Source organism: Callorhinchus milii, unplaced genomic scaffold (assembly GCF_018977255.1).
Source record: "Callorhinchus milii isolate IMCB2004 unplaced genomic scaffold, IMCB_Cmil_1.0 Scaffold22, whole genome shotgun sequence".
Classification (NCBI taxonomy): domain Eukaryota; kingdom Metazoa; phylum Chordata; class Chondrichthyes; order Chimaeriformes; family Callorhinchidae; genus Callorhinchus; species Callorhinchus milii.
In genome coordinates, this window is record NW_024704763.1 from 5,184,620 (window position 1) to 5,434,288 (window position 249,669).

Consider the following 249,669-nt stretch of genomic DNA (forward strand, 5'->3'; position numbering starts at 1 on the left):
GAGTGTGTAAGTTACATTCCTACCGTGTAACATTTCACGCTTCAAAATTTTCATTCGCGGTAACTTTCAAGCCATGCACTGATTCACCACAACTCATCCCTCCCACGCACAGAACTCCCTCATTCAGCCCAATTCTCAGGCCCCAACTCCCTGTCGGTGAATCATGGCAACAACTTGGGACCGCCCACACCTGTGAGTCATTCCAACCTGGAGCCATGAACAGCATCCCTTGAGCCACTCCTATACATCTGGCTGCTCAGAGAATTGACCTACTTGAGATGCATTGTTCATCTGTATTGCTAATCGCTGGAACCTCACAGTAACACTAGTGGCTGCTGTATACTCTCTGCAGTTTGGTATGGATACCCTTAAGCATAACAATGGCTTAATGTATGAATCAAACTTGCAGCCGAGCAACAACAACAATAACTTGCTTTTATATAGCGCCCTCACAAAGGGTAGAATCCCAGAGCACTTGACAGTGTTGGAGCACTGTGGGGAAGCGACAGTAGACGTGCTCGAAGAGGAAGGTCTTCAGGAGAGACCTGAAGATAGGGAAGGTGGGAGCAAGGCGGAGGGATAGAGTGTTTCAGAGTTTCGAGGCGTAATAGCTGGAAGCACTCAGACGACTGCTATTCACAGCAGGCGCCTACCTGCTCCCACACTGTTTTAGTGAAAAAGTCAAACTATTGGGAGTCATGTTTTGGGGTCAATCTCTCTGTTCTCGAAGCTGCTGTCCCAATCATCATAAGCCCATCTCAGCAACCACATCCATGGTGTTACAATCGTACCTCTTTCCACTTATACTATTTGCAGCTCTTGCAGTTCATTTTACTGGGTGTAGATCTAATGGTCTGAGCCTCTATTGACTTAAAACCAAGTTTAAAGTACTAGAGTCACTTCAGTAAGCTTGCCTCCATACATACCTTTGTGTGTTTGGGACACCAGCTTAGCTATGAGCTTATTAGGGAAATATTCCTTGTTACTCTGAGATCTGATGTTCCAACTGCCCTTAACATGCAAATCTGTTTAGTCTTATACTTTAAGATTGCACTGAATTGTGGAAATATTCTTAAAATTAAGTCATAATTTCACCATAAACAGTCACACCACTTTGCAGCATAACATGTGAAGTGCTTTGAGACGCCTCAGTGAAGCGATAAGGGGGTATATCAAAGGCAAGGATTATTATAATAATTTGATATAGTGCCTTGTCACGTCTTCGAGCCGTCTCAAAGCGCTTCCCGGAATATACTGTAACATGAATTGACTATATTTTGTGGGTGAAACGCGGCAACCAATTGCGCACAGCAGTGTTCCACAAACAGTCACGGATTTAAGTGACTAATTCATCATTTTTTTTAAAGAATTATTTCTTCCGGAAAGCAATCCGCCAATTGATTAACAACCGGGTTCCTATTACTGCTAGGTAAACGGAGGCATGTGGATTAAGGAAACTTATCCAACATTTCACCCTGCCGGGAATCGAACCCAGGTCTCTCGCTTGCTTGGCGAGTCCTCTAACCATTGAACTACAGGACTCCACATGGAAGTCTTTTTTTTATAATTCTTGAAAATAAATCAGTTTCCAAACTAAGACAGAATTTAGGAAGCTTCCACAATCCTGCACAATCCTTTTTTAAATCCAGTTGATTTAAATCAACACCTCATTTTGCTCAGTACTCTGTTCATCACTGCAGCATTGCAAATACAAGACAGTGTGCCTCATACAGCATATTATAAGTAGGAACCCAGTTACTAGTTGATTGGCAGATCGCTTTCCAGGGGTAATAAACCCTTCAAAAATAATAATAATATGGTCACTCAATTCCCAACTACCTGTGGGACGCTGCTGTGTGCAATTGGCTGCCGTGTTTCACCCACAAAATATAGTCAATTCACCTTACTGTGTATCCTGTGAAGTGCTTTGAGACGTCTCAACGACACGCTGTCGTGCAAGGATTATTATTATTATTAGACTTCAATGCAATTGATGTAATTTACATTCATAAATTATTAAAATGTTCAGAAATGGAGAGAAGACTTCATCTTGAATTATTGCCCAGAAGTGTTTATACAGGATTAATTCACTGCTGATGCTCTCTCATTTCGCCCTCTTTCTGTTTGGCAAGAAGTTTGAAAATAATATTGGGAGGAAGACAAACCTTCTTTATTTCGCACCAGTTTGAACTTTGGAACAGTCCCTGGAGTTTGTAGTCTATATATGACATAGTTTTTAGGGTTGTTTTTTTACATGCAGCTATGGACAGTTCTGTACAACGTGGCCCCTTTAATAAGGCAGGGAATGACTGATGTTAATTGAAAGAAACGTTCCTGTTTTAACGGTAGTTGCTTCTAAAATAATAAATCCACAGACATTCATCCTACGAATGCAATCCTACAATAACTTGCAAAGCTGAAAATAATTACTGCAGCAGCCGTGAAGAAGATCGAGCCAAATGTAATACGTGGAAAGATTGAAAGCCAAAAGTTTGCAAAACTGCAGAGCACACATCTGTCAAACTTCTCTTACATTGGGGAGGATCTGGTTTGCTCTCTGCACAGACACTGGGTTCTGCTCCAGAGGAGTGAATACACTGCGAACAAAATCCCCCAAAGCAAAGAAGGTCTGAAACCACTCACTCACTCACTCACCTGCAGAGGTTGACACAACGATGGCCAGCACAGTGTGCAGGAGATGAAGAAGAGTCGAGACCATTGCTTGCAGCTACCCCACTCAACACCAGCAGAGTGGTTGATGAAGTCCCCTCGCACTTTGCAAGCTCCTGACTTGTTGCAGCTGTGTCTGGAATGGGAGTGACTGGACCACTTGCTAACAGACCAACCCCTCACACACAGACACTCGCTTTACAACCACTGCAAGTACTGCTGTACTTTTTTTTAAAAAAGGCAAACACAAGCACTGCTTAGCCTCAACTCCCCCCCTCCCACTGGGATGATTCGTTTGTGGTTCCACAATTAAACTGTGCCGACACAATGACTCTCTCCAACCAGAATCAGATTTCTTGGTTACAACTCATATCCTCTGCTTATTTTGGTGGGATTTGTACTCTTGTTCTGATTTCCCTCCAAACACACATACACATCACCGCTCCTCCCTTCCCAATTCACATTTTCCGTATTGAATTCAACTCAACCGTACTGGGTTAGTGAGTAATATGACTAACCCGCCAAGTTGGGGCCAGCCCGGTCTTCACTTACGGAAAAGAAAAGAAAGTTTCTCCCAGTGTCCTGGCCAGCGATTCTCTAAATAAAACCGGGCTGAAAGGTGGTCACCTTCCCTACCCCTCTGTGGGGATGTGGAGTAGGCAGCACTCTGCCTCTCCGACCTGCTTACTCCCCATTCGACTACATGCCGCCTCTGCTCGGCTGGCTCCAGCCTCCTGCTTGTCCCTTGTAATAATATTATTAATAATAATCCTTGCATTTGATATAACGCCTTATCATGTCTTTGAGACATCTCAAAGCGCTTCCCAGAATATACTGTTCAGAATACAAAAATTACATTTGCATGGCTCCTTTCACGTCAGGAGGACTTCCCAAGGCGCAGGGCAGTCAGAAATTTGGACCCAAGCTGGGGGGTGATTGGGATCAGGGAGGGTGGAGGGCAGGGAGGGTAGGAGGGTGGCTGAAGGTGGGATTGAAGAGGAGGGTCTTGAGATGTGTCTTGAAGGAAGCAAGGGAGGGAGCAAGGCGAAGGAACTCTGGGATGGAGTTCCAAAGGGATGGGTGGTAAAATGAATTAACTGTATATTTTGTGGGCAAAACATGGCAGCCAATTGCGTACAGCAATGTCCCACAAACAGTTGTGGGTTGAGTGACTCAACAGTGTGATAAGGACCTATATAAATGCAAGGATTATTATATATATAAGGATATATTATTATTATCATATTTGACATCAGGTAAGTAATTTGACATCTTACTGGCAGTAAGTAGGGACCCGGTTGTTAGTCGATTGGCGGATGGCTTTTCCGGAGGTAATAACAACAACAACAACAACTTGGATTTATGTAGCTCCCTCCTCGCCGGACGGCATCTCAGAGCGCTTTACAGTAACGGATCCCTGGACCGAGCCAGGGGGAGGGGGGGTAGGGGAGGTGACCAAAGGCCAAAGGTCGAAAAGAAAGGTCTTCAGTAGAGACCTGAAAATGGGAAGAGAGAATAATTCCTTCAAAAAAAATTCAATTCAATCCACAACTGTTTGTGGGACACTGCTGTGTGCAATTGGCTGCTGCGTTTCACCCAAAAATATACGGTCAATTCACTTTACAGTATATTCCGTGAAGCACTTTGAGACATCACAAAGACGTGATAAAGTGCGACATCAAACGCGAGGATTATTATTATTATTATCAGGTCATGTATTTTTTTTAAAAAAAAACTATGATTCCTCCCTTTGCATTCCGAAAATCTCTTGTGGCGTTGCGATAATTGCAGATGCGATTGTTGAGTCTGGGCAAAAGTACTTGCCGCTCTAAAATGAAGCGAGAGGACGAAACCACACAACGGTATTGAAACCTCGAAGTCATACAAAAGATGGCGAGACAGTAACTTGTGCTATTAAGAATGTGCATCCGCATCCAAACCAATGTAACTGCCAGCACTCGCCATTGGAGGGCAGCAACTGCGCTGCTCCGATAGTTGAGGCAGCTTTTGGTTTTATTGCAAAGCAAACCCGTGCTTCCAGCAGATCCACTTCACTTCCATTTATACGCGCAATACCGTGTGTTAATATTTAGCAAAGTGCCCTTTTTTTTTTACCTTTAGTCTCCAAAGGGCTGTTACTAATCGTAATCACACGACATACGCGAAAGGCCTGTATAAATGCAATTGTGGAGCTCAGTGGTTAGAGCACTCGCCTCGCAAGGGAGAGACCTGGGTTCGGTTCCCGGCAGGGTGAAATTTTGGACAATCGTCCTTACTCCACACGCTTGATCATAATCCCTCGAGAAAAATAAACACAATAATAAATTGGTCACTTCAGTCCACGAATGTTTGTGGGACACTGCTGTGCGCAATTGGCTGCCGCATTTCGCCCCAAAAATATGCAGTCAATTCACTTTACAGTATAATCTGTGAAACGCTTTGAGATGTCTCGATGACGTGATAAGGCATTATAACAGATGCAAAGATTATTATTAGTAGTGATATTATTATCTGCATTACAATTTGTCAAGAGGTTTTTCTTTCAAGATGAAAGAAGTTGCACAGTGGAGGTGCAAATGCCACAAAGGATGTAATGGCTTCTAGTTTTGTAACAGTTGTTGAAGGGAGCATGGTATTTACTAGGTCTTGTGTTGAATTATTAATAATAATCATCATCCTTGGATTTGAAAGAGCACCTTATCACATCATCGAGAAGTTTCAAAGCACTTCATAGAATTTACGGTAAAGTGCAGAGACTTTGTGTATTTTAAAAGCCAATATCTGTACATCAATGTCCACAAACAGTCACAAAGTGAATGACCAATTTTATATGAGGGATTGTTGGCCAGGCCTCCAGGAGAAACTTCCTTCTCTGTTTGAACAGGACCATGGGATGTTTAATGTCCACGTGAGCAGCCATCTCATTCAAAGAACTGCACCTCTGACAATGCAGCTTTCCCCCAGAACTGCATTGGAGTGTCAGCTTAGACCGTATGAGTTCAAAGTCCTAACATAGGACTTGCACCCACAACCAACTGCGCCAGGCTGAGTTACAAATGTTTAGTCATGTGTATTGGGTTTTGTATTTATGGGTATTGAGTGTATGAAAGTTGGGGTTTAACGTTGTGTATATGAGTATATGGGTATTGGTTATATGAGTACTGTATTTGGATTTCAAAGATTTTAGAAATGCTCGGAACATGATTTAGCAGCTTATGTACTGCCACTAGTACCGCAGTTTGGGAGGAATAGGTCAAATACCTAACAATGAAAAAGTGTTTATGGAGACAATTGGAAAGAACTACTGTTCAACAGGAGGAAAAATGAAGATTTATAAAAAGGGTAAAATGCAAGAGAAATGAAGAACGTTATCTCACTGGGAGAAGGGCAATAGAGTGACATTGTAATTATGTAAACTCTTTGGAATTTCATTTCAGAAATATTGTTGGACAGTTTGGCGTATTGCTGAATAAGGGAATGTTTGGAGTAAGGATTTACAGGGCTGACTCCAGTTATTGATCAAAATATTTTGCTTGTTTTGGTATTTCTTGTTTTCCAATTGATATAGGATATGCAGATAATGATTTCAATGTACAGTTTTATTCAAAGTAAAAAAACTATGCTAGTTACAATGTTAAAATCATTAGTGTTGCCATTTCTCATTTCATTCCTCACACTTTGACACATCCTTTCAGCTTTTCACCAATCCTGGTGAGGTCTACAGAAAAATAATAATCCTTAACATTGTTATAATAATAAGGATATATCTGGTATAGTACCAATGTCCCACAAACTGCCGTGAAAATAATGACCACAAAATCCAGAACTCTGCCACCCGCCTCCTCACCCGCACGTGTTTTCAGCCACTACGCCCCAAAACTCTGGAACATTCTCCATCAATCCCTCTGCCTTGCCCTCTCTTTCTCCATCTTCAGGTCATGCCTGAAGACCTTCCTCTTTGACTGTACTTACAATAATACAATACAAAATTACATTTGTAAAGTGCCTTTCATGTTGGGAGGATGTCCCAAGGTGCTGAGCAGTCAGGGATTAGGACTCTTGCGGGAGGTGGGGGGTTGGGATCAGGGAGAGTGGAGGGCAGAGAGAGTAAGAGGGTGGCCGAAGGCATGGTCAAAGAGGAGGGTCTTGATGCATGCCTTGAAGGAGGCAAGGGAGGGAGTGAGGCGAAGGGAATGTGGGATGGAGTTCCAGAGGGTGTGGGCAGAGTGGCTGAAGGCCCAACAACAACAACTTGGCACTTATAAAGCGCACTTCACTTGGGGAAGCGGGTGGTGGAATGGGTGGATAAGCAGATCAGATAGGCAGGGAGGTGCGAGGGCATGAAAGGATTTGAAAACAAGTGAGAGGATCTTGAAATCGATCCGTTTGGTAATTGGGAGCCAGCGGTACTTTGAATTAATTGAATTTTTGATATGGTGGAGCTGGGTAGACAAGCAAGGGGCGCATTGGAATAGTCCAGCTGAGAGGTGACAAACACACGGACAAGGTTTTCAGCTGTGTTGGCTGTGAAGTACGAACAGAGGCGGGCAATGTGACGGAGGTGGAAAAAAACAGTCCTGGTCAGGGACTGTGGGGAAAGAAAAGCTGAGGACCAAACCTGATGCCTAAATTGCGCTTGGGTTCAGTGAGTCTGAGGAAGAGCTCAGATTGAGGAGTTCAGACCCGCAAGAGAGCTGTTGACGGGAGCCAAAGAGTATGGCTTCCGTCTTGCCGACTTTCAGCTGCAGGAAATTTGCGCTCATCCAGGACTTGATGTCACCTCCTCTCTCCTTCCAGCTCGGTGTCATGCTCCACCACTGTCAAGCGCTCTGGGGATGCTACCCTGCGTGAGGAGCGCTATATAAATGTAAGTTTTTGTTGTGAGTGAGGATGAGAGTGTGAACGAATGAGTAACAAAGTGAGTGAGAACGAGGGAAAGTGAGAGAATGAGGAAGTGAGAAAGTGAGAGTAACAGAATAAGTGAGTGTGAGCGCAATATAAGGTGAGAACGAGGGAGTGAGAGTGACACAGAGCGAAGGAAAACGAGGGAGTGAGAGTGACAGAGTGAGTGAGTGATACAGAGCGAGGGAGAATGAGGGAGCGAGAGTGACACAGAGTGAGTGAGAGTGACACAGAGCAAGGGAGCGAGAGTGACACAGAGCGAGGGAGCGAGAGCAACACAGAGCGAGGGAGTGAGAGTGACGCAGAGCGAGGGAGCGAGAGTGACGCAGAGCGAGAGAGTGAGAGTGACACAGAGCGAGAGGGATTCAGAGCGAGGAAGCGAGAGCGACGCAGAGCGAGGGAGGGAGAGCGACGCAGAGCGAGGGAGCGAGAGCGACACAGAGCGAGGGAGCGAGAGCGACACAGAGCGAGGGAGCGAGAGCGACGCAGAGCGAGGGAGCGGGAGCGACGCAGAGCGAGGAAGCGAGAGCAACACAGAGCGAGGGAGCGAGAGCAACACAGAGCGATGGAATGAGAGCGATGCAGAGCGAGGGAGTGAGAGTGACGCAGAGCGAGGGAACGAGAGTGACGCAGAGCAAGGGAGCGAGAGTGACACAGAGCGAGGGAGCGAGAGCAAGGGAGTGAGCGTGACACAGAGCGAGGGAGAGTGACACAGAGCGAGGGAGTGAGAGTGACACAGAGCGAGGGAGAGTGACACAGAGCGAGGGAGCGAGAATGACACAGAGCGAGAGAGGGAGAGTGACACAGAGCGAGAGAAGGGAGAGTGACACAGAGCGAGAGAGGGAGAGTGACACAGAGCGAGAGAAGGGAGAGTGACACAGAGCGACAGAAGGGAGAGTGACACAGAGCGACAGAAGGGAGAGTGACACAGAGCGACAGAAGGGAGAGTGACACAGAGCGAGAGAGAGAGGGAGTGACACAGAGCGAGAGAGGGAGGGACACAGAGCGAGAGAAGGGAGAGTGACACAGAGCGAGAGAGGGAGAGTGACACAGAGCGAGAGAAGGGAGAGTGACACAGAGCGAGAGAGGGAGAGTGACACAGAGCGAGAGAGGGAGAGCGACACAGAGCGAGAGAGGGAGGGAGTGACACAGAGCGAGAGAGGGAGAGCGATACAGAGCGAGAGAGGGAGAGTGACACAGAGTGAGGGAGAGTGACACAGAGCGAGAGAGGGAGGGAGTGACACAGAGCGAGAGAGGGAGGGAGAGTGACACAGAGCGAGAGAGAAGGGAGAGTGACACAGAGCGAGAGAGGGAGGGAGTGACACAGAGCGAGAGAGGAGGGAGAGTGACACAGAGCGAGAGAAGGGAGAGTGACACAGAGCGAGAGAGGGAGAGTGACACAGAGCGAGAGAGGAGGGAGAGTGACACAGAGCGAGAGAAGGGAGAGTGACACAGAGCGAGAGAGGGAGGGAGTGACACAGAGCGAGAGAGGAGGGAGAGTGACACAGAGCGAGAGAAGGGAGAGTGACACAGAGCGAGAGAGGAGGGAGAGTGACACAGAGCGAGAGAGGGAGGGAGTGACACAGAGCGAGAGAGGGAGGGAGTGACACAGAGCGAGAGAGGAGGGAGAGTGACACAGAGCGAGAGAGGAGGGAGAGTGACACAGAGCGAGAGAGGAGGGAGAGTGACACAGAGCGAGAGAGGAGGGAGAGTGACACAGAGCGAGAGAGGGAGGGAGTGACACAGAGCGAGAGAGGAGGGAGAGTGACACAGAGCGAGAGAGAAGGGAGAGTGACACAGAGCGAGAGAGGGAGGGAGTGACACAGAGCGAGAGAGGAGGGAGAGTGACACAGAGCGAGAGAGAACGAGGGAGGGGGGAGGGGTGTGTGTGCGGGGCGGATGACGTCACAGAGGGCTCTGTCCGCTAGCGGAAGAGGCGCTGCAGCGGGGCGGAAGTGACGGTGCGCGGGTGGCGGCGGGAGAGCGGGGGGGGGGGGGGGGGAGGGGCGGCCGCGGCCCTTTGTTGCGGGGTAGCGCTGCCGGAGAGAGCGAGGGAGTCAGCCTCACACGCCCCCCCCAGACCAGACATGGACTCGGATGAGGGCTACATGTACGATGAGGACGAGTACAGCGAGGAGAGCGAGCCCGACGATAACTTCGAGATCGGGGAGGTGGAGATGCAGGAGCCGGGCCTGGAGCCGGGCCAGGACGGGGACGGGGTCGGGGGAGGTGGCGGGCTGGGCCTGGGCGGCCTGGGCGGGCTGGGCGCCGAGCAGGAGGAGGAGGATTACCGCTACGAGGTCCTGAGCGCCGAGCAGATTGTCCAGCACATGGTGGAGTGCATCCGGGAGGTCAACGAGGTCATCGAGGTGAGCAGCGAGTGGCCGGAGATGGGTGCGTGGGAGGGAGAGGAGGTGGTGGTGGCGGGCAGCAGGTCCAAGCCGAGTCCCGGCAGAAGCCTGAGAGCCTAGGCCTCAGGCTCGGGCCTACTCTTAGCCATTTCTGGCCCCAGGTCGGGCTCGTGAGCGAGGCTCGCGGGGGGGGGGGGCAGGCCTGGGGAGCAAGGCTGGGGGGGGCTCGGGGAAAACTGGGACCTGTTGGCACCGGCCCCACCACCGGTCCGGAGAAGAGTTGGGGAGGGTTGGGGCTCGGGGAGGGAGGGAGGGAGGGAGGGAGGGGGCGGATGGCACAAGGATCAATGGAGAGAGAAAGAGAGAGAGAGAAAGGGGATAGTTGTGGATCGAGTCAAACGCCTCAGGGTCGATGGAGCGAGTATTAAATAAGAGGTTCCTCAGTGTCTGAGAGAAGAAGAGATTTGAGCTCTTCTATGGGTCTGGAGTCGGTGTTCCTTGGGGTCGGTGTGAGAGAGCGAGGTAGGCCTGTCTTTAAAATGGAGAGAGGAGGGGGGGGGGGGCAGGATTTGGCGATAATGAATGCAAAGGTAAGAGTGTTGCAGATGATGGGAATGAAAGAAAGAAGTACTGGGGTCGGGGAGTGTTAGACGAATGGGATGGTCTTTGGTCAAATGGGCTATGAGTTTTGTGAGAGGGTTTCTGGGTGCATTGGGGAGAGAATGAGGGGGTGGGGGGGGTGGTTCTTGGGTATGAGTGGATCTGGTGTCTCATTGGGTTGGGACCCGTCTATTTCAGTGCAGCGGATGAGGGTCGGATACTCTTGAGAGCAGGAGTGGGATCAAAGAGGAGTGTTTTGGGGGAGAGCAACTATGGGGCTCTGGAAAAGGGAAGCGTGTTTCGATAGCCAGCAAAAGAGGGTGCGTTGAGTGTCGACAATGAATGAGCGCCGAAGCAGGCAGTAGAGAAGTTTTAGAGCTGTTGGTATCTGGTGAGTTGGAGACAAAGGCAGTTTGTAGGGCGACAACATGGGGGGGTCTTAGGAATAAGCTCAAATCTGGACAGGGGTGTGGGGGGTTATGATTTTATTTGAGAATCATTTCAGGGATAACATGGGTCAGAACTGTAGGGAAAGGGGAAAATCACTGATAATAATTGAATGTGGTTGGTCTCCAAGTGAGTGAAGCTGCATAAGTTGAAAAGCTGATCGACGAGGACATGATCAGATGGTTTGTATACTCTTGCCTTTGTACTCTGCTTTTAATTTTTCCTCAGAAGTTCCTACTTTTTATGCCCAACTCTGGAGTTTATTGGATTGTAGTTGGGGTGCCATCGCAATGCGATTTTACTGTAATAATGGGAGTTGGTATTTCAGGTGGCTATTATTTAGGGAAATATAAGCAGGAAGAAGACTATTCAGCCCATCGAGCCTGTTCTTATATCTGTAGATGGTTGGCTAGGACACCAGAACAAACTCTCCTTTTTCGAATAGCATCATGGGATTGTTAATGTCCACCTCTGAAAATGTAGCAGTCCCCAGACCTCGACTAATAATAATAATAATCCTTCATGTAGAGCCTGTAATGTTGAAAATCTGGAAGTACTTCTCAAGTAATTATGATTAAGTGAAGTGACTATGTATTTATAGGCAAACTTGCAGTTATTTTATGCACCTAAGGTTCTCCCAAGGAGCCATAAAGTAAATGACCAATATATCTACAGGATTGTTGGCCAGGATATGGGAGAAACTCTACTTTTCCAATAACACACTGGAATTTTTAGCATCCACTTGAACGGGGTCCCCATTTTGACACTATCTCAAAATGCAGCAGAATCCTTCAGGACAGATGTTTTCTCATCTCAGTTTTAATTTTAAGAATATATCTCCCTTATTTTGGATCTTTTTTTTAAAACACCTCAACTAGATCCTCCTTTCACCTCCGCTCTAGGGAAACCCCAAGTAGCTGATCACTCATCATTGCTAAGCTTGAGTTGTTGACATGATGTTGATATAACTGAGGGGAACATGAAACGACAGGGAAAGCAGATGCTTAAAGATGATCGATTCTAGGTTCAGACAATTTTATAAATTGCTTTGCAACAGGACCCTCTAATTTCTATGCGGCTTCTATCTGTCTGTGTCTCATTGTGTCACACACCTTTGCAGCACTATGGCATGGTGCATTTATACTAATTTAAAAAAATTTTTTTTAAAAAATTCTAGTCTGTTTGAATTGCTTGTTACAGTTTGGGTAAAATCTGAAGGTCAAAAAATTGGAAATCCTATTTTTCATATTAGAATATCAATGTGTACCATACATGAAAACCTTTGTTAAACTCGAACATGTAAAAATGGTCTCTGCATCAGTATATTGTTCATTTCATTCAAGGATTCTGATTGATGGATTTCATGCATCCGTTAAACATGTGTGCATCCCATTCTCTCAGATTTTTAAAATTATTTCAGTAACTCGTGGTTTAATATTCATCTGGTTTCTAGCATTGAACTCGTGTTGTGCTTGGGACAGTGATTGTTGGATGGGACAGTGTAGAGAGAGAACCTTAGCTGGAACTTCTTGAAAATTTATTTCTTGGACACTGATATTTCCCACTTTGAGCAGCCCAAAAAAACAGCAAGACAAAATAACCCATGAAAATTATTTGACCAACATTTATCTACATGTTAACGTCCTGATTATGCTTGATTGTAAGGTGTGCCTTGAATGCATTGCCAGTTTATTTCAGTTTTGCTTGTGAGATTTCACTACCTCTTAATCTAATTTCTCTGCCTTTTCTCCACATCAGTTAATACCCTTACTTCCTTAGCATTTATCTCCATTTTAAGCATCCTCACAATTTTGCTTGTGTGGCCTTCTGGAGCAGTGCAATTGACAATCTTGCAACATTTGTGTTAGAAAATGTTTTCTGATTTGACTTGTTACCAACTTCATTTTAATTGCAAAAGTATGTCCTTTGGTATTCGATCCTTTAACAGAGGGAATACTTGTTTCCTAGCTTGTGAGATTTTTTGACGGTTTGTTTTGATTTGTACTCACATCCGTGCCATGCCCCTGCTCTGCCTTCTCCCACCTCCACAGCATTGCCCACTGCCTCTCCCTCAAGCCACAGAAACCTTTATCCGCACATTTATTAATTCTATGGTCGACTACACCAGGGCCCTGCTTCTCGGCCTTCCCAACTCCTCCCTCCACCAGCTGCAGATCATCCACAACTCTGCAGTTCGTGTCCTCACACGCACCAGGCTCCATGATCGTATCACACCCACCCTCGCCCACTCCACTGGCTTCCCCAAATCCTTGTCCTCGTCTTCAAAGTCCTCCACGTCCTTGCTCCTTCCGACATCTGTGACGTGCTAACCCCATATCAAACTGCCCGCTCCCTCTGCTCAGCATCCGGCCTGCTCTGCCATCGGCGGGCGGGCCTTCAGGCTCTCTGCCTCCACCCTTTGGAACTCCACTCCACAGTCCCTTCCCCTTGCACAGTCCCATAGCTCCTTCAAGGCATGTCTCAAGGCCTTCCTCTTCGACCGCACCTTTGGCCACCCTCCTCTCCTTGCCCTTCACCCCTTCTGATCCCAACTCCCCACTTGGGTCCAAATCTCAGACTGTCCAGCGCCTTGGAACGTCCTCCTGACGTGAAAGGCGCTATAGTAATTTGTTGATGTTGATCAGTGGAACTTTGTTTGAATTAGATCGTTTGATAAAGAGACTGTTTAGATTCCTTTTCTCCAGCAATGATCTTTAAACAGCTGAAAGCGACAATTCCTGCCCATTAATGTTCTTGGTAGCATTCCCTGAGTCAGGCGGTAGTGCAGAAAGGTCACAGATCTTGGGGAGATATGTTGCTTGTGGTATGTCTGATTGTGTGGTTCACACAGCCTGTTTTTGTGCTTCACTGATCCACAGAAACTGTAACCCTGCCAGCTCTTTGTCTTGAATCTTTCTGAATCGCCTAGGCCTCTGTGCTGTGGGACCTCAACCCTGGAAATTAAGTTTGTTGTAATATGGTTAATATTGTACTTTAATGTTTGTGCAAAAAGATCGATAATATATTTACACAATGCCCTTTTCTGAATGTGACCTTTGTGAGCAGTGCTGAATTTGAGGTGTCATTACTGGAGGTGCTTCATCTCCAGAGTTGAAAGCACAGGGTTTGGCTACCAAGATGGAGGCTGCTTATCAATGTCCAGCTTGATGAGCAATAACAATGGGCCTGGCAATGGCAGTGCACTGCTATCTGCTCTGTTTACTTGGACCTTGAGCTAAATTGGCCTGACCTTAAAATGATGGTTTGTATTTCCTGCTGTTAGCCAATCGATGTGTTCCATCCACCACACAAGACTTGCACTTCACCTTACCCGGTGGATTGACTATTCAGAAACAAAACATGTTGCACTTCCTCTGCACTGGACAGTTGAGCATTCTTGAGATAAGTGTCAGTGTAGAGAAAATCTCCCTGACTCCCCCATTTTCCATACTACAACTTCCAACTACTTGAAGGCCTCTTGAGAGAAATAAAGAATTTAGTGCTGCTCTTTGCGGTTTTGTAGGGTAGATAGCTCCCACAAAAAGTTCACTTGAGGCACTTTTCATTGAGGATTCACCCAGGGAGTTTATATAGAATTTATTATTGATTGAATTAAAACCTCCCAGATTAAATCTAAAATAGCATCAAATCACCTCAAAACAGCAAAAAGCACTTTTACAATTATTACCATTCAGTTACTGTTTTTGTAGGAGTGCACAGCAGGGTCCTGCAAACACCCTTGAGTTGCATGACTAGTCTACCTGGAGGATTGATGGCTAGGATATGTGAAAGACTCCTCTTTCTCTTTTTGGTCATAGGATCTTTAATAACTTACTTCTCCAGTGTACTAGTGTGTTAGCCTGGATTATAAACACACGTTCCAACGTTGGTTTTGAGCCTACAATCTCCGCAAGAGTGTTATAGACTAAGTCAAAGTGTCTAGATGAAAGGAAAGTGTGCCTTAATCTGTGGTCACTACTTGTTGCTTCTCAAGTACAGGTAAGTGAGGTGGCTTTTGCCGAACCTATCAGCAGCCAGAAAACTGGCCAGTATTCCACTAGTGCCTTATGTGAGTCTTGGGGCTATCTTGAATGTAGCTGGGGTTAGGAATTCTAAGATGTCACTATACGTAAGTTACAGTAAGAGGTGCCCAGTCCCCCCTCATATTCATCTCACAGTCTTACCTTTGTTTCCTGAGCAATGGATCATCCACGTATGTTTTTTTTTTTGCATATGTTGATATTCCACCCTGGTTTTGTTTAGTTGTATTGTACGGTTAGAACGCGAAAAGGCTGCATGGTCACTTTGGTATTGGGAGGGGGGGACTAGGACTCTTGCTGCCCCCATATTTTGGAATTTCTCTCTGTCACCCTCAGTGTGCTTTTATTTAGTTGGATTTCCTGGTGGGAAAAAGCTGTGCTCGTGGCAGTCCTAAGCACTGGTGGGCTAACAGCCTTTATTTTGAGGCCTGTGCACGAGTGATGATGCAGATTTAGAAGGGCTTCAGGATGTGGGTGTGTAGATATTCCACGGAGACAATCGCGCTGTATTCAGATTTAACTGTGAGCATAAACTAGGTTGTGGGTGAGCCTTGACTGACTGCTTTGTTCTTCTAGTTGAACGCTGAAGAAGGGCTGGTTGACCTTCCAGCCTGGGTAATTATGGTTTTATTTAGAAAAAAAGCTTCCTTTTTTACACAATAGATGCAATAAAATGATATGTACGTTGGTTTCACTATTACCTCAGTGCCATAGGGTACAATTAGAGGTACATTTCTCTGAATATTGCTAGTCTGTACCACATGTGTTGGCACTCGCACTTAGAGAGACTAGTTTGCACACTTTCACACTCAGAGCCCTGCTTGCCCACACTCCCGGGGCCTAGCAGCCAGTCTCTAGCTTTCTGATGCATCTGTTGAAACATCTTTCCCATTATCTTTTACGTATTCCAAATAAACAACTGGTTATTGCATAATACTCACTGGGATGTTGCTTAAAAATATCGCATTCTTCATGTTCGCTGATACACAAATTGGCTAATCAGAAATATGAGCCAAGATATATAGCTGGAGTATTTTTCCCATCTGCAGATGCCTCTTGGAGCAAACCTATTTGTAGCACAAGGGTTAAATGAGAACATTTGTGTGTATATAGACCTAGTTGTAATGATGTAGACATAGATGCTGAATTTCACAGCAGCATGAATCATCACCTTCAGCATCCAATGCCTGGCCTCCACAGTGAGAATGTGGTGGATTATCTATTTGTTTGCGTGCAAGTGTGCTGAGCAGTGAAGACTGAAATATGTTTCCTGGGTGGGGTTATTTGCACACAACTGGTTGGTGTCTGCTGCTTGCACCACGCTCCCTGAGCAAAGGTTAGCATGTGGCGTATTGCTCTGCCTAGATTCTGAACTGATTTCATCAAACAATCATTAAAATAGTGGATGCCCCTGCCCCAATGAGGGTTTAGTATCTACATGCTTACTCCCTCAATACATTGACCAGTATTCAGTCATTCAGACCGGACAGAAATGATTAATTGGTTCCTCATTACATAGTTTGTGAGGCATTGCTCATACCGGATGAGACATTTGCCTATATAACAATCACTACATCTTAAACTACCTCTTTTTGGTAAACGCTTCGCGCTACATACCCATAGAAATATACATACAGAAGAAGGCCATTCAGCCCATTGTGTCTGTGCTGGCCGGTTTAAGGGCAGTCCTTTCAGTCCCATTTACTTGTTCTTTCTCCGTACCCCTGTAGTTTTCTCCTTTTTAGATATTTGCCTAGTTCCCTTTTGAAAGCTTATATGAATTGTGCCTCAACCGCTGCTCCTGGCAGAACATTCCATAATCTTAACAACTCACTGTGTGCAAAACAAATTCTCCTACACTTACATGATAATCTCAATAATACATGCATTGTTTATTTAGAAATGACTTGCATTTTTATAGTCCTACACAGTGAAACAGCTCAAAGCGCTTCACGGTAATAACTGCTTAGTGTAGTGACTAATGTAGGTAAATTCTGCAGTCACTTTGCACATAACTAACTCCTTTGAGGATTTGTTGCCAGGTCACCGGGAGAAACTCCCTTCTCTTTTTGAATAGTGTTATAGGATCTTTAACATTCATTCATTCATTCATTCGATGTAGCAGGCAGGTGAGATTTTGTTTTAGCATCTCATGTGAAAGACAGCATCTATGACAATGCAGTATTGCACTGTGGTCTCAGCCTAGATTATGAGCTCAAGTATTGATAACCATATTCTTCTGAATCCAAAGACCAGAGCAACTGACTCAAGCAAGCTGACGCTTTGGCTCAGTCGGTAGATTCCCTTTTGAATATAATAATAATCCTTGCATTTGATATAACACCTTATCACATCGTTATTGAATGACATTAAACTGCCCCTGTGTCTTGTGATTCAGGTCGATGTTAAAAGATCCTGTGCCACCATTTCAAAGAAGAGGTGGCAGTCTCCATGTTGTTTTGCTTGCTGTATTTGCTACATATCTGTCCCCTAATTAGAAATTAATTTGTTTGAAACTTTTGGAAGAGTTTTTTTTACAAAAGAAGCTACAGAAATATTAGTTGTTGGTATTATGAATGACCTGCCTAGGTTGGAGAGCCAGGGCCACGCTCACTGGTTTGATGGCAATTCTGTATTCTTTTTGTCGTTACGACATTTAATGGGCACAGCTGTAATGTAATCTCACTCCAGAGAACAAACACTGAGCTCTGGATTTAACTGCCCTCTGATTTGATGGACAATTTCTTCCAATCTTCCACAATTTCTTGCCTGGATATAATGAATTGAACCAATGTGGTTTTTAGAGCATCGTGCTCTTAGCGTTTCATGCTGAGGTAATCTGGTGTTATACATACATGATCTTGATTTTCAAGCTAATTGCATTTCCAAGTGACACTGTATTAGGGGGAACTGTGGAATTGGGTGGGGGGTGTCAGCCAAGACCTTGTGAAGAAAACTCATCAGGGTATGCATCTAGCGCAGTCACTGTCAAAAGTTCAATGCAAGATAAATGCAAGTTATCATTTATGAAGTAAATTTATGAAGAAGTAAAATTACAATACAAATATAGTCCTTGTACTGGGTTGAACTTGCCAAGGGAGAAGTTTAGAGAGACCCAGCTGTGTTTGTTGACTTGTTACTCATCATGTTGAAACTGCGTGAGACACCAAAAATTCAGCATGCTGGATTATATTGCCAAATGAGTTCAGAACACCTGAGGTCATGCTCAATGTATACAATACTCTGGTCACGCTATCCCTTGAGTACAGTGTACAGTTCTGGACACTGATATAAGCATCGCCCGGGCCTTAAAGCAGTGGTTCATAACCAAAACAAATTGTGTGGCCTCAGTGTTTGCAGCCACCAACATTTACTCGTGGCAGAAAACAGCGTGAGGCTTTCGAATTGAGCAGTGTTAGTCAAGTGAATTGGGTGAATACTGTAGAACTAGTCTGACCATAGAACAAGTGTGGACTCAAATGTTAAGTGCAACTTAAATTCACAGAGAAATAGTTAGGCTTAACCGCAATTCTTTCTACTTGTACAGTGAGTACCTTTTGCTAGGAAGTATATTAAGACATCTATTGAGTTCAGCGGTCCATTTGGGTGTGAGTTTAGCAATAAGTGGAATTCAATAGTTTGAAAATACATTAGGCTTTTGCTCCCCGCGGTGTGGTCCCTGGGTGCATTCTCCAGGGGGATGTATAAAGCTCAGGTGTACTGTGCTGCACTACTTGCTTTGATGAGATTGTCTTTGTTCGGTTCTTAAGGGGAGAACTCGATTCTCTGGAATGAGGAGTGTTTGGGACGCAACTAATTGTTGGCAATCGCTCACTGGTGTATCGGGGCAATTCAGAGTGGAGCATACTGCAGATTGATAGTAGACACCTTGTTACACATTCAACTGGTGCTAAATGATACTCAATTCTACCTGAAAAGTCTTGATTGCGGTCTTCGCATTTGAGAAAAATTACAGTGTGTAACTCTATTCCCTTTTCCCTCTCCATCCCAGAATCCAGCCACTATTACAAGGATACTTCTCAGCCACTTCAACTGGGATAAGGAGAAACTAATGGAGAGGTAAGCAATATGTGGATATGTACAGTGCAGAGGTATCTGCTTTGGGAGGTAAGAATAGTGTGTGCTTTATTTAATAATTGTCTCATTTTACTTGTCAGTGTGCGTCGATGTTGCCAATCTTGTATCTGATGAATTGTTTGAACTGAAGGGAAGCCTGGGTGGTAGCATTGCTTGGAAACTAATCCTGTATCCTCGCTGCACATTCAAAGTAACTAATCTTACCCGAACAATGCAAAACACCTTCTACTATAGTATACATCCTGGTGTACAGTTTAGAAACAACTGCAGCAGCAGCTGGAGTCAAAAGGTTCCTAGGAAGTCTGTGTAGATGTATGTAACAATATAGATTCCAGATTTTGTTTGTGAGAAGCTGACTGCTTGTGGCCTCTTCAGAGGATACATGGTCGTGTATCCTCTTCAGGGGATACATGGTCATGATGATTGGATGTGAGCCACCTTATCTCAATACTTACTCAGGCTCAAAGTGAGCCAAAGTCAATAACAGTGGAGAAAGATTAACGATCACATTGCCCACTGACCTCTATTCCAAGCGATTTGTAAAGTTTCAGCAGTTTGAAATATTTATTGTCCGGTTGCTCACGTCTATTGTTGGAGCGAATAAGCTTCTCCTCCTTGACATCATCAGCCACATCCCTGTTCACCAACCGGTGATGGGTTGCACAAACAACCTCATTTGAAATCCTATTTACTTCTGAATTCTACAGTCTCAAGCCATGCAGACCGGTAGCCTTCACAACGGTCTCTGCTTACTAACGACTTACACTTATGCATATTGTACCTTAATATGCTTAAAATAAATAGATTTTTCAGTTACTAGGAGTTGATTTTTGTGTACAGTATCCAATTATAGTAATAATCCTTGCATTTGATATAGCTCCTTATCACATCATTGAGACGTCTCAAAGCGCTTCACAGAATATACTGTCAAGTGAATTGTATGTTTTGAGGGTCAAACGTGGCAGCTAATTGTGCATAGCTGTGTCCCACAAACAGTCATGGAGTGAGTGAACAAATTATTTTTTTCATTTTGAAGGGTTTAAAAGTGTCCCCCTCTTTCCAGCAGTGACTATATTGGGTCTTTGTGTGCCTTTGATTTCATTCATTGACTGCATAATTCAGCAATGATTTCAACATTTTGAGCTGTTCTTTGGATGACATGGCTCTAAGCGGGAAATGCTATTAGTGATCATTTCTAAAGGAATTGGCCACTGAAAGCAAAACCCTTTGAATAAAATGGAACACTGAGCAATTAGTGTATACCCTTTTCTGGGCATCACTCTTTGAAAACTGTCATTTAAAATATATTACTTGTGCTAAAGAAAGCACTGAATCCACTTGTAAAACTTCTTATTAGTCAGGCTTGCTATTCGAATCACTTCCCACTAGTCTTCCTAAATTATCTTACAATGTGAAACCTTTTTGAGTTGAGCACTGACATTGTAACAGTTTGATATTTTACTATAGAACACTTTGAAGAACGTTGTGGAGATTCCCCACGGAACCACAGTCAATTTAACCAACCTATTCTGCCCTGAAGTTTGTAGTTTCTACTTTGAATCTCCCAGTCCTATTGCATGGAAAGATCTTAGAGAGTAATTATGGGCACTTTTCACTCAGTACTTTCTGTACAAACTATTAATAATGCAGTAATATGAACATTAACAAAAATAAATTGACTAGGCACATCATACATCATAGTTTTGGTACTTTCCTACTTTAAGTGATTGTTGAGTTCATGGCCATAGATCTGTAGGGCCTTCAATGCTTCAGTGGTTGAGCTTTGTAATGAGATTAAGCAACAAAAATTGAGGCTTTTTTGGATAGATGTTAGGCCAACAAAGCTAACATTTAAATGGGCAATGTTTTAAAACTCCAGAGAGAGGAGGAGTTCTGAATTACTAATTGCACTTCTTTTGGCTAGATAAACTATTCACCTGTATATACTGAATGTACCGTGCCTTCTCTTTGACCGTGCCTTCAGCTCCCCTCTCGACTCTCTTCCTCCTCCTCGCTCCCTCCCTTCCCTCCCCTCACCCTGACCATTTCCCCCCTCCTCTCTCCCTCCTTCCCTCCCCTCACCCTGACCATTTCCCCCCTGCTCGGGTCATGACCCAACTGTGCAGCGCCTTGGGACGTCCTCCTGACGTGAAAGGCGCTCTATAAATGGAATCTTGTTGTTGTTGTTGTTGTTGTTGTACCAACTATTTGTACAAAAGTGACAGTGGGATTCCTTCACTGATGGTCACAAATTCAATAAAGGTGCAACTCTGACAATAACAATAAGTCAATGAAATGTAACTGTTTTAATATTACATGGCACCTGTGGTCAGCTGAGTAGCTTGAAGCTGTAGGGGTCTCTCCTTTGTAGAGTAAGACATTGGAGCATGTGGCTTTAGAGAAGGGCTATAAAATTCCTGAGGTACAAAAATGTTCTTGACTCACATCAGTGTGTGTGTGAGTTTATATATACACACTCAGCACCCAGTCTCCTCCATCTAAAGCAAAGCCTATCAGCAAATAGATATTAGTGTCTATCTATACTAATAAAATGACAATATCTGTCTGCGCTTCAAGAAGGATCTCAATAACTGATTGACATAGAGATTTATACCTCGGAAAAGTCTTGTGTCTGGGAGTGACGTTGGCATATTTGTTTTCAGGTATTTCCTATCGTTCATGCATTATTTGCAGTTCTGGGTTTTTTGCTGCAGTGGCCACCAAGTCAAAGTGGTGCTGTGGCATTGTGCGTCACAGAGCATGTATGTACCCACACACTTCAGTTACACCTGGTGGCCGTGCCTGCTGACTGTGGCATTGTGGCATCCTGCGTCAAAGAGCACGCACGTAGCCAAGTGGCGGGGACACAAATGAAGCTAAGCTGTGGCAACAACAACAAAATTACATTTTTAAAGCACCGAGTTCTCGCAAAAGGAGTCCTCCCACAAGAATCCTCCCAGATGAGTATAGATAAAGATGAAATGTCTGTCTTTGTGTCAATCTACATTCCATATTGGATCCTTTGGTTGCAAGCGTTGCTGCGACGGGTGCAGCTATATATAATGTCTCTGTGTGTGTGTATATATATATATACACATTTTAAAAAGTAATGTGCTCCTTGGGAATGAAGGTGACAAATAATCATACTTTCAAGCAGCTAGGGCTCCTGTGACTGGCACGATCTTTTAAGATTCGCCCATACATGAAAGAAGTGGAAATAGAAACTGATTATTTGGGGTATGTAACACTAGAAAAACAAGGCATGAAAAGCTACCCGCTTTTTATAACAAGGCAGTAAATTCTCGTGGTGGTGATTTATGTTAAGGTACATTGTGTTTAAATGGTTTGATTTAGTAGATACTGAAAAATAAGAGTATCTTTGGTAATGTAACTGTAAGCTCTGTTTCCCACAGGTACTTTGATGGAAATCTGGAGAAGCTCTTTGCAGAATGTCATGTAGTAAACCCTTATAAGAAATCTCGAACACGTCAGATGAATACAAGATCATCCTCACAGGATATGGTTTGTGCCATCTGTTACCTGAATTACCCAAACTCGGTGAGTCCATTAGACAGGAGTACAGAGCATCATTTCCTGGAACCATTTGATGGCTCATAACTCTGTTTTAGAAATTTGAATGCTCATCACTGCTGATCTACTAAGACTAAAGCACAGTAACAGCTTTGCCTAAGTTGTGGGGCGGTTGTGTGGCCAGGGCGGGAAACAACTCACCAAAGTCTGTCGGTACTATGCCGTCTATATCACTGGATACGTGATAGGCCTGTGCTTTGCCATATCCCTGCCATTTAATTATGCCCATGGATGATTCTTTATTACCGAACCTCAAATGTTGGAAATTAGTATTTTCTCGTCGCCTTTAGTGATTTTTGTTTGCTTTACCTGAGCGATGTGCTCTCTGGCTGCAGCCTGCAACTTCCATTGTGCATAGCAGGAACCCAAGGCAGTGATAAACCTCATGCCAATGTCACGCATTCACCAATTAGCCCCTCATTCATACATGGTCTGGGATTGAAATGGGGACGAGTTGCACACTGTGAACAGTTGGACTTCCGATGACTGCACTTAGTATCCTTTTCCTGAAATCAGCCGATCACCTCCCCAATCAGAGGTGTCATTAATCAAGAATATAAATCTTGGGAAAATATGCAGTCAGATGTCAATTATCCAATTGGGTGAAATCACTAAAACTGACTGGACATCCTGTGATGCCTCCCTGAATACCTGTAGCATAAATTAGGCTCCATTGTGAATTTTTACCTGATACAGTTAATGGAGGAAGGGATACGTTTAGAACTCTTCAGATAAAGGGCATTTGATTGCACTTTGTCAACGTTATAGAAGCTGTCTGCCATGTTGCAGGCTATATCAGTGATCATGTTGGTGCTGAGGAGGAAGTGTTCTGTAACACTGTGTCCTATTGTGTTTGCAGAGCATGCCCCAGGAAAGAGCTGCTGCGTTTGCACAGCGAATGCTGCTATCAGTGTGGGGCAGGACCAAAGTGTACAGACAGCAAATAATTTGTGTAGTGTAATAAGGATAAACTCCAATATGAGCTGCCTTTGTCTGAGACAGTATCTATGTGATGCAAATGCAGATCAGTCTCCTTTCTTCTTGCTAAATTCTCTCCCATTTTTCTTTCTTATAGGAGGTATGATTGTGCTCCATTTTTTGCACACAAAGTGTCAGCACTTCCTCCATGTTATACATAATAAAGTGTGCAAGTGTAAAGTTTGTGTGGGTATACCTATAGGGGTAAAACATGCAACATTTCATAATGGTTTGGTGTATTTATTATTATTGAATCTGTTAAGAAACAGCTGAAGTTCAGGCAAATTGTTGCCTGGTTTTGAGAATGAACGCGTATCCAACCAACTGAAGCACAATGATAGGACCCAAAGTTTTCTTAGCGCCTGATCGCAGAGAATAATAATAATCCTTGCATTTCATATAGAACCTTATCACGTCTTCGAGACGTCTCAAAGGGCTTCACAAAATATTGTGTAAAGTGAATTGACTGTATATTTTGTGGACGAAACACGGCAGCCAATTGCACACAGCAGTGCCCCACAAATCGTCGTGGATTGAAGTGACCAATTTACTATTTTTTTAAGGAATTATTACCCACGTAAAAGCAATCCGACAATCATCTAATAACTGGGTTCCTACTTACTGCTAGGTAAACAGAGGTTTGTGGAGTAAGGAAACTTGCCCAACATTTCGCCCTGTGGGGAATCGAGCCCAGGTCTCTTGCTTGCAAGACGAGTGCTCTAACCATTGAACTACTGGATTCCATGAATAGCAAGTTTATGCAGATAAAAATAGGGTGCTGATATCCTGTGAAGTAGCACTCAAACGTCAGGTTTCAGTAAGAAGTATTCTTGGCCAGGCTACTACTCAAGATGGCTGTGAAACAATTTTGAACAGAGGCTTTGGACTAAACCAAGGTGCTGAAGTTGGCAGAACTGAAATCAGTATTGAACCGGTTCAGTGTGACTTTCGCATTGAATCTGTTCTGAAATGTTGCACTTTTCACCCAATACAAATGCTTTTGTATAAAATGTATAGATTGAGAATAGAGTACCTAGTACCTAAAGCAACAAGAAGGTAGAAACCAGTCTCATATTCTCTCATTAGAAAGAAGAAAGTGGGGGGTCTGGAAGCGCCACTAGGATCTCTAACTCTGTATCAGAGTCCCAGGTAGGGTGGAGATTATACAGCTCTGTATAGTAAGTGGGGTGGCATGTAATATCGATTATTGAAAATATTGCAATTCCTAGAATTGCTAATCGTATCGATATTGCGACTAATATCGATCTGAAAATAAATTCCTCCCCCCTCCCCCACCCTTGCTGCTTCCAATCTGGCCTCTAAACATCCGTTTTCTTAAAAAAAAGCACCTAGTGTTTTTCATCAATGGGAGACATGGTTAAGTGTGCGAATATTGTTTTTAACTCAAATGTCGATCAATAATTGATGTGAATTTTCCATCATTCTGCCACCCCTAGTATAGTATAGTGTTGTAGTTTGCCTGAGCTTACCTTATAGTCTACCATATGTCCATATCCCTACCTCCCCCAATACCACGTGGACTATTGCTTCCGTGACTGACGAGATGAGGTATTGCTGATCCATGTTAAAATATGTGTGCGCGGGTGGGGGAGAGGGGAGAGAAAGAGCTGATCCAGCGTATCCTCTTCAGCCGGTTAGAGTGATTTTGCCTCTTTGTCTCTTGCTTTTCCTTTGTATGGTCAGCTCCAATCGATTTGCTGGGATGAAAATACCCTCTGTTCCTGAGAGATGATGTTGGACTGCTTGGGTGGGGTGGGGGGTTCATTCACTGGTTCAGTTAAGAACTAAATCATTGAAATTGTGACAGTGGTTAGTCGTGCAATTGTACTGTGGTTAGGCTTGTTTGGTGGGTAGAGTAAAACATTTGTTGCATTCCTTTTTGTTTTGTAAAAATTACTTTTCATGATGAAATTGGCAGTGGAAAGCCCTTTCGTTGTGCATCAGCCTGTATTGTATGTTGCTGTAGTAGCTCTGACTTTGTGTTTCTGAAGTGGTCCAGTTCACACAATTTACTTCTGCCTGTGCCCTTTCTGTTTGCTGCTGTCTATTCTCTTCTCCCTATCCTCCTCTTCCCTTTCCCGTCTCCTGTTTATTCCATGCACAGCTGTGTGTCTCCTAATGTTCCTGCGGTGGCTACTGTCTTGTATCTCCTAATGTCCATGCTGCACACTATTTGTGTCTCCAATCTCCATGTCGTGCACCAGTGTCTGTCCCACCCCTGTTCTCTCCCCCGCCTCCCCGCACCCCCCCCCCCCCCATGTCAAAGCTGTGCACCGGCTTCTGGTTCGCTGATGCCAATGCCTTGTGCTTTTGTGTCCCCAATATTCATGCTGTGTGCCAGTGTCTGCGTTCCCAATGTTCATGCTGTGTGCTACTGTCTTTATTCCCCCAATATTTATGCCATGTGCCATTTTCTGTGTTAAAATCTTAGGTGAAGAGGTTTGTCTTTTTTCTACGTGTTGAGAACCAGTTCATGTGACGTTTGCCATGTTCCAGATGAATCTTCAGCTCGGGCTCCTGCACAGTCCTACCTGTGTTTTAAGCTATCTGCTTAAAACGCGGGTAAAACCTACAGTGGCTGCCTTCTGGTTGGTGCTAAAATAAACAAAAAGTGGTCAACCTTGTCATTTGGCAGCAAAATTGAAATGCTAATATTTGGCATTTGTTACTGCCACAAGCAGTAGACATGGATGGCACATGTCTTCCCTGACCCTGGTGAATGGCATTTCACTTCACTGTGGTAAAGTGGGCGATCTCTTCGTGATAACGGGTGCATGATGCCCTCCTGCCATAGAGGCTGCTTTCTGGTTTCGGCACAAGATTACAAAACCCTGGTATCTTAAGTACAATGTCCTCAATGTTTCAGATATGCCCATAGCTGGGTCTCTCTTGGTGGGACCCACATTCCTTCGCAGACTTGTGCAGCTCAGTAAGAGGATACTTCCATGATCTGATGAGCTATATTAAACGAAGGCATTAAACATGGTCCTAATAAGTAGCTTGGGGTAACCAGTTGCAAGGCTCACGAATACTGTGTGAGATAGCTTCATTTGCAGAGCAAGAATTGCTGCACTGTCTGATTAAACACACTGTCTATGTGTGATTGTGGAGAACACATTGAAGATGAAAACATGAACTGTCTTATGACATCCAGATTAATGTTTGTGCTTTTACATAATATCACAGATTTGAATTGCAGTTTCTGTTTATTTTTCAACTATTAACTCCTTCCCCGGAAAATTATTTCCATATTCACCAATCGGTTCCTGATCACTCTTGTCATTCCCCACCCCATTGGTCTTGCTGTTTAGCCCTCGGTCGGTCTCTCTCTCTCTCTCTCTCCCCCACACTCACTCATGTTTAGCCTTTGATAACACACACATTTTTCCAACTCTGTTCACAGTGCTTTGCTGTTCAGCGTTGCACACAAATTCATACAAAGGCCATTATTGTACTCTGGTCCCAACAGTTGGTTGAGGATTTTACTTCGCATGCTGTCTGTATTGAGAATATAAAGTCTGATCTCCTCAGTATAACAGCGAAGAGCAGTTTCACATGTCAGTCTCATTGTTGATATTAATTTGCATAAAGTCCACAAATTGGATAAAATAACCACAGTCATTGTGCTACTATTAGAGTTGAACCTCTAAACCAAGAGAGATCAGTGTTGGTCTGAGAGATGGACACCAAATGTACACAAAGAGGATTTCAGGAGAGTGGCTAAAGGCTTGGCCATTCATGGTGAGAAGGAGAGAGTGAGGATTGAGCAATGTACCTTCGAGAACAAATATTTCATTATTGCTGTTGAAGGCTCGTGTTTAGTCTTCTTCCCTGAATCATTCAGTGAATAAATACACTGAGATATCGCAATCGGACGTACAAACCAGAATGGATCCATGTTGGATCTCTGGTTCTATGCAGTTACCTCCTTGGGTGGCATGGTGTCTAGCGATCTGGTCATGGTTCTTGCTGCTTTGGCAACTCCTGGTCCACGGGTAATATTTAACATTTACCTCTATCCTCACCCGACTCCACTGGCTCCCCATCACGCTGGATACAGTTCTAGATCCTAGTTCTCTCTTTCAAAGCCCTCCATGGCCTTGCTCCCCACTACCTCTGCGATCTCCTAAACTCCCCCCCCCCCCCCCCCCCCACCAACCTGCCTGCTCCCTTCTCTCAGCGGGCTCTGGCCTGCTTCCCATCTGCCGCGTCGCCCGCCCCACCATTGGCTGGCAGGACCCTTTAGCCACTCTGCCCTAGTGCTCTGGGATTCTATCCCGCAGTCCCTCCACCTAGCCCCCTCGCTTGCCTCCTTCAAGACCCTCCTCTTTGACCGTGCATTTGGTCACCCTCCTCCCCTCCCCCGCACTCCACGCTCCCCAATCCCGACCCCCAGCTCGGGTCCGAAACACTGATTGTCCAGCGTCTTGGGATGTCCTCCTGGCGTGAAAGGCGCTATACAAATGTAATTTTGTTGTTGCTGTTGTTGTTAACAAATTGGGTGTAGTGCTGTTCCTGAATTGTTGAATGATTTGCAACATTGGCATGGTTTGTTGCGATTATGTTTTCCCCCAACTTTGGCCTGAGTTGTGTTGTGGTTCTGTGGCTATTTATGTCTCACCGCTTGCTTACACAACAACAAAATATGTTCACCAACACGCCAATGTCCACGAGTACAATTATTTATAGAGCATCTATTTTAGGCCTTTTAGTTTGTTAATTCTTTTAGTTATAGAAGGTTTGTATAGTCTATCATCCAGATTTCAACACATGGGCTGATCGAGGTGTTCGAAATTGAGAGGTTTTAATAAGGTAAATATTTCCACAGGTCAGTGAGTGGTAACCTTACGGTACAAATGTAATAGCAATGAAAATAGAAACTCCATAGGTTACAATTACTTTTACACAGGGGCTTATTAAGTCTTGGACTGCCTGGCCAAAAGCAATGGTTGAAGCAGAATTCATCATGGCTTGAATAGGATAAATATTTTAAAAAAGGAAAATATAGGAAGGACACAGGTATGATCATCCACATGGCCTCCTCCTCTAGTGCTGTGCAATTCTGTGATTCTATTAGATGTTCCCAAAGGCGATTGCACAATGAGGTCCTCAAGTCATTGAAAAGAACATTGTAGATTAAGTGCTGCAGCTAAAAACAATCACAAACCACTCGCAAGACTTGTCTAAACTTGAGGTACATCATCTTCTACTGAACACGTGGAAGACAATGAATCGGTTTTCAGCAATTAAATCTGACAATCCTGAATACTTCTCAGAAAGCAATTCACCAAGTTTTCAGTAAAGGTGTGTATTTGTATGCAAATTTGTGGCCAGTTTAGACAAAGCAATGCCCCACAGCAATTAAGTAATTCACCAATTGTTAATCTTTGAAAATGTTGGCCAGTGTTTTGGGATTTTTAACGTCCATCTGAACAGGCAAATAGAACCTCAGTTTAATGTCTCGGTTTAACAGCTGATGATCTGGAAATAAATAAAATTGTATATACAGCCCTGTAGAATGCTGTTATGTAGGCAAGTGCCAGCAGTGTCCCAAACAACAAGTACTCAAATATCCTGACACTTGGGAAGTTTTTTTTCTTTCCTTGAATTTGTGCCACTGTTAAGCAAATTAATTTACTACTGTTGGCTAATGAAACTGGATCAATGGAAGTAATCTATGGGAAACTGGATAAGCAGCTGAGAAGTAAAACAATAAGGAAGTAATAAAAACAGAAGAGTTAAAACGCAGTGGGTAACTATTCGTGGATACGATGAGCCGAAAGGCCACATTCTTTGCTGAAAATGTATGCTTAAGAATGACTGGAAGAGCAATGTTGCTGCATTTAACACTTTTAATGGTGTTCGGCTGTAGCTGGAAGTGGCTGTAGCATGGAATGGAGGTTTCCCAATGTTGCCATAGGGACTGCTGTGAGCACAAAAGGCTCGGAGAGTGTGTCCTGTGGTGCAAAGGGCAGGCACTTGCTAGTGCCCCAGTTTTGGGTTACATTTGCAAGGCAGCACGTGGAGTAATCCTCACACAAAGACCAAACATCACTGTTTAGATTTGGCTGTAGAATGAGGCTGTGCAGTTGACCTGCTCGTCTGCCTGTCGTCAAAAAATAAATTGCTTTGGGAAGGTTGTTCCCTGTACAGTTGACTAGTGATTCAAATTAAGATTACTCATAGGTAGGTGTGGTGTTTAGAAAAGGATCCTTGCTTTTTAAAAAAATTATTGCAGGCAGATAAATGGTCTGGCTTCATTCTTTGTTACTCCGGTTTTGTGCTGGAGAGGAATTCTTAACATGGCATACTGACCTCCTGTTTGCCCTGGTATGTCTATGATTTATGCAGAAACACCAGGATCTTAAGGGGTTTCAGGAAGATTTAACTAGAGTTGTGGGCCTGAATGATCATCTACTTGAATGAAAAGTAAACCGAGCATCTGAAGAAGATATCACTTTAAACACCATAAGCAGAAGAATAATTCGAGAGATATGGCAGTTTTACCCAATGCAAAATTTTGGTACTTAATCTCCTGTTCTGGAGATCCAATTTTCTAGTGCAAAATACAGGTGTTAGCACCTACTATACATGTTGACTTTTGTATGTCCAAAACACCATTTAGAAATGTTTTGAAGTCCCCACTATTCAAATAATGGTAATGGAATCATGAAAAGCAGGAGCCTAGACACTTGATATTCAGGCACATTGCCTAGACTCTGCTACTGTTTGCACAGTGACAGGGGTTTGAAATGGAACCGAGCCTCCTCTTTTGGCCCAGCATTTTTGAGTCTCCAGAACCGCAAAGTAAAAGCAGCATTTGATTGCCCCACTGCTGCTGCTATGGAGATGGCTGTGGGTGTGAAGCAAGAAATGTATCTGAACTAGGGATAAATATCTGCTTACTCTATAGCGTGGGTAGTTGAGTGCTTTGTTTGCTGGTTTGACAAAAACAACAACAACTTGTATTTATATAGTGCCTTACACGGCTGCACACTCAACCTCACTAAGCCAGTCGGGAACCTGGGTATCTTGTTTGACCCTGAACTGTCCTTTCTCCCCCACATCCGCGCCATGACCGGCACTGCCTATCACCACCTCCGCAATATTGCCAGATTCTGCCACTGCTTCACTCCTCAGGCTGCTGAAACCCTCATCCATGCATTTGTCAGCTAAAGGCTTGATTACGGGAACTCCCTCCTCATCGGCCTTCCCAACTCTTCCCTTCACAAGCTGCAGATCATCCAAAGCTCTGCAGCTCGTGTACTCTCACGCATCACCGTGACCCCATCACTCCCACCCTCGCCCGACTCTACTGGCTCCCCATCCCCCAGAGGATCGAGTTCAAGATCCACGTCTTCACCTTTAAGACCATCCATGGCCTTGCCCCCTCCTATCTCTCTGACTCCCTACCAACCTGCCCCTTCCCTCCGTTCATCGGGCTCCAGCCTCCTCCATGTCTCCCACCCTACCATCGGTGGCCGGGCTTTCAGCCTTTCTGTCCCCACATTCTGGAACTCCATACCAAGGTTGCTTCATCTCACTTCCTCCCTTGCCTCCTTCAAGGCCGGTCTCAAGACCCTTCTCTTCGACCGTGCCTTTGGTCTCCCTCCCACCTCTCTGCCTTCCCTCACCCCTACACCACCCCTCCCCCATGTTCGGGCCCCGACACCTGACTGTTCAGCGCTTTGGGACATCGTCCTAACGTGAAAGGACTCTATAAATGTAATTTTGTAGTTGTTGTACACGCTGGGTGGCGTCCCAGAGAGTTTAACAATGGTGGAGCCCGATGTTGAGCCGAGGAGGGGAAAAGGTGACCATAGGCACAGTCGTAGAGGAAGGTATTCAAGGCGCATCCTGAAAATGGGGAAAGAAGGGGAAAGGCAAAGCGATTGGGGGAGGGTGTTCCATAACTTCAGGGTATAGTGGCTGAAGGCATGGCCACCGACGGTAGAGCAGAGGATTCGAGGGAGCATAGGCAACGGGGAGTGCTTCTCACACTTGTGTTTAAATCCCTTCACTCTCTAGCATCTCCCGACCTCCGTACTCCCCAATCCACCACCTGGCGTCTCCGTACGACTTGCACCGGCCTCCTCCTTGTCCCTCGCAACCTCCTCCCCACCACTGGAGGTCGCATTTCATCCACTACCCCCAAAAACTCTGGAACACTCTCCCTCAATCTCTCCGCCTTGCCACCTCTCTCCCCTTTTTCAAGTCCCGCCTGGAAACCTTCCTCTTTGACCGTGCTCACGGCCATCCCTATTGTTGCAAGAGATTAGGTAGGAGTTAAATCATTTGAAAACTGATTGCGGACACACAGTCACAACTAATGGGTGATAATGCCATGTTACGGTACAGACCCAGCGGGCATGGTGACTTATGACATGGTGTTGTTCCATACATGCATGCATACATTACATAGAAAGTATGCGTCAGTTACAGGTTGTGTAATATTCCAATACATTTGCTATGTGTGTGTTATTGCTATTGGAACACGCTATTTACCAAACGGATGCTGCTGATAGTTGCATGCAATGCTGAAGTTTTTTGTATCCCCTGGTCTTTGCAGTACTTCACAGGCTTGGAATGTGGACACAAATTCTGTATGCAGTGCTGGAACGAATACTTAACTACAAAGATCATAGAGGAAGGCATGGGACAGGTAGGTACATTGTGATGCACTCATTTCCGATTCGGACATTGAAAACATTTTTGTATATACAACTAGTCTTTGGTGTCAGTGACCTGATAATTATTTTCTTTTTGCAGACTATATCTTGCCCAGCTCACGGCTGTGATATCTTAGTTGATGACAACACAGTTATGTAAGTACTGTTTTAATAGCTGAAAATTGCTTTGGCAGCACAAAGCAGTACAATAAGGCGTGCCTTTGTTGTGAAGTCTTATTTACTTGAAGTGCAACAAATGGTTAAGTTATTGATTTATAATGAGCACTGTAGGATTTGGGAGATTGCAGTGAGGTCTCTTTGATCAGAGTAGACACTTTGATGGATGTGGTCATGAGCACACCTTTACTCATGTGAAGATCATCAGCAGTAGTATCTGTGCTAATGGCTGGCTCACTCAGGTCATTGTTTGGTATTGATTCAGCATTAGAGCCTAGAATAAAATTACATATATTTTTATATGCCATCTGTCAAAGGCAGACTATTAAAATTCTGCTGATTTTTGCATTGAAAACTTTGAGCAAAACTAATGTTGTACAGTTTAGATGGACTGACGTGAAGTGCTAATGTGGTGATGACTTGTAGAAAATATGTGAAGACTGCACTTTATGTTGAAGTTCAATGGCAGCTTTGATCCAAACAATGCAGGGATTAAGTCATTGCTCATTGTCTGACAAAATATGAGCTCCAGCTTTGTTCCTCGTTCACGCCTGCCACTTCCCACACCATCTTAGATTTACTCGGCACGTCTGTCTTCTCTTTTCTTCAGTAATTAGAATAATTTCAATGAAAAGGGCTTACTGAAATGTGGCTTAATTGTGGTTGAAGAAACTAGTCATTCCTGAAGCCTTCATGACGATTTCTAGTCTGATCCTTTCACCCCCCCCCCCCCCCCCCCGCGATATGGCCAGGCGCAAGCCTTTTAGGACGGAAGTAGAAAGTAAGGAATAGTCTATTTATCTCAAATGCAATTTTCCCACATTTACACTTGCTCTTTCAAGAAGAAGAAGGAGACCCTTGAGACCAGATTCTGACTTGCTCATAACACAGAGCCAGCCTTGGTCAAAGTCACCAACAATATCCTTTTAGCCTACTACCACAGCTCGTAATATAAGTACCTCCTCAACCAATTCATCCTTCCCAGTCTCTTTACTTTAACCCACCTCCATTATCCCACATTTCCTGGGTCCACTCCTGTCCCAGCATCTTCATTCTGCTGGTCGGACATCAAATTCTGTGTACTTCCTTCAACCAATCATCAATAAAGCTAATGACTTGATTGCGCCTCCTTGTTTCAAGCTCAGAGTTCATCAACTGACTGTTCACTCAAGCTCACCAAGTGAGAATGAAACTGTGGCGTTTGTTTGACTCTAAACTCTTTCCTATATCTAGTCTCCATGACCAGAATTGCTTTCTTCCATCTCTGGAATATCACCTCCCACCTACTCTACCTTACCCCCTTACTCATTCTTAACTCTAGACTTGATTTCTCAAATGTTCTCCTCAAGAGTCTTACTAGTTTCACCATGCTAAGCTCATCCAGAATTCTCCAGCCCCCTATCCTCTCCTGTACTTGGCTTCACATGCCCATCACCTCTCCCCTTACCATGCTTCACTAGCTTGCTTCCCTGTTTATTATGGTGCTATAGTAACAGTGATGAAAGAAGGTTTTGGTTAGCACAGTAGCTCATTTCTATTTTGCTGGATGACTGATTATCCATATTGTTTCCTTATCCATAATTTTATTGGTTCATATTAGTGTGGATAGCTAGCTTTTTACTGAAAGTACAAGCTGGTTCTCTTAGTGATGTGGGGAGTATCTGTTTTCCAGTTTGTATTATTTCATAGAATCATAGAATTGTACAGCACAAAAAGAGGCCATTCAGCCCATCAAGTTTGTCCCGGCTCTTTGAATAGAGCAATTTATGTCAATCCCACTCCTCAGCCCTTTCCCCATAACCCTGCAAACCCGTTCTCCTCAAATACCGTTCCACCGTGTTTTTAAAAATTATTGTCGAATCGGCCTCCACCACCTTTCAGGCAATGCGTTCCAAATTCAAACAACTCGATGCGTGAAAAAATTTCTTCTCACCTCCCCTCGGCTTCTTTTAGAGACTATTTTGAATCTGTGACCTCGAGTCACCGACACACCCACCAGTGGAAACAGTTTTTCCCTTTCTAACCTATCAAATCCCCTCATGATTTTGAAGACCTCTATTAGGTCTCCTCGTAACCTTCTCTGCTCCATTGAGAATAATCCCGGCCTCTCCAGCCTTTCCTCATCATCAAGGTCCCTCATTCCTGGTACCATCCTCGTAAATCTCTTCTGCACCCTTTCCAATGCCTTAACATCCTTCCTATAGTGTGGTGCCCAGAACTGGGCGCAGTATTCTAACTGAGGCCTAACCAGTGTTTTATATGGGTTAATCATAACCTCCTGACTCTTGTACTCTGTGCCCTTATTTATAAAGCCTAGTATCCCATATGCCCTTTTTACAGTTTTATCTACCTGTCCTGCCACCTTCAAGGATTCATTTACCTGCACCCCCAGGTCTCTCTTCTTTTACCCCCCCCTTAAGATTGTATTACCTATTGTGTATGTTATTTGTGTATGTTATCAATCAAATGGAAATTTCTTCTAATATTTTTGCATCTTTCATAGGCGTTTGATCACAGATTCCAAAGTCAAGTTGAAGTACCAGCATTTAATAACAAATAGCTTTGTAGAGGTAAGCATACCTTCCTCGGAATAAATAATTCAAGGCGTAGGCAATGTATTAAAATACAGATTGTAAATTTGCCTACTGAATAGATTTGGTAATTGGGTCCCATAGCAAAATAATTTTAAAAACCTGTTTAAATTTGTGCATTGTCTTAAAAAGGATTATGTAGTTGGAACCTTGCAATCCTGGGTGTGTTATTAAATGTACAGAAGGATGCAGGCAATACCTTTCATTAGGTATTGCCAAGGATTTTTCAGCTTGTCTGACTGAAGCTTAGCCTTTCTCATGACCATGTTTTTTTTGTAACTGAGTGAGACACCAACAGCTGTGCTTTTCCATCACAGTGTAATCGTCTGTTAAAATGGTGCCCTGCCCCCGATTGTCACCATGTTATTAAAGTCCAGTACCCTGATGCAAAACCAGTTCGCTGTAAATGTGGCCGGCAATTCTGGTAAGTGCACCCACCGTACAATCCGTTTCTACATCATTGTTATTCTTCCATTTGTTGGGAGCGTTTGCACTTCTGAATCTTTGAAGGCTGATTTTCGTTTACCTGTATTGAATGCCTTTTTCCCCCCTAATTTTACAGCTTCAACTGTGCTGAGAATTGGCATGATCCTGTTAAATGCAAGGTGAGAGCCGGATGAATACACTTCTCTTGATGGGTGAAGCACCTGAGAAGAGTAATGAAAAGAGTAATCCTTGTAATGAAAAGAAGCCATCAGGAAAAGATTGGACCTACTTGATAACCTTTCCATAGCAAGAGTAATGCATGGCATTCTCCATTTGGAGAAATTTAATTGGAAATCGGACGATTTATACCAATAAAGGTCCAACTTCTGCTAAGCGATCCATTCCACTGAGTATTTGTCAAAGTAGAGGCCTCCTGGACTTGACACTCCCAGTTGTCTCTGTTGTGGCTATTGCACATGGACTAAGCTGAGGCACTTGGAATTTGATGTCGCCTTTGTTTGAGTATTCGAGCTACACTCCTTAAGTATTCATTGTGTATCTGCTTAGTGCCGAAGGACTCTACGAGTTGCCCTCTTTGTGGAGTTGCTTGACTGTAGGTAGTGGACTGAAAGGGATAGAGTTGGGCAGGTTTTGACCTCTACCACCTTAGTCTCTTGGATCTCCATTTGTCCTGGACCCAATTTAGTCGTCTAGAGCCTTCAAAACCTTCTCCCTATTCCTTTTAAGAATATCAACCCTTTTCCTCAGCAGTTTTATACATGTCTGTAGCAAGACCCAATGCCATGTGGTTGACCTGTGACTTCTTTCTATATTTTTAAATGGAACCTGATGGGAATGGCTAATTTATGATCGGAATGAGAAAAACATGTGATGACCGAAAACCCGCTCTTCACAACACTGGTGTTTCGGTGGTTGTAATGCGGTGTGTCGGGATGTAGGTTTCTGTCTAGGACTCCTTCACTTAGTGAGTTTTCTATCTCGACTCTGTCATTAGGAAGATGGGAGGCCAATGCGGGCAAGATTCATCCCCAATGGTAGGGAGAAAGCTATAGGACGGTGAGTCATCCTAGACCGCTCACGAGTACCTCCTAGCAACAGGCAGGCATAAGAACTTCAGACACCGATAACAAATTACATTTGTATAGCGCCCTTCACGTCGGGAGGACGTCCCAAGGCACTGGACAGTCAGGGATTTGGAACTGAGCGTGGGTTGAGGTCAAGAGGGATGGAGGGCAGGGAGAGTAGCGGTAGGAGGGCTGTCGAAGGCGGGTTCGAAGAGGAGGGTCTTGGGATGTGCCTTGAAGGAGGCAAAGGGGGGGAGCAAGGTGAAGGGACTATGGGATGGAGTCTTGGAGGGTGGGGGCAGAGAGACTGAAGGCCCGACCGCTGATGGTGAGGTGGGCCGGGCGGGGGGCGTGCTGAGCGAAGCAGACAGGTTGATATGGGGTTAGCAGGTCACAGAGGTAGGAAGGAGAAAGACCACAGAAGGCCTTGACAAGGATTTTGAATTCTATCCTCTGAGGGATGTGGAGCCGGGTGAGGTGGGGGTGATGGAGTCACGGAGCCTGGTGCGGGAGAGGATACGAGCTGCAGAGTTTTGAATGATCTGCAGCTTGTGGGGGGAAGAGTTGGGAAGACTGACAAGCAGGGAGTTGGCATAGACAGCAGTGGCCTGGGAGCTATTGACCAGAAAATGGTGGGTGCCTAGCCCGGCAGGACCTGGAGAAAGGGGCGTCTGCAGAGTATTTGCTTAGGGATACCTTTTAGAGAGAGAAAAGTGAATGGGTGCTATCCAGATGATCCTTCACCTCAATGTCAGTAATGAAGAAACAGGCAGCTCTGGCAGATGTTAGTGTATGTTGCTGCAGCCTTCCTTTCTACTCTTCACCAAAGATCCAAAGAAGGAACTCCACCATGAAGATTAGGATCAAGTACTTGCCATTCAAAGTGCTGCTACCCTCAGTACTTTCATATTTCCCCAATTGTTTTTCTTTTACATTTGTAACGAGGTCTGTTGCAAGGTCCACTTAATAGTCCAGCCTGTCCTATGGTTCAGGCATCACTCCAGAGGTACCTACCAACCACTGCGCAGAGTTCAAACTATATTTAAGTTCTAGGGTAAATTCTCAGGGAGCTACCCATCCATTTCTAGGTCTGTATAATGTTTTTCAAATGAAGTTCAGAGAAGCTTAACCCTCACAGTAATGATTTGGGATATTGTTTCTTAGTCAGAAGGTGGAACTGAAGATTGCTCATGTAAAGATGTTCCCTGTAGTGACAGCACGACAAAATACAATGAGTGCACAGAGTGAATCAACTCCTTGCGCCTAGATAGCTCAGTTGAGGTGAAAACTTGTAAACCACGTAATTTTTGCAACTAGGCTTGGAGAAAAAGAGCTAGTGCTCGAGTTCTAAAAGAAAGGGTGGGATACGTTCAGGTGAAAAGGGAATCTAGTGAAAACAACTGAAACTTCAGAAAAGGAAGGACATAGATTTGATAGAACAGAGTGGTGGTGATTCTGCCCTCTTTGCCACTCAATTTTTCATCAGTATTGTCAGGGAGTGGACTAAGTGGAGCTCAGACATCTCCCACACAGAGAGGCATTCGCCCTGCTGCCGTTGAATATTTCCCATCAGATGGGATGTACAGTGGGATTGGCAGGGATACAGGAGCAGTTGTCAGCCTAGACCAAGAGCAGTGCACAGAATGTGGGGCGGGGTAAGAAAATAAAATGCCTGATATGAAAAAAATGACTTATTGTTTTTCAAATATTATAATTTGGAATCTACTGATCTTCAGGACAGCAGCAAACGTTCACCTTGGTGTTTCGTCATTTCCATTGTTAGGTCCAGCAGTCCAACTGCAGCTACTGTGTATAATGGTGTCTCCTTCCTTGTAGTGGCTGAAGAAGTGGATTAAAAAGTGCGATGATGACAGTGAAACCTCCAATTGGATTGCAGCAAACACTAAGGTGAATACAAAGAAGTGCAGAGCATCTGGCACTGCCTTGCAATGAAGCCGTGACCTTTGGCTACACTGCTCGGGATTCTGGTGACACCAGGATATGTAAAGGAAAGATCCCAAGGCCCTATTTGAAAAGAGAAGGGAGTTTCTTTTCTCACTGTCCTGGCCAACAAATAGGCTGCTGCGTTTCGCCCACAAAAATACACAGCCACTGCACTTGACAGTGTTTCCTGTGAAGCACTTAGAAATGTTTTGATGACGTAATAAGGCGCTATATCAAGTGCAAATATTATTATTACTACCTTCTGCTACTTTGGCTGAGTTTTCACGTGTCATACACGTGCAGGGAACCACTGCTTAGAGTGAATGTGAGCGTCCTGACCCCTGATGTTTCTGCTACAACTCCTAGTCTGTTATAGATAGTTGAAAGGGTTCTACAATTGGTCTCAGTCCCCCTGGGGTAAGGAGTGAAATGTTAAGCTAGGGATTCCTGGTATCCTAAGACCCCTGTTAGAAAGTATGCAAGTATGGAGTGGATCGGACTAACTGTGGATCTCATTTCCAATGGTTACATTTCTTGATTCGAGTTGGTTAATGAGAATTGGAGGATATTAAATTTAAGCAGCACCTCCTGGGGTTTGGCTTGGGTCTTCTTATCTGAAGCTGGTGTTGTGGAATCCCGACTGTTCATTAACAGCTTCAACTCTTTAACAGGAATGTCCAAAATGCCATGTGACTATTGAGAAGGACGGTGGATGCAATCACATGGTCTGTCGCAATCAGAATTGTAAAGCGGAGTTCTGCTGGGTCTGTCTTGGCCCCTGGGAGCCGCACGGATCTGCTTGGTAAGTCAGAGGGTTATTGTCAGGTTTTTTTTACCAATACTGGGACAAAGTTTGCACATTCAATGCTCTGGCCTATCGCTTGGTAGTTAAACCACCATTGAACAGTGAACCGAGTCTCCAGAATTCATACCTAGTCAGCCCGAAACTGAATTTTTTTTTAAATTTCCGCAGCCCGAGCACATGTAGAGTCCCTGAGCACGCACCGCCTCACCGTGCTTGCCGACCTTCAGTGACCAGGGACATCGACTGTACTCTGGTTCACTCCTGTGTGCAGAAGATGGCTTATTCACTATCTTCTGCTTGTGGGATTCAAACAATTACAATCTCAGCGCTGAAAAAAGTCAGTATAGTATTGTCATTAGGAGAAGTGCCCTTTCTATCCCTGCTCGGTGGTCAGATAGAGGAAAGGAACCTTATCTTCGCAACTGGTCCATATGGTTGTAGAGAGAAGTATCATTAATGGAACATTTATTCTTTCAGTGAAGCAAAAAAAAGAGGATATAAACATATGAAGTCCTTAACGTCTACAGGTTCTGTATTTTGCATGTGATGTGGTATCGGTAGTGAGACAACCTCAATTTACTTTTCTCTATTTTTAGGTATAACTGCAATCGCTACAATGAAGATGACGCAAAAGCAGCAAGGGATGCGCAGGAGGTAAAGGAAGCTCTCCATCAGTGCGGGGGGAGTGAGGTGTGGACAAACCTACAGAACCCTAGGCTGTGTGTGTGTGGGCAATGTTTCTCCTTGAGATTCATCCTTTGGAGCTGTGGCAATAGATACCTTCCGTTATCTCCCAGCTTTGGTGGTGGTTATTTAAGTATCTTTCTGGGACAGTGGAAGAGTCTGAGTTGTAGACCGTTCCACAGTAAATATTGGTCCCACTCCCAACTGAGAAGCCAGATGGCTGGCTCATCAGACTGGGTGCAGTTCCAACAGGATGTCAGCTGACATCTATTTTTACTCCAGGGTAGAAACTCCCAATCTTTATGTCTGGTGCTCTGTCAGATTGGGAAATGATGAGTCAGCCACCTGGAGCAAAGAGACAGAAAGCCCAGGTCTTGCTCTCAAGTTGGTACAGTAGTTGAGCACTAATGGTCTTGCTGCCAAGAGACCATATTCTGGCTTTTAATCATTTAAAGACTATTGCTTGTAAGTATGAGTTAATTATCTTCAAGTTTGAGTCAAGGATTTTTGAAGAGTATTTGAGGGTTTGCAGTGTTTGCGATTCTCTGCTGTGATGTATCTGATGTTGACCAGGACCTTTACCTAGTTTGTCCCTAAGTCCAGAATAATACTCAACACACTTCTACCAAATGACCCAACTCTTCCTCTCATCACTCGAACAATATTTTGCCAAGACGTGGTTTTTGCAGTCCTCAAATTGCAGCTTTGGTTTCCTTTGCCTCTAATAATATTGATGAATTGGCATCAATTTTTTGGATTTTTTCAAGTTTCTAAAAGGATCAGCCTATGAATTAAGCTCTCAAGATTTTGACTTTATTCACATATTTGCACCAAATATAGAGATATATTCTCACAGCTCACTGTGTTCTGGGATTGCCCTCAAGGTTCAAGATGGCCACCCCTGTCATATGGAGTTTTGGCTTCACATCAGTGCCTTGAAAAATCTATAGATCCATTATATTTCATTGCCCTCATTGCTTCCTACCCTGCATTTAAATAGGTTTCAGTCCTTGTAGAAAGCAGATTGAACTCAAATTAATGCAAATCAGATTCATAGTGTTAAACATTCTAGAGCTAGTTTCAGAGCTTGAGACATCAAACATAGCAGTGGTTGGTTATTGCTTTGTAAAAGGATGGGAATAGGGTGACTGCTTTTTTTTTAAACTGACCTGTCAGTTTTAATTGCCTTCTTCCCTGAGTGGCCAGTTGTCTACATTTTCACCAAGTATAGTTGTGGATGTTTGATGGAGAGTAGGGTGAATGTTGCTCAAATTTTCAAGTAAGGTCTGAGCAGTGTATTGTCCTGTTTCAGTGAAGCATTCTTTGGCTGCCAACAATAATAATAATCTTTGAATTTGATTTGGTGCTTTTTATGTCTTCTAGACATCTCAGACTATACTCTAATAAAGGGTAACATTCTATTTGATACTTCTAGCAAATATATCTAATCCATAACCAGGCAGATATCAGGAATCTGGTACAAATAGACATCTAGTTCATGTCTAGTACTACCTAAAGTGTTCCTATCCTTCAAACACTGAGTGAACGACTGCAGCCAAATGGGAGGGGGAAAATAGCCAATTGCACTTGTTAGGCCTTTGTTAAAGAAACATCCCTGTGGTGAGTGAAACGTTGCATCAAAAGTGAGTAATTTGAGAACCCTGGGGTTGTGAGAAACAGAAGAACTGGTGTATTAGAGATCAATTTGTAACCTGTTCAGGAGGAAAAGGAAGAATCAGTATCAACTCAGTATTGCATGGAATGTGAGAATTTATCTGATACAATCACATAAAGCCCTTGTGTGAAGGATTGTCTTCAGACTTGATTCGTTTCAATATTAAGTGAGCTGGCCACTGTGTGAGTATGCCAGCTGGCCACTAACCATGGATTTGTGTCCCTAATAACTTAAGCACTTCATTAGATTGCAGCCAAACTTCCCTCATTAGGCACTAGATTAGGTTCAGGAATAACCTTCTGGAGCTTTCTGTTTGTGTCAAGAGGTGAACTGAACCCCACGTGCCCTTGTGAGTTAATGAAAGTGCCCAGGTACTGAGGGGTGGCATTCAACACGCAACATGTATAAATGGTATTCAGCATGTATAAATGGTACAAGATTGACATACTCAGAATCTCCTTGCTGTGCCTAAGAGTATCCAGTTTCATACTCTGAATTTAAAAAAAAGTGCTTGAGTGCATAATACCTCTCAGGTAAAACATGCCCGCATACAAGATCCCCAAAGCTCCGTCATTTATATTAGTATTGTGTATTTGAGTCTGCCTTAGCTTGACACAGTCTCAGTTTGTCTCTTGTTTAACAGCGCTCCCGAGCAGCACTCCAAAGGTACCTTTTCTACTGCAATCGCTACATGAACCACATGCAGAGCCTGCGGTTCGAGCACAAGCTGTACGCTCAGGTCAAGCAGAAGATGGAAGAGATGCAGCAGCATAACATGTCTTGGATTGAGGTGCAATTCCTGAAGAAAGCAGTGGATGTGCTCTGCCAGTGTCGTGCCACACTAATGTACACTTACGTCTTTGCTTTCTACCTCAGAAAGAACAACCAGTCCATTATCTTTGAGGTAGGCTCTCATCACTGAATAGTGTAAGTGGGTGTCTATATTCAGTGTGAATGTATCAGCTGCCCACAAATACTGGTAAAGATTCTCAGCATCAATCTATAGCTGACTACAGTACATAGTAAACACTTATTGTCACAAGCTGGTTTCAATAATAACTTTGTCCATAGAATTATGCCATGTACAGCACTGAAACAGGCCATTCATCCGATGACTGTGCTGCAGTTTTTCTCCAAACGCGTCACCTAGTCTAATCTCTGACTCCTCTCCAATTGTTTACTCTTTAATATTCCTCTTTTTCCTTATAGACCCACTCTGTTTCAATTGTGCATAGATTTTTTTTTCTGACATCCCATTTAATTCCTTTGTGATTATCTTTCATTTCTGCCCTCTTATTGTTGACTCACTAACCAGTGGAAATCTATCACTGCTCCTCTTTTGTAACCCTTCACGATCATGAAGATCTTTATCAAGTCTTGAAATTTGAGACTTGTCTGAGCTAGGCTAAAACAAACATGTTCAGGACAGTGAACAAGGACCTTACTGAGATAGTCCCTTTCTTTAAGCTTCAGTTCTCAATTTGTTGCCCAAACCAAAGAAATCCTAGTTGTAAGAATCCGATTCCATGTCTGCAGCATAACCTGAAAGTTCTGCTCCCAACTCTTTGGGAGATTTATAGGATGTACAAACAGAAGTTGAGCCACAGCGAATTATTTTCAATCATGTAGCCCTACAGCCTGGCAACTCCATGTATAGTAATCTTAAACAGTTATTGTTTGTCTGCTGTGTTTGGCAGGACAAGAACAAGAACTTGCATTTATATAGCTCCCTTCATGCGGGTTAGTGTTAATGAGGAAAGAGTTAGTTTTTCTAACTCTTTCCTCATTTCCTTTAACCTTTCCACTGTTCCGGTGGTGATCCAGTTTCCTTTTGAACAATTCTACTGAACCAGCCTCAATAGTCATTTGTGGTATTGAATTCCAAACCCTAACAACTTTCTGTGTGAAGATAATCCCTCTAACCCCCCCTCCCCCTCCCGAATTTATCTCTTAACAATTGTGGGAGACTCTGCCCTTTACTCACCCATGTCATCAACTAAAAGAAATAGCTTTTCCTGATAAGCACCTACAGTAACTCAGACCTCGATCATATCCCTTTTCAATCTCATTTGCTTAAGTGGAAAAAGCCTCAATTTAGCCAGTCCCTCTTGATTAGAGAGAGTTAAACATGGAGTTAAACACAGTCCATTTTATGAACCCAAACTGCACGTTTGCCTTCCACTCCTCTTGACTCCAACCTACAATTCGGGTGCAAACCCTTGACTATGCCGTGCCTCGGAACATCCTCTCGACGTGAAAGGCGCTATATAAATATAATTTGTTTCCTGCTTTTTGCTTGTGCGCACAGCTTACCGGCCTTTTAGCCATACCTGCTCTCGCAAGCATCATACAGGTAGTTGCGGCTGACCAGTAAGTTTAATGCGTGGAAGCCAGGCAATCTGCACTGGAAGACAAGAGTACTGCACAACATTGGCGAGTCTTTAACAAGTCTGAATGAATGGACAGAGTGTCAGAACAAACAGGGAGAATAGGAGAGAATGATCCATCCCATCATGTTTTTAAACTGAGTGAAGATAGGACTAAGACTGAGGGATGAAGTGATTGCGTGTGTGGATTAAAAGCAGAGCAAGATCCTGAGCGGATCTGCAGTTTAAAATAGCCACAGCTTGAGCAGGTTCTGATTGTGATTGGAATATTTGTTGTCACCTAGTTTTAGGGGCTGTGTAACTCTTAGCCTTAGTAGAATACACGAGGTGGTTCACTTCCTATTATTAAATGGAGTTATCTACTCAATGCTACCTGCATCTCCTCGGGGTCTTTGGGCTAGATGGATATCTAGACACGGACATTTCACAATGCTAAGAAGGCTGGTCTGACGCTGCACTCTGACGCAAGTTCATCTGTAGCAGGATTGTACAAGGATCAGTTGCAAGGATTATTATTTATTCCATAGATTCTAGATTATTTTTAATCAAATACAGTTGAGAAGACTGTCAAGCCAAAGTTGGCCTAGTAAAGATAATTTACCCATTGACTTGGGTGAGGGGAACTGATGGTACAAACAGAGCATGGTCTGCTCTGTGGAATGGGATGATAGTTCATATTTGCTATGGGCACAATGTGTTTGTCTCCCTAGAACAATCAGGCAGATTTGGAGAATGCAACAGAAGTGCTGTCTGGCTACCTAGAGAGGGACATATCCCAGGACTCTCTGCAGGACATCAAACAGAAAGTACAAGACAAGTACAGGTGAGCTGGAGGTTGATTTCATTGTCCTCTTGAATGGTACTGATTAACCTCTCCTTCCCGTGTTCCTTCCCTCTCCTTTAATACATGATCAAAGTGCCCCTGCAGGTTATGTTTGTGAATGGAATGTTTTCGTTTTGTGTCTCCCAATTTTCTGAGGTTAAGTTCCACAGAACACCGCCATCACCTTGACTGAGTGGCTGTTCTTCAACTGTAGGCCTGTACACACTTGGGTTGATCTCAATCCCTTTCTCACCTGACATGCACCAGAAGACATTCAGCAGTCATCCAGCTGTGAACTCCAGAAGATTTTTGTCTCTTCCCTAGCTCAGGGTCACCAATTGTAGTGCCCTGGCACAAATCAACTAAAATAGCCAAACAGAGCCTAGAAATCAAAGCTATTTGATCTGTCTATATGATGCTGTTATCCATTGGGTCACTTCTTGATCTATTGATTTATGAAATATGCTTGGCACTGAGAACCCAGCTAAAACTTTGATCTCAGCATGGGATAAAACATAGCTGCTTAAACTGATTCATCCTTACTTTGCTTGTGGCCACTGTTGATCTCAAACTGCTAATCTTGAAAACTGGGTAACTAATCTTCTGAGGGGCATAGATTCAAAGTAATTACTTCCAGAGCAGTGGGAGAGGTTAAACGAAACAACACAGTGGGATTGTTGGGACACGGAATGTCCCTGCGGTTGAGACAGAATCCATATTAGCTTTAGAAGGAAATGAAACAAATATCTCAAAAAGCAGACATCTAAAAGCAATGGAAAAAGGCAAGAGAATGGGACTAAATGGATATCTCTTTCATGAGACCCAACACAGAAATGTGAGCCAAATGCCTTCCTGTGCTGTAAATTTCTATGCTCTTGACGTAAAGCTACTCACACAAAGGTATATGCTCTGCAATGGAGAAAAAGTGAACTGCTCAATCTTTTCTCTCTTCAAATCTACCATGCACTTTTCTGCTCTCTTTGCTTAAGAGGTTAATTTTCCAGGCTTCAGGATGCCCAGTCTAGGAGGGGTTAATATCACAATTGGCATTCGTGTTGTGCCTCTCATGTAACAGAATGACTTGAAGCTCTTGAGAAATAGAGCGGTTGTGACAGAGCAGGAAAATTAGAGATTTAAGAATGTCAACCAAAAGCACAGTTGATCGGATAGGCTATAGGAGACTTGAAGATTGGAGAAAGACAGTAAAATGATTTCAGAAGAGTTTCAGAGGACAGTGGCATGCAATCTGGAGTTTGTTGAGGATGGGATTAGTTAGTGTGTGGGAGATAACTTGGGCTGCAAAGTTCTGGATTCAGTGGAGTTGAACTAGTGAAGCTGACTCAGTGAGTATTGGAAAAATCCACCCTGAAGACATGGACATTTATTTTCAAGTGGGGGCAGTGGTAAGGATGTAAGGAGGTGGAAACAGATACAGTAGTCTTGGGGATAGATTAGATGTGGAGTTTGAGATACAGCTCAGTGGCACGCAGGTCAATTTAGGTAACTTTTTACAAGTGATGCTCTATTGGTTTAATACTTTCCCAGTTGCTTCTGTTAGGCAAAGTACCTGGCATTACAGAGAGTTCCATCTCAAGCACTTTCATTGTGTGTCTAGCTGTCAAAATCAAGACTAGATAAAACTAGATCATATTGATGGTGGAGATTTTTTTTTTAAGTTCCCACTTTGTAAACTCCAACACTTCCCTCCGAAATTGAATTGTACAGTGTGCCCTGCAGGCAAACGTCTCTAGAGTCTTACTTGAAGCACAAAACTGTTATGTTAATTTCAGATTTGCAACACCTATAGTTTTTCACCATCTCTAAATTTATTTGGGTGGTTACGAGATGTGCCTGGTGGTTTTACACAGTGTAGACGACAGAGCGTTTCCAGTACTTGTCAGGTACCAACTGTGATGTGTGGCTATTAACAAGAGTGCATATTGTTATCAGTCTATGTCACTTCCAATTTTGACTATGCAGTGCCTGGCAACCGGGTTTTTGCTCATTTTGTGCTCTTTTGTCTGTGTGATGTACATTTTATACCAGACGGCTCTTTTATACCAGACTGTTGGGTTTCCGTGCTGTTTGTGTCTTCAGACTGACTATCCTGTTTCTTTTGACAGATACTGTGAGAGCCGGAGGAAGGTGTTGCTACAGCATGTGCATGAAGGTTATGAGAAAGACCTTTGGGAGTACATCGAGGACTGAGGATCATCTTACAATGAACTGTCAACTCGTTAGCAACAGAGTGCTGATGCAAATAAAGTGGGCGGCACAGGCCCTTGCAGACACTGCTGGAGTTCTACCCTACTTTTTGTTAATGGAAAGTTTAAGTAAATTATATTGTAATAAAAAAAAGTAGATAAAAACCACAAAATGTACAACAGTATTGTAAGTGGATGAAGGGTATGATGACACACTAAAACCCTCCAACTTTAATCTGTAATGTAGCTACATTCTGAGAGCTGAACCATTTTCTGTTTCCTTTCATTTGTTCATTTGTCTGTGTGTAGTAATTGGACTGAAACTGTTTTGACCTGGCATTCCTCTCCAGCCAGACACAAATTGTATGCAGGTTCCCTGTTTTGTGACTGTTGATTGGCTTAAAGTAAGGCAGCGCTCTGGGGGAAATCTTTGTACATGACTTTTAAAGGAGGACACAGTATTTTTCAAATTGTATATAGCACATCTGCATGGTTGAGCAAGAACAAGCGAGCACGTGTTTGCATAATGTTTAATTACAAAATATTTATTCTTTAAAAACCTTCAAGAATATGTATATTTGCTGTGCAGTTTTCTTTAGTTTCGCTAATCTTTGACCTCAGCATTGTTAGTGGAATGTGGATTTATCTTTGCCTCCTTTTTGCTCCCCATCCTCCTCCTTCCCTCCGCCTCCCCTCCCCCCCCCGCCCCCCAGCCTTTAACTTGTACTTCTCTGCAGTTCTAGCTGTATCTTGGACGTGAGCTGAGTCTGTGATGGTGATGGGTTTCCCTGATGTGAACCTTCCCTCGTTCCCCCCACTTCTGCTCCCGTTTCATTGCTGCTTTTGTACCCAGCTGCACCCCTCGTACTAACATCTCTCGCTCTGCTTTCGGAGGAAGAACGCTCACCGCTTTTCATTTCTGTGTTGCTGTAGAATACCCCCTAAAATTGTACAGATTTTGTTGGAAATTAGAGCGAGTACTGATAATTAGCATTCAAAGGAAGACAGCACCTGGCTTCTCTTTCCTCCCTTCCCACCCTTACCCACTTTTATCCACTGCTGTGATCTGCCTGTATGTTGCTGTCCCTGTGTTTGGGAGTAGGCTTGAAGGATTGTTGCTGTGGGGTTGAGTACTGGCAGACTGCTGTGTTCTAGACTAGCAACCAAACCCAGGCTGCAAGCAATGGTTAGTGGTATTGTCCTTCTCTGCCATTTAATTGGTTGTATAAACCAAAGAGAGGAATGTTGATAAGATCTGTGGCTGGGTTCCTTAGCCCCATTCTTATTGCTGTGGAATGATTTTTATTTGGGTTTATTTTCTTTTTGTTGCACTGGGACAATGTATTGTCAAATTCTCATAAGATTTGTAGCTGTTATGGATGAATCCATGCAAACTTACACCATTGTAAAGCATTTACTGATGATAAAGGTTTAATTTGGGTAACCCCTGGCGTGGTTTCCAGTACATGGGGGTGTGGGTGGGGTTGAGTGCAGTGCTTAAAACGCCAAGGGCGTTGCTGCGTGTGTTAGTGAACCAATGCGTCAAATCACAGCTAATGTGCATTACCTGCTGGACATGATTTGCAAAGTAGTAAAACTGGTTTTAAAGATGGTGGATTTTTTTGAAAAATTATTACAGCGTTCAACTTCCTTCTCCCCTTCACACATCCTACTATAAGCAAAGGGAAAGGTCTGGAGCTCTTGGTACTGTGCACGCATTCAGTTAGGTTGGGGGAGTGGAAATCTTTGTGCCCTGGGATCCTCAGAACTTGCCATCATCACTGCTCCCAGAGAATGCAATCTCCAGTGCTGAATTCCAACCTCCCCTCATCTCACCCTGTCCTCCCACATGGGAAAGATTACTTCTATGCTGTGCTCCAATTAACACACCAGCCAAGAAAATGACTGGCAATTTAGCAAAGTCTCAGTAGCAGCCAAGAAACGTAATCATTTGGCTACAAAATTGGTTGAGTAAGCAGACTGCTTATTGTAGCATTCTTTATTTGAAGCTGCAGTTGGAGGTGCTTAGTATGACTCAGTAACTGTAAGGGAGCAGAGAAGAGAAAAAAAAGCAAAACGTGTAAACATACAATTCAGTTGATTGGAGAGAGAGTACCAAGTGAATTTTAGCTCATTCTCACCAGGAATTGCAACAAATCAAACAAACCAGGCAGGATGGCTAGTTCCTCAGACAGGAATCTTGCAATCCCAAGGCCCACCACGTACAGTCATGAAGTGAAGGTCACTTTTGTGCATAGATTTTAATACTATAGATAGATGTGCAGTGTCCCTTGTATGTATATGTGATGTACATTGCTGCTATTTGGAGGATCTTTAAGCAGTAAGTGAGTAACCAGGTCAATCCCTGTTTTAGTGCAACCTGTACAGTGTATTGCAGATGAAATCAAGGTAACTTTTTAACCCGTTTTTCTTAGCTTCTCCATGTAGTTGCCCCTCGATGTAACAGAAGGATTAGTTTAGGCTCCCCTTAGACATTTGTATAATAGTATAAGATTCTAACCACTTTACAGTCCCCTGAAATTGGCACAAATGCCTTGACCTCAGAGCGGGGGAGGTTGTCTGTTCCTGTGGATTATATAAGAATTCTATTTCTTATATTAAAAAATTATCCTTCAACTTGTGCTGGGTTTTTCGGACCAAAATGAAACAAATCCATTTGGTTCTGCCTTAATGTATTCTCATACAGTCCAGGTCGGAACAGTTACTGAACAATTATACACAGTATATATTAGGGCTAGTGCGTGTTTAGGCCTAAGAAATGCTCTAGTTACAGACGTACATGGCACTAAACACAGTGAAACTTTTAAACGCAATAAATGCACTTTTGACAAATAAGGAACCACGTTTTATAATTTTACTGAATTCAGTTTTTTATCAAGCACAAAGCTGGAAAACACATCTTTGTGGGGGAGCTACTGGTAAGGTAAATTGTTGACATTGTACACTGAAAGCAAAGCTTGCCATCTGTCCAACCACCATCTTGCAGCAAGAAGCTTATTTTGGATAAACTAAATAGTGGGTAGAATACCAGGAGAAATTCCAACTCTTCAAACTGTAAGCTTTTAACTCACATGAATAATCAGATGAGACCTCAATTAATAACCCACATCCAAACAATGGCAACTCTTGACAGTGCACCACTCCCCAGTATGGCACTAAATTTTCCAATCTAAGGCAGTCAGAAATGTTCCTGTTTCCCTTTTACTAATGCTGTGCGTACTCATACTCGCGCATGGTGAGATGGGTGGAAATTCCTAGGAGAACGCTCCCTGGGACCTAATCGAATGATGTAGTTTAATTATTCAGGAAAGTGTATTTGGTTTAGGTTATGCAGTGATAGGGTTGTAGGCAGATTATCATCTGACTCGTGAAGTATAAATCGGATGCAACTAAAAAGTTTTTTTTAACTCAAAGCAAGGCATTACAAAAACAAATCACTTATACAGTATAGCGCCTGCAAAATGCAGTCAATCCACTTCACTGTGAAGTGGTTTAAGATGTCTCAATGAACGTGATAAGGTGCAATCTCAAACTCAAGAATTATTACTTAGACAGTATAGCGCCTTTTACATGAGCAGAATGCCGCAAAGTGCTTCACAAGACTGACGGGTGGGGGTGGGGTGGAAGAGCTGAGGTTTTCAATGAACTTTTCGTAAAAATTGCTAAGACAAAAAAGGACCGAAGTCCATCCAGTTCGCCTTCCACCATCCCGGCAGTCACCTGCCCGTGTCAGCGGCAGCAAAGAAAAATGATTCCCACTTCCCTGTTGGATTCTGGACTTAAAATTCTGGTTAAAAGAAGGTGCAGCTGTCCCCAGGGAGTGGCTGTGGGAGTGGCAGTGGCTGCCCTGACCAGTGCTGGGCACCTGCTCTTCTGAGACTGTTGCCATTGCTGGGCTGGGCAGTACCACGTGGCTGAGGCGTGTTGACGTCACTGCGACGTACGCGCCGGCCCCGGCCGCACGCATGCGCGCGGCGGCCTGCGCAGCACACGCCGAGTAATGGCCGCGGTGCAGAGCGGCTCCGGTTGAGGGGCGGCCGCTGGGCGCGCGGCAGGCGAGGGCGGGCGGGCGGGCGCCGCCGTGAGGCCCAAGTTGCTCCTCTCGAACGATAGCAGCCGCCAGGGTAGGCGACCGGTCGAGCAGTTTGAACCGTGGCGGCGGGTGATTCAAAGAGAGAGAGGCGCGTGGAGGCTGACCGGTTGCCCATAGCAACGGTGGCGAGCGGGGAGGCTGTGGATCGGCGCATGCGCGGAACCCGGGGCCGGGCTGCGGACTTGGGAGGCCATTGTCCTCTCCATCAAACCCCTGGCGACCACACGTCATATCAGCGCCCGGTTGCACCCAGTGACCTCGTCAACATTCGTCCACACCCGTGTTTCTTTGTCTATGACCTTCTTTCCTCTTAGCGGCCAAGTTGGTAAAAGCACTTGAGACGTCCCCCGATGCCAAAAGGGCCATTTTATTGTCTCGTTGTGTCAAGTCTACTCCCCCCCCCCCCCCCCCACCCCCCCTCATGGTTGAGAGTCTTATCTTCCGAGTCAGAAGGTTCTGGGTTCTCGCCTCTTGTTGGGATTTGGGCGCAGTTTGGGTCCGGAATAGCCGCTACGCTTTACGGGAATGCTGTGACGAGCTTTTGAGACATCCGCCAGACCCGAAAGGTGCTGTTATTAAATGCAAGAGTTGTTACAAAAAATTGTCCAGACTGACATTCCGTTGGGAGGGATTTTTGTCCCAATAATTCCTTACAACGCAGAACTCCTGCCCGATGCTGTCCTTCCTGTAAGGATCTCATGATTTCTTTCTGGGTGGCTGTTGTGCAGAAATACATACTACATCCCATGCTTAAAAGTACCCAAACTTGACAGAATTCCACCCGCACAAAGAAATTTCCCTATCTCTGGAATGGATTGCATATTTTTTCCCCTGGAGGAGATGCACCCTGTTATTAGGCAATAAATCTGCAGGGTGTTAAGGACAGGTTGGTGAGACTCAAAGCTTGGGACACAGAACGTGCATTGGGTTCCTAAAATCATATAACCCTTTTTTGATTGATGTGTCTTTGTGGGACCTTTTTGTGTGCAAAATGGCTGCCTTATTTATCCACAAATAATCAACCAATTTTGAGATGTTTTGATAAATATCTAATGTAAAGGATATTAATATAATCAATGCCTTCAAATACAGAAACAAAGTAGAAAAAGGATGAAAATAGTTTTTACAGTGTTAGCATCTGACAATGAAGTTTAAAGAGATGAAATATAACATTTTGAAAGCTTAGTATTAGTAAATTATTTGTTTGAATGTCCTAGCTAATTAAACAGGCTGTTACTTCTGAATGGATTTCTAGTGCTCGCCAGGAGGCTGCCGATCTTTCCTGCTCAGTGTTGCTTGAATGACTGACATCTAATCCAAGAGAAAATGGAAGAGCAAGAGAAAGCGTCGGTGAGTCAGAAATATTTTTGGGGGAGTTAGCTAAGTCTGACACAAGCAGGTTGTTGAGAAGACTGAGGAAAATAATGGAGTAGATTGATCAATATATCTCTTGATTTCAGATTCCAGATGGCCCTCAGCTTTCAGCTGAAATACGTAAACCCCGACCAAAGAAAGGTAAATGATGGCAAGAATGGCTGCCTATATTTTCTTGTATTTCCTGTTTGTGTTTTGTGTATATACATGTGAAGGTGCACACACATTCTTAACTGGATGCCAATAAATGGTGGTAAAGAATGTAATTTATCTACAGACTGTATTCTGTGTGAGCAGTCCAGAAACTACAGCATCTTATAAGTTGCCTTCTTCTCTGGGAAACTGAATGAGAAAGGGTGATGTGAACAATGTTCAGCTGCTTCTCAAGGTTGGCAGATGTTTCAGGAATCAAGACTGTCACAAACTTCACTCTGGCTGTCAACTGTCTGCATCTCAGATACATTTCCCTTAGCCTGCAGTCCAGAATAGACTCGGGAGGTTTTGGATTCAAGACCCAACATCTGGTTTGCCTATAAATGCATTGTTGCTACACTTTACCATTAATTCTGTGAAGTGCTTTGAGACATTTTGATGATGTGATAAGGCACTACATCAAATACAAGGATTGTCATCATTATAGGAAAGTCTGCACTCCTTTAGGTCTCATCTCCTTTAAGCAGGTCAGTTTCTGATCAAAAGCGTTATTTAAAGCTGGCAAAGGGGGTTGCTTTGTAACTGAGAATCTTAACACTTGACTTTCGAAAGTAGCACCAAGGACTGAATAGGCACAATACAGTCAAACACCCTGTATAATGCAGTGATTTTGTCCATAAAAATCACACCCGTTATATCAAAATGTGATATAAAATGGCTATCACTGATGTCCCTTAAATCTTCCTGACATTGGTCTCTGGTACCTCAGAGCCTTCACTTTTGATCTTCTGTCTTGGTATTTCTACACTGATTGCTAACTACTTTATTGGTCTTCAAATTATTTTACCTCGGCTGAAAATACAAGCTGCAGCCTTTCTGTGGGAAGGAAATCTCAGTCGTTTGGGAATCTATGGGAAGGGAATCTCAGTAATTTGGAATCTGTGTGGGCTGGGAATTTCTGTGACTGGAGAATCTTAGTGTTATGAGAATATGAGGCTTGTGAGATCCATACACCGGCAAATCTGACCTTTTGAATTATTCATCCTGTGGGCTCCTGTGCAAGAATCAGTCTCCACGGGTGATGGTTTTGAATTAATTTCAGGTTTCAGCTGCGAATGTATAATTTGTACTGAGCAGATGCTACATCATGGAATGTGTTTGTCAGTGGAGCAGCTTTCTGCACTCACGGTTTCAGTGAAATCCATAGACAAGATCAGTTGACAGCTCTAATAATGAGATATTCTGAGTGTCAACTCTGCGTGCTATACATAAGCAAGTGAACTAAATCTTTTTGTTCTACGGTAATAAATGTTGAATTTCTGAAGTGAATGGTGTCAGCGTGGGAGGGAGGGAAGTAGAAATGTGCTTGCTCAAGCTTCTACTATACATCTGTGTGTGAGATGGTACAAAAGGAAAGGTGCTTTGTTGGATTGTCTCTGAAAGCTGTTTTTTGTTCTGCTGATGTCTTTCACACAGTGGCAGAGTTGCCCATCCTGGAAAGAAGGAATTGGTTGATACATTTACATTACATCAGGAAAGATTATGAAACGTGCAAGGTAAAGTACAGGTCTGAACATGCTGCACTGAAAGTTGCATGTACGTTCCTGTGTTCTCATATCTTGGGAACTTAACTCTTTTTAGTGGTTTAAGTGATGATGTTTTAGCTTTAAAAAAACATGGATTTGGGCCCCGACAATGCAAGTTTTGAAGCTTAACTCTTAAGCCAGCCAGCAGATCCAGAGAATCTATATTCCCAGGACTGGTCATTTTTAATAATGTTTCCAAACAAATACTAAGGTTAACAATAGTAAAAATACTCAAATACCAAGAATAACTATTAGTATAAGATAGCCTCCTGACTACAAGCATTTTGGTTTTCATTTAAGCTACTTCAGAGTCCAATGGAGGGCTCTCCACACTGCTTGACTGGAGCGATGCCAATGTGTGTAAACCCTCTAAAATGGAAAACCTTGTTCCCATATGCCATCTGCTTTTTCTAGCAGGTACCATGATCTTGGCTTCTATTATGGTGTATCCCATTACAAGGGTGATCATATGTACTGGGCAAGACATCTGGTATTATCCATACCCCGCAGGTTGTTCATTTGCTCCATGTTTTGGACAGTGAGTGTTGGCTGCTTGCCCGGTGGGATTATTGCAACCAAGCCTAATCTGGTGCATCAGTCACTATCGACACGTGCGCCTTACCCGTAAGGGTCACTAGATAGTAATCTCTGATAGTCTGTCTGCATGTTCAGGTGGATATTAAAGATCCCATAACACTGTTCAAAAAGAGAAGGAAGTTTCTCCCGGTGCCTTGGCAAACCATCCACCAGATAAATTGGTCATTCACCTCACAAATAATAATAATCCTTGCATTTGGTGTAACACCTTATGTTGGAAGTATATCTCAGAATACTTCACGGGAATTATGGTGAAATAGAATGATTGTGTATTTGTAGTTAAACCCAGCAGAACAGTTGCACACAGTAGCCTTTTTTTCTTTCACCTTTCATGAGCTGAAAACTTAGTTATGGAAACCCTCAAACATGTGTGGTGTTTATAAGTGTAGCTCCAATATACATTTTGCTGGTGAGGGATTTGTTGCGATATAAAACTACTGAATTGTACAAGCTCACTGTGCAGTCAGTGCTGCTGCTTATCTTGCACTGTGTTTAATGTTCCCGCACTCTTGGATGTCTGCTGTTATCACTGTTTGCTAGTAGGTGGGGTTTAGCTGTGGCTGAGATACTGTTCACTGAGTGATGGTGTACCAAAGTTTTGTGCATTGTTTTTCAGACTATAATAAAAGAGCAGCTGCAGGAGACCCAGGGCATGTGTGAATATGCTATCTATGTGCAAGGTGAGAACTCGGAACAGTCTTCAAACAGTGTCGCAGGGGGAAAACATATTTGAAGTTAACAATTCTAAGCTCTTCCCCCATGGCTCAGTAAGTAAATTCAGTATATTGTTGAGCCAGACAAACCAAGAAAATACCAAGTTCCAGCCCATGTTCTATGGTCTGTGCAAAATTAACTAGTCTTGTATGAGATAAGTGTGGTGGGGTTGCTACAACTGGCCTTAGCCTCCCTTGCTTAGCAACAACAGCTTGCACATACACAATGCTTTTCTTGAACAATCAATATCAAAGGGAAAGATAAGAGTAGTTTTGATGGAGTTCAAATTTGTCGAAGTCTAATTAGGGAGATCAGCAAGGAGCGCATTGGAGAAGTGTAACCTGAGGTAACAAAGAAAATGGTAAGTGCTTCATCTGTGGAAGGGTTGAGATAAAGACACAAGCAAGCCATATTCTAGAGGTAGCTTTGGTCAGTGAACAGAGGCAGGGTATAAAAGCAACGCTGACAGTCAAGCAGTGAGACATATTGGCTCAGTTACTGGAGCGAGCAGACAAGAGGTTGATGACTTAAGTCAGTGCTCCAAGATGCTACCCTGCGTGAAGGGCGCCATATAAATGCGAGTTATTGTCAGGAGACCAGAGGCAAGAAGCCCATTTCCATGTGATGTTTTATCTCTCCAAATATTAACAATAATATTCATGAATAGTTTATGTACAAATGTCACTTCCCAATTATTCATAATTCAATTGAATGTCAAAGTGAACTATTAGTTATTGATAAGACAAAAGTGCAGCATGTTCCAGTCTCAAACATTTTTCATAAACAGCCAGGTTATTTCACGTCCACTTACACGGAGCACATAAGTGTTGAGAATGATTTATTGATTGTGTTTCAGCTCTGATATTTCGTTTGGAAGGAAAGATTCAGGAATCTCTTGAGCTGTTCCAGACGTGTGCAATCCTGAATCCTCAGAATCTGGACAATCTCAAGCAAGTAGCCAGATCTCTGTAAGTAATCTGTGTCACAGCATATATTGAAGCTGCAATACAATAATCCCAAAATCATTCTCCACCGAACTGGGCTGTGGATTGCCCCTCACAAGCCTTCTCTTGTGAAAGCTACACACCTGCAGCGAGGTGGAAGGTAATTGTGACCATTGTGCTTTGCATGCAGGTTTTTACTTGGGAAACACAAGTCAGCGATTGAAGTTTACAATGAAGCAGCCAGGTTAAACGAAAAGGACTGGGTAGGTGTGTCAGCAAAATAGTCTGAATCGTGAATCAGCTTGTGCATAAATTGATATTTTTATGATGAGTGACATTGAAAGAGTTACCGTGGAACGTCTAATCCTTTTGAGTCTTATTGCTGCATTTCAATCATTCTTTGGGACACTAGCGTCTTTTGCTTCAATCTTGGTGGCACAAATTAATTCCTGTTTTGTACAGGTCACAATAACTAATATGTGCTGTGCCATGGTAACTAATACCCTGTTCTCATCCTTGTACATTAATGCCTTTGTTCATTGCTCTGTGCCTCTTTAACTAATTCCACTCCATTTCCAGACATAAATGAATATTTAATGTTTTTTCAGTACGTCATAAATAAACACTTGCAAAAATAAACATGGGAAGAAATAATATTGCTGTATATTTTCAGCGTTTCTCTATTTGTTTCAGATTTCCAACATTTTAGATTAATTTTTTGCCTTACAGAATAAAATATAATGTTTTTCAGATTGCTTGGGAATGATTTAGAGAGTATCAGTGTATTGGGGAAGCCTCACTCATGAATAAATAATAACAATCCGTTTTTCATTCTGTTGGAAAACAAACTCCTTTTATTGTTACTGGAAGATTTTTTTAAGGAGCAAGTGAATTTCTGGAACTGGTTTGCTTATCCAGTACGCATGCTAATATCTCTTCCCTTTTTTATTTCTAGGAGATTGAGCACAATCTGGGTGTCTGCTACATGTACCTGAAGGACTTTGAGAAGGTATTTGATTTGCCAAACCTTTTCTCCCTATTTGTCAAACACTCCGATGTGATGGCTCAACGTGGGCCAAATAATTACACCATGAAAACACTAGTGCTTGATGTTACATAATTACAGACTACAGGAAATCGACTTCAAGATCCACACATTCGTGTTCAAATCCATTCACTCCCTGGCACCGACCTCTCCGGTCTCCGACCTCCTCACTACCCAATCCACCACCCGGCTCTTCCGCTCAACTGGAACCGGCCTCCTGCTTGTCCATCGCACCCTCCGCCCCACCATTGGAGGTCGCACTTTCAGCCACTACACCCCAAAACTCTGGAACACTCTCTCTCAATCCCTCCGCCTTGCCCTCTCTATCCCCTTTTTCAAGTCCCACCTGAAAATTTTCCTCTTCGACCGTGCTTACAGCCACCTCCAACCCCCCGCCCCCTCGGCTCTGAGTCAGGCTCTGCCACTGTTAAGCGCTCCAAGATGCTACCCTGCGTGGGGGGGGCGCTATATAAATGCAAGTTGTTGTGGTTGATTAAATGCTTGGTTATTCTTTGATTCTACCAATTTATGTTCCATTTGCCAGGCTAAGGAGCATTTGAACTGTGCGTTGCAGCACAGCAAACATGACCTGTCGTTTGTAATGCTCGGCAAGGTGCACTTACTCGATGGAAATGTTGAGGAAGCCATTGAAGTTTACAAGAAAGCGGTGGAGTAAGTACGAAGTTTCCATAAAAGGGTAGACTGCTCCGGCGAGTATTGCATTGCAACAGACTACAGGAAATCCTAAACTGGTATTGAAATCTTTCCTGTATTAAGTTAATTAATGAATGGTTATTGAAAAAAATTCCAGTGTAAAATCTAGATTTTAAGTTTAATAATTATAAATTAGAATGTGTAGTGATGGGTCTAGATAATAGGACAAAACTATCTAAAGAGTGGGCTGGTGGGTGACTGAGCAGCTGCCAGTAATTAACATTATAATGATGCATAAGCTTTATTGGTATAGCATCTTTTACAGCAGGAGTACACCTCAACACACTTTACAAGATTTGCTATGAAGGGTAGCTCGTGTCTGTGGTGACTAAATGGCTTGTTTTACTGATATAGATTCTATGCAACTAAAACCTTTTGATTTTTCCTTTTAGGTTTTCTCCTGAAAATGCAGAGCTCCTGACAACCTTGGGACTACAGTACCTGCAGGTAAGACAGAGAGCCTAGACTTGTAGAACCAAAGCATAGTGACAGAATCCTTTGTACCTGTTGTGAGTCTCTGTAAATACACCTTCAAAGGAGTTTGTTATTGGACTGTAACTAAGTAACCATTAGTTATTTTCTATTGAATTCCACTCACTCACACAATGTCTGTTTGGACACTCCTTAAATCACTAGAAATATTTAAGAGCAGTTCAGCAATGCTTCAGCTTGTGGGTGCATGACATTTACTGGAGTTGGAATGGGACTGATGTGTGGTCACGGCAATTTAATAGAAATGTCATGTATCAGTTCATACATTTGCATTGAGCACACACAGTTAATCCAGGTGCAGAATATTGGTTGTGGGTGAAGAGAAGAGTGTGCAGAAGTTATTTTAGTTTTAATGTCCCATTGCAAGTTATACAAAATGGCCTAACATTCTGACATTGAGATATTTTGTTCTGTCTAACTGGAATTAATTTTGAATGTTTCTTATGAATGAATTATTCCTTGCAATATAGCACCCCTTATATCAAATCTTGATTGCATTCACACAATAACTTACTAAAAAAAAGGAAGCAACAAATCATGTTTGTGATTATGCAGCTTGGATTATACCAGAAAGCTTTTGAGCATCTTGGAAATGCACTTACCTATGACTCCAACAACTATAAGGTATGAAACATTTTAGAATACCCTGTTGTCTCTGACTTGTCATTTCCAGTAACTGGTACAGTAATGAGATAGTATTCATTCCTTGTTCGAATTGTGTATCTTGAAATTCCTCAGAGTTCTTGAGGAAGTTCTACGTAGCATAGCAGTTGACCTGTTATTGAATAGAGTTCCTATATATTTAGGAGGGCAAGGTTTACACTTGTAATTCTGTAGAATTTATAGAAAGTTGTGATAGAATTATGAGATAAACTTTGGAAGTCCTCAGCACGTCAATCAGTAAAGCTGAGAGAATGGGTAACATTTTAGCACAACCTTTTTTCCAAATGCTGAGCTGGGGCAATGCCTCATTCTGTGCTTTCTCTCACACAGGCAATCCTGGCTGCTGGCAGTATGATGCAGACACACAGTGACTTTGATGTTGCACTGAGCAAGTATAGAGTAGCAGCGCACTCCAGCCCTGAAAGCCCACCTCTCTGGAACAACATTGGCATGTGCTTTTTCGGAAAGAAGAAATATGTTGCAGTAAGTAAAATGGGGAGCTCAATCATTACCTCACTCAAAGCCTCAACTTACATCATAAAGCTTTTCAGGAAAGTCACAATGGAAAGCTTTTACACATGGTTGGTTATACTCTTTGCTCCTTTGTGTGTCTTGTGACATTGGTGACCTATTCAAAACTCTCATTGTACCGTCATCTTCTTCCGCTAGCAATACAATCCAGATGTCGCTGCGTTCTGGTCACACATCAGAATGCAGAAGTAATTCAATGAGCCCTGGTGGATGGAAAGAATATGGCATATGTCCAGTAACAATAGAGCTATAGCAATTTACAGCACTGAAGGCCATTCAAACCATCATATCTGTGCTGGCTCTTTGAAAGAGTCCCAGTGAGTTCCTTTACTTGCCCATACCCCTGCAAATGACTCAATTTGCAATCGAGAAGGACAGATGAGGGTGAGGCTCAAACAGTGGGAGGCACCAGTGGTCAGGGCAGAACAAAGCTGGTGAATGAGTGCAAAGTGACAATTGCAGATTGTAAATTATATTAGTAAAAGTTAAATCGTTTTTAGTAACTACATTAACTGCTTGTTAATCACTTACATAGTGAGATTCTGATCTACCTTAATAACTCTTAAATACCTGCTTAGTTATTTTACTAAAGGCTAATACTAATAGTAACTAACGACTTTTGCTGTGTGTCACTCTCAGGCTATCAGCTGTTTGAAGCGAGCAAATTATCTGGCTCCATTTGACTGGAAGATTCTCTACAACCTGGGATTAGTTCACTTGACAATGCAGCAATTTGCATCTGCATTCCACTTCCTGAGTGCAGCCATCAGTTTACATCCAAAGATGGGGGAGTTGTACATGCTGTTGGCTGGTGAGTGTGGAAGGCGATCACTTTAAAAACATGGTAGTGTTTAAATCCCTACATTTATGCCTCAGTAAATCAGATGAGCACTGGAAGAACTGCCATAAACAGGCATACTCCCATCTACCCTATGCTGTTGAAAGAACCATACAGGGCAACTGTGCTCAGATTCACTTCTTAATCAAAACCGAGTATAACAATATCTGAATTCAGAAAATAAAAACAGAAGTCACTGGGAACATGCAGCAAATCAGGCAGCATCTATGGAAAAAGGAGAGTGAGTCAATGTTTTGGGTCCACAACCCTTCGTCAGACAAAGGGTCGTGGATCTGAAACATTGACTCACTTTCCTTTCTCCATAGATGCTGCCTGACCTGCTGAGTGTTCCCAGCAACTTCTGTTTTTTCAGATTCCTAGAATCTACAGTATTGTGTGTTTTGATATCTGGATTCAGTTGTACAGTTTGCAGTAATTGAGAGCTGATTTGATCCCAGAATCATCTACTGATCTGTTTCCAATATTTATATAACTTCAATAAGTAAATTCACCTATTCAGTATTTCCTGAATGCACTACAATGTCAGCAGGCTGGTATCCAGTATAATGTGAATACAAGCTGGTTAAGTGGTTTTCAGTGGTAATTGATGATCCTCTGTTCCATTCTAGTGGCACTGACGAACTTGGAGGATCCTGACAATGCAAAGAGATCGTACGAGCAAGCAGTGGCCCTAGACCAGTGAGTGAGCAGGTTACGGTTTTGTCTGTTAAAGGTTCAGCAAAAAAGCTGTCTAACTGAAAATTTTTCTGTCAAATGCTAAATAGCCCTCACAGCCTTACCATATCAGTAATAGAAAAGGTGTAGCATTGATTCATTCAGATATTACCAGGGATATGGACTTTCAATTATGAAGTTGCATAATAATTTGGAGCTTTTTCACTTGAGTTGAGAAAGGTGATCGGGGTTTTAAAGATTATGAAAGGTTGTGATAGGTTAAAGGTAATTCCATGGTAGGTGAGTCGTTAAGGAGACAACACAAATTTAAGATAACCAAGAAATTAAAGGGAAGATTAGAAAAAAAATCTTTATAAATAGAGGGTGATTGGAATGTGAAATTCTCTGCTAGAGAGAAATATTAAAGGATCAATCTGGAGAGTGGGGTTAAGACCATGCGGCTCATGCAGAACACAGCAGCATCGACTTGATGGTCTGTTTCTGTGCTGTAACATTCTGATTCTTTGGTGTCTTTTGTCTGGACGTTAAAGCTCTCTGTACTGTGCAGGTCAAACCCACTGGTGAATTTAAACTATTCCATCTTACTCTACAACCAAGGGGACAAGAAGCGAGCTCTGAACCAGTACCAGGAAATGGAAAAGAAAGTCAATAAACTGAAAGACAGCAGCAACACCATTGAGTTTGATCCAGAGGTACTTTCCCAATTCCTGATTTTATAATCCTTCATGATGTATGTAACACCTATAAAGTTGAAACGTCTTAGTTTTTCACGTAGAATTGTCTCGGGTAGTGACAAATTGTAGGAAAACACAGCAGGTCAATGAGTTCCTGGTGTTCATAATGATGTAGTTAAGTATACATATAACACTGACCACCTGCCTCTTCCAGTTTTGCTCAGCGGAAACTTTTTTCTTTTGCATAAAATTATTTCTGTGTATATCCAGGGCTGTGCGTAGACACATAACGGAATAATCCAGCTATTCAGTGATAGAATGTTCTCTTTTACCCCCTGGCTGCACTCAGCTTGTAGACATGGCTCAGAAGATTGGGGCCGCCCTGCAAGTTGGGGAGAATCTGGTTTGGACAAAACCAGCCAAAGACTCAAAAACAAAACAGCGCTCAGCAAGTGCTGGGAAGCCCAGCTCTACTCAGCAGCCCTTGGGCTCCAACCAGGCTCTAGGCCAGGCCATGTCCTCAGCTGCAGGGTACAGCAAGAACATACAACTCTCCACAGGTACGTAGCAGCTCAGGCCTGAAACTAGGATTCAACAGTTGCTGATTGTACTGCAGCAAACTGATACCGTTCATTGCAGGTACAGAACACGCTTATGGTTGCCTAATTTCCTTTGGTTATTTTGCCTTCAGTGATGGGTCTGTGCACTGTGTTCCATTTTGAACATCCAATCTTAGGAAGTTTAATATTAGCTTGGAGAGTGCCCAGTAATGGTTCACTAGATTAATACCTGAGGTGAAGAGACTGGAAGGCTGAGTAAACTGAGGTTATATTCCTTAGAGCAAAGAAGGTTAAGGGGTGATTTGATTTGAGGTATTTAAAATACGGAAAGAATTTGACGGGTTAGAGAGAGGATGAATCTTCCTTCTGGTGGAGGTATACATTGCTGTGGGGCCAAACCTTAAAATCAGACTTCAGGTCAGAAAGCTGTAGAGTCAGAATCAGTAGGGATGGTCAGTAGCTACTTTGATAGTGGAGGTGGTGTGGGATATGGTAAAAGGGAAGGCAGTGCCATTAAAAAATCTAATATCTGTATCGAATGATTTCTCATGTTTCAGATAGATGCTCAGCCCAGCTCCAGAAACCTCCCTCCCTACCCTTGGAACCAGAGCCTGGGGCTGAAGACATAACATCTCAGGGGGAGCCAGAGAGGGACAAAAGGCACGAGAAGAGATAGACAGCGTGAGGCCAAGTCTAAATTACTGGTATCTGGATCCTTAGAATCTACTTTCAGAGAAGAAAAATATCACACCTGTCTTGGCTGTATCCTCACTTGTACATTAGGCAAAGTACATACCTAACTAATACATTGTCTTGTTTTGTAAGACTTTCACGACCTAAAATGGTTAAAGGCTCAAACCATGATAGGTGTTTTGGTTTCTTAACTTGTGAACATCTTTAAATAAAACACTAAATAGATTTAGCATGATTAGAATTATTGCAACTGTTCCTGTTACTTGTCCACAATACACAACACATCTGGGGCCAGTAATGGGAGTTGAGCAGCAATGGGATGATTTGGTTTTGTTGTAACTAATATTTATGGAAAACCCAGGAGCTGCTTTAACTGAAGCTCCTAAACTAATATTCAGAGCAATTATTACTAATCAGTATCCAGGAAGAATAGTACAAGGAAACTTACAGTATTGTAGATGGAATAATTCTCAGTCCTGCCTCGGAGATGTTAAATCGCCTCTGTCAGTTCCTCCACAAGGTCCCACCATCTTGAAGGATCCTTTGTTTAGTTGCCTCAATTTCATACGTGACTCAAGGCATTCCTGAGGTGAAATAACCAGGATTGGCTGAAAAGAGTTTTCTAGTAAAGGAGTTAGGGAATTTGCTACAGCACACAACAAACTCTAAATTCACACTCCTACTGGTTGAATACAAAATGTATTGGAATTCCAATATTACATTAGAACATGAAGTTTAAAAAAAAAAGCCACAGAGTATGCTACAAGCAAGGTTCTCGGTATATAAACTACAGCAATTTGCATTGTTTCTACATCAGGATTAATAAACAGTTTGCACCTTCACCTTTCTGGGAATAAAAAGCTGCTTTGCTAACGAGGACACAACAAATACACAAGAAGTTAACACAAGCCATAAGAAAATGGTTCTTTGTAAAAGGTGAAAAAGTGCAAAACGGATGTCACTGCCTACAATGGAGGTGATTTCTAAATCTTCACAATAGCTTTGTTCAATTGTATTCATTACAATAAATTTCCTTAAAACAGTTATATTAACATTCATGGAGATGTACATAAGAAGCAATATTCACAAACAAAGTAAAACCAAGACGGTAGAGGCAATTACAACAAAGTTAGGAGAGAAGAGGGGAAGCGGTTCCAGTAATTGGAGCCAACACGACATGGTTTAAAGAAGGGATGAAAATCAGAACCCATTTACCGGGTTCAAAGAGGGTCCAGTGATCTGAACCCATTCTACAGTTTGACTTGTTTTCTTATGGCTAAACAATTTTCCAATAGAACATGTAGAGAATTTTCTTCATATAAAATGTCTACTACTGCACACATTGGTGTAACTCAATGTGAGTGAGTCATGCTGAGCGTCTGGTAGTTACTGATCTTGCCGTTCCTCCTCCATAATTGTGCTTTAACAGCTGACTTGTCACGTCCAAACAGGAATATTCTGAAGTTTACTAAGAGATCACAGTGATGAACAAATACAGGCAGGTTATTGGGCTGCAGAGTAAAGTTTGTGCCATGGCACTCACTGTGTGATGCAGAGAAAGCAAGATGGCTCTGTGATTTGTTGAATGTACGTCTCACGCTAGCTACAATGAAGCAGTCAAATATCACATCTGGATACGAAAGTAAAACTCCAACATTCTTTTATAAGTAACACCAGAAAACGTAAAAATGCAGTAAATAGATAGACGATATTGAATGTTGAACAGTACGCCTGTGCGGTTCCCAAACAAGCAGAAGTCTTTCAGAGCCGAGACTCGGATTCCATGGCGTTGATTGGATGGTTTGATATCCACAGTCGTGACAAAGGCAGTTTCCACGAGACTTTACACATCACATTATGTTGCATCTGACCCCCTGGGTGTCTTTTGTACATATTCCTTGCCGACCAGCTCAGGTCTCAGTGTGTGAAACACATGATGCTGGATCCTTTATGCTGTGGTAATAGTATTCAGATCCTTCATTAAACCTTTGAGGTGAGTCATCTCTTCAGTGAGTTCATCTGGTCCATAATTCTGCAAAGAGTCACATGGTCATTGGCTGGAATACTTTGGGATGGGGAGGACATGGGAGGACAAGAAATGACAACTGCTAGCGAAGAACTATAGCCAGAAATTAAAATACTTGAAAAAAAGGACTATTAAAAGCCATGGAATAGAATTCGGGGAGTGAGATTATACGACATATCAGGTGGACAAAATCCCCAGCACAGATTTGATGGGCTGGATGGCACTATCTGGGAGAGTTTGTTCACATTTATTCATTAGTCATCGAGAGGAAAGGGGGCAGTGGGAATGTTGGACAGTAAAGAGGGGTGGTGAGCAGGAGGAAAGAGAACAGTTTGAAGCCGTTCAGTTAATACTAGAAGTGCCCAGTTTGAATGTGTGTAACTTACACTATCAGAGTCCTCCAGCATCTTTGCAGATTCTGCCACGTCAGGTGCGTTAGGCACTGTGACTGGCATGGGTGACCTGCTCCTCCCCAGAGTTCCTATTGACGCTGTCTTCACCGAGTGCACCTGAGGGTTTCCTCCTGCAACACAAACACGATCATTAGGTTTAAATCACTCACACTTAGTCTGAGTCAAACACTGACTAACCATCCCTCCACTCCCCATCCCCTTCCTCCAAAAGCCCTGCTCTATCCTTCCCTCTCAGCCCGAAAGCTCCAGTCACCACATTACAGGTATTCTGGTCCTAGTTTAGTTCAGAGATTGTATCCGTGATTCTTCTGCTTTCTGTTGCCTGGTGTGTGTCTTGTGTGCAAGCACTGGGTACTGAAAGTGGATGGATTGAGTTACAATGAAAGGCAAGGATCCACTCTGTGGTGAGTGTGCACTGACCTGGCTGGGATAATAATGGGGTACTGGATGATGCAGTTTCGTAGGTGGTGCTGGTGCTGGCAGGCGGGATGGCAGGCACTGCAAAGCTTTTCAGTGCATGGGATGGGCGCACGTGAGCTGTGGGAACATTTCGGTTGGATTCTTCCTCCTGGGAGGCCGGCATGTAGGACACGGGTGGGATGTCAGGCTCCGTGTGTTCTGCAGCATGGATCTGGGAGCTTGGAGCCGGTGACATGTCACTGCTCGGTGTGTTCCGTACAGATTCTGAAAGGGGAATCCACAAGTGTGAGTTACCTGCTGAAGCTGGGATTGCTCGGCACACCTTGTAATACCGCAGCAACTCATGCAATTACTTGGCAGGTAGATGGATTAGGTCATATAAATGTCATTTATATGGACTTGGCCCTTAAACCCTTTCCTGGATGTTTGGCAGATTATGTTTGTTTGAGGCACAAAAGGTTCTTTTGATAAATGAAACAGGTTAGCACTTCTCTGGGGACAGAATGCACATACTATACCAGACAAAGGGAAACCATCTTATGTGGAACTCTCAGGAGTTTGGTTTGGAGAGTCTTAAGATTGTGAAGCGGGATCACGACATGGGTTACTGAATATGACAGATTCTCGTTGACCCAAAAATAAACAGTGAGTTGAATAAACACCCTGAAACATTTGAGGAGTATCAAAATGAAGCACCAACACACAGCTTGGCCAGATCAAAGATCCCCACCACTGGAAACCAGCATTGAGGATTTTCCAATGCTGAATCTCACTGAAAGAAAGCAACATTTAAACTTTATAAAAGACTTGCAGAAAGAGACAAGACAATCACAAGATTGAAACATGCAATGATTATTTTAAAAGCTTGTTGTCGTGGCACCAGTGGAACTGCTGAAAGAAAAGTATAGCTACACTCCCAGAGTGAGTTGTGTGTATTCTGGTTTAAGGAATCCTGCAATCAATTTAGGTTCTCACATATATTCAGGGTTTCATGATCCCCAGAATTAGCAAGTTCCTAAATACCATTGCTTCTGATGAAATGTTTTTCACACATTGATCCATTCACCCATGTAATGCACATACATAAACACATTAACAATGTTTTAGGGGGTGGGAGTGGGGGGAGATGAGAGAAAATGAAACTCCAAAGGTTTCTCTTCTCTCCCCCTGCCCCCACAACCCAGTGGGTACACACAGACACTCACGACAATCAGAGAATGCAGTGACAGCTCCCGTCTCCCTGTGACACTCAGTGGTTGTGAGGACAGGGCTAAGATCTCACCTGTAGGAGGAGCCCTGTCTACCACCGGCACAGAGGAGCCCAGCAGCCGGCTGTTGATCTGGTGATGAAGGTAACTGCGAGTTGGGGAGTAAAGGCCGGAGTGGTGATGGTGATGAGGGTTGTCAAGTGAATGGATGGGATGAGCACTAATCACAGCTGTGAATGGACATAATACAGAGAGCACTTCACACACTGAACAAACGAGTTACCCCGAACACAGCTTCTTCCCTCCTGCATGCCCCCAAACACACCGACAGTTAAAGGCAGCCTCTCCCGAAACACTGACAGACTGACATGGGCTGTTCCCCTCCACAATGACTGACGATCAGACTGAATATGGCTTCAATTACAGATAGAGGTGAAATCCACCCCTCCCAGAACCCCACGGAGACAAAGACATAACATAAACCACCAATTACACTCAGACACAATGCAGGATTGCAGTGTGATACCCAGATAATTCAACAACAACAAAATTACATTTATAGAGCGCCTTTCTCGTCAGGAGGACATGCCAAGGAGCTCTATAAATGTAATTTTGTTGTATTATCTGGGCATCACAGATAATGTCACAAACACTAGAGTTGGTGCGTTTACACAGTCTTATTCGGTTTGGGTAGATTTGTTTCTGCTCATTTGTTTCTGATCAATATTACTGTAACATACTGTAACATAACACCTGCTCAATATTACTGTAACATAGATAGAAATATACATTTAGCTTTCATTTTGGTTAGTGCATTTGAAATCCATTGCAAAACTTTTCCATGTGAAGCTCTACCTCCCTCCACCTGGGGTGTCCCCTTCCCTAGATATTTAAACAGTCTCCAAAATTATAAACCCAACATTGGAGCTGCGATACAGTGAGTGGTTCAGTGGGCACTAATTCTGTCACCAGTCCCGCTCCTCCCTCGAAGCCCAGAGTGAGTTAAAGGGGGAACAGACGTACGTTGTGGAGGCTGTGCATCAAATGGCATCATCATCTTTGGTCGCATCCCGCGGCGTCCACTCAGTGTAGACCCCTCGTCGAGGTCGTGCGCTGAAAGCACAAACATTCTGTCAGCTCACTCGGGGAATCCCGTCACGTCACATCACAACAACTTGCATTTATACAGTGCCCCTCACCCAGGGCAGTGTCCCAGTCACAGCTACTGATGGGATTTCATCAGCTCACACAGGCTCGGAGGTAACTGGGTTCTTTTTAATTTCAGGTTATGCAATTTCCTGTTTCTCGCTGCTCCCCCTCCTGCACACCCAGCCTTGTTCCCTTTCCTTCCCAGCCACAAAGGGTAGCAATGTCCCAAAGCTGCCCCACTTTCAAACTTTGGAAATTCCTGGTCCCGTCTGCCCGGTGCGGAGGATTATACAACCTTAGATGCAATAATAATACTTGCATTTTATATAAATAACACATAAATAAAACGTCGTTGAGACGTTTTAAAGCGGTTCACAGAATATATTGTCAAATGAATTGACTGCGTATCGTGTGGGTGAAACGAGACAGCCAGTTACACACACACCACTCAGTAACTAGCGGGGAGCAGCAGGGAGTCCTGCAGGTCACTGAACCATGTCAGCGACTGCTTTGAACGTGTGGCTCACGTTCCATTTACTTTACAAACAAGAGTCAAGCGGCATTCACCCAGATAGGAATTCCTTCTCTGGTGCTGCTCCTTCTCCATGGAACCATCCACAGGAGTAATGTCCTGGGAATTGCGGGGAATGGGAGTGTCCGTCATGACCGTGTTGGGATCTGGCGACTTGTCGATAGGTTTCAGCTCCAGCCGTTCGTGGTGAATCCACAAATCAGGGGGTTTGACATCCTTGCAGTTGCCTTTGTACTTGTGAGACCCATTGGCTGACTTGCAGGCTGCATGTTTCCTAAGAAACAGAGAATCAATGAAGTGGGATGAGGAAAGAGTGAGCAATGGAGAGGAATGACACTTTGCACACAAGCGGCTTTTAAAGCAATTCTCTGCCTCACTTTTTTTGCTGTGTGTTGATCCGTCGTGTGCAGATGACGGCGATGATGACCACGATGATGATGGTGAAGACGCCCACAGAAACGATAATGACCAGCATCATGTTGCTGTCCAGGTTGGATGTGGGGCTGCCGTGAGGGCTGTTTCGACCTGTCGGCACATGTGAAACAACAGTTGGGGCTTGTGTGGAGGTCGTAGAAACATGTTCTAGGGGCAGGAAGCTGGAGAGTGCGACTGGTAGCAATAAAGAAAACTAGCCCCAAACCCACCAGAACCACCATCCACCTCCCTTTACTGTCCCTGGAGCGATTCACTGGGTAAAGACCTGGTCCGGGTGCAACACTGAGCCAAACACACCACACTCAATCTCAGGGCAGCAGTTAAGGTATTGATCAGAATTAAGGGAATGCTCAGTAGATGGTGATATTCATAACTATCTCAAATTAAAAACGTCACTTTTTATTGTAGCGATAAAATTACACAAAGAGTTTTTGGAGGAAAACTTGAGGAAAAAGCATAAAACTGAAGAACATTACCACTGGTGGAATGCTTGGGGTCCGGAGGAGACTCGATCACAAAGGAATTTCCTGATTTCCCGGACGTTCCATACTCTGGACAGAGACACGGCATTAGCATTCAACAACAAATTGTATTTACATAGCACCTTTCACATCAGGAGGACGTCCCAAGGTGTATTCAGATTAACTCTATAAATCCAACACACATAATACGTCTACTCAATCCCTACAACACACCAAGAACAGAGGAAGAGCTAGCGAGTGAGCGATGGAGAGAGGGCCCAGAATTAGCAACAAGACATAATTCAAGGTTGAAATGAAAAAAGCTGCTTAACCCTTTGATAAACAGGCCTCGTCATCATTTTAAGGACTGAAAATCAGATTATTTATTCACTGTTGGGAGCACTGATTGATTCTGGATGTAAAACCTCTGATCTAGTGGATGCTGTCAGTAGATCTTTAGCTCGTTTGATTTGTTGCATCCTGTTCTTGTTTGGTTTATTATTGGTGCATCGAGCAGTCTGGAGATCTAGCTCCTTCCAGTTGGGAGGTCACTTGTCTTCCCCTCCACCCCCCCACTCCAAGAGTTGAGCTCAAGATATGGGTCAACTATTGTTGGAGCAAATCACTACCAACATTCCAAAGAGACGTGAAGAGCCAGACAGTTCAAAGGGTTAAATGGCACAAAACAGCAAGTGTTAAACGAGTGCATACAAACTACCAACAGTCACAGGAACACGCATGAACCAAGCTGAGTGGGGTTACCTTGGTCATTAGCCATTTTGTCTGCTGACTCAGCTAACAGATTAGGATACAAGAGAAACATAAAAAAGCAATTCATTGAACGAGAGGAGAGATTAGGTTAATCCAGAATTAAACAGTCACCACTTCACAGCAGCAGAAGAAACATAGCCGCAATCAGTCAGTCACTGAGCTAGAGCTAAGCAACATGCACAGTAACATGCACAGCAAGACCAAGCACACACACAGCCACAGGCAGACAAACAGCGATGGTTACCAGCCCGTCTCAGTGAAGGCTACAAGTACACCCGCCTCACAGAGAAGCTCCAAATGAGAAAAGTAGAAATGCAGAGGAAGAGAGAGTTGGTGAGGCTCAATGGCAATCAGAGGCCACATGGTCACCAGAAGCTGCTATTGAAATCAGACCCTTTCCACAACGGGCAATAATCCAGGCACGTTCTGTATAGAAACTGGCCGTGAATCTCAGCTTCAAGGCTACGTCTGATACACTAAACACTACCAACCATCCTGGCTCACAAAGATACGTTACACATTAAGAGTGAGTGCTGGGGATCTTTTGTCAAGTTCTGCTTTTTTCCCCCCATATCTCTCATCTCAGTCTTCAGTGCCCATCTTCTATCCTTGATGAGTTTGGTTTCGGGTGATGTCCCTCCTCCCCCTGGCGGATTAGGGTTTGTTCGGACACATAGCAGTTAATTGCTGCCCATCTGTAACTGGGCATTACTGTATCATACAGTTGTCACAGAGACTCACGTTTAGGTGTGCGGAACTGCACAAAGTCTGACAAAGGGCCCATCCCCTTGGAGTTACGGGCCTGGATTTTGAAGTAATAGGTGGTGTCCAGAGTCAGGTCCTGGATCTGGTGTGTCAGCCGGTCCCCAACCACTGGCTCCACCACCCAGTCATGGATCTCAGCGCTGATGTCAGTACTGTAGTAGATGATGTAGCCTGAGGCACAAAACATAGCATATAAGCTTCACATCACAGCATCTTGGGACATCCTCCCGATGTGAAACATGCTCTACAATTGTAATTTTGTATGGTGTTGTTCACTCACTCTCAAGACACACCACATTCCGCCCCCCACCCCACATTCTTGTGCACTCATGCCCCTCTCCCCCTCCCATATACACACACTCTTACCTGTTATTCTGCCATTAGCCTCAGAGGGTGGCTGCCAGTTCACGATGATGGTCTTGGGCTTCCCCTCTTTACTCACCACGGTCAGGTCTTTGGGTGGAGAGGTTGGGACTGAGAAACAAAACAACCTCAGCTCATTGCTCTGGCCTCCACACCACAGCATAAATAGTCTGACATTCACTGTACTCTCAGTTACTCAGCTAATCCTAACACCCGACCTCAATCTCTCCCAACCTCGACATAAATCTTGGTCACTCCCAATATTCCCCAGCTCCGACCAGGATTCCAGCAGTGGAGACTCTCAGGCTCTGTAAAAATTGGGCATCAGGAGCGAATGCAGACTCCCAAGATATTTTTGCAGTGTGAATTTCGCTAAACACTGGCAGTGCTGTAAAGCCTAAGCAGAGGGGTGTTGTGGTGTGGGTGGTATAATATGCTGCTGGTGGCCAGGCAGAGCAGTCGTTCCTTGCCGTGCACTAACCTGTCTCGAACGTGGTCCCATGCGCGGTCATACTCCAAGTACTCGTCCTCCGTCCCTTAGTGACTCGCACTGAAAACTCGTACAGCGCGTTTGGTTTCAGGCCCGAGACAATATAGCTCAGCGTTGTGGTGTCCGCCGTCTGCAGAGACACGCAGATTAGTGATCGCACATCAACTCTGCTCACATGTGCTGGCAGTGCTGATTAAACGAGTGTGTAAATGTGACCTTGGTGTTGCTGAGCGAGTGTGTAAATGTTACCCTTTGTGTATAAATTTGCACTTTTAGACTGAGCTGAAATGTCACACCAGCCAAACACAGCCACCCTGCCCTTGAACTTGGTGTTGCCGAGCGAGAGTGTAAACACTGACCTTGAACTTGGTGTTGGCCGGGTAGTTGGTTTTCCAGCGTACGGTGTAGAAGCGAGCATCGATGATCTTCTGGTTTTTGGGCAGTGAGCTGTCAGCCCACGTCACCCGGATAGTGTCGTGGCTAAGCACAGTGGCCTGGACTCCAACCGGTGGCAGCATGGGGCTGGGGTCTGGTACTGGAGTGTATGGATCAAATAAATAAACCTTAGAAGGATCAAAGGGGTCTGAGTGGGAAAATTAAACCAGAAATCATTCGTTGAGAGAAAAATAAATAGGAAAGGGGAAAGTAACGTAAAAAAAACCACGAGACCGAAGTGGAACAATGAAGGTATGAGATGGAGAGAAAAAAAAGAGAGAAGCACAGTTACTAAACACTGCAACATCTGAAGCACCATTTTATCACCAATGCATGCATGTGTAAGATACAGGCTGATCCCTTTGGAACTATATCCCACATTCCCTTTGCCTCGCTCCCTCCCTTGCCTCCTTTAAGGCATGTTTCACCGTGCCTTCGACCACCTTCCTGCCCTCCATTCTCCCCGATCCTGACCCCAGCTCGAGTCTAAATCCCTGACCGTCCAGCGCCATGGGACGTCCTCCTGACGTGAAAGGCACTGTACAGATGTAATCTTGTACTATATTGTAAACGCGCCTGCATTACACATTAATGTGTACCGTTGATCCACATCTGTACCCGTGTACACCCACTGGACATTTTCAGCTCTGAGTTGAGGAAGTGAATTCAGAAGCAACCTGATGACGTGGACGGGATAACCAGCAACCAGTTATTAAGAGCACTCTCTTGTAATGTTTTTTATGGACCCAAATCACCACGCTATAACAGGGTCTGCTTGTACCAGAAAGACCAGATGGCCTCAGCTACTGCACAGGACTCAACAGTCCATAGTCTAACTGTCACACACTCAAACCCACATAGACCTGACAGAGATAATGGTTATGTTTGAAAAGAACTCCCCCTCTCCCCACCCATTTCAACCCACTTCTCCATCAGTAATTCAATCATCATTTGTCCTTCATACTCCTCCTGTATCCCTCACCCTATTGGCTGCCTCCTCCGCAATGCCATTACATGCACTGGAACATCTGGCCACATGTATAGGAGCCCTGACCCATTTCTGAATCACCCTCACACACTCCTCACATCAGACAAACTATCAGAAATGCTCCAGAGCCAGGCCAAGTGCACTCAGGCCTTGAGGGTGGGAGTCAACCTTCCTAAGGGACTGTTACATATCTTTCCCTCCTCGCCTCCCCAGCCTCCTCACCGTCTACCATTACAGCAGAGGAGAACTTTAACATGCTGGATTCATAATCAAGTCTGAGCTGCACTGTCTTTCAAAACAGGTACATAACCTCTACAGGACACAGCAGTATCACTTAGACAAGAAAGTACGAGAAACTGGAGATTTATTTCTGTTACCAGTTAGGGGTCTGGTGGCTGCGCTCTCATACAGTGGGATTCCTTCCCCAACCTTGTTGAACGCCTTCAGTGTGATCACGTAGTGCGAATTGGGCTCTGTAAGGAGAGAGCAGAGAGGAATCTGTCACTCTTCAACAGCACCAGTGCAGCCCTGACTTAAAGGTCACTCAGATGCTTATTAAATGTAAAAATAGCAATATAGAGAGTGAGGGCATCAAAGAAACGTGTAAATGAGCATTGCTGCTGGGACTGAGATTTTGAGAGCTCTTCAGGAGAATGTAATATTTCTTTGCTCTATTAAGAACATAAGAATTGCGAGACAATAGAAGATCAAGATCCATCCAGTTCGCTGTCCACCACCCTGGCAGTCCCCGGAGACTCTGCTGTTGGTTTCCGAGCAACTGCAGAGTTCGAGCCACGTTGCAAGTAGCCATACACGGCAATGGTCAGAGCCCCAAAATCCAGCTTTCCGTGGAGCCCCGTGGTGACAGAATACTACAAATCGCAATATCTTTCTCTCTTGCTCACTCACTCACCCAGCCGTTCGATGGTGTAATAGCGTTGCTTGTAATCCACCCTGATGGTCTCTGCATGGGGGCTGCCAATGCCATAGCCAATCGCATAACCTCGTACAATAATGTTCTGGTTTTCGGGGGGTGTCCAGCTCACCACGATGCTGTTAGTCAGAGGTCGGACATGAAGAGAGCTGGGCACATCCGGGACTCGGGTTTCTGTGAAACAAAATAATCAATAGAAGAACTACACAAAAACCCTTCAACATGGTGACCGGCCGGTGTGTGTTTAATTGGGATCCTTACCATCCAGGTCACTCTCAAACGTTTCAGCTGACAGCCACTCAGAGGAGGGGCCGGTGCCGTTGACTGTAATAGCAGAGACTCGGAAACTGTACTCTGTATTCCTCTCCAATCCTGTAACACAAAGAAAACACAGCCTCATCGTGACTAAAGAGGTAAGGCTCAACTTGTAGATAGGAACATAGATAAGACTTTGGTAGATAGAAACATATGCTAGACAAAAAAAAACAAGGTCCATCCAGTTTGTCTTCCACCATCCTGGCAGTCGCATGCATGCCTGATATTCTGAACTAATTGTACACTGTATCCCAAAATATTATTTCCTTAAACAAATCGATCTAATTTGCATTTGAAAGAATCTAACCACAGTTGGACTACTGGGTAAGTTTTGCATACCCGATCATATGAAAGATATCAAAGCAATAGCAAAGGTGCAGAGTAGGCTCACTAGGATGTTATCAGCGATGAGGGATTTCAGTTAAGATAAACGTGAAAAAATAGGGGATTTTTTACTATGGCTGAGAATGATAAGGAGTCGCCAGATAGAAATTGTCAAGATTACTAAGAATTACGATAGGATAAATAGTACACATAATCCTTGCAGTTTATATGGATATGCAAACACTTGTTGGCCAGGACACTGGAAGAACCTCACTTCTCTTTCTGAATAGTAACATGAGATTTCTAATGCCCACCTGAATAGGGACCTCAGTTTCAACCTCATCTGCGATAATGTAGTGCTGCCCCATCACCAAACAAGCTAACCTTGATCCTGGATCATTCTGCACTGTGGGGCTCAGTTTCACACTGGGTAGTAACATATTGCCAATTATTATCATTATCAATTTTACCTGCGAGCTGTAAAGCAAAGGACAATTTTCATGTTGCAGCCTGAGTTACCCATCAGAAGAGGGCCACAGTGAGCCACAATGAGAATAACAGTCCGCCCTCCTTTGGTTGAGGAGAGTATTTGTAACATTTCCACTAGTAAAAAGATGCAGATTTGCATTCAACTAGAGTAGATTTACTACAGAGGAATTTTGTCCACAACTCTGTACAGATTAGGGTTCCTCTTCAAGGCAAAGAAGGAGGTGGGTACATTCAAAGCAGCAATAGGTGTGGCTGTCATAGAGGATAAAGACGCAGCAAAATTGTTGAATAAATCTTTTGCTTCAGTCTTCGGAATTGGCAGCGTGCAATCATAAACATGTCCCTGAAGCGCTGACACTGGCTGATGGGTGTTTGGGATAACGTCCTATCTGAAGCTTGGGAATTCTCCTGGTGTGCCGACTAAGATTTTCTCCATTACCCAAGTTTAACAAGGTGATTTGATCGCTTAACCGAATGCTGAATGCTTTTATATCTGGTTCAAGCTTCCAGTTCAGCTTCTTGATCAACCACAATACGTGTGAAAACTACATCTCAGGAGCTGACTCATATATGTGACTCACCATCTATTATTTGTGACAGCTGGTTCCCTCCGGTGCTGTCGGTCTCGCCACGGCGACCTCCCTTTTTGTAGCGGATATTGTAACCTGTGATCACTCCGTTATGGGTGCCCGGTGGGGGAGGCTGCCAATGGACCACAATGCTCTAGACAAGAGAAACCAACCAACTGCAATTAATCACCAGAGACATGCAGCACCCTCACCCTCTCTCTCTATACACACTAACCCAAGGGCTTTCAGCGCTTTCACACCACAGACCGTGCTCACCAGAACAGTAACCTGAGAGACTGCAGCTGCTGTGTGAATCAGCCTCGAGTGAGGCAGTGAGGAGACTCAGTGAGGAGATCGAGCTGGTTCTATCTGAAGTCAGTAATAATAACAATAATAAGCCTTGCATTTGATACAGCGCCCTTGTCACGTTTTCAAGACGTCTCAAAGCATTCAAAGTTACTGGCATATCCATACTCAGTGTCCTCAAAGTGCTGTTGCAGCAGGGAATCAGGCCTGCTCTAGCAACTGCAGCTCAAACCAGCTAAGGAAAGGGTTCATAGCTTGAATGTACAATGTGCTGAAGCTGCTGAGATACCTTCACAAGCCTTCCTTACTGTGGTTCTGCTGACTTAAAGAGACTTACCTTGGAATTGCGCACTTCCACTGTGATATTCTGAGGAGCTGCACTGGGCACTAAAACACACAACACACGCTGGTCAGACACAGCACTGAACAGAATGGCATCACCATGTGAAATGTATTCAACAACAGGAGTAGTCCAACCACCCAGCCCAAGAATGTCCTCAGCCCAGTGAGCCAAAGTGACCCCCATCACACATACTAAAGTTTTCAAGTGGGTTTCAAGATGGATAAAGAGGGGTCGAGGCAATGCGTAGGCGCGCGGTATCTGCTCCAGCACCCCACTCACCATCAGAATAGGTTCTGGTGACGATGTCTTCGGTGGAGACGCCGGGCCCGTGCTTGTTGTAAGCCACCACGCGGAAGCTGTACTCCGTGAACTTCTTCAGCCCATTCATGGTGTAGGAAAGGTTTTCAACGTCCACATCCTGTCCAGGATCGACACAGGCACAAAGTGTAATCCTTGCGTTTGATATAGCGCCTTATCACATCTTCGAGACGTCTCAAAGCGCTTTACAGTAAAGTGAATTGACTGTGTTTTTTGGGCAAGACACACAACGCACTGTAGCCCAAGTTACTGAGTGTGAACAATGCAGCAATAATACCCAGGTAGATCTCCACAATCACCTTTCCTACAGTAATCGGGTTAGCAGGGCTCCGCACCCCTCTGAACTGTGCTCCACAGCTCAGCCCTTAAGCCTTTCTGAGCTGGACAGCAGCTGCACAACACTCATACCACCACTCGATGTCACAGTATTATTTCCTTGATTTCAGACCCCATAAAGCTCAGTTCGATTTACTCTGAAGAGCAGGATTAATTTCTCACATTAAAATGGCACACTTAAGCATATTACGTATCCCAGCCGTCACTTGTGCAGGAGTGTGTGGAGGGGCAGCTGTGTTACAAGTAACTCGTGCTATACAGTGTCCTCACCTGCTCGCTCACTGCCCCTTTCTCCATGTAGTACAGCTTGTAGTTCACAACCGGTCCATTGCCGGAGAGCGGTGCCTCCCAGGTGATGGTGATGGAGGTGGGCGAAGTGGTCAGAGCCTGGAGGTTGGGAGCTGGACCTGGAACTTGAACTGAATAACAGAACACAGTGACTTGCAGGTCACAAACAAAGCACAGGATTGAAAAGAGCTTTCCTTCACTTTGGTCATAATCCATTTATTTCCATATTTCAGCACCAACCCCCAGCCCTGCACCGCCCCATCTCCCAGCCCTGCTCCTCAATCCCACATCCTCCAGCTGCCTTCCACGATCCTCTCCATCAGCAAAACACGGAAACCGACAGCACAGTAGGAGACTATTCGACCTATTGTATTAGCTTCTTTGAAGGAGCATATAGAGATACTATCAATCTCCTTCAACACAGCCCCTACCCCATTCCCTGAACCCCCTCAAGGCTTCAGTGTGTGAGAAGGTGATAGGGAAAGGACATTGGTTTACCTTCGGGCTGGGTAGCCACTTTGAATGGGGCCGAGCTCTCTCCTGGACCCTGCTTGTTGTGAGCGATGACTCGGAAGACGTACTTCACTTCTGGCATAAGGTCCTTGATGGTTACCTCCAGATTCCCAGGTCCACTGGTATTTTCCACACGTTCCCTACCAGAGGTTAACAGAAGAGAATGAATCCTTAATCCACTCACCTCCTAGATTACACTCACTACCCTTAGTTGCTAGAGGAACAATCAGATCTTCACCAACATTTACTTGCATTTATATAGTAACCTTCACACAGGACAGAGTCTCGGGAGAGCTGAAATGCTCTCCTGCACATTACTGTTCCTCTTGACGGCCTGTGTGCGTACTCTAATGTTTGCACAAGTAAACATTGGTTTCTACTCGCCCCATCCACAGGAGTCATTGCCTGCTTAATTTTGGTGGCCTACATCATCTAACAGTCAAGGTTCAGTTGGTAGCACTCTCACTTCTGGGTAAAAAGGCTGTGGGCTCAAATCCCAAATCAGAGCTCGAGGTCATAGTCCAGACTGCCTCTACGGTTCATTAAACTAAGGCCCATCTGCCTGTTCAGGTTAAGGAAAACCATGTTAGAGTGCCAGGAAAAAAAAGGGAGTTTGTCCCAGGGTTCCGGTGAATGACCAATAGTTATTTGGGGCCAAGAGAAACTCCCTTCTTTTTGCAAGTAGTGCTTTAACTTCCACCTGACCAGCCAGACACAACCTAGTTTAACATCCCATACGAAACACAACGCCTCCAACAATGCAGTATGCTACCAGTATTGTATTGGAGTGTCAACCTAGACTGGGTCTTGAACCCACAATTTTCTAACTTGGAGGTGAGAGTTCTCACAGGGTGGCACCTAAATGACACAGTTCATCCCAGGGTTACACTTTTGGAATGGCTGACGCATCATTCCCATGTACTTATGATTTGTGTCAGTGGTTGGATCAGTAACAATCCCATTCTGCCACAAACAGTTATAAAGCAGGCGGTACTGGCACTTTAAAACAGGTGCCTGGCCTGGCATGATGCCACCGAGCACTAGCCAAGACCCTGCTTTCCTGGCAGCAGACCATAATCTCTCTGGTGTGTCATGAACCCAAAGGATCGGAGACTAGCTGCAATCAGCAATCCTTTCAATATTGTTCATTAAATATCGGAACAGTTACACTGTGTTTAATGAATGCAAAAGCTTGTGGGTTCAAGCTCCACATCACGCCTTTGAGCTCACAATCTAGCCTGACACCCAAGTGCAGTACTAGAAGAGCGCTGCATTGTTGGAGGTGATGTCCTTCTGATGAGAAGCTGAACTGAGAACGTCTGCAAATTCTGGTGAATATTAACTATCCTACAGTTAGACAATATTCAAAGAGAGAAGAATTTCTCCCGTTGTCTAGGCCAACAATCCTCCAGATTAATTGGTCATTTACCTCACGGTTGCCTTTGGGCTGTAGCAAACTGGTTGCCATGTTTGCTTAGAAATACACTGTCTACCACACTGACAGCAATTCCCTGTGAAGCACCTGGAAACATTTAAACTTTGTAGACAAAATAATACAAGGATTATAAGTATGTGATCATCTTAAATTTGTGCTTGTTTGATACTGGTCGGAGGAAATAATTTATTGCTATTTATAATAATAATCCTTGCATTTTGTTATGGACAATATCACGTCATCGAGACATTTGAAAGTGCTTCACAGGATATATTGTGAAGTGGATTGACTGTGTATTTTGTGGGTGAACCCGTAGCTAGTTGCACACAGCAGTATCTCATAGACACATGGAGCGAGTGACCAATTTTATTTGGGGGATTGTCAGCCAGGACACCAGGAAGCAACTCCATTCTCTTTTCGAATAGTGCCATAATAATAATAATCCTTCCATTTGATATAGCGCCTCATCATGTCTTTGAGACGTCTCAAAACTTACCTAATGTTTCCCCCTCCCCAGGAATCAAACCCAGGTCCTCTCGCTTGCGTTGATGAGTGCTCTAACAAAAATGCTACAGGGATCCATCGGATCCTTTGCATCTACCTGAACAGGTGGACCTCAGTTGAACTGATAACCGATGTAACTGCATCAACCACAAGGTTAGGGTCTGCAGCAATGAGGAGCCTCACCTGTTAATGCCATCCCGAGAGTAGTACACAGAGTACATGAGGATCTCTCCTTTGGGCTCGGCTGGTGGACGCCAGGTCAGCTTGATGAAACGTGTGGAGACGAGGAGAGCGACCACATCGCGAGGGGCTGAGGACAGGAGTTCGGCCGTGGCGGCTGCTGGATGGTCAGTAGTGGCACTTGTCAGTGAGGCGGGGGCAAATGTTGGGATGGGAATGTCTGGCACAGTCGGGGGAGGGAGGGGGGAGGAGGAGAAACGGCAAACACCACAACCAAACAAAAAGGTGGGGAGGAGAAAAAAAAACACAAGAAAGAAAATAAACCAAACCAAAGCACAATGGGAACAGCACAAAACGAACAAACGCAGAAACGTCAGTAACCATCAATGGCAAGCGTGCGATTGACCACTAAATTAAAAAGGGAGTAACGGACAACACACAATGCACCATCGCAGAGCCACAAGCACACAAACACGCTCACAGTTCAACTAACGGTACAAGTCACTGCAGACACCTGGAGCGTAGCATAGCAAAGTATTGCAATCCAAATAGTTCAAGATACAGGGGTTGTAGCATTACATGTGATGGACCTGATCGCTCCAGGATCTGCACAGTGAGATTTTTTTTAAAACAGTTTATTGCAGATGAGGATTCTTTTTTCTCAGCGTCCAATGGTTCAGTATGTTAACTCCAGGTGTGAGCAGGATGCATGTGGGAGGAAGATTCACAGCACAGTTCTGGATACACTTAGTTTTGCTCTTCTGTTACACTGAAAGACAAGGCGGAGACTCTATCGCAGATCCCAGGGCCCAGCAAGTATCTAACACTACGTTTCTGACAAATTTCATAAGCTGACTCTCACTGACCGAGATCAATTGACTCTCCAAAATGCTTTGACCAAGGGTTTGCTAATTTTGTACAGAATAAACATTCTGCACCCGACTAGGTAAAATCAAAGAAACCAGAGAATAAGCAATTAGGCACGGAGATAGAAGTGTTTGTGAGGAGCAGTAAGAAGCAGCAAGATTGGTGTAAATGAATGAGCAGTGAAAAGCATATGCGATGGGGGAGGGAGAGAGTCATGTGCAGAGATTATGTGCCTGTTGTACCTACATAAATTAACCAAGTAATAATATCACCCCCCCCCCCCACGACAGAACAAGGGAGGTCCAGGCTACCTGCGTTGTGTGGATTTCTCACACCTGCTGGGCAATTATACACTTTCCTGGACAATCCACTGCCCCAAGGCTACCCCTTGCTGCTCACAAGGAAGGAGGGAAGTGGACCGCCCCAGGCTGCTCTCCTGCACCATTCAGCAGACAACAGCAGAGCAGCGCAGGCAGAAACGTGGCAGACCTGACCTCTTCCCCCTTCCTAGTCAGACAAAGGCACAACTGGATGTCAAGTGGAAAGAAAATAATTGTTCAGAAATGTGTCATTTGTGAAAAAAAAACTGTGTGACAGATGGCAGAGTTGTGGGGTAGAAGTGTGAAGTCCCTGGTAGTTGTCTCCGTGCTGGGTACTGTTAGCGATGTCTACAAGCTGTGCTCTGCCCAGGAGTAGCAGATCTGTTGCTAAAGGCACTTTTGCCATCTGCCCCAGCACCTCGCTCACCCTCTCTCTCGCTCTCTCTTTCACTGCTGTTGCTGCCACCTGTTTCCTGCTGACGCCAGTTGCCAAGTCCTGTATCCCAGCCCCCTCCCTCCGGTGTGCTGTCTGTGCTGCCTCTCACTTACCATGCTCCAGGATGATGAGCTGGGCACTGGCCTGGACATTGCCCACGTCGTTTTCTGCCACACATTGATACAGACCCTCGTCCGACTTCACCAAGCCCAGCACTTGCAGATTCTGTTCGTTCTGCAAACGCACAACATGCGAGAGTCATAGAATCAGCTACACAACCAGAGAGAAATACTCTAGTCATGAACTTATAATAATCCTTGCGTTTGATGCAACGCCTTATCACGCTGTTGAGACGTCTCAAAGCGCTTCACAGAATATACTGTAAAGTGAATTGAATGTATATTTTGTGGACGAAACACTGCAGCCAATTGTGCACAGCTGTATCCCACAAACAGTCGTGGACTGAGTGACCACTTAATGCAAGTAAGGCACTTCCCAACTGGAAAAGAATCACCCAGAGCTCAGTTCAGACAGAACCACTATGTGAGTGTGGAGTGGTCTCTGTATAAGTGGGGTAAGACTCTCCTCATAGGTACAAGCTGTGAGCAGTAGACACAGCGTAACAGGCCTCCCGTCAAGAAATGGGTTAACATCCCTCTGTATAGATACCAATGCACACACTGCCTGTGACTGAGCACTGCGATAGAAGACTATATCTCAGCAGTGCTCCTACCTTCCAGTTTCCTTCTTCTTTGTAAAACCAATACACAACTCCCCCCAGCCACACCCACCCCAGACACACACACCACCACAGCTCTGTCTCAGGGTGCTTTTGTTGTTGCTTTCCACCAGTCCTGTCTAGTTGATTTCTGTGTAAAACCAATGTTTGGCGTGAGGCAATTTTAGAAAACATGCTGTGGTTGCAGTCAGCTACCTACGTCAATGGCCACAGGAAGGGGGTAGCCGGAGGCTGGTACTGATGGAAGAAACATGATCCTCACAGTCACTGCTGAGGAAACGTAACTGGAGAGAGGCTGTTAGCAGCAGTGATCTGGAGCAAGTCCAGGGCTGCCCCACAGCTTCTCTCAGCTCACACTGCTCTGTAATAGGATTGTTTTCTGCTGAAGGATGAAAGTACCCACTCAATTAAATCAGATAATTCTATACTCTGACCTGGACATGGACCAAGCAGGCTACAAAAGGACTCGGGCTGCTGCTGCCAGACTCAGTTACTGTAGAACCACAATACTATGTAGCTGACACTAGGAGGCCACCTTGTCTTACTCATTTGGGAAGGAATGTCCTGAGGGAAGCTTCTTTGTGGTTTGTGTTATAGTTATAGAATCTGCTGGTTATTTCAGTGTGGTTGTGGAGTGAGGGGATGGGTGGGGCTCAATGGCTGCTCTTTCACAGGCAAATTCCATCATTGCCAACTCTGGAGTCGGCATCTCCAGGATTTGCCATCCCTGCCAGTACTTGCAAATGCTGATGCCACCTCAGTGGGAGAATTGGCAATGATAAGTGCTATATCTGACCAGGATAATCAGCAAATATTACTTAATATATATAGAAAAAATAGGCTGACTCAAAATGAACGGAACCCACAAAATCACGCAATTTTGGTATACTAGAGCCTGTACAGATTACTACATGTTGAGGAATATTACTGTACACTCGGGTGCAATAGAGACTGTAGACGTTACTGGACATTGAGGGGCAGTGAAGTGCATGCAGATTTAGCTGTACTGGAACATGTACATGTTGAGCTGTACTGGAACGCATAGAGATTACTGCAGATGCTCGGATGTTGGGAGATTTTTCTTGTATAATTCTTGTCATTCTTTGCACTGTTGCATGCTTCAGCAACAGGAACACTACAGAAAGAAAAAAACATGACATATGTGGCCCTCATACAATAGTTATAAATGCATTTCCGATCCCCCTTTTAATGCCTGTAACAGTTTACACTGCATCAATTAAGTCTACATCTTACTGCCAAAGTTACTCTTTAGAAAGCATTTTACTTTTCATGATGTTCTGTTAAGTGGCCCCATATCACAGTTTCCAAGCTTGCTAAAGGACTTCCAACACTGGAGAGCACTTTGCTAATGAGAGACATTACAGAAATGGGACAGAAGTGAAAGCAATTGATCACTGCTAACAGCCCTACAGCAGGCATGCTGGAGAAGCTGCTGTAGAGAGGACCATGCGTGCCCTAGCTGCGATATGAGAAGAATCTCACAAGAGCACTTACAACAATCTTAAAATAATCGCTCGGAATCACCACGTCTCCATTCTTGATCCATTTCACGGTTGGTGTAGGTTTTCCTGTCACCTCACACTCAAAGACGATGTCCATGGACTCACGAGCGTAAATGTTGTCTGGACCCTTCAGAAAGTGGGGAGGAACTGTAGGGATAGAAAAATATCAAGTGCATTAAATCCACTGCGTTCTTTACCAGTGAGGTTTATATCAGCGATTACTGCAGTCCCACTCCACTAGAACACCAATCCCACGTTAAGGAAACATTTTGTGGATTCACCTTCTGAGCATCAGCAGGAGAAACAGCAAGTGTGGGGGAAAGGAATGGGGTGTGGGGTATTGGCAGCAGATAGGTCACTGACTTAGGTAGAGTGTGGCAGTGCTTGGCTGAAACAGGCAGCTGTTAATATGAACTCTAATATTTTGATAGTAACAACAATGGAGCAGGAAAAAGGGGTTTATCTTTTCTGCTCCATTAGCCACTCAATGTACTCTATGTGTGTGTGTATATCTCTCCTCAGCTAGCCTGGTGTGTGTGTGCACGCACGCACGCACGTCTCTCCAGCTAGCCTCGCGTGCGTGCGTGTGTGTGTGTATCTCTCTCTCTCTCGCTAAGCTCACTGTGTCTGTCTCTCGCTCTAGCCAGCTCCCACTGGGCAGGTCGCCACTTGCTGCATCTCGATAATTGAATGGGAATATATGTAAGACTCAACTGCATGATTTACTCATTTACTAAATGGTTTTCAGTCTTGATCTGGTTTTAATAGTTGGGAAGGTCTGTTGCTGTGACAACTAATTACTTATTTATGTAAAAATCATTAGAACATCTGAGACACCTGCTACAAACATGGGAGGGGAGAGGAGGTTGAAGGAAACCTCTGGTGGACAAAGGCTCTGAAACAAAAGGAGCTGTTGTACACTTGCTGTGCTTGGTTGCTCCAGCCAGGCCCAGTGTTTCTATTCTCCTGGGGATAAGACTGCTTATCTAATGTCTGAGCTCAGCCGTTGCCCCCCCCCCCATCCATACAGCAAAGAAGAACTGGACTCCAGTCGAGTCTGGAGGGTTAAACTTGGTACTCCAGATCATTAGGCCCTAGAAGATTCAGCAAGGTCTATGATGGTTAGTCTTCAGTGAACCAGCAGTTATATTCCATATCAAACTTCTTGCCCCTGCCCTTTCCTCCCTTTCATCTGGAAACTGGGAATCTTACTTAGCGGGATTTGAAAACAGCACACAGAGAGATTTGGGCTTGGAAGATGTGGCTAGGATGCTTCAAGGAATGTTTGGAGAGGACAGACATTGCCACAGACCAACAATCTCGTGCCTGGGCTTTGCTTAATGAGCAGTAGCCATGTGAAAATTAATTGTTCCTCAAATCATAATGATAGCCTAAGATGGTGGTAATAGCCACTGAGCAATCTCCCTGCCAGTCAGTGAAAAATTTATGTAGTTCCAGGTGGAGAAGTGCTGAGCATTGCAGTGACTGAGAGAGAGGTCAGATTAACAAATTACCAGCACTTCTGCTAAGTGAGCAACACGATTATTGCTGACCAATTCATTCACTTCAAGTCTCACACGGCAGAGTGAGGAGGCAGCGCACCTTTCGCAGGGAGGGAGAGCCGTCAAGTTAACAAGGTCAGGTGGGGGGGAAGATACCGACAAATTATCAACAGTAAAAAGTTCATTTATAGATTTACTAAGTGAGTGGACTGAGCGATGGCAGATAAAGTTTAATGTTGGAAAATGTGAGGTAGCACACTTTGGCTATAAAAAACTAAATGAGAAAGTATTAGATGGTGTGGATGAACAAAAGGAATTCAGTGTTCAAGTTCACAGATCACTGAAGGTCAGTTCACAGGTACAAAAAAGGCATCAAACCCATTGGCCTTTAACACAACTGGGCTGGAATATAAAACAAAGGAGTTAAGAGTTGTAGAAAGCCCTGGTCAGATCTCATTTGAAGTAATATGTGCATTTTTGGGCACCACTCTCCCTCTCTCTCTCTCTCACACACACACACACGTCTGTTATCAGTACCTTGAACGTTCAGTTCTGCCTGGATCTCCAAGGTTTCATTTTCACTTTTTGCAATGCAACTGTACATTCCACCATCTTCTTCCGTTACACCATTGATCCTCAGACTCCCGCCACCAACGAAAGCCATCCGTTGGAAGCTATCACTGTTCAGGAGATAATCATTGGTATAAAGAACATGATATAAGCCAATAAAACTAAAACCCAGCAGGAAATGCTAGGGTCAGCTTACGTTCAGAAAGTCTTCATTTTCTCTGCAATCTACCCCTCGAAGAACACCACCACTTGATTGAAATGCATTGTTTAACCCCCAGATAAAGAATGCACTTGTTCAGTCTTATATCAATTAGGGCTAGAAAACAGACAAGTGAATTCAGAGAACAAAATACGTGGCAGTTCCATTATAACATTGCCACCTGGATCCCATACCTCAGGGTCCATGTTATTAGCGCNAAAAAAATCTGACCATGTGTCCTGCACCTCTTTGCCCCAACAACAGTCAGCAAGCTTTCAGCCACTTTGCCCCCGCTCTCTGGACCCCACCCTTCTCCCATCCAGTTCAGGATCCACTCCATCCCTGCAATGCTCTTTGAGACTTTCACCTATGTGTGAAAGGTACGATATAAGTGCATTTGAAAGAGCTTCCAGATAAACCAAGGATTACTGACAGTATAACGGTATTCATTTTTATAATGAAAGCAGGAGTTGGAACTTTGTATATTCCGAGTCAGACCCTTGTGTGGAGGACAGCATTGGGAAAGAGTCTGGTACCCTCTATTTTTTCATGTCTCTGTTATTGTCATTCATTTCTTCTTCTGGGAGAACTCCATCAAGGCTTGCAACCTCCAAAATCTCTTTATGTAATAATAATATTAATGATAATTCTTGCATTTGATATAGTGCCTTATCATGTCTTCAAGATGCCTCAAAGCGCTTCACAGAATATACTGTAAAGTGAATTGACTGTATATTTTGTGGGCGAAACATAGTTCGGATACACAAACACCCGTGTAATAATCATACAAGCTCACACTTATTTAGAGACTTACAGGGCTAAGATCAAGTGGAATTTCAGGCCTCAGATAATCAATCTCTCAGTCAACAATTAGCCTCTGTGTCAGCCCTTCCTAGTGGAAAGGCGTAAACGTACAGGAGGGGGAGAGCACAGCTGGATGGGCTGGTCAGGCAGGAGTTTTTTTTGTTGTTGAAAAAAACACTGAAGTAAGGATGGAAAAACATTACCAGCCGAAAGTCAAACTTCCTGCATTTAATTTATTTGACTACGTGCATTGTTAAGTTGTTGGCACAAAACAAACTGGAATTAGGACAATTTTTGTCATGTAAAAAACAAACTGCACCGAAAATATACTCCCAGACCGCAGTTTACTGGGAAAGTGATTTTAGTTTCAGAAGTTGCTCTGTAATTAAACTTTATCCTAATAGTATCCAGATCTCACCAAGAAGCCCTGACGTACTCAGAGACAGATTAATCAAAGCTGGGCTTGCCGCGGGAACTTGGCTCACTTGCTTGGTGCGACTTTTGTTTGAATCAGAACCGCTCCAGGGCTCTTTCCGTTGCTTAATGTTCCTTTAGTACTGAGGCTGCTTGTAGCCAGCTAGAACAGGTAGTACAGATTGTGCTTGCCAAACACATGAGCATATTCTACGTGGCACTTTGTCCCCATATGCAGATATTCTGATGCATGTTCTCAGGGGTTAGTTACAGACAGGGCAGTGCACAAATTGTCTAAATACAGCCTTTCAACCAGATCTCAATGTGACTCCCAGCTAAAAAATGTCAACTGGAGACTGTAGCCAGTAAGGGGTAGGAGAAGAGAGAGTCCTGCCAGAAAGCTGGGACTCATTATCTGTGCAAGGAGGCGGTTAGAGGCCAGGGGCCAGAGAAACAAGAGTATTATGCACACCGCACAGAGCAGCACAATGTATGACAAACGTAAAACTAACATACTGTGGAGTTAATAGTCTAAATCCGTGCACATTACACATTCTGCATTTATTTAGTTTGTCTCGTATTACAAGGTGGCTGGCGACACACCAGATCTGCAGGACCTGTGTTCAGGCTGAGCAATAAGCAGACATTAACGTATAGTGTCTGCACACCAGCCAGTCTCCCTGACCCATTAAGATTGCTCTGCACTTTACAAGCGTGACTCCTGACGACTGGATTACAAACATAGACACGTGTGTGCAGTGAGCAGCCAGAGTTTGATTGGAAAACAATCTTTATTTGCCATCTCCTAACACCCAAGATATCTACACTTTATTAGCTTAGTTCCAGCACAATTTATCACTCTACTGACTCGCAGTAAATCACACACATTTCCACCAGAAAGCTGTCATAAATCACTTTTTTTAAGCGTTTATCTGATAGATTCCCTGTTTATGTGGTTTCCAGTAACATCTAAAGCAGCTGAAACTCCCCCAATCCCCACCCATGAGTATGATAATCTACGTCAAGAGCTCTGACCTTACAATCAGTGTCTGTCTGGCTTTGGGACACAGTCATTACCTCAGCCCTGTGCCAACATGGAAAAACACTCCAATCCAAATGGTTCAGCTTTCAGCCAACCCTTCGCCTACTGTTGTTTTCTTGCACTTTCATTCTACTCTTTCTGCCCCACTCTTCAGACAATATAGACTGATGTTGGGATCTCGCTCCTAGAATCATAGGATGTCACAGCAAGGTCACTTGAGCCATGAAATCTGCACTGGTGGTATTCTCTGCATAAACCACGGAGTCCAATCCCACTCTTCTGCTCACTCCCTTCACCCTTCCTCCTCGTCCAGTAACTTCTGAATAACTTATTAAGAGAATTTATAGACTCTGCCTTAACAGTTTGTGGTAGAGAATTCTACACTCCTACTCTGTGTAAAGAAATATTTTCCAATCTCCTGTGTTTTAAGATAATCTTAAATTTGTGCTGTCTTTGTGTTAATTTGAACAGTGAAAATCTATTTCTGTACATAATCACAAAGTCTTCCATCAGGTCGCCCCTTAACCTTCCGTGCTCTCATTGAAAACCTGTTCTAGCTCTGGTAGTGGAGGGTAAGTAGCCCATTATTTACTGAGCTCTTTCCTATTGTGTTACAAGTTGGAGAAATACTTTTAACAAGCGTTCTAAAGCTGAGAGCCTTCGGACCATGGTAGATCCAACTGCTCAAGTCACTGACTAGGACTTCTCTTGTTGAGTTCAAGAAATGATTCCTCATCTCTGACTTTAAAGTGGCCAAAAGCTGTTCTGCCTCATCTATTCCAATTAAGAATGACCAGCAGCTGTATCAGAGACCCAGGTACCGAGCAGTCGTCCTGTCAGAGAAAGTACTCTGATACATCTACCCTTAAAGACCTAACTGATGTGATCTAACCAAAAGTTACTAGTTAATCAAACATTTATACGCTGTTGAATTACAAAGGATTCTCATTAACTTTAATATCTGTCTTATTTGTTTGATATGTTTCATTAAAGGTGAGTGCTGACATAATCGCAGGAGAGCCAGAGAGGATTCTGAGACAACCAGAGTTAAGGAGTGGAGCTAACGTACAGTTAATAACAATCATACTAAAACATCTGGGGGTTAGGCTAGGTCTGTCACATGGTCTACACGTTGTTGTAGGAGAATACTGCAACTTAGAACTATGATGAGATTGGGAATCACATGAAAACCAAGCACTTCCACACCTCAGGCACTCACAGTATCACCATCCAAGGATTCACACACCACCATACTAAGCCAGTATGAGTACTAAGTACTAAGCCAGTATACCAAACCTTGTTTGACATTCAACTATCCTTTCTACCCCACATCCGTGCCATGACCCTTTCTGCCTTTCCCCTATCTCCACCATATCGCTGGGCTCCACCACTGTCTTGCACCGCAGGCCGCCAAGACCCTCATACCCGCATTTATGATTGTATAATCCAGGCTCGACTATGCAAACTCCCTGCTTGTCGGCCTCCCTAAGACCAGTCTCCTTGAAGACTAGTCTCAAGACCCTCCTATTCAACCGTGCCTTCAGTCACCCTCCTTCGCCCCTGCCTTCCATCCTCCCCGATCCCGACCCCCATCTCAGATCCGAAACACTGGACTGTTCAGAGCCTTGGGACGTCCTCCCGACGTGAAAGGCGCTATACAAATGTCATTTTATTGTTGTTGATACATATAGGTGCCCTGATGGATATGATTAAGGAGCTGACTTTGTAGACAATGTGAAACATAAGTAACATTAAACAAGAATGATTACAGATATCTATCAAGTGCTTTAGAAAAGATAAAATCTCTAGATTGCCAACTTACCACTCACTGCTTGCTCTTCTATAAACCTTCACGCTCAGTCAGATGACCCTTCACACATACATCTCCAACCCCTACCCCTCCAACCTATTCCCATACCACACACACACACCTTCCCCCCTCCCCACAAACACATACATTCTTCTCTCCCCCCAGATCTATACCCCAACACAAATGGAAACAATGTACAGACCTTTCTGTGATGCTTTCCTCATTCCTGGTCCAAGTAATGGTGGGTGTTGGATAACCAGAGACAACACATGGTAATATTACTGTCTGACCTGTAAGTTTGTTCACAGAGACAGGATGTTGAAGAAACAGTAGCTTTCGCTCCATGCCCATATCTGCAGAAAAAAAAGAACTTCAATGAGTGAGTTACTAAAACTAAACGTTCCTACATCTTCCACTCTTAACATCCGTAACCACCAGTATCCTCAGGCAGAACAGCAATGAATCAATTCACAACCTTTAGAGCCATTATACCAAAGGGAAGGATGATTACTATCATTGTAACTCTCACAGTGGAGTTATGCAAATCTCAATTAATATCCCAATTAACAGCATCAAAGATTATTAATTTGGGTCTGAAATAATAGTAGTAATCCTTGTATTTAATGGCACGCCTGTAACATTGCAACACCTCAAAACACCTTTGAAATAACTGTATTTGTAGGCAAACCACTTCATTTGAGGCAAGTGCAGGCTGTATTTGTAGGCAAGAATCACGTCAATCGATGGTGAATTACCGGGTAAAACGTCAAGCTGTGCTTCCTCGCTGATTTTGGATGAACCAGGGGTCTCCACAACGCAACGGTATGATCCAGCCACACTGTCTGAGACATTGCTGATCTCCAGAGCTCCGTTGGGCAGCTTCAGAAACCTCCCTTCCAGCGCCACGGGCTGGCGGTTCTGCTCCCACCTCACAAAGGGACCGAGGTCGGCGTTTACTTCACAGTTCAGAAGGGTGCTGTCTCCCTGGTGCACGGAGATCGCTTCGGGCTGACTGCTGAACCGAGGAAGACCTGGGAGGTTGAGTGAGGGGGAGGTGGAGAGAGAAGAAAAAAGTTACCAATCATTTTTTTCCAGATACACGCCAAAGATGACACCAACTGAGAAGTGCTCCTATATTCACCAGTAAAGTAACCGAGGCAGGGCAGACGTTCTCCAAAGGTACTATTGCAGCAAATCCATTGGTCGGATTCATGAACATCCAACCCAGTATAAACCTGTTAGAATTTTACCTCCTTCAGTCCTGGAGGTACTGACGTGTCAAGGAGTATGCCCAATTTCTACATGCAAACTTAGTGAGTAAGTGTCAGAGGTTATTTGATAATGGATGTGGGGGGCACATATCGGAACCTGTTCTTGCTCTTTCCTAAAGTCCACACACCTGAAAAAAAAAGGGGGGGGGGAGGGAGGGGTCAGTCACAGAAGCTGAAACATGAGGAGTACTCAAATCAATAGCAGCATCTCAAATGCTACTCCAGCTGAAATCTCTAGTAACTCAACACTGGGGATTGAACCAGAGTCCTGCCTGATGGGTGCAGCTCAGTTACACACAAGGTAATGCCTTTAATCACAAAGCCAACAAGGGGAACTTACAGTAGAAAGTCAAGTATTTACTTGTCCACAGACTCCAATGTAGAACTTAAGTTATTCTACAGTATCAGGGAGTTTTTTTTTTAAAAAAAAGGTAGCCACGATTGCCATAAAGGAGGACAAACCAACAGCACAAAGTGGAGAACTTAAAGATAGGACAGAAAAACACACACACACACACAAACCAATTATCATTTCTCATTTCTTATCAGCAATGGGGTTTCATATCACTTTATATCAGCAAAGTGCTCCGGGACACTACCCACGTGAAGGGTGTTATATAAATGCAAGTTGTTGTTGTTGGGGTTGGTCCGAATAACTGTGGATTTCAGGCTCTGCTGCATTCCAGAGTCTGAATCTGGTACCAGAAGAAGACAACTTTACTGAAGAGGACGTGATGCTTCTATACAAGCTGGTGCCTGAGTTATTTTAATGTGCCAGGTATTTGGGCTTGCAGTTGGGTAACAGGACTATGCAGCTTTCTGATTGTATGGCCACCCTGGCTACCCGTGGAGAATGCAAAGTATAGATGTAGTGGATCAGTGGACTGTGTGACACTATTCTACAAGAGTAGCCTCCCCTCCAACTCCCACAGCAGCAAGCAACGCCCACCCCGCGGGACGCACTACCACCTTAGGCTTTGACAAACAGCTGATCCCATGATAATATTTTTGGGCCTATTTAAATGAATGATTCAAAATCTCACATGGGATTTGTAAAGGCTCCAGAGATCTGGATATCTGGCACATGGCATCCCTCTGTTTTGAATTACCACACAACACATCCTACTCTGGGAATCAAATGCGAATATGAGGCCAGGATTGTACAGCATTGTAAGTACAAAAGAAGCCATTACAGCCAGCACCAGGCTGTGTGGTGCAGATCTGCTTAACTGCTCCATCCAACAACTCAGTTCCCAGTAAATAATGCAGAAACCTGTCAATCACCCAGGAGCTCAAGCAGGTCACGGGGATGGGAAGAACGATCAATTTCAGCTCAGGACTTGTGCTTTCGAAAAGAGAGATCGCTGAAAAAGTCGCCCAGCCCATTCTCATGAAACATGACAAAATACCCGACTGACAATCTCAGCCAAGGCCCTTCGGGTGGGAGAAAAGAGTAACAAGGAGAGAACGCCCCTCAACAAAGAAGAAATATTGAGCCACATGCCTTAGGCACAATGTACGTTAACCGGCAGATGCAGGACTCAGGGTCCCATGTGAAAGGCGCTATATAACTACAAGTTGTTGTTGGGTAGGTCTTACCTAACATAGAAATTATAAAGATGGCAATAATTTTTTATTGCAAATAATGTTAAAATACCCCCCAATTAAACATACATGCATTCACCCCCGCCCCACCCACCTGTTAAATCTCATACATTTCCCGCACCCACCTACCCACCACCACAGCCCAGCAGCAATCTGAATGTCATGTACATTTCTGAAATAGTCCCTCAATCTGCATTTGTGGAGAGTTCCTGTACGGCACAATGTACTCTAATCAGCAGACACAGAAGAGCGATGACGGGGAAATGTGTTTCTAACCAAGCACTGATTGGGTCTCTTCTATTCTACCCTCGGACACAGTGAGGATAGAGAAGACGGTCACCGAAGAAATGAGAGTGTTAATAATCAGAGTGAACTGGACCTGGAGTTCGGACCAAATGAGAAGCAGGATTATCTTGAGCATGAATTCAATCCCAGCTGGTGCAACTGCTCTGTATGAATGTGGTCACACTGCCACTGGTGGGTGGAATCTCCACACTCTCCTTTGGAGTCCAGCCAGCTTCATTACTGGCTCTGTTACTCTGAATATACAATGAGGCTCCAGCAGCTCCCATGCTGCTTAATTCCCACCCCCCCCACCCCCACCCTAAATAAAGCACACAGCCATTTTTCAAATCATCTCAGTGCTGCCAAGCACGTGTTTGTTTTGTGGTGACTCTGCTGGTAACCACTTTAACAAAACATTTATTCATCAGAAATCTTGCAAAATCATGGCAGAGGAAAACTGCATCTATGAGCAACACTGAAATTCAACAACCGGATTCTAGGTCCAGCCAGTTCCCCAATCGCTGAATTTAGGCCAATTTGATGGGTTTAAGATTTATAGGTCTCTGATGTACTGCAATGAACACTGGCCATGCCTGACACTATATTACTGTAAGCTTCCTGTCACGGGGTAGCAAGACCAAGAATGTGTGTGATAATAACTGTACTGTCTGCGGTTGTTAAATGTTAATAGGATTTTCAGTGGCATTTTACCTGGATTAATGGAACAAAATTTTGAACAAGCCGAAACATGGGAATAGGAGGAGGCTAATTCTGTTTTCCAACTGTTTCTCCGTGCCTCATAATAGCCTTACTTTCCATGTACCTGTCTATGATAACCCAGTTATAGCTCAGTCATCCTGGTCCCATCCTTTATGAAATAACATCAGTGGTACCTGCACATATTGCCCATGCTCAGCACATCAAAAGTGATGTCAGTGGTAACCTGACCATTTTTTAGCACTTCAGAAGCCAGTCAGTCAATGCCAGAAGCCAATCATGGGTCCCACAGGCCACCCATTAGATAAGAGGGTGCTTGCATTATAATGGGAGTCTGTATCTCCCTTTTAAACATCCTAATTGATTCTTCATTACCTTCTGGGCAATATATTCCACGTTCTTACAGCCTTGTGTGTGAAGAGATATTTTCCGATCGCACTTCAAACTGTCGTATTTCTCATTTTAAACGTGCACAGCAGCATATAGAGGACCAGGATAGATATACAGTATTACATTCATTTGAGAACACACATAATAGAACTGTGTACACCCACACTCCAGTATTATCAAGGTGTGTTACATTGGTTCCTGGTACGTCCTCCTATTCTCCCAACTCTCCCAGAACACTGTCGGTCCACACTGTCCCGGCCAATAAAGAGGCAGGGCCGCACCCTGCCCTCCGCCACCCGCGCCCCCACCCCCCCATCTCACATTGTTCTCTACAAATTCTTTTCAGAAACTGCTTTCTGCAATCCAACATCTTCAATCGCACCCAGGAAAGAGGTCATCTCCATAGCAACACCAGCGCAGCAACCGTACCCAGTGCAGAAAGCATCAAATCTCCTCGCAGCGTTTACACATATTCCACGTTTAGATCAATCAACTTTCAAACCCTTGATGCGCTCACAAGAGTGACCACACGTACCATATCCCTGCGCACGCACACGCACAAACACACACATATACAGGTAATACATCCCTGAAGGATTAGATGAGATTTTGGGTGAGATACAGTCCCCAGATCACAGCATGAATGCAATTTAATGTTCCTTCAATTCTTGCAGGCTTTAAGGACAAGAAAATGTAAGAGCATGTGAGATAAGCAAAGTTAAGGATCCCGAGAAAACGTAGCTTTTAATGAATGGAAGTCTCTGAGAGATTAGATCACATTGATCACACACTTGAGGGAGCGGAGAGATGAAACCTGGCAACAGAGTTAGAGAGATTGTGCGAGAATTTATCTGCATCCAGGCAGTGCCTCGGTGTAGTCAGAACTGGTCCCCTGGCCCCACTTGATTGCCGAGATTGGGTGAGAAGGAAGTGGAAGTGGGAGCAGGAGCGGACTTTAACTCAGCTACTTGAAGAGGCCCAGAAAAGAAGAATGTGTATTTCATAGCGCTTTAATACTTTGAAACATCTCAAAACACTACACTGTTATTATTTCATTTACTGATTCTAAAGAAGGTCTTTTCATAAAAATTATATTTAAATCAGGGGGAAGAATCAAGAATCAACGGTGCCTCAGATTTGCAGGCTGAACTTTACTTTAAATAAATAATCCTTGCATTTGATATAACACCTTTATTCATTGGAGACATTGGGCTGCAATGTTAAAGAGAGAAAAAATGAGCTACGGCTACGAGCGAGAGGAAACTGAATTTTCTGAGAGACAACAGAGTATAGGCAAAAGCATTAAAGCAGAAGGTTGCAAATTAATGCTAAAAATAGGGACAATCGCAATGCAACGAGGACGTCCATCGTTTGACTGGGAGTAGACATGGGAGTGCAGGATGAACTACAGCTGGCAATCTCAGCACTGCCTGGCTCCTCGTGCCAAAGCAAACAGAATGTCCGGATGTGCGAGGAAGCGACAGCTCTAACCCCAGCACAGATCTGCTGCCCAGGCATCATCCCAAGCACTACGCCCGGGAGAAGGGGCGTTGCCATCAGTCGGAGGTCTGAATTGGGAGTGAGACATCCCAAAACAGCTCAAAGAAAAAGAGAAACAAAAACAACTTATGACAACACGAGCACACTTCACCTACATTTAAGGTACTTCAAGCATATTTAAGATTTCCTCAATCTTGTCTGTGTTGTGGCAAGTGTTGGTAGGTCAAAACAGGCTGCTGTGGCCAGAGTGTGGAGAGGAAGGAAGCATGGCAACAGAAGGGAAGGGTCTCAACATGGCGGAAAGGGGAGAGAGGAGCAGGATGGCAACAGGAGGGCAAGAAAGTGTTCTTAATCTTTATGCTGAGAGAATTGCATCTCCACAGTTTAGGGTAAATGAAACACCCTCTACTGCATCAGAGTGGCATCACCTCCTGCACCTGGTGCCCCGTTCTACCTCCGAGACTCTTTGTCAAACTCTGGGGGGGGTTTACGCTGTGGATGTGATGGTTCCAGTAGGCACTGAGATTCCTCAAACTCATTCTGTTTTACAAGCAGCAGTGAGAGGAAGCTTTCAGCACATCGCTCTGTGCTGGACTGAGCCCAAGTCCAAGAAATGAAAGGATGGTATTCTAACCGACTACAGCTCTCCATCTCTCCAACTCCCAACCCACCGATGCAGAAACAAGTCAAGTATTCTTAGAGCCTAACTCGACAAGCACACATATATTGAGTTTGGGTAAAATCCAGCAAAGTGTCCCAAGAGTATTTGATGACAAAGTAGTATTTTGTAAGCAAACAGCAGCTCTTTAATACAGTGCAATTTGTTGCCAAGGTCAGATGCAATTGTGTGATGGTCAGTCAGGACAGCTGGTTTGGCTCTGAGAAGTGGGTCTGTGCTGAGAGGGAGCAGTCTGAAGGTATAATGAATGTTCACACCAGTTAACAAGTCTGTCTCTACAGATCAGTGAAAAGCTCTTTATCTCTTCCTCCTCAACCTCTTATCTGCACTCCAATTTTTTTTGTCTGTCACACTAATTTCACACTAATTCTAACACTTGGATAGAATTCCCCAGCTATTAAGAGTCCATAAACAAGCTCAACTGGTTCCAAACAGGAAACAGAACTTTAAGAGGAAGAGTTTAGTGACATCCAAAAGTTTCCAGCGTTGGTGGCAGGAAACAATGGGATTAACTCACATCTGACAGCAGCATTTCACAGCTTCCAGTTACACAGGTTGCCTGGGCGGATTCAATTTCCACAAACCCCAAAAGTCTGGTTTCAAGGACGTAATCCTGGCAGCAGCTCCAGTGATGGGAGACTGACCTCTCTGCCTTTTGAATGGAACTTGGAGGCACAAACATGTTTTCAACCCTGTGAGGCAGAGTCAGGCTGCCTCAGACAAGTACAGTACAGGGAAATTAACCAGTGCTTCAAAGCCTGTCAACCACACGGTAATCTGAAATGCTGTACTCTGTCCAGCGCCTTGGGACGTCCTCCCAGCATGAAAGGCACTATACAAATGTAATCTTGTTGTTGTTGTTGATCTCCCCGATTAAACTCTCCTGTAACAATCCGCAAAACAGTCCAAATGCTGGAAATCTGTAAACAAAAAACAGAAGTCGCTGGGAACACTCAGCAGGTCGGGCAAAAATCTCCCCCTTTGTTGTGTATCATTAACACCTCTTTAACCCATCATCCCCTGTCCTCTATCCCATTTTCTCCTTTGGCTTCCTTGCTCCGCCTCAATGTTAGCCCTTAAAAACCTCCCAATATGCCTCAGTTCTGACGAAGGGTTGTGAACCCGAAACGTTGACTCACTTTCCTTTCTCCATAGATGCTGGCTGACCCGCTGAGTGTTCCCAGCGACTTCTGTGTTCATCTCCTGTAACAATCCTTGGGTTTAATTTATGATATTTTCACAACATCCACAAGCACAAAACAATGAAAGCGTTAAAAAAGTAAAGGAGAATAACAGCTGTAACTGTGTGACTGGGCACTTCATTAAGCCACGAGTGTCAATCGTGCTTTGCCAGTCTTTCCCCCTGGAGGAAGTGGACCTCCTGCCTCTTCTATCTCAGGCACCTTAGAAATCCAGGTCACTGCTCGTTTCCCTGGAGAGGTCCTTTTTGTTTTCCTTCCTATATATACACACACCAATCATCTACACCAACCCCATGACTGTGCACCCACATCCGCCTAGAAAAGTTACGCAGCCAGTGCAGGTTTGAACCTGTTTAGTTGTCAGTCGGCTCAATCAGTAGCATTAAGTCAGAAGGTGGGTGTTCAAACAATTCAGCCTGACACCGCAACATCATCCCTGCCACTTCCTCCAACATTTCCTCCAAGTCACACACCGCCCTGGCTTAGACATTTATTACCGCTCCTTCCATTGCCACTGGATCAAAACCATGGAAAGCTCTACCCAATAACAATGTATCTGTTAAAAAGAAGGCCCGTCATCACCTTCTCGAGTCAACTAGGGATGGGCAATGCCAATGTCACTTATATCCTGAGAGTTTTTAAAAACACACTCCAGTGCAGTGCTGGAGTTGTTGTATTTCGATGAGATGATAATCCGAGGTATTATCCCATGAAGCTATTTGAAAAGAGAAAGGAATTTTTCCTACTACACGGTCAACAATCCTTTAGATTCATTGGATCATTCATGACACGGCTATTTCTGGGTGGCCGTTTGTGCACAAAACGGCTGCCATGTTTGCTTAGAAAAATCACTACACTTCACATTAATTAGTGTAAAAGCCCTTTTGAGACAACGGGTGATAAAATCCTCTCCATCCTGTACATCTGCCTCTAAACTCGGCGGACAGAACACCACAAGCATTCTTCTAGCAGTTCTATAACATAGCATAAACCACAGGCAGCCTACTTTATCCATGGATCTCTCTGTTCAGAAACGATATCTCGAAATTTTACCACAAGCTCGGAGTCCAGAAGGAACACACATTGGCCTCTCACCGCAATCCCATTGTCCGCAGTGCTTAGAGCAGTCCCATTTTATTGGCAAAAGCAGCTCGAGTAGTGGAGTGGGAGAACACAAAGAATCCAGCATCCAGCCAACATTCCCTACCTCACTTTCCAGGCTGATGAATGGTGGTGTAGCAACATTATGCGACAGACAACAATGAGCCTGTGTTACCAGCCAAGAGAACTGGCCCGTTTACAGGAGCCATTAATACACCTATTTTTTTTAAAAATTGCAACCACCTCAAGAGGATTGAGGATAGATTAATGTGTATTTAAAAATAAGCATACACGTGGCTTGTTAAATTCCTTAATGATTATAGGTGCTAGTGTTAATTTTCGTAAAAATAACAAGGACATTTAATCTCCTGTCGGGCCCCCACCCCAGGCAGTGACTGCCTCACAGTGATAAATACAGCACCACTACTTTCTCCACAAACCACTGGCTGTGTATATGTACACATGTACCCTCCAATCCTCTGTGCAGAGCACACCCACATACATACACAGTCATTGTTCCTTCAAAAAAATTCAAATGAATTCCTTCAAAAAGATAATAAATTCATCATTTCCATCCACGATTGAATCCAGATTCCCCATGTTTGTGGGGATACTGCTGTGTGCAATTGGCTGCCGTGTTTTGCTCACAAAATATAGTCAATTCGCTTCACAGTTTATTCTGTGAAGCGCTTTGAGACGTCTTGAAGACATGATAAGGCCCTATATCAAATGTGAGACAAATACTTTAATAAATGACTGACTAACGTCCAGCAAACGGGGCAGCTTTGCTGTATAACTATGTGAGACCAGGCTGTACTAGAGGAGCAGAATAAATGCCACTCCCCCCACTGGCAGTGGCAAAAAGGAGTAAAAAGGGCCCGGTAGCCATTTCTATAGCAGCTAATCAATACCAGCTTTGGTTCAAATGTATAAACATTGCAATAAAACCCAACCTGGATACTGCAAAGCAAGACACAGGACTTTGCCCAACCACATTACACCAATAGCTGCAGACAACAAAGTGTTACGACGTTTCACATTAGCTGCTGCCCAGATAATTTATTAATTTTGGCAGAAGTGGCTTCAGATTTCAGAGCTACAGTGTGGCCTGTCACCAGAACTTCCTCTCTCTGTAACGGAGCCAGCCCCCTGCGCTCATTGCCTCCTAAAGAGCTTGCAATGCTGTACAGTTAAGTCCACAAGTGTTTCCTGTTCTGCACTGACCTTTCCTTTGAGATGACCCCAGCGGCAGTCAGAACTGGGCACTCTGGTTGGTTCTACTTTTCACTCTTGAAAGATTAGACCAAAGACTTGATGGGAGAGTTGGTGCTGCCCTCGGCAACGTGCAATCTCGCCAATATTGCATACGAGAATCCCACCTTACTATACAAAAGCCATTTCAGATTCTATCAATTTTTCCTGTCGAGCCTCCATCCCTACCCCCCACAATGGATGGGTTCTTGTGATACAGAACTTGCCCGCAGAGCCCACTCGACCCATTTGAAATTGTGCCAGAGTTCGCACTCAGGGTCACACGCTGAGATGTGGGGATTAGAATCGATGATTATCAAGGCAAAAGTACTTAAAATTCAACACACATATTTGGAGCAGCCAATTTCTATTAGAGTGTATGTGTATTTTGTATATAGTCAGTGTAAAAGTCAAATTATTATATAAAACACATGTGGTGGAATTACTGTAACGTTAACTTGGAGTGAACTGTGCACACATCAGGCAAGGGATGTGAATATAGTACGTGGAATTAGAACATTTTTACAGAGTTACCACTAAATTCTTGCAGTCTGAGTGCAACACACGTTAGATTATGAGTGAAGAGCATTCTACTCCAGTTCAAAACATTCTTTAATGCAAAACCCTCACTCACTCCTACATTTTCAGCACAGTCACACTTTCTTTTCCTACACGACTGAATATTGCTCCAGAGTCATATCACCTACAATGCCATGTTATGCTGCGGAAATTCACCTTCTGGGAACTTTTTTGAGACTGATTGATTGCATTTACTGATTGAACCAACTGAACTCACCTATTACTTGCTTGTAACCTGCTTGTAACCCTGCATAATTCCTACCTTTGCAATCTCCTCCAGACCTCTTTTTCCACCCAAACGTTCCACTCTTCAGACTCTAGTCTACTGCCCATTGGTGGCCAAACCCCAGCCACATCCTGGGAATACTCGTGAGAGCGGTTGCCGCTGATTGGCCAGGTTCCTGCCCGCATGCGCGGTAAATCGGCTATTAGTGCCGATTCTGACACCAACCTGACGACCGAGGAACACTGACCAGTTCCTGTTTTTATAATACACCATGTCTGATTTTATGCGCTATGTCAAATGAAAAGCGCTACATCAAATGCAAGGATATCAAATACAAGGATTATGCATCCACATCTCCACACTGTAATGGGGTCTGGCTGATTGCATTGCATTTCTAAGTCAACATGCTTAAACACCTTTACTCCCTGCACATTGATCCCCATCATCTTTGCGAATAATTTTGAGACATTCACCCTATATGTGAGGCTCTACACAAGTGCAAATTTCCCTAAATCAGAGCCCCGGTGGAAAATGGACATACGATGCAGTAGTGTTACACTAACCAAGAGGCCACAATAATTGTACGACGTGAACGGGTCAGTCGCAAGACGTGGCCACTGAACTGTGCTGTTAAACCCGCCTTTCTCGGGTAACTCAGTTCAGACTTTGTGACGCGGGTCCAATTGCAACCAGTTATTCTTGAGCTCATTCCATCCTTTTTTCGACTGAATACACAGGCCTCTTAAACTCCAAACATTCAACAGAAAAACATCTCAGATTACACGGGAACTTTTATCAGAAACAGCTTGCATTGCTGCCCCAGCATGGCTCGCTCAGCCTGCAACACTACACAGAACACTGATCTCAGCCTCCGCCCCCCACCATCTCCACCTCCTCACCGCTTGGCTGCTCCTCTCAGCCCTCTCTAGTAAATCTAGGCAGTCTGTTGCCTCCCTCCGCTCTCCCCCAGAGCTTGCCATCCCAGCCCACCACTCCCCTCCCCTCCCCTCTCTCTCTCTCCTCCCAAAGCACTCGCCCCATCCTTCCCTGGATCCCACCACTTCCAACTGCACTGAATGAAAGTTACTCCAACCCTCATCTTTGGGGAAAAAAAATTCAAAACCTATTCAACTTCTCCACAAAATATTCCACTCCACGTCGCGAGAAAATAATTCAAGCGCACGAGCCCCTCGACTCAGTGATTTTCCCAAATTCTAAGTATTTTCCCCACTCGCAGGATACTCCGCTGCACGTTTTTCCTTAAATCTGAACACGGGAGCTGATCCACCCCGTGTCTTTACACTCGCTGACAAACCTGCAGATGAACTAATCCAATCCGTAGCTTTGCGTTTTCCGACAATCCCGAGATGAGGGCCACTTCCAGTTTTTTTCCCCCCACAAATTGCACCCCAAAGACACACTAAGCATTTGAATGTTTCTGTACCCACAGCTCGGGGGGGAAATTAGAGCGGTCTAAACGCAAGCACCTCACATCAGCCTCAATATATAAGCAATACACCTCAAGAGCTGGTGAATTGTCAAGTGAGCAAACACCTGATGTGTAAGGGAATCAGCATGCTCCACATAACTTGCATTGTATTGCACTACATTGTCAATCCTCCCGTATTGGGTTCCTGGCACTGTGTTCCTTCCATTGTTTCACTTAGAAATCAAAGAGGCTTTTCACAGGGAGAGATCCCACACCTGTATCGGAACCGAGAGAAACAACATGGGACTGAGCGTATATCCCCCAAACTCACACTACGCAAGGGAACGCAGCAATGGCTAACAGAAGCAAAAATAGCCGCAGACTATCTCGGCATTTAATTGCATTTCACATCACTGTAGTTTCACGGGTGAGATAGGATTTGAATAGTAATAGATTTTTCTATTGGACGGCAAGGCAGTAACTGGAGGGCACACATTTTAAAGAATCGCGGTGAGGGGCTGGGGAGGGGTGAAGAGGGTTAGAAAAAATTCTTCTCACAAAGGACGTCTGGAATGTGGAATTCGCTGCCACAAATTGCTGGCAGAGTCCATCAATTCTTTTAAAAGGGAAGTAAATAGATGCTGCAACAGAAGAAATCTTAAAGGGTATGGGGGAAGAGGGTAGGAGAGTGGGATTAATAAGGTGTTTTTCTACATGCAAAAAAACCACGAGGGCAAACCTGATGGGCTGAATGGCCTGTTTTCTGTACTGAATAACATTATGGGGGGGGGGAGGGAGGGAGAGGGCGAAGAATTCCCGTGTATTGAATGCTGACTCACGCTGTATGAAAAAGGAAGATGGGAGGAGAATTCTGATTTGGCTTGCTACGGGTTAGCCAGCATCAGGTAGGTTCCTGACATCTGGGTACAGAAAGCTGCTAACGATCGCCGCAGCAACCAGCTGCTCCCAACAAGTGGAAAATATCCATTTACCAAGTGCTGCTACTGTGCAAGACGAGACTGTGAGAATGAACTGAAACAGTGAAGGGCATCGAATGGGAGAGAGGAATCGAGTGGTATCCATCCCTCAAGCTCTACGACGCAGAGATTGCACTTCAGTTACTTTGCTCACGTAAACTATTCTGTTGTAACAGACCCTCTTCTGCCATACATCATCTGCCATACCACCACCTAATCTTTCATGCTTTCTCCACCCCCAGGACAGGAGCAGACACGAGTCTGTTGTTGAGGCAAATTCCATTTTAAAAGGGAATTAGCTCCCCCAGTGCCACTTCTTTACTGTGGGTTGTTTGTCCCAGAACCCAGCTAATATCCCCACCTCATGAATATTCACCCCCAAACACTCTAATTAGTTAGCTAATAACTTCATTGTTTGTCGGACATTGCTGGCACAGATTAGCTGCCACATTTCCCTACATGGAGTGGAATACGGTTGCTTAGATGTTAGCGTGCTCACCTCACAAGCGAGAAGACCCAGGTTCAATTCACGGGTGGGGCGAAACCAAAAGCAAATTTCCTTACTCCATACGCCTCTATTTACCTGGCAGTAAGTAGGAATTTAGTTGTTAGTCGATTGGCGGATCATTTCCCAGGGGTATTAACCCCTCAAAGAAAAAAAATTGGTCATTCAATCGTCAACTGTTTGTGGGACACTGCTGAGCACGTATTGGCTGACGTGTTTTGCCCACAAAATGTACAGTCAATCCACTTTACAGCCTATTCCGTGAAGCGCTTTAAGACGTCCAATGACGCGATCAAGGAGCTATATCAAATGCAAGAATTATTATTATTACAAATTCTTTATTCACTTCATTTTTAATCAATCCAATCTTGTTAAACATTTTGAGACATTTCTTTCACACGTAAGGTACAGTATAAATGCAAGTTGGTTTTGGAGACCAGCAGTTGATGCGACTGAAAGGTAAACGAATAAATCAAAGGAGGGGAGGGGAGGGGAGGAGAAGCAGAAGGATGCTAGCATCGAGGGTCTGTTATATTGCCCCCGAAAGACACGGTCAATATTTCCCAAAAAGCAATCAGCGACTATTAAAGCCGCAACTGAGCACTTCAGCAGCTTCAGAACCCACTTATTCCAAACATTTTACCGATCCTAAACCCAGTCGAATCTATTGCATTCACGCCAGCTCCCAAATAGCCACTAAAAAAAATATCACAATAGATCCACCCTTTAGCTTTTGTTAACAACAATCTCTCAGCAACTATGGTTCTTGCTGAGCCGGTTGGTCTTTGGCAGCACCTTAGCCCGAGATGCTGCCATCAGTTTCCCAGTTGGCCCCGAGGGAGTGTCAGTGTGGATCGCGTTCTTCAGTCTCACACACTTTGTTCCAGCTCAACTCTCATGTTCAGCAGTCGGCTTCACTCAGTAGAGTCCCACACTGATGTTTCCTGTGGCAACTGCTCGCCTACTCGCTCACACTGTCTGTGTCCGCAGTTCTTGCTGCTATCAGTTTCACACCACAATATCGGAAGTGGTCTATGAAGCCGCTGATACCGCACTGCAGTGGTTACTTTGACAGACGTGTACTTTGCCTCGTGAGAGGTGACCAATACCAACTAACATTACGTGAGGGTTTTATTATTTCGAATATTTAAGACAAACCGACTGACATCTCTTTGAAAGATTTTTCACCAAAATTCTTAACCACCACCCACGCACAAAATAATCCCTATACTTTACAGTATTCCTGTGAAGCACTTTGAGATGTTCTCCCAATGTGAAAGGCGCTGTATCAAATACATGGATTATCATCAGCATTTATCCCCCCTTCCAAACCCAACATTAAATGCACTTAACCCCAACATTAACTCCCTTCCTCCCCCCCACCCCTTCACTTGGCCCCAACCGTAACCATTGGGCCAAAATGAATGGCTACAATCCAATTCACATCATATATTAGTCTGTCTCTCATAATTCAGAATAAATAGCAGGCAAGAATTGGGTGCTTCATAATTACATTAAGAATGCTACCAACATGTAAAAAGGTTTCTATGTCTTCTATCGCCATAGCTAATTAGTTTAGGTGATTTGCTATTAAAACAGGAGAATGTGAGAGCCAAAATTAGCTGCAAAACACACGCAGGTGGGCTGTGGCGTCGATGTTTCCATTTCTAACTCCACTGCACATTTGAGCTCTGCTCAAACACTCATTATTTATCTCAACAAATTCAATGCTCCGCTTCCTCAAAGCATTGTGCAACACATTTGACAGGAAAATCAAGAGTGTGGATAACTGCCAGCTGGCAGAGTATGTGCATGTGTGTGTGTTTGTGTGGGGAGGGGTAGAAGATGAGAGGTTTAGTAGACTGTGTAATATGTGAATATTCAGCAGACGAGCTGATTGGCATTAAGTTGCACAAGGACAATATCCACCTGAGTCACCAAGCGACAGGAACCGAAGTCACTGGGCTAACTTAGGATATTGTTATTGATGAGATTTAATTTAATGAGATGTAATGTTGTACCAACTCGACCATGTGATATTGTAATGCAAAAACTCAGTTCCTATTACTAATGATAGATCTTTACAACCTGTACCACAGCCTTGTGTTAACCAGCTTGTGTACTCTATCCAACACAGCCTATACCTATTGCTGGACTGTTGGATATTGTTTGAAAACATTACATTCTCAATAGTAATACAATAATGATCGCTGCATTTGATATAGAGCCTTATCATATTTTTGAGACATCTCACAGCTCTTCACAGCAAGTGGTATGTGTATTTCGTAGGCAAACGTGGCAGCCAATTTGCGCATAGCAATGTCCCACAAACAATACCATCTTTTACTGAAATTCTGGCGGCAACAAGCTTCATTTCTGCCTTAACTAGACAACTAGACTGGATCGATTTGCAAGGATTTGCCGGTAAGCAAATATGGTGGCTACGTCAGGTGATTTGGACCAAGAACGAATGGTAAGTTCTGTTAGGTTGGTAGTTACTGGCTGGGCCATCACTGTCAGGGCTTCGAGTATCTGGCAATTCGAGCACTGGTCACTGTCAGAGGCAGGAATTTGCCAGGTTGAAGTTCACACTGAAAGATCACATAGGAGCTGCTCAGCACAAAACAGCTGTGACACATTTTCGAACATATGTGCTAAAAATTCCACGACAGATTCCCTGCTACCACATGCTGACAAAGCATCAGCCAGGGCTGCCCGCAACACCCTCATTCATCCGAAAATAAACTCTCATTCCCGTGCACACAGTACTACACATAAATAGGAATGGTTGTAGTAGTAGTAGTAGTAGAAATGATGATCAAAATCCAGGGGTCATTCATTCAAAACACTTTCTAAAGACATCTAGTGGCAAATAAGCGTGAGAAGTAACTTCAAAACAAGCTGATAAACCTGGACTTAGCAAAAGAGCCAAATTCTGTGGATTTCTGGGCAGGAAGCAGAGTTCACAAATAGCTCAAGAAATAAGCAGTCAAAGTGTTTGACAGATTAGACTAGAATTTGAATATTTTAGTGTATGTATGGTGAATAAACTAGATGTGCTCTGGTTGCCCATGATTCACTCTGGAACCCATCATGCCGAATGAAAATAGGAACACCTACATTTTTGTCAGCCTTGAGGATTTTAATAGTTTCCACAGACATGTGTGACAGAAGAGGGGATTAAGCTCAATACATTGATCAGCAACAGGCCAGACATGGTGTGAAGCTCAGCTCCAAAGCACTGTTTAAATTAAATTGAAATGCGAAGCTGCAATTACAAAGATTATTCACAGCACATTTTATAGCATTACTCCAAATGTATTCATTCATTTAAAATGGGGGCAAAGCATAGCTGATTTCACAAAACCAAAAGCAAATCCAGCTATGTGTTTATATTAAAAAATAAGATTAGACCCTTCTGATCTGAGCAGTAATGTAGCATTATCACACTGCAGGTATTGTGAGAAGCACAAAGATCTTCAATAGGATTAGATTACAGAACCAAACCTTACAATATCCATGACTGTGCGGTGAGAGAGGACAAATTAATTATGCTTCCCTCATTCTCGTACATCTCCAAGTCGTACAAATACTGTAATTTGGTGGACAAATGGGGAGGAGATAGACAGGCAAATTCGGAAGGGACTTTGATGCAAAGCCTTGTAAAAGCTCCATAATCTTTTTCTCCTCTCCAAAACTGTGCTACATGAGAGGCTCAATTTGGATTTACACCTTAGTTCTTCTAAAGGAGTCAGCAGCAGAGACCAGTCATTGCAACAAGGCAAACACAGAGGGCAAACTCGGGAGAGATAGACAGGTTCAAAGTGATTCTGGTCAGATGAACTGAGATAGAGGATCTGCAAGTGAAAAAATTCAAAGAATAGGGAAGGCAACACCTAAGATAGATATGAACGTAAAGATTATTAGTTTATGTAAATCAAACAGGTTTCTACATTTTTCAATCCTCACACTCAAATGGCAGTAATTAATGAAGATGGAGGAAATTCTAATTGGTTCTGAGGCCAGTTTTGAACATAATTACACAGCGAAACGATCCCTGCTCTTCATGAATAACAAGCAACACAGCGTGTACCCCTCGTCCTGGTGAATAAACAGCAAGTCCACATCCAACGGTAGTGGATGCAATGCACAGCCACCTTGTTAAATCGGTGTAGGAATAGCACTGGCTAGAGATCCACACTCAGTGCAGCTGTAGTGCACAGTGCGAGTGACAAGCCAGTATCATGCATTTTACATTCAATTTCAGAACAACACCTACCTGACACAGTCATCCTGGCTGTTCTGCTGAGAATGGTTCCCAGACTATCAATGGTGGCAACGCACTGATAAAATCCCTCGTCAGGTTTGTGGTGCTTCGAATGCACCACATTTCGTATCAACAAGGAGCCTTCCGGCAGCACCTCACGGCGTTCATCAGACACCAGATTTAGGAAAGTTCCATCTTTTTTCCATTCGATTTTGACAGAGGGTTCAGTGAAGACTGAACAGTTCAGTATAACCGAGGAGCCTCGAATCGCAAGCGTGTCTGCTGGTTCTGCAGTGAAGTAGAAAGGGGTGAACGTCCTGACGACAGACTCTGTGGAGAGACGACAAAAATCACCATTACATTTAAAAGAACATTAACATTTCCGTAAAACAGCTGGCATGACAAACAGAGCAGATGCTGGCTCTGGTCATTGCTCTAGTGTGTTTTCTTTCTTTTAAAAAAAAATGAGATTGCTGAATAGGAAAATAGCACAGAGAGCGGAATGACATCTTTATCCACATCCCCTTGAACTGTAAAAAAAAACAGCCACACGACAGTTAGATTGTTAGTTCTCTACTCTGCATGTGCTGTGTTCCAGCTACATCCGAACCTGCCATATGGTGTGGTTTTGAGTTACGCAAATATCACCTCTCCTCACACCAGCAGACTTGACCTGCAAGCTTTACATGCTTTGGGGTTTCATACCAGTCGGAAAGAAACCATTTTACACAGGTGCATAATCACTCACTGCCGCATTTGTGGCAAGAAGTTCAGCTGAGATGGGGCTCCAGGTGTCTGCTCACAAACCATATACAGTGATTTTACCAGATCCCCCATACTTTCTCGATTGGCACCATCACTGAGGAGCTGTTCCGAGCTGGATTAGCTGACATTAAGAGCATCACCCACTTCCCATTTGCAAACCCAGTGCACTGATACCATGCTGCTTGCTTGTGCCATTTTGGCACAAGTTTTAACATAAAGCTTGCAGGTCAAGTTAGCTGGTGTGATGCCAGCAAATGGGTTAAACTCTTGTCCTAGAGCAAGCAGCTGAACACAAAGCAGCTCAAGAGTGAGGTGGCACTGAGCACAAGAAGCACGAAAGAAAGCACAAAAACAGAATTAAATCCTTGCGCCTTGATATTTCAGGCCCTCGTTGAAACTTGAGCTCTCATTCCAGTACTTAGAGAGCACTGCAATGTCAGAGATGTGTTTTTCAGATATAACATTAAACCAAGTGTCTGCTCAGGTGGACATTACAGATTTTCATGGCAGGGAGTCTTTCTATCGTCCAAATTCACAAAAAAAATCATATTAATCCCACTGTGATTGTTGGGACATTTTGGATAGATTAACTGCCACATTTGTCCATCACACAAGTGCACTAAAGTACAATAAAGAGCACTGCTATCACTGTTAGAATGGTGCCACTGACTGATTTTGCCACATAAACATTGCACTGGCTGCAAGTACCCTCAGAACATTAATCTCCTTCAGTTAATCCTATTTCCCATATTGCATACTCCTGTTATGGAGCTCTAGCCTGCTATCCCTGAGATTGCAAGCGGTTGTTAAGTACCTCATGCATACTCCTTCACAATAAGACATCAATACCCCTCCTGCCTTGATTACTCCAAAGCCCACATCATCGGTCTCCTCAGCTCCACCATTCACAAAATCTCGTTAATGTAAACCTCTGCTGCCTGTATCCTGACACACACACACCAAACTATGTAGCCCCATTACCCCAGTCTTTGCCAGGCTCCATTGGGTCTACCTTGCCTCCATCTTCCCAGTCTTCAGAGCACACCTAGGGTTATTTTCCCCGTACCCCTGGTTCCACCCCCGCCACTATTAAATGCTACAAGATGCTAACCCGCGAGAAGGGCGCAATATAAATGCAAGTGGTTGTTATTGTTTGACACTAGGACTGTTGTTGAACTAACTAAATGACTGTTGAATCTGGATGAGCATTAACTCCCTTTAGCTGAGTATCAATAAAACTGAAGCGATCCTGTTTGGCGTTCACCAGCAACTTCTTGCCTCTGGCCCCAATTGTATTAATCTGGAGTGTGCTGTTTGGAATTGGGACGCTGAACAAAAAGCGAGTGAGTGCTTTGTGGTGTCCTACTTAAACATGGAACTGGCAAGCTGGGCAAAAGATCAAGATTGTGGTTATATTATGGATGGAAGATGCATAATATAAAGGGTCCTCCACACGAGAATCATGGTGAAGCAGCAGAGTACTGGCTGCTCACAAGCTTCCTTAGAAGCTGTAGCATTACTGGGTGCAGCCTGATGCTGATTTGGTCAGAAAATCGCACACGAAAGAAGTGATGGACAGTACTGGCAGAATCTATTGAAGGTTGTCAGGAATGCTCCGAGAAGCACGTCACTCTCTGATCGGGGTAATGTGAGCATGGGCAGCTCTTATTGGAAACTGGAGCTCTTTGTTCTGTCAGTCAAAGCTTGGAGATATTGTTTAGCCTTGGAAGGTTCTTGGCTTGCTTACCATCGCCTCCAAGCCATTTAATAACCAGCATTTCAAAAGCGATACTGCTGCAAATTAACTTTAAAAGAGGAAGCCTACTCATCATGTTCTTAAATCCTTTCACTTAATGTCTGCTCCTGCTGATTTCAAAACCAAAAAGGATTCTAATCATACAACATCTCATCATCTGTCTTGGGACAGTTGCTGAGCAACAATGCAAGTGAGCTGGATTATCAGTAGACAGCCAGTAAAACTGGGTGCTGGCCAGGAGCAGTTACTGAGCCCGAGAGTGCAAAGAAAATGGAGTAATGTCAGAATTGATATGGTCGGTAACATGGTGGTGTTGGGAGGATTAACTGAACCAAACATTGCAGGCGGGCGGGTGGTGGGGGGGGCGGTGAGGGCACAGAATATTGTCAGAGTTATTGTCAGTAACAGAGGGTGCTGCCTGGGGGAAGTCACCAAACCTGGGTGGGAGTACAAGGCAGATGAATAAACATCAGTAAAAATGCACTGAGTTATTTTCCACTTAGCAATAATTTTAATGCTTACAACAACTTGCAATTATATAGCGCCCTTTACGTGGGGTAGCGTCTCGTAACACTTAATAGTGCCGGAGCTTGACACCAAGCCAGGGAAAGGGAGGAGATGGCTCTTGGCAACCTTGTCAGGTTGAACCTGGCAAGGACTCGGGTGATGGGGGTACTGTGTTTGGTGCAGGCGAGTGTACGGGTGGCAGAGTTTGATTTAATAGGAATTTGTGGAAAGTGGAGCTAAGGTGACCAGCCAGGATGGCATTGGAATAATCGAGACGGTAGGTGACGAAAGTGTGGATGCAGGTAGAAACAGAAGGGTACAACTACAACAACTTAAATTTACAGAGGGTCCTTCACATAGGATTATATCTCGGAAGTACATTAGAGAAGTTGGATGCTGAGCAAGAAGCGGGAGGAAGAAGCGATGCGGTCAAAGAAGTAGATTTTCAGGTAGGATTTAAAGATGAAGAGGGGGTGAGGCAGAGGGATAGAGGCAGAGAGTTTATGAGGTTAGCATGTGCAAGTGCGATCAAGACAAGAGAGAGAGCGCACACGAGCACGACCGAGAGACAGCAAGCGTGTGAGGATGAGCACGCACGAGCAACCGAGAGATAGCGCGTGCATGCATGTGGGGTCGAGAGAGAAAACGCAACCGAGGGATAGAGAGTGTGGGCAAGTGGGAATGAGAAAGAGTGTGATCAAGCGAGAGTGCGAGAGAGAGAGAGAGACTGAGAGAGAGCACGAGACTGACAGGAGCATGACCAAGAGGCAAAACACAGAGAGAAAGACAAAGACAGAGAGAGAGAGGCAGAGAAAGAAAGAGACAAAGATAAGACAGGGAGAGAGAGATACACACACACACACACACACACAAAGAGAGAACAACATACACAAAGACCGAGAGACAGGCAGAAAGAGTGCGCAAAAAAATCTTGCATTATACAGTTTTGCACTGAGAGACTAAGTAAGAGAACAAGACCCTAAACTGGACTGCCTCTTGCACTGTCAGACAGAGAGAGAACACAGAGCCCTGTGTTCCATAATAAGGATAGATGTTGCACAGAGAGAGCGTGAAAGGAACCCTGTACAATATTGTCACTGAGATCTCGAGAACACAGGACGTTGCATTATACTGCAGAAAAAGGCACATTTAAATATGAGTATAGTTTACCCAGCAAGAGACTATTACACCATCTATACAGGCAACTAGCAGGGGGCCTCAGATAGACTGTAGTATAATAATCCTTGCCTTTGTTATGGCACCTATAATGAAGAAACAACTAAGTGTTTCACAGGAAAATTGTTCTCAAGTGTGGCAATTATTTACAAGTAAATTAGTTGCCATTTTGCATACAGCAAAGCCCCTTTTTCTTTTATTTCAGAATCTAGACCAGGGTAACTGCAGCAGGTGCCTTTCGATAGATTGAAACCAAGTAATCATGTTCCATCTCAATCTACTTCTCTAAGCATCAGATCAACAGACGGATACTACATTAACCTCCCACCAAGCCAGCCCCTAGTGTAAACTCCTGCACATATGCTGTGTATAGAGCTACATTTCCAAGAGGAGAACAATAAATATCCATAATATTAACGGTAATTTAATCACTGTTATACCCCTCTGACCCAGGTTAGAATGGATCGGAATTGCACCCAGTGCTGTATACCTGCAGCATCATAGATAAAGAATAAAGCACTGAAATATAATTCCCATCACGTTTGATCACCAGTTTAATGTTTATTGTTAAACCTTACATCCAGCTATCACCCATCCCACAGAATACATGTGTCTGTCAGCGAGGTTCACCCCAGCACACAAGCAAAGTTGTGAATACGTGGGACAAATTCCTATCATATTCTAACATGATATCCAATAAATGCTGTAAAAAGAAATTCAGCGATGTGTCCAATCACGAGCATAAAATATTTGCGCTTTTATTTCACCTACAACATCAAAACATCTCAAAATGAACACACAAATTAACTGTCGTGTATAGTGACTGTATTTTTGGCAAACACAGCAGCTATGTTGCTTACAGCAAGATCCCACAACCATCCCTGCATGAATGAGCAATTAATCTTGAAGATTTTTGGCCAAGAAACCATGAGAATCTAATTTCTCTTCCCAATTGTGTCATGAAATTTTTTATGTCTACCTGAAGGACAGCAGAGGGGATTTTGATTTATGGCATCTCCAACCAGATTATCCTCCCCAGCCCCCACCCCCCATAAAAAAGCACTGTACTGTTAGACTTGACTTTGAACTCAAGTCTCAACGTAGGGCTTAATCTTCCAACCTTCTGATAAACTGAAGCATGCAGGAAAGGTCATGTCTTCAAGGTTGGTCATAGCTGAAGCATCAACCAAACCATTCTATTATGACCATCAAATGAGGAAGAAGAAGTTAATGCAGAGGAACGGACGACAGGGCAGGAGAATATCAAAGGAGACACAGATACATTTTGCAATTGAAAAAGTGGGATCCAAACTGAGCTCTGAAATTGCAGACAAAATTTCTGCTCCCTCCTGCTGAGGTAACAGGAAACACAACTACAACATGCATTGATAGAGCGCCTTCACGCGGGTAGCATCTGGGAGCGTGGCTTGACCCTGAGCCTGAAAGGGAAGGGAGCTGAACGAAGACACGGTCGACCAAACAAAACACAATACAATACTGCTATCACGCAATTCCCATACAGAAGGGTCAGACAGTTAAGAATGATTTCTGTGCAGATCCAGTGGCCGTGAGTGCTACCCGCCATGCTTGATCACTCCTTCCTCCCGAACGCTAACCTAAAAAGCAGTTAAAGATCCCAAGGTCTGACATGTTACATTGATAGAAAGGGGATTTCCTCGCAGTAGCAGATATCAGACAGGTCTGTCCTCCTTACCTCTTTCCGTCTGTATAGTGTGATTGATGCAATCCCCAGACAGACAAAATGTACTGTTCTTGATCAGGTCCTGCAGGATTCATTGCAGGGGTTTTCCAATGTTCTCAGAGTGCAAGGAAATAATTTAAGGCCCCCCGGTCATGTCTCTGCATAAACATAACTTGTCAAAAATTTGCTCACCTAAGAGCAATCTTAGATTACAAACATCTTCCCTCAAAATTCATCTACCGCACTGCCTCAGGATATTTCAGGGTAAGGTTAAACTACTCAAAGGGCAGACCGAACTCACTGTGTGGGGAGGTTTGCAGATGTTCAGGGGCTGTGATCTAACATAGCAATTGACTGTGCATATGTACCATCAGCTTGAGCTCGCAATGACCAGCTCCTTGTGCTGGAACTGCCACTTGGTCAGTACAGTACTTGGTGATCAGAGTGGTGGCTCGTTGTGTTTCTGTTTATAGAGGATAATATGGTGTAGTGGCTCACAGAATGCTGGCTTGGCTGCAAAGCGCTCCTTTGACTGTAGAGGAGCACACTTCAATTCATCACTAATGGATGCTTTTATTACCGCAGAATCCTGTCATTAAAATTCACTTTTCCAGTGGGGGAAGGGTGACGCATATGCACCAGTCACCTCATTGGCACAACAGACACTGATAAGAATTGATGAATGCAGTTAGCACTAATTATATTAAAACAGCTCCTTAATGAAAGTGCTCAGTACATTACAACAGTGACCTAATAGCTTCTTCAACATGGCATGTTTTCACAGGGAGGTCGTGTCACACACTTATAATTAAACACATTCCACCCTCATAATAACCCTTAGGAGTCAAGCACTTCCAATGAAGAGCAGATAGGGGGTGGGGAGGAGTGGGGGTCGTACGACAGAAAATAAAGTGAATGTAAGAAGCCAGAGCCCTGTACCTTTCTTGACATGAACTGAGTGCAGGAACAGAGAGCCTTAGAATAAAGAAGCAACAAGGAACTAGAGGAAGGTGCGCGGGCTGGCGAGGGAGCAAGAGCAAGAGAGAGAAAGACAGATAGTGTGAGAGGAGTGAAAGTCCCTTTTCTGCATTATCTCAGTTATCTATTTATGGAAATTAGCAGATGAAGACACTTCCACAATCACACATTACGCTGAGATACCAATCTATAAGCAATACCCTGGCAGAATCTCCGCTGCTCTCCAGAGGGAATTTGACACCGGTCTCTTTAGATAAAACTCATTTCTTTTGCATCTTGTTATTGGCAGCAGTGAGGAACTTGAAACGGCTGGTTCTGTGCACAGTGCTCCTTGTAGCCCTGTGGGTCTGTAGCTCGAGCTAAATGAGCTCCACCATTACCGAGCACAGCAGCGCATAGTGTAATTACACATGGCCAGCGCGCGCTCCTAACGAAAGCCCTGTGTTCTGCAAAGTGCAACAATAAAAGGCAGAAAGACTAGAAAAGGAGTTAAAAGAAAATCTATCTAATCAAAGGATTTACCAGCAAGGCTACATACACACATCCTGCAACTTAAAGGCCAAAGCAGCAGCATCCACGCAGGGCCTGAAAAAGGAATCAACATCTACCCCTTAAAAAAGGAACTGACCAATGTTTTTCTCACACGTTCTCTTCTGTTGAAGGCATTGACTTGTTCCACAGGAAAACAGTTTCTCTCTGCAACTGCACCCACAGTCAATTTTCACTTGCGAGCCTAGATAATGAGTGTTGACAGGGTATTAACCGTGGGTGGTATCACAGCCAAGCCTAATCCTGTCTTCACCTCATATCCACACATGTACAGTCCAACAGAGGTCACTGAGGCAGGAAGCCTGACTCATATCCCTCTACCTAGCCCAAGGGCACTGAGGCCAAATAGAGTGATGCTACTGCTCTCCCGCTGACATCAACTAACTCAGCACAGCACAGCCCAGGGATTTGATTGGAGCCAAACGGGGAGCGAAAAACAAGGAGCTCAAATTGTATAAATAAAGAACTTTTCAAGGCTTTTCTGGGCAGGAGTTTGTAAGAAAATGGACATTTTCCCCACTGATTGTAGGAGCTGAGCTGGGGCAAGCTCAATTTGCCATTCCACAACATTTTTCCAAACTGCAATCGTTGTAAGGACTTCACCTGCCATTGTTTGATTACAGGGTTGCGTTGGCCGTGGCAGCGGATGTGCAGCAGATACAATCTGTCGAAGGCGTAGGGGCTGGAAGCGGATTGATGCAAGGCTTGCTGGGCCACGTGCTGCGCTCAATCTACACTTCCTCTCCGCACGTGAACTCTCCACTCAAATGACGGATTTATTGCAAAGAAAACAGGAAACATTGCAGCAATATTTCCTTCCACATCCGTTGGCAATTCCCAGTGGGAGTCGCGGTTTTCCAATAGTTCCTGCTGCAGCAAACGCCAAGCGATAACACACTCTAAAAACAACCCAATTTACCACTGGGCGGCTCCAACCACTGCACTCCTCATGAGAGCCTGTGCCAAGCCCCACCACCAGTAACCTCCAAGTAATAACATGCACCAGCACAGAGCCTCAGAGGCCAATTGGCCACAGCCTAAAAGGAGCAAGAAGCCACTGCACAGACGAAAAGCAGTTCATATCCCTTCCCCAGTAAGAAACCGTGTCTAGGTTTTTACACTGACCCCACTCTATCCTATATTCTGCCACTAACACATGTAGATCATACATTTCTACACAAAGCATAGGGTCAGTAGTGCCCTTCGTGCTGGGAATGTACAATGCAGCACCAGGCGGGTGGACTACTTTGACTGAACTCACTGCCCTGCATTAATTCTGCATCCGGAATTGATGCCACATCAAGTGGCCTGACAGAAGAAGCATGAAGTTAGGTACACAGTAAAGCCTGAGCGTGCACTGCCTTCTTCAACAATAACCCTGATCTGCTGACCCTGACTTAGGTTATCTGGACGTCCACCTGTTCAATGGCTGCCTTGAGGCAACGGCTACAGGAGCCCCACCAGCTTGATGCCAGATGTGTGGCTTCCCTCCTTCCTCCAGATCAGTGCAAGACAAGCCTGAACTCCTTACTGCTGAATATTCAATGCTGCGTTATCACGGCTCCTTTACAGCAAACACTCACTCGCTGGTGATTCCACTGTGCAAAAAATAGGCAGAGATAAATGAGACACCTGTACAGTGGCAGGCTGCCGTCAGCCACTTGGAGCCCCTGCACAGTCCCAAACTGCTCCTGCTGCCTTGCCACCCGCTGAAGCACGGATTCTAATTAGCAGTGCGGGAGACCTCGTGCTGATTCTCATTACAATAAAAGGAAGACGAGAGGATTCATACACACACTCTGCTCACTGGCAGCCCTCACCTGCCAGTTCTTTGCACAAGCCTACGGGGACGGCTTTTTTAAAGAATAAATTTAGTGTCCAATTATTTTTCTAATTTCTCTCGCTATTGGCATATGCCTCCGTCCTCAGTCCCTAGCTTCCTCATGCTGGGGTGCAATTCATCAGCCACTGGTTGCCCTCTTGTACTCCGCCCAAATAGCCTTTATTCCTTTATGTGTGAGCCTTGGCAATGAGTGTCAGTAGGTCACTCAACTGTCGAGGGCATCACAGCCAAGCCTAACCTCTCCGCACCAGGCTGCGACACAAACACACAACTTGTGGAGGCCACTGAGGGGACACTGGGATCAGAAACCCTAATACGCGAAGGGGAGTGGAAATCTGGAACTCTCTCTACCCCCCCCCCCCCCCCCACCCACCCAAAAAGACGTGGATCCTGGATCCATTCAAATTTTCAAGACTGAGGTAGATACATTTTTGGTAGGTAAGGATATCAAGGGACATGGGGCAAAGGCAGGTAATTGGAGTTGAGGTATACACTATTCAATAGAATGGCGGAATAGGCTCGAGGGGCTGAATGGCCGACTCCTGTTCCTATGTAAACCCAGCTGGATTTCCCCTCCTTAACCCAGGGAAGCCCAGTGGAACAACTTCTTTTCTCTGAGATGCCGTCCGGTGTGGAGGGCGCTATATAAATCCAAGTTGTTGTTCTTTGAATTTAGTAACAGAGGATCCTATTGAAATTACATATGCAGATCTAGCTACCAAGTACACTCTGGTGAAAATTAAAATAGACAGAACCACAGAGCTGTCCCCAAACGAGAGGTCCCTGAAACAATGAACTAAGCCCAGGTTTGGGATATATAGTGACTGATCGCCAGCTCTGCTTCACTCTTCATTCATTTTGAAGACAGACACATGTGAGGAAAGTGCCCAAGCAGGAGCTGCTGAAATTTGGCAGGAATTCAAAACACATCTTAAATCATAAAGAAATAACAAAATCTGTCACAGATCTCCATGTAACCATAGGTCAGTTTCAGCACACTGTTTTTGTTAGCTCCCATAACAGACTGGGCTTGGACTGGTTTGTAACTGCTCGGACAATTGCTGCCACTTTTTGCAGGGCAGCCTGACCAACTGAAGATGCCGAGTGCAATCAGTCCACATGTGAGAGGATCGACTGTATATTTTGTGGGCAAAACTTGTACAGAGAAGAGAATAAGGTGGGCAAGTTCCTACTGTGCCTACCACAGTGCTACAATTCAATGAATCCCAAAGTTCAACCATGGCAAACCCAACAGGGCACCTTCACCAGACACTTCATCTCAACAGGGTTGAGATCAACATTGTCTGCTCTCGTCAGACAATGCCAACAGGAAGCTCTCACTCAATCTTAACAAGAAGCCTTCACCCAATAGAGCATAAATGCTGGACATTCCACAAATTTGTTCAGCACCAATTGGAACAGTTTTAGACACTGAATAAAGATGCCTTGTATCAAGAGGGTGTTCTGGGCAGTGCCACTGACAATGGGCTTACAGTTACATATTGTCGCTCTCAAATCCAGACTTTTGTATGATTGTTTAATCTCCTCATCTCAAGCTCCGATTTTAACTGGATCAAGTTTGCTGATTAACGTCACCGTATACAATGTTTGAATTTCACACTGTGAATGGATTACCTTGTCCCAGATATTTACACTGCGCAAGAACACAGAAAAGTGACAACAGAGGAACGGCTGCCATCAGTTTCAAACATTACAAGGGACAAAACTCTATTCATCTGCCTGCCAAAAAGCAGCCACCTGGATGTTAGAATTGGAGGAGAAGGAAATCTATCAGCTCTGTATCCAAAGCCAGGACGGAATATCTTGCTCAGAGAACTACAGCTCATTATCACACCCTTTTTATTCCATGGCATCACAAATTCTCAAACTTTTGGGGTATACCACACATCAAACCTATGTAGCATCTAATTTCCCCACAAAATTCACAATCAATCTACTTTGCAATATATTCTGTGAAGTGCTTTGAGACCCCTTAGGCACTATATCAAATGCAAGGATTATTATTATTATCTCTCAGCCAATATCCTCTCCCCTATTAGGGCATCCATGCTCTCCTCTCTTCCCACCTCCACACATTCTTTCCCTCGTGGATATCCTCTTATACTAATCACTTCTGGTTTTCCATACATGCTCTCTGCTCCCAAGCTGCACACACAGGCTATACATTCTCCGCTGCTATCTTTCTATGTCTGCTCTTCTTAGGGAGCCTGTCCTGTGTTGGAATCTGATCACAGAACAAGAAGTCCTCGTGCAACATCTCCTCAGAATCCTCAACCTGAGCAATATTGTACTTTCTAGAGAGCACAAAACCACCAGTGAGTAGAGATCGAGATGAGCTGGTCTCCTGACCCGCAGGCAATCGCTGCGACATATTTATTCGATCAGACCTGCACACAGCATTTGAAATGTACAACCATACCTGGCTTGTTCAAAGTTAACTATACCCACACAATAGGGCGACCTATAATTCAACCTGCAAGGCTGAGCAACGAATGCATCCTCATCTTTACTCAGCTTCCTGTTAGGGTTAGGATCCCCTTCCACTGCTTGAGAGTTGCAGCCTAGCTTTGCCATCTCTCACCGCTTCCAACTTTACAGTTCAGTGGGCACATCAAATTATGTTACTGGGAGCCAGTAGACAGCAACTGAGCTAATGGAGTCATACAGCATCTATTACCTGTCCTTGTTCACTGAGCATCAGCACAATTTAAAACTCTAAATGCACATACACCAGGCAATCAACAGCCCAGAACTAGCCAAAGGATCGACTACTGAACATTGTGCACTACATCTCAGTTAGCAAGAATTACTACAAAGGAATTTCAGAGAGCGGGCTACAATGGTAAACAGGCTGAAGATGAGAAACTGGGGCATTAATTATTGATTCAAGCCTTTTTACTTTACGTCAACAGCTCGAGCGGAAGAAGGATACTTATGGCTCGCGAGAGGGCCAAGCTCGGAACTGGTGCAGATAACACCAAGGCAAGACCCTGGGACAAGAGCTCAGTGTTCATGTTCTCAGAAGGCAGAACATTGTGACAATCGCAACGCTAACAGCACTGTTCCTTTGGCCTCCAAAAACCTACTGCCCTTCCTCCTACTTATTGAACTAGTACTGTGATGTTCTAGTCTCTGACACACATCACCAACAAGTATTTCCAAATAATTCTGAACTGTGTCATAGGACAAATATAAAATCAATTCCAAAGTTCTGGACCCAGACTTGACATCCCCAGCTGGATGATGAACAGGGATTAAGATCAAGGAGTCCTGCTGAACGTATACTTCTTGTATACCACATAGACAGCAGCTCATGCGGTTCATGTGCACAAGAAATATATAATCCATGAGTGAAACCATATTTGCTGTGTAAATATATCTCGATTCTGCAAACTACTCAAATAAACTATGTACAGAACATAAACCAATATAAATACACAGTCAATGTAGACAAGAACAGCATATTGTATTGCCTGCAAATTTTCTGGTGAGCAGCACAGCTCAGCACGAAATGTGCGAAGCAATGCCATCAGCTCAGACACACATCCCAATCCACCGAGCGATGCTTCAAGCAATTGGAGGTTCAGAGTTTGAGCAGCAGATGCTTACCTCTCTGGATACAAATCAAAGTGGATATCAAGCCCTGTTTATACAAGTGTGTGTTTACCACCCTGGATTTCAGGTAATGCCTTCCAGCAGCCATTGTCCGAAGCCTCAGTTTCCTAATCAGCTATTCAACAGTCAACTTCCTTCAGTGTGTGGAAGGACGTTTACAGAGCTACACATGCAAGACATTACACTTCTGTAATTACAGTACATTCTGGAGCTGAGCTACAGAATAATGTGCCACTGAAATGTGTTAAATGTAGAAAACCTGGACACGAAACATGACAAAGGTTTTTCACCACCACTCCTGGTCCCTCTGAGAGCAGAACAAAGCACCGAAGCAGCCTGCAAGCAGAGACACTTTCCCTTCTGCCTGTCTGGTTACAGGATTCATTTTTGTTCCTTAATGCATCAATACATTTGGGAGATAGACCTTTAGATGAACTGATTTTTGCGTACCCTCTGGCTATCGCGCTTATTCCACCTGTTCAATACTTTGCTATGAAATCCAATCAGACACTAGCCTCACACCCCATGCCCCATTATACACTGACAGCACCTCATGTCTTCGACTGCTGGTTTTCCTTTAGCCTCTTGACAGTAGTCTCCACATTGAACCAACGAGTACAACCAACCTTAGCACTAGTTGTGGTGCTGGAACACACCAACTGCATGTTCCAAACAAAGCAACCCTATTCAACAGCATTTAGCACAAGGTTGGAGAAATATCCCTTTCCCCTCTGGTATGCTCTGTAGTAGCCAATGCCCACAGCCAGCAATTATCATGGTGGGGGAAGGAGTCGGATGGATTGGAAAGAAGGGAATTTTTAAATGGAAAATTTACATCGCTGTTAAAGAAAGAGATATAACTTGCTTTTTAACCACCTTATTAAAGGAACTCTCAGTACATTTAAATGCAACTATTTTTGTAGCCACATGTACACTGCCATTGTGGATACGATTTTTGTTTGTAGGATTATTGGGAGAAACTCCCTTCTCTTTTCAGAGTGTCAGAGGATCTTTAAAATCCTCCTGCACAGGCAGACACACAGGAACTCAGTTTAACAACTCATCAAAAATATAGCACCTCCAACAATGCATTCTCCTCAGTACTGTGTTGCTCTCAGTCTAGGCCGTGAGCTCAAGTACCAACATGAGGCTTGAACCCAAATCCTCCTGCTTCAGAGGTGAGCGTGCTATTAAATCTCACAAAGCCAAAAAGCTTCTTCAATAGAACTGGGCGCCTGTGGAAGCATATTTCATAGAGGAAACTGGAAAAAAAACGTACTTCGCTAATAGTTGGTGAATTGCTGAATTCTGAGCTGCTGCCTTAGCCCCAGGGCTCTCGACCTGCAACTCCCCAGATTGAAGAGTGTCCTTGGGTGTGATAGGCATTGAACACAGCTTCAGCTCATGGACCCGAGAGCCCACAGCAAGGAATACAGCATTGTAACGACAGCGTGACGTCCAGCTTCTAAATAGCATCCTTTCACTTTGACATCCAGAGTCCTATTTGCTGGAGGTTAAATTAGCTCAGGAACATCAATGGGCAACTCCAGATTCATCCATTATTCATGGGTCTGTGGCACACCACAGAAACCTGTATAAATTAACCAAACCCTTTCCTCTCAGCACCAACTCCCAGTTTTCTATACATAATCAGGGCGTTGCATATCCATTGAGGAGCCAGAAATAGCATCCAGATGAACTGGAAGTTTTCCCCTTCCCCTCGTGCAGTACAAGCATTAACAGCAAAGCCGCCTTGTCAGACACCCACCCACACACGCACGTACACAAACACATTTGATGGTGAACACGCACTTGTTCCACACGCACGCACAATGTCTCCCCTGGAGTGTAACCGATCAAGTGGAATCTTTCCAACTCCTTAGCTGACTCCTACTTCATTTTAAAAAGTGTAATGGAAAGCAGGAATCCCATTGCGCAGCACAATGGGCCCAGTTTTATTTGAAGGCTCCACTCAGAAGCAAACATCATCATCACAGAACAAACCAGAAACAACACCAAGGGAAACAATACCTTTTTTAAAAAAACGAAAATTGCTGTTAGCGCAGAAAGTTAACAACAACAACAACAAGATTTCATTTATAGAGCGCCTTTCACGTCGGGAGGACGTCCCAAGGCGTTGGATAGTTGGGTCGGGTCCCGAGCAGGGGGGAATGGTCAGGGAGAGGGGAGGGAAGGGAGGAGGGGGTAGAGAGTCGAGAGGGGAGCTGAAGGCACGGTCGAAGAGAAAGGTCTTGAGACCGGCCTTGAAGGAGGAAAGGGAGGAAGCAAGGCAAAAGGCTGGGTGCTTCTGAGGTGATGGGTAACTGTCTAAATCATCAGAAGCAGCAGGTAGTTGAGATGAAGCTGTAGGGTATAATGGAAGAAAGTAACTATCAGGTGCCTCAGGGACCAAGTGTTTGGGCACAATATTTACAGTAAATGATTTAAAGGTGGGGAATTGAGACCAATAAATTTGCTGTTACCACCAAACTGGGGAAATGGCCAAATGCAGAGGGTGCCAGATGAACTTGAAAGTTGGTCTACCAAGTGGACAAATGAGATCGGGCAACAAAAATGCACAGTGGGAATATACATTCGCTTCATCTACAAGACCCAACACAGTGCAGGGATTTAGGGTGTACTTGTGGATAGATGAAACTGCTATACAGTGGTAATATAGAAAATAAAAAGAATCTCAATGTCTGTTGCTAAAGGGTTAGAGCACAAAGTGATACTGAACTTGTCACTGGTTCAACCCCACCTGGAATACGATTACCAATTCAGGTCCCAATATGACAATGAGGACACTATAACAATGGGGAGTGCAGCAAAGAGCAACATCAAAGATGGATTGTTGGAATTAGTTATGAGGAAAAGCTACAGGTCAGGACGAAAAAGTTCAGAGATCTTGCTGAACTCTTAAAAGATTTAAAAAGATGGACCGAACCTCAATACAGGCTGACCCTGCTATAACACAGTTTGTTATAGAGACCCGCAGTAAATTAGAGGTAGTTTCCAGCAATAATTTCTAGCTTCTTAAACATCACGTGCCGGCCCCAAGGGCCTCATGGTGGCTCAGGCTGCCCCAAGAATAATAATAATCCTTGCATTTGATATAGCGCTTTTCACGTCTTCTAGACATCTCAAAGCGCTTCACAGAATATACTGTAAAGTGAATTGACTGTATATTTGTGGGCGAACGCGGCAGCCAATTGCGCACAGCAATGTCCCACAAGCAGTCGTAGATTGAAAATGACCAATTTATTATTGTTTTTGTTTTTGGAGGGATTATTATTAGGCTCTGTGTGGAGTAAGGAAACTTGCCCTCTGCCTGGAATTGAACTCAGGTCTCTCACTTGCAAAGCGAGTGCTCTAATCACTGAGCTACAGGAGTCCACAACAGCATTGGAAATGCTCAAAGGAATGATTGCTAACCTCCTACATAGTGTACAGAAAGCGTCTTCAGCAGCGATCGGACCCAAAAATGCTGACAGCGGCTTTTTTTGTTGGCATGACTACATGGGTCTAAATTTATGGACCCAAATTACTACATTAAACTCCACTACATGTTTAACATGGTCAATATATCAAACACAATGAGGCACAAACTCAGCTCAGAAGAAGAGTCATATTTACACAGATGGGTTTACACACATTTAGAACACACCACCCAGAGGTGTTGGAGGCAAATTATGCCAACAAATGAAAGATAATAAGACAGCTATTTGTAAAAGAATTAAATCGGAGTCCTGAAGTTCAGTGGTTAGAGCACTCGCCTCTCAAGCTAGAGACCTGGGTTTGATTCCCAGCAGGGTGAAATGTTGGGCAAGTTTCCTTACTCCACACGCCTCTGTTTACCAAGCAGTAAGCAGGAACCCAGTTGTTAGTCGAATGGTGGATTGCTTTTCTGGGGATAATAATTTCTTCGAAATTTTTTTTTAAACCAATAATAATAAATTGGTCACTTCAATCCATGACTGTTTGTGGGACACTGCTGTGCGCAAATGGCTGCAGCGTTTCGCCCACAAATATACACTTTGAGACAGCTTGAAGACATGATAAGCCGCTATATCAAATAAAGGATTATTATTATTATTGACGAATGGTGCACAAGTTAGTATTTTTTGAAAAAATCCTTTGGGCTCAACTCGATGGTCTTTCTTTCACTCAAGTCTTCTCCTTCCTCCGACAATGTGAGGCTTTTAAACCCCCAATGACTTCACTGATTTCACCATCTCTTTTCCTTGGAGCCAGAGTCCTACACTGAAGCCCTGTGTTGCTCTCTCCATGTGAAAAGCAGGCTGGCTGCATCTCTGAGAGAAGACCTACAACAGGTCTTATTTCACGGTCCCAAGGGTTTGCGAGGGCGGAGGAGGGGAGGGAAAAGAAAGAATTCACCGGAGGGCACTGACACAACAAGAGCAGTGTTGAAAAGGCACGTAGCCTGCTTTGAAAACGAAGGATATTCCGCTCACGGAAACTCTTTGGTACCTAAGCACCGTGACTATCAGTCCACACAAATTGGGAGCCCGGCTTTACTAAACACAGCGGCCCTTTCCTGCACATTCCGATACCATCACTGGGAATTGGCTACAAGAAAGCAACAAAAGACATCTGTCAGGGGAGCCGGACTCTCAGCGAAAACACAGATAATAACGAAGTAGCTATAACTGTACACGGGTTACGACTGTATGTTCATTGCACAGTTGTGTGTCCAGCGATGTTATCATTCATTTTCTTATATAAATGAAACATAGAAATGTTCAGAATGCAACCAGTGGTGCTGCTCCCTCATTAGCACCCCGATGAGCTTCGCGCTAGTCGTTCTCGTGTTACAAAGTGCCCAGCCTCAGTTGAAAGGGCAGAGTTCAGGGTCTATAGGGGTTACATCAACGAGCTGCTTTCCTGCCTCACATTAAAGACAACATGCCGGCTATCAGCTCAGGAACGTCGGCTATTCCCAGGATACCGGGGCAAAGGTTAGCACCCATCAGGTCATTAATGGATGCAGTTACTAGGTTACCACATTGGATTCTCTACATTCGTCAGCTGGGAATCTATCATCCCAGAAGCCAGGAGAGCAACAAGGCCGCCGACTCCTATTCATTCCAGGCTGAACAGTGGGTGCCAGCTCTCAGGAGGGCAGTAAATTGCAGAACAGGTGGCTTTCATAGGGCACAGTCTACTGCTCAGCATCTTGCAATACAGCAGAAAGAGACACACAGAGAGAGGAGACACAGGCACACACGCACACACAGGGACAGAAAGAGAAAAGATGTCTCACACACATAAAAAGAGAGTGACTCACGAACAGACAGACAGACTCTTGAAGGACTGAATGGCATTTGCCATAATTAAATCTGACTTGTAAATTATCACTTAAAAATTTCGGACAAGAGAGTAAAGCTATTTCCCAGTGTGAAACTGGTACTGCTTTGATACTGGGGCTCCGGACTCTCAAAACTAGTTTGTATCTCGAGAAACCGCCCGTAGCAAATGACAATTTGCATATGCATAAGTATTACGTTGATGTTTAACTGTCATTAGAACTTTTTTTGTAAATTTCCTCGACAAACACTATAGAAGGATTATTCCAAAAAATCCCCAGTCTGAAAAACGGACTATTCTGCTCATTGAAATTGCAAAAAAAAAACTCAATTTGCATGAAAGCACAATGTCTCGATGTCATCACACTATCAACAATGACGTCAAGTTGTTTGCAGAGACACAGAACACCACCAAGTCGACTCGTTGCAGATCTCCCATCATTCTTTGTCAAACTGGATTACCAGCTTGTGGAGACGACTGGAGATTTGGCTCATTTGCACATGGATTTGCCTGGATGTGGGATCAGCAAAAACGCCCATTCTACATTAGTAATTGCTTCCAGAGCCAACTTATTCAATGTTCTGTACTGCTATCTCTGCTGGGTAACACCAGTCAAGAGGAAAATTGGTGAGAATTGGCCAAGGTTCCCACCTCTTATTGCTACAATCTTTGCCTCTGGGAGAGACAAAATTGAAAAAGGGAAAAAATAATCTCAGACGTATAATTTCACTCATGTCAACGGATGGTAAATGAATAGGAAGTTGCACGCAGTGCTCCGAACAACTAACGATATGTCAAGTTTGCACCAATTAACCACAAAATACCCGCTGAAGGAGAATCGAGTGGCCAGATACAGAACTGAAGATTATTTTCAGACACTCAGACATTCTCAGCCAACAGCACAAACTATAACGTGCCAAATGAATAGAAGATGCTCCTCAGTTACATTGTCCACTCTGTCTTGTAGCAAGTGTGGAGGGCAATTTGTATGGCTCTCAACCTTCCCTGTAGAGGAGCCTCTTTCTCTCTCTCACCCCCAAGTACAACACACACAGTAATGACTCCCCCCCCCCACCCACCCCCTTACCATGCTAACACGATGACAGAAAGCAAGCAGTGACCCAGGAAGCGCCCATCACCGATCAGAGGAAATTGGATCCCTTTAAAACGCTACAAGCATAAGATGAAATTTTTCAAAAGAGCAGCTTGTAAAGAACACCCCAGCACAAGCCAAATTCCAAGAAAACAAATCCCAAACCAACCAACACAGCAACTTCAAGCCTCTTTGTCTATATATTCATCAGGGACTGTGTGCTTGAGAAGAATCAGTGGTGTAATTCAAGTATAGGTTTAGACTGCCCCAGAGCACTGCCTATCACTTGTACAGCCCCGATCTCATCCGTGTGCCACATGCTCAGCGTTTATATTACCGCAGGTGTCACTCTCCAACAGCAAGGAGCCCCTTTCCATGTTGGAAATGTTGAACAATATTCTCATGTCAATACATCTCTCACAGCCATTCTCGCAAACCGTTTCACACACTCTGTGTCCTCTTCCCCTGCCTCACTCGGCTACTCCACACAGTTACGCAGCACGGAACCCTCACCCTACCGAGTAATAGTAACTCGATAGTTAGCAGCGAGTGACCTTCATTGTGCAGAATAAACAGTTCCACATTTACCCAGCGAATAAGCCCTCACACTGATGAATAATAAATAGAAACTCTGCAGTTACACAGCAAGTGATCTCTACCTGTTAACCTAACAGTACCACCATGCAGTTGCACATCACGTTTGATGAACACAGATTGTACACACAATTAGAATAATACTGAATCTAAATATGAATGTTCTTAATTTTAGGATGAATAAAATTATGCAGAACATACTGCAATAATACCAATATATGGCAAGTTTACATGATTTAACCACACAATTAAAATATAAAACACCCACTGAAAGATAACCGGGTTGCCAGACACACTAAAACTATTCTTCAGATGCAAAGCGCCCTCCGCCAAGAGCACACATTGAGCTTCAATAAAAAAAATTATCCAGAATATGCATGTGTGAAACACAATGAAATAAAATCAATCTTCGTTCCAGCTGTACAGACTGAAACATTTCCCTGGATCCATACCCAAACACCATCACGGGCCTGATCTGCGTTCCCTGAGACACTTCACAATCCCCGCTGGAGGTTCCAAACTTTCTCAAGAGGAACACAACCCAAATCCAGTGCCATGAAATTCAACTAAAAACTCCAACAGCTTAAACGTTGAGCAGTTAAAAGCAACTGGGCCGTTCTCGCTGCCAAATTTCTGCTTTTTACTCATTCCAAAGCTATTAGAAATAAATTAATGGTCACAAAGAGCTGAACTGATGTAGAGACCTAAAGATAAGTTACATCTGGGTTGATGCCAGATTTCTGGAACTTTAAAATGCTGTACATTGGTTCCAAGAGTCCAGGTCTGCCCCTCCTTCGGTTTCTCACTCACATTTAGCATTTCAGCTCGCCCCCCCACCCTCCTCATTTTCTTGTGCATAAAATGGCTGCTCTTCAACAAGAGTAAAGCATGGAGAGGTGTGCTAGCTTATTCCTCTGCCTTCCTAAGGCACAGAGGGTCACTTGCAATAGCCAATTACAGTTTAACTGCTGCCCAACATTCGATAGCTCTCCAAAGACAGTTTTCCACACAAGTTCTAAATGAGTATTTCATAAGGGATATACACATACTCATGCACACAGGCACACACACACACACACACACACACACACACAGGCCTGTGTGCCCAAGCTATAAACTCCCAGTCTGTAGCTCTTGGCAACGTTGAACAGAGACATCTATGTTTCCAAAGAAAACAGATCTGATGCTGAATCAATGAGTGGGTTCTGAACAGGGACTGGAGCTCTACTTCTCTCTGCAAACAAACTGCATGCAGACCTGCTTTTTGAACAGAAACCTTCACTACACTCATTTATTTCAAAGTATGTGTGTGTTATGTGCACATATATAAAAAGCAGTGTTGAGCAGGTAGCCCGAGGAAGGGTCTGAGCAGGCAAAAAAAAATCAGTAATGACAGTCTCTACCAACAGCTTTATTTGATCTCACGCTCCCATCACATTCATGCTCGGTCCACCCATCACTGCATTCCCGTACAAAACTGAAAATGCATTCCAAAAAAAAAGGAACCTCTCGCCTTCATTAGTTAATCCTACATTAATTTGGGTAAGGATGCAGGCGCAAGAGACTTGCAACAGTAATCTCCCCTATGGAAAAGTACTCAGCTAGATCTCAAACACATGCACACACACGCACAGTGCAGGGACAGACAGAGGAGAATCCCAACAGCTGTGATCACAGGTTGATGTAGGAGCACGATGTGTTGTTTTAGAGAGCTTGCAAGCATCCATCACCTATTGTCATTTTCCCCTCACTGCACCAGGCATCCAATCACTCCTTCACATCAGATCACCCTCCTCCACTCAAATCTGTGCTACCTCCCGCTTCCCCACCTCACCTACATCCTCCTCTTTTGTTCACAACACTCCTGCCCTGAGCAGAACTCAACGCAGCAAGCCCTGTGTTGGAAATCGTCCTTGCCATCCATTGCTCCCTATCCAGGGCTCCCTATTTCAGAGCCCCCTCCCGAGTACCTCAAACATTCCTTTGCTCCTTCAAGCAGCAAATAATGTCAGCAACAGGATCAAAGCCTTCTTGTTGGTGGGTGGGCGGTCCAGGCCACCGCCACTCCCCCTCCCCACTGTTTGTGCAGCACTGCTCAGCTTGAGCTGGAATTTTAAACACAGGATCATAGCAAATCGACTGCAGCTGAGCATCACAAGCAACAGCCGTCTTTCCTCGGGCTCAGATTCTACAGACCAGATCCTTCCCCTTCCTGTAGCCACACAAATCTCTCCCGGAGACATTGTGGTTCCCACAACACAGAGAAAAGAAGCCAACAATCCTCCAGATAAATTGATCATTTCATGGACACTTGTGCCTTGGGCTTTGCTGAGGACGAATTGGCTGCTAATGTTTGTCAACAAATACATTCATTACACTTGATAGCAACTCCCTGTAAGAACAGCCTTTTGAGATGTTTCAACATTATGGGTGTTATATCAAGTGTAAGGATTATTATAAGATAAAAGCTGGTTAAAAGTGATTAGAAACGGAACCACATTAAAACACCAGCCCATTCTCCTTCCACCCACACCCCCGCCCCCAAAAAAAACAACTACGTAGCAGCTTCTAGCAGTTGCCAGGCCCTTCATGAATCACAAGCTGACATTTTTGTGGTACAAAGTGAATGGAACACCAAAACCAAACCGACAGCCAACTCCTCACGGGCAGTTTCTGGGAAGAAGCTGGGATTACACCATCAGTCTGTTAATTTAAGAAGACATCACAGTGGCATGAAATGGTCTCGGCCTCCAAACATGTCATCGAACACATGCCCCATGATGTCTTCATGATACACGGCAACTCCTCCTCCTCCAAACGGAATAAAGCACTTGCAAAATTTATAAAGATTGGCTTTATGTCCAGAGATACGAGTATAAAAGTACGGAAGTGATATTCAATTGATAAAATCTTGATTAGACCACATTTGGAGTAAAGTACCATGTACAGTTCTGGTCAACGTACTATTGTAACATTGGAGAACATAGATTTACAAGGTGGTTACTAGGATTGCGTGGATGAAGATGTCAAGAAAGATTGGACAGGTTAAAACTTTTCTCTCTAGAGATGAGATGATTGAAAACTTGATATGGGTGTTTAGGATTATGAAAGGATTCAATAAGGTGGATGTTAATGGGCTGTTTCCACTTTTGGTGAATCCAAAGTGAGGAAGCATAAATACAAGATAGCTAATACCTATTCTGGAATGGACTACTTTGACCAAATGACCTGTTTCCATGCTGGATCATTCTATGTAACAGTAGTTCTAAAAGGGAGTGCAGGAGGAACTGCTTTACATAGAGGATGATGAGAATGGAGAACTCACTGTCAGAGCTACAGCTGCATTCCCATCTCTCTTTAGCTCGTGTGCCTTTCCAATATATGTTATGTTGATCAGAACTATTTGCAATACTTTCTAAGTGTGGATTAACCAAAGCACTATATACCTTGAGTGTCTGGGTATCTCGACTCACCAATGTTGCCCAGAATTCAATTTCCTGGGCCAGATGTGCAAATGTCAGCGCAGAGCACAGGAAGTGTCACTGCATTGCTGAACCACAACCCTGTTTTGAGTGGAAACTTGGACAAATTGTCAGTCTTCAAGGACTGAGTGTCAAGTACTCATCTGAAGCACCACTGATCTGGATGAGGAAATGAGGAACAGATAGTTGCAGATAAAGCTTTGGTAATCCAAGCAGTCGTGCCAACTGGGAAAGCACATTTTGTGTGGCTGATCTTGATTTGGCTGATCGGTTTATTGCACTTTTGATGGGACATTTGATATCTGGCTTTGGATTTCAAAGAACCTTTCAGCAAACATCTTATTGGACACAATTAGTCCCACGACTCCCATCTTCCCCAGAGGGATGGCACAGCTGAGCCTACTCTGCTGGAAATAAATGTGATCACCTTCCACCAAATCTTGGGAGATCTCTTGAGAATGGTGACATTTGGAGCTGATCTCCAGATCTCCTCACAATGGGACTTGGGGTAATGGGCAGCATCAAAGCGTCCTGAAGCACATTAATCATCTTAACTAGTCCTGAAGCACATTAATCATGAACCTCGGAAAATAAAGCGATGCCAACGTAGAGCTGCCGGAATAGCAAGCGGCTCCATACAGCACTAGATGAGATCTATTGTGACGGAGCCCAGATGCATTCTGACTCGTGTACCTGCCAGTTCAAAGTAGCATAGAATGATTTAAATTGTCCCAGTAATGCAGCTGTACTCAAAGTTCCTTTCAAGATACCAGCAAAATTTGAATGCAAACCAAGAGTGTTTTCGAATATGCCAACTTGTTTTCTTTGGAGTGGTTTCAGATCACAGTTGTCACGAGGCCAGTTAAGCATATTGGGCCTGACATACTTCAACATTGGTTGAGTGTATGGTAATCTGTCTTTCTTTCACTACTGATTAAGTGGTTGATCCTTGCTAATGGAGGCAACACTTACTGCTCAGTGAGCATGAACAGTACAGGACAGGTAAACTCAGGTCACCACCACCAGCAAGCAGACGCCTCTCAATCTAGAGAGGGAGTGCAATGGAAAAGATAAGGAAAATAAAAGAAGCAAAACAAGGCAGTCAAAAGGTACAGTAAATGGGCCAAACTGTCTCCCTCTGTGCAAGAAATGTCTGTTTATGTACCAGGTGACATTGCCTCCAGGTGGAGAGCGAAACAGCTGGGCAAAGGCATTCAGTACCAAATGCAAGGATTATAGTACGGGGTGGGGGGAATGGAATGGTGATAAATGAAATTACTGATGAGAAACATGGCACAAGCAGAGGCGGGTGTTAGAAATTCTCTTCATGATATCTGACAGCTCAACAGAATGGAATTAGCAGATGGTGGGACGGAACAGCTTCCAACAGGAGCTCCTGCTTTGCTCTGCCTGGAGGACACGTGGTAAATAGGACGTCTCTGTCCCATCTGTGCCACGGTCCAGTTCAAAAAGATTAGAATCAGGATGGGTTCGACCTCATTCCTTACCTGCCCTGGTGAGAGTAATTCAGAGATTTGGCCCATCAGGATGTCCCAAGCAGTGCTGCCTTACCAAAAAGAAAGCCACAAATGTTTGCATGCAACAAATTTACAATCCATGTGGTTCAACAGCTGCCAGTTGCCTAAGGACATGGCCAATAATGTCCCAAGATCGGATTGAAGATCGGGCAACAGAGTACACCCTCACTAGACTAAAGTAAAGAATACATTACGTAGATACTTTATAAAGTCTCTCTGTTAGACGTTATGTTCCACAAGTAAACGGAGAACGTTATACTTATTGGATTCAGTGAAAGAGTACACTATACTGTTTTTCCTTTAGAAAGTGAGTCAGCAGAACAAGTGAACACACTTATTTCCCTTCCATTAACTAGAATCAGTTCAACAGGACCAATTTACAGACATGTTACCACAGATAGTCCACAGCTCCATTGTGGGGATGGATTTGATTATATTGTAAAGGTGTTTTCACCTCAATAACCAAAGTTGTGGAGAAGATTTTATCAAGTCAGAATCTCAGAAATATCCAACCTTATTCAAACCATCACTGCAGTAGTATTTAAAGATTAATTTTACATTGAGTGGCAAGGGACCATGTAGCAATATTAAAATAAGTCCCACGGCATTCAGAAAGCTCTCGGCTTGCAGACACTCTCAATATAATAGTGATTACATTCTCTTTAATGTAATTTTCAGAGAAACTGAACTGATGGCCATTGGCAGTGTTACCAGAATCACAACAGTGACTTTGGTTTTATTTCCAGTGGGACTACAAATGTAGACAAGAGCTCTGCACCGCCCATCTGAGAATGTCACTGGAGATAAGGAGTTCCAGTTATGAAGAAGAGTTGAGAAGTTAGGAATTTTCACAAGAGACAAAAAGGGATGATCTGATAGTAAGACTTCAAGATTATGAACAGTTACGTTTGGTTAAATGACAAGATCATTTCCACTAGTCAACAACTCAATACAAATATACATTTCTCATAAAAGGAATGAAAGGAGGTTAGGAACCATTAGTTTTCATTGATCGTGGTAGAAAAGTATCCCTGTCGGCAATTGCCAAGGAGAGATGTAAAGTGGGGCTCTGAACACCAAAGGCTGACTGGGTGAGATTGTACATAGGTACCAGAAGGCTCCAGGAGGGGAGAAAACTACGGATAGAAAAAAAAAGCAGAACTGGGAAAAATGGAATGAGTTTGAATCATGTCTTTTCAGTTCAAAATTGAATGAGACCAAGGGTGCATTAATAGACCAAGAGTCCCCACAAACCAGAGGTCCTACAGTGATCCGATGTAGCTGGTAAGCGATGTGCATGGCAGGGTCAGAGCCATTAGACCTCTGCCTTCAGCACACAGCATTACACAGAACTCATTCAAATTCCCAACACACAATAAGCACACATCTCTGCCGTGACATCTCATTCCTGCACACCACCACACAATGCTAAATACATTGTTCTCTGAATTAAACCCCACAAAACACTACTATGTGTCAAACTGAACAGGAAGCAAATTCCGTGAGGGTTGTGGATTTAAGCAAACATGATGAAGTGGAGAAATTGTGCAGTACATCCGTGGAACCTGAATCTGGTTAGTATAAGGGACAAAGCAGGATAGTCAAATCAGACAGTGAACTCAACAGTCAGCCTGCGTCGACTGAATCTTCACAATCACATAGCAGGGTTTTATTCTGTCCTCTCCATACCCCAAACACGTATACAGAGAACACTTTCTGGTTCCTTTAGGGCTCTGCTCACAAGTGGATTTTGACATAAAATGGTTGCCCCAAAATGACTGATAATTGGATTCTCTGAAATCCAGTGCATCTTGCGATTTATCTGGGGAAACTATGAAGATTCGCATAGGTTTCAAATTCTAGATTAGATCAGGGCACCTCCATCAGTCACAAAAATACCACAGCACTAGTCCCTTGGGAAAAATAATCCCAACTGTTTAAATATGTGGTGCACAAAACAGTTGAAAAGGAAGCCTGTACCTCTTGTGCTGAATCAGTTACATTCATTATACGTTCACAGTGACAATTGGAGGTCATATTTGTCCTGAAATCTGATCTCAATTTAACCCAATTCATCTCCAGAATTATACTCACACCAGCAGAATTCGTCCCACCTCAGTCACCTCCTAGTCAGTACAATACTGGGCTCAGGATAAATAAGCAATTAAATGTTTAACAGACTTCACAAGTTTTGATGATCATTAACATAAGTTTCATCTCAGTTACTGACCAAGGGTTCACACGCAAGGCTAAGCATAACACATTATAAAGACACACAGCTATTTGCTCCAATGGATTCAATTTATACACGTTCCTCAATTTTGTTTTTGAGACCCTGTGCAAACCCTCGACTGTCCAGCGCCTTGGGGCGTTCCCCCGACCTGAAAGATATCCTATATAAAAGCAACTTGTTGTTGAGAAAGACCAGGTTCACCCCGAATTTCCATCACCTTTGTCAATCCAAACCTAACAACGCTAGCCTTATGGTATCTTAAATGTGAATGTTTACAATACCCGCCATAACACCACCACATTGTTGGGTTAATTGCTGCCTGTACTCGTGGTACACTACTGGGGGTTGCAGTGTTTTACAATTTAACATTAGTCAGTAGTGTAAGTTCCCAGGTCAGGCAATAGGTAGAACAGGTCACTGTGCTGTAGCTGATCTGGTAGTTCTGGATAGGACAGCGTAGATTTACTCTGTATCTAACCAATGCTGAAACTGACAATAGAAACTTTCAGCACAGCCGCTTGACTCATCGTCACCGATCTCTGTTGCCACTCCAACCTTTTTTTTGGGAAAAAAAACTAAATTACCATCCCCCACCCCTCCCTTAGACCCCACTATCCAACTCTCTTTGCAAATGGCTAAACGCTTTACCGTTCAGGAGTTTATCGAGTTCCCCCTTTTGAACGACTGATTGTACTGCTTCGGCCTCAAATAACCACTTGTGGTAAGAAAAACCCCAATAAAACCCGCGGAGTTGGAAGCTTCGAGACGTCTCGACGACACGAGAAGGCGCAGCATCAAATGCCAGGAATATTATTATTATTATTATTATTATTAAGTGAAGTCTTTCAGCTCATGATCTTTGGCTTTCACCCCAATGTAATGCCGGGAAATCTCTCCCAAACTCCCTCTCTGCTCATCTCTTTCTCCCACATTCCTTCCCTCCCTCTCTCTCCCTCTCTCCAACATTCCCTCTCTCTTTCTCCCCCACATTCCCCCTCTCCCCCCCCTCACCCCCACCCCTCCCCTCTCTCTCTGTTCCATTTCCCGGCCTTTCTCTCCCCCCACATTCTTCCCCCCTCTCTCCTACACTCCCTCTCTCCCTCTCTCTCTCTCTCCCCCCACATTCCCAGCCTCTCCCTCACACATTCCCTCTCTCTCTCTCTCTCCCTCACACATTCCCTCTCTCTCTCCCTCACACATTCCCTCTCTCCCTCTCTCTCTCCCTCACACATTCCCTCTCTCCCTCTCTCTCCCTCACACATTCCCTCTCTCCCTCTCTCTCTCCCTCACACATTCCCTCTCTCCTCTCTCTCTCCCTCACACATTCCCTCTCTCCCTCTCTCTCCCTCACACATTCCCTCTCTCCCTCTCTCTCTCCCTCACACATTCCCTCTCTCCCCCTCTCCCACATTCCCGGCCTCTCTCTCCCCCTCTCCCACATTCCCGGCCTCTGTCCCCGGGGCTCCCGCTCACCTGAGGTGCCTGTAGCTGAGCTGAGCGCCGCCAGAGTCAGTAGGAGCCGCACGCGGGGCTCCGCCATCCTCCGTCCCGCTCCGCACCGCCTCCAGCCCCGCGCCGCCGCGACCCCAGAGCCCGAGCGACCGAGACCCCGAGCGGCGGAGACCCCGAGCGGCGGAGACCCCGAGCGACCGAGACCCCGAGCGGCGGAGACCCGAGCGGCGGAGACCCGAGCGGCGGAGACCCCGAGCGACCGAGACCCCGAGCGGCGGAGACCCGAGCAGTCCGGTCCTCCAGAGCCGAAGAGCCGACAGTCGGAGCCGCAGTCACACAACCGAGTGAAGCCCAGAGAGTGCGCGGCGCAAAACCCGGCCCGGAGTCCCCCAAACCCCGGCCCGGAGTCCCCCAAACCCCGGCCCGGAGTCCCCCAAACCCCGGCCCGGAGTCCCCCAAACCCCGGCCCGGAGTCCCCCAAACCCCGGCCCGGAGTCCCCCAAACCCCGGCCCGGAGTCCCCCAAACCCCGGCCCGGAGTCCCCCAAACCCCGGCCCGGAGTCACCCAAACCCCGGCCCGGAGTCCCCCAAACCCCACCCCCGGCCCGGAGTCCCCCAAACCCCACCCCCCCCGGCCCGGAATCACCCCAAACCCACCCCCAGCCCGGAGTCACCCAAATCCCCCCCCAGCCCGGAGTCACCCAAACCCCCACCCGGCCCGGAGTCACCCAAACCCTCCACCCCCCGGCCCCGGAGTCACCCAAACTCCCCGGCCCGGAGTCGCCTCATTCCCGGCCCGGAGTCGCCTCATTCCCGGCCCGGAGTCGCCTCATTCCCGGCCCGGAGTCGCCTCATTCCCGGCCCGGAGTCGCCTCATTCCCGGCCCGGAGTCGCCTCATTCCCGGCCCGGAGTCGCCTCATTCCCGGCCCGGAGTCGCCTCATTCCCGGCCCGGAGTCGCCTCATTCCCGGCCTGGAATTGCATATTCACAACCTGGAGTCACCCAAAACTCTTATCCCAGAATCCTGCAAACACGGCTCAGAGACTCTGTTTTCATCAGAAATACCTGTTGGTACCACTGGGTTTGACGGTTGTGGGTTCAAGATTCCACATCACAGAGCTTTGAGCTGAAAGTCTCGGCTGAAACTCCAGGACAGGGCCAGGGCAGAGGTCCTGGCCCTCATTGTGTATGAGAAATTGAATCATGGTCTATCCTTGTGCCGCTGAGGTTAAAGATTTCATAACAGGTGCTCCTCCTGGTATTCTGCCCAACAAGGTGTCAGAAAAATTGGTTGACTTATCTTTCCGAACTCTCTCCATTTCCCTAATCGGTCACTATGCTCTTGCTCTCTGGAGTTCTTTCAAAAAATCCCTTCAAATTGCACCTTCTCTCTGCCTTTCAAAATCCTCTTAAAAACCGCTTTAGTTAACAGTATTATATTCCCACACCATCCAATCCAGATCACCGTTGTCATTCTGAAGGGCTTTGAGACTACGGCTTCTGATTTGATTCTATTTTTCCACTCATGGACCAGCTCAGTCAAAGCAAAAGCCATTGTGGAAGGGAATCCCACTTGAGAATTGATTAGTATAATGTACTACAATTGGTAATGCAGACAATATAAATTCACCATTCACTAAAGCATTCTGTTCACGATCTGAATGGCATTTAATTACAAATTAAAATCCTGAATGACCCATTGGTGAGGCTGCATTCAGAGCAGTCTGCAATTTTACCCACTTGGTCTCAAAATGAAATTGTTGGATTGAGAGTGCTTTGAGAAAACTGATCGGTTTGGTTTGCAAAAAATAAGATTGGAGAAGGGACACCAACCTTAAATGCTGGAGGCATTGGATAATGTGAGCATGTTATTTAACTTGAGCTGTGATATAAAATTTTATATAAAATAATAGATATAATAACAAAGCTTCCAACAATAAATTAGATTAGATTTTTTTTAAACTAGATATGTGGATCAGACTCACAGCAAAGACACTTAATGCAGTGTGAATTAACTCTTTTGAAAACGCATGCTGTAAATATCCCCTTCAGAACAAGATTTCCAATTATACAGATAATTATAAGGCAGAACTGATCAAATGATTACAGCGGTGGTGTCTATGTCACTGGAACTGTGGAAATATCTGTGAAATACAACTGGTCAGAGGTGTGCAATGCTAGATTGAGTTCCTGCAGTTTTAGTAAGATTACCTTAGGGGGGAACAGGGAGAAATTGAACAGGGATTTGTCTCCATTTAAATTGAGTATAGTCCTTCAGAGGAAACAGACGTGACCTTGTTCCACGTTTCTTACCCTGCAAGTGACAAGCCATTGGCTATCTCAGAATTATTTCTTTCTCTTAAGTGTTCAACACATTATCCTTATGTGAAAGTTATTATTCCTGTTCAACCTGGATGAATAGTTTCTTGTAAAATGGATTGCAATGTTTTTGCTGACAAGCTAACGGGATAACCAAATTCTAATTTCTGACACTTTGTTTCTAAAAATAAATCTACTGCAAATAAATTTGATCATCTCCAATGCTTTTCCAATCACACAGAATTGCTGGATGATGTACATTCAACTAGATTTGTTCCACATATTCTGCAACACATTCTTAGAAAATGCAGGTCTGATGTACCTATAATTTTCCAAGGTTTCCTACTGTATAAGCAAAATGAGCCCATGTGCTCCAATAGCAGAAATCCAGAGGTTGGAATGAAGATGTGTAAAGTCGGTCCCAATAGGGCGTGAGTCAGGTCTCATTCAATTACTGTAATTTTGTTTCATGTACAGTAGGTGCAACCAGGGAGTGTTGGCACAGCCCAGAGTTAGGAATGCTGTTTCAAAGTATTCTCCTCCTTTGACTCAGCACATAATTCCCTCTACGGTTCAATGCTTGCATCGCTGCCAAGTTTTAGATCATTTCCCTGAATACAGTCCTCAGGCATCCACAAGGACTCCATGATAGATCCAATGAATGTTCTCAGATTTCCAGTTGTCTCCACTAAAGTGGATTGGCACAAAGATTCTTTGGGAGAATTTGTCCCAACCTGCCCTATGGCTTTGAGATTCGATGTTCTGTTCAGACTGAATGGGGAAATTAATGTTTGTTCCATGGATGTTTGCCAGTGGTTGCTATCTTTGCGGAAGGCGCTTCACGCATAAATTGTGACCAGCACTTTCAGGGTTTTTCTCATTGCTTGCCACCCCCAGCCTCCAATCTGTAGCCCAGGGGGGGAGCCTTTGAGTCATGTTGCACTATTTAGTTCTTTAAATTGGATCTCGTTTTCGGAGCCAAATTGAATTTAACAGTCTGGGAGCATTTCTGTTTAACTTAATTAGGTTGCTTGGCTTACCGCCTGTACATATTTCTAAGTTGTTTGGATTGAATTGGATCAAGATATTTTATACCTTGCATTATAATAGTAATGCATTTATAATAACTATGTCTTACTTTGGCCTCCGTGAAACTCATTTTGGGACTATTTAAAAGATGTTGTCCCAGTTGGATACTGAGTTTTTGGCAACTTGCGATACAGAGGGGAATAATCCTGGTCAAATGCCAATGGATCAGATCTATTGCTGGGCATTTTTGGAAGGATTTCTCCACTCTGCAGGCAGGTTTCCACCTCCACAGTGAAAAACATCAGGGCATTTGTCAAAATAAATTTGTATTCTAGCACTGGACTTGCAGTGCATATTTTTCTTCTCTTTTTCCGTAATGAAGAAAATGACAAGTTTTCTCAGATCAGTGAGCTCAGATTCTCACTCATCTAATTCTCTCCAGTGATTTCACTCTTCCCAAAGGCACACAGGTCATTCCTCACAGGATTTAGATGCTGAAAGTAAATGACTGGATCTGAATTTGGTGTTCAGTCTTCAGATGTGGATTTAGATGCAACAGGCATTTGTCTCACAAACCTCTAGAATCAGGAGTAAACTTCAGATCATAGTCTAGGCTGGCATTCAGTACAGTGCTGGAATAATGTTGCATTCCCTAAAATGCTTCCTTCGAATGAGAATATAAACATAAAAACACAGTAAATCCTGCAAAGCACTTTGAGATGTTCTTCCAACGTGAAAGTCACTATGTTAAATTCAAGGAGTATTATTACTAAACCACCTTCCATTTGCTGTTCTTCAGTACGAAAGATTCTTTGACACTATTGGAAAAGAGAAGTAACTTTTGCTTGGTGCCTTGTCCTTGCGAGATAAATTGGTTGTTTTGAATACTTACAGTGCACAAAATCATTGCCATTTGCCTACAAAAGCAGTCACTATACTTGAAAGTAATTGCCCACAAAGTACTTTTGAGACATTTTGATGTGATAAGGCACTGTAAAAGTTTGTTTTTACATGACTAAATACAAGAGAAGGCAGCTATGCAAAGGGGAAAAAAGAAAGCCAGAAATGGAAAACGTTTAATTGCTGATTTTTTTATTATAAAAAAAACAAATTTGTTTCAAAACCACATCATGGTTAAAAAAAATAAAATATTTACTGGATTGATAGTGTGCTATAAACCACCCACGTTTGACATATAAAAAAATGATTTTATACGAGACACTTGACAACAAGAGATAAAACACATCAATGTTGCCAACAAAATGCACCCATGAATCTCTGGAACGTAGCCCAAGCCTGTGTATAGATACAGCATATAGAATACAACAGTCTAACATAGCAACTGGCCTAGAGTAAATAACGGAAAGTCAGACTATGAAATCACCAGCAAGTTAAGAAGTAAAAGTCACGGTAGGATTCAGATGCTTTAACCTATTTGGTACGGAGCAAACTGAACAAGGATTGGTCCTTTTAATTGGTCTGCAGCTCCAAAAGTCACCAGTTAAACAAGGTTCAGTATTTGAGGTCTCCAGCACTCACTGGGTAACTGTAGTTGTTCTCAGTAGTCACCAGATGGTGCACAAGGGAAAGATGGCTGTCAAGACTGCCCAGTAGAACCAAAGTTATGGATTTTGCTGTAAAGCCATTTTGTGTGACATCAATCAAACTTATTAAATCCTCAAAAGCTTCTATAAGAGTACCCATTGTTGTAATTTATTTCATTCCTTTGTACAACGTACTGGATTAAATGTACAATGTACTGGATTAAATGAACAATGTACTGGATCTAATTGCTTTCATAAAGTCCGGACATTTACTATTTCTGAAAGCAAATTTCACAGCCGCTTTGAAATAAAAAAAATTTAATAGCATAATTTCTGTCTCATTCACTATCCCCGTCTGCTCCAGGAGACTGGAACCGAAATGTCTGCTGTGCTGCTCAAAGGATAACTCCTGTCAGCAGCTCCTTAAGGTCAGCATTCTCAGCAGCTGTCAGTCCCCCCTCCCCTCTATCTGCAGAGTACAGATCCACCATGACCCACAGTGCCTTCAGATCCCATGGTATTCCTCATACTCTTCCATACCCCAATAATTCCAATACCCGTTCCTACTAACACCCACTGCACTCCCATACCCCACCCCTTTCACTGTAGAAAGAAGATACAAGAGTACAGGCAACACCGCATATTCTTCAAAAGGATAACAGCAAAAAATGTAGTCAAATTCCCATTATGGTGCAATTGCAAGATCCCTCCAAGGAGAAACCAATATCCCTGAATAACACAATAAAACTGACGTGTCACAATCGCGGAATTTTTCAGAGAGGTTCAAGTAGAAAACAGAGAAGCAACACATTAAACATTTTATGTTCAGCCTCTTGTACCTAGTAATTGTTGCCGCAGAGGATGAAATTTGCCCTGCAGTTACTACACTTAAACCATTAGCCTCCACCAAAGGGGTCGCAGTACGTTTACAGTGTGCACATGGCAGTAACAGTGAGGGCCACTTGAGGGAGTAGCAACGCAAACTCGTGTTCAAATAGGAACCGTGATCACAATTGGCTTTCAAAACAAAAGGTATGGATTTTTCTTCCTTATTTTGGTAGCCGACATGCCTGAAATAAGCAGAAACTATGGGGTCACTTGGTCCAAGTAAAGCTACTTCTTCCTCTAAAGATGGTACCTCCATTCAGCAGCAATAAATTAAAACACAGAATGAACCCTAAGCAGGTGTTCACCGTACATCCATCCCCGGAAGCAAACACAGTCGCGGTCATCAAGGTCATTTATAACTTGGAGTGTATAGAAAGAGAAAGGGAAGAGCGAGAGTGACAGAGAAAGAGAGAGAGAGAGAGAAAGAGAGAGAGAAAGAGAAAGAGAACGAGTGAGTGAGAGAGACATACAGATAATCAGTGAGCATCTTTCCACTCAGAAGCTCATCTCATGGACTGTCAGGAAAGCTCTAATGAAGGAATGTTCACAGAATAAAAATTGATAAAAACTATGAAAACACGAGTTTGTATTTTTGGGGATATCTTTTTTGCTTTTGCATCCCTACTTGCCCATCGCATAAAGATAAAACAGAAGTAAAACGCAGATGCATTAAGAACTGCGACAAGTCCCTGTGCTTAACAGCAAACTTCTGTTCAGTTAATCCTGGCTGCGTGCATTGCACCAGTAGTGCAGCACGTGGAAGCATTACCTTATACAGTACACACATACATCCCCCTTCTTCAAGTTTACAAAATGTGAATTTGCACTAAACAGGTAAATTGTGCTTACCTGGCTCCGCACTTGCATAAAGAACACATTTATTATAAGGCTCACACTTCCAAACATTCATGCTCTCAATCCCTCCAACCCCCAGTTATTTCAGCACAGCCCTGTCTAAAGGTTAACGATACCCGAGACTGGCATGAAAGCTGTAAGTACCATCCCTGCCACCTACAGCACTTAAAAGCTTGGTATCACCCCCTCCCTCCCCCCCAACCTCCCCACCTAGTCTGCGATGCCTCTCCACGGCCCAGTCCTAATCTAACTGCGGATAAAATGTTTTAAATGCAAACTCTTGTTTAATCCATGTTACTGAGCAGTCAGCATCCAAACTCACTGCAGCTCAGAGTACAAGAGCCCTTCTGCTGAAATGGCATCCCCAAGTCCCACAGTCCGTATCGGGTGTTTGCAAATCAGTACAGGAGTGAAATAAAAGGAGATGTTTTCTCGTTGCCACATGTGCACAGGATCTGTTGGGGTCAGCACAATTTTCACCCGTTTCAGTGAGTCGTCTGTCCACGATGGAGAAAACTCCCTGGGAGCTTTGAGAATAAACTTCCTGTGATCGATGGTTGGGCCTCCGCAGGCTTGGATGCCAGCAGCCCGGGCACCGGCTGCCACCGCAGACATTTGGTTGGCCCAATAGCCATCAACCGTAGCCAGAATGTGATAGGCCAGGGTATGGAAGTGGATCCGGGTAAGATCGGAATCGCTTTCAGGCTCTATGCGTCCGTAGTTCTGCAGCATCCAGAAGATGATATCACTGACCTTTCCAACATCTGGGATTCCATCCCAGGAAGCTTGTGAGGAGTAAGGTCCCAAACCGGACTGGCTGATGAACAGCAGCTCCTGCTCGTTCAGTCCGACAGAGTTCACAATCGGAAGAATCTGCTGAGAAGAACAAAGCCCAATAGTCAGCAGGCACAGACTGCCAGCTCGCTACTCGTGTGCAAGTGGAAAAGGACGGGAAGCCATTTCCATAAAACTTCTTCTCGTCTTACCCGCAGCACCGACTTCTATAAACCTGTAATGATTAATATTGGGCAAAGCAGCCCTCAACATTCAGCCTAAACCCTGAGGTGTATTATCACTTCTAATCTTTTCCCCAGTTTTATCCTCATCTCACGTTCATGTGTGAGCACAGCAATGAATTCAACTGTGGTGGAATTGTACCTGAGCCCCCATCCAGTTTACATAAATTTAACATGACTTCCCTACATTTTATTCTTTTTCTGATATAAGGCCTTGTCCACCTGTACTGTGATTTTTGGTCTTGAGAATCTGAACCCTTTGATCCCTTTGCTCCTCCTCTACACCTCTTAGGATCTTTCCATCCAAGGTATAGTCATTTCTTTATTACGCATACCAAATTGAATCACTTCACATTTCTCCTTATAAAACTTAATCTGCCATCTATTTTATATGTATATAACATAATATATGTAATATATGGATTACATAAAAGTTTCCCTGTCAAAACCAAATTGTGCATTACACTGTTTTTGTCAAGCGCTTTGGAACATCCTCTCAACGTAAAAAATGCTTTATAAGTGTAAGTTGTATTCAATCGTTACCTGATGCAAAATGTCAGTCATGTAGGCCGGGTCTGTCATGCTCGCCAACTCCAGGTGTATTGGGACTTCATTAGAAATCTCTGAGATTAACAGACCAATCTGCAATTTTAGTGAGAGGAAAACAGGAGGTGGTACCCAATAAGAAGCTTTGCATTTGATACACATCAAAAACCTGCACTTTGCAGGTGACTGTCACACAATGATATCCCAGGAAAAAATGCAAAAATTCCCTTCTCATTTTGAATTTGTGTCACTGGATCTTTAACGTTCATCTAAGAGGCAACGTTTAACCTCTCACATGAAGGGCAACACGTCCAATAATGTAGCATTCCCTCAGCACTCCATTTTGAGTGTCAGCTTTGGTTGAACTTAAAAATCCTGTTATGGAGCTTGAACCCATAATCCTCTAACTATAACTAACTGTTAGGAAATAGACAACAAAGGGGTAAGGGTATTTGAGAACTATATCACTGGTTAAAACAAAGGTACCTCAACTTGCACAGAAATTCTGTATGTACATCCTTCAAAGCACCTATTGGAATGTACTTTACAGATTAACGAGGGTGAATGTCACCAATGCTTTCTATGTCCTGGAAATAGAACTCAGTTTTACTCTACACTGACCAGCCAAGGACTGAGGCATCTTCTCAGTCAAGAAAAGCATCTAGTAGAGAGCATGCAACAAATAAAAACTGCAACCCTTTGTACAAAGTGCACATTGGTTCTCCAATATAGTGTGGTTGCGCTCAGTGGAAGTGTCCCTCTAAACAGAAAGAGCGGAAAGAGCAAGTCTCCCTGGATTATCTCACATTTCCCCCTCCTCTAAATGTGTGTTCACAGAATGAGCAGAATACTACATGTTGTTTTCTGACTCTTGTTGAGGGATACTGTTCACTCACCTCATTATTCTCCTTAACCTTAATACTCATATAACTCTCGAATAATTCAGCTGCTCATGCAGGTTTTGCTTTACCTCCTGAAGTCGTTTCTCACGCATTTCCTTTTCTTGTCCTTCCATCATGTGCAACCCAGATAACACAATCAGTTCAGGATTGAATTCTTCCAGACTTCCCACAAAGGCCTCCATCATGTTCATCTCATTGTTGGACACATCATGTGAGAAGATGAAGCGATTGGCTTGAGGAGCTTTTATCTCCCCCCAAGATTCTCCTGCAACAAACAAGGGCATTTGTACTTTACAAATGAAAGATAGGCGAGTCCTCTGTGCATGCTTGGATTGCCACGACACATGTTTCCTTCCCCAAATCCTTCCAGATTCCTGCAGATCAATAGTCGCAAAAAATAATCTGTGGCTGCATTAACCAATATGAGCATTCGTTTCTGTGAACCCAGCTTTCCAAATAGCGGTAGCAGAAACCAAGAGACGCTCCAGAAAATCAGCCAACTTTGCTCCTGAGCCTTTCTCGTGGTCCCTTATCCAACGAGTGGAGAACACACAAAAAAGAAATTCCGGTTTGCACATGCACAAATGGCTCAACTCTCAAAATGCATCGAATATCATTGGATCCAATTATTCGGACGTTTGACCACCGAACCTGAGCTCCTGTATAGGTGATCCAATTCTGGTTGGAATCTTGGGAAATGTGGTGCTCGGAAATGCAGTCATTTTGAATGTGGAGTTGCCTCCTAAAAGATGTGTCGATATGTGGGGGAGGGGAAGCTTCAGTTTCAGGTTATCAGTATCAGATATCATGGCTCTGGAACCCCTAGGATTCCAATTTGCTGAATTTGTCCAAGAATCAAGAGTTGTTGAATATATGAACCCAAACCACAACCACTTGCAATAATTTGTAGCTTCATCTCTCAAATCAGACATAATAATAATCCTGGCATTTGGTAAAGTGCCTTATCATGTCGGAAGGATTCACAGGATCCACTGTGAAATGAAGTGACTGTTTATTTGTAGGCAAAACCTGCAGCACAATTGCGCACAGCAATGTCCCGCAAGCAGCCATACAGGGTACAGACATGTTTAAGAATGATTCAAATGTTGGATAAAGCCAAACACTCTGTTCTTCACTCACCTGCCTGGTATTCTAGAATCAGATGATACTCATCCACTTCTTGCAGAGATTCTGGTGGGACAATAATCCGATCATCCAGGAGTTCATGGAGTTTGGGACCCACTGGCCCACATAACAGCACCTGTAACGGAAACAACACCCATAAGAAACATTAGACCTGATTCCATGTTAGAATAGCAGCTGCACGATGAACAATTATCCATGTGTTGTTTTATGCACTACAGCTCCAAAGCAAATGTGATGCCATGAAAAATCATATTAGGTTCTCAGGTATTTACAAGTACAGTGGACAGCTAGTGATTTTACACCATACATCCACCCAGTGAACTGCCAACTGGTGACCTTCCATCCAATGGAATAGATGGCGCTCCCTGAACCTTTGCTTTAATACACTTGTGATAGGAAACTTGTCTCTCTTTTTAAGTGTATATATAAGTACTGTAACTGACGCATACATGTCTACACTACTCACTTACATTTACCATTGCTACTTTTACGTCTTCCCGATGTAAAAGGCACTATATAAATATAATATTGTTGTTGTTTTAGAGGCCAGAAATCCCACATTTCAACCACTCGTATCACTGGAACGTGGAACTTTCTGCCACAAACCTTGGTTGAAGCGAAGTCCATAAATACCTTTAAAACTGATTTAAACAAATACCTAAACAATACAAAGGGTGTGGGGTTTCAGCTGGAGTGTGGGATTAGGCGATTGATGAGGAGGAAAACACCAGCATAGTTAAATGGGCTGTTTCTGTGCTGTAACATTCTATTATTCTGACACTTGTGGACCCAGTGTTGCATCTTTAACAGAAAGCATTAACAGACTGACCGACAGGTTTGAGTGTGTCACCATCTTATGTCCAATGAGAGCTGCATTGCCTCCAACAAAGTGCTGCAAAAGAAAAAGGAGTTAATTAAACGAAAGCTCAGTGCAATTCATCAGTAAACATCTCTCCCTCTCGTCTCCCATTTGTTTTGTTTACATTGAAGTTCTATTAAAACAAATTCATCCAGGAAATGAACAAATATTCTCTCTCTGACTGGTCAGAATAGGTGCAGCAAAAAAACAACTGAACCAGAAAGCCATAGTTTTGAACCCCAGTCTCTGAGAGAGAGCTGGTCTCAACAATGGCAGCTATTAAGAGTCATAAAGCACCTTAACTGTCCTGGTCTACAGAAGGGGAAAATCAGCCAGAATCTCTGTTCCTAATTATTACTCAGTGACCTTCTGCCTTAAAGGCAGAATGAGTGTTGAGTGTTTACTGAGGTGAGTGTTTACTGAAGGTGGGTTTAGGCTGCAATGCCTCCAAAGTCAAACAGCCTCTGGCAATTTAGGTAAAGATCTTTGGAACCATATATCATCCTTTTAAAAAAAAACTCAAGCACCTTGAAGAGGGCAAGATGCAGGCAGCAAGATGTATTTCGTTTAAAAAGAAGAACGCGATTCTGTCGTACGTTGCAGCATAGGAACATGAGTAGGCCATTCAGCCCATCAAGCAGGTTCCGCCATTTAATTAGATCATTGCTGATCTGTATCTTTACTAGAATTTCAAATCCAATTTCCTGCTACTTCCCCGTATCCCTTAATACCCCGACCTACCAAAAATCTGTCAATCTCTTTCTTGAAGGTGTGGATGGATCCAGCATCCACAAACTTTTGGGGGAGAGATTTCCAGATTTCTACCACCCTTTGAGTGAAAAAATGCTTCCTAATTTCACTCTTAAATGGTCTGGTTCTAATTTTAAGACTATGCCCCCTTGCTTTGCATTCCCCCAACATAGGAAATAGCTTTTCTGCATCTACCCTATCAAATCCCTTTATCAACCTAAAAACTTCTATCAAATCATCCTTCAATCTTCTAAACTCGAGGGAATATAATCCAAGTTTACGCAGCCTTTCCTCGTAACTTAACCCTTTTTGACCTGGTAACATTCTGGTGAACCTGCGCTGCACCCCCTCCAAGGCCAATATATCTTTCCTGAGGTGTGGTGCCCAAAACTGAACGCAGTACTCCAGGTGGGGTCTGACTAATACTTTATACAGCATCATTTCTTCCCCTTTGTATTCCAGGCCTCTCGAGATAAAGGCCAACATACTATTTGCCTTTTTGATTATGTTTTGCATTTGGGAACTAGTTTTACGATTTGTGGATATAGACATCCAAATCTTTTTGCTCTTCCACAGCTTTTAATTTCTCCCCGTTAAGAAAGTATTTTGCCCTATCTTTTTTCGGTCCATAGTGGATGACCTCGCACTTCCCTACATTGAACTCCAACGGCCACAGCTTTGCCCACTCACTTAATCTGTCCAAGTCCCTCTGCAACTTCCTACTCCCATCTTCACTACTTGTACCTCCTTTCCTCGTGTCATCCACAAACTTGCAGATAAAACTTTCTATTTCTTCATCCAAGTCATTTATGTATATGGCAAAAACCTGAGGTCCCCATACAGACCCCTGGGGGACACCACTTGTCACGTCCCCCCAATCAGAGAGCATTCCCTTAATCCCTACCCTCTGCTTTCTGCCTCCCAAGCAATTGCGACGCCACGTCACAAGGTTCCCCCCCGATTCCGTGCGCTTCGATTTTCTGCTAATAATCTTGCGCGCGGAACCTTATCAAATGCCTTCCGAAGGTCCACGTAAAAACGACGTCCGTCGGCGCTCTCTTAGCGACGACCGTTTTAGTGACTTCCTCAAAAAAAAAATTCAACCGGAATTGGTTAAGCGCGACCTGTCCGGGGATCCAGAGATCCAGAGCAGAATGGAAGAGCGGGTACTTCAGCAGCAGATTCCCTGAGTGGCTCCCAAACCCCCTGATAAAAGGAGACTGACCCCCAAAACCCCCCCTTTTTTTTCTTGATCAGAAGAAAAATACACACACAACACAACACACACACACAACACATACACACACACAGGTCCAGACTTCTCCTTTCGAAACACATCCCCAGTTTACACGGTGGGGAGAGAGCGAAGGGGAAACCACTAATCTTTTTTTTTGACGAGTGACCTTTTTTTCCCCCTCAGCGGCTGCTCCTCTCTCTCTCTCTCTCTCTCTGTCTCTCGCCTCTTAAAACTGCACCGAGTGAGGCCCGAGAGGCGCTTTCTGAACCGGGCGGAGCGGCCCTACCTTGGCCCCCGGCTGCACGGAAGCCGTCTGGGCGATGCTCAGGAACGCGTCCCTGTCCGCGAAGAGGCGCTCGGCGGCCGCGCCTCGGTCCATGAAGTGGGCGAAGGTGTCCTGCAGCTGCTCGCTGGAGTTCATGGCCTCGTGGTCGTGGCTGGTCCCCGGCACCAGCGACAGGGCTCGCAGGAGGCCGACCCCCGACACCACCACATCCACACAGGCGTTCACCCTGAGGGGGAGGGGGGGGGAGGCAGCCTCGTCAGCTCCGCGCTTACCACCGCCCGGGCTGCCCGTTACCGGCCCTCCCCGGTCGGCCCTCCCCCCCTCCTCCCCCCGGGCCCTCCCCCCCTCCTCCCCCCCCGGGCCCTCCCCCCTCCTCCCCCCCCGGGCCCTCCCCCCCTCCTCCCCCCCGGGCCCTCACTCCCTCCCCACCTCCCCCCCCCCCGGGCCCTCACTCCCTCCCCCTCTCCTCCCCGCAGTCGGACCCGCCTTCACTCACCCCACGGCGACTCGGGTCCAGCCCACGCGAGGCGCCACGATGAGCGAGTCCCAGGCCTCGGACACCACCTCCTCCACCGGCCGCAGCACCGACAGGCGGCACAGGCCGTCCGACAGGAAGCGCAGCAGCGCCCGCGGCAGCTCGTCATCCGAGAAGTACACGTAGGACACGGCGAGCAGAGCGGTGAGCAGCGCCCAGCGCCACATGGCGGGGAGCGGCGGGAGAGGGGGAGGTGTCGGGATCGGGACGAGACAGACCGGCGGAGGAGGAGGGAGACCGGGAACGGACCGGTGTTACCGCCTCTCCGCTCCCCCGGCCCTGCACTTCCGGTCTGAGCTCTGGCTTCCGGTTCCGGCCGCCGCCGCTTCACACGTCTTCCCCTTTTTCTCTGGCGCTGTTTCCCGGCGTTTGGGGCCGAGGCGGCAGTTCCCGTCACACGCGCTGAGACCCCTCGCAGCTCTGTCGCCAGAATATACCGGTTTATACTTCATTTTTTTTAAAAAAAATTAAAATAATACTGTTGATTGGGGTCCCTTCGACCCGCGGCTGTCTGCGGGACGTCGCGGTGCGCAATTGGCTGCCGCGCGTTTGGCCCCCGAAGATGTCCAGTCAATTCACTTTACAGTGTATCCTGTGAAGCACTTTGAGACGTCTCCAAGACCTGATAAGGCGCTGTATCAAATGCCAGGATTATTATTATTGTTATTATTATTATGCAGTGAATTCTTCTGGATAAAAGCCGCAGCCCGCCCCACCCGGGTCCGCAACTGCGCTCCCGGTGAGGTTATTTAACAGGAGCTCCATAAACTCGGGAAGAAAGGGTATTTTGGTATCTGGTACCTAAGAATCCTTGAATCTGATATCGCAGGAAAGCTCTCAAAGCGCTTCGCATGATATACTGTGCAGGGACTAAAAGCAACTGCTCTGCTATCCTTTATTTACACGACGCGGCCGGCTACTCCCCCTCTACTGTTCCTCCCTCGATGAGGAGACACAGACAGACGTACACTGGGCAACAACAACTTGCATTTACACAGCACGCCGAACGGCGTCTCGGAGCGTTTACACTGGGCACACGTTGACAGGACGCAGTCGGTGGTGTACACAGAGGCACTCAACATATACTACAAGAGCGCTCTAACAAGGTGTGCACAGTGCACGTTTGCAGGCTCCAGCTTTCCCCACAAGCAATGTGTCACATTGTATGTGATGCACGTGTTTGTCTGTCAGTGTCTCCCCATAAAGGGTGGAACAGCAGAGAGGGGAAAACACAGGACCAGATCAATAAATAAAAGAACCGGACCCGGTGGATAGAGACACCTCAATATCATCATCAGCACCGCCTTCGTAACGAGTACTACAGCCCGAACAGCACATTCCGTTACAAAATGTAACGACTCATCTTTCATTCACAGTTATAAGGGCCAACCACTCAGAATGCGGTTCCTCCCTCCACCTCCCCATAAAGGAGAGGAAGAACGATCATCAATGGCTGTGAGCTCTTGCACAGATGGCAACACCCACAGCCCGCTTCACGCTCAGAAGGAACCGCTCTGTCTCCTCCTCGTGGCTGGCGAAACCGAACAAGTTCAGAAAAACATTTCTCAGTTCAGAGACTATAGAAATGATCCCTAAAAGTATAGTCTTAACATCTCAACGCCCTTCATGGCCGCCTCATTGCAAACCCCTCCCCTTAAGGTAACGGTGAGTCCGACAGAACGGGGGCACTTTACAATATTTCATGGTATTTAACATTGACTCTGTGCAGCTCTTCTTTCTGATACTATTCAGACGCACATTTATGCCGCATTTTGTTTGCAGAAATGTACATTATCTATTACCCATCACCATCTAATTTGCATAGTGCTGACGTCATGCCTCTCTCTGAGGAGCTGATCCATTAGCAAATCTATAATTGATTACTGCACAATTAGTAACAGACACTATTCCATGTTATTTACTGCAATTGAAGAAACATTCAATGCTCAAATCATTGAAGCCGATGAAGAAAAATCAGTTAAGTGCTGGGATTTGGAGGAGAAGACTGTTAACAGTATTGGCCTCTGTTGAATCACTGTGGAATTACTGTCAGATATCCAGGCTTTGAGCTGTCACTGTATAGAACCGTTGCATTTGATACAGCTCCTTATCTCATCTTTGAGATGTTTCAAAGCGCTTCACAGAATATAATGTAAAGTGAATTGACTGTGTATTTTGGGGGGCAAAACGCAGCCGCCAATTGCTCACAGCTGTGTTCCAAAACAGTCGTGGACTGAGTAACCCAATTTTTAAATTTATTTTTGTTTTGAAGGGATTATTAACCCCTGAAAAGCAATCCGCCAATCGACTAACAACCGGGTTCCTACTTACTGCTAAGTAAACAGGCGTGTGGAAGTAAGGAAATTTGCCCAACTCGGGAATTCAACCCAAGTCCTTCGCTTGCAAGACGAGTATGGTCACCACAAAGGTACCTGTCCAATACGGTTCCAAAGGTGAATCTGTTGGTCTACCAACTTCAGCTTGATGCTTTCCTGAATGTATAGAGTCGATCTCTTATCATAAAGGACGGCAGTGGTACTCGGTAATTTGGCTTTGGAAAAAGGCATGGATGTCGACAGTCTCTCTGCTATCGGGAAGACCCCAACCAGTCCTTGCTACAAATATAATGATCTTATCTATCATTTGGATTCCTGTAGCTCAGTGGTTAGAGCACTCCCCTCCCAAGCAGAGATTCCCTGCAGGGCGAAATGTTGGGTAAGTTTCCTTACTCCACACTCCTCTGTTTATTTAATAGTAAGTTTACCCAACAGTAAATAGAAACTATTTGTTAAATCGAATTGGCTGTTGTGTTTTGCCCATCAACATAAAGTCAATTCACTTTACACTGTATTCTGTGAAGCACTTCCAGACGTCTGGAAGACATGAATAGCACTGTCAACCAATGCAACAATCACTGTTATTCATTCAGTTATAAGGGCCAACCACTCAGAATGCGGTTCCTCCCTCCACCTCCCCATAAAGGAGAGGAAGAACGATCATCAATGGCTGTGAGCTCTTGCACAGATGGCAACACCCACAGCCCGCTTCACGCTCAGAAGGAACCGCTCTGTCTCCTCCTCGTGGCTGGCGAAACCGACCAAGTTCAGAAAAACATTTCTCAGTTCAGAGACTATAGAAATGATCCCTAAAAGTATAGTCTTAACATCTCAACGCCCTTCATGGCCGCCTCATTGCAAACCCCTCCCCTTAAGGTAACGGTGAGTCCGACAGAACGGGGGCACTTTCCAATATTTCATGGTGTTTAACATTGACTCTGTGCAGCTCTTCTTTCTGATACTATTTCGATGCACATTTATGCCGCATTTTGTTTGCAGAAATGTACATTATCTATTACCCATCACCATCTAATTTGCATAGTGCTGACGCCATGCCTCTCTCTGAGGAGCTGATCCATTAGCAAATCTATAATTGATTACTGCACAATTAGTAACAGACACTATTCCATGTTATTTACTGCAATTGAAGAAACATTCAATGGCTCAAATCATTGAAGCCGATGAAGAAAAATTAGTTAAGTGCTGGGATTTGGAGGAGAAGACTGTTAACGGTATTGCCCTCTGTTGAATCATTGTGGAATTACTGTCAGATATCCAGGCTTTGAGCTGTCACTGTATAGAACCGTTGCATTTGATACAGCTCCTTATCTCATCTTTGAGATGTTTCAAAGCGCTTCACAGAATATAATGTAAAGTGAATTGACTGTGTATTTTGGGGGGCAAAACGCAGCCTCCAATTGCTCACAGCTGTGTTCCAAAACAGTCGTGGACTGAGTAACCCAATTTTTAAATTTATTTTTGTTTTGAAGGGATTATTAACCCCTGAAAAGCAATCCGCCAATCGACTAACAACCGGGTTCATACTTACTGCTAAGTAAACAGGCGTGTGGAAGTAAGGAAATTTGCCCAACTCGGGAATTCAACCCAAGTCCTTCGCTTGCAAGACGAGTATGGTCACCACAAAGGTACCTGTCCAATACGGTTCCAAAGGTGAATCTGTTGGTCTACCAACTTCAGCTTGATGCTTTCCTGAATGTATAGAGTCGATCTCCTGTTATAAAGGGCGGCAGTGGTATTCGGCAATTTGGCTTTGGAAAAAGGCATGGATGTCGACAGTCTCTCTGCTATCGGGAAGACCCCAACCAGTCCTTGCTACAAATATAATGATCTTATCTATCATTTGGATTCCTGTAGCTCAGTGGTTAGAGCACTCCCCTCCCAAGCAGAGATTCCCTGCAGGGCGAAATGTTGGGTAAGTTTCCTTACTCCACACTCCTCTGTTTATTTAATAGTAAGTTTACCCAACAGTAAATAGAAACTATTTGTTAAATCGAATTGGCTGTTGTGTTTTGCCCATCAATATACAGTCAATTCACTTTACACTATATTCTGTGAAGCACTTCCAGACTTCTGGAAGACATGAATAGCACTGTCAACCAATGCAACAATCACTGCTATTCATTCAGTTATAAGGGCCAACCACTCAGAATGCGGTTCCTCCCTCCACCTCCCCATAAAGGAGAGGAAGAACGATCATCAATGGCTGTGAGCTCTTGCACAGATGGCAACACCCACAGCCCGCTTCACGCTCAGAAGGAACCGCTCTGTCTCCTCCTCGTGGCTGGCGAAACCGACCAAGTTCAGAAAAACATTTCTCAGTTCAGAGACTATAGAAATGATCCCTAAAAGTATAGTCTTAACATCTCAACGCCCTTCATGGCCGCCTCATTGCAAACCCCTCCCCTTAAGGTAACGGTGAGTCCGACAGAACGGGGGCACTTTCCAATATTTCATGGTGTTTAACATTGACTCTGTGCAGCTCTTCTTTCTGATACTATTTAGATGCACATTTATGCCGCATTTTGTTTGCAGAAATGTACATTATCTATTACCCACCACCATCTAATTTGCATCGTGCTGACGCCATGCCTCTCTCTGAGGAGCTGATCCATTAGCAAATCTATAATTGATTACTGCACAATTAGTAACAGACACTATTCCATGTTATTTACTGCAATTGAAGAAACATTCAATGGCTCAAATCATTGAAGCCGATGAAGAAAAATTAGTTAAGTGCTGGGATTTGGAGGAGAAGACTGTTAACGGTATTGCCCTCTGTTGAATCATTGTGGAATTACTGTCAGATATCCAGGCTTTGAGCTGTCACTGTATAGAACCGTTGCATTTGATACAGCTCCTTATCTCATCTTTGAGATGTTTCAAAGCGCTTCACAGAATATAATGTAAAGTGAATTGACTGTGTATTTTGGGGGGCAAAACGCAGCCTCCAATTGCTCACAGCTGTGTTCCAAAACAGTCGTGGACTGAGTAACCCAATTTTTAAATTTATTTTTGTTTTGAAGGGATTATTAACCCCTGAAAAGCAATCCGTCAATCAACTAACAACCGGGTTCATACTTACTGCTAAGTAAACAGGCGTGTGGAAGTAAGGAAATTTGCCCAACTCGGGAATTCAACCCAAGTCCTTTCGCTTGCAAGACGAGTATGGTCACCACAAAGGTACCTGTCCAATACGGTTCCAAAGGTGAACCTGTTGGTCTACCAACTTCAGCTTGATGCTTTCCTGAATGTATTGAGTCGATCTCCTATCATAAAGGACGGCAGTGGTACTCGGCAATTTGGCTTTAGAAAAAGACATGGATGTCTACAGTCGCTGTGCTCTCGGGAAGACCCCAACCAGTCCTTGCTAGAAATATAATGATCTTATCTTTCATTTGGATTCCTGTAGCCCAGTGGTTAGAGCACTCCCCTCCCAAGCAGAGATTCCCTGCAGGGCGAAATGTTGGGTAAGTTTCCTTACTCCACACTCCTCTGTTTATTTAGTAGTAGGTTTACCCAACAGTAAATAGAAACTCATTGTTAAATCGATTTGGATGGTGTGTGTTTTGCCCATCACTATACAGTCAATTCACTTAACAGTATATTCTGTGAAGCACTTCTAGACGTCTGGAAGACGTGAATAGCACTGTCAACCAATGCAACAATCACTGTTATTCATTCAGTTATAAGGGCCAACCACTCAGAATGCGGTTCCTCCCTCCACCTCCCCATAAAGGAGAGGAAGAACGATCATCAATGGCTGTGAGCTCTTGCACAGATGGCAACACCCACAGCCCGCTTCACGCTCAGAAGGAACCGCTCTGTCTCCTCCTCGTGGCTGGCGAAACCGACCAAGTTCAGAAAAACATTTCTCAGTTCAGAGACTATAGAAATGATCCCTAAAAGTATAGTCTTAACATCTCAACGCCCTTCATGGCCGCCTCATTGCAAACCCCTCCCCTTAAGGTAACGGTGAGTCCGACAGAACGGGGGCACTTTCCAATATTTCATGGTGTTTAACATTGACTCTGTGCAGCTCTTCTTTCTGATACTATTCAGACGCACGTTTTATGCCGCATTTTGTTTGCAGAAATGTACATTATCTATTACCCATCACCATCTAATTTGCATAGTGCTGACGCCATGCCTCTCTCTGAGGAGCTGATCCATTAGCAAATCTATAATTGATTACTGCACAATTAGTAACAGACACTATTCCATGTTATTTACTGCAATTGAAGAAACATTCAATGCTCAAATCATTGAAGCCGATGAAGAAAAATCAGTTAAGTGCTGGGATTTGGAGGAGAAGACTGTTAACGGTATTGCCCTCTGTTGAATCACTGTGGAATTACTGTCAGATATCCAGGCTTTGAGCTGTCACTGTATAGAACCGTTGCATTTGATACAGCTCCTTATCTCATCTTTGAGATGTTTCAAAGCACTTCACAGAATATAATGTAAAGTGAATTGACTGTGTATTTTGGGGGGCAAAACGCAGCCGCCAATTGCTCACAGCTGTGTTCCAAAACAGTCGTGGACTGAGTAACCCAATTTTTAAATTTGTTTTTGTTTTGAAGGGATTATTAACCCCTAAAAAGGAATCCGCCAATCGACTAACAACCGGGTTCCTACTTACTGCTAAGTAAACAGGCGTGTGGAAGTAAGGAAATTTGCCCAACTCGGGAATTCAACCCAAGTCCTTTCACTTGCGAGACGAGTATGGTCACCACAAATGTACCTGTCCAATACGGTTCCAAAGGTGAATCTGTTGGTCTACCAACTTCAGCTTGATGCTTTCCTGAATGTATAGAGTCGATCTCCTGTTATAAAGGGCGGCAGTGGTATTCGGCAATTTGGCTTTGGAAAAAGGCATGGATGTCGACAGTCTCTCTGCTATCGGGAAGACCCCAACCAGTCCTTGCTACAAATATAATGATCTTATCTATCATTTGGATTCCTGTAGCTCAGTGGTTAGAGCACTCCCCTCCCAAGCAGAGATTCCCTGCAGGGCGAAATGTTGGGTAAGTTACCTTACTCCACACTCCTCTGTTTATTTAATAGTAAGTTTACCCAACAGTAAATAGAAACTATTTGTTAAATCGAATTGGCTGTTGTGTTTTGCCCATCAACATAAAGTCAATTCACTTTACACTGTATTCTGTGAAGCACTTCCAGACTTCTTGAAGACATGAATAGCACTGTCAACCAATGCAACAATCACTGTTATTCATTCAGTTATAAGGGCCAACCACTCAGAATGCGGTTCCTCCCTCCACCTCCCCATAAAGGAGAGGAAGAACGATCATCAATGGCTGTGAGCTCTTGCACAGATGGCAACACCCACAGCCCGCTTCACGCTCAGAAGGAACCGCTCTGTCTCCTCCTCGTGGCTGGCGAAACCGACCAAGTTCAGAAAAACATTTCTCAGTTCAGAGACTATAGAAATGATCCCTAAAAGTATAGTCTTAACATCTCAACGCCCTTCATGGCCGCCTCATTGCAAACCCCTCCCCTTAAGGTAACGGTGAGTCCGACAGAACGGGGGCACTTTCCAATATTTCATGGTGTTTAACATTGACTCTGTGCAGCTCTTCTTTCTGATACTATTTCGATGTACATTTATGCCGCATTTTGTTTGCAGAAATGTACATTATCTATTGTCCATCACCATCTAATTTGCATCGTGCTGACGCCATGCCTCTCTCTGAAGAGCTGATGCATCCATAACCAATTGTTGCCCAATTTTTTTGCACAAAAAAAAGGAACAGACACTATTCCATGTTAACTGTCATTGAAGAAACATTCAATGGCTCAAACCATTGAAGCTGATGAAGAAAAATCAGTTAAGTGCTAGGATTTGGAGGAGAAGACTGTTAATGGTATCGCCCTCTGTTGAATCACTGTGGAATTACCTCAGATATCCAGGCTTTGAGCTGTCGCTGTTTAGAAACCTTGCATTTGATATAATAATAATCCTTGCATTTGATATAGCCCCTTATCTCGACTTCGAGATGTCTCAAAGCGCTTCACAGATTGTACTGTAAAGTTAATTGACTGTGTATTTTGGGGTCGAAATGGGGCAGCCAATTGCTCACAGCAGTGTTCCAAACAGTCGTGGATGATTAAGCCAATTTTTAATTTAGTTTTGTTTTGAAGGATTATTACCCCCTGAAAAGCAATCCGCCAATTGACTAACAACCAAATTCCTACTTACTGCTAACTAAACAGGCGTGTGGAAGTAAAGAAATTTGCCCAACTCGGGTTTAAACCCAGGTCTTCTCACTTGCGAGGCCAGTGCGGTACCTACGAAGCTACGTCGCCAATACGGTTCCAAAAGTGAACCTGTTGGTCTTCAGCCTAATGTTTTGTGGAATGTATAGAGTCGATCTCCTATTATAATGGGTGGCAGTGGTACTGAGCAATTTGGCATGGATGCCTGTGTTCGCTCTGGTGTCAGGAAGCCCCCAGCCCACCCTGCTACAAATGTAATGATCTTATCTTTCATCTGGAGTCCTGTAGCTCGGTGGTTGGAGCACTCCCCTCCCAAGGGGTTCTATTCCCTGCACCGCAAAATGTTGGGTAAGTTTCCTTACACAGTAAGCAGTAAATCGATTGGGATGGTGTGTGTTTTGGCTGCAAGTATATACGTACAGTAAATTCACTTTACAGTATATTCTGTGAAGCACTTCCAAACTTCTGGAAGACATGAATAGCACTATCAACCAATGCAACAATCACTATTATTCATTCAGTTATAAGGGCCAACCACTCAGAATACGGTTCCTCCCTCCACCTCCCCATAAAGGAGAGGAAGAACGATCATCAATGGCTGTGAGCTCTTGCACAGATGGCAACACCCACAGCCCGCTTCACGCTCAGAAGGAACCGCTCTGTCTCCTCCTCGTGGCTGGCGAAACCGAACAAGTTCAGAAAAACATTTCTCAGTTCAGAGACTATAGAAATGATCCCTAAAAGTATAGTCTTAACATCTCACCGCCCTTCATGGCCGCCTCATTGCAAACCCCTCCCCTTAAGGTAACGGTGAGTCCGACAGAACGGGGGCACTTTCTAATATTTCATGGTGTTTAACATTGACTCTGTGCAGCTCTTCTTTCTGATACTATTCAGACGCACGTTTTATGCCGCATTTTGTTTGCACAAATGTACATTATCTATTACCCATCACCATCTAATTTGCATCGTGCTGACTCCATGCCTCTCTCTGAGGAGTTGATTTTTTTTGGAAACCCATCACTGTGCTTAATAGCCTCCAAACCAAAAGCTGAGATTTCCGTACATCCCACCTACACATGGAAATTCCAGACATAAATTGTTGGAATGGAATGCGCACTCTCTCCCTGGATGTACGTATCCTGCTTACCTAATTCTGGAAAGTATTAGGCGCATGTTGGCAGGAGCCAAGGCTTGGGGACCGCAGAGTGTGCGTTGGTACTGCTGGGGTCTGACCAGCTGAAACCATGTAGCCTGCCGTTGATATCGCTGTCTGGCAAGCTTTCCTGCTGCTTGTCCAGCGATGGTCGCCAAAACGATTGCTGCTTGATGCCACTTTTATCTTCCAATCAATTCTCTCAATGTTTTCCCTTGGGCCGTGCAACACCATAATTCCACACTTGGGTGTGGCTACCACCATGTTTCCCGAGCACAGAAGGTCCTCAGGTGAGCTCACCAGCAGCACAATATCGTCCATAAACAAGAGCTGTAATCCTGTCACAGAGGTCTGGAAAAGATGCACCAAGTTCTTCCCCCTAGATGCCATCCAACACATCGTTGATGAAAACATCGAGCAGGGTGGGTGACATAACCTTGCGTTACCCTCCTTTCTGGAGGGATAGGCTGTCGACCCTTACATGGATCTTGGAGCTGGAATACACATTCCAGATAAAATCCAGGATTCGGTCATGGACTCCCATGGCTTCCAGTTTCATCGGGGGGGGGGGCCCTCACGAGGCACGAGGTCGAAAGCCTTGCGAAAGTCCATGAATGCAATGTATGTGGGTTTCCCCTTAAGTCTTACCACGTTTTGCGATCTCATACAGAGCCACAACGTGTCCCACACGTTCCTCACAAGCCAGGAGCCTCCACCGGGTGAGATACCCGTCTGGCGATGACCCAAAGCAACACTTTAAGAGCCACTGAGATCCGTGCGATCCCTGCAATAGTTAAGGACCCGATCCATTAGCAAATCTCTAACTAATTGATGCACAATCATTTTTGAAAAAAGTGACAGACTTTCATGTTGTTCACTGAACCTTCAAAAAAAAGATTGAGTTTGTTTTCGGAAAAGGCCTGTTCGCTTACATTGGGTTTCGAGGTGGTTTCCCCCTCCGGGTCAGGTATTCGGTGCAGGATTTATAACAGCAGGATATTTGGGATTCGTTCCTTTTTTTTAAAAAAAATTATAATTTTTGAAACAAAATGTAAAATCACGAATTTCGTAAATCAATTTACAAATCACGTTTATCAATACAATTTCTACTCATTTATAAACCACAGTTATTTATCAATAAACAAACGATTGATTTATACATTTATCGAGAAACAAATTTTATTTATTTTTTAGAAAAGGATTTATTTCTAAATTAAAATGATTGAAAGCAAAAAAAATAAAATAAAAATAAAAATAAAAAAAACACCGCCCAATGCCGTGTCATTGCATTTCCGCAATGCCGTGACTCGGATTCGAACCGAGGTTGCTGCGGCCACAACGCAGAGTACTAACCACTATACGATCACGGCGAGCTACTCGGGCTTCGATCACCAGGCGAACGCGGCTCCACAAGAGTTTCGCACACAGGGCGCTGACGACATTAACCTTTTCTACGGCTTCGCCCCGCCCCGCCCCGCCGAGAGGAGTCGGACTTTGGCCGATATCGATCTCCGCTCTCGAATATTAATCACCAGAATTTCTCGGATGTCGATCGGACACCGACGCGCTCAACTGAGGGGATTCGCCTTTCATTTGAGTTCGTGTGCCCGCGGACCGGAAACGTGACTACAACTCCCAGAATGCGCTTCGAAATCGTGCGCACGCGTACCCCGTGCTCGGTCGGTGCACCCGTGATTGACAGCTCTGTGTGATTGACAGCTCTGTGTGATTGACAGCTCTGTGTGTTTTACGCTCACCGTTTCACCCACATTTCAGGATGAACTGCAAACCACCAGTAAAATTTTGTTTTTTTTTATCAGTGGCAGGATATGGAAGGCAGATTAGTCACTGAGGAGAGGGATTGTTTCCATTCAGTTCCTGTTAACTCTGCAAGTCAAAGCCCTAACAGATAGGGTGGTCCCAGCTGGACAAGATGGAAGCTCACCAGACAGTGCTTTCAATATGTGGTTTAGTTGGTTAAACACCAACAGTACCCCAGCACATGCAGTATGGGCCCCAGGCCTCGGTTTTTGCCAATCTGCATCTAATACCCTCTGGAATTAGGCAAGCAGGATCCTGTAGCTCCTGTTTGGAGTCCTGTAGCTCAGTGGTTAGAGCACTCGCCTTGCAAGTGAGACACTTGGTTTCAATTCCAGGCAGAGCGAAACCTTGGGTAAGTTTCCATGCTCCACACGCCTAATAATAATCCCTCCAAAACAAAACAATAATAAATTGATAATTTTCAATCCACGATGTTTGTGGGACACTGCTGTGCGCAATTGGCTGCTGCGTTTCGCCCACAAATATACGGTCAATTGACTTTACAATATATTCTGTGAAGCACTTTGAGACATCTAGAAGATGTGAAAAGTGCTATATCAAATGCAAGGATTATTATTATATTATTATATCCATCCCTCCAAGGAAAAGGTTTGCATTCCATTTTGGACACAGAAATTTCCAATGTGTAGGTGGCAGGCATGGAGCTCACAAGCGTCAGCCACCCGATGACCCCCCAAAAAATAAAAAACACATCAACTATTGAAGAGGAAACGATGCTTATGTGAGGGAGAAAAGAATAAAGAGGTGTATAGGAGAGGAGATTATAAGGGGTGGAGTTTATATTCCTGTAGAGTATAAATAGTGGTATAGACTAATTGCACCAAATAGCCTGTTTCTGTACTATCATTCTACATAATACACAATTCTATTTAAAATGCACAACCTAAAGTTTCAGATCCAAATGGTAACACAGTTTGATGCTAACAGATGATGCTAATAAATCTGCAGTTACATTTCTGAAAGCTTTATTACTTTCATGATAATAAAATGTACTTTACAAGAAATACCATTGCCTTTATGTTTCTGTGAAATAAGATTAACCTACGAAAGGTGTTTTGTAGCCATAAATTGTCACATTATTTAAATAAATGATTGACTGCAAATGATTGAAGTGCAAAATGTCCATCTAGTTATCTCAGTATGAACAACAATAATTTGCACTTATATCGTGTTTTGCACAATGGACTAGGAGCCCAACTACCACCCAGAGATAGCTTAATGTCCTCTCTGTGGGTCAGTGAGTCAGTTTTAATACATACGTATCAATTTCTATTGTCAGTCGAATACAGTACTCCTGATAACTTGACCCTGGTTTAACTTGTCACTACGACTTAAGTTATTATGCTGGCAATATCCCAGCCAAATTTATTTATGTATGCTTAACTTGCTACTCCAGATAATTTGTCAAAGAGTCCTTTTCCCTTGTTGTTCGAATTATGAATAGTTTAGAGTAATATTTACTCAGTGTAATGAGTGGCTGATTGACTTCAAACAACTCTTAAACTTTTATTTTATTCAATACAATAAAGAGTGATTAAAGGCAACTATCAAACAAGATGAAGTAACCTTGAGTTGTGAAACAACAACAACAAAATTACATTTGTGTAGCGCCTTTCACGTCAAGAGGACGTCCCAAAGCACTGGACAGACAGAGTTACGGACCCGAGCTGGGGGTTGGCGTGGGGGAGGGTGGAGGCCAGTGGGGGAAGCAGGGAAATCGAAAGCATGGTCGAAGAGGAGGGTCTTGAAACAGGTCTTGAAGGTGGCAAGGGAGGGGGCGAGGCGGAGGGACTGCAGGATTGGGTTCCAGAGGGTGGGGTCAGAGTGGCGGAAGGCCGCCCGCCAATGGTGCGGCCAGTGAGGCAGGGGACGTGAAGCAGGCCAGAGCCTGCTGAGCGTAGGGAGTGAACAGGATGGTAGGAGGTCACAGAGCTAGGGGGGAACAAGACCATGGAGGGCTTTGAAGGTGAGGATGAGGATCTTGAACTGTATCCGCTGTGTGATAGGAAGCCAGTGGAATTGGACAAGGATGGGAGTGATTGGGTGGCGGAGCCTAGTGTGGGAGAGGACACAGGCTGCAGCGTTCTGGATAATCTGCAGCCTGTGGAGGGAGGAGTTGGGGAGGCTGACAAGCAATGAGTTTGCATGGTCGATCATCAATGTAATGAGAGCACGTATGAGGGTTTTGGCGGTCTGCGGTGTGAGACAGTGGCGAAGCCGGGCAACGTTGCGGAAGTGGAGGAAGGCAGAGCAGGACATGATGCAGATGTGGGGTAGGAAGGATAGTTGAGGGTCAACAAGACCCCAAGGTTCCGGACTGGCTTAGCAAGGTGCAGTGTGCAACAATGGATGAATGGTGGATGCTGTCAGCGCCTGAGATGAGGAGGAGTTGACGGGAGCCACTCAGGAGGACCTTGGTCTTGTTGACGTTCAACTGGAGAAAGTTAGCTCTCATCCAGGACTTGATGTCAGACAGACATTCAGTCAGGATAGCAATGGAGTCATGGGTGGAGGCAGAGAGATAGAGTTGGGTGTCATCTGCATACATGTGGAAGTTGACCCCATGTTCTGCGGATGATGTCACCAAAAGGGAGCATATAGATATTGAAGAGAAGGGAACCAAGGGCAGAGCCCTGAGGAACGTCGCACGAGATGGTCCGGGGGCTGGAGGAGAAGCCGTTTGAGGAGATGAAGTGCAGGCGGTGTGAGGGGTACGATCTGAACCAGTCAAGGACAGAGCCATGGAGGTTGAGGTTAGAGGAGAGGCAGTGGATAAGGATAGAATGGTCGATGGTGTCGAAAGCAGCAGAGAGGTCAAGAGGACGAGGAGGCAGAGGGAGCCCTGGTCGCAGATGGACAGAATATAATTTGTCACTTTGACCAGGGCTGTTTCTGTGCTGTGGGAGGCACGGAAACCCAATTGGAGGGGGTCGAGGAAGGAGCGGTGGGAGAGGAAGGAGCGAAGCTGAGAAACTACAACTCATTCCAGGACCTTGGAGAGGAAACGTAGGTTGGAGATGGGGCAATAATTACAACAAATTGGTTGGAGTGATCCTTGGAGTATTCATAATAATAACATTTATGAAGGAACATATTCTGCTGCCAAACAGATTCTAATCTGTAAAAATTTCCTCTTCTGAAAGATTTCCTTCTTCCTTCCTCAAGGCTCACTAATTCCACCCCCCAAAGCATATTGTAACATACAAATTGATGTTCTTGAGGTCCAAGTCCAATGCTAAACACCAGAATTAACTCAACATCAGTTCTTTATCCCACTTCCCCACCCAAAGTTTTTTTTTGGCCTCACCTTTATACATCCTTGAAAACAGGATACATTTTTCAAGCAAAACTATGTTATGCTTTATTGCACCAATTGACATAAAGAATGGTTCATGGGCATACCTGTGAACATTGAAACTCTGGGGTGAACAGGCAGTCCAGGTTTAATTACTTTACCCAAAGAATGGCAACTATAAATTGACATATATACAGAGCCCTTCATGTCGGGAGCGCTTAACAATGATGTTAATAATTGATGTTAATAATCCAGGCACCCGACCTGGAGGTTAGACCTGAAAATGTTAGAGAGGGGAAAGATGACTGAAAGCACAGTTAAAGAGGTATATTTTGACACATGCTTTGAATGCAATATAAATGTAATTTTCTTGTATTAATATACAAAGGTAATACAGTTGGAAATTACAGCACCACAGAAATGATTAAAAATGGCTGCCATGCTCACTAAACTTTACAGTAATTCTTTACAGTGAACTTCTGCTGACTAGATAAACATTCATGAAATAATTACTGCCAGTTTTATGCTAATATCTCACCCCTGGATCAAGTTATGTCATCAGGATAAACCAGTTCCAAGGTTCTGAGAAAATATTAACTGACATGTGAGGATAATAAATCCAATATTGAGTTTCATGATAAATTGACAGTGAAATAGCCACCCGTATACAAAATATTGCTACTTTCAGGTAAACACGGGCTCTTCAAATCCGCAAGTGCGCTTTATTAGGGTGTGCGCAGGAAATATGGTGTACACAGGGATGATTCCTGACTCTAATAAAAGAAGCATGCCCAAAAACCTGTGCACAACCTGTTCTACCAGGATATATTAAATGTGCAATACTCATCTTACAGGTATTCTAATGATCAATTCACATAATTTGTAGTACACACCACATCATTCTCTGGATTGTTTGAATTTTCTTCTCCATTAAACTATTTTCTATGGAGAACAGGTGCACAATTATTTTCTATCGATTACTATCCAGTGTTTACCAATACACTAAAAATATATATTTCTTACATGACGTAGAATTGTGTTAATATTATGTTTGGCATGAAAATTGTGTAAATATTAAGTATGGCATGAGAGGTACAAGGTTGCATGCTAATAAGTCAGGTCATATTTCGCAGTAACTTCTGCTAAAATTTTTGGAACATTAGGAACATTAGGTTTCAGTTCTTTTTAATGTAAAAGACGGTTGATTGATGGATCGATTTCTGGGAGTAGTAAAGCCTCCAAAAACAAATTGATAACTCAAAACTCCATCCAAGACTGTATGGAAGGATTATTAAAAGGAAGGATTATTATTAATAATATGAAAATATCGATCTGTTGGCATCAATCAGTCCTGGAATCGAGGGTGGAGGCAGAGAGGTACAATTGAATGTCATCCACATACATGTGGAAGTTAACCCCATGTCTGCGGATGATGTCACCAAGGAGGAGCACATAGATATTGAAAAGGAGAGGGCCAAAGACAGAACCTTGAGGGACGCCACACATAATGGTGCGATATCTGAAGGAGAAGACATTAGTGGCGACAAAGTAGAGATGGTTGGAGAGGTAGGATTCAAACCAGGCAAGGGCAAGTCTGCAAAGATTGAGCTAAGAGTAGAGGCGGTGTAGGAGGATAGAATGGTCGACAGCTGGAAGGTGAGGAGAGGGGTAGGGTCGAGGGAGCAGGTGGTGGACTTCATTTTTGAAATGATGAAGGTGAGGGAAGAGGGGAAGAAGGGTCCAAGGTGTATAGGGAGGGATGGGTGGTTGCCGGGGCGTGGGGGGGAGATGGCGAGGGGGTAGAGGTGGACGGGTGAGAGGTAGTCGAATGAATCCCCTTGATTTTGGATTTGACGAAGTGTGACATCTCCTCGCAGTTGGAATTGAAGGAGAGGATAGGCGAGATGCGGGAAGATGGACAGAGGAGATGGTTAGCGGTGGAGAAGAGGAACCTGGGATTGTCCTTGGCCTCCAAGATTATCTTTGAGTAAAAGGATGATTTGCCGGAGGTTGTGCGGTAAATCTTAGTGCGGTCAAGCCAGATCTGTCGATGATCGTTTGGTCCAGGAGCATTCAGCAGTGCACGCTTGTGCCTTGAGGGATCAGCATACTGACATCTAATCCAATGTGATTCCAGGCATCCCGTAACTCCTGTAACTCTTGTCATACTTAGGTTGATATTTCGCAACTCAGCTAACAAGCATTCATCCTTATACAATACATTCATTATACAATCAATATTTTTATTTATTATGATTGTACTTCTAAAAATCAGCTTGACAGAAGCATATCTACATTAGCAACACAGTAATTAATTTCTAATCAAACAGTAATTCACATATCAAAACAAGCAATAATTTATATTCTAACTTAACCAAAAATAATTAATTTCTGATTATAACACGGAAATTTTAGGCAAATATGATTATTATACATTCAATGTTCAAATAACAATAAAAGTTACAATTAGATCATCACCAAACCCATCTTGGGTACCTGAATGGTAAGCAATTAAATGAAGACACCTGGAAAAACAGGGCACTTATATATTCATCAATGGAATATGCTCATCATGGTTAAATAATACATTTGGAACTTATATGGCTCAGGATAGACAAACGCCACACACCCAATATTAAAAGAGATTCACCCATGAAATATACAGTCAATTCACTCTACAGTATAATTTGTGGAGCAATTTGAGACGTTGTGAAGACTCGATAAGGTGCTATATCAAATGCAAGAATTATTATTAATTATCAGTCCAGAAGGGCTTACAGATTGCACTGCTGAAAATACAGCAAAAGGTAAAGCGGGCTTGAGCACTACAATAAAGATGAGCACCCAATAAAGTTATGTCCTATCTTTTGAACTGCTTATGTTTAAATATCATGCATTTATGTTTCTCTGTGGTGTCAATAACCTTGGAAGTAGATTTATTAGAGAATTACTAGTTTTTAAAGCAGTGTACTGGAGCATGGTGGCTTTCGATAGGTTATAGATCTGAGCAGCTGAGCAAACAATAGTAAAATGGTAAATGGTGGAAGCCAAGCCTTTGGCTTAGATATTGCTTTCTCTTTCCCTGAATTGTAGAGAATTAGCCTCAACATATTTAGAAATTGCATGCAGAGTGAGCTCTTTTGCTGTAAACGCAACATACAGCCTCACAAATTTACTCCCCATCTCCCAGCCCCTAAAATCGCTATGGAAGCAAATACATCTCTAAAATTTATTTCGCTTGGTCTCACACTCCTGAGAGTTGAAGGATGTTGTATGGCCATTTCCAATTATAGAAAGGAAAAACAGATAAATTAGGGGCAGAAAATCTAACTTAATTTCATTTACACAAATCCTTTTCCATAAATTGCTTTATGTCTCAGATATTCTTCCATGCACTGTAGTGCTATATCATCCACATCAGGGTCAAACTTGTTTGCAAACAAATGATGCTGTTGCAAGATCCAGTTAAGGTCGCCAAGTCCATAGACACATACTGCATGCCGATGAGTTCCTGAACATTTTGGATAAGGAGCTCCTTCCCATATGTTCCCCTCAAGGTATGACCATTTCACCAGGCGGGCAATGGATGCCATATCCGACATATGATATTTACTATTGGGAGGATAAGAGCCTGGAACTGTAGGAATTCTCTGTAGAGTAGCCCAGAAATGTTCATCCGGACTATAAGTGTCTTCTGACCATTTCATAAAGTTCTGGATTTCAGGATTTGAAAATAGATGGCTCACAAATTCCCTTGAAACTACAAAGTATGCATTCCCAGTGAACATTGGGGTTTTGATTGGAGGTGGGCTTTTCTTTTGATCAGTTCTGCTTACAGAAGTTTTAATTTCATGATGAAACTCCCATCGTTTCTGTATATCAAGGCAGAGAAATGTAGTTATCAACATCCTGATATAGGATAAGAAGATATGGCATTTGCATTGGAGTGATATAAAACCATATTATCTGCTACAGAGGGCAAGCTAGGAACATCAATATTAGGATAATAAAATTGGGTTAATAAGTGGCAAATAGAGAGAAAAAGAAAGAGAAAGAGAGAGAGAAGGGTTGACACGTATAGCTGTATAATAATAGTATGACTTTTGCTGGAACAACTTTTTAGTTAGTATTGTAAACGTGAATTTTGTTGATGTCGATTTATCCATACAGTTCGTTTAACTATGTTGGGACCTTATTTAAATGCTCTGGGACGCTCCCTTGGTGGTGGTGGTGATGGTGGGGGGCTATATAAATTTAAGTTGTTGTAATCAGTGGAGATAATTGGCTCTTTACTGTCCTCCCCATTCCCTGCTTTCTTCCTTCCTATATTCTTCCTCTTCAATTTTTTATCCAATTCAATTTCACTTGTTATGGCAAGTAAAATTAAAAATTGTAAGAATGTGATTCATGATTTAGATAATCTGGAAGTATTGACCTTCTTCTGCTTTACAAAATATAGGAATATAACCATATAACCTGAGCCGCCTCACATCCTGGTGATGTATGCAATTAAGCTATTAATCTTCTACTATTTGTCAAGTGGTGGGGAAAATGACACTCTTGCATACTTGCAGGATACATTAGTCCAATAAAGCAGTCGGGTGTTTTTAATTCTAATCATATAAAAAAAAAGGAACAAGAAAAAAACTCTCCTTTCATAGTGTGGAGTCAGGAAACTTGCCAAAGGTTTGGTCGTGTCCAGGAATCGAATTGGGGCAGGGACATTGCATAAATAAAACTACAACCGACACACCAATGGTCTTTGTGAAAGTTATTTCTGGATAACAAAGGATTTGGAAAGCAGAATTAATAAACCCAGTGACCAGGTGTGGCGGTGGGAAGCGACAGTCCCTCCCTCCCTCCCTGACTGAGCAAAGGAAAGGCTCAGTGCTTTAGCCAAGCACTGGGACCTCAGAGGAAACAACGGGACCCCCTGAAATAAACTAAAACAAACCAACACTTAACCATTACACAGAGGAGATGGTTTGCCCTCCACTCTCCCCGATCCCGACCCCCTCTCAGCTCGAATCCCAATCCCTGACTGTCCGGCGCCTCGGGAACGTCCTCCCGACGTGAAAGGCGCTGCACAGATACACTGTCGTATTGTACTTCTACCCTTTCAGTTGCAGTTTTGTGAAGTAACTGGGTTCCAGGCTCCCCCCGTGCCATGGTGGGGGGGGGGGGGGGGGGGGGGTCTCTCTCCAGCGGCACAGTGTCACGACCATGAAGACACCGACACACGAAATGGAGTTCTGTCGCAACGCGTAACGCATCTCCGACGCATCCAGAACCTCACCCTCTTGATCCCGGACGGCGTTTCCGATTCCAGACTGTTTTTCCCGTTCAATTCGATGAGCTTTCGGACGATCTCTGCGTTGGTTTTGATTGGGAAATCCATGCCGCACAAATTCAGGAGGTACTTCCATTGCACTTGACTCTTGAGCAGATCTTCCATACAGTTCAGATCCGCCTGGACCCGAGACCACGAAGCGTAGACGACATCTTCTAATTTGCGGGTCAGGAAAACATTAGCGAAACACGAAGCGACGGCTCGGACGGCCAGAAAGAACTTTCCCGAGGATTTCCTATCCACGTGGATGCAGTACACGTTCTGGGGGGTGTAGATGCCTCTCAGTAGCCTTTCAAACATCTCGACGTTCTCGTGGATCACAATCGAAAAGGCAATCGGGAAAACCTTCTCCTCTTCGCTGAGCGGAAAGGTCACATATTTGCGCGTTCTCTTGAAAGCCACGCAATCGCTCGTCATGTTTAAGTAGTCGTTTTCTGTTACTCTCGTCGCTCTCGGTGAGCCGTCGGGTTTATTCGGGGGAGTGTGCGGGATGGCTGTGCCATTGCCCCCGATGGTCTCTGAGCAGACAGAGCCCTGATCCGACAGGTGCAGCGATTTGTAGTAATAGTACCTGAGTTCTTTGTTGGTTGGATCTCCAAATTCTTCCCAATTTCCCTGGAACGATTTTCTGCACAGGAGAAGATTCCTCGTAACAAAGAATGCACCCGAGCACAAGACAGTCAACGTGACTAACTTGAGCAGAAATCTTGTCCACCTCTTCATGCTCAACCCTTCTGGCTCTCTTCGAACTTTTTTTCCTACCAATCAATTTGCAAATCCTCGTGCTGATTAGTATTCAGCATTATTATTAAACTGCAACCGTTTGTGAAAGCCGTAAAGTGCATCTGTTCAAATATTATCGATCGCTTTGTTCCTTTTCAAATCCAATTTTATCCAATCTAATCTCTGCAGAAATAAAAAAAAATGCCGCTGTCTTGGTCTGACTCACCACAATTCTGGAAAGGAAGTTTCTGTTGGGTAGATAAGCATTGGTGGTGTATCAGTACTGCCTCTTTTATGCAAATATCTCACCTCCTGGAGCACATTATACCACCAGGATAAACCAGTTCCAAGGTTATGACACAATATTAACTGACATGTGAGGATTATAAATCCAATATTGAGTTTCATGATAAATTGACAGTGAAATAGCCACCCGTATACAAAATACTGCTACTTTCAGGTAAACACGGGCTCTTCAAATCCGGGCGCCTTCCGAAAGCGGCAAGTGCGCTTTATTAGGTTTTGCGCGGGGAGACACATGATTTTGCGGGTGTACACAGGGATGATTTCTGACTGCGATAAAAGGAGCGCATCCATAAAACTTGCACAACCTGGACTCGGTGAAGGAATGTACTTTTGAACCTTTGGAAGAAAAGAACAAAATTGTGGAAGATGCTGTGTTTTGGGTTTCTGAGGTACTAGATATTATATTTATAAATAAATATATATTTTTCAAAAGAAAGTAAACACAGGCTCTTTAGGTTTTTAAGAGTTGAAAGCATTTGATGTTGAGGATGGTTTGTAGTTATTTTGTGAATTGAAGCACTTTAAATTATTTCGTAGAATGAATGATAGAATGTTGCAACACAAAAATGTTGCTCATCAAGTCTCTATTGGCATTTTTTTCCACGTGTGAACCATCTGATCTATTTCTGCTCTCCTGCTCACTCCCCCAAACCAATCTTTCAAAAGAATTCAGGTATTATTCTTGAACTGCAGAATAAATTAATAATTTTTTTGTAACATCAGGAACATTAGGTTTCAGTTCTCTTTAATTTAAAAGATGGTCGATTGATGGATCAATTTCTGGGAGTAGTAAAGCCTCCAAAAACAAATTGATAAGTCAAAACTCAATCCAAGACTGTATGTGGGGCACTGCCTTGCACAATTAGCTGCCGCGTTTCATCTACAAAATGCAGTTAATCCACTTAACAATATATTTCTGAAGTGCTTTATGATGTCTGAACGATGCGTGTAAGGCATTATTTCAAAAGCAAGGATTATTATTATTAATATGAAAACATTGAATGGTTGTCTTCAGATAAAAAAATCGATACGCTTTAACTGTTTATTGTTTTATAGTGTCTCAAAAAGCTATATCAAGAAGTACAAAGGTACAGGTTATTCAGGAAAGGTGGATGCGCATCTATAAGTCAGGGACACATGGGAGGATAAAATAAATGAGCCAGTGTTACATCATCAATTATGGAATGAAATTCTCTAGTTAGATGTGCTCAACGAGAAAACAACTAGTCTAACATTTTGGGTTTATCTCTCCATGCCCAAATTATTTTACTCCCCAAACGAGCTTCCCAACCTCTCCTCTCAAAGCTAGCGTACAGCCATTTACTATGCGATATTTCACTCTGTATCCATAGCTTACTCCACAATCTTTCTGGAGGTTAGTGAAACTCCCAAACCACTCTTATCATCTCCCTTCCATCTGCTTTGATCTCTCTCTCTTCTTCCTGCATCATCACCTTGGACTGAAAATGTGAGTTCAAAGACAATACAAAATCAACTCTGCCTCCCCAGTCTCCTATTTCCCCCTCTCTGCTAATATGGTACATTTGTGCATGCAGTGTTTAACTTTAGCTAGATATAGAGGAAATGAGGAAGAAACCGGAGATGTGGCGCCAACGCTCGCTGTCCATCACCGGAAAAAACCTAGTGACAAAGTGTGAGGCCCTCTCGGTGTTACTGTAGTGTGGCCCAGGTCTGGCCTTTGATCAAGACCAACACCACTACAGTCACCAGAACAGTCTTCCAACTGAGCTGGGTGTCCAAGAGGGATCGTATCCGTGGGAACATGATGCACAAAACCCTGGAAAAGGGCTCCATAATGTAGCTGTAATCCTCATGGCCACCTTTGTGTGTAGCTGCGTGGCGCTGTGCCTGGAGCTCCGCTACTCTGGCAACAAATGCCTACATTCTGGGCTTCTACCTGTACCCAATGTTAAGAAGGGTGGGCCTGGCAGAACTGTCTCAAAACGTTCCACAATTGGAGCATACCGAAACACCTATTGAGAAATTCCAGAAGAACGCCATCCCAGACCCCTGCACAATCACCGAGCGGTCTGTGTGACAGGTAGTCGAAACAGTTCGAAAGGGGGAACGGCAGACCCCGTCGCGATGGCCAGCTACGTCTGACAAAACGCCACGTCACCGGCCCTGACCAACAACCATCAGGATATGGCCTGGATGGTGATTAAAGGAACTCCGCCTCAGGGCTTCCATGCACTTTCGAGGTCTGGGCCAGTCAGCACACTACCCTTAGGATGGCTGCAGAGGCGCGGTGACCATGGATCACCTCCTCCTGGATTGTTGTTTCACAAAGGCGGTTTGGAAAAGATGGAATGGATACTATCACGGTTTGTCCCTGGGGACCCACTGTCATGGCAGTTGGTGCTGTACAGCCTCTTCCCGGGCACTCACAGAGAAACCCACATCGAGAGGGCGAAACCTTGGGCAAGTTTCCTTACTCCACACGCCTAATAATAATCCCTCCAAAAACCAAAAACAATAATAAATTGGTCATTTTCAATCCATGACTGTTTGTGGGACATTGCTGTGCGCAATTGGCTGCCGCGTTCGCCCACAAATATACAGTCAATTCACTTTACAGTATATTCTGTGAAGCGCTTTGGGACGTCCTCCCGACGTGAAAAGCGCTATATCAAATGCAAGGATTATTATTATTATTATTGAAGGATCATAAACTCGGTAAAGGAGGCTCTTTGGCTCTCTCGAAATCAGGTGTTCCTCTGGCAGAACTAGGGGCGGAAAGGGCCTGCCTCAGGCTCTCGCACGCTAGAATCAGGGACTATATACTGAGGGACACGCTGAAGCTCAGCTCAACCTTGGCAAAGGCCAGATGGGGCCTGACCCTGGCAGGAAACGCTCCTGCGCAAGCTGCTCAGGGTACACCCACGAGCGCACCCAAAACTATGACTAAAATAAATGTGAGAGTAACCATATAAATGTACAGAAGGTCGCTCGAGATATAAACAAAGAGCGTCCCAAAAATATATGTACGGTAAACTTGTGTGCATACAGTGCATATCAAAGCGCTTTCCGAAAACAGCAAGTGTGCCTTCTCAGGGTGTGTGCAGGTGCACACGTGGATGTAGTGCGCACAGGAGCGACTCCCGACAGTTTTAAAGGAAGTGGCCCAAAAAAAGTGTGCACAACCTGCGTGCGGTGAAGGAATGTAACATAAAGAATGGAATGTTTTTGAGGCAGAAGGGAAAAATGTAACAGAAGATGTTATACGTTGTGTTTGTTTTGGATTTCTGTTGTACCAAATACTATATTTATAAATAAATATATATTCTAAAAAAAACTTTAGCTAACCTCTTCCTCAGTATAGGTGTTAATTCTTTATGTTGCAATAATGCAAGTCAAACAAGTAAAAACTACAGGATTTTAAAACAGCCGAGAGTTTTATTGCTTTAACCTCCATTTTCTGTATGTAAACATTTAGTGTTTATTGGAAAGTGTGGCCACTTGGTGGCAGCAGATCACAACTATTATCTCACTTTATTTAGACCAGGGTGGTCTTCAACCAGCCCGCCAACACTGTTGGACTGTGTGTCTGGAGGCCAAGCTTAGTTTGACCCAGCAGGTAAAACAGCGGTGTGAGGTGCCTTAACATTCAACACAACAGAACCTGTCAATCACATTCAAAACGGTAACAAGAGAGAGACATACAGAGAGAAACAGAGAGATACAGTGAGCACTTGGTTGGCTTTGACCTCCTGTTTGTCCTTCGTCCTCTCAGCTCCACCATCAGCGACCGTACCTTCAGCTACTATGCCCTGAAACTTTGTAACTCTCTCCTTCAACTCCACTGATTTGGGATTATATGGGACGTCCTGCCAACATGAAAGACGCTATACAACTGAAATTTTGTTGTTGTTGTTGCCTTGCCCCTTCCTTCCCCTTTTTCAGATCATGCTAGAAGATATTCCTCTTCGACCGTTGTGTAAAAAGAATTTTATAACTGTAATTTGTGAGACGGATTAATGATCTAATCTGGTTTGAAAGTGTCACTGTTTAACTGTCCATTGCAATATGCAATGTCTTCAAAATACAGTACCGATAGATGTAGACCAACGTTCAACTAATATATTTGAAAACTTTAAAATTATGAGAATAGATGGAAAAGATAAGAAAAAGTTAAAAATTAGAAAAGGGAGGATGAGAATAAAGGATAGAATAGAGAAGAAAATAAAACCAAAACCCACTGGAAATATTTTAAATTTACTGTGTATTCAAAATATTTTAGGTTTAATATTATAGAAACAAAGCTATGCTACTTGAGTAGTTTTTTATTGTAATACTAGGTGTACCCGTTGCAGCTATGCTAGCAACCAAAGGATCCAATATGGAATGGTACCACTCACAAACCATTTAACATACCATAAACACCTTGTGTACACCTAAAGCAAAACGATTGTAGATACTTCATAATTTTTTATGCTCATTTTTAGAGCTGGCATGTTCAGTGATACCACTCACACATCATTTTACATGGTTTGGAGTCCTGTAGCTCAGTGGTTAGAGCACTTGCCTTGCAAGTGAGAGACCTGGGTTTGATTCCTGGCAGGGTGAAATCTTGGGCAATTTTCCTTACTCCACATGCTTGATAATAATCCCTCAAGAAAAAAACCCAATAACAATTCGGTCACTCAATCCATGACTGTTTGTGGGACACTGCTGTGCACAATTGGTTTCCGCGTTTCACCCACAAATATCCAGTCAATTCACTTTAAAGGATATTCTGTGAAGTGCTTTGAGATGTCTTGAAGACGTGAAACACACTATTATCAAATGCAAGGATTACTATTATTATTACATGTCATAAACCCTGTGTGCACACCTTAAGCGTAACTGCCATACATGTGCGATGATCTCGTTTAGGTATTAGCTCATCAACGATAGGAGATACACCCCAAAAATATGTCCATGACACTCCACCATGCATGACCGTTCCAATGAGGTATAAATCATGTCTCTACGTCAAGCGATTATTATGTTATTGGCTGAGACACACAGACATTAATTTCGCCTTTATTAGTATAGATTATTATATAAAATGATATACCTAAATCAAGCGAGAGGAGGAGGTCTAAACCCCAGCCCGGGTGAGGCCCCAACTCGAGCCCCAGGCTTCACCATCCCTGGCTAGTCGCTGCTAGGGCGTGGCGGAACCCGGAAACCCCACGGCCTTACCGAGCCAACCATTACCCACCACCAAAAAATATGCCCATGTCATTCCCCCATGCAAGACCTTTCTGATAAATCATGTCTCTACATCAATCGGTTATTGAGTTCTTGGCTGACACACACACAAACACACACAGGCAGACATTACATCTTTATTAGCATAAGCAGATTATCAGCATCATCACACAAGCTGCAAAGGCACAGAACTAGGCAATTGCAAAGACCTACCAGCAGTCTAACTTGATGCTTTTATACAATTTATTACAGAGACCGGTGAGCACTGGAAGCACTTTTGAAGCTAGTTTAGAAAATTGAGTGAAAGCTATTTACAGTGTTCCGAGTCTGAGAAGTCTAAAAGAGACTGGAAGTGAAATACTACCTAATCCTATAATCACAAAACCAGATTGGTAATTGATCATAAAATCAATACATTTTGGAAGCTGCTAACCATTATTTTATAATCACATTAATATGTTAAAGCAATCCCTGCAAAAATGGTTGATATCTGTTCTAACCATTCACTGCTCCTGGATCTAGTTCAGATGCAGGTCAAAAAAGGGTGCAAAACTGAAGAGGAGACAACAGAACTGGTGAAATATTGTTAAAAGAAATTCCAACAGGTTGGTCTTAGCATTAATAATTCATTCATCTGTACATGTCATTGTTATTATTTGTATTTATTTCCTATATAAGTACAATATTGCCATTGCAATAATAAGTTTAAATTACTTCTTAATGCTTCAGTATAATGAATTACTTTTGAATTCCGAGGCCCGAATTTCAAGCCCTGAAGTGCAAAGTTTTGGGAAAATTGTACATTTAGTCCCAATTTGGGCGCTGTTTTTCTGTGGTCTCGATGTTTGAAAATATCTTTACTCTCTAAGTTAAAAAGTGGAGAACAACGGAGGCACGTGTAATGTGGGCGTGTGCCTTCTTTGCAGTCACGTTAACCCTTGTGCGCCTATAATTGCACGATGGTACGAGCAACATCTTGCACTCGCATACCACGCCTTTCGCACAGGATAAGAGTCTGACTGAGGATGATGATTCTTCTGACTCGCTCGCCCGTTAGATCCCGCAAGACGCAACGTAAGAGCACTGTCTGGCAAGCATCCCGCAGCTTGTCCAGCTCGAACGGGTCACCCTTCCAGTTAAGCTTAAGTTAAGTTAAGGCTCAGTAGAGCGAGAAGGCGACGTCCACACGTTTCAGCAGCTTAGCCGAAGGAGCGAGTGCGATGGGGCCATTTTCTCAAAACACACCTGGTCACGGTCTGAATATTTAAAAAAAACAGGGTGTACGCATCAGAATGATATTAATCCTTGCACTTGATACGGCGCCTTCATCCAGTCTTCGAGACGCCTCAAAGCGCTTCACGGAATACACCGTAAAAGTGAAGTGACTGTTTAGTTCGTGGGCGAAAAGGCGGCAGCCAATGTGCGCGCAACAGCGTCACACCAACAGTCGTGGGTCGAAGGGGACAGTTTATTAGGATTTTTTTCCCCACCCCCGGAAAAGCGATCCGCCAACCGACTAACAACCGGGTTCCTACTTTAGAGTGAGGAGGAGAAGAAGGAGGAGGAGGCGGCGGCGGCGGCCGCCACCACCGCCGCCGCCGCTTCGGGGTAACGGTTCTCCCGGTGGTGATGGCGGTCGGTTTGAAAGGGCGCGGCGCGTGCGCACTGCTGGCCGCGGGTGGCGGAGGGCAGTGCGCACGCGCTGGGGCACGGGCCTCGCCTGCCTGCACGGGGGGCCGTTGGGTTTGAATCGGCTCTCCAACCAAGGCGGCGGCGGGCGGGCGGGGCGGGCGGGGCGGGGCGGGGAGAAAGCGGGGACTTCCGGCGCCAGCTGTGGGGGTTGATTGACAGGCGGGCGGGCGGGCGAGTGTCAGAGCGGCTGTCGGCGGCGGCGTGTGTGCGTGTGCGTGAGGGAGGGAAGGGAGGGAGGGAGACAGACAGAGGGAGTGCGGGTCATCGCCACTGACAGGACTTCCCGAACAAAACCGCATATGAATCAGACACAGGTAAAAGAGCTTCTTTTACTCTCCTATTTCGATTCCTTCGCCTTTGATTGACGTTCATCACCGTCTCCCCCCCACCCCCCCCCCCCCCATGGCTCTGGATTTTCCTGTCGGTGGGCAGGTGCACCGGGGGGTTCCGTTTCTCTTCAACCGCTCACGTTTGCCTCCACCATCCACCTCTGAGTGTAAGCGGGTCGGTCAGTGATATATTTTTTTAGGCCATTCGGTCAGCCTCGGGGACGTGCGGTGCGGTACAGCACAGCACAGGCAATGCAGCAGCTGCCTTTTTTTAATATATATATATATATATACCTTTTCTTCTTATTCTTCTTCTTCTTCATCCCGACCGTGTGTTTTTTTTTACACACAGCTTGAGTCCCGTTACTTGGGCTTTCCGGTCGTGTTTTATTTTTGAAAACGCTCCCCGTTTTTTTCTCGCACGAGTGCAAAGCCGAAGCCGAAGGAACGGGGGACGGAATCGCAGGCGTTTAAATTAACGTGTTTAAATGTGAGAGGAAAAAAAAAACGTGGTGTGTGTCCGTTGTACCGTATACGTTTTCCAAAGCGGCATCATAACACGCTGCGGGTTAGAGGAGAAGAGTTTGCGGGCATTTTTGTTCCACTGATTTATATTATTATTATTATTATTATTATTATCCCGTTATTGTCCTCTCACGTCGCATGTGACAGACTTCTGTGGTCTTCTGCAGTGTATTCAGATATACTTAGTTATTTTCGTAGGCCCCTTTTTTTTTTAAACTTCACTGATTCCGTTAGAAGCGGAAACTATTTTTATTTGGTGTTACGGTGGGAACTTTACTCTGGAATACCAACGCATGACTGACTCTGTGGGGCCGCTATTAAGAGATTTATATTGACATTAAAGGCTTAAAACGTCATCTTTTTTTCAAAAAAAAATCTTCGGTGACTCGAAACCGAACTGTTCAATGTTTCCATGACACAAAGTGCTGGGATCTACAATTTGATATTACGGCATTTGTTAATGTATGTTACAGGTATTAACTGAATTAGAAGCAGTCGCATGATATTGATGCATCAGTCTTTGAAGTTTGTTTGAGGATACAGTGAATTTGCACAATCTGGTTATGTGGCAAAAAAAGTCTGAAAAAATATATAATTTCATACAATTTCATACAACCATTGACTTTGGTAATTCAGTGGAAATGCCATGTCCTCAGTAATCCCTACAGTCAAACGCATCACCAGAAGGTGCCAAATCAGACAGAAGCATTCAACCAGAAAGACTTCACAGCACTCTTCTAGAACTGTACCTAAAAGTATTTTTTGATTCAAAATAATAATCTTAATCTTTATCCAACCATCTTCTTTGATTAAATGATGATGCCTATGGCACAGATTTTATGTGTATCCTAAACTAGAATGCTTTGTGGCTGGTGGAGCTGAGAAAATATCTCTGAGAAGCTGGGTATGTTGAGATTGCAAGGACATTTAAACGTTCAGCTATCTAAGATGCAGATAAGCACCATGATCAAACGAGTTCATGCAACAAACAACAACAACAAAATTACATTTGTATAGCGCCTTTCACGTCAGGAGGACGTCCCAAGGCGCTGGACAGACGGACCTGAGCTGAGGGTCGGGGTCGATGCGGGGGGAGGGCAGGGAGATCGAAAGCAAGGTCGACGAGGAGGGTCTTGAAGGTGGCGAGGGAGGGGTGAGATGGAGGGACTGTGGGATGGGCTTCCAGAGGGTGGGTGCAGAGTGTATAGTTTGCTCCTGCAAAATATTTATGCCGGTTTTTCAAATAAGTTTGCCCCTTGAAATTGTTTAAAGGCTTTGCATTATTAACACATATAATATAAAATATATAAACAGAGATATAGAATGAATAATAACTTTCTTGAAATTTGGTCCCTGTGTAAATTGTATACATTATTTGTTATGAATAATGCACGCATTAGCACATCAATGAATACCATTTGCATCTTTGATTGTAATAGTGTTTCTGTTACATAGCACTTCTATTTGCTTTTAGGTGATATATAAAAGTAATACTCTTAGTAGAAAAAATTAAAAATCATTTAGCTGAACCATAATACATGTGAGTAATATGCTACATGTTAAGAGATTTAAAAATCTATATAGTAATATCCTAAATGTTTCCATATAGTATACATAAAAGTTAATTATAATCACAGAGCCAAATCTGTACTGGTGTACTGTTTATCAGTAATTGCTGTAAACCCAAGAGGGTATTTAGCAATTATACTTTACTAGATGTTAGTGTTGAATATCTCAGTATCAAATGTACTTGTTTTGATATGATTTAACAATTAGTTACCCCCAAATATGAATGGAAGAAACATCTGGTGGAAATGAGGTACCAAGATCATTTTTTTTAATGTAGCTTATTTCACAGGTTTAAAATCTGAATTATTTTATGTTCATTTCAAGTCAGATTTATTGTACCTGTTTTATTGTATTGATGGATTCTTCAAGATCTTAGACTAGGTAATTAAAATGTAATCCCCCTCCAACCGGCTTGGTATCATGCTCCGCAACTGTCAAGCACTTTGGGACTCTACTCTGCATGAGTGTTGCTATGTAAATGAAAGTTGTTGTTGTTAAAATATAGCTCTCAACTCCATTATTATAGATATTTTTGGAGTGTTGTGTGAGTATTTGTCAAGCAAGCTGTCTTTGCTTTTGACATAGAGAGGGAGCTGGTGTAAAAATAAGTCATGCATATGATTGGGTATTCAATTCTTTGCAAAATAATCGCAATTTATATCTTAAAAAAGTATTGTAGCTCTCTTTTATTTTAATATCGCTTAAGGAAATTCTGTCTGTCTTCAGATCCCGATTATTGTCCAAGTACCGTGGGGGTTATAAATCATAATAAATTATTCTTCTATTGGATATAGTGCCTATAAAGTCAAAATGTCTTAAAGCACATCCTAAGGAATTGCTGGAAAGTGAAGTGACTGTATTTGTAGATAATTGAAGCGCATGACCAATGTATCTGGAGGATTTTTTACCAGAACATACGGAGAAACTCCTTTCGCTTTGTGAATAGTGTCAAGGCGTCTTTAAGGTCCACTTGAACAAACAGCTGAGACCCTGTTTTAACTTTGCCTCTGACAATGCATTGCTCTGAGCCCTAGCGTTGTAGGGTTGGACTGGATTGTAATCTCAAAATCCTAAAGTAGGATTTAAACCCACAACTTTCTGACCCAGAGTTAAGAGTGCTGCCAATTGAGCCAAGATGACACATGACAAGAAAAATGTGCCAGACCAAGTGAATCCAGACTGAAATGTACATTTGATAATACAGAGAGGAAGAAGAAACAAATTGGGAGAATTAATAATGATGGTACAAAATCATGACATAATACCACTAACTGAAACATTGCAGTAGCTGAGTCAGGATTGGCAATTAAATACTCCTGGTTCTAAAACTTTCAGGAGGGTTTGGGAGGGGAGAATTGGAACCATTAACAAATCAATATCACTCACGGTGAGAATGCGTGTATGGACTTTGCCTTGGTGGTACCTAGCAAATTCTGATATTATTCTGGCCTTTTCTTGTCAGGAACAAGTATCCAGAGAATTAATTTCATGGGTCTAACAACCTTACCCCTCCTACATGTTTTTAACATAGAAGGAAACCCTTCCACCTTTCCTAACCTTTTTCATGAATATGTTGAATCCTTGAAGTTGTATTCACTTCAATCATCTAGGTTTAGTCATCATGCCTCTGATTGCTGCTTGAAGGCTTAGTTGAGGAAGGGAAGGAGGAGGCGCATGTGGAGCATAAACACCGACATAGTGGGCTGAATGGTCTGTTTCTTGCTATGTGTCTAATGTATATCGTATTTATCAATTGTCTTCAGGGCTTCTACTTCCTTTTTAAATGCTTTTGGCATTTATGTATTTGCATTACATTTGTCTTTTTTTGTTTTTTGCCAGAAGCTACTGACTTGCTGACCATGTAGATTGTACCGGTTGAACTTGTAGACTGACGATTTAGAAATTCAGTCAACATTACTAACTGATTTGTTGTTGCTGTTGATTGCAGTAAGTGCTAATCTAAAAAAAAATCACACCAATGAAGAACATTTAAAGCTTGTGAAAATTTTGTTCTTTTCAGTCTGTGCTAACAGCTTTTTATATTTAGTTTTGAGATGTGTAAAACTGTTCTAATCTCCCTTTTAATGTTTCTCTTTATCTATTTTGGAGCATTTTTATCTAATTTGCTCCTGCTGAACTTGAGTATATACTATTCTTGAGCTACGTGCTCCACAAATATTTTTTGAAGGATGTTCATTTATGTTCAACTGATTTATCTTGAATGTTACTTGGTGGCATAGACTGGAAGTGAGTTATGTTGACTATCCTAGTGGATCAACTACTTCTAGTCCCTAAATAGTATCTTGGTCATTGACAAGAATTAAGTCGAAGAAAACTGATCCTTGTAGGCTTCCTGACGTTAAATCAAGGTCTTGTCAGTCTGTTCAGCTGGAAATTATTCAAAAAGAGAAGCAAGTTTTTGCTAGTGTCCTTACTAACAATTTGTCAAATTATTTGGACATTCCCCTAACTTGCTCTGCACAAAATGGCTGCACGTGACTAATTTCTGTAAATTGCATTGAAACATTTAAATTTGATCAAGCTCTATAAAATACAATAAACTCCTGATAACTTATCTTTCCAAGGGAAAAGGACTCCGTGATGAGTTAGCTGGAGTGGTGAGTTAGGTATAAGTATAAACATATATATATATGTGTGTGTGGCCAGAATATTGGCAGCTTGATGACTTGAGTGATAGTGACACTTTTGCCAGGGTCAAGTTATCAAAGTAAAATCTTTCTTTAGAACAACAATTATGCAGTTGTATAGCAGCATGCACGTAGATGAATGTCTCGATGTATTTTACAAAGTCTAAGGGGGAGCCTGAGCTAGGAGGAAGTAGAAGATATGGGAGAAGGTGGCTGAAATGCAGTTAAAGAAAAAGGTAGGGAATAGGTTGAAGAGGAATGCAAGAGACTACAGAGGTAACGTGAGGCAAGGTTGTGAAGGCATTTGAGGATGAGGACCAGAATTTGCTGGGGAATAGAGGAATAGGTACCCCTGCGTGGGAAAGAGAAGAAGCCAGGAGATATAGCGAAGAAGCTGAGATAATTTGGAGTGAAATCAAGAAAGTGCAGAGCTATTGATATGTATTGGGGCCAATATATTCTTCTGGTAGCTTTTTAAAACAAATTCAGGAGAAATGTGAAACCATTTTACAGGAATCAGCTGCTCCCTTCAATCAGCGAACACTGACATTCTATTCAGTTTGTGCTGCTCTATTGCAGGGTATACCATAAAAAAATCTCAAAGTTGTCATTGACATCAGCTTAGTGAATGACCTTCAGGACAGTTTGACATAGCGCATATTTGTAGTATGTCTGCGAATCTGGGCCAAGTAGAATTTTTAACTAACAATTTGCAGTTTTGTAGGCACTTACAAGGACAAGCATGATTTTCCAAAGTAGCTGAACCATTATACGAGTAAGATTGAGAAAAGTTTGCTTTGAGACACCAATCTGATGCAATATGTGTGGCCATTAACAGTATGTGATAACTACAATATCCCACAATATTAGTAAACTTCAAATTTGTGTTTTAAGAACCCAATTAGAACTGTGAACCAAGGGGTCTTCAACTATCACTGGCCATGATCATTAGTATATAGCATTTGTTTAGGGCTCTGGAGGGGAGAATTTGGTGTGTCTGACTTGGGGTTATGTCTTGATACTGTTGTGCATAATTACTATTTGCTGAGGCTTTTGTTTGGATAATAATTTTGCAGTAAACCGTATAGTATCTGCAAATTCAGTATGTATATGGCGCACTACATCATGAAATGCAATATGCTCAGTCACCTTCGCTTGTAAATGATTGCTCTTATTAGCACTTCGGATGCAAACATTTATAATCTGTTCCATTTCCCCTATTTATGATGACATAATGGGAAGTGAGAATAGTCCCTGAAGTAGAGGAATGTGTGTATTCTTGAACAGAGTGGAGCACTCAATTGTCTTCACAACTCCTCTAATATCTTTTACTCCTTTGATTCTCATTGGCTGTTTTAATTCACTATAATTGTGAAGATTGGCTTAAAGTGCTGCATTTTGGATCTCTATTGCCTGGCACTACTGTTTCATAAGTCTGTCTTTAGTGTTAATATCCAGTCCTTCAGTTGGACTAGGGGGCAGTTTCACATTGCTGTTGCTGTCCGGACTTTCATATTGGACTGGTGATTGTGTGTTGTGGGTGTTTCATCTCGATCTAAGTGGTCTCTTCAAGATCCACATGGACTGGATTTTTTGGGGAAATCTCATCGGCAGCTATCTGCAAACTGTGATGAGATAAGTACTATACACCATTCCATAAGATGCATATTATGTAATTTCACTACTTATTCCTTTTTAGGTTAACTTTATGAATGGAACTACATTGATTGTAACAATTGAGATTGAGTTGGTGCTGTATTATCATCCTTAACCTTCCTGGTTCTTGAATCAATAATTCAGTTGGCCTATTGGCTCCATCACAAAATACCAATTGGGTCTACTTGACTTTGGGTCTGAATCTTGTTGCCATCACTGGACATCTCATTCATTCAAGTATGCATGTGCGCGAGTGTATTGGGTGGGGGGTGCAAATGAAGTCTCCCTACCAAATGCTTGTTTTAAATTACCCTATTTGGAGAAGATGAAGTAAATGCAAGATGACTAAGATGTAAATTGAAGATTCTTTTAGAATTGTTCTAATACACTTAACAGTATTGTGTGTATTATTGAGGATGAACACATCATTAAAGATATTGAAACATAATGCCTACATAAAATGCGGAGTATTGATCGCATCAGCATTTAAAGACATAATGGCAGCTGTTGTACCAGTCAATTTAGGTAGCTGGAAAACATTGAGTGTGTCACACAAGTCACATTCCCCATTTATAGCCCATTTAAAAAATATAAATCAATGTGGAATTGCAATATTGTCCACTGCTGGTGGACTGACTTGTGGTTTACATTGAAACCAGTTTGTGCCCTTTTGTGTTTACTATTCCCTATTAATACGACTATTGTAACCATTCTTTGAAGAGATTAACTTTGTTGCATAAAACTTGCTGCTTGACTTTCTAAAACGATTGAATTGGATTAAAACATTTCAGTTGCTTGGCTCGATGTTGAATTCACCCAGATCTGCATAGAAAACAGTTGTTCCATGCCATTAAATCATGTATGAGGAAAGGCAGTTTGGCCACCAAAGCTTATCATTCCCTGTGTTTGCATTTTAAATTATTTTTTATAAATGCTGAGAATGTTTTGCTGCTACTTCCCCACTACTTTGGTTAGTCTGAAGTAACATATTAAACTTCTCATATTTTATACACTTTAATCAGAACCCACCCCCGCACTCATTTATTTATATTATATGTTAAGCTTGGTCATTCATTTCGTTGATGTTTGTGAGAGAATGCTGTGTATTGATCACATCAGCGTTTAAAGGCACAATGGCAGCTGTTCTATCAGACAATTTAAGCCTTGGGATGTCCTCTCAATGTGAAAGGCGCTTTACAAATAATGTGTTGTTGTTGCTTTGTGCAAAATTGACTGCAACATTCATCTATACAACATTCATTACAAATCGGAAAATCCTGTGAAGCTCTTTGAGTCATTGCAGCGACATAAGTCACTGTATCAAATGTGAGAATTATTATAATAATCCTTGTATTTGACATAGAGGTTTTACACATCGGGATTTCGTCCCAAAGCACTTCACAGGATAATGTAAAGAATAGTGACTGTGTATTTTGTAGGGTAACATGGCAACCAATTTGCACACAGCAAAGTCTCACTTTGAAGTAGCTATGAAGTGAATAACCAATTTTATCTAGGGAATTGTTGGACAGGACCTCCAAACAATGCAGCATATCCCAAGCACTACACTGAAGTGTCAGCCCCAACTTGAGTTCAAAGTCCCAAAGTGGGTATTCAGTACTGAATCCTGTTCAGCAGAGGTAAAAAGCTAAACAAAGTAAAATTCAGAGTTATGAGAGCAAAATGTAACTTCTCAAGGGAAGAATCAGGTTGCACAACAGATTAAGAAAAAGAAGCATGATTAGTGAAGAGTAGATGAAGTGTTTCTACACAAATGCTCAAGGTTTTGGAAATAAATGTAATATGATCTCAAGCCTTGAAAGAAATACGGCTTCAGTCAGGGAATGACTGGGACTTAAATATTCCTGGTTAAAGAATTTTCAGTACAGTTAGAGAAGAGAAGAAGGCAGATTGGTTAGCAATATTAATTACGAGTCCATATTTACCATAGAGTAAATAAATGCTCTAGCAAGAAGGGCATATTAGATTGTGGCATTCATGCTAAATCAATTAGAGCTGTCTTCAGTAACCCCAAAGAAATTGATAGAGATTGGGGATTACATTGATTACTTTTTCAACTGGAGCAGAGAAGATTGAGTGGGGATATGATAGATTAGGCATTCTGAAGGGACATGGAGAAATATTATTTCCTTTGTTTGGGGAATTTCAGGATTGTTAGCTGGGCGGACATGGTTGCTAAAATATCTCTATAACTTAACAGGTGTTCTTCTCAGGTTTACTGTCAGAAATACTATATCCTCAGGAAAGCCTGATGGATTCTATTCATGAATTCTACTGGGAGGATGTTACCAGATACCCTGGAGGCGATTAATTGCTGTGTGTACTTGTTTACTGCTTCATAAGTTCCTTATTTGAAAGTCCTAAAGGATTACATTGTTGAAATTCTATGAGGAGAGTGTCAATGAATATGCTTGTTGTTACTACCAAAGGGAAATGTTGGTGAGGGTTAAATACTTGTTTCTAGATGAGTTCTGTTTACATGTTCTGTTTAATTTTTTTTACAAGTAATTACATTTATAGAGCTCCTTTGTATTTCAAGTTAAACAGCAAAGTAAAAGCATTAGGATAATAGTTTTGTAAGGAATACCTATTTTGCTTGTATAATTTTCTGTGGCATATTGAGAAACGATTTTGTTAGCCAAGCTAGCTTCAGGCCTAGAGGTTCTAGAAAAGGTACTTTTTGGAACTACACTTTATGCCTTCAGTAACTATAACCAGAAGGTCTTCGATGCAGAATTGGTTGGGATGCATATGTGGTACAGACATTTGGAAAGCATGTGAAATGATGTGGCTGAATGTTGGGAAATGGAAGTGAAACAACAACAAAATTACGTTTGTATAGTGCCTTTCACGTCGGGAGGACGTCCCAAGGTGCTGGACAGACAGAGTTTCAGAGTTTCGAGTGAAAGATCTGACCTGTAATAAAATATGAAAATGACTGAAAGGACTCCTAATTCTTTACATTTTAAGAAGGTACTCTGACCATTTTAGTTTGGTTGTTATAATGCCAAAAGTGAGCATTGAAATAAAAATAAAATAAAAAGTTCATGCAATCTGCTGGACTACTTTTCTTAAATTTAAAGTTAGGAAGAAGTTGATGGGATAAGTCACAATCTTTACCTACTTTTCTCTCTTTTTTTTATTTTTTGTTATTTTCTGACACCAGATATCTGTATTAGTGTACTTATAATTAAGCCCCCAAGGATGCGCTGTGTGCATTGATGGATAAATCAAGTCTCTATGTAGCTGATTAAAGAGATACAACTGTTCATCAAATTATTCGAATACATGAATTTCTGATCGGTTGTGTACTTTTGAAATTGAAAAAGTAAGCAATTTAAGGAAAACCCAGACTCATTAACTGAAAAAGTCAGTTCTTACAGGAACTACTTTCTCTTGTGAAAAGTTACAAAGGTGAAAGTTTTGGCGTAGTTGTTTCCTCTCCTGGAAAAGCTGACCATATTTCTGCTTAAAGATCCAAACAAGCTATGCCAGATAATTTTGCCCATATATTGTATTGTTTCATGAATTTCAGTGCATCTTAATGTATGGTTTGAATCTATATGGAAATCAAATACAGTATTATGAAATGCATGCAGTACATAATAATTAGGTTACCAACCTTTATTTTGAGATTTTGGAAAGAAACTGCATAACTAACTGATTTGGCATTTCAACCAGATGCACATTTTTTTTAAAAAAGTTTAAAAATCAGTTTATGACATTTGTATTGAATAGCATGTGTCAGACATTACAGCAATGGTGTTGCAACATGTTCTGTGGAGCAGAATGAAGGAAAGTAGACACAGAATAGAGTGTTAATTGTGGTTTCTAATTTTGTTAATGTGGTCATTTGATAAATTTGTAGCTTATGTACAGTTTATGAAAAACAAATGCCAGAAATGAAATGTCAATTTCAGATGTGAAATTGGAAAAGTTCCTTCAGATTTCTCTACAACTATGGAGTTGGGTAAGCCTGGTGAACTGAATTTAAAACAAATAAATGCAACTGAAAGGATTTAGTTGGGGAAATCTGAATTCTGGACCAAGTTTAAGTGTCCCACTGTAAGGCATTATTATGTATGTTTTGACCGTGCTTAAAGTCACCTCCTGCCTCCTTCTGACTCGGCGTCAGGCTCCGCCATTGGTAAGGCTGAGAAACTGCGTAACTAACTGATTTGGCATTTCAACCAGAAATTCAGATTTCCCAAACTAAATCCTTTCAGTTGCATTTATTTATTTTAAATTCAGTTCACCAGCCGCGTTTCAAGAGGCTGCCCCGCTTGAAGGGCGCTATATAAATGCAAGTTGTGTATTTCTGCTATTAATGTTGATTTGTCAGCAAATGCTAATAGTCAGTTTATCTCTATGCCTTGTGCATGAGGAGCTGGAAAGTGATTATGGATTTATGAATGTATTTGACTCACCTTGAGGAGTTGGGTTATAATGCTAGATTCTATCCTTGGGGATTTTTGTAATTGGACTAATTTAGACCTGGGAAAGGGGGAAACACCCAAAAATGCTTGTTTCATCTTTAATATCCATTTTGAATTTGAATAGCTATTTTTAAAATGTTTTGAAACTTTTTAAATTACTTGGTTATTGGAAAGTTTTTCTGTTTTTTGGGCAACTAGTTATGAATTCTATATACAGTATAATGAAGAACATGAGAGTCTGAAACAACAGCTGTTTCTTGTTCAGGATTTTGTAGACAAGGAGGGGAATTTCCAGTGTACCTTTCTATGCTGCATAGCTGATTTCAAGCACAGGAAGAAGATAAATCACAATGCTGTAACAAATGGCTTCCCTCCTCATTCACCTGCAGTCTTACTTGAAGCTTTGTGCAAATTATTTTTTCCATGTGAGAAGCTGTCTGTAAAGATGAGTGAGATTTTATGCAGAGGATGTGAATATTCTGAACAATATGAATATGAACAATATCAGATTAATTACTTCTAATACCCAGAGAATTAATTAACAGCAAAATAAGTGTATTTATTGAATGACATATCAATATGCATCTAATTTTTTTTAAAAAAATTGCAAACTAATAATAATAATCCTTGCATTTAATATAGCGATTTTCACATCGGGAGGACGTCCCAAAGCGCTTCACAGAACACTCTGTAAAGTGAATTGACTGTATATTTGTGGGCGAACGCGTCAGCCAATTGCGCACAGCAATGTCCCACAAACAGTCGTAGATTGAAAATGACCAATTTTATTATTGTTTTTGGTTTTGGAGGGATTATTATTAGGTGTGTGGAGTAAGGAAACTTGCCCAAGGTTTCGCCCTCTGCCTGGAATTGAACTCAGGTCTCTCGCTTACAAAGCGAGTGCTCTAACCACTGAGCTACAGGATTATAAGGCAACCCCATTATAAAGCCCTCTGGTTTCGAGCTGGTGCGATGTACTGTAAACCCGGTAGACACAGCTGTGGCACAATATACCTGGCTATTGACGCTAAAAGGATATGCATCTTCTTTGATGTCAGTTTGCTATTGAAGTTAATTCCTGCACTATGCACAGAAAGTGGCACTGCCATCACTTCTTGTGCATAGTGAGCGCAGAAAGTGGCATCAGTGCCTCAGCAACAACCTAATGACATGAAAATTGGCTATTTTTCACGTTTCATTTCAACATGGGTTTGCGATTCTGGCCTCGGGACAACCGCTTTTAACGGGATCACCCTGTATTGTGTTGTAACTTGGATTTGCATTTTACTGTTTTTAGACAGCATATCTCTATTTTGCCCTATTGACTAAGCAGCACTGTTATACCGTAGCTTCAGATAGCCTCTTATTTGGGATCATTACTCATATCTAGGATCATACATATGCAATCATCATCTTTTTCATCCCAGACTGGTCGAAGATCTAGCTGTCACAGCTGCCCAACATCTGTCGGATCTATCTGAGATGGGTGTTGTACACTGCTCCTCAGACCCTCAAATGATGACTCGGGCCTCAGGTTTGCTAATTTAACTACAAGTAGTGAGAATTTTATTTACCTTTCTGGATATCATGGAAAAGATATAGTACAAATGCAAATAGGTTTTTTATATAGTAGGCCAAGGTACTAACTACACTTTTAAGGACATAGTTAGTTATTCATTCTTGTGTACAGTGTTTCTTAGTGTCTATTACCTTAACTGTTAGGTGGATTATGTGATCATAATTCCGGCCCATAATCCAGGTTTGTCAGGAAATTCAATTGACAAACTTGCAGTAGTATCCTAGTTGATAAAATGTACCCAAAAAATTAAGACATAGGGATTTGAATCTTATTTTGAACAAATTGGTGTCAGGCCTATTTAAACTGGTGAGGCAAGAATCTCCTTGTAATTTGAAAAATGAAAAGTCCTATAAGATAATTTTACTTTTATATGACTACAGATAAACGTACAAAATGCAATAAGACTAGAATGCAATTCTAAAATGCATTTAAGCCAGCTATAACCAGACATTACATGTTAGAACATTGGCAAATATGATTCATCCATACAAAACTCCCACATGGAAATAAAATCTTGTGTTGGCATCTCTGTACAAATGTTCTGGTTTAAAAATAACTAGGCCTTTCAGTCATCAAGCATGCTGTAGGAAAGGAAGTGGTTATAAATTGTGCGTAATGGTTTCCCACTTCCTAAATTTAAATGTAGGCCACTTTTTTTAATAGTAGCAAAAGTTTGCATCTTTATTATTTATCTGTTCCAATAAAATTATTGGTACAATAGTAGATTGCTCATTGGCTGGCATGGACTGTTTTGGACCTTCCAGGTGTACAAAATGCAGCAACTTTAACATGGGAATAATGCTTAAATCATAGAATAAATCAATAGTTTTGTCCATGGAGTGTGTGGTGGTGTAATTATGTAACACATGGCACTACGTCATTTGAGAACTCTAAGATTGTGAAAATATAAGACATACTATATTCCTTGTGAACCATTTTAAGTTGCACTATTTGGTTAAAATGAATGTGGTTCCTGTTTGCAATGATCCTTTTAAACTTCTAAATAAAGAGCTGTGGTTAGATATTGGACTCCGCAATGTGATTGCTTTACAAATTCAGAATCACTTCCTGTAACTTATGCTCTGACCCTTTACTGAGCCTCAAGATCTTGTTCACTTTCTTCAGTGTTACTATGCTCATGGTTTCAGTTAACTATCCGGTTGAATCTCAAAGTCCTCTCAGGTTGTCTTGTGGACTTGTATTTAGTTCATATTCCGACTTTATTTTCCTTTCCTGATCTCATCACTTTGCATTTATTCACATTAAATAACATTTACCACTTGTCAGCCCAGCATCCTCACCTATCCAGATCTTTATATGTTTGGTTAGTTTGTGTCCACTTTCAGTTTGGTATCATTAGTAAAATTAGATAAATTTAAGCAGGATGTTCTGCTTATTAAGGGCGATAGAGATAGAGATTTTTTTTACCCACAGGATTTTTAGGATTTGGGATGTCCTGTGGGATCAGTGGTTGAGACCAAATCCACATTAGCTTTCAAGAAGAAACTAGGTAGATATCTTAAAAAAGGAGTAGTTTGCAGTATGGGGAGAGGCAGGTAAGTGGGAATGAATGGATTGCTCTTTCAAAAAGTAAGTACAGATATGATGGGCCAAATGGCTTTCTCCTGTGTTGGAAAGTTCAATGATAGTAAGTTGATTTCTGTCTCCACTTACAGATCGTTAATGTAGCGTGTAAATTGTATCATCCTTGAGGCTTCCAATGTTGATGCAACTCTATGTAAACTACTTGTTGCTACCTAAGATCCAGCCAATTTCCCATCCACTTAAGCTCCTCTTTCGCTCCCCTCCCTCTCGTTTCATGCCTTTCAACTTTGTGGACAAGTCTCCTGTGTAACACTGTCAAAAGCTTTGCAAAAATCTAAATATATAATGTCTTCTGACTCCCTCCTGAGTTTCCAACTTCATTATTTCCTCAGACTCCAAAAGCTTGAGGCCATGCTTAGTCCCTCTTTATGATTGTATTATTCTATTTTTCTTGGTGTTTCATTATTCCCTCCTTTAGAATATTCTCTAATCCTGCATCAAATGCATCCTTTCACTAACTTGTAATTGTCCAGGTTTTCTATTTTGTCTTTTTTAAAATAAATTGATGTGATGCATTCCTGGTTCTACAATTTTCAGACATGTCTCTGAATATGCCTTCCTAAACATGACCAATTTCATTGGCCACTTCCTTAAGTACCTCTGATTCAGGCCTGGTGTCTTTCTTCTTTCAGTTCCTTTAGCCTGTTAGGGACTTTTTAAAAAAAAATGCATTTGTTATTCTGCAGCAGGATTGAACTCTAGGTATCTGCATTTTCAGATTTGGATTTGTGCTATGGTGTATAGAGGCACTTTGTCAGTGGGCAGGATATTTTCCTCTTTCCCTCCTACTCTGTGCCTTTAGTTTCCCTCCTGCTCACTTGCTTCATTTTTGCTGCCAGATGTTAAACAGGTGTCATCTGCTTGATCAGGTGGATGTTAATGATTCCGTGGTGCTTTTCGAAAAAACAAGGGAGTTTCTATTGGTACCCTGGCCAAAAATCTCCCAAATAAAATTGTTTACTCACTCCGTGGCTGCTTGTGAGATATTGTGTGTGCAACTGGCTGCTGCATTTCGCTCACAAAATACAGTCACAGTCTATCCTCTGAAGCGCATTGAGACGTCTCAACGATGTCTTAATGCGCTATATCAAATGCAAGGATTATTATTATTGTGAGTAATTCTATTAGGTTATGCTGTCCCAATACCCTTTGAAATCTGAATCCAACCTATTATCTATTGTGATAGGCAATTAGTATTGTCCCATCTTGGCAGTGTTCCCTGGTTTCCTGAAGGTCTTTTAGGAACAAAGCAGTTGTACTATACTAGAAATCTTTTATTGCTTGAATAACATTCGACCAGAGATAATTATTTGATACAATTTTAAGACAACTGGCGACAATTTTCATTACATTTCTATATGTATTTTCACATTCTTCAGTACAATAGCAGGAGTACATGTCACCGAGGAGATGCTATTTGAAAAGTCGTGTGTTCTTCAATTCTTAGCCGTGCCAGAAGGTGGGGCATTCCAGTACTGAGACTAAAACCATTCTGTCAGATATGCTGCACAATATAGTACTTCCTGTTAGCTGAACCAGGGAATGGCCGGTGTTCGAACACAAGAAAGAGCACACAGCTAATTGTCTGCCTGCTATCTAGAGGAGGGACATATGAAGGTGAGCAGCTGTGAAGTAGGATAACGGGGGGAGAATAGGAAGTGTTGTACAGCAGTGTCGCTTTATAGAAACATGGGTGATTACTGATTATTCAGTCTATTTGTGTATTCAATGCTTTTTGACCTGGGAAGTTATTTCAGATAAACAATTAATGGAATGTGACAAAATGAGTATGTTTTAGAAGGGACTGTGAATGAGGATAAAAAGTTGATTAGGAAATTGAATTAAAATTGAGCTATACTTGTGAAATGCAGCTAACCGAAGCCTGGTATCACACAAATGTTCGCCACTAGCTGCATGATTGCCAGCGTTCCAAATGAAATGTTCAAGGTAACAGATGGTTAATCAGAAATATATACATGATGCTAATGAAATCTAATTTAGATTTTCTTTGATATGTTTGCACACTCACATTAGGCCTCAGGCAGATCATTACATTAAAGCATGACCACCATCAGGAAAAAATTTAGACTGTTTGGGTAATCTATAAATTGTGTGCTCAAACAGCAGAATAAGAGTAAGAAATGAGTCGTTTCCAAAATCCTTCGGACTTGCACTCTTCCTATCTACTTTCACAAGTCTCCTAAAAACCTATCTTTGATTATGCTTTCGGTCACCTCCCTCCTACCCATTTATCTTCCACTCTATCTCTGTGAGGTGCGTGGAGACATTATCCTACATGAAAGACTATATAAGTCCAAATTGTTTAGTACTGCAGTCAAAAGCAGCAGTATAAGTGGCATGGCTCCACGCACTTTTAATTGTTTTCTTCTAAAAGAAATATTCTTTTAATTGTGATAATGTTGAGACTGCAAACAGGAAGACCATTTAGTTGGATTTCTGGTTTATATTACAGTGTAGATTTATAAAAGGGAATTGAGAATTGCATTAGAGAAAGCTAAGCAAAATACCTGTAACAAATTTAATAAAAACTGAAATTGTCAGCATAGAAGGCCATTTTCCACACTGTGTCTGTGCTATAAAATATCCAGAAATAATATTAATTATTATTTACATGTGGTAAAGCACCAGAAGGATATCTCAGAAAGTAGGTGAGCTATAAAATAACAAATTGTTTTATTTGTATGTCACACTTACAAAATGCATACTTAACATATTCATAAATTGTGTACTGATTTGTATGCAAGTAAGTATTGCATTCATAAATATGTCCTATGTTGTAGCCTTACTATAGCATTGCTAAAGAAGCAATAATTCCCAGGGATAAGTACTGTAAATAATAACCTTTTAGCGCAAATTGTTGGGAAATGCATAATCTCAGGATTGTTATGAAAAGTAGAAGGGAGCGATTTTGAAGGAATTTCTTCACTCGGGGTTTTTAGAATGTATTACCACAATTGCTATTGAGGCTGGATCAATAGAAGCTTTCAAGAGATAACTGGATAAGTACCTGAGCACCAAATACATTATGGGATATAGGGAGAGAGCAGGAAAATGGGATTAATAATAAGAGTAGTTGCAGTGTCAGACACAATGGGCCAAATCGCATGTTTGTACTCCTGCATTGAAAGTTTATGATAGTTATTAAAACTTAATTTAGAAAACCCTCTATCAGTTCATTATGCATTAGCAAATTTCTGATCGAAGCATCTGTAAATTCCACTGGAGCACAAAGTGTTTTGCTTATTCCCATTAAAGATCAGACTCTCCTATCCAGTTCCCCCAATTCCACAACTTCCAAACCAACATTCCATGCGTCTAAGTGAAGTACACTCTTCGCTTCTGCTCTCCTTCCATTCTTATAATCAGAATTTGTTCATCCTATAAAAGAACCATTTCATTCATTATAGATAATAATGATAATCCTTGCATTTGGTAAAGCACTTTTCATGTCTTCTAGACGTCTCAAAGCCCTTCACAGAATATACTGTAATAAGAATTGACTTTATGGGCGAAATGCGGCAGCCAATTGCGCACAGCAGTGCCCACAAATGGTCGTGGATTGAAGTGACCAATTTATTATTGTTTTCTTTTCTAGAGGAATTATTATCAGGTGTGTGGAATAAGGAAACTTTCCTGTGGTTTTGCCTTGCCGGGAATCGAACCCAGGTCTCTCGCTTGTGATGCGAGTGCTCTAACCACTGAGCTACAGGACTCCACATGTATAGATGCATGAAAAAGAAGAATATTGTGGGGAAGCGAGTGTTAAATATGATCAGAAAAGTAGGATTAGATTCAGATTCTCCTGTGGAGGAAAAAACATCAACACAGACTTGGAGTCAAATGGCCTGTTCCTGCACTTACATTCTTTGGTTTTCTGATCTATTCTTTTTAACCTTGCAATGTTATCTATTGAGATAAAGAATATGGTACGATCCAGTAGCCATAGTTGTATCTGAATCCTTCCAAATCTTCCACAATTGTCACATTAGTTTTAGAGCCTTTTCTATCTGTGTTTATGCATTTTGTGTACAAACATTTTTGTAAGTAGATACATTGCTTGAAGTGTTTAATCCATTCCATGTTTGACCCATTCAAGGTTAACATTTTAGACAGAAGAACCATAATTGATTGGCTGTGGTTGAACAACATTAGCCTATTTTTTTCTGTGCTTATTTCAGATTCATATCTTATTGGGGCAAAAATCATGCACGGCAAATCTCTGACCCAATTATTTCCTCAGTTAGCAGTATCAAAATTATTGAAGTAATAAACAATTCTAGCTCAAAAGATAACAAACTGTTGCAAGTCTTTCAAAACGTAATTATGTTTTCCAGAATTTACAAAAGCATTTTGAACAATCCCTGTCAGCACAAACTTGAAACTGTCCCTCGCCCTCCCCTTTATTCAGATATGTTTTAAGTTGATCCCCTGTGATCGACTTGGTAGTCCAATACTTGACTTGGGCTAGTTCACATTACTCAGGGTACTGTTGATAATGGACCACCCAGTGTGAATCATTAGGGGAACTTGAAGGAGCAGACTAGTCAGTGGTAACAAGAATTCTTTCCATTTGGCATCTGTTTATCCTACAAGCCAAAGCCATAACTGATAGGGTGAGTCTCACTGAACAAACAATGGGAAACATGCCAATAATTTGTACAGTCTGAACTGGTTAAACTGCAGCAGTACCTGAAATCATAATCTGGTTTCCCCATGCCTTGTTTTTTCCTAGCCTGTGCCTCAAATCTCTAGGTAGGATGCATCTCCCAGGGATATGCACTCCATAACGGAGAAACTAAAACTGTACATTTGTGTAATTCTCAAAGATTGCAAAGAAATAGTTTGGTTTGTAAACACTTAAGATGTTGATTGGTTTCCAATAGTATAATCAACCGCCCACTCTTTGTATAATTTACAAAAACGAAACGGTTGAGGCAAATAATCAAATATTAAGTGTATCAGAAGGCTGTATTACCAATGGTTCATATGACCTATAGTTTTCAAAGCACAAGAATTTGTTCCAGCCTATAACACTCTTATGTTTTTTTTTCATTTTTCATTCTCGCGAAAATCAACAGATAGTATGCCCTTTGATTCCATTGAAAAGTGCTGCAGGTCAGCTTGTGGGTTAAAGGTCAAACATCTGCATTAATTGTTGCAGTTATTTTACATGTCAAAAATGTAGATCTCTATAAGCAATATAAGTCCCATTAGTTTGTAAGACATGAGATTCATTTTTTTTAAATGGCGTGTTTTATATGGTGTGTAACCTCAGCAACGTAAATAGTAGATATGTGGGAAACAGTAGGAAGTCTCTGTTTCTTTTTAAAAAGCTGATAATTCTAGAATGTTTGTTTGAAATATCTTTTTTTGTAAATGCGTTCTCTCTTCATAAACAAACTCTGCTTTCAAAGTGAAAATACACATTGTACTGTACTTTATCTATGGTTTTGAAATATCCTTTTGACTTTCGCTATGTTCCCTGATGATCGTCTTTTCAGATCGTGTGCTCTTGCTTTTAGAAAAGGCATTCACAGCCATTTCTAATGGATCTAAAGTTGCTCTGTTGTTGCTGTGGAGTAGCCTCTATGGCGAGAGGGGATCTAGATTCCACTGGTTTACAAACCAAACACCAGTTGCAAGCGTCCTTTCACAATGGACATTGGTGATCTCGAACCAGAATTCCACCGTAGTTTCTGCATTGATTCAATTCAAAACGCATATGAGCAGAAGTGGGAACTTTTTGGGGGTTTTGATTCTGTATAGCCCTTGAGATATATCCCAAGATTTGAAGCTTTAATTTGAAGTTGATTGATCGCATTGTTTACATACTTTGAGTGAGTGATCAGTAACCATGATGAACCTCTTATCTTTACTTATAGGCAGCATTAATTGTACAGGTATGCATATTTCCTGGCAAATGCCATGAGCTGGGAGCCAAAAACTCTGCTGCTTTATATGAACATTCCTTGTCTTAACCATTAAAGTGCTGTAAACCTATTGAATCCTGTAGAGTTTACTTGTTTTTTACTTCTACATGTTTGGGTGTGGATGTCTGGTCTGAACCACACTGCACTTTCACTAATTGTAAAGTTGTTTTTCACTCAATGAAAAACATAGTCAGTATCGCCTTCTAAATTGGATGGTGGGAGTTGGAAGATAGATAGCGAGGTGATTTACATTTTTAAAATAAAACGCAATTTATAAAACTGTTTCAAAGGAAGTAAATCATAATATAGGTCAGAGAGCGAAAAGAGAAGAGGAAAAAGGATAGAATGATGGGAGATTCAGATGTAATGTTAAAAATGTATGTATGAGAATTGTATTTTTAACATTTATTTAAGGAATTCATGGTTAAATTACAGTATTTATCTGAGTAGCTGATTTTGAGTAGCTTTAATACTGCAATAGTGCTGTTCGTTTAGCATCATTATATGCTGGAAACAAAACTGGTTAATCCACAAAGGGAGTGGGAACACTTGGGTGGAATACTGAAAGGAACTCTCTTCTCTTTTCCAATACTGTAGTGTTATGGGACCTTTAACATCCATGTGAAACCAGGCAGACGGAACATTGGTTTTAATTCTCATTTGAACAACACCACCTCTGACAATAATCCCTGTAGTATTGCATTGGAGCATCAACCTAGACAATGTGCTCAATTTCCAACAGGGGCTTGAACCACAACCCTTTGACCCAGAATCAGGATTGCTATCAACTGAGTCAGACTGTCTCCTTAATGCAGTGTTCCAGGGCACTGCTGATGACAGCACCTGGCTCATCAGCAGGACCCGGAAGGGCAGACCAGTCACTGGGGGCAGGCAGGGAGTCTGCCCACTCAACTCCTGTTAACCCTGCAAGCCAAAGCCCTAATGGGGAGGGTGGTCCTAGCTGGACAAGCAGCGAGAAAACTTGCCAGACAGCACCTTATACTTTCCTGAATTCAGTAAGTAGGATGCGTCCCTCCAGGGAGAGAATGTGAAGGCTGCTGAAACCCTCGTACACGCATTCATAACGTCCAGGCTTGACTATGCAAACTCCCTGCTTCTTGGCCTCCCCAACTCCTCCCTCCATAGGCTGCAGATCATCCAGAACTCTGCAGCCCATGTCCTCTCCCGCACAAGCTCTGAAGTGCCACTGAACTGGCAGTATGACGTCTACCCTAAGGTAGATCTTGGTAAAAGTGCCATTGGGTAGAATTTATATGTTTTATGTTGTCAAACAAAATGGATTTCTGATGAGTTTAGTTTAATCTGACTGCCGCATGCCAGTATAAAAGATACCGAATAAGGGAAAGTGTATTGGCCAAGTGCTTACACTTGCATTGTAATGAAATAGCTGATACCTGTTTTGCAGCAGCTGTGAATGATGTTACTGTTCTCTCAGTATTTCTAAAATATTTGCTTATTCTGCACATGTGATGTTAAAAATACAAACCTTGTGCCAGATGTTCTAAACCTAACAATTTGCTTGATTTGAACCACTGCACATTTTGCAGCTTGTCCCAAACAATATGTACATATGTTGGATTGTCGCTGACCAGCTTACACATAGCTTCGGGGTGAGTTAGATGCCATTTCAGCACTGAGATCTGAATTTCCCATTCCTTAGTTCTGTTCTAATTTATATCAACCAAGAAGAAAACTGATCTTTTGATGTTGTATAATCATGAGCATTATTCTGACCATATAAGGGTGCTGTAGATTAAGAGAGATTTAGCAGTTCTGTTCTCTACTGGAACAGAATGCTTCATGGCTCTGCTTGCATTCACTTCAGTCTGTGCTTAGTTTGATCTCATTTATTTGAAGTAGAAAATGGCATCTGCTGCAGTATATGAAATCCCTTTTGCTAAAAATAGTTAACATTCCCCTTAGTATTTGAAACCTGGCCTTGTCCTCGCTAAGACTCTTGTACTGTAGTGGTCAGACAGTTAGAGTGCTCTTCCATTAGATTTGTGAGAGGCACACAACACACGTAGGAAGTAATCTCTTTGTTTAATCCAGTTGATGTTTATATATAAACAAAATTGAAGAAATATTATTGACTGTATGTGGACTTCACCATCTACTCTGAACATGTCACATCAATAAAGAAGGATACTATCAAAATATAGAGTGATATGTAATAAATGCCATTGACTGTACAAGTCAGTAATAGTAAAAGTTTGAGTTAGAAGAGTGGAATGTATTTAAAGAAATACTCCAATTAACACATTCTGTGATTGGCACAACTGAGATTTCTTCACTGCCTGAGGTTTGAATGCAGAACATTACTGTCACCAGTCGATCGTGATAATTAGTTCAAGCATCTTTCTGATTTTCTCATGGAGCTGGCAGATGTGACAACTGTTTCACAGATGATCTCTATTTCTTTGAAACTGTTGGATAGAAATCTGAGAATCTGTAAAGAAGACTGAGTATAGAAGTAAAGAAACTGGAATTTTTTAAAGAAAAACGTTTGAGCTAGATTCGGTGTTCTTTAGGAAGGGTAGGAGAAATAAAGTATAATATTCCAAATGTGTACATTTAATTTCATTCAAGATAACTACAGTAATTTTATTCAAGTTTTAAGAACAATGCTTTAAGATCCTTTGATTGCACTCTTGGACTGGATCAAATCAGATTCACTTTTTCTCAACCATTCTGCTGTAACTACCATCACAGAAAAGCATCTTTGCTGCGCCAGTGTGGGTTTGTCTTATTTTCCAAATGGTGCACTGTTAAGAGTAATCCACATTTTTATAATGCCTTTTCAATGCATCTCAAAGTACTTTATAGGTAATTGCTGGCAAGTGTAGTGACTGTATGTAGGCAACCTATTTGTGCCAACAAGGTCCTACAAATAGCCCTGAGTTTAATGACCAATTAATCTGGGGATTGTTGGCCAGGGCACAGAGGAAACTCTTTTTTTTCCAGCAGTGATAAAGTCTACCTGAACAGATACATGAGATCTAATATCTCATTTGAAAAGTGGCCTTTCTCATGTTTGGGAGAGAAGAGGTTTTAATCTCATTAATCAGGTTTAGGTACAGATACAAACCAATTTATATTCAACTTAAGTGACTTTCATGTCGTGAGGACATCACAAAGCTTTAGATCCAGGTCTTGAGGACAAAAGGGACAATATAGTAACACACTAGAATAGATTGTTGTGAAAATATTCTTCATTTCTTTACTTTACAAATGGATGAATGCAATCTGATATTTATCCCTCACTGTTACAGAGAATGATCCCAAAATCACCCATTCACAAATGGCTGTTGATATTTGCAGAATGTTAAATATAATATGATTCTGAACAACAAACAGTATTTCTAAAAGCTGTGGTGAAGTTAATGCCCAGAATTCTGTAATTGCATCTGCAAACAACCCAGTGTGGCATACAAAATGTAATCTAATGTTTCATAATCGATAATGTATTGTTGAATTAGTTGACAATATATAGAATAAGTCGTAGCGTATGTCGAGCAGATTTTTTGTTCAATAAATCACAAATTCATTGGATATTAAATGAACAGTGTGTTTAGTTTCACTGTAGATGTGTTGTTTTTGGAGTTGAACAGCAGTTAATATTGAGAAGGTGCTAACGATGGTAATCTGGCATCGTATTCTGCAAAATCTCATTAAATCTCATTTTCCATCTTCACAAGAAAATCTGGGTCTGGAACCTTTGCATATATTAGAATTATTATTTATCTTAACAGAATTGTCATCATATTTTACTAAAAAATACCATCAGGTCAGAAGTCCTGTAGCTCAGTGGTTAATAATAATAATATAATAATAATAATAATCCTTGCATTTGATATAGCGCTTTTCACGTCGGGAGGACGTCCCAAAGCGCTTCACAGAGCACACTGTAAAGTGAATTGACTGTATATTTGTGGGCGAACGCGGCAGCCAATTGCGCACAGCAATGTCCCACAAACAGTCGTAGATTGAAAATGACCAATTTATTATTGTTTTTGGTTTTGGAGGGATTATTATTAGGCTCTGTGGGGAGTAAGGAAACTTGCCCAAGGTTTCACCCTCTGCCTGGAATTGAACTCAGGTCTCTCGCTTGCAAAGCGAGTGCTCTAACCACTGAGCTACAGGACTCCACTCGCTTAGAGCACTCGCTTTGCAGTGAGAGACCTGGGTTCGATTCCCGGCAGGGTGAAAACCTTGAGTAAGTTTCCTTACTCCACACGCCTGATAATAATCCCTCAAAAAAAAACAATAATAAATTGGTCATTTCAATGCACGACTGTTTGTGGGACACTGCTGTGCGCAATTGGCTGCTGCATTTTTCCCACAAATATACAGTCAATTCACTTTACAGTCTATTCTGTGTCTAGAAGACCTGAAAAGCGTTATATAAAATGCAAGGATTATTATTATTATTTGAGAGAAAGAGTGCTTTCTTATTGCTATGTTCGATCCACAACTGTTTTGGGACACTGCTGTGAGCAATTGGCTCCGCGATTCATCCACAAAATACACAGTTAATCCACTTTACAGTATATCATGTGAAGCACTTTGAGACATCTCAACAACGCAATAAATCGCTATATCTAATGCAGGGATTATTATTATTTCCTACTTGTAAAAATGCCTTCAGTCACGTCTTGTATCTACCATATATTTTTTCAAACTTTATGCAGATTTTGCACAGCCAAGTAATAACAAGGAGAAAGCCATCAATTAAAAAGGCAATGCTGCAAGAAGTTGTATAGGTTAGTTTGTTGTTTTGACCTCATGCACAAGAAGCTGTGTTTTATTTCGATGCTTTTTGAATACCAGTAGGCTTCTTTGTTTAACCAATCCGTTTACTATATCCTTAGGTTTTTAAGGGTATGGACTGAAACCAAAACTGTCTGCATATGTACTGACAAATGGACATTACAAAGGGTGATCCATACACCTTGTATTGATTTCCCCACCCCACCTCTGAAGAGTTTTAAAAGTAAGTTTCAAGTGATTAAACTGCATTCAAAGATTTTGCTGTTAAAGTATTTGTGTTCAGTTAATTTTTTTTTCTCTTCACATTTACATTTGAAGCCATTAACCTGAGTGAACCTACTACAAGTTGATCTTACATGCAAACTTTTTACTTCTGAAGTATATCTAAGGTGCTAAGTTTGTTATTAGTTATTGTGAAGTGATGCAAATCTTTTGACTGAAGAGTGATTTCTTGTAATAACTAAAGTGCAAAAATCTTGCGTTTGTCTCTTCATAATTATATTTCAGGAATTAGAGCAAACAATGAGAGCATAGTTATTTTATTTTTCTGATCCAGGTATCCCAAGGAGGAAAGTGTTTTGAATCTGAAAATGAAATGTTATAGTGCTGGTGTGATTGAACAGATTATTATACTGTCTGATAGTCAACACTTCATTTCATCACTAACTTGTTTCATTGAGACCAGAAAGCACAACACAAAATGCGTTTTGTTTTAAGGAATTGAAACAAATTAATATTCTAATTGAGCCACTTTATAATGTTTAATAATCTTCCCAGCTAACATATTCCACAAATCTCTTATGGTAATTGGAGGAAAGAAACCTGCATGTATGAGGTGATTTGTATCTTCAGGTGCTCACAGGAACTATGGAGAGCTTGGAGTGCCTCGGTTAGAATATTTATTTAATGCAGAAACAACTGATTCCTGTTCAATAAAGGGAAATTAAACTTTTTCTTAAGGGCATGGTTATGATTTCTTGTAATCGAATTCTATTAATAGGTAACCCATTTAATGAATCTGTCAGTTTGGGGTCTTGGAAATCTATCTGCTTTTCATGCTTATTTTTGTTTGCCATGCAGTGGCAGAGGCAGACTATTGGTATATTCTTGTTCTGCATTGATTGATTCTTGTGTGCACTTTTCCTGGGTTATAATTGTCCAGTTTTATCAAATTTGTGCAGAGTTGATTTCCTACCTATTCTGATTTTTTTTATATTTGTGTAATTTTGCATGTAATAAATATGGAGGATATTCATGAAGTTACTTAGCCAAATAGCATTGTCTGTTTACTTTAGTCTTTTGGTTCCTAAGATATGAGTCATTGTCACACACTGACTGCGCTGTTACTTTCACAGCTGCTGGATGGTACAAACTGTTAGGAATAAGCTGCTTCATTCACATTGCCTCACAGAAGCATAGAACAAACGAGTAATTCTCTGAGGGAAGATTTTCTTCTTCCACCAAATCCAAAATTAGTGTGAAATCATTCTGAACCCTTTCAAATTGACCGTTTACAAAGATTGTTCAACGTGACCATAAATCTATAAGGTCTTTCATATTTTCTTTTTTTTTCCCCAGATGACTGATTGAAAGCCTGGCGACCAAAACAAGTTCTGCTGTGGGTCAGGTAGCATATCCACATGATCACATGACTCTTGATATGGACGCAGTCCTGTCAGACTTTGTTCGGTCCACAGGGGCAGAACCTGGTCTGGCAAGAGACCTGCTGGAAGGTGAGTTGCACTCTATTATGTGAGGCCATCTTTAATCTTAAAAAGGGATGGGCAGCAATTGTTTTGTGCTTGTGTTTGTAATTCCCTTTTGTAATATTCAGTGTGCATTACAGTATGTTCTATTATAATTGGTTGACCTAACTTTATGGAAACATGAAGGTTGACCTTGTTATATGCAGTGTTTTGGATCAAAAAATTAAGACCTTGTATTTCTGTTGGGGTCCTGCTTCCAGGTTGTCAGGTCTCTACTGAACAACAACAACAACCTGCACTTATATAGTGCCCCTCACGCCGTGTAGCGTCCCAGAGCTACAAAGCAAAGTCATGCAGGAAGCTGGTCAGTCAACCGCAACTTCGCTCATGAGTGGCGCGCTTTCAAGAAGCGTCATGGCTGACCGGCTGGTCTTCTGCACGCGTGTGCAGGAAGCCAGGCAGTCCACCCAGTAGTTGGAAATGGCATCTGCGTCGTCCTGACCTTGCTGTGGGTTATCTAGTTTTGTGTTAGAAGCCGGTAATTTACCTCACTTCCAGTAACCCTGGTCCACAGATATCCTTCTGTTTTAAACACTTCAGTCAGATCACCCTTATCCTTCCGACCTGTAGGAAGTATATCCCAAATTAATCCAGTTCTCATCAAAGCTAAACCCCTTCATCCCAATCCAGTGAATTGTCACTGCACATCCTGCAAGCTCTCCTTCTAAACTGGGGAGTCAAAGTTGAACACATTATTCAAAAGGAGGTCTGACTATAACTGTAACCATAGCAGCATTTCCTCGTTTCTGAATTCTAGAGCTCTTGTTGTTAGATAGCCTAGCATCCTGTTAGCCTTTTTGATTGCTTTTTGTATCTACTATACCCTTCGCTTATCTAGTGATTCCCCATTTAGACTGCATTTCCATCTGTTGTTCTTGTGTTCAGTGTATTTTTTGTGTGTTTGATACCTCACACTTTACTGTAGTAATCTTTATCTGCCTTAGTTCCAAACATTTGCTTAATCTATATCCCTTTTGAAATATTCTGTGCTCTTTACATTTTACCGCTTTGTGTCATCTGCAAAATAGGATATTCTCTCTGATATTCCTATTTCCATTTCTTTTACATACAGTATGAATGGCACCTAACTCCATTTCATTGGTGACAGCTCATGCCTGCTGGTCAGAGAATGGCCCTTTCATTACCGCTCAGCTTCGCAAATGATTTCCTATCCATGTTGCTAGATTGCCTTCAATTTTCATGGGCTTGGAATTCTTGATTGTCTATTTTGAGGCTTTTAATACAAAAAGAAGGAATAATGTTGGAATACTACTAGACGGGAGGATGTCCAGCGCCTTAGGACGTCCTCCCGACGTGAAAGGTGCTATAGGAATGTAATTTTGTATTAGGCCATAATTTTTGTCTTCTGTACCATCACTGCACTATGCAGCATAATTTCACTCACCAGTATTTTATAGATGCTCAAAAAAATTACTTATTTTGTATCGGGCACTCTGTTATTGGAAAGAAGAGCAATGGAAAATATGTAGCATCGATTCTGTAAGATGTGGGAGGTTTCAGTTGTAAAGAGCAGTTTCAGAAGTTGGGAGGTTTCACATCAGTTGAGAAGGTTGAGGTTACCTGATGGATATTCAAAATTATGAAGGTTTCTATGCAAATTTCCCCGTAAGTAATAATACATTTATTTCCATTGGTCATTGATTCAGTACCAAGAGACCACACATTTAAGAATCACAAAAAAATACAAAGTTAGAGAATACACAGGTATCATTCAACACAGCTTCTTTACGCAGTTGGAATATTGAATTTTCTGTGACAATTATTGTTGAAGTATAAATTTTTTTTAAACAGAAATTTTGATTGATGCTTGAAAAGAAGAATATTAATGGATATGGACCTCAAGCAGGAGAGTGAGATTAGACTCTGCTTATTTGGAGAAAATCACCACCACAGACTTGCTGCACCAATAGTCTTGCATTTGGCACTTTAAATTCCATAATTCTATGAGATCTATCTGGATAAGTGGATGATATAGTGTTCTGGAGAGTCCCACAGGATCAAGGCAATGTACAGCACCGGAAATACCATTACAGTCCATCTGGTGGATCCCATTTAACTAATGTTGTTCATACTTTTGTGAAGATTGTGAGGAGGATAGCAGAATTGCAAAGGGATGTAAGGGACTATTAGATATATGGCAGATGGGGTTTAACATGGCTAAATGCGAGATTGTAGTGGTATTTGGACATAAAAATGAAGAACATGCTCTAAATGGGGAATGGGTAGATAAGCAAAGGGATTTAGGGGTTCAAGGACATAAATCATCAGAAATCTCAATTTACAGGTGCAGAAAGCAATCAATAAAGCCAATATAATTGTTTTGTAGCTTAATATTAATGTAAAGGTGCTCAGACCTCTTTTTGAGTGTTGTATTCATTTTTAGGCACTCACTTTTAGCAAGCATATACTAACCTTGGAGGACATTCAGTGATGATTCATTATATTACATTATAAACACTCAGCAGAACCGGCAGCATCTACGGAGAAAGGAAAGTGAGTCAATGTTTTGGATCCATGACTCCTCATCAGAATGAAACGTTGCCTCACTTTCCTTTCTCCATAGATGCTGCCTGACCTGCTGAGTGTTCCCAGCGACTTCTGTTTTTGTTTCAGATTTCCAGCTTCTGCAGTATTTTGCATTTTGAGTATCATTTGCGATGTTTAAAAAGTGGATAGAAACTTGGGATATAAGGGTATTGAGGAGTATTTTAAAAAAAAGGAAAATTGGATTAATGGGTCTGCCTTGATAAATTGGCTGAATAGATGCAATGGGTTTAATGGCTTCTCATGTGCTCTGTGCTTCTAAGTAGATTAGACTGAGTAAGCCTAGCAACAGCATTGAAATATCCAGTTTACTTAGAAGAGAATAACTGTATATAGTAGAAGCTCAATTGCAATCAAGAAGGGTTTTATACAGCTGGATTATTTCGCCATCTAAAAGCTGTAAATATAATGTGCCTTATATGGACTATATATTATCAATAAAAATGTGACTTGTTCAGGGTTTATGTTGTGCTTTTATTAAAGTATAAACACGTTTTTTCGGTATGCCTGTTCAAGAACAGCTGTTTATCCATGTTGAAGCAATCACTGGCCAAAAAAGGCAACAGTTTTGCATGAAGCTACCGACTGAAAGCATCCATTTATAACTTGGATCTCAGGCGTTCTGAATCTGCAATATAACACTGGGTCTCAGTAAAACAAGGCTTTAGATAAAACCTGAATGAAAAGGAGTGAAGACATAGGCCACTAGACAGTTTGCTTGACAGTGTTTTCAAGGCAAGCTTATGGTTTTAGCTGGTTAAACTCCAGCAGTACCCAACGCACACTCTGGGGTTCTCCAACCCTCGGTTCTTGCAAGCCTGCGCCTAATTCTCTCCAGAATTAGGTAAGCAAGGTAAGTCCCTCTAGGCTAAGAGGGTAAGTTCCATTCCAGACACTGGAATTTCCATGTGTATGTGGCATGCTGGAAGTCTGTCTGGTTTGGACATTCTTAAGCATATCGGCAGGTTTCCGAATGTATCAAGACACCCATCTGACAAAGAGGTTCTTGGAGGAATTGAAGCAATTTGTTATTCATGCATCAAGCTACCTCAAGGCAAAGCGTGGAGACTTGGAGGTTAAAGAGATGCAACTATCAAGCTTTTAAAATCAGTTTAGGTTGACTGCAGAGAATAAATTTGTAGTACTCTAATTCTGTGATCTTTAGAAAAGTGAATGTATTGAGAGTGAGTAATTTTACAGAATAACGATACTGAAGAAATGAAAAGCATTAATGAAATATAATAATGAAATGAAGACTAAAAATAATTTTGTGATAAAATAAATTGTTTTTAAATCAGTTTTTAAGAACATTACCACAATAATTTATATTTTTACGGGACTCTTCACATCGAAAGGACGTTTCAAAGTGTTTCAGAGACAGCTAACTGTGAGCCTGAAGTGGGGGTGGGGATAGAAAGGAAGCTGGCGGGGTGTGGGGTTAAGGTGACCGAAAGTGTTGTTGAAAAGTTTTGTCTTAAGGTAGGCTTTAAAAACGGGAGAGATGGGTGAGGCAGAGGGTCTTCAGGATAAAGTTCCATACATTTTTTTCAGTGGATGAATTGTTCCTTATCGGAAGCTTATATTTACCATTGGATTTTTCATAATTTCATGTTGATAAAGTATGTTGATAGAGCATCAAATTGTACAGAGGATTAGAAAGATTTTTGGCATGTATATGAACTCGGCAAAGATTCAGCAGGTTGCCTTGGAACCCATCCAGAGGTGCTGTCATATTTCTGTGTGCAGAATTACACAATTCTGCTTTGAATGCTGAATGCAGCATTCACACTGTAATAGCTAATGCAATGCTGAAATCTCTGCTTCGTAAACTTTAGGCACTTAACTATATTTGGCATTAAATAAAAATGGGAAAAAATGTCTAACTCTAGTCTCTTCTAATTATTCTGTAATTCTGTTCAATTATTTGGACAATAAGCATTTTTTTAATAACCAGTTTCTGCAGCATTTTTCTCAACATCATCTTCCGCTTGTCGCACTGAATAATCATCCAACATTAGCATCTTAAACTATGACAAACCCACATACCATTTCTGTAATGGTAATAAACAGTACTGTAGAATAAATGGATAATTTTATATAGCTGAAGTTTACTGTAATATGGTGGTATTAAAAAGAAAATGTGGTTAAAATAATTAATAATCATAATTTATAATGAGTTTATACAGAGATAGCCAGATTAGAACCTATATATTTGAGTATGATTTTGCTGTGATAGAATGTCTTAAACAGACAAATATTCAATTGGACCACGCCTTTGGTCACCTCCCTCATCCCCTTCTCCCTTGCTTGGCATCTAACCCAGTCTCTGTGAAATGTTCCAACACGTTATCCAACATGAAGGGCGCAATATAAAAGCAAGTCTAGTATATGAATGAGGATAAAAAGAAACGTGTCCAAGGGGATTTTATAGAGATATATAAATTCTTAATGGGTTTGAGAAAGTAAAAGCAGAATAATGCTTTCAAATACATGAAGGCAAGAGGTCAAGAAGACACGGGTTCAGGAGAGACATCAGGACCTATTTCTTTGCACATGGGGTAATTAACAGTTAACGCGGATTACCAGGAAGAGAAGCCAGGATGTATTTAAAAACAACTGATGCATTTATGGCAGGGTGCTGTTAGATGCAAAATTTGCATCCGAGGTTGAACTGATCGCTTCTTTGATATTTGGTATTCTGCTTTCTATGGGCTGCATTACTGGTCTGTTGGGATTGTTTGTTGCCGGTGACAAACAAAAGATGAGGTTGTTGATTGATAGCCCCAGGACATTTGTGTCTTCTGCTGTCAGTCTGTCCCAGAATGTTGAGCACTTGAAGTGGTTTAGGTTTCTCCTGTCAGTGGCGGTACTGATCCTGAGCAGGATTTAATTCTGTTGTCCATGCCAGTCCCAATCAGTACTGGAGGTAAATTGGCCTTGCTCTACGCCAAAGGTGCTCTGTGTCTACAAAGTCCTCTGTTTGTTAGTACAGTTCTACTTGTGCCAGCCATGCAATTTTTATGACTTACTTAATCTTTACTCTGTGAATTCAGTGCAGCAAAATGTGAAGTGGTGGGGGGGGGGCAAAAGAACAGAGAATGGAAATATCCTCTAAATAGTAAAAGTCTCAAGGAGTGGAAAGGAAGAACAGAAGGATTTGGGGTACAAAGATGAGTAAAAGTGAGATTAGTGATATAGATGGGCAAACCAGTTTCTCGGTTTTATGTTCAGAGCCATTAAATTCAAAAGTAAGAAAGTAATCATGAATCTTCAGATGGTAATTTGTCCACAGCTGGAATTTTGTGTGCAGTTTTAGTCTCCACCCAATAGAAAGATTATTAGAACTATAGTGAGAGTACCATGTAAATTCAATGATTCATGATGAGGGGATATAACAATGGAGGATGGAAAGTGTACCCTTTCTGTTGAAGCACAGAGCTGGGGGGGGGGGGTTATGTGATACAGGTGTTCAAAAGGAGTGAAAGCAACACAATTTAGTAACTCTTAAATGAGCGTAAAACATCTTTGACATGTTCTTTGGACATTTTGAGATGTCCTCCTCCCAACATGCAGATATCTCTTGCACTGGATAATATATATTGTATCTTACTTTTAGATAGCAATAACCAACTGTTTTAAATTTGTAGGAAAAAACTGGGATCTGAGCGCTGCTCTAAACGACTTTGAACAACTTCGACAAGTTCACACCGGGAACCTGCCTCAGGTGTTCAATGAAGGAAGCTTCTACAAGCAACATGAAAAAGAACCATCCAACCAGGTGACCAGGTGTGAGCGACCTTGTGTGCAAAGACCAGATGACCTTGCTCAAGGTAATGCGGTTTTGCTGCAGGTTGTAGCTTCCACGCACGCATACACGCACGTCTCTTCATTTCCCCCGAAGGGTTTAACCATTTATTGTGAAATAATGGGAATCACAAAATGTCTGATTGCTGTTCACCATTCAGTGGTATTTTATTTACTATAAATGTTGAGGAATTTTAACCCCAGATCATAACATTTCAGAAATCCTCTACTCAGTTTAAAATATCATTGTAAAAGCTGAAACAAAAGTTAGAACGCATTTATTATCACTTCATTAACAGCTTCATCTCTTCACATTTTACTGCAGATGATCTATGGCTGTCATCTAGGTTGGCTCTTTGGGAAAAGCGTTCTCAGGATAAACAGTTCTTCTTTTCAAACCCTAATTTTTCTAGGCCTACACTTCAACACCAAACAACATTTCTCTTTCTGTACTTAAATGGGATATAGATACTCCCTTCCTCACTCCCTCCGCCTCGCCCCCTCTCTTCCCACTTTCAGGTCTTGGCTGAAGACCTTTCTTTTCGGCAACACCTTTGGTCACCTTCCTCTTGCTGGCTCGGCCCCGGGATCCGTTACTGTGAAGCACTCTGAGATGCCGTCCGGCGTGGAGGGCGCTATATAAATCCAAGTTGTTGTTGTTAGCTGCACTGATGAGACTGACCCTGTTGCAGATATAGATACCGTGTGAATAATGAGTCATCACATAAAATAGAAATGGGCTACAATACTTCTTCCATCACGAGTTATATGGTCACTGTAGTACCACACCGTGCCAGCCCTCTTTCTCTTTTGCTGGTTCACAGTTTTTCTCACTCTCTGCCTCTGCCTCATTTTCCTCCCCCTTTCCTCTTTATAACCCTGCACTATTTAAAGACAAATACTTATGTCACTTACATCATGTTGCTAGATCACAGTCAAAATCTTTTGTCAGCCCTGCCTGCCATGTTGGATTTGTGTTTGAATTTGGATTTGTGTCACTGGTTTGGGAGCTTTTGCTTTGGAAAACCATGCAGTCACTTTTACCTTTGCCCAAAGCTTGGATTTGTGTTTCTGTGGCTCGTAGTAAACTTGAGATTGGACAAAACTTGGGCAGTTAAGACTAATGGGCTCATGGTGCTCTCCCAGCATTCAGTTGATTTGTTTTTATCTTTAGCAATTGAGTAAGATTCTGTGTATGTTGCTGTTGCTTCAAAAGGTCTTGCAGAAATACAGAACGTTCATTGTTGTAATTTTTTCATTCTTTATAGAGAAACGCCTTTCTCGAGGAATCTCTCATGCGAGTTCAGCCATTGTCTCACTTGCTCGATCACACGTAGCAAATGAATGTAGCAATGAGCAGTTCCCGTTAGAGATGCCCATTTATACTTTCCAACTACCTGACTTAAATGTGTACAGCGAAGACTTTCGAAGCTTCATTGAAAGGGATTTGATTGAACAGTCCACCATGATTGCGTTGGAACAAGCAGGTGAGTAAATTGTAGCAGATATATATGGTTGATATTATTGCACTAGTAGTATAGTAAAGCAAAAAAGAATGATGGCTGACCTTTGAACAGTTCTACTGAGCCACATGAGCCTTGCCAGTAGCGAACAAAATAAGCATTGACATCTTAGCCCATTAATACTTTACCAGCAGTAGGAAAATCATGTCCTAATCATGGACATGAAGACAGGATGAGGGCAGCTCACAAGGATATTGACCAAGTGTGCTTGAATATACTTTCATTGTGCAGGTCAGATCTTTGTAATGATTGCTTTTTAAAGCAATTTAATAAGGACCTTTGCTTGATTGAGCAATTTCACCAAAGATTAAAAAGCACTGTTACAAAATCCTAGCTTGAGTTATCAATAACAAATGGTCAATTGATTTCTCCCTTTCTCCTGGCTCCAAATATGCCTCATATTTGTCCTTCTGGCTCAAACATTATCACTGGATCCTTCCTTACAGGCACTCTGCTGCTCTTACTTCTGATAAATGAAGCCCCATGGATGTCTCATCAACTGATGTATTTTTTTCCCTCATCATTCCTCTGGCAATTCAGCAGCTGCACTCACGAGGCCAAAAGCAATGCAGTGTCTCTGATGCCATAAATTAACAAGTCAGATGATATGGGGGCTGGGAATGTGTGGGGGCAGGCAAGAAGGAAAATGAGGAATAAATATTTTTTTCCTGAAGAATAAAGAAATGAAGAATTATGAACGTTGTCCTTTTCTCTAATTGTTCTTTTTTGGGATTCTCACTTATCTTGATATTTGAACAATTCAAGATCATGGGCTCTTGTAATCAAATTAAATTACATTAACTCAGACTAGCCACCCACCTAGTATGTTTTCACTGGAAAGAACTAGTGAATTAATGCTCTGGTGTTAGATTCCCCATACTCTTGTATGGTATGCAAACAGGCAATCTTTAGTGCCATCTATAATTTACCAGATATTTTATTTTGGATATCATTTATCTTGTGACCTTGTGCTTGCCAGAGATCTAGCTGGCCTCTCGGTATTATTTCCAATTAAAGCAATTATCACCTTGTGAATTTGCATAGGATGTTGTCACATTATGTAGGTAAGACAGAATTAATTTTACACTTGGCCAGTGCTTATATCTGTTGGGAGCAAAGTACAGAGGTTCCTAAACAGAGGTTAGAAAGCAGGTTTATGCCATGTACCTTCATGCGTTTCTAGGTAAATGTAGATCCAATTCCACTTATACAGCGATGAATTCTTGGGCCAATTTGCACAGGGTTTCTCTCAAGGCCATTTGTAAAGTAGAACTTGGGCAGTACTGTCTTGAATTGGAAGTCTAAAACAAATAGAGCTGCTAACTGGAAAATGTGGTTTCTTAGAAAACTAACCAACAAAATTCCAGTGTGCTATGATCTACTTCTGTTCTGTGACTGTTGCACAAATTATGAATGATCAGTTACTTATTANTTTTTACTGAAGTTCACTCCGCATACAATTTCCTCCTAAAGAATTGTCTGATAGGGGTTGGTGCTTTCTTGACTCTCATTCATCAGGGTCTTGCGGCCACATTGCATATTGGTGCTTATAAACCAGTATTCCAGCTGCTTGCTCTAAGGAAGAAAGTGATATGTAGTTCCAGTATATTTATACATTGGGAGAAAGAAAAGTCACTTGACTGTAAAAGAGGGAAACATTGGTATCTTCTCTCGGAGGATGGACAGGATCCTTCTCTATGTGGAGCTTGAACTTAACTCAGAGAATGAGGAAGGCTCTTTCCAAAGATTTTGGATGTAGTTCCTGTGAGATAATGTGTATGTGTCCTGTGTAATTCGACCATTTGAAATTGACCTGATGCAAACGTCATTCTTAATGATTTAGGCCTTTTTTTGACCTAGAGTTCTTTGAACTAAAATGACTTTGATGAGGAATATTGCTCACAGTGGCAATCAACAACAACAACATTGCATTTATAAAGCGACTTTCACATCGGGAGGACATTCCAAGTGCTGGACAGTTGGGTCGGGACCCGAGCAGGGGGAAATGGACAGGGGGAGGGAAGGGAGGGAGCGAGGAGGGGGTAGAAAGTCGAGAGGGGAGCTGAAGGCACGGTTGAAGAGAAAGGTCTTGAGACTGGCCTTGAAGGAGGAAAGGGAGGAAGCAAGGCGAAGGCACTGGGATTTGGAGTTCCAGAGCCTAGGGGCTGAGAGGCTGAAAGCCCGGCCACCGATGGTAGGGCGGTTGGGACCTGCAGCTTGTGGAGGGAGGTGCCAGGAAGGCAGGAAGAGTTCCCGTAGTCCAGCCTTGAGGTGATAAAGGCGTAGACCAGTGTTTCAGCAGCGTGAGGGGAGAGGTAGTGCCGTAGTCTGTTCGTAGTCGGTGGTGGAAGGCAGTGCCAGTTGTGGCGCGGATGTGGGGAAGAAAGGACAGCTCAGGTTGAACAGAACCCCGAGGTTCCTGACTGGCTTTGAGAGGTGGAGAGTGCAGCCTTGGATGCTGATGCTGTCAGCGCCTGAGGTGCGGAGGCGCTGACACGAGCCAATCAGGAGGGCCTCAGTTTTGCGCACATTGAGCTGAAGAAAGTTGTCTCTCATCCAGGACTCGATGTCAGACAGGCAGCTGTCAGGACATCGGTGGTCGTGGAGTTGAGGGTAGACGAGGAAAGGTAGAGTTGAGTGTCATCTGCGTACATGTGGAAGTTGACCCCATGTCTGCGGATGATGTCACCAAGGGGGAGCATATAGAGGGTGAAGAGGAGGAGACCAAGGACAGAGCCCTGAGGGACACCGCACAAGACAGTGCCGGGGCTGGAGGAAAAGCCGTTTGCAGAGACAAAATGAAGACGGTGGGAGAGGTAGGACCTAAACCACTCAAGGACAGGGCCTTGAAGGTTGAGGTGGGAGGACAAGCGGTGGAGGAGGATAGAGTGGTCGACCATATCGAATGCAGCCGATAGGACGAGAAGGCAGAAGGAGCCCTGGTCGCAGATGGTCAAGGTGTCATTGGTGACCTTGACCAGGGCGGTTTCCGTGCTATGGGCAGCACGGAAACTCGACTGGAGGGGTTCGAAAAGTGAGTAGGTGGAGAGGAAAGAGCGCAGCTGGGAGGCGACGACTCTTTCGAGAACCTTGGACAGGAAGGGGAGGTTGGAGATGGGCTGGTAGCTTGATAGTTGCGATGCATCAAGGGAGGGTTTTTTCAATGAACCAGAGGAGAGGGATAGGTTGATGGTGTCTGTGATAAGTGGAGCAAGGAGTGGAGTGGGGATGGGGTCCAGGGAGCAGGTGGTAGGTTTCAAGGACAGGATGAGTTTGGTGACAGAGGGTGGGGAAATGGGTTCGAAGGTGTGTAGGGGAGGATGGGTAGGAGTCGGAGTGTGGGAGGGAAGGGTTGGGGTGTGGGTGGAAGTTGGAGGGGCAGTGACCACGGAGCGGATTCCCTTGATTTTGGATTCAAGGAAATCCAGCATCTCCTCGCAGTGAAGGTTGGAGGAGATGACTTGTGCGGGGTTGAGGGGGGACGGAGGAGTCGGGATGCGGTAGAGAACAAAAGCTTGGGGTTGTTCTTCGCCTCCAGGATTATCCTGGAGTAGAAGGACGACTTGGCCGAGGCTAGAGTGGAGTGGTAGGTTTTAAGGAGGTCCAGTCAGATTTGCTGGTGGACCGTTAGGCCAGATTTGAGGCAGGTGCGTTCAGCGGCCCGCACCTGGCTCTGCAGTGAGCGGAGGTGGGTGGTGAACCAGGGGGAGGAGCGAGAATAAGAGACAGTACGGGAGGTGATGGAGGCAAGAGTGTTGAGTGTGGAGGAGAGGGTGTTGTGGAGGAGGGTGAGAGCAGAAGAGGGGTCAGTGAGGGATGAAGGCCAGAGGGAGAGGAGTTCAGAGGACTCCCAAGACCACAACATTAAGAGGAGCTTGCTGTGCTCTGCACTTTCTAATGTTCTTTCACGGACTATTGTTAATCATAGTGCACTGCACGTATTCAAGGACATTCCTAAATGATGAATGGCTTTTTGGAAGTCATTGGAAAAGGTCTCAGTAAAACAATTGTGTTTTTGTTTAAAGGCAAGGCAGAATTAATATATATTTGTTGAACATTTCATATTTTACAATATAAAGATACAAACAAAATCAAACATTTAAGATAGTTTACTGTCCTGATAGAGTGATGGATAAGGCTAATAAAATGAATGTAAATGCTAATGTGTAGGCCTTCTGAGAAATAGTTCAACAGAAATGTAACCCCCCTGTTAGATTCCTGGCAATGGATCACCGCGTGACCTTGTAATGATAGTTTGTAGGAGTGTGGTGAAAAAGAAATTCCATTAATTTACTGTGATTGGAGATTTTGATTTTAAAAACCATGAGCACCTATGAAAATAAATACTGTTAGTGTTGCCATCATTGGGCTGGTTCCACTGTCACAGTAAGCAATATCTACAATGCTCCAGGGACGCTACCAAGGGAGGTAATGTCATTCAGTGTCATATGATACACATGCGAGTTCCTTGCTGGAATCTGCATGAAGCTGAGATTGGTGGGGGGGTAGTGGAGAAGGGGGGTTTGGAAGAGAAAGAAAGCAGAGGACAGTAATGACATCACTCTACAACAACAACAAGATTTTATTTATAGAGTGCCTTTCACGTCGGGAGGACGTCCCAAGGCGCCGGACAGTTGGGTCGGGACCCGAGCAGGGGGGAAATGGTCAGGGTGAGGGGAGGGAAGGGTGGGAGCGAGGAGGGGGTAGAGAGTCGAGAGGGGAGCTGAAGGCATGGTTGAAGAGAAAGGTCTTGCGACCGGCCTTGAAGAAGGAAAGGGAGGAAGCAAGGCGAAGGCACTTGGGGATGGAGTTCCAGAGCCTCAGGGCTGAGAGGCTGAAGGCCCGGCCACCGATGTTAGGGCGGGGGATGTGGAGCAGACCGGAGCCAGAGGAACGGATGGTACGGGCAGGTAAGTAGGGGGATAGTAGGTAGGAGGGAGCAAGGCTGTGAATGGTCTTGTAGGTGAGGATGAGGATCTTGAATTCGAGCCATGCAGAGAACCAGGTTCCTTTCCTGGTTTTCTGCATGGCTTTCTGAAAAGATTAAATATTGCAGCAGGAAGAATAGCACCAACACTTTAATATTTGTTGTCTTAACAGGGAAGTTTCCCCAGGCATGAAAGTATTAGAAAATTGGCATCCAATGCTGCTGGAGGCAATGGGAGAAACCTTGTAGCCAGTTACCTATAGGGAGGCACAAATAGCAACAACAGCTCGCTCCTTCACCACCATACAATATGACCACAAGCTAAATTGAGTTTGTCTGCCCATCTTATGGCCATTCTGGGAAAGGGGTATGTGACTGTGCTGTAGGTGCAGGATATGCATTTCATACTCAGGTGTGCTGCCTACCAAGGGCGAAGAGTTCTAGGTACCTGCTATCAATGTAGTGAAGGTTCAAGCCTGCGCTTAATAGATGACCAATTAGTGACTATCTCTGGTGGTGGTGGGAGGATGGGGGCAACAAAGTGATAATCTGGGACTGAATTGAGAATCCTTGGTGGCAATTTGGAGGTCTGATTTATTGAGCTAGGCAAGTCTGGACTACTGAGGTATAGAGAGATTTAAAACGAGATAGATGAATAAATATTTAATTGTTACAACTAATGTCCAAAGTAAATTGATTTTGAAGTGCTGAATGTTCAGATGCCGACTTGTAAAATATAACAAGTTGCAGGATACCCGGTGAATGATGCTGACTTCTTTGTTTTAGGTCGGCTAAATTGGTGGTCAGTTGCTTGTTCAAGTTGCAAACGCCTTCTGCCATTGGCAACAACAGGAGATGGAAACTGCCTGTTACATGCAGCTTCTTTAGGTAATTTCTGGTTGAAGCACATTGCCTTTTTTTGTTGCAGTTTCTTTAGGATGTATACCTCAAGATCATTTCATTGATTTTTTTAAGGAATGTGGGGTTTCCATGATCGAGATCTAGTGCTTCGAAAAGCTCTTTATGCAATGATGAAAAAGGGCACAGAACGAGATGCTTTGAAGAGAAGATGGAGATGGCAGCAGACCCAGCAAAACAAAGAGGTTGGTGTGAGTGTATCAATGGGGATTGTGTAATGGTCGCCTTGGGATTGTAGCTTATGTATAAATGTTACTGCTGAATATGCGAAGAACATATTTTAGTGAGTAGGTGAAGATGTGTCTAAGTCCCAGTATTCGCACCAACTTTATTGATCAGTTGCATCAACTCTTTGAAATGTGGAGCATATGTCAATAATGAACCTGTTTCTTATTTGGTTAACTAGTCTGGTTTGGTTTACACTGAAGAGGAATGGGAACGGGAATGGAATGAGCTGCTTAAATTAGCATCAAGTGAACCTCGAACGCATTACAGTAAAAATCCAGGCACCTGTGGTGGGTAAGTGGGCTGATTTTTGTGGCTGTTAGCAATCTGTACCAATTTCAATATTGTATATTGAGACCCAAAACATGATTTCTAAATGTATTCCATAAAATTGACTAATAAACTTGAAGTAGGAATCCTCCAGTACATCACGTCGAGCCATCAGGTTTTTTTTTAGGTTAGAACAGAGATATTAGATTGGCCTAATGAACTGCTGGTTACCAGAAGAAATTCCCATTTGCAGTTCAGAATAGTTATACAAAATACAATAGAAAATTACATTTGTATAGCGCCTTTCATGTCAGGAGGACGTTATCAAGGAATTCTATTAGAAAATGCTGCATTTTAGTTCTCTTTATGGAATACATTTCTATGTGCTTCTTCTGTCTCATCTGGTTCCAATGTATAACAATTGTTCAAATAGTGTGCAGTCAACAAATTTTATCCTAAAGTGTTATGTATTCTTATCAATGTAAATTATATCAGAGCAATGAACATAGATACTTGTTGCAGTATTAGATATTGGTAATTTAATGTTGGTAAATTGCAGGTCAGGTCAGAACAGTTTAATTTGCTTTTAAGCTAAATTTTATGATATTATTTGCAGCATCTGGTAAAGACATCTAGTAATAATAAAAGGATGTTTTGTAAAATCTTGCTGTACGTGCCAGTAGTTGAGATCTAAATCTAATTTGCAGCCATTAGCATCCGTTTGTGGAATGGAAAGGAATGAAATTTAAAGCAACTGTAAACCAAAATGACAGGAAATAAATGATTTTTTAAAAAATCCAGTACAAATTGATATTCTGCACATTAAGTTAAATTGTCATGTTTAAGAATGGGTTTTTTACACAGAACAAGTTTGACCATAACTGCTGTGCTGCACAATAATGCATGTTAATGTGGCACTTCTGCATGCTGGATCCCTGGAACAGATTGAGAGCTAGTTTAAGGGAGGAAACATGGATTAACAAAAACATGCAAGCTTGGTTTGGTTATCTCTGGGTCAGATGGCTCAGCACTGTCAGCTCTGGGTCAGATGGTTCAGGTGGACATGAAAGAAAAGGAAGTGAGCTTCTCTGTGTCCTGGCCAACAATTCACCAGATCAAATGGGTCAATTACGTAATGGCTGTCTGTGAGACCTTGCTGTTTTGCAAATTGTTTCTGTGTTTGAGCACTGATAGCAGTTAGCTGTGAAGTTTTTGAGATGTTTCAGCATTACAATTGCAACACTGAATGGAAGGATTTTTTAAAATTACAAAATGTGCATTTGTCTTTCAGTAACTAGTTACCTACATAAATTTTAAGTGGTTAATCTCAAATTATATCATAATCTTTAATTATCTCTATGGCCATTCCCAATGAAGGGCTTTTGTAAATTATTGCTGTATGATAGGCTTTAGGTTTCTTAAAAAGATGAAGAAAGGTTATTCCACTAGTGTAATTGGATTGAATTGTATACTTCCTCTTCTCCCACAAATATTTAGTTTTCCCCAACCTTCAGCAAATGCAGTAATATATTTTCTGGAGTATAATATAGAAATATAAAATTGTCACATCTGTCTGTAGTCTCTTGTATCAATCACTGTTAACCAACGCTTCCTATCTTAAAAGCATTGTGTTTCCATATTGCTGGTAGTAGTGTTGGTATAATGCATTAATCAGCTAGTACTGTTGAATGGGAGTAATCTTTCATCTCTATCAACTAATAAAGTATAACTGAAGTCAGTATAGTGCATCTTGATCAGATCGTGGGCATAAGATTTTTTGCCAAAAAAAATCAACATTACACAGGAAGTAGTGGGATAGCAGTGCTGTCTTCTGCTGTGGTTAGTCTGAGTCTAGAATTTACTTGTTTAATACATAATGGTGACTGACCACTGAAGGGAAAATAAAGAACAGCGAGCGGTTTCTTCTGCCTATGTTGGTGCTAATACACTTCAACAATGTGGGTTGTTTGCAGTAGTTTGAGACTTTAGGGCGGTGCATAATTTGCAAATCCCTCAAAAGCTGTTTTTCTTGTAACCTTGTAGTTTTCTTGTGGTTATCAGACTAATTAATAAGCTCCACATAGTACTTCAATTAATTGTTACTGGTGATGGGGTATTTGTATTCCACTGAGTTACAGGCAGTGCTTTCCAATATATGGTGTAAATTCTCAGGCCTTTCCACCAGTTAAATATTGCTTCTGGTTATGCATCAATCTACATCCTGTGACTAGCCCCTTGTGGATACTAAGGTCTTAAACAACTGTAGAAGATGCTTCCCATGGTTCAGTGCGCGCAGGATGCTATTTGCTGCATTCAGTAAAGCTTTACATGCTCTAAACCGCAACTGCAGTTAGTGACTCCTAAGAATCCACCCTCACAACAGTATCTTGTGTGAAAGACACCTGTGATTATTGGGTTTAAGCAGAAAGTGAGACAGGACACAAAGTGATACATTTATTTACATATTGCAAAATACCAATTGTATGACATTTTTATTGCTGTGAATGTAATTTTAAATTTTTTGACATCCTCCCTTTGGCATTTGTTTTACTGTTCAAACGAAGCCCTCTTGTTTGCTCATGGCATTTCAAATGCTTATTAAAACCTCCCCTGTAGTAATTTTGACTAATCCATTCGAAATGATGCTCAAAGGATTGCAGTGTTTTTAAATAGATGTGACCTTGAACACGATTTATATAAAGTTAAGTTTCGACTTATCTGTCATGCATGGGTTCATTTTCTCAGCAATGCCCTCTTGCCCAATCTGTGCTGTCATTCCCTTGTTCCATCCTGGTTTTGGAGCACTTTAGCAATAGCACTTGAATTGATGCATCATATACAAGTGCTCACACCCCTTCATCCCTTTGTTGCTCCATAATCAAATTTTAAGAATGCACTGCCTTCCAAAAGGGCACCTCAGTTTCACTTTTCCAAACTTAGTACAGTAAAAGACCATTAAAATAATTCATTTAGAGAATTTTCCATGAGTAGGTGGCATACATTTGTGGAATTTTCATCCTGGTTTGGATACTTTTAAGCATGAAGATGGGTTTCTGCATGTGTCCGATCCAACTGACCTTTTTTTTGCTATATTAAATAAGATGACAACAAAACAAGCAAAAACTCCTGGTGAAACGGCTTGGTTAGTAATGTATTTTGCATAATGATCCATTAACTGCATTGTTTTTGCATCTACAATACATTTCATAAAAACATAGAATCTTACAGCAAAAAAGGAGGTCATTTGGCCCATTTGGCACAATTTGTGTGGATATTGGACTCACTTCTACAATTTTATTGCTGCTGATGTGCTTGATAACAGTCATATTGCAGTCTTAAAGCAAATGCAGATAAAAGTATTCCGATGGAAGCAAGTATCACAATATTTTCATTTTTAGCTACTTTGATTTGAGTTGTGATTTTTTATAAAAAATTGCAAACCTTCAGGCTGTGTCTGCAGCATTTATTTTTGTTGACAAGAGGTATGTTTACATTTCAGGTGATTTTGTCTGCTACAGTTAAATTAAGTTACTCAATACTGAGCCTCAGGCATGGCTATCTTCCTTTCATTGTCTATGCGCATCAGATCCAGTAGTTTGCATTTTAGCCTCTCAGTGCTATCAGATTCCACTTCATTAAGATGTTCTGCCATGTAGCCCAGCTCACATCACTCTTATATGAGATTGCAATGACAGCTTGGGCTGTGTTCCATTTTTTTCACTTCGTGTAGCAAGGCCTCCTCCTTTATCTCGGTGACTTAATGCTTCATCTGTCTGAGGAAGGATCCAGACTTCATCAGAGTAGCTAGCAGCATATAGCCACAGTGGTTCATTCTGTTCAAATATCACAGTTCATTCTGGTAACCATATGAGCCTTCCCTAAGGGTGACTTGCTAATCTGTTGTTTTGCAGATTATGGCTATATTTTTATTATATTAGCCATATAACTCGGTGGGGGGAGAATTATTAGAGTCAGGAAAAGAGTTGGCTCTCCTGGACCATTTTTGCTCACCATCTAGCAGCTGGTTATAGAGCAACATAGCACTGCCCAGAACTAGGTTGATTTCACATTCTTTCCAGAGGAATGGTACAGCTGAAAGTGGGGGAATACTAACCCAAGGAAGGAGAAGAAACAAATTCAATAAAACAAATTCCTATCTCATTGCCTGTAATATCCCACCCTCAGGATGGAAACCTTCAGTTAGCTTCAAATTTGTGTACCAATTCTTCAAGTATGGGTGAACTTAAACATTATGCTACCTGTGTCCAAGGGATGTGAATGGTTTTGAAACTCACAGCTAAGGGAGGTTCTCAGCTTGGTTTCAAAGCCCATACTTTAGTGTCTTAGTGCTACTAGCTGTAGAGGTGTGTCCATAGCCTGTTCTAGGCAACTTATAGTATACATTTTCTATTTTGCTATGGAATTTGATATTACCTACAATTATTCCACAATGGTTATAAATATACTGTATAGCCAGTACTTTTAAATTATCCTTCCTTCCCCACATCTGGTCCCTCACCAGCACCGCCTTCTTCCACCTCAGATGCATCTCCCAACTCCGCCAATACCTCTCTCCGAAAGCCGCTGAAACCCTTGTCCATGCCCTTGCCACCTCTCAGCTGGACTATTCTAACGCCCTCCTCGCCGGCTCTCCTCCACTACTATCCACAAAATCCAGATTATTCAAAGCTCTGCCGCCCAGATTCTCACCCGCACCAAACTCCGCTCCCCGATTACCCCAGTCCTTGCCAGACTGCACTCCTCCGGATCTGGCTTCCTCCTTGTCCCCCGAGTCCTTCGCTCCACCCTCGGCGGCCGTGCCTTCAGCCACTATGCCCCGAGGCTCTGGAACTCCCTCACTCCCTCAGCCTCGCTCTCTCTCTTCCTATTTTCAGGTCTCTGCTGAAGGCCTTTTCGACCGTGCCTTTGGTCACCTTCCTCCCCCTCCCGCTGGCTCGGCCCCGGGATCCATTACTGTGAAGCTCTCTGAGATGCCATCCGGCGTGGAGGGCACTATATAAATCCAAATTGTTGTTGTTAAAATTGTAATAGAAAATGTTTGCTTGTTTGCAAATCTGTGTTGTATTATGAATATTTGCACAAAGCTGATTCTGATGTTTTATTGCAGTGTTGACAACTCTGAAGATCCAGTTTATGAAAGTTTAGAGGAGTTCCATGTATTTGTTTTGGCTCATATATTACGAAGACCAATTGTTGTGGTAGCAGATACAGTACTGAGGGACTCGGGAGGTGAAGGTTAGTCTTGCTTCTTATTCTCGCCCTTCCCAATTCCAGCTGCTGCTCTTCCCACTGCTAGGGAGTTTGCACAGTACAACTGAATTCAAATGAACCAAGGCATTTCTTTTAAAGCTGACCGATGAAACTGAAGCTAATTATTGAAGATGCAAGTTGATTATAATTATATTCAGGCTTACAATTCAGCTCCTCCTAGAATAGCCATTTTCTTAAGAAGTATTTCAGATGTGTGAAAGTCAATATGGGATGCAAATAAGATCCAGTTTATGAAATTTGAGAGGATTTCCATGTATATGTTTTGGCTCATATTACGCAGAGCAATTATTGTGTCAGCAGCTAACAGTACAATAATAGTGCTGTGTTCTTTATTAGATGTATGTCTATTACAAAGTTTTTTTTTCGATGCAGCATTTGCACCAATACCTTTTGGAGGAATTTACTTACCTCTGGAAGTGCCTCCCAACAGATGCCACTGCTCACCTTTAGTCTTAGCCTATGATCAGGCCCATTTCTCAGCACTTGTGTCTATGGAACAAAAGGACCAACAAAGGGAACAAGGTATTTCCACATTTGTGTTTCTTTAACACTTGCTGTTTATAATATGTTGCTGACTAGCCAGATTGCATATTATCTAGTTGCTTTACTCTTTCATCTACAGCAGCTTTCTTTTCCACCAAAAATATAGTAAGTGTCCAAGTGAGATGGGAAAGAACTTCCTATATATAGTGTGTGTGTTTGTTTGTGCGATATGCAAATGCCGTTTGTGTGGAGTCTGTCTGAAACAGGGTTGTAGTTGATGTTGTCTGAATTTGCATGTCTCTCTACCTTTTGATGAAGTAAATTTCATTCTGTGTTCATTTGGGTTTAATTAGTTAGCTGTCTGTTTCATGAAATTTCCCGCATCTGAGATGTGCTTCAATATTTAATATGGACAACAGCTTGTTCACCAGGTGGAAGAAATGTGAATTTTTTGATTAAGGTTGGGATATTGTCAGATTGGAAATCCCATTCTCCCCCAACTATAAATCAGGAGCTATTGTTAAACAAGAATTTAGTTTAAGTGGAATCTGCCCTGAGAAAAGAAGAGGCTGAAAGTCCAGATCAGAATGAAAAGCTGTTAATTCAATTTAAGAAAGAACTGTTGTAATCAGCCAGGGCTATATGTTGGAGTAAAATCTAAGTTTTTATTTTAGAATAATAGAAATTTACTGCACAGAGGGAGGCTATTCAAATCTGCACCGGCTCTCAGAACAAGATGTTCGTACAATCAACAACAACTTGCATTTATATAGCGCCCTCACCCCAGATGGCATCTCGGAGCACCTAAATCCCATTTCTCCTAAGCTCCCCTTTCACTGTTCTTGTGACTCTCGTATAACTATGGCCCCTATGTTTTATGTTTTTGTTTGTGTCTTACAAATAAAAGATCTGTTTAAGCTGCCATTCATTTGCCGATTTTCTGTGTTGCTCCAAGGACTAGGAAAGGTATTCTGCCTTCTGAAAGAGAAGTTCTCAATTCAGAATATTCACAAGTAGATTTGATGAAGGCATATAACCTTGTTAAAAACTCATGACAAATAGCTATGTCAGCATGCAAGTTGTATAGATGCATCTAAGAGAGGCAAGGTCATAACTTTATGTGTATGTGTGTATGTCTTCATCAGTCTGTAGGTAGCTGATATTGCAAATGTTATCTGATGCATTTCAGGCAAATTCAGATTTACTGTGTGATTGGTTTCTGCTCATGTTTGAACAACCCTTTGTTACATACTTCTGACCTTGTCAACATTCATAAATTATCACCTGACCTAAGAGTTGAACATAGAAAAGAAATGTTCTATACAGAAGGGGCTATTCGGCCCACTGTATGTGCCACTATTTCTTTATCTAAATTGCTTTCTTTGATTAATTCTACTTTGCAGCTTTCTCGCTATATCCTTTAATATTTCTACTGCTCAGTTCCCTTTTGAATGATTCTATTGATGCAGCCTTACAAGCTTCTTGTAACAAATTCCAAACCCTAACAACCTTCTTGAGTGAAGAAATTCCCCCTAAACTCTCCTGTAATTTTTCTGCTCACAATCTTCCCTCTGCTTTTCCTTGTCACCAATAATTTGTTCCTTATCTTGTCCTGCCCCTTCAATAAATTAAATGTCTCTATCATATCTCTTTTGATCTCCTCTGTCCTAATGAAAAAAGCCAATAAATTTAACCAGCCTCTCTTCATATGTATATTGGATCATCTTAGTGAATCTGCACTGCACCCTCTCCATCTGTACGACATGCTTCCTGTAATGGAACGGCTAAACCTGATCACAATACTCCAACTGCAGTCTAACCAATATGCAATTCCAATATAAGTTTCCTCCTTTTATATTCAGTATCCCAGTTTATAAATCCCAGAACACAATTTCCCTGCTTGTTAGCTTTCTATACCTGTCACTGTACTTTTGGTGATTGATTTATTTGTACCTCTAGATCCCTCTGCTTCTTCATTCCTTTATGTGTTTTATCCTTCAGGCTGTACTTCTACCCAAAATGTTGTACCTCACATTTATCTGTAGTAAGCTGCATGTAACATTTGTCCAACTATTTATCTAGTCTGTTCATCCTCTCCTTATTTCTTATACAGTTCTTCTCACAATTTGCCAGTATAGCCAATTTTATGTCACCTGTAAAATTAGCCACAAAAAAACTCCTACTGTGTCAATGTCCAAGCCTTTGATCTCTATTGTAAAGGCAACAGATGCAGTACAGACCATGTGGAAAACAACGAGTAACATCCTGTTAGTCTGAGAAATTCCCATTTCCACAGTGTTGTGGCATTGCTTGTAGCTACCCATCCCTGAGTCATTGGGTTTGTAATGTGTATTCAGTATTGAATATTTATTTGGTAAAGCAATTTCTTTAGGGTACCCTTAGGCTCACTGCCTTTGTACTATGGTTACCATCTTGACGGATAATAATAATAATCCTTGCATTTGATATAGCGCTTTTCACGTCTTCTAGACGTCTCAAAGCGCTTCACAGAATATGCTGTAAAGTGAATTAACTGTATATTTGTGGGCGAAAGTTACCCATTTCCTCTACCTTTTCCTCCATCACTACCTGGCTGTGGAGTGACCATCTCCTGGAATGTGTATCCAGAAACAACTCCTGGTATTCCCTAAGTTCAGCATCTTCAAGCTCAAGTGAAATGCAGCCAAACACCTATGCAATTCTGATAACCTGAAGTATTCGAATGCCACCAGAGCCAAGAAACAAACTTAGATGCAAAATAAATGTATTTATTTCTCTGGCCATCCATCACTCCCTCCTTCCCTCTATTGCAACAAGCAGATCTCACTGAGACTGACATCAACGAACAGCCAGGTGTGCTTTTGAGTCAAGCAGCTGTTTCCAGCTCAGCAGAAACTGCAGCAATTCAGCTCTCGTACAAACCAATTCTTTTTTGCTATTTCTCAGCAGAACGTATTGAATGGAATGCACAGAGTTGAGCTAACTCTATCTAAATATCAGTTTTTAATTTTTATTCCGAAATGTGACATCCATCATTTTAGCTGTCCTGCATAGTGCATTAAGCCTTTGCCAACATGCCATTTCTTGTTTAAAGAATGTAAGCTTACCTGACTGGTGGACCTGTGCTCCTTCCTTCGAACCTGAAGATAAATATTTGCCAGGTCTGTGATCTGATACAAATCAGATGGGTGCATCTAGTTAAACATAGCTTGAACATGATAGAAGCTTGCATTGTGATTGCAATGCAATACATAGTGCTGATAATGAGTGTTACATCGCACTTTGTGTAAATATTAGCCTACATTAATTATCATGCTTGTCGTTGGATTAGCTTCAAATTCAGACAGCCCCGAGTACACTAGTCAGCATTGAGTGCACAAGTTTTTCTCCCTGGAAGTTATAGTCTGTCGTGGTAGACATACTCAATGATGGGTAGGAAGGAGTTGCAAGTTATCTGCGCATCACAGGGCTTAGAAGATGTTCTTCATCACAACAGTGAAGATGGGGTTTTAGATAAATTTGTCTTGTTACATATTCTTGTCAATACACAAATCGTTGTACTCCCTTTAACTCTTTCGAAACACTTCACCTTGCTACCTCTGTCTCCATGTCTTCAGTCGTCTCAAAATTCCTCCTCCTTGCTCAGCGTCCACAGCTTTGTTCCAATCTTTTAAAAAAACGACACAATATAAATGAAAATTATTGTTGTAAGGTTTTCTGGTCAGCCAGGTGCCTGATGTGTAGAAATCTGGTGCTCTGCTCCTATGACAGTTCCAAGAACTCACAGAATCAGAGTTTCTTTCTGTTTGTCATTTCTTTCCCGGGCAAGCCCACTCTCCTCACCACGCCCAGAAAACACAATTGGGGTTGACAGAATCCGAAGCATGGTGGTGGGTTATTGCTGGAATGATGTCTTTGGCAAATATCTTTAACAAATGGGTTAGAACAACCTGGTTTATTACTTGTAATTTGCAAGTGATTAATTGTTAATAAAGTTGAAGTGATTATCTTGCAATTATCGAGCCCTCACAGTGCAGATTTCATCGCACACCAGCTGCTTATTGTCACCAGATGCTTCACAAAGCACTTGCTTTTAGAGACGCTGTAATTTGTAACTCGGGTTACAAACACACACTGTAGCTAGTGTGACAGATATTTCATTCATATACAGTTTTGAAATAAAATTGATTTAATCTTAGTGCGACCTTTTGTTAAAGAGCGTCCATATGGATCTCTAATTTAGTTTTTTCAGCGGCCAGCTTTAGCAGTCATGGAGCAGGCCGGTAGGTTTATGCTGCCATCTGGTGGTAGCAGAAGTCTCACATCTGTGTCTTCGAAGCACAATAAACTGGAACATCACTATGAAAGCAATTTATTTTAAACAAGCCACTTGTGCTTGGAACAAAATGCTAGAACTTTAATTCACTTGCATTTGGCAGAAATAATTTGACTTGATATTTCAGGACACAAACCATGAAAAGATAACTTCAAATTGTGATTTTCCTGCCCCCCCCCCCCCCCCCACACACACACACACATTTGGGTGAGTGCATTTTGCTGTAAAGGAGATAATTGAGGTAGGATGACCTTGGTGTCTGAGTCGCAGCTGTTGAAACTATGGAAGCTTTTAGGTGATAGACCTTGCTGCAATTGTCTTGAGGCACATTATGTCCTCCGATCTAACCATGAAAATTATTTGTTCTGAAATTTCACCGCACCATTGCAAAGCCTCCAGAAATGAACTGTTTATTTAGCATCACAAACTAGCCCTGTGCACCACTAAATTAAGTTTAGAGTAACAACACAAACCGGTCTACAATAACAACAACTATTGTTCCATACAACAGCTGTCCTTCTGTTGAAAAGAAACCTTTAATGCTTTACTAACTGGCAAGTAGAAGACTGTTTCTAAACGTTGCCGTGCTGTGTTTGTCCTTTAGCTGCCATCCCCTTGACTGATGCGGAACACAAGTTGCTACCTTTGCACTTTGCAATGGATCCTGGTAAAGATTGGGAATGGGGAAAGGATGACAATGACAATATCAAACTGGCCAAGTAAGCTGATTTGATTCTTTCTAACGCTAATTTCAAATCTTGTTGAATATTTGTTATGCTCTAAACTGTTAATCGGTTGTAATACCAATCCACTGATGTGAAACATATATTGCAGTGGCAACATTGTTTTTAGGAGCTCAAAGGTCCTTACATCAGATGACCGAAGTGTTTATTTTAATATTCTTTTAGGAGAACTCCCATTGCTTTGTGAAAAATGAATAGTGTTGAATATTTTACAGGAAAATGTTATTTTATGTTGATATGGTACCGTGCATTTCTTCACTGTTAATAAATACAGCTCAAATCCCCAAGGAACAGCCAAGACGCTAAGTTAGAGAAAGCTGTCACACCTACCGTACACCAGTTAGTTCATTCAAAAAGACATCAAAGACATCTCTCCGTTCTTTAAATCAAACCAAAGGGTCTGTTTCATTTTAAGTGTCAGCTTCTCTAATTCAGCAACATTCTTACTTATGGGCCAGAAGCTTGTGGGTTCAAGCCCCACTTCGAGACTTGAGCTGTCTCGAGGCTGACACTTCAGTGCACTACAGTGCATTGTTGGAGCAAGAGGTTAAGCGGTTACATCTGTTGAGGTTAAGATCCATTAACACTGCACAACTTGACAAGAAAGATGTGTTGTTATTTATAGATCCTTGTTCAGTGCCGAATAGTTCAGAGTTTTTCCCTGACAAATATATAGTTTTTACCTGTGAAGTGTTTTGACCTGTGAAGACCTTTATAGGCCTGTATCAAATGCAAGGATTATTATTTTTAAGTTGATGCTTTCAGTTTATCAGATAATTAAGCAGCTGCTCTTTCCATGTTATTTATTTCTTGATGTTTGATATCATTCTTCCATTAAAATTTATTCTTCATTTGAAAGATATTGTTCCCTTGCAGCGTACTGAGAGAGCAAGCACACAACCTGAAAACAGCTCAGTTGCATTTGTAACAAAGCATCCTTCCTCCATTTTTGTGGAGAGCTTATCTCCACTGCACATCAGAGCGGTGGTACATTTATGTTCCATTATTAGGTCACACTGCTGAGGTATGTAAATCGCCCAGCCAACATAGTGTCGCCCCTATTTGTACAAACAAACCTGAATAACCCTAATGCTCCATGCTGGAGCACTTTGTTAGGGCACCACTCTATTAGTGAGTACCATTAATGCATGCCTGTAGTGTGATCACTTGAAGCTATTTCTGAGCCTATTCTACAAGGTTTTGCCCTGATTTTAAGAAGGAGGTTTTGGCTCCATTTGATTTACACAATATCAGGTGCTTTCTTTTCAAAACTTATACCCTTACAGTAAGACGAGCAGTCAATTCAATCGTGCTATTTTTCACTTAGACATCTTATTACTGTATATTTTTTTTCCAGTTTGATCCTGTCCTTGGAAGCGAAGCTCCATCTACTGCACAGCTACATGAATGTAACTTGGATCTGTATTCCTGCCGAATCCCGGGTAAAATGCTTCCCAATCTAATATGGGGTAGAAAGAGAGGGACTATTGCCCATTAGTGTGGGGGTTCTGTGAGGGATTGCAGAAAGCAAAACATGCCTGGTTACTCTGAATTCTTACCTTTAATTGTTAGCGGTCCAAGGCCTGAAATTCAACCCAGTCTTTGCCTGTAAGACTATTTTGTCTTAAAATTTTAAGGTTGTGCAGAAATGTTTTGAGAACTGCAGAAGAGAATGAATTCCAAAAGTCGGTATTTTAGATGATTCCACAATTCTGCAGATTCTTAAATTTTAAGATAAAGCAGCCAATGCATGCCTGGAGTCTATGAACTTTAACTGTTAACAGATTGAATTTTTCATCCACCATTTATACTGAGACAAATTTATCTTCTGCTAACTCAGAAATGGACCATTGCCAGAGTTTTTAGTGACCAGTTGTTCAGATGTTTTGTATATTTCTAACTGAACCACTACTAGCTGGTGGATTGTGAACCCCAAACCATGCATGTATCCTTCACAGGGTTTTAGTTTGCTTTTAAGTCTCTCGCTTGGTCTCTGCAGGTTATTTCTCAAACAACATGATGTATAGTTATAAAAATATCAATTTACTCATTTACGCATTAAACAAAATCGTGTAGATATTTTTCACAAGCATGATGTGGTGCATGATACTGAAGTGCTGTGAAGGGTATGCTTTGGTTCAGGTTAACCATGGTGTTTTTGTATTTGATAGGCGCCCCTGGCCCAGCCTGAATCTCCAACTGCTTCTGCTGGGGAAGATGTTCATTCATTGGCAGATTCGATGGAGTCAGACCGAGATTCCATCTGCAGTAATTCCAACGTGAATGGGAACAAAACCCATAAAGAGAAAGAAAAAGATAAACAAAAAAAAGACAAGGAGAAGAACCGGACAGATTCAGTGGCAAATAAACTCGGCAGCCTTAGTAAAACATTGGGGATTAAAATCAAGAAGAATATGGGGGGACTTGGGGGGTTAGTGCATGGAAAGATCAGCAGAGGAAACTCCAATGGCCGAAATGGGGAGACCTGTGATAAAGTGAAGAAGAAAGATTCAAATAAATCTCGGAAAGCCAGCAAAGAAGAATCGGTGAATTCTGCTGGTTCCTCCCCCACTGACAAGGTGAATGTTCTGGCTAAATCCCCACTTGAGAAACAAAATGATCAGTGTAAGTATAGCACCGATGTCAAACTCAGCCTCAACATATTGAGAGCTGCTATGCAAGGAGAGAGGAAGTTCATTTTTGCTGGCCTTCTATTGACCAGCCATAGGCACCAGTTTCATGAGGAGATGATCAATTACTATTTGACCAATGCTCAGGAGCGCTTCAATGCAGAACAGGAGCAGAAACGCAAAGAGGCTGAGAAAAGAGCATTAAATAATTCTGTGGGCAAAAAAATTGAGCAGGAAGCATATCAGAGAGGAAAGCTGGAAAGCAGTTCTCAGGAGGACTCTCTTCAAGGCTCATCTCAAAGCCATACAAGTCAACCGGCGTCAAAATCATCGGAGAGTAGTAGCCCAATGATAGAAAGCACTCCAAAAGCTGGAACTCTAGCATCTGCCCACTTCAGCCACATGCCAGCTTTGCTCCGACACAATGTTATTCACGTGTCTGAACTGAACTCTCAGCCATCAAGCTATCAAACTGACAATCAACAGCCCATCATTGGGTCTCTAAAAACGTGTTCAACCTACCCACAACATAGCCGTTCATTGTCTTATCAGAGCTACTGCCCCACAGGTCTGTCAGGGTTTCCTACTGTACAAACAATGGAGCCGCTCAAGTGTTCGCTGCCTTCTGAACACAAGAGTCATACGTATACTAATGGCTTTGGTACAAATGATGTGAGAGACTACCTGGAATATGCAGATGAAGAAGCCCCTTCAGTGTGGCTGAATGGTGACAAAACCAAAGGTAGAAACACGACTGGCCCTTCTTACTGCATACAGCAAAACCGATGCAAGCAGCAGACCTGCTCCTTCTACGGCCGCATGGAGACTGAATACTACTGTTCCTATTGCTACAAAGAGGAGCTTAAACGCAGGGAAAGGGAAAGCAAGTCTGTTTCACCGTGAAGATAACGTGGATTGTTTCAGTTTGTTTCAGAGTTAGCCAAGTCCATAATTGCAAGTATTTTGATGGAGCAATTTAATAACTATAGCATTTATTTATAAATTTTGAACAATGCAGGAAGGTCATTCATTACACTCTGAGAATAGCACTGAACTGGTTAGGGGAGCCGTCCTGGGATCGGATCTATGTGAATACATTGCAATCCTTTGATGAATGTCTGTGTCTCCAGGATTGTTGCACTGGCCTAGTTGTTACCCTGGATCCTGAGGGTACATTGGACCTTTCCTTTCGCTACTCCCATAGACTGTTACCAAATAGAAGATGGTGATTATTACTCCTACATCTGTTTTTTTATTACACTACTTCAAAATAATTACCAGGAGATAATTTGCACATTAGTATCCAATGTAATAAGTACCACAGTGAATATAGCAGAAATGAATTATTTATGTGTTTGTGGACTTAGAAGATGCATTATGATGGAAATTTACAAGCAAAGAAACGTTAAAATTGTAATATAGAAATTATTTTTATATTATTTTCACAAATATGCTACAAAGCAATATTTTGCGCTTTTTATTAAAAAACACAATTGCCACTTTACTAGATTATTTAATTGCAATGTGTAAGTAGAAGAAGCATACAATAGAGTATTAGACATGTATGTTTATACGGCACTAGTGAATTCTATTGAGTGGCCAGAGTCTGCATTCATACATTTTGATACTTTGTACATGCAGGTTTGTTTGAGAAATGTTTTTTTAACCAAACTTATTTTCAAACATTAATCAGTAGGGCGTCAAACATTTATTGTACCTCAGACTACCTGCTCCACAGCTTTGTGACGACTGCAGCAGGCTCTCAAAAAAGTAGACTGTACGCTCGTATTCGCTCGTATACCTGTGGATCCACTTGGCTGGCAATTCTCTGACTGTACGTGAGGTAGTGCATCTAACTCCCATGATTTCACATGCAGGAATCACTAGGATATCGCATTCACCTTGGCCTGTGTATTAATGATGTGCTTGACTCCTGGCCTAGTTCATACAGGAAATGAATCCCAGTGTTGGCAGAAGGTATTAATTCCCACTTCATTTGGTGGATTTCCTTTGTGAACATCAATCTATGGGAAAACTGATTTTGTGAGACTAGAATAGGGAGGGAGAGAAGCCATATTCCGGGCTAGCATTCCCATTCCAGTCCCTGCCTGCTTATATCCCCAGGAATGTAGTGAAAACATGAGAATGTAAACCAGAACATAATTGCTTCCTGATTTTACCTTATGTAACGTTACCTTGACCCTCCCCAATCCGGGAGAGAGGGAGACAAAATCTCCCGTAGAAGTGCAGTTACTCAGAAGTTTGTGTTACTCTTTGAGGTCTGACCATTGTTTGAAACGTCTTCGGCTGGGAAAGGGTTACAAATGTTTCAACAATGAAACCTTCATATCTGGAGGTAAATAATGATGAAAGTTCACCATTTGTGGCATGATTTTTCAGAATGGGAGCGAGCATGGGGAACTAGCAAACCTTTCAATCAGGATAAAGTATTCCTGATGAGTGAAAAAATCCATTGGTTAAAACTTTGGTTAACTCACTTTAGTTTAAGTTGACTTTCATTAATGGAGGCCTCGCAGCTCATCTTCACATTTACCAAGCAACATTCAGTCTTCTGCAAAACCTGATTGCTAGTGTAATCCTTATGTAAGAACACTTATGAATTTGGATTAATATGTGCTTTTATCAGAGCTGCTATGACATTGGAGCACAGTCTCTTCTCTTGTTTGCTCATGCATAGTTTGACTGCTTTATCACCACAGCACTGAATAATTAAACCGGTTATTCTGTTGTGTATCTTTCTGAATTAAACAAATTAACACTGTTTGGAGTAAGGTTTAATGGGACTGACCAATTTATCTGTTCATTGGAGTTTTAAAGCTCCGTTTGTTTTGCGATAGGTACACGTTAGTGTTATTTCTAAAACGTTAAACTGCAAACATCTCAGCACTTTTGAAGTAAAACTCTTTCCTTTGTTTTATTTTGTTAGCGATTTATTCCAGTACATGCAGGCTATGTAATCTGTACAGTCTGCGTGACATTCAGCTTCTCATCTGCTGCAGACCTTAAAGAGGTAAAGTCAATTAAACAATAAAAGTAGCTCTACAGCAAATTTAATTTGTTTATTGAATGTTTGTCTAATTTCTGAACAAGCTTTTATTTGTATCAAAAGAGTGATGCCACGTTTAGTTTAAATTTATTTGTTCCGAGCAAGAGTGGGTAGTGTCTCTGCTGGGAATGGAATGGACTTTCACCATCTGATCCAGTGTTGACATAGAGCACTCTCAACACAAGTTAGACACAGAGTAAAGTTTCCTCTACACTCCGCCTACACAACACTCCCAGGTCAGGTACAGCGTGAGTTTACATACAAAGTAAAACTCTCCACCAGCTTTTAGTACAAAGTGTGGTTTGAATGTGTACTTCTCTGGCATAAACTAATTGAAGCAGAGCCCATCAACTATTTTAACAGGGAATTACTAGATGCTTGAAGATGAGGAATATTGAAGGGTATGGGGAGTAGTGACTTGGAGAATCTCAGTAGGTTAGATCAAATACCTGCACAGACTAAACACTGAAACTTTCTGTTAATCTGTGTCCTAACAATGTCTTTTACCTCCCCTTTCAGGAAAGTGCTGCAATATGCATGTGATTTATAATATTTAGAAGGGATCTATTTAAGGTAGAAACAGTTATAAAGGCAGGCAGTAAGTGGTAGAGTGAGAGGAGAACCATAAAGACATTTTATTGATTCTCTGCCGTAGAGAGCAGGACTCCTGCTTCACACACTAGATTCTGTTCTGCCAGTAAATTGATATTCACCACTGGTGGATGGGGACCGCTTTGGAATTCTTTATTATAATGTGGCCGGGTTAAGAAATGAGATTCAGTTAGCTTTTAAGCTTTCAGTTAAGTTAAACTACGCTCCTTGTAGGAATTCCGTTTTTACCATGCATTGGAAACTCGCGCTCCTTGTCCCTTCTTGATTCCATTAATTTATGTCTGTGCTATAAAAACATTAGTGGTCTAGACATATTCCTCATTAATGTCAAAACAACTCGCCAGGACATGTATGAATCTGTAGGTCTCCAGTATAATATTCTGTAAGCTTGTCAGGCTAAAGTCAGACAGGAATGCAGTCAGTGCTGCTCATTAGCCAATGTTTTCCCTTTTGTCACCCTGATTTTTATCTTCCTCTCCCTCTGTGTGGTTTCAGCTATAAAGAATATTGGGCAGGAAGGATTTGCAGATATTCAGGCGCATTATAGACTGAAAGAAAAACTCCTTGATGTTTTATTATTTTCAAAACTCTTGAGAAGGGATGTTTTCTTTATAACAAGAATTCAGTCTGACCCGTTGCCACTGTTCTTTCTGACTCTACCCCTCCGCTGTGAGGCCATGAACATCGATAACACAAGGGGTTATGATGGTATTTGTGTTCATATGCAATACTCACATATACATTCACAAACACACACAGAGAGACATACAGACACAAAAACATACAGAGGAAAGAGACACTCACATAGACATTTGGACACAGAGAGATACACACTGTTGAGTGGAGTGAAGCCCATTTTCTACTTGCAGGTCCAGAGCCGCTCCGCCCACAGTACTGTTGGGAGTTGTTCCTCCTAGGTCCGCTTCACCACCTTGTTGAGGATTGTCTCTAGTTGTTAGTACTGGCTCCTGGTCTCTCGCAGGTCCGTCCGCTGCTTCTAGCCGCCCCACCCACTTAAATCGGGTAAACAACCGAGGGCCCGGGGCCAGAAACTACATTTTTAAACAGGTTTCTAGCGGAGGCTCTGTTTATAGTGGATTCCGCAGAAAATTGCGGCCACACTTTTCTATTGGCCCAGGCCATGAGAAAGGAGTAGTTAAGCCTTTAGCCCTGAAAAGACATGTCTCAGAAGATTTTATAGAGGTTATGCAAGATTCTAATTGAAATTGAGTCAACCCAGAATACGTTCAGATATGCTAAGGTAGCAGAAGATGGGCATTGGGTTATGATGGCAATTTCAGGATAGGTATAGGGAATTATTTCTTTACACTGAGGTTAATTAATGGCAAATAGGTACCTGGAAGAGTGATTGAGGTCAGGAAGCTAGACTTGTTTAAGAAACAGCTCGGTACTGTAACAGGAGGACAACAGGAATAGGTATTCTGGAAGGATGAAATTAAATAGCCTGAAGGAAATTCAAACCTCTTTTGCAATGCTCTTCTGCTTTTAATATTTTTAGTGTCTTCAATGGAAACAATAAACCATTTTATGGGGTCTATTCTGTGGTCCTTGTAATTGGTTGAACCTGTTTTTATGATGTGACTTTATGATGGTGATGATGTTCTGCCACTAGGAATATAATGATTTTACTGATATCTCACTGTATATGGCCACTGTATTTTTCTGACATCAGAAGCTCCGATTCTCACTGTGGTGTTTTGCTTGTTGGGTCTAGGCCATCTCAATGCCACATCCTGCTGAGTTACTAATGCCATTGCACTGCAATGCGGAACAACAGATTTCCAACAGCTTCAGGATTGGGGATAGTGTGCACCTATATATCTATGTATGTGTGTGTGTATGCATGACGTGAAAAAAATAGAGGAAGGGAACTCCACAAACTTGTGAATATAGTCAGGAAATGATCAGGCTTTGTTTGACCCGTGGTCACAATTGTAACTGAATGGCATTTTTGATAAATCAAATCTTAGGAACTGATGTCGAGGTGAATTATTTTTTAAATCCTCGGATCCTGGGAGCATTTAACAAATGTGAAAGATATTATTACTGTTACTATTTTCTCTCCCTTAATTTGAATTGCCAATTTCATGTAAACTTAAAGATTATTAATGGTTTCTTTACTGAGAATTGTGCTGCTCTGCAAGTGGACAGTAGATGGTGCTGGTAAACAAAGTCCTTGAGTTGATAAGTTCTTGTCACAGTATAACCAGCAACTCAACACCAGGAAAATAGACTAAGAACACAAAGTACGATTCCCACAAGGAAACTAATGTAGGTCACACTGATCCACAAAACCATCTCCAATTTGGGGTCTCAAAAGTCGGCCCGATATATGTGGGTATTCTCACAGGAGTTATACTATGTTCCCTGGGGCCTTGTTCTATGTTTTCACCAGTTACACTGCCCCCGCTACAAACCCTTTATTAACCCCACTGTTGAGACATGCTAAACTCAAATTTGATTAAATGTATATGTTTAATTTTCATCTTATTCATTTTCCAAAAAAAGGCCCATGACCTCCATGAATGCAAAGCAAGAATATACTATTTTATTATTTTTCTCCCCTCCACCTGCAGGTGATGCGATTAATCCAAGTGACTGAAATGGGCAGCTGTTATTGAAACTGTGGGATTGACTTCAGGAGGTCCGATGGGTGGACATTGCATGGAAGCACCTGAAGAAGGCGATAACACAGCTTTATCATTACCAGTGAAGCCTTACAAGGATGGAAGTGATAGTCTTGTAGAGACTTTGTAGGAGAACTCTGGCAACAGTACAGGATGGTCATAAGAGTAGAACTGGGAAGGTCAAGCAAGCAAGGCATTGGAGATATCAATAAAGGCATAGATGAGGTAGCAATAGATATTGCTTAACATGGAGGAAAATGCAGAAGGCTAGCTTTAAGAACTGGAGAGGTGATACATTTGGCCACCAGAGCTGATTAGGTAAGAGTTGAGGGAGTAGATCCCAACCAGAAAAGGAATTTTTAATACCAAATACCCATTGAGCCCCGAGTTTGAGATGTCAGTTCATAGAGATGATTTTTTTGATCAGCTATTACCATGAGTAAGAATAAGTGAGAGTTCCACATATGCATGCCTCCTATACCTGGAAGTTAATAGTAATAAATAATAATCTTTGTATTTCATATAGCACCTTATCACGTCAACATCTCGAAGCACTTCATAAAGTTTTATACATTTGTGGGTGAATCCAGCAGCCAATTTGTGCACAACGATATTCCACAAACAGCCATGAAATGAATGAATGGTTTTTCAAATGTGGAAGATTCTTTCCCAGACTACTATAAGAAAATTCCATTTTTGAACTATGCAATGGGATCTTTTAACATCCACCTGAACAGGCATATAGCACCATGCTTTAGTGCCTTATCTGAAGTATTGCATCTCTGATAATGCAACTCTTCCCCCATTAGCTGTGGGGTGGTGGTATCAACAATAACTTGCATTTATATTAGCACCAGGGTGGCGTCTTGGAGGGTCATGATCCCTGAGAGAGGGGAGCTTGTTCTGTTTCCAGGTGCTATTTAAATTCCATTTGCAGAAATCTTCTACAGGTCCTGAGATGAATTGTTTTAAAAAGCATTAAAGGTGCCATAGGCTACAGCTGCGATTCTGCTTGAATGTGACATGAATTATAAGATGCCTTGGCTGGAGGTCATCTCTTTGGAGATGCTACGGGGAACTGGCAGGGCTCAAGCCCACGCTGGAAGCATCAGAACGGCTGTGGTCACTGAGCGAGCCAGGCTGGGAACTGTGCTGGAGGCTGATGCTGTATAGGAGACTATGTGGTGGGCTGCCGTGTCGCCTGGCATGCTTGGTGAGGTGGTCACTGCGCATGAAACGCTTATTACAGACCAGGCAGTGGAACTTCTTTTCTCCAGTGTGCGTGTGGAAATGGCGGGCCAACTCATCAGACCGGGCAAACCTCCTGTCACAGTCTAGCCAAGTGCAGGGAAATGGTTTCTCACCTGTAAAATACGGAACATAATGTTTCAGCGGAGGGTGAGATGCACAGACCCTTGAGCACTCTGGGTCACCCACCCACCACAACTGTGCTGATAAATAGTAAACTAATAGCCACTTATTTACAAAGAAAGATTTTGCATTTTCACGGTTAATAGAAGTGAGGACTTTGCTGGTGGAGTTCCTGATCGATACTGTACCAAAACGAAAGGGAGAGGTTAGGAGAATTATTTTTTGCACAGAGGTAGAACACTGGCACACCCTTAACTGAGACATAGACAGCCCTGCTAAAAACGGTGGTTGAAGCAGGATCCAGATGGATTTTAAAAGGGAATTAGACAAATGTTTGAAAGAAGTTAAAATTATATGCAGGAAGGACAGGCAATTGGACTAAACAGCGCTTCAAGAGAGCGAGCAAAAGCATGATGGAGCGAATGGCTTCCTTCTGTACAGTAAGTTTCCATGGGCCGGGGTCAACTGGAGGTGCAGAATAGGCGCCATTCCAGGGTGAGCCAGAGTTCTGGCACTTGTCTGGGTCATTTCCAAAAGGCATGAGATTTCCTCTGTGTTCAAGGGTTGTGGTTCCAGATCAGAGATTATCTTCTCTGCCAGGAAGCACAATAACAAGCAATAAGGGACAGGCATCGCAGCGCTGAATGTTTCCTGGATAGACTTGCCAGAGACTGAATGCAGACATCAGATTATACAGTAAAAAAACATTAGTTGATAATGCACTGGTTCAGTGGGTAGGCTCCACAAATAGTTGTTCTGTAACCACACATCAACACAAGGTTGCCTGCAGTCTGCATGACTGAGCACTAATTAGTCTAGGTGTTTTTCAGTGGCTGTTTTTTTTCTGAAACCTAGTATCTTTTTAAGTTACAGTATAGAATTACTGAGGCATTATGTTTGATTTCTTTATGCTGAAGCTTTAAAGCGATGGTCCAGAGAGCTGTGCTCATCCACGTGCGTATCGGAATAAGTGTTGCAACTGAATCTAGCTAGTAATTACAAATTTCTGCAATAAAACATCGACGTTTGCTGTCTTCCTGGATCCAATGCCATATCCTCTCAGCTCTGCCATTAGCGTATTCTAGTTCCAGGAATGGATAATTAAAATTTCCTTTTTGAAATGAGAGACTTGTATATGGATGAATTTGGATACCCATTATCCATTTTGCAAAAGTTCAGAAGTTTGTCAACCATTACCTAGGAATTAAACTTTCTATTGGGAGGGGAGGGTGAAGAAGAGATAAGAAGGGTGTCGTAGGACAATGGAGCCTGTCTGGCTCTTCAGTGGGACTTGGAAGGGGTATATATGTCCTTGCGGCACAGGATTCATTCCTACTGGAGAAGTAGTGGGAAGTTCATTAGTATCTGCTAATCTGTCATCTACAAGCATACATTTAATGTTCCTTTAATGCCTTAGGCTCCACACTCCAGACTTGTTTTTGTTTTAGCTCCCAACACTTTATAAATGAGAGTATTTCTCTTCACCTGACGACCCCAAATAGCTATGCCGATAAGGTAGGAATTACAGGTTGTCAATTTATCCCCACCCTATCCCACTGGTCCAATTTGCCGGAATTTCAAATAAACGACAGGATCAGGATCCACACCATCCGCATAAACAAATGGAAATTTGAACCATTTAGAAAGTTACAGAAATTCAGGCTCCTGGGGCCTGCCTATTCCACTGGAAGATCATATCTGAAAGATTGATTATAAACTAAGTGTATTGTTAAATCCACGCAATAATCTGAACTGTAGGAAAGAGTGGACCTTGATTTCAGATTAACATACTTTTACAGAAATCCAAATTCCAGCACCAATTCATACACCAGAACCCTGGACAGGTTCAGGGAAAGGAATGGCTGGTGTTTGTGCCGGGTCGTGCGAGGGTCTGGATTCGCCTTTGCTCCTTTGTCCGCACCGCTTGGCCGGAGAAGGTGTGGCCGCTCCTCCCGACCCAGGGCTCGGCTCCCCACCGCTCTGCCTCCCTCCATGGGTTCCGGGCACCGGCCGGCAGGCACTCTCCTCTCCTCCCCCCCCACCCGGGGCTGCCTGCTTTGGGGCCGGGCTGTCAGCCACACCCCTCTAGGACATGTAGACCAGACACTCGGCAGCCAAGCGGTCGAAGGATCAATTCGCCATTCGCTTCCCCGCCCCGAGCCGGTGGTCAGGGTCAGGGTCGCCCGCAGGGGAACTCGTGTGAGAGAGGGAGAGACTCACAAGGGAACATCTCTCTCCTCTCCTCCCCCACCCTCATCCCCAGTGGCGATGGGGATAAAGGGATCGAGGAAAGACATGGAATTTAACCCACAACCAACCAAGTCCCGCCTTTGTCTCATTGTAGCACCAGGGCGGGGACGTTTCCATCCTTCTCCCACCCACCCAACTCAGCTCGGCTCCTCTGGCTCTCTCTCCCAACTCCTGGACCAGAAGGTTCAGGTGGGTTCAGGGTGTCACCTCCAACACTTGAGCTCCCACACTCACTCCACAGTCTCGGTTGGCATTTCAGGGCAAGTCCTGACAACCTCCTGTTGCAGGTGCTGCCCCCCCTCCACCCACTCCAACTATCTGCCTGTTTGTTTGGGTGGACATTAAAGATCCCAGGTCACAATCGGAAAAGACGGGGGAGTTTCTTCAGGTATAAACGAAACGCAAAATACTGCGGATGCTGGAAATCTGAAAACATAAACAGAAGTGGCCGGGAACACTCAGCAGGTCAGGCAGCATCTCCGCAGAAAGGAAAGTGAGTCAACGTTTTGGGTTTCGTCAGATATCTTGCTCCATAGATGCTGCCTGACCTGCTGAGTGTTCCTGAGTTTCTTCTGTTTTCTGTCGCATAAACAAAAACAATAATAAATTGGTCATTTTCAATCCACGACTGTCTGTGGGGCGCTGCTGTGCGCAATTGGCTGCCGCGTTTCACCCACAAATATACGGTCAATTCACCTTACATTATATTCTGTGAAGCGCTTTGAGACGTCTGGAAGACGTGAAAAGTGCTATATCAAATGCAAGGATTCTTATATTATTATTGTGTGCAAATTGATAGTTGTGTTTGTCAACGTATCCACAATCATTGCCCTCAACAGCAATAACTAAAATGCTGTGAATCATGTTAGGTGATGTAACAAATGCAGAACTATCCAAACGAGCCAACCGCCTGCCCCCCCACCCCCCCCTTCATTCAGCAGCTTTTGTACCTGAGACACCTTCTGAAAGCAAGTTGTGCTCTAACAGTCTTTATAATTATAATAATAATAATCCTTGCATTTGATATAGCACCTATTCACATCTTCACGACATCTCAAAGCTCTTCACAGATTATACTGTAAAGTTAATTGACTGTATTTTGTGGGCGAAAGGAAGCAGCCAATTTTGCACAGCAGTGTCCCACAAACAGTCGTGGATTGTGCCCTCAGCGAACAACAGGACATGTTAGTGTGCAGTCCAATAACATTTTACATTTATTAGAGTGCGTTTTATGTCGGGAGGATATCTCAAAGTGTTTCACACAGCTGATTGTGCATCTTAGCTGAATTCAGAAAGCAGCTGAGAGGGTGAGTGGGTGGGTTGGGGGAAGGAAGAAAATATGACCGAAACATGGTTGAAGAGATGGGTCTTAAGGCAGGTTTTAAAAGTAGGGTAGGAGGGGTCAAAGCGGAGGGGCTCCAGGGTGGAGTTGCAAAATATCTACCATGAATTCCATCATCAATGAGGCATTGCATATCAGCTCAGTGAAGAATGTGAGCAGAGATTAAGAAAAGGTGATTCAGTCCATATCGACCTTGTCCTCCTGCCCCTGTGCCAACTCCACCTCTTCCTCATCATCCTATCGATTAGCTCTTTGGCTTGCAGAGTTAACAGGAGCTGAGTGGGAAGAATCCCTGCCCCCACAAGTCTACCCCTCCAATCTTGTTTATGATCTACCATCAACAGTGCCTTGCAGTATCGTCCACAAAACACACAGTCACTCCACTATACAGTATATCCTATGAAGAGTTTGGAATGTCCTCTCCAAGTGAAAGGTGCTACATCAAATTTAATTATTAAGGATTATTATTACCCTCCGGAAGTGGTTCTCATATCTTCAATTGTGGGCCCTGACCCTTCACCTGCTTATGTAACAGTAGAGTCCTGTGCTCTGGGAGGTACAGAGCTAAGAGGAAGAGTGCAGTGTGTTTATCCAGGGTGTGAGCGCTGAAAGAGTCTCCATTTCGCAGGTGTGGTGCATGTCAGGCAACAAAATTGCACCCACCAGTGCTCTCATTGAAGCACAGCATTGGTGAGTTATTAGCGTACTGTGTACTATGGGTGTCTGGCAGTGCACTCTTGGTTAGTTCTACCTGAACTTCACAGTCAGAGGTGATTTTGTCATAGTTGATTGGTCAGAGGTGTGGTCCATCAGTTGAAGACATTAAACCAAGGTTCCAACTGCCCGTTCAGGCTGAAGGTTAAAGATTGCATGGCATAATTTGAAAGGAATAGTGAGTTTCTCCCATTGTCCAGCACTGGCCAGCAGTCCTACAAATAAAAGTGGTCATTCTGCTTGTGGGCCATTTCTGTGCAGAAATTGGATGTTGTGTTGTCAATACATAATCACTAGCACTTTAAAGAAACTTTGAAGTACTTTGAGATATTCTTAACTATAGGTGCTATATCAAATATATAGCAAGTATTATTTCCATGTGATCCTTATCCATATAATCTTGTCCAGCCCCATTTGTGCTAATGTAGAAGAAGGTTGTTGCGGTGAAGGGGAATTTAACCCGCCAGCCACTACTCATGATTAAGGCTGACAATTGCCATTAGTTCAGAAGTATCCCTCACCAATAAGCGCGGTGCTTCGTCCATCTCAGTGCTTATCTGGAGGAATTAGGATTTGCTATTACTTATAGGCATCATGAGATTCGGAAGAGATACACAACACAGGTGATTGGCGTGTTGGAGCTGTGAACAATTGGAGCTTACAATGCAGAGTTCTGATGCGTTTTGATATATCAGCCGCTCGCCAGCTTCAGAATGCAGGCTCCACCCAGGAAATAATGCTGCTTCTCCTGCATCTCACCAGGTAGGCCTGTTAGTAGTGCACTGGGTGAATAGCCTGACTGGTGAGAGGGGATTTACAATGTTTACAAAAAAGCTTGACACCATCTAAGCAGCACTGATTGATCTGCGATGGCTTGATGGTTTTGGGAGGAGGGTGGGGATGTTGGTGAGTGAGATAGAGGCAGATGGTTTACTCTTTAAATGTCGGCCAGTGTTTGGGAAGCGAGTGAATTGGGAAATAATCATCTCTGATGTATCTAATTGTGCCACCTTGTACTGAGAAGAGAAGCCTTCAGTTTACCTCTCTTCCCCACCCCTGCTCCTCTATTAGTTATTTGATGTAACAGTTGGAGACAATCTGTGTGTCCAGGCTGAGTGTGGCACCATTATGGCAGTGGATTAAAAACAACTTTATCTCCATCCTCTTATCTCCAAGGTCAGTTGGGATTTCACTGCTGCTGGTTCATCATCTCACTGCTGCCCCCTGACCCTAACAACCTGCAAGTGTTTTTGCCAGGATTCTCATGCAATGTTGGAGTTTTTTAATTTTTAAAAAACATCCCTGTTCTTAGTTAAAAGCAACAGAGTCAAGAAAGGAAAGGCTGATACCACATGGACAGCTGCTAGGCGCGATTTAGCAGCCTGTCAAGACATGGTAGCGGTGCTTGGAGGTTCGACCAAGTTGAAGGTTCCTGAATGGAAGTAATAGCGGTTTGCCTTCCCAATAGAAATTAACTTGGCAAGTACCAGACCACAGTTGATGCCAGTCTACAGATTGGATCGGTTACAATTGGCCTCAGTATCCATCATTCCGAAGGAAATTAAATCTTGATTTCAGAACACCCCCATGGCTCCCCGTCCCCAAAAGTGTGTATGTGTGGGTGGTACATCTACAATGGTGTATATTGGATCAGAAAGCCAGGGACGGTAATTCAGTAAAACGTACGTTTCCTTCAATAGAATTTTCTTGGAATGTTGTATTCCTGTAAGATTGTCATAACTGTATCATCTCGGATAGATCTGTTATTTTCCAGCGTAGATTGCAAAGGTGTCACATGGCTTAGGCACTGGGCATTAATAACTAGAGATTTGGGATTACAGCACGATGTGTACTGGATGAAAGGGGTCACCAGTGGATAACGACAGTGCAGAGACAATAAAAGCATGATAGAAGACAGCATAATATTCCAGAAAGCATTTTATTGCATAAAGTACTGCTTGAATTAAGCAGATGATTAATCATTTTACCAGCGAATTTTCTTTATAATCTGCAGCCTCAGCCTCTGCGATCAGAGTTGCATTGCTCCCTGACTGTGAGAAGGATGTCCAGCGGTCAGGGCAAGGATGCTTGTCAGTGTGTGGTGTGCGGATGCACTTCCATCCATTCTGCTCAACCTGGTATCTCCAGAGAGGATTTGGAGGTGGATGTAGCCACCTGAAGACACTGATGTGCTTTTGAGGAGCTACCACACCGACTGCATTAGGGTGAAAGACTCCTCTCTGTTGTTGGGTGTAATCTGGTCCTGTATGAATCCATGTTGTCAGGATTTACATCACAAAACATCAGTTAAGCTCTTGATTTCAATGGGCAATTCACTCCGAGAGGCCACCAACACTGGTGGGCAAATGGTGTAATGGGGGAGGGAGCGATCTTCTGAGACTGAGGGTGTGTTGGAGCATTGACGGGGAAGAGCAAATTAAGGGGTGCGAGTTGTGAAGGGAATACCAGGGAAAGGGTCTTTAGGAGGGAAGACTGGGTTTAGTTTCTTTGAAAGGTTCTTAATGCTCAAATTCTGGTTTGAGGGAGCATGTGATGTAATGTGCAAACCGTCCCAGCAGGTGGCGCTCACACTGTGCAAAGTGCACCAGAAACTGCAGAGATTTCATGGTTCTGTCTCATTTGAATGTGCATTGAAGTGCAAGTGGTGGAATTATAACCTCCAGGTAAAAGCTGAGCTGTTGCATGAAGATTTAGAAAGGTCCAGTCACAGAGTGAGGCCAGAGGTGGTGGGAGAAAGACTGGATTGCAAGCTCTATTCCAGCTTTCTAAGGGCTACCTTGTGTCGTGTCCCATCATGGAAGGAAAGGAGCAAGTGAGAAGGAGAGAATGTCAAAATGTCTCAAAACACTTCACAATAATTATTATCATATGTAGTGACAGTATTTTAAGGCAAAGACGACCAGCCTGGCTCAAGAACCAGATTGCTAGATAGCCACAGAGGGTTGACTCAATTTCAACATTTGTTGCCAGGCGTGTCACCTTGGAGTCGGCTTAGCTTCAAGGTAGCTCCCACTCACTCCCACCCCCAATGCAGTCTCCTGTGCCTCCAGCAAAGAATGTTTAGTTATTATTAGTTTGAGCTGCTGGTCTGTGCAGACAGACACTTTTTCGAATTGGATGCCCAGAGCTATATCAGTATAGTCTGAACAAATTAAACTAGTCCGTGCTGCCAATAATTGATGGTACAGTTAAATGTACTGATTCTGATAGATAAATAGTCTCTTCTCTTTTTTAATGGCTGAAAATGCAAAATCCCTTT

At 42.9% G+C, this 249,669-nt stretch overlaps 6 protein-coding genes and 7 non-coding genes across 22 annotated transcripts; 3 read left to right on the forward strand and 10 right to left on the reverse strand.

The window, feature by feature from the left end:
* The first annotated feature begins 9,570 nt into the window (after positions 1–9,570).
* LOC103188676 (E3 ubiquitin-protein ligase ARIH1) lies at positions 9,571–48,780 on the forward strand. Of its 4 annotated transcripts, none has more exons than XM_007908734.2 (15): positions 9,571–9,941; positions 19,023–19,090; positions 22,522–22,666; positions 24,764–24,826; positions 32,268–32,360; positions 32,468–32,523; positions 35,048–35,114; positions 35,453–35,559; positions 35,698–35,740; positions 38,483–38,554; positions 39,262–39,392; positions 39,992–40,085; positions 42,398–42,658; positions 44,852–44,964; positions 47,088–48,780. In XM_007908734.2, the coding sequence occupies exons 1-15, from the start codon at positions 9,660–9,662 to the stop codon at positions 47,170–47,172; spliced, it is 1,680 nt and encodes a 559-aa protein (XP_007906925.1). In that variant the 5' UTR covers positions 9,571–9,659; the 3' UTR covers positions 47,173–48,780. The 4 variants fall into 4 exon arrangements, with proteins under 4 accessions (XP_007906925.1, XP_007906930.1, XP_007906936.1 ...); XM_007908739.2 differs by having other exon boundaries at positions 39,992–40,049; XM_007908745.2 differs by lacking the exon at positions 24,764–24,826.
* Positions 48,781–51,234: 2,454 nt separating this feature from the next.
* On the forward strand, positions 51,235–63,785 carry bbs4 (Bardet-Biedl syndrome 4). 2 transcript variants are annotated; one of them, XM_042343039.1, is made up of 17 exons: positions 51,235–51,313; positions 52,538–52,632; positions 52,743–52,797; positions 54,286–54,365; positions 55,609–55,672; positions 56,563–56,674; positions 56,841–56,913; positions 57,606–57,659; positions 58,240–58,367; positions 58,802–58,856; positions 59,457–59,525; positions 59,895–60,047; positions 60,735–60,906; positions 61,563–61,632; positions 62,177–62,321; positions 62,653–62,863; positions 63,421–63,785. In XM_042343039.1, the coding sequence occupies exons 2-17, from the start codon at positions 52,609–52,611 to the stop codon at positions 63,537–63,539; spliced, it is 1,584 nt and encodes a 527-aa protein (XP_042198973.1). In that variant the 5' UTR covers positions 51,235–51,313; positions 52,538–52,608; the 3' UTR covers positions 63,540–63,785. The 2 variants fall into 2 exon arrangements, with proteins under 2 accessions (XP_042198973.1, XP_007906956.2); XM_007908765.2 differs by lacking the exon at positions 51,235–51,313 and adding an exon at positions 51,736–51,848.
* A 453-nt stretch (positions 63,786–64,238) lies between these two features.
* neo1a (neogenin 1a) lies at positions 64,239–137,822 on the reverse strand. 5 transcript variants are annotated; one of them, XM_007908788.2, is made up of 28 exons: positions 137,730–137,822; positions 109,089–109,406; positions 91,848–92,123; positions 91,295–91,445; positions 86,791–86,933; positions 84,744–84,898; positions 82,603–82,723; positions 80,870–81,026; positions 78,733–78,887; positions 78,217–78,365; positions 77,572–77,710; positions 77,287–77,336; positions 76,656–76,797; positions 75,208–75,318; positions 74,926–75,120; positions 74,390–74,485; positions 72,949–73,172; positions 72,581–72,719; positions 72,103–72,210; positions 71,713–71,907; positions 70,216–70,290; positions 69,682–69,829; positions 69,340–69,578; positions 68,647–68,736; positions 67,698–67,853; positions 66,416–66,679; positions 65,969–66,105; positions 64,239–65,588 (listed from the first exon to the last, which is right to left on the reverse strand). In XM_007908788.2, exons 1-28 carry the CDS (start codon positions 137,794–137,796, stop codon positions 65,505–65,507), a joined length of 4,284 nt encoding a protein of 1,427 aa, XP_007906979.2. In that variant the 5' UTR covers positions 137,797–137,822; the 3' UTR covers positions 64,239–65,504. The 5 variants fall into 5 exon arrangements, with proteins under 5 accessions (XP_007906979.2, XP_007906972.2, XP_007906969.2 ...); XM_007908781.2 differs by having other exon boundaries at positions 72,949–73,124; positions 80,870–81,086; XM_007908778.2 differs by having other exon boundaries at positions 80,870–81,086.
* A 4,311-nt stretch (positions 137,823–142,133) lies between these two features.
* On the reverse strand, positions 142,134–151,894 carry adpgk (ADP-dependent glucokinase). Of its 2 annotated transcripts, none has more exons than XM_042343026.1 (7): positions 151,583–151,894; positions 151,087–151,312; positions 148,784–148,846; positions 147,949–148,069; positions 146,877–147,073; positions 145,904–146,002; positions 142,134–145,217 (listed from the first exon to the last, which is right to left on the reverse strand). In XM_042343026.1, exons 1-7 carry the CDS (start codon positions 151,786–151,788, stop codon positions 144,663–144,665), a joined length of 1,467 nt encoding a protein of 488 aa, XP_042198960.1. In that variant the 5' UTR covers positions 151,789–151,894; the 3' UTR covers positions 142,134–144,662. The 2 variants fall into 2 exon arrangements, with proteins under 2 accessions (XP_042198960.1, XP_042198959.1); XM_042343025.1 differs by having other exon boundaries at positions 142,134–145,220.
* A 1,115-nt stretch (positions 151,895–153,009) lies between these two features.
* On the reverse strand, positions 153,010–153,229 carry LOC121850596. The gene has a single exon (XR_006085677.1). It is a non-coding gene; the product is annotated as a small nucleolar RNA U3 (small nucleolar RNA).
* A 1,333-nt stretch (positions 153,230–154,562) lies between these two features.
* Positions 154,563–154,782, reverse strand: LOC121850605. Its single transcript, XR_006085685.1, has one exon. It is a non-coding gene; the product is annotated as a small nucleolar RNA U3 (small nucleolar RNA).
* Positions 154,783–156,116: 1,334 nt separating this feature from the next.
* LOC121850606 lies at positions 156,117–156,336 on the reverse strand. Its single transcript, XR_006085686.1, has one exon. It is a non-coding gene; the product is annotated as a small nucleolar RNA U3 (small nucleolar RNA).
* Positions 156,337–157,673: 1,337 nt separating this feature from the next.
* Positions 157,674–157,893, reverse strand: LOC121850607. Its single transcript, XR_006085687.1, has one exon. It is a non-coding gene; the product is annotated as a small nucleolar RNA U3 (small nucleolar RNA).
* A 1,335-nt stretch (positions 157,894–159,228) lies between these two features.
* LOC121850595 lies at positions 159,229–159,448 on the reverse strand. Its single transcript, XR_006085676.1, has one exon. It is a non-coding gene; the product is annotated as a small nucleolar RNA U3 (small nucleolar RNA).
* A 1,297-nt stretch (positions 159,449–160,745) lies between these two features.
* LOC121850597 lies at positions 160,746–160,965 on the reverse strand. Its single transcript, XR_006085678.1, has one exon. It is a non-coding gene; the product is annotated as a small nucleolar RNA U3 (small nucleolar RNA).
* Positions 160,966–162,666: 1,701 nt separating this feature from the next.
* Positions 162,667–162,738, reverse strand: trnah-gug. The gene has a single exon. It is a non-coding gene; the product is annotated as a tRNA-His (tRNA).
* A 6,495-nt stretch (positions 162,739–169,233) lies between these two features.
* Positions 169,234–172,800, reverse strand: LOC103188734 (beta-1,3-galactosyl-O-glycosyl-glycoprotein beta-1,6-N-acetylglucosaminyltransferase 3-like). Its single transcript, XM_007908818.2, has 2 exons — positions 171,802–172,800; positions 169,234–170,377 (listed from the first exon to the last, which is right to left on the reverse strand). The coding sequence occupies exons 1-2, from the start codon at positions 172,576–172,578 to the stop codon at positions 169,847–169,849; spliced, it is 1,308 nt and encodes a 435-aa protein (XP_007907009.1). The 5' UTR covers positions 172,579–172,800; the 3' UTR covers positions 169,234–169,846.
* Positions 172,801–180,016: 7,216 nt separating this feature from the next.
* On the forward strand, positions 180,017–237,455 carry otud7a (OTU deubiquitinase 7A). Its single transcript, XM_007908825.2, has 14 exons — positions 180,017–180,107; positions 204,825–204,896; positions 205,005–205,126; positions 206,482–206,636; positions 212,882–213,064; positions 214,307–214,525; positions 220,275–220,376; positions 220,464–220,591; positions 220,813–220,925; positions 226,030–226,157; positions 226,566–226,715; positions 231,617–231,731; positions 233,113–233,197; positions 233,927–237,455. Exons 4-14 carry the CDS (start codon positions 206,552–206,554, stop codon positions 235,286–235,288), a joined length of 2,670 nt encoding a protein of 889 aa, XP_007907016.2. The 5' UTR covers positions 180,017–180,107; positions 204,825–204,896; positions 205,005–205,126; positions 206,482–206,551; the 3' UTR covers positions 235,289–237,455.
* The last annotated feature ends 12,214 nt before the right edge of the window (positions 237,456–249,669 follow it).

Coding starts and splice junctions, on each gene's coding strand:
- LOC103188676 (XM_007908734.2), top strand. CDS start 9,660: ATGGACTCGGATGAGGGCTACATGTACGATGAGGACGAGTACAGCGAG. Junction 19,091..22,521: donor AAGGAGAAACTAATGGAGAG/GTAAGCAATATG, acceptor TGTTTCCCACAG/GTACTTTGATGGAAATCTGG. Junction 24,827..32,267: donor ACTCTGTATCAGAGTCCCAG/GTAGGGTGGAGA, acceptor TGGTCTTTGCAG/TACTTCACAGGCTTGGAATG.
- bbs4 (XM_042343039.1), top strand. CDS start 52,609: ATGGAAGAGCAAGAGAAAGCGTCG. Junction 61,633..62,176: donor CAAGCAGTGGCCCTAGACCA/GTGAGTGAGCAG, acceptor TGTACTGTGCAG/GTCAAACCCACTGGTGAATT. Junction 62,864..63,420: donor GAACATACAACTCTCCACAG/GTACGTAGCAGC, acceptor CTCATGTTTCAG/ATAGATGCTCAGCCCAGCTC.
- neo1a (XM_007908778.2), bottom strand. CDS start 137,796: ATGGCGGAGCCCCGCGTGCGGCTCCTACTGACTCTGGCGGCGCTCAGC. Junction 109,407..137,729: donor CTCAGCTACAGGCACCTCAG/GTGAGCGGGAGC, acceptor GTCTCTCCACAG/AGTCTGTCGTCAGGACGTTC. Junction 65,589..65,968: donor TGCTGGAGGACTCTGATAGT/GTAAGTTACACA, acceptor GACTCTTTGCAG/AATTATGGACCAGATGAACT.
- adpgk (XM_042343025.1), bottom strand. CDS start 151,788: ATGTGGCGCTGGGCGCTGCTCACCGCTCTGCTCGCCGTGTCCTACGTG. Junction 148,070..148,783: donor TGACACACTCAAACCTGTCG/GTCAGTCTGTTA, acceptor TTTCCGTTACAG/GTGCTGTTATGTGGGCCAGT. Junction 145,221..145,903: donor TGACTGACATTTTGCATCAG/GTAACGATTGAA, acceptor TGTTCTTCTCAG/CAGATTCTTCCGATTGTGAA.
- LOC103188734 (XM_007908818.2), bottom strand. CDS start 172,578: ATGAAGAGGTGGACAAGATTTCTGCTCAAGTTAGTCACGTTGACTGTC. Junction 170,378..171,801: donor CGCCGTCCGGGATCAAGAGG/GTGAGGTTCTGG, acceptor CTTGATATACAG/AAACGATGGGAGTTTCATCA.
- otud7a (XM_007908825.2), top strand. CDS start 206,552: ATGACTCTTGATATGGACGCAGTCCTGTCAGACTTTGTTCGGTCCACA. Junction 214,526..220,274: donor GATTGCGTTGGAACAAGCAG/GTGAGTAAATTG, acceptor TCTTTGTTTTAG/GTCGGCTAAATTGGTGGTCA. Junction 220,592..220,812: donor AGACCCAGCAAAACAAAGAG/GTTGGTGTGAGT, acceptor TTGGTTAACTAG/TCTGGTTTGGTTTACACTGA.